The sequence below is a fragment of the Perca fluviatilis genome, chromosome 11 (genome assembly GCF_010015445.1).
Source record: "Perca fluviatilis chromosome 11, GENO_Pfluv_1.0, whole genome shotgun sequence".
Classification (NCBI taxonomy): domain Eukaryota; kingdom Metazoa; phylum Chordata; class Actinopteri; order Perciformes; family Percidae; genus Perca; species Perca fluviatilis.
The window spans coordinates 32,891,169-33,179,526 of NC_053122.1; the positions used below are offsets into that span (position 1 = coordinate 32,891,169).

Below are 288,358 nucleotides of genomic sequence, written 5' to 3' on the forward strand. Positions count from 1 at the left end.
GAAATGTTCTTGCAATTTCAAAGCAAATGCTTTCAAATGAACACACCCATGAACCAATTGGTTAAACACAGCCACCAGGTACGCAAACACATGATTGCTTAATTGTAGACACACCAATCAGGTTTAAGCACTATATAAAATGCAGCAGGTAAGTTCACCTGCCCTCAACCAAAATGGAAGGAGTCAGAAGAAGAAGACTGAGAGGGAGAGGGAGAATCCACAGAGTAGGAAAAGGAGGTAGAAGAAGAGGAAGAGGCCCAGCCAGAGGTAGAGGCCGAGGTGGAGGTAGAGGAAGAGGGAGAGGGAGAGGAAGACCTGAAGCCGGAGAATATGCTCAAAGAAGAAGAGGACCAAATTTATCAAAGGAAAGTCGCTCAACACTAGTGGACCATGTTGTGAACCACGGATTGACGCTGAGGAAGGCTGGACTAAGAGTTCAGCCAAATCTTAGCAGATATACAGTGGCATCTATCATAAGGACATTTCGACAAGGAAACAGGTAAAAGAAAATCTGTCTACAGTTACAGTAATCAGCTGCTCATTGTATGCACCATATCAGCACTTTTGATACCCCTCCCTGTGACATTTGAGGATTGAGGGTCGAGAACGACAAGGAGGAAGGGGGCCCATATTCACGTGATGGTTTACGATCTCCGGCCCCAGGCTCAGGTACCCCTCATTGAGGCCACGGAGGTCGCCTGTGATCAAGTCAACACCGCAGCTGTGCAAGGATGGATTCGGCATTCAAGACGGTTGTCTTGTCAATGAGGATATATCGTCTGTGATGTTGATGAAATTCTCTGGCCAGATCCTGCTAGGCGAAGAGATAATGTCTAGTATTTTCTGTACTTTTTCAGATCATTTTTTTGTTTGTTGTTGTTTTTTTTGTGATTGTAACCTGTACTGGATACCATATTTTATGTTTGTCTGTTGTTTGCTAAGCTAACAGTGTTATGTAAACTACTGTAGTAGCATGAAAACTGGGACGTTTTGTTGTTGATTCTCCATGTTGACATGTTGACTGATTTGGGTACATGGAGAGAAATAAATTATATTTTCCTCAGTCTGCAGCATTGGTCTTGTGTAGTTTTGTGTTGTTTGATGAACTTATTGTATATTTGCACTTTCTCTGTGTACTTCATTTGCTGTACTTTAATCACTGAGAAGTAGAATTGCTAAAAGTGTTTTAGGTTAGCAACAGCAGTGTGTAACTGGTTCAAACAGGATTAAGTCAAATGAAACATGTGTGTTTCATATGGTAACAAAATATGTTTTTTTATAAATTAGTGTATAGTTTTTGTAAGAGTGTTTCATTTTGCAAAGGGTCTGAGGTGTTCTGCTAATTGGGTGTGTGGTTGTGCTAATTGTGTGTAGTGTTTTGTGGTGTCCCTGTTTTCAAAATTGTGCTTAAGCAATTGAAAAAAACTGTAATTGGGAGACAAACTGTCCAAGAACCCAAATCACCAGCAGATCCACTTCAACATATGCCATTGGACATATTGGACTCCTCAGGAGAGGAAGTCATTCCTACTCCCTATTGCACGTTCTGCCAACCTGAACAAACTGGAACTTTCCTGCACATGGTCTGGGAGTGTGAACAGGTGCATGAGTTTTGGAATAAAACATCAATAATATCTGATGTGATAGGATGTCGAATTCCTACTGACCCGATTGTTTTGTTACTTAATGACGACTCTAAATTACATCTGCTTGGGAGACAGAAGAAAATTTGGCTAGCCGGCTCAACTGCAACCAAGAAAATGATAGCTCAGCGCTGGCTATAAAACAGTGATTGGCATATTTTCTGGACATAGTTACGCTTGAGCTCTCTACAGCAAGGATTAACAAAGCCAAGTCATCGACTAGAGACTTATGGAAAAACGCAGAAGCACAGGTATCAGTCCTAATGACCTCAACACCACAAGAGTTAGAGGAGAGCAACTAGGCAAGGTGTGATTTTTGTTTTTTGTTTATTATTTTGTTTTTTCCTTTCCTCGAGACTGCAGAGGGTGGGGGGTGGGAGAGGGTTGTTGTTCTTGTTCAATTGTGTGTGTCTGTATGTCCAAAAATAGAAAAACAATAAAAAAATGTATCTTAAAAAAATATATATACATTTTTAAATGAAAGAGAATAGAATAAAATTGGTTATATAAAAGTAGTACTAAAAGAAAATTAAAAACATATATATACACAGTACAGGCCAAAAGTTTGGACACACCTCATTCAATGCGTTTCCTTTATTTTCATGACTATTTACATTGTAGATTCTCAATGAAGGCATCAAAACTATGAATGAACACATGTGGAATTATTTACTTAACAAAAAAGTGTGAAATAACTGAAAAAATGTCTTATATTTTAGATTCTTCAAAGTAGCCACCCTTTGCTCGGATTACTGCTTTGCACACTCTTGGCATTCTCTTGATGAGCTTCAAGAGATAGTCACCTGAAATGGTTTTCCAACAGTTTTGAAGGAGTTCCCAGAGATGCTTAGCACTTGTTAGCCCTTTTGCCTTCACTCTGCGGTCCAGCTCATCCCAAACCATGTCGATTGGGTTCAGGTCCGTTGACTGTGGAGGCCAGGTCATCTGGTGCAGCACTCCATCACTCTCCTTCTTGGTCAAATAGCCCTTACACAGCCTGGAGGTGTGTTTGGGGTCATTGTCATGTTGAAAAATAAATGATGGTCCAACTAAACGCAAACCGGATGGGATGGCATGTTGCTGCAGGATGCTGTGGTAGCCATGCTGGTTCAGTATGCCTTCAATTTTGAATAAATTCCCAACAGTGTCACCAGCAAAGCACCCCCACACCATCACACCTCCTCCTCCATGCTTCCAGGATGGGAACCAGGCACGTAGAATCCATCCGTTCACCTTTTCTGCGTCGCACAAAGACATGGCGGTTGGAACCAAAGATCTCAAATTTGGACCATCAGACCAAAGCACAGATTTCCACTGGTCTAATGTCCATTCCTTGTGTTTCTTGGCCCAAACAAATCTCTTCTGCTTGTTGCCTCTCCTTAGCAGTGGTTTCCTAGCAGCTATTTGACCATGAAGGCCTGATTCACACAGTCTCCTCTTAACAGTTGTTCTAGAGATGTGTCTGCTGCTAGAACTCTGTGTGGCATTCATCTGGTCTCTAATCTGAGCTGCTGTTAACTTGCGATTTCTGAGGCTGGTGACTCGGATGAACTTATCCTTAGTAGCAGAGGTGACTCTTGGTCTTCCTTTCCTGGGGCGGTCCTCATGTGAGCCAGTTTCGTTGTAGCGCTTGATGGTTTTCGCGACTGCACTGCACATTCAAAGTTTTCGCAATTTTCCGGACTGACTGACCTTCATTTGTTAAAGTAATGATGGCCTCTCGTTTCTCTTTACTTAGCTGATTGGTTCTTGCCATAATACAAATTCTAACAGTTGTCCAATAGGGCTGTTGGCTGTGTATCAACCTGACTTCTGCACAACACAACTGATGGTCCCAACCCCATTAATAAGGGAAAAAAATCCACTAATTAACCCTGACAAGGCACACCTGTGAAGTGAAAACCATTTCAGGTGACTACCTCATGAAGCTCATTGAGAGAACACCAAGGGTTTGCAGCGCTATCAAAAAAGCAAAGGGAGGCTACTTTGAGGAATCTAAAATATAAGACATGTTTTCAGTTATTTCAAACTTTTTTGTTAAGTACATACTTCCATATGTGTTCATTCATAGTTTTGATGCCTTCAGTGAGAATCTACAATGTAAATAGTCATGAAAATAAAGAAAATGCATTGAATGAGAAGGTGTGTCCAAACTTTTGGCCTGTACTGTATATATTTACAAGGAAGATATAGTTAACTATATACATATACTGTCCATATAAAGAATACTGTATGTATGTGCAATAATATGTAATTGTGTTATTTTCAGATTTAAGTCCCCATTAACTATACAATATTCTTCCCACCCTGAATTACAGAAAAATGGTTTGCCAAAGTGGTCAAAAGAACTGCAGCAAGACTTTAAATGAACACTGGGGTAAAGATGAACTACATGCAGGTACACTGTGTGGTGTGAATGCACATGTTCAGTAGTTGAGGCACAGATCTTCTTTAGAAATGGAAAGTTTTGGGGGTTGTGAAACGGAGGCGTTGAATGGCTAATATATTGTTTAAGAGGACTGCTGCAATGTGATTGGATGAGTGCAACACACGGGAGGAACTGCCGAATGTCAAGTTTATGGGAGGAAGGGAGAAAATAGACTTCAGATTCCTGTGGACGTGTTGCCACCATGTGGTGAAAGACAGAACAGTTTTACTGTCACTGTCCTCAACTGTCTGCTCTCACAGCCTAAAGACACAGATTACGTAAAATACGCGTTTTGCAACTCAAACCCTGATACACCGATATATTCAGATATATGCACACAAGCTGATACAGGAAAGTATTGATTTAAACATTTTAGCTCCATTGTCAAATAATTGTACTGAATTTGTACTTGTATCAGAGCTGTAACAGGGGTTCTATACAACCATAAAGATAAATGGGCAAATAAATCAATAAAAAAGAAATGAGTGATTTCATGGTTTTCTGTGTGTTTGGGGAATGTAATGACTTTAATATCACCAGAATCATTTCCAAAGTGTTTATCACTCCCACAAAAGCTAAAAGCTGAACTGTCATGGCGATATCAGGTTTCTATTCAGTACGTTCTGTAACATCATCCTATTACAAACACACACACACACACACATACACACACACACACACACACACACACTCATACATACTGTATGAGTAAACAGACTTCATCCTGGACTGTCTTACAAAGCTAGGAAAGTGAACCACGTCCTTCACAGTTTTGAAAACTGTGTTAGCATTTGAACAATGTGCTGCACATGTATAGCCTAGTGTTTTGCAGGTGGTGGAGTATGAATTGAAAAGAGTTCATGGATTTTAATGAATGTGGTCATTGAATGCATCATGTGTGAAGAGTTTTGACAATGGTTTAGTTGGGTCACATAAAATGTTTTATTTTATAACATACCAGTTTTTTTTATGTAAACAAGAAGGAATGAAAATCAGCAGTTTGTTTCAATAGATATATTATTTTATTATTTACTGGAGAAATTAATGTAATGACTCAAAAAAAAAACTCAAGGTACGTAATAACAAAGAACATTAGATGTCCTGGCTTGCCATGCACCTGCATCATCTATAAATACAAATGAATGTGGTGTTTCCATTGCTTCCACCTCCGTGACTTTCTGAAAAACAGTTAGTCCACAGTTTTACTATAGTAAATTTAGTGTTTTTCACGTTTTTTTTTTTTTAGAGCTGTGTATGTACCCTCAAACATCTTACCTGGACATATTGGTATCTTTGCTCTTTTACCTGTTTACTGTTTCTTTCGAACAGTACAGTGTATAATTGATTAATTCTTATTTGGTGTTTCTTTATTTCCAAAAAAAAAGTCTTTTTGAGCTTTCCCTATACACTACCGGTCAAAGGTTTTAAAACACCCCAATTTTTCCAGGTTTTTATTGAAATTCATGCAGTTCAATGTCTTATTGTACTCTGAAATGAAAGAATAGAACAAATGAACAATTTAAGTTAAAAAAGAAATCATGGAATCAATTTATAAACCAAAATGTATTCTAAATATTTGACTCATCAAAGTAGCCCCCTTTGGCAGATATAACAGCTGAACACACTCGTGGCATTCTTTCTACAATGGAAATCAAATATTCTTCAGAAAGTTCTTCCCAACTCTGTTGCAGAAGTTCCCATAAATGTGTTCATCCCAAACCAGCTCAATGGGGTTTAAGTCTGGTGACTGTGCTGGCCACTCCATGTTTTTAAGCTTACCATCTTGTTCTTTTTTGCTAAGGTAGTTCTGACATAGCTTGGACTTATGTTTTGGATCATTATCTTGCTGTAGGATGAACCCCTGACCAACTAGGAGCATACCAGAGGGTACTGCATGGCGCTGCAAAATGCTCTGGTAGCCGTTTTGGTTCAGGGTGCCTTTCACTCTGTACAAATCACCGACCCTGGATCCAGCAAAACAGCCCCAGACCATCACGCTTCCTCCTCCATGTTTGACAGTTGATGTCACACACTGAGGAACCATCCTTTCGCCTACTCAACGGCGTACAAAAATCCTGCGTGATGAACCGAAGATTTCAAATTTGGATTCATCAGTCCATAGCACCTTCTTCCAGTCTTCAGTAGTCCATTGGCAGTGTTTCTTGGCCCAGGCAAGCCTCTTTTTCTTATTCTGATGTCTTAGCAATGGCTTTCTTGCTGCAACTCGACCTATCAAACCTGCAGCTCCAAGTCTTCTCTTTACAGTTGAAACTGAGACTTGCTTATTACGACCACTATTAAGCTGTGCTTGAAGCTGTTGTCCTGTGAGCCGCCTATCACGCAAGCTGTTGACTCTCAGAAACTTGTCTTCTGATTCTGTTGTGGCTTTAGGTCTGCCAGACCTCTTCCTGTCAGAGTTTCCCCCAGTTTCTAAGTGCCTTTTGATGGTGAAGAATACTGTACTCACTGACACCTTGACTTTCTTCGCAATTTCTTTGTAGGAAAGACCAACATTCTTAAGAGTTATGATGGTCTGTCTCTCTTCCATTTTTATGGCAACACACTACTTTCTGCAGTACAATACTGTTCAAATAATGCTCACGAGGTACCACAGTGTGTTCCAACAATACTTTTATACAAACAGAGGGGGTTGTAAGTAATCCAGACAAGTTGGAACACCTGTGGGAATTGGTAGCACCAACTTTCAAAGCTTGATCAACCTCCATTGCTGCAAAACAGCTTTACGTTGTTAACCCATTTCTTGTTCCCTGAAAAAGGCCTTTTTGTAAAATTCTGAAATGTACATTATTTTACTTTTTTTTTTAACCTCAGGCAGTTCACCACTTACCTTTTCCATTTCAAGCTATTCATTGGACTTGAACTGCTAAAATTTCAATAAAAAACTAAATAAATTGTGGTGTTCTAAAACTTTTGACCGGTAGTGTATATATACAGTATGTGTTCACTAACAAGTCTTTCAGGTGAAATTGAAAGTTGAAAGTTGAAATTGAGTTTTGAAAACTTTGTTCTAGCCATGAAAAACGAACTAGAGTTTGGTTCACAAGAACTGCTGCTGTTGTGCAGACTTAGTTAGAGTTTTGCACATGTAGCTCCAGTTGTGCCCACTGTCATCCAGCAATAGAAAGAAAAAACCCTTTAGGTTAACCCTGGTTAAAGGGCGTGCAAGAGCGTCTCAAAAGCCCTCATCAATGGAAGACAGATAACGTGATACATCATGGCAACAGGACTAAAAAAAAAGTTTGAACCTCCTACTTCTCTCTAAATGAGTTAATATTTTAATGAATGCTTATGTGGACTATGAACATATATTTCAGAAAAAGAGCAATGCAGTTGCAAGAGCAAAAGAAAATGAGCTGGCGTGGCAGAAAAATGTTGACTAAGTCAATGCATGAGTCTTAATTTAAAAAAGAATTGAACTTCCATCTCGAGTATTCCACTTATTCAACATTTGTGTGTATGCGCGTGTCTTTATATGTATTCAGGTCAAACCCAACAGGCACAAAACGCACATGGCAGCAACTGGAGATGAAATTTTAAAAATATACATCACATCACACAAAAGGTTTACTTTTATTTCAAGCAATTGTGATGATGTTAAGCCTACCCTATAGTAGTGGAATTTTATTTAAGCAAACAGAGTCACTTTTTCAGCCATCCCACAACTGCCCATATTTAATATTGTCTTTAAAAGTAACATTAAAGTTGGGGTGGCTTCTAGCTCACCCAGTAAGAGCATTCGCCCCATGTAGGCTGAGTCCTTTCCAGTGGCGTGGGTTCAAATCTGACCTGCTGCCCTTAGCTGCGTGTCATCCCCCCATCTCTCTCCCCCTTTCCAGTCTGTCCACAAAAAGTAACATTAAAGTGCTCATATTATGCTCATTTTCAGGTTCATAATTGTATTTAGAGGTTATATCAGAATAGGTTTACATAGTTTAATTTTCAAAAAACACCATATTTTCGTTGTATTGCACATTGGTGCAGCTCCTACTTTCACCCTGTGTGTTGAGCTCTCTGTTTTAGCTATAGAGTGAGGCATCACACTTCTGTTGGAGTCGCACATGCGCAGAAGCTAGGTAAGGACTACTAGCCAGTCAGAAGCAGAGTATGAGGGCGTGCCACGCTAGCAGCTAGGCGGCATTATAACGTGTGTTACAAAGTGACGCACGTTTGTCTCTGAAGTAAAGGCTGGACTACAATAGAGCTGTTTGGAGCAGTTTGTGAACAGTGTTTTCTGTTGGAGATAGTAAGTCCCTTTGGGGTGGACTTTGGGATTTTTCACTTTGTAAACCTATAACGTGCACAAAAACATATATAACACAATAAAGGAAAGGGAAAAAGCCAAAAAGCATAATATGAGCACTTTAAATGCCCTACATGCAAGTCTCTGAATTTGTGCCTCATGGACAAATTCAACCTCCTTTATAGCCAATAGAAAAAAAAAGGCTGAAGCCTGAAAAACAGCAGGAACCACCACCACTCACAGAGGCTGAAGAGCTGGTCCTCAGTCAAAACTTTAGCTGAAGGCATCTCTGGAGGAAGCTCACCTGCTGACCCTGTATGCAAGTACTCAGTGAAATGACTAATAAATTGATACTTGAGATGGTTAGAGTAGAACACAAAATGGTGTCCTTAGGAGGAGGATGAAGGCACATTGTCAGCTGCCACAAAGGAAGAGAGGCTGAGGTTTACACAGCCTAACTGATGGTATGCCATGATAAAACTTGCACCTTATCTATTTACACAGAGCGATGCTGCGTGAGGATTACAAGGAATAGGGGCCATCCACTTCTACAGCCCAACTTGGCTCTGTAAGATGTTGTTCAGCATTGCGCTACCTCAGAATAATAAGGTTCTATCTGCGTTCAGATTAGTTTTGAGATATTGAGGTTTAAAGTTTTAGCATTGCAAATAGCAAAACTGACAAATGGAGCACATTTCTTTATAGCACCAGAGTTACATACACCATGAATGTATTCTACATCTGAGATACCAAAATTCTAAATGAATTGTAAATTAGGGTTTTTGAAACACGTTAATTGTAGATAGAACCTTATAGTTCTAAAAACTAACAGCAGCCTTGGATTTATAAGGAAAAAAGGAACAATGATTATCAAAGAATTTTAACAATTCACTTATACATACTGTTGGACTATTCAATTTATATAATAAAAAGTGTATTTTTATTGGTAATATGTTAAATCTTCATGCATTCATGCACTTACTGCTATAACACATTATTGTTCCAGTGCGTCATTTTTTCTTTCATCTTTCTTATTCAAGATAACAGTAAGTTAAATTTAAATGAATGACTTAAAAATGCATGGTCTGATTGCATGTCAGGTCTTTCAGTTTATCAAAATATTTTCAGTAGAGAAGCAAAACGAGTTGAATGAATATTTAAAATTAGTCTTTATTTTGATAGTTTATCAAATCATTTTAAAACAATTTTAATATAAAACACGTCAAACAACATTACACATAGCAATACTGCCACTCATTCAGATAAAACTGATAAGAAATATTTTGCTTATGAACAAGGTATTTCAAACCCAAGACTGGTTACTTAAAATGGAGCTCATTTCAGATGCTGTTACTTGCAATGAAAATCATTTAATGCAATAAAAATATACATAGCATCACTTACTATTCACATACTTACAGTACATCACATACTATTCACTTATTCATCAACACAAAACTAGCTGATGTTGGCAATCTAACATTAAGGTCTATTGAACAATTATTTATTCAAAATATCAATGAAATAGTCTGTTTGATTTCCAACCCACGGACTCTGTAAAACCTGCACACATACGTACATAGCAAGCAGTTATTCACTGTTGGCCTGCTAATTTTGCTCATTTCTTCATCATAGCACGGTAATACTCTTTGTCTGCAAGTGGCATGAATCTAAACATTGACTCTATATCATTCATCTTGGCCTCTGAGACATGGCTCTGTTTTGGAAGCATCCTTGGCTTGGGTTGGGTGCAAGTAGGCGCCAAGTTTCTCCTGGTTTTACTTGGTCCTCTAAGGTCTACTGCTACCTCCTTGTCTGTGTGTGCATGTGATGTTTTGTAGTGAAGTGTATATGGGCACTGATCCAATACGAGCTGACACACTGCAGAAAATGGCACCTGTTTGTACTTAAACAGTTTGGAACATGACTGAAAGTCAGAAATCTGATTCTCTCATCTGTATGACTCTGTATGGGTTGTTCCTGTTTACTTTGAGTAACACACGCAAGAATGACACGGGAGAGTAGAATTCAGATAATGCCATTGCCTTCTCAATTTGACTGTGCATGTTATCTACCTCTTGTACAGCACAATGACCTGGGGTAGAGTACTTCATTGTAATCTGGTGAATCTTCGAATTCCTCGTCAAGAATTCTGCCATAGCAAACGCTATTATGGAGTTTCTGTTTGGGGCACACAGCTGTCACTCCATGTAATTATGCTTGTGGCATCTGGTTGGTCAAGAATAATTTTGTCTAAAATTTTAACAAGCGCACTTGCAATGTCGTTAGCCCCCCTGCCTGACATCCCCTCTGTCCATATGGCACAATAACCTTTCTTTGATAGAGAGCTATGAGCTGTAAGATTGTACACGTTCAGTTTTCGTGTCATGAACTGATCTCTGCACGTGGACAAGTTCTGACATTCTGAAGGTCAAAACACACTACTAATGTGTTTTCAGCTCTTGGCGCATTGCAGTTTTGTCGGCAATGTGTTTCTTCTGTTTGCTCTCAGCAACTTGGCTAAGAAGATTTTGGTTGAGAGCTGTCTGATAAGATTCACACTGGTCACACCTATCTTTTTTAGGAATGTGAAAACTGAGGTTGAACTCAGAGTTGAAAATGAATCTATAGAAAGACTCCTTTACAGGTGTACTGCCCTCTTCAAGACATTTACGTTTGTACAGATCATACATTCGAGACACATTTAGCATGGATTCCAGATACTGCCTCTCTGTCCTAGCCCTGCAGTAATGGGATTCAACAACAGGGAAAGACCTGATGTGATCCCGAACCTGCTCTTTTAGTTGGAGATCTATCACACGTTCCGTATGTTTCCCTCTAGAATCAGGTTTTGGCATGCCAGTTGTTTGTTTGTTTTTTAAATGTGTGTTGTAAACTGGCTTCTGACTAATTGCCAGTGTGCCCAGGTAAAATTACTTGCACACTCTAATTCTCTCACCCTCAACATTGAGGTAGTATTTAAATGAGAATGTGCGTTTTCTTTGTGATTCGCAACATGTTTGCCTTTCTTTCATCGCACATTCTGTTGTCATTGCAATGTAATCATGTTTCCTGTTTTGTGTCAATTTGTAGTAGTCCAAAAAACATTGTTCCCTTTCAGTAGGGGTTACCTTCTGTGCACATTTAAATTTACAGGAGAGGACACAATTTTTCTGTGATCCTACTTTTTTGGCTGGAACTTTTTTATTGCTTGCACTGGTGTATTCTTTGCCTTCTTGATGTAGCCTCTTGCGGATATTAGCTTTCCATATAGATGAATTTGATGGTCTTTTTCTGGTCTTTTTCTTTGGTTCTGAGCTGGCAAGTGTCCCCCCCAGCTCCTCTCCTGCCATGCCCGACTCCTCTGCAGCCCCCAACTCCTCCACAATGTCAACCAGAATGTTTGCAGCCCCCAACTCCTCCTCCACAGTGCCAACCAGAATGTCTGTAGCCCCCAACTCCTCCTCCACAGTGCCAACTAGAATGTCTGTAGCCCCCCAAGTCCTCCTCCACAGTGCCAACCAGAATGTCTGTAGCCCCCAACTCCTCTTTTAGTGTCCTCCACTCCGCCTCCACAGCTCCAACCTCCTCCACCACCATCCCAGAAATGTCCTCCGCAGTCCCAAGCTCTTCAGATGTAGATCCATGGTCCGGTGTTGCAAATTTTGCCCTCATTCCATCTTTAACTGGCTCAGCATCTGGCTCTACATCACCAGCCTGTGGGAAAATTACTGATATTATACCATTGCTGTAATCATATAGCACAATATAAAATAAATGAGAATCAAGTATAAAATTTAAATCTTTTTAGCCCCGTGCAATATCAGTTTTAGATTAGATTAGATTCAACTTTATTGTCATTGCATAAGTAAAGACAACCAGTTCAACGAAATGCAGTTTAACATCAGACCAGTAGTGCAATCTTTAAAAAGTGCTTTTCTTTATGGTAGTTCACAACACACACGCACACACACAATAAATGAGAATCACGTATAACGACACACCCCAACACACACAGACACACACAGACACACACAGACACACACACACACACACACACAGATAAGGTTACCTTTTTATTTGCTTCACTCCCTCTTGCAGGTGATCTCTTCTTTTTTTTTCCTCTCCACCTGCCATTTTCCTCTCTACAAACACATTAAAACACCATTAGAGCAACAAATACGGTCACATCAAAACAATGCCTTGCCCAACATCAGTTCAAAATAGATTTTACATTTTTACAATTAACAAGTTAATATATTACCATTGCACTGAACTGCCTTGCACTATATTTCTATTTAAATCTTATATCTCAGGCTATACTGATATTGTGATATTGCACTATTCTTTCTCTCTCTTCAATTCTTATTGTCTGACAATTATTCTGACAATAAAAACATAAAGGACAGTATATATATATATATATATATATATATATATATATATAGTACAGGCCAAAAGTTTGGACACACCTTCTCATTCAATGCGTTATCTTTTTATTTTCATGACTATTTACATTGTAGATTTTCACAGAACGCATCAAAACTATGAATGAACACATATGGAATTATGTACTTAACAAAAAAGTGTGAAATAACTCATAACATGTCTTATATTTTAGATTCTTCAAAGTAGCCACCCTTTGCTTTTTTATTAATAATGGAAACAATTCCACTAATTAACCCTGACAAAGCACACCTGTGAAGTGAAAACCATTTCAGGTGACTACCTCATGAAGCTCATTGAGAGAACACCAAGGGTTTGCAGAGTTATCAAAAAAGCAAAGGGTGGCTACTTTGAAGAATCTAAAATATAAGACATGTTTTCAGTTATTTCACTTTTTTGTTAAGTACATAATTCCATATGTGTTCATTCATAGTTTTGATGCCTTCAGTGAGAATCTACAATGTAAATAGTCATGAAAATAAAAAGGAAATGCTTTGAATGAGAAGGTGTGTCCAAACTTTTGGCCTGTACTGTATATATAAATATATATATATATATATATATATATATATATATATATATATATATATATATATATATATCTGTTTTTATTGTTTATAAAAAATTAATCAGTTAAGTGAGTTTTTTTAAAAAATCCAATTCTTTGTTTGTTTTAGTCAAACCTGGTCAATAAACCTGATTCTGATTCAGATTGTTATGCTAAGACTAGTGCTAGCTAGCGCTAGCTAACATTAGCTAACGTTAGCTAGCATTACCTCACATTACCTAATTCTAAAAGTTGTCCTCAGCAGAATCCAAAAGCTATAATGCAACTCCAAATGTCATATTACTGAAATTCAGTCATATCCAATCATTTCCTTGCCAAACATAATTTCCAACTTGATTGTATCATATTCTAAGACTAGTTACTGCTACATAACGCTAGCTAACGTTAGCTATATATATATATATATATATATATATATATATATATATATATATATATATATATATATATGACGTTAGCTAGCGTTAGCCTGGTATTATAGCTAGATAGCTAGCCTATTTGGTAGTGACGATCTCCTCAGCTAATACTGCACAGGAATAACTAAACTAAAACGATTTTAAGAAGAGAACTCACCTGTTCTTTGTTAGTTCATCGATGAAATCAGCAACCTTTAAATTGCGGATAAATCTGGCTTTGTTTTTACGATACATTTTTCCATCTTCTAAATACTGGGGTGAAAAAGACAACCTGGCGCCAACAATAGACATTATTTGATTGGTCCTTCTGTTTATATTCCGAAAGATGATTGGGCCACAGATAGAACCTTATAACTCCAAGTCTGAGTGGAGCTTTGTAGATAGAACCTTTTTGTTTTCTGAATAAAACACCCAAAATTAATTTTATTTTTAAAAAAACACCTTAAATAATGTTCACAAGTTATACTAGAGTAAGAATATGTAAATAACTCAATTTTGACAAAAATGTCAGATAGAACCTTATTATTCTAGGGTAGCATGGCCATGACTTGAAATTCAGAAGGCCTGGCACTATGAAATTCTATGTAATTTTATGCTCCTTTAGTTTGGAGAAAAAAATGTAAAAAGCTGATCTAGAAAGGGACCACATAAGGTTGTAGTTGGAGAAAAAAGCCAGAATTTGAAATACAGGGTGGGTGAGGTGGATGATTTTACTTTTTTCAACATGAAGAACAACATGACAAATATTAACCACTGCACTGCAAAAAGAGATGTGTTAAAAATGACACATCATGTGTAGAATTTTAACACGTGGTGAGTGTGTTCAGGGACTACACGTGTGAAATTTTACACAATAGATGTGTGAGTCATTTTAACACAAATTGTGTCAGTTAAATTTTACACACAAATGTGTGATTTCAAAACATTAAGTGCTGATTATGTGTAGCTGAAAATTACCAGAAACGACTAATAATGTGTTAACATTACCAAGCATATGTAATCATAAAAAAATAAAAGGAAGACAAATGTCAAAATATATTTGCCATTTAATGAGTGCAAAGTACAACAAAAGCTACTGCACTAATTGTAGCAGGATATACAGCGATAAGAGTAATATCAGAAGCATGAATACATATTAAAAGATAAAATCACACAGTTATGGTTAATGGATGACATGTAACAAGATATAGCCTAACAGTAATATCAGAAAACACAGATGCATGAATACATGTTATAAGAAACATGTTTAGATCCCTGAGATAATAATAATAATAATAGAACTGTTGTCAATGATAATAAGTCTTGAAATTGACTTGACTGTTCGAGGTAAAAAGTCTTTGGCCGATTTCAGATTTTCGAGCACAACATCTGCTTTCTTCAAAGAGCCAATAGTAACAGGATATGAGTTTGTAACAATCATTTTCTCAGAAAAAAGGGTCACCTAACTTGAAGCTATACATTTGCTGAACCTGATGTTTTAGAAACAATGTTTAAAGTTTTCCAACTATATTACACATAGTCTTTTTAATGGTTTATGCTTAGCTTCAAATCTCATACACCACAATTGAGATTTACTGTAGGTCCGAAAATAACCAATAAAGATATCTTTCGGCTTCACAAGATCAAATTTTTCTTCAAAGTATTTATTCATTTTGTAAGGTGCGTCTACATCTTTAAACATTAGTTTAGCAGCTTCAAACTCGCCCATTAATGACTGGACAGACTCACTGCCAAGTGGTACTTGCAGATTATTCAACAATGTAGTTGTTGACTGTATAAGCCTATCGACAGTCCTCTCTAGCACCTCTTGTGTACAAGAAATAGTTTTTGCTACAGCCATTAAAGGTTGTATTTGATGAACAGTATATTTGAGCCACAAAAGAGGCAACAGTTTCACTAGGAATGGCAGTTTGAACTGGAACATAGTCTGATGTTTCCACAGTACTAGATGTCCCATCGCATATGCATCTGATAAACTGTGGTCATTAGGTTGAAATATCACATTGTCCATGAATGTTGTTGTGGACTGGTGGTCTCTATAAAGATGTCTGGCGAATGAATTGAAGTTATGATAAATGCTTGGGCAACCATCTTGGCTGCAGATAATGGTCATGTCCTGTCCATCTGATAAGGCATGTATTTCACGAAGATGCCAAATGACTCTCCTTACTTCTGTTTATATATCAATTGTCTGCACTTTGGACACGTATACATTCTGTTGTTATTTGAAAGGACTTCAAGTACCTTGGCTCTCTTGGTTGAGATGGTCACGTCATAGATGTATTCAAAGAAGGTGAAGACAGAGCTCAGCTGTGGTGGAAATGTCAAGTTGCACACCCAGTAAAGCTTGAATAGCTTGTCAACTGCACATGTCAGGCCATCATTTACAGGAATGGTCACCTGGTCATTCCTTGCAGAGCAACGTATTTCCGTGTTGGACTCTTCAGACTGCCGATGCAGATCAGCTGTGGCTGGGTCCTTGATGCCATCTCGGAGTTGTCACAGAGGGATGCAATACTGGTTCCAGGCTTAAAGAAGATGAAAAAGATGCAATTTAAGAGTTGAAAAAGCACCATCAAAGATAAGTCTAAATGTGCATGCTATACTGTATTAGGTAACATTTTGGTGTAATTATATTCCCATTTTCTGATGAACTGGTCTGTCTTTCCAGCTGTTATTTTGCCAAATTCGATATCCATCATACATATAAAAAGAGACATCAACAGTGTTACTAACAGTATCAGATCTTTTACAATGAGAAACCTACCAAACTTGGCATATCCAAGAAGCGTGGGTATTCGTTGAAGATTACAGTCAATGTAGGAATTGCCTTTGATATCCATGACCTGGTGTACGTATTCTCCATTGCTGATTTGATTGAAGAAATGTTCTCTGAAGAGGGCCTGAGTCGTTTCATCAGGGTGATCCACTCACCGGTCTCACTGCTCTCCCCCTGATCCTGCTCTGATCTTGCTCCTGTGTCTAGGGCTGCAACGATGAATCGATTAATTCAATTCAATTTTATTTATAGTATCAAATCATAACAAGAGTTATCTCAAGACACTTTACAGATAGAGTAGGTCTAGACCACACTTTATAATTTTCAAAAACCCAACAATTCCAGTAATTCCCCCAAGTGGCGAGCAAAACCTCCCTTTTAGGAAGTGTAATGGCAAAATTTTATTTTTACGTTATTGGTTTAATGATTGTTCAATATTCAAGATATTCTTATATTTTGTGAAGACTCTTCCACTCCAAGTGAAATAGCTGAAATTGCGAACCTTGAGTCTAGCTGAAGTTATTTCTTGTTGAGAAGACCCCAGTCTCTCACATTGTTTACTTTTAGCAGATAAGGTGAAGAAGGCTATGACACTGTCTGAACCGTATCTCTTTCTGTCTTCTGAGATAAGCAGTTGTGTCTAATGTTAGGAGGAACAGGAGCAGAAGGGAGGTTATAGAATCATCTGACTGTCTATGGTATTTTTTTCTCAGTGCCAGCATGCTAAAGATATTTGCAGAGGGGTGGCTTTAACAGAGTTTCTGATTATAAAAGATGTGCTGAACTTTGGTTCAGCAGAAAGACTTTTTCAGATGTGCTGTTGGTACTTGTGAAACAGTGATTCTCTTTATTTGCAAATATAATAAATACTCAAAGACCAAACTTTGGTTTATTTCTAAAAACGTCTTTATTCGTCTCATCGTGTGTTTTTGATGCTACAAGAAAACTTCCACCACAATCTGGCGTCACAAACAGGATTGGATGAGAAAACAGAGAAAAAGAGCTCCGCGGGTCGCTGATGACTGGCTATCCAGGGATCAAAAAATAAATAAATCGCCTGCCTCATACCTCTAACCTTAAAAAGGTATTTCAGAGAGAAGAGGGTCAGGACAGCGGAGCGCTCTTGACTGTTTTCCACTCTGATCAAAAACGAACAGGAAGAAATTTCAAGCAGCACGGGTAAGATCAAAATTGATTAATTACAATTGGATTGTGGATTCAAGATTTTGAACAAACATTCTAAACAAGCAACAATTGCTAAACAAATTAAGTAATGAATAAATTGTGAGATAATTCTCATTATTTGAAGAAGATAAATGAAACTAATTCTGACTTTTGGGAATTGAGTAAATTGATATTTGTTTGGGTCATTGGGTAGGACAAAATATATAACTGGGTTATGAGTGACATCCTCTTGCAGACACGGACATATTTCTGATTATTTCTCTGATGATGGCAGGACAATAGATTGACAGAAGAGACAGACGTCGGGCTGGTCAAAAGTTAGTCGAAGTAACTAACTAATTTAGGCAGAAGGCCTAAAAAGAAAAAAAATTTAGAGACAGACTGCAGAAGAAACAAAATGGTTTAAGAACAAGTTCTTGACTATTAAGAGATTTTTGTCTGCAGGGCTATACCGGGTTTTGCAAAGTTTGCCGAAGAAAAGAACTTTAGAGACAGACTGCAGAAGAAATAAAATAGTTTAAGAACAAATTCTTGACTATTAAGAGATTTTTGTCTGCAGGGCTGTACCGGGTTTTGCAAGGTTTGCCGAAAAAAAGAACTAAGCCTTGTGGTGGCTTCTGTCAAACGAACCATCCAAGCCATGTGAAGCATCTGGACCCATAGTGGGTGGGATGAGCCAGAGATATGGATATGTCTTTCATATTGGTCAAAAAGCTTTGAATTTCTACAGAATGGATCTCTGAGTCCAGGAAAGCTAAGGATGTTGAAACAAGATTTAGAAGAAGAAGTAGAATGGAAACTAATTTAAAGCTACTCAGTACAGGAAAAACAAAGAATGTTTTAACATATGGATAAAAGAGCTAGTGATTCAGGGAAAGAAAGCAAAAAACACACATACACCAATAAACTCCTCATCAGTTCTAACCAAAGCCCATGTTCTGAGCTTTCTCTAAAAACCAGGAAGACAAGTTGGGAAAATGGAGAGACGAAGAGGACACAGACTCAACTCTCGGACAGGACCGACAGCATCCGTCACACCTGCATCGGGTGGAAAGACCAACGAGTACGTGAGAAAACCATGTTGGAAGCGTTTGTCTGCATGTTACAACAGGCTGGTGGGCAACATATGGAGCGCGGACCCGAAAAAGGCCGCTCCCACGAAGGACGTGGTCGAGCCAGAAGAGGCAGGTACCGTGGGCAAAATGATGAGCCCTACAACCCAGACCAGTGTTTGAACTACAAGGACTTTGGACATTGGGTATGTAACTGCCCGAAGAAAATGCAAAAACCACCTCAGACAGAGAACAGCACTTGTCCCTCTGTTTGACTGAGTCCAAAAGCTGATGAGGAAGGTAGTGCTGACACAAACACACTCGCTTCGTGCAATGAAGAAATGCTTTGCTCTGATACACTGTTTTTGCTATTAGGGACAATTGATAGGTAAGAAAGTTCTGAAGTTAAACCATTATAGTATGTTATCTTCTGAAACCTACAAGAAAATGCCTACTACTGAGTAAAGTTAAAGAGGTTTCACTCACATAACTTGATTATTAGAGCTGAAGATTTGACACCAAAGATTGGTGGTCATTCTGTTTGGTAAATTGGGGCTACAGGTCAAACAGTAAGTGATTTAATGTGCACTTTTACATTGGCTTAACCTCAACACCTGATGGTTTGAGAATTTCTCGTAATGATGCATCTAACAAGACCACATTTGTTAATTACAATGTGGCTAAAATGACCTCACTGAGGCGGCGTCTGTAATCAACCCTGCCTCTGACTGCATGAAAACCTGACAACCTGCATTACACAGCTCATGTTACTATAGGGCCTGATGAAGAACGCTCAAAACAGTTCTTTAGAGACATAATGACAGTTTGACAACCTTGCAGATACTGACTGTGTTGTAGCTGCATGCTTAACTGACAACCAATATCGTTTGTTTAAGTGCCGAGCTTGTGTTTTTTCTACATCTCTCAAGGCTGCATCTGCTTTTTTTCTTCCTCGAGAAAAGTTTTTTTGGTACGGTGCTGTTTTTCATGTAAAATGAACAGGATAGCAGCTTTTTCAGTTTAGTGTTATCGATTAGGATTTTTACTTGAGCCTGTTACCTAAAATGTATGTACACGTTCCTGATGTCACTGTAAGACTTTTGCTGCCGAAGCTAATGAAGCGTTCGTAAATATGAAACTGGCTCTGCAGTCTTCCCCGATGCTCGGACTGCCAGATCCCTAAAATCAGTTTATGCAGACCGTTGACAAGCACAAGAGCTGCATGTCTCTGCTAAACTTGATTCTGCCACTCGAAGCATTAAATACGTCCTGTTCCACATTCTGTGTCACACATTTTGTGGGAACAGAATGAAAAAACTCTATTTATCTGTGGCCAGGTACCTTAGATAATACTACTCTGTTAGATTGCAAAATGTCACTCTAACAGATGCACTGTTCTTAACCCTGATTTTCTTCTCCCCACACCAGTTGACAGAGAGAAACAATTGTGTTGCAGAGCTACAGGTGGTCTGAATACACTGTAAAAACGAGAACTTGAAATTGCTCATCTTACTTTGATTTTCAATTAAACAGAACAAAAAACACATAATTGCATTATAAACTTTGTTAAAGTAGTTACTTCAACTCACTGTATTAAGTTTATTGTGATAAGTTGGTCTCACTTCAAAATGTATGGTGGCGCCACTTTGAAATTGTAGTTAGACTCAAATTGAGGCCAGGTCAATTACTCTTTTCATGCTCCACGCTAAAACAGGGTTTCCTGGGCAGTTCTGCAGGGGTTTTCAGTTGCCTACCTTTTCGGCCTGCTCTATGCCTTGAACTCCGATTTGCGTACTGCAGTCAGGTGGTTCATTGGCTGGTCAATTCCCATGATGCAAGGCAGTAAATGGTTGTGTCAAACTTTGCTGAAAAGTTTGCAGTTTGTTCGAAATACAAATGTAACTTTATGAATTCCGTTTATTAAACGTGTAGAATGTAATGTTTTGTTGCCTGGTAATTGTCATTTTTGTGCTGGTTTACATTTGTAACCATGAGGTAAGTGACTGTTACGTTTGATAAGAAGAGCTGGAGTTTTGCAGTGTTAGACTTTGAGCAGTAATAGGCTTCCTTCAGCCAGTATTCTGCGGCGCGTCACTTCACTAGTGGCCCTTTTATGTCAAGTGATGCAAGATCAGCAGCTTTAGATGGGCCCCTATTTTGCACGGGGGCTTTTTAGAAGTCGAAACTTAGTTTTTACACACAAAAGTTAATTATCTGAACAAAAGATAATTAGTTGACATGACTGTTTTTTGAATTATTTAGTATGTGAAACTTAAGATTTTAAGTTTTTATATCTATGAAAGATAAATTATTTAAACAAAACATTATTAGTTGGCACAGCATATGAAAGTTAATTATTTAAACAAAACATTATTAGTTGGCACAGCATATGAAAGTTAATTATTTGAACAAAACATTATTAGTTGGCTGAACTATTTTCAAAACGTAGGAGTTTGAGTTGGCCTCAAAACTCAAAAATCTAGTGCAGTAAGTTGCCTTGAAATTTTGAGTTTTCACAACATTTTCGTTTTTACAGTGTACAATAACCTGACCTCTCTGACACACTAACCCTGATTTAATTTTTTTTTAGGTTAACAGTTCTTCTTCCAGAGACTCTAGCACTGGCCTGAATGCTATCCGATTTGGACCTCTTCCATCTCATCTCTCAGTACAAACAGTAGAGCTCATTTTTCCTAACATTAGCCTTCCCTCCGTAACAGAAGGCTATCCAGGTTTTTCTTTCCTAATTTTGTAAAGCTGACACATGGGTTAGAAACCATGTTTAAAAAGGGGGGATGGGAATGGTGGAAGTGCTGAGAGGATTGAGACCACGCTCACGAACGACTAAGGATGGTAATACACGTACATACACATGCTTGCAATGAAGACGTGCTTTTTGCACGCTACAAACACCTCCCTACACAATAGGCAGAGCAAATTAGACGCAATACAGCACATTAAACAAACAACTTTAGGAAGACATGCCAACTTATTCTGATGTGTATACAAATCGCCTACCATGGTGTTAATTATACAAGGGAAGGAAATAGAATTTTTTGTTGATTCAGGAGCAACAATTTGGGTTTAGTGAAGATCTTTGGTTTTTCAAATCAGAAGCTCTCTGGTGAACTAGTTTTTTTTCCTTATATAGGAATGATTATTAGAATGGGTATCCCAGAAAAGTTCACCATTCTTATGATTTGTGTATATTCAGATCCTTAGGATCCTGAACAAGATAAGAAAGGAAAATGTAAATTCTTTTTTCTCTTTCACCTGTGTGTCCTGTAAATTTTTTAGGCAGAGACTTGAAAATGTCTATTTGAAATTGAAGCCATTATTTCACCCACTGGTCTTAAGGATGTTTTATTATCTTGCCCACTGGCTTTAAGGTTGTGCGGATTGATAAAAATAAACTCTTTGGCTGACATATTTTTGTTACAGCATAAAAGTACGCATTTATTTTCAAATTTTAATGGAACATGTACCATGTCAGTCTGTTAATCTCCTGACTACGGTAACACAAATTGGGACACCTGTAGCTGAGCTTAAGGAGTCACAAATATTACATGCATTTCTTTTGTCACGTTTGACCCTGAAGAAGATTACATTGAAAAGTTTTTTTTTTTAACAAATCCAAGCATGAGCATGAGTTTCCTTTTGTCTACGGGCATATACACATGTCCAGTGGCTGTCACCTTGACTGAGAAACTTAGTAAGTTTTTCAGAATTTCTAACTCAAAAAGCTCACATTCTTGTTTCTTTGTCTCCAACAGAAGAGGAGACAGACCCAGGACATCTTGTGACTATTTGTAAAAATTGACTGACTGGACTGACACTACTGATAATGTGTTTATTTTTCTCCATCGACAGGAGATTATTAAAAACTCATACAACAGCGTATGCCTTGTATTCGCAATGTTTACATATTCAGTGAACCTGTGCCTACAACAGACATACAGTGCCTTGCGAAAGTATTCGGCCCCCTTGAACTTTTCGACCTTTTGCCACATTTCAGGCCTCAAACATAAAGATATAAAACTGTAATTTTTTGTGAAGAATCAACAACAAGTGGGACACAATCATGAAGTGGAACGAAATTTATTGGATATTTCAAACCTTTTAAACAAATAAAAAACTGAAATATTGGGCGTGCAAAATTACTCGCCCCCCCCCTTAAGTTAATACTTTGTAGCGCCACCTTTTGCTGCGATTACAGCTGTAAGTGGCTTGGGGTATGTCTCTATCAGTTTTGCACATCGAGACTGACATTTTTGCCCATTCCCCCTTTGCAAAACTGCTCGAGCTCAGTGAGGTTGGATGGAAGCGTTTGTGAACAGCAGTTTTCAGTTCTTTCCACAGATTCTCGATTGGATTCAGGTCTGGACTTTGACTTGGCCATTCTAACACCTGGATATGTTTATTTGTGAACCATTCCATTGTAGATTTTGCTTTGTATGTTTTGGATCATTGTCTTGTTGGAAGACAAATCTCCCGTCCCAGTCTCAGGTCTTTTGCAGACTCCATCAGGTTTTCTTCCAGAATGGTCCTGTATTTGGCTCCATCCATCTTCCCATCAATTTTAACCATCTTCCCTGTCCCTGCTGAAGAAAAGCAGGCCCAAACCATGATGCTGCCACCACCATGTTTGACAGTGGGGATGGTGTGTTCAGGGGTGATGAGCTGTGTTGCTTTTACGCCAAACATAACGTTTTGCATTGTTGCCAAAAAGTTCGATTTTGGTTTCATCTGACCACAGCACATTCTTCCACATGTTTGGTGTGTCTCCCAGGTGGCTTTTGCACCAAACTTTAAACGACACCTTTTTATTATGGATATCTTTAAGAAATGGCTTTCTTCTTGCCACTCTTCCATAAAGGCCAGATATGTGCGTACATATACGTAATTGTTGTCCTATGGACAGAGTCTCCCACCTCAGCTGTAGATCTCTGCAGTTCATCCAGAGTGATCATGGGCCTCTTGGCTGCATCTCTGATCAGTCTTCTCATTGTATGAGCTGAAAGTTTAGAGGGACGGCCGGGTTCGCCGTAGATTTGTAGTGGTCTGATACTCCTTCCATTTCAATATTATCGCTTGCACAGTGCTCCTTGGGATGTTTAAAGCTTGGGAAATCTTTTTGTATCCAAATCCGGCTTTAAACTTCTCCACAACAGTATCTCGGACCTGCCTGGTGTGTTCCTTGTTCTTCATGATGCTCTCTGCGCTTTAAACGGACCTCTGAGACTATCACAGAGCAGGTGCATTTATACGGAGACTTGATTACACACAGCTGGATTCTATTTATCATCATTAGTCATTTAGGTCAACATTGGATCATTCAGAGATCCTCACTGAACTTCTGGAGAGAGTTTGCTGCACTGAAAGTAAAGGGGCTGAATAATTTTGCACGCCCACTTTTTCAGTTTTTTATTTGTTAAAAAAGTTTGAAATAGCCAATGAATTTCGTTCCACTTCATAATTGGGACCCACTTGTTGTTGATTCTTCACAAACAATTACAGTTTTATATCTTTATGTTTGAGGCCTGAAATGTGGCAAAAGGTCGAAACGTTCAAGGGGGCCGAATACTTTCGCAAGGCACTGTAATTGCACGGTAAAAGAGACATTTTATCTACTGATGTTTCACCACTTTTTTGTCTCAGGTACAGCATTATCTCTGGGCAAAGCACACAAATGTGATGTGGATTGATAAAAAAAAAAATTGTCAACCTGTAGTCATCAAGCTGCGTTTGGACTACAGGCCCCAGAAACATCAGTACACGATAAAACAGGAAGTAATCGTCAGAAATCCGACCGGGTTTTTAACTCTTTATTGACGGATGGGGTTTATAGTTCCATATTTAGATTCTCCTGTAATGTACGTACACCTATTTTCTCAGTAAAGATAAATAAGAAGAATCATCTTATTTTATATGTTGAAGTTTTGTTTTGTTCAGGACCTTCAAGCAGTAAATGCAGTGGGTCTATGCTCGAGCACCCAATGTTTCCCAAACCAAAACCAACATTCAGCTGGGGATTCCAGGGAATGTTAAATGTTTTGATTCTCTGTTGTTTTGTCTAACTTTTTTTTTTTTTTCTCAGTGTTCCAGTGGAAAAGACAGTAAAATATCGTTTTATAGTTCTGGTTGATGGTAAGCTGTACACCTTGACACACCTTTGTCAGGAATACAGTGTGTTTATATGTACCCTGGAGAAATCCTTCTTTCTTTGAGAGAGGACAGCCAGAGGTCGAGAATACATACACACACACACACACAGATAAGACACAAGCTAAAACCAAATATGAGTTGTACAAGTGAAATTTTGGTTTAAAGAAATGATTTTGATCTACATTTTTGTTGAATATTATATGATGTCATATGTTTCCCATAACAGGTAACAAATTGAATAAATAGATGTTCAAATTTCAAGTGATTAGGTTTGCTCTATAGGGCTAAAAAACTTTCATTCATAATGATTCTTAGAACTACCAGATAGTAATTAGTATTACTTTGGGTTGCAAACTATAGATAAAAATGAAATAAACAATGTATTTTTGTGTAATTCGTTTTAGTTTAATGGTTATATTGAATAAATAAAGGATGGAATGAGATTTCATCCTAAAAGCAGTTTATTTAATATCGTACTCTAATGAGTTTTTGAGTTGCTATATCACAAATTGTCTAAACTAAACTAGTTGATGTTAACGCTGAAAACTTTACTGTGGTGAACGTTCCTCTAAGGAAATTATTTATTGAACTTTTTTTGCTGATAAACAGGTTTTGCTGTAAAACCTAGAATGATTTTAATGGCTACAATATTAAACAGATTATTTATATTGCCTTTTGAGTCATGAGCTTTGTCATGCCTCAAAAAGGAGGGATTTAGTAGCAAAGATAAATAAGGGGTTTAATAAATAGTAGGGGAAAAGTAGCAAAAATAAATTGTGTTAAATAAAAAAACTTTACGTAGATTTTTCTAAAAGATGTTTGAAACATTTGTTGTGACATCACTGTAGCTATAGTTTAAAAAGACCTTGAATAACCAAAGTGATAGAATAGTTACATTTCAATGGCTTACTCTGTTAGTAACAATTGTACATAAAAAAGAGGCCCATAAAGGACACCTATTCCCTCCACCACAGTATAAGGGAAATGATAGGTTAGGATACTGCGTGGAAATTTCCTTCTGCTCTTTCCGCCATGAGAATCCAGGTTTCAGCAGGTCTTTCTCAACCAGCTGAAGGACAGCTGAGTAAGCTCAAGCCTGGGGATTCTGTGGTGATAACAACTTCAGGAAGGATTGGCAATCTAGACGGTGACAGAGACCAATCGAGTTCCTTCCAGTGACACAGGGCAGTGAAGGTTCAAGGGAGAGCCACCTGGATACAAGCATCACATGGGAAAAGGTTCCGGAAGAGGAGAGGACAGGTTTTTGTACAACCTGCAACAAGTGACGAGCAGATTTCTGCTGAGTCACCTAAGTGCTATCTCTGAATTGACAGGGGAAACTGGAGTTTTCTCACTGTTTTGCAACACATTGAGAAAGGAGGAAAATGGAGAGTTTTTCTAAGGAGGAAAAACCAGAAGCTACATACTGGTATCGTAGCCTGCTGCTTAAAATCTTTTCGGAAGACAGCAGTGATACTGATCTCTTCTCTGACAATCACAGCACATTCTTTTGAGGAGCATCGGACATTCCTCTGAGACAAACACACACACTCTCAGAGCAGAGTGCTTTGAAACACATGCACACACATGGAGCAGCTGGACAGAAAAGGACTGAAATAGGTACCCTTCAACAAGATTTGGGAATTTCCACATTTGTAGTGTATTTATTCTTCATTACTACATTTATGGTCTTTGCATTTTTTTTTTATGTTAAAAAAGTATGATAAATCACGTGTAACCCTTTCTCCCAACATTTACATACACAAACACACTAGGAAAACTAGTGAAGAACATGGAGGACAAGGCGAGTGATGCGTTCACTACTTTCCATGTCAAGGAGAAAATGGTGTTTGTAGTACAATAAGTACCACAGAGCTAATATTACTGTAATGGTTAACTCTATGTCCACTCTTATGTTCCAACAACATTAGGATGTTTGGCATACGAATGCTACTAAATTGGGGCTAATTAGGGGTTTTCTACCGCATGAGGTTCCTCATGACCACACAAACTTAACTGATAGATTGTGATAAAGAAAGTAAATTATTCCTAAACAGTAATATTGTTAACATTGAACCAAGTAAAGTACACAGATCAAGGCTATTTTGTTGTGTGCTTTAGAATTTAGGGAAAGTTCCTTGTGGATTTCACCTTCCACATTTGACGACACACAAATACTTCATTTGACCAAGACTTTTGAAAGCTTATCTAATAGATGCATTCTCTACTAATGTATGGCTTGGCCTAGTTAAGAAATGTATGTGTGATGTAGGTTATAATGACTTTTGTTATGTTTGTTCACTATTTCCTCACACACAGAAACAAGCTATTCCAGTAAAACCACACACATTGAATAACTGAATTTTATTTGTGCTCTGACAGCACTTAAAGATGTTAGAGACGAGGTGGGTCAGTTTTATTCTGCCTCTTCTCAACTTTCACTCTGTGAGGGTTTTGTTAATCGCATTGAGCGTGCTTCAAATGATTTATGTTAATAACCAAAAATGGAAAGCATCTGATGGTATTGGATAATTTAATTACAGCTTTATGGAAAATTAGTGAATGTTTTCATTTCACGCAAGGTTATTTTAATGTTTAAGTACATAACACATCTATTACACAAATGGTCTGATGATTCAGGTCCAGGGGTTTTTAGTAGATTATGTTTGGTCTTCGGATTTGTGTTTGCTATGTCGTTACACTAATCGAGAAAATTATTTCTTCATTTTTATGGTAAATATGATTCGGTATCAGGCACTGCAGAATACTGAGTCCTCTGATTTGTTTCGTCTTTAGATACTGGGTAAAACTGATTAATTTTGTTTATTCTTTTACTAAGACTTGATGCTTGCTATTATTAAAAAGTTTTTTTTGTACCTTTTCATTTAACATTTAAGCTATAGACATGTATATCCATGTTTGAATCTTAAAAGACAAGTAAGGTTTGTTTATGTGATTATTTCTATAATATGTTTGAATCTTAAAAGTAACATTTATTTTGTGTGATTATTTTGTAATCAAAAGGGTGGATTGTAATGGCAAATTTTTATTTTAACATTATTGGTTTAATGATTGTTTAATATTCTACAAGATATTCTTACATTTTGTGAAGACTCTTCAACTCCAAGTGAAATAGCTGAAATTGTGAACCTTGAGTCTAGCTGAAGTTATTTCTTGTTGAGAAGACCCCAGTCTCTCACTGTAACGTCTCAGGAAGAATGAAGAGGAGTATATACAAAATACTCAAAAGGTTTATTCAAAATGGCAATATCCAAACTCGAAACAGTGAGTGTAATACTCAAACGTTGACCGACAACTGAGGAGTGAGAAACAGGAACTTAAATACACAGATGGTGATGAGAACAGAACAGGTGAAGATGATTAACAAAACTAGACACAGGTGATGACACTGAACTAATTAACTAAACAGGTGAAGACAGAGATGATGATGAAAACAAACTGAAAGTCTATGAAAACCTGACACTCACATTGTTTACTTTTAGCAGATAAGGTGAAGAAGGCTATGACACTGTCTGAACCGTATCTCTTTCTGTCAAATCACAAAAACATTCCGCGTTTTTCTGGAAGGACATATATATATATATATATATATATATATATATATCTCAAGACACATTATATGCTACTTGACAACTGCCAAGGGATGACAAAAGGGCGAGCTTTTCAGTCAGTGCTTGGTGGATAACTGTGGGGGAACAGAGAAGAGAAAAATCTATAGATACTTAATTCCAGTCAGGCCAGAAATGTTGCCATTAGCTTCTGTGTCAAGTTTATATAGGCTAGTTTATACAGTGCTGAGTTTATATACTTACAATCCATGCTTCTCCACCAAGTGACCTATGCATACCTTGACAAGATGTCTCCTTGACTCAATTTTAAATGTTCCTGTTTTCTTGTGTTCCTCAAGTATCTCTGGTGTTTTGCTTTGAAGTAAAGACTGCAGGCCTCCCGTTTCATCTGGCACTGGAACATGCTATATTTATGAAAGTAGAGGGAAATGGAGGTGACTTTTACCATAAAAATACTATTATGTTCAGTATAGAGCCCAGATTCCTATATTTATGTTTTGTGCCCCTTTAATTCAGCTGAATGTAAAGCAACTAATAATACCTTGAAAGACAAACATGTTGACAGAGGGCCAACATGGTATGTTACTTAAGCATTGGAGTTTCAGTCTGCAGTGAGTACTGAATGTTAACCGTTTGACCCTGTGATGTGAAGCTGCTATCTGTATGTTGCTAGCTTGCTAACTTTCCTGTAGCTACATCACACATGTTGCTAGCTAGTGTGCGATACCTTTTGGGGGGCTTTAATCGTTACTGTGCTGGAGAGGATGTTCATTTTACTTGCACAGTGTGATAATTGTACATTTTATTTCAGTATTTGTTAATATTTGTTGTTTTTAATATAATTAATATTTGTTAATTCCTTTGGCTACAGCCTTGGCTAAACATTTGACATAATATAAACAATATGATATTCAAACTTTTGACTGCTTTCTTGAATAACTAAATAACACAATACTTGTACTTTTACTTTCAGTACTTGAGTGGTACATTTTAAAATAAACTACTTGCAATACTTAAGTTAAAAAAATGTTGAATACTTTAGTACTTCTACTTAAGTGTTGTGCTTAAAGAGCACTTCTACTTCTACTCAAGTCACTTTTTTTGATAGAGCACTTGTACTTTTACTCAAGTATGGTTCTCTAGTACTTTATACACCTCTGCAAGTTTCTGGAATGCTGTCTGTTGGCCAACACTAAAAATGCGTGAAGTTGTATCACATCCTGTGAAGGCGTGAATAAACAGCAACTGGGAACACAAGTCACTACCCAGGACTTGTTTCATCTCACTGATGTTGTACACTTTAGGAGCTTTGGACTTGTCTGAACGAAAATAGACACCTCTATTGTTCATCCCAGCATAGTAGAGGAGAAGAATGAGTAAGTCTGTATCCTCCCCTATCAAGGTTGTGGGCTGATGTTCTGAGGCCTTGACTGCAGCTTTGACAATGTCCACGTCTACATCACCTGATGCATTGATAACAGTGCAGCCCTTCTTCTCCAGCTCCTCGTCATAAGATTGATAAGTCCTTGTTTGTTGCAAGATCTGGAAAGGAAATCATCCTTCTTCCCACAAACTCAGTCTCTGCATTGAAGTTAACGATGGGTTGAGTGTTTTCACCACGTCTCTGATGCATATTGTCTTTCATGGAAGGACCTTCGCTATAACCATCAAAAACGACTGTTGCTTTACCATAATTGCGTATGGTAAAGTCTGCCTATGACGTAACTGTCACGCTTTTTCCATGCCAAGCGGTGAACCAGGGAGCCACTGTCAAGGACATAATCCTCAGTTGGTGGGATGGAATCCAGACAGTTTTATTAGATTTCTTGTTTGAGAACTCAGTGACTGCCTGCGCTAGTTGGGGCTTGTAGGCTTTACGGAAGATTTCCTTGCCTTCGAACAGGGCTGCAGGAAATGAGCAGAGCTCATAGCTCATTACATCTTCCAGTGAAAACTGTCCAGTTTTCGACATGATCAGGAAGCATTGGAACAGCAAAGCAGGATCAATGGTTCGGTCTTGGGCAACTTTGATGGTGGAGTCATCTGCAAGGATTTTTGCCCTATGGATGGATATTCCAAAAACGGGTTTTCCAATCATCTTTTCAACGATCTCATTGCCAACAAACTCATGCACATTCACCTCCTCTTTGGCAACAATAGCAGTTACAATGTTTCTCAGAGATGCGTCTGGAGAGAATGGTGTGCAAATGCTAAGCTTTTCCTTGATCTTTTCTGGATCAGAGGGATCTCTTTTCATCCTTGCTTCTGAGGATTCTAGGTGCTGCTCGCTGGTCATGTAGGTAAGGTCACTGAATTCCTGCATGGCATTGTTGTATTCAGATGTGATGGCTGTAGACATGGTCCACAATGCTCACATGTCATTCCACTTCCATGGGTCAAGCCTCCACGCTTTTCAAGGATCGCATCAATGTCTTCTCGATGACAAGGTTAGAGCTAAGGCCTGCCTAGTACTGGTTGCTGCGGCGGATCACATGGAAACCCCTGGAAAACTTGTCATATACATCAGGGTGTCTGGTCTCACATTGCATCTGCACATTTCTTGGAGGTAGAAATATGCCGATTTCAGGTAGTTGCCCAGCGGTGGCAAATATTGACAGACAGTCCAACATTTCAATGAGGCAAGCAATGCCAATATCAAATGTGTCAGGGTGCAGGCTTGGACCCAAATGCAGGAAGGCAAGGAAAGTTCAGCAGTTTGAAATAATAGTAATTTAATGAAAACACAAGGAGACTTACAAACCAGAAACACAGAAACACGGAAGAAACGGGTAAAAATCCAGGAGCACAAAAACACAGCAGCAAACAGAACAGAACTCTACACCAAAGACTGACGACGAAAAACAAATGACAATCCACCAACAACAGACACAGAAAGCACAGGGACTAAATACACAGGGTAATGAGGAAATGAGGGACAGGTGACACTAGGGCTGGGGAACAGGTGAAACACATCAGACAATCACAAGGGCGGGAAAACCAAAAAACAGGAAGTAAAACCAGACAAGACTAGGGAGAAAAGACAGACTTCAAAATAAAACAGGAAATGGGAAAACCAACAGAAAATATGAAACCAACTAAACAAAGAAACTTGACAAAGGGACTAGACGTGACAAAATGTCAGTATTCTCTTCCACCATCTTCTGAATTGCTGAAAATTGTGAATTTATATTTGTTGGGTTTAGTATAATCCCACCTTTACACTCAAAAACATCTATAGAGGATGCATTACATATGTATAACTTATTCAAATTGAAATGAGTGACCATTTTAGAGGGTTCACACACAGGTCTCTGTTCGGGCTAATTCAGAGTTGTTTATGATCAAAGTTATACAACTCCAATTTAACTTACTTTTGGGTGCAATACCTTTTACATTGAATGTATAGTCTGTGTTTTAGCAAAAAAGGGTATGTTTCCATAAACACGTACTGAGTAGGAGTTAGGCTACATGGCTAAATTCGACATAAAATAGGTAAGAGTATATTTGTTTTCCTCATGATTTTTATTAATTGTAGAGCATTTCATAGCTACCAGATAAAATGTGTATTTATTTCCTCTGCCAACACAAATGTTTTCCCATCAGTATATAACACATGTATGGTGTCAACTTATCCAGAGCCGGAGATAAAAAAAAAATTAAACATTGTGTGCTAAGATCTACACAACATGTGTCAAAATGCTATCTACACAGTCACATGCGTTGTTTTTTGACATCTCTTTTTGCAGTGTGTACTGCATTTGAACTTGTTGAAAATAAAAAATACATCATAAAATGAATGGCATAATGGGGAGGTAGATAACTATAACACATTGGGTAATAAGGGAAAAGAAACAAAGGGTTAGTTGAAGAAAACCTGCTAGCGATGGTTAGGTTCACAGATCATGTTGCCATAGTAACTCAGAGATAAGGTGAACTGGCTATGTGAATAAGAAACAACTTTTCGTTTCTTCTGTGTATCCAAGTACTCAGTGAAATGACTAATAAATTGATACTTAAGATGGTTAGAGTAGAACACAAAATGGTGTCCTTAGGAGGAGGATGAAGGCACATTGTCAGCTGCCACAAAGGAAGAGAGGCTGAGGTTTACACAGCCTAACTGATGGTATGCCATGATAAAACTTGCACCTTATCTATTTACACAGAGCGATGCTGCGTGAGGATTACAAGGAATAGGGGCCATCCACTTCTACAGCCCAACTTGGCTCTGTAAGATGTTGTTCAGCATTGGCTCATGACTTACAATGAAATCAGAATCAGAATCAGAAATACTTTAATAATCCCAGGGGGAAATTATTTTCGTTACCACTCCAGGTATACAAACAACAAATAAAAACAACATATATTATCAATACTTTAAACATATATAATAAAAACAAATATACAGTAATAATATATAAAATATGAAATGTACAGCAATAATGTGCAAATAGTGCAATAAAAAGAGAAAATGAATTGTCTGTTGAGATGATTATAGTGCGAAAAAAAAAAGGAGAAGTGATTGTCTATTGTCTATGTTTGAGATGAGATGCTTACAGAGAGGGGGTGTGTGACTCTGAGGGAGGTGTTATAAAGTTTAATGACCACAAGCAGGAACGATTTCCTGTGGCGCTCTGTGGTGCATCTGGGTGAGAGGAGTCTTCTGCTGAAGGTGCTCCTCTAATGGGCCAGTGTGTCGTAGAGAGGGTGGGAGACATTATCCAAGATGGACTGAAGCCTGGACAGCATCCTCCTCTCAGCCACGGTCATCAGTGTGTCCAGCTCCTCCCCCACGACATCACCAGCCCTCCTAATCAGTTTGTTCAGTCTGTTGGTGTCTGCGACCTTCATCCCACTGCCCCAGCATGTGACAGCGAAGAAAATAGCACTGGCCACAACAGACTGATAGAACATCCTCAGCATTGTCCGGCAGATGTTAAAGGACCTCAGCCTCCTCAGGAAAAGAGTTCGACTTTGGCCCCTTTTTGTAGACAGCCTCGGCGTGTCTAGTCCAGTCCAGTTTATTGTTTAAGTACACCCCCAGGTACTTGTACTCCTCAACAGTGTCCACAGGGACCCCCTGTATGGAAACAGGGGTCCCAGATGATTTTGCCCTCCTCAGATCCACTACAAGCTCCTTTGTTTTTGTCACATTGAGCTGCAGATGGTTAAGCTCACTCCAAGTGACAAAGTTGCCCACAACATTCTCATCACCCTTTGCTATGCAGCCAACTATTGCTGAGTCATCAGAAAACTTCTGAAGGTGGCAGGACTCAGTGCAATAGTTGAAGTCCGAGGTGAAGAGGGTGAAGAGGTAGGGAGAGAGGACAGTCCCCTGTGGAGCCCCAGTGTTGCTGACCACCCTGTCAGACACACAGTTCTTTAGGCGTACGTACTGTGGTCTGCCCGTCAGGTAATCAACAATCCAGGACACGATGGGGTCCTCCACCTGCATCGCAGTCATCTTCTCACCCAGTAGAGCCGGACGGATGGTGTTGAAAGCACTGGAGAAGTCAAAGAACATGACTCTCACAGTGCTCGCAGGCTTGTCCAGATGAGTGTAGACTCTGTTCAGCAGGTAGATGATGCTGTCCTCAACTCCCAGGCTGGGCTGGTAGGCAAACTGCAGTGGATCAGTGAAGGGCCTGACCATAGGCCTTAGCTGCTCCAGGACGAGTCTCTCGAAGGTCTTCACAATGTGGGACGTCAGAGCCACCGGTCTGTAGTCCTGAGGGCCGCTGGGACGCGGCATCTTTGGCTCAGGAACGAGGCAGGACGTCTTCCACAGCACGGGGACCCTCTGTAGGTGCAGGCTAAGGCTGAAGACTAGTACTCCACACAGCTGGAAGGCACAGGCTTTAAGCACCCTGGGAAATACACCGTCAGGGCCAGCAGCTTTTCCGGAGTGGAGTCTAGTCAGCTGTCTTCTAACCAGGTCAGGCGTGAAGGACACTGTAGAGGTGACTGTGGGGGGAGGGGTGAGGTCCTCAGGTTGTAGAGGACATGGTGTAGAGCAGGGGGGAGGGGTGGAGTAGGAGGGTGTGAGTTGAGTTGGAGAGGTGCAGACAAAGGGCCTGTAAGGAGGAGGAGTAGGTAAAGTGGCAGTTTTTGTTGTGCAGCCAGCAGCAGAGACTTGTGGGGGATGGGCCGCAGTATCAAACCTATTGAAAAATAGGTTCAGATCATTGGCCTGGTCAACACGGCCCTCCAACCCCAAGCCACCAGTCTTCTGGAACCCAGTGATGGTTCTCATGCCGCTCCACACATCCCTCATGTTGTTATGCTGGAGTTTACTCTCCAGCTTTCTCCTATACCTGTCTTTAGCCTCCCTGATTTTGAGTTTGAGTAACCCCTGCACTCTCCTCACTTCATCACGGTTGCCATCTCTGAACGCCCTCTTCTTTTCATTCAGGATGGCCTTCATGCCCTTGGTGATCCAGGGTTTATTATTGGCGTAGCAGGTTACAGTCCGAGCAGGGACACTGCAGTCCACACAGAAATTTATGTAGTCAGTGATGCACTCTGTGAGCCCATCAATGTCCTCCCCGTGGGGCTCACAGAGTGCAGGCCAGTCCGTCACTTCAAAGCAGTCCTGCAGTGCCTCATAAGCCTCCTCCGACCACTTCCTCACTGTTCTTGTGGTTGTAGGCTTCCTCTTCACCAGAGGCACATAGCAGGGTTTGAGGTGAACCAGGTTGTGATCTGACCTGCCAAGAGGGGGGAGAGAAGAGGAGATGTATGCTTCCTTAATGTTAGCATACATCAGGTCCAGGGTCCTCTCTTCTCTGGTAGGACAGCTCACATATTGTTTGAATGTCGGCAGAACTCTATCCATGGTGACGTGGTTAAAGTCTCCCGACATGATGATGAGGGCACTGGGGTGTTGAGTCTGTAGTTTGGAGATGGTGGTATGAATGATGCTGCAGGCAGATGTTGGGTTTGCAGAGGGAGGGATGTACACAACAACGATGATGACATGCGGGATCTCTCTAGGCAGATGGTATGGACGGAGTCCAACGGCCAGTATTTCAACATCTGGGCTACAGAGCTGTTCTTTAATCGTGATATGACCGGGATAACACCATCTGCAGTTTACTAGAACGGCAAGACCCCCGCCCTTCCGCTTACCGCTCTCGGTGCAATCCCGGTCCGCCCGGACGGTGTGGAAGCCTTCCACGGAGACGTTCTGGTCCGTAATGTCCCTGTGCAGCCAAGTCTCCGTGAAACACATCAGGCTGCACTCACGGTACTCCTGGTGGCTCCGCGTTAGCGCCGTTAGCTCGTCCATTTTGTTGCTAAGGGACCGTACATTTCCTATAACAACAGAGGGGAGACAGGGCTTAAATCTTCTCCTCTCCATACGCCCTTCCCGTCTCGACCCTCCTATATTCCCCCGACGTTGCTTCCCTCCTCTGCGTCCCCGGTGTGTTTTTTCTCCAGAGCTCGGGTGGTATATTCGCTGGTCTGGCTACAATGCCGGCCGGCATTAGAGCGATCAGCTGTACTCCGGAGTAAACAAAGGCAGCATGTCCCGGTGAAAGCGGCATTGATAAAAACAACACTAAAAAAGCACCAAAAATCAGCAAAGCAACCTCGTTAGAGAGGGCAGGACTTCACAGAGTTAAAGTGATAAAACAAGGACAAAACAAAAGAGAATGAAAGTAAAAAAAGTAAAAAAAAAGCAAACTCAAAATCTGGAGCAGATAACAGGCAGCATGCAGCTTTCGCGCATGCGCACTACATTGGTGCGCAAGGCCTGGCACTATGAAATAGTAATGTAATGCAATTTTGTGCTCCTTTAGCTCCCTGTGAAACAGCTGTATAAGGTGTACTTAGAGAAAAAGATTTAAAAAGCTGATCTAGAAAGGGACTACATAAGGTTGTAGTTAAAAAAAAAATTGAAATACAACTGCTAGAACATCAGTTAAGGGTGGGTGAGGTGGATGATTTCACTTGTTTCAACAACATGAAGAACAATATGACAAATATTAACTAATGTACTGCATTTGAACTTGCATTTGAATCATAAAATGAAAGGCATAATGTTGTTTTATTTTTTTACACATGGGGAGGTAGATAACTATAACACATTGGGTAATAAGGGAAAAGAAACTCAGGGTTAGTTGAAGAAAACCTGCTAGCGAGCAGGTAGGTTCACAGATCATGTTGCCATAGTAACTCCGAGTTAAGATGGCTATGTGAAACCAAAAACCCGGTTTCCGTCAACTAACTCTGAGTCTTACATGTGTTTCTGATTCCTAATAAAAAATGTGTAAATATTTTAATGTAATCTGGAAGGCATATTGATATGTCAAAGTGTCAATTCAATTGAATTTTACTGATAGTGTAAAATCATAACAGAAGTTATCTCAGGACACTTTACAGATAGAGTAGGTCTAGACCACCCTCTGTAATTTACAAAGACCCAACAATTCCTCCCAATAGAAAGCATTTGGTGCGACAGTGTCCTTGGGCAAGATACTGAACCCCGAATTTCTCCTGATGGCAGTGTGTGAGTGTACGTGTGAATGTTAATTCTTCCGACCCTGACGATGAGCAATTGGCACTTTGCAGCCTCTGCCACTAGTGTGTGTGTGTGTGTGTGTGTGTGTGTGTGTGTGTGTGTGTGTAATGGGTGAGTGCTGGCTTGTGTTGTAAAGTGTTTTGAGTGGTTGCTAAGACTAGAAAAAGCGCTGTGTAAATGCCGTCCATTTACCATATAATTTCATCCATTGAAACACAGCTTTTAAATCAGGATTTCAAAGTGATAGTGATGGAGCACTTTGGCGATTCTGGCTTATCAGCTTCTCTGTAAGACAGATGCTGACAGATGCATGAATGTGTCAGCCATGACGTCGCTGAACAAACTGAACAAGGGCGTTGTGTTCCTTCGAATTTCTCCAATTACAATTTCCCCGCCAACTACCATTCCTGAGAAACCTGTATGAACTAGTGAGTGAGTGAGTTAGTGTATGTGGGAGTGTGTGTGTGTGTGTGTGTGTGTGTTTTCGTTTAACTACATTCGTGGGGTCCAAAAACCGGGAATACAGTATACTTGTGGGGTCCTGACAGCTTTATGGGGCCAAAATGCTGGACCCCACAACATTAAAGGGCAGTTTGAGGGTTAAGACTTGGTTTTAGGATTAAGGATAGAATTAGGTTATGGTTAGGGTGAGGGGTAGGGTTAAGGTTAGGCATTTAGTTGTGATGGTTAAGGTTAGGGTAAGGGGCTAGGGAATGCCTTATGTCAATGGCGGGTCCCCACAAAGATAGTGAGACGCACTATGTGTGTGTGTGTGTGTGTGTGTGTGGGTTGTGTGTGTGTGTGTGTGTGTGTGTGTGTGTGTGTGTGTGTGTGGTGCATGGAGCTTGTGCAAGAATTTGAATCACCAATTCTTCTCCATTCCTTCAGATTACGCATCATTTGACTCACAGAGAATGAAAAGGAAACACAAATATGCATTTTGATAAGCAACACTGCGACATGCTTTAAGGAAGAATGCAATGTTTATGTTTATAAACAAACAATGTTTTTTTTATATGAAAAAGGTCTTAATGGACACAAATGTTTTAGCACAGATACTTGAGATGCATGCACATGAATATATAATCATACATGGAGATGACTGTACGTCACTGAAGATAGAGGGAAGGAGAGAAAACGTCCAGGAAGGACACTCCTCTCTGCCTCTCTTTTTTTCTCTAACCAAGGCATGTTGCAGCCTGTGGGCCAGGATGCGATTCACTTTATTATGGACAGAGCTAACAGAGACCAGTCACACAAAGGAAACACTGTCGGGCCGAGAGGAAAGCAAGCAGTTGGATAAGTCGACTCATCCAACAGAGACATCAAGTCCTTGAAAGGTCAGTTACTTTTGAACCTTCACTGGAAAACTTAATTTAGGACTCACCTCGTAAACATCTGCCTCTTTCCCATTCTTTCTGTTTCCATCTTATAATAATAATAATTTACTTTTTCTTGACTTGATTATTTACGCATAGCAGATTTATTACAAACCTATGACTCATTTTTATTTTGGACTGCAAGATAATCCGTCACTATTTCTTTATTGGTAAACAGAGTTTCTGGCAGGAACAAGTCATTTGCAGTTTTGTGGGTGATTTTCAGGTTCTTTTAAAAGTTTCCCATGTTTTTATTTATTGTTTTTGAACACAAAATAGTTGCTTGAATTGTGAAAGATCATATTTTTGTAAATCAAAAGCACCTAGTGTTTTGCCAATTTGTCTGATTTTCTCGCATACACTTTTTTCCTTACTTTGTCATTTCCACATAAATTACGTCAGATTTGTGTTATCCTTAGTCCAGTTTTTCCATTACAACAGTTCAGTTATATTATATATCCATTACAACATAAGTTCATAATTTGCAGATGCTTGTGTTTTGACCTGAATTGGCATGGTCGTCGGTGGGTTGGAACAGCTATATGACAAAAAAGAAAGAAAGAAAAAAAAAAGCCGTCTTTCCTGAAAAACAATGCTTTCACCTGACAGCTTCAGTTTGTTGCTCGGGCTCGGATTCCTGTGGCATTTTTCTTCTAGTGATCGTAGAGAGTGGCTTAGTTTGACTTTGTTTACTCGTCCACTCTCATTTTTATCCATCCTGGGAAAATAAACAGTTTGCTTTAGCCGGACAAGAGCAAGGAAATGAGCACTTAATGAGTAAATTAATCAAATAAATAAGGGCTTGTTCTCATAAAAGGGACATGTTTTTTTTGCAGAGATCAGATCTTATCTCCCCTTTCCTGTTTTCAAGCTATCCTGCCTGTTAAAAATGTATCTTAAATAATAATAATAATAATAATAATAATAATAATAATAATAATAATAATAATAATAAGGGGCTGTTGGATACCCCATGTTTAACTGTGTGTCAACATGCTGTGACCTCTGCACTTCATGTTACTTGTTTCCATTACAAAAAGGACAGTGAGTAAGAAAGAGAAGAGAAGAAGAAACAAATCAAAGTGAATCAAAGACTGTGTCGAAATAGTGATCTTCTTTGACGCAGTTGTGTTAATGTTTGGCATGTTTTAGCATGCTGCATCTGAGGTTGAGCTACACTGTTGGCTACGGAGTCTTATGTGAATATTTTAGAGGCTGCGTCAGTGTGCCAGCCATCCTCTAGATCGGGAAACAGCTTGTGTACCTTTGGTGCACAATGTTTTGTAATGTTTATATTCAGTAACTGGCACACTATTTAATCCACTCCAGACCATCATACCATCTTCGTCTTAGATGAAGAACCACATTACCAGAGGAGTATTTTTTGTTAATGTAACTTCTATCACCCTTTTTCTTTCCAAATAAATGTTCCTAAATCTTGGAGAAGACTTGTAGATGGCAGTCCACATCGTACAGATGAAAAGGTTATTGAAGCAGGTAGAGGACCGTGATAAATATTTCCAGGAAGCTCTCAAAAGAGATGTCTGACATCGGGTTTCAGTCCTAAACTTTTGTTGAAGCCATCAGGAGAGAAACAATGAAGGTTTCTAATAAAAATAAGATGGTAAATCATCATTGTGAGATAGTATATCGTAAAATGGAGATATTAAGAAGTCATGGGAAAGGCATCCACAAGTTTCTCTGACTTTGGATATTATTGAACATGTGCTTATTATATTTATATGTCAGGGACCATAGGCAAAAAAAACATGACTCTCATACAAAGAGAAGAGATGAATTGTAACAGATTTAGCTACTTGCTGTGCAAGTAGACACTAACTATAATACTACTAATGCAATATATACAAGTTAAGGATGCACAATATTGTATATCGGCAATCATATCATCATCTGTCCAATGCTTGTCAGTTTTTATACATCAGCATCGGTCCAATGAGCAACACTGGTCCGATGTTTATTGTGAGGATTATTTCCCGTGTAGCTGCCGTTGTGTGTCAGGGCGGCGCTGGTGTGTGTGCCTGTTTTTTGTTTTTTTATGGCCAAGAGGAGTTTGTGATCAAACAATGCGGTAAATCTATAATTCATGGGTTTTTCCAAATGTTTTGCAAATAAAGAAAGATGATTATGATTATCATAGAAACTTCTTTTATACAGATCATATCAACAGTGATAAATATTGGTTATTGTATCGGCCAGAACCTTGGTATCTGTGCATCCCTAATACAACTACAAGTTTAAAATACAATAAATACTATACTCTATCATAGAACCAAACAAACATAAATACAAATGTCAATCATTGCACCCAACCCTGTGCAATATGAAATACCCATTTACACTTAGCCATTCTTCATTTTACTTTAATGATGAATGAAATATTTAGGTTCTGACTTTCTCTCTCATCCTTAGGATCAAACCTCCTTCTAGCATGTACAAATCCAATGACACAGAATACAGCTCAAGACATGAAGATGACAGCGCTGTGAGCCATGGCAGCCCCACAGTCCTGGGTGCTCTGATCCTCAGCTTGGTCTTCCTTGTGGGCGTCCCCGGAAACCTCTTCATCATCTGGAGCATCCTGGCACGCATCAAACAGCGCTCGGTCACCACCCTCCTCATCCTCAACCTGGCGTGTGCAGACGGCTTCCTCATGGCCTTAACCATCTTCTTCATTGTCTACCTGGCCAAACAGACGTGGGTCTTCGGTGAAGCCATGTGTAAAGCCCTGTTCTACCTGTGCAACACCAACATGTACGCCTCAATCTTCATGATCACGCTGATGAGCGTGCACAGGATGGTGGTCGTGGTGTTGCCCAGGAGAGTGTCCTCCAAAGTCAGCAGGAAGATTATGAAGAGAGTGATCATAGGCACGTGGGCGTTGGTGATGGTCATTTCTATCCCCTCACTGGTATTTCGAGGAGTGAGAGAGGACATTGACGACAAAGAACGGAATACAACAAAAAATGTGTGTGAGCCCAATCACGCACTGCCTCAAAACGTAAGTACACCAGGGTTGCAACTGACAATTATTTTCATTATCTGCTGTTAATCTAATATTTTCTTGACTTATTTATTTAGCATTTAGTCAAAAGCCCATTGGAGTGATGAGCTTGGCCACCTGGTAAAGAAAAGTCTAATATTCACTCTCTTTTAGCTCTGTTTTGGTCTCCACCAACTCCTAAAGGAAATATTTGTCTGTTAAGCTGCTAAATGCTCCACTATGTTCACCAGTTAGTTGCTAGTTGCTAGTCTCGCATTGCCAGCTCTATCTCCACAGCGCTGTGGAGTAAGATCTGGCTCCACCACACATGCATTCTAGGATAGGTGAAAAATAACTCTCTGGGGTGAAACATTTGCACTCCGCGAAAGTAAACGGCACATACAACATTAAGTGAAGTTAACTGTTAACACAATACAGTAACGTGCGCTACTTATATTAGCTGGATACGTGGTTAAACCTAATTTGCTCTTACCAGTGTATCACTGTATGGACTACGTCCACAGCAATTGTTCCCAAAAATGTCCCAGTTCGAGAGTAAATGCCGTAAACATATTCTGTAAATCCTTGCAATTATTCCCGAACCAAGCAGGCCTGCCTTGTTGCACCATCCTTTCTTCACAACTTGCCATTTTCACATGTAACGTTAGCTTACTAGCTCAGAAGTACTGGCTGTGGTTTCTTGAGGTGACCAGTGTTGGAAGGTAAACACAAAGAAAGCGGAAAGTGATAGACATCTTTCGGAACTTCCGTCGGCGTCAGAACGATTTGGTAAATGAAATGTCGTTGATCCAGAATAGCAAGAGCTAACTGCCTCTGTCTGCTGTTGCCTGCTGAGCAGGTAGTGTAGCTTAGTTAGAGCTGGAATTGACTAATAAACATAAATAAACAACAAAACAAACAACAAATGTATCTTATTGGTGTTTCCTAGCAGTGGTATCCTAAAGCCAACCCTGAAACAATGAAAAAAGATTGACTCATATCTCCATGAACTTGTGCCATCAGATAGATACCATGTAAAAATCATACACGTATTGATGTAAGTCTATGTCTTTGTATCCTCCTGTGTGCAGGTGAAGTTTCATTATACCTTGGAGACAGTGGTGGGATTCATTCTTCCTTACACAGTCATCATAACCTGCTACGTCCTCATCCTGAGACGCTTGAGGAAGACCCAGTTCAGCCGAAAGGTCCGCAGTGAGAAACTCATCCTGGCTATTGTGGTGATGTTTGGCCTTTTCTGGCTGCCGTACCATGTGATCAACATGATACAGGTGTGTAAGGGCGTGTTCACTGTATTACTAATTACATGAAATACGTTTCTAATGTATGATCTGATCTTTTGAATGAACACCGAGTATGTTTTGGTCTGTCCAAGGTGGCAGCTCAGTGGTACCCAGAGGGCAAAGACAGAAGAAAACTGTGAGTAACAAAAGACTCACTCACATTCACCCACTCTCTTAAACAAAGTGATTTTTATTTGTTTTATTAAATTTGGTACTTTTAAATTTACTAGAGTTGCATATAAGCAATAACACTACAACACCAGGTGACTTGTGCCCTGTGGGTCCATTCAGTAATCCATCCATTAATATACTAATACTATATCATATTAGTTAGTTTGAGAGTAAGATGTTTAAAGGTACAATATGTAACGTTTCTGCTTTAAAATGTCTAAAAACGACCATACCTATGTTATATATTTTTATGAGTTGTGTTCTTACCACCAAATGTCAAACCCAGAGAAATCAGTTATTTTATTTTTAGACACGGGACGTTTTCTTTAGTCGCCCATCAGTGGCGTCATATAACCTTTCACTGTCTAGTTACTCTAACTTCCGTCAGAACACTGGCACCAAGATGATACGTTCAGGAGTAACTGTAAATCATACAATGTCACAGAAAAAAAATACTTGTAACCATAATACTGTTTTTTTTTTTTTGCCATACAGCATCATTTTGTGATTAATTACATCCCACTTTTTATCACAGTAATACAACAGAGACCTTATTTATTTTGAAAGTTCAATATCGATACCAGCTTAACGTTACTACAATGTGCTGGTTGACAAGTAGCTAATGTTGATGCTAATGCTTTGTGGGTAACATTATGAGGTTACAACATTGTTCAACACACTAATAAAGTAATTTTTAGTATGACTGTTTCAACCACAGTTAACAGGACTGGGCTAACCCACGAATAACTTCACTAGTAACGTTAACGTTAGCCGTATAGATAGATTATTAATCTAATGCTAATTTAGCCAGCTAGCTAGCTAGGTCTGTCTACCTTACCCCCCGGCACAGAGAGACTCAGTCGGGATGACAGCTGACAACAGCCCCGGGACATATAGCTAGCTAGCTAGTTACCGTTAGCCCCCAGTCGGCTATCAGCCAGCTACTTTCATTACAGCAAACCCCCGGCCAGAACTTATCTCCAGTGCCTGGTGCTTACGACGCTAACGGCAGTTTCATTAAACGTCAGGAAACAGATCATATCAGACCCAGCACCGAGTCACAACAGCGGCCATCCATAGCGTTAGCTACATCTCCGTAGCGGTACCGGTGTATGTGCCGAATTTCTCCCCCCTTTGCGTTTAGCTGTCTTTACGGTTAGCTAAATTAACCCGACAAAAGGTGGGTTAAGCACCAAAACAAAAAGTTAAGATTACTGAAAAGTGAAGGGGAGATAATTCCGGGCAGCTGGGAGATGTTCTGCTGCTGCACAACAGGCATCGAACGTCCTCGCTGTCGCGGAGATTCCCCCGACAATCCCCACCCATGACCCACACCCGTCTCTCAGCCTTGTTTAGTAGCTAGCTAGCGTTACAACAAACCCCGTCTTGAACCCATCCAAAAGGTGACATTGATATGTGAAATATTTTGTGTTTTAGCTGCCTGCTACAGTTAGCTTGCTGGCTCACTAGCTAACTGGTCAGCTACAAATAAAAATGTAATCAAGAAAGAACGTAATTATGTTGGGGAAACTGCAGCTATTTTATTAGAATAACATGAATAAACGTAATGTGAATAAACTTGAATGGGTAAACTCCTCCGTGAACTGATGTATTCTAACCGGCAGCGAAGGTGTTTAACAATTAAAACTCCCATAATTCCACCCAACTTCCCAACGTCATCAAAAGTCCAGTTTTACCGTCCATTGTTTTGGTTGAGAGACCCCTAGCGGCAGAAAGTTACATATTGTACATTTAAAGAGTCCCTATAAAAAAAAAAATTCAAAAAAACACATTTCACTACAAATACAAATGGAGCTTTCTCTTTCACAGAAAGCACTTTTTCTCACCTGCCTGAAATGCCTCGCCCACATTCCTGTTTAAAATTCCTCGATTAGCCCTCATGTTTCCTCGGGTCAAATTTGACCAGTTTTTCAAAGTTTTTTTTTTATATCAGAAATATGGGACGTTGTAATAAGTACCGAAAATGTCCAAAAAAAAGTGACAAAAATGGCAAACAAAGTGACAAAATGTCGGGGAAAGTGTGAACATTTTTGAAATAAACATCAAAAACTTCAAAAACAGCAGAAGAAAATGTCCAAAAAGTTTGAGAAGGCGCCCAAAACTTCGAAATAGTTACAAAAACATTGGAAAATAAGCGATAAATCGTCAGACAAAGCAACGAAAACAACAGAGAAAGTGATAAAAATGTTGAAACCCCACCCCCCCAACAAAAACAAAAGTTTTTTTTCATAGTCGAGGCGGAAGACAACACAAGGGTTAGTGATGTCACTGATTCAGAAAACCAGCCCAGTTTTTCATGTGTTGCCAATAGGTGCTGCCTAAAGCTTAATTTATGGTAGCCGCGGGGTTCCCGGCGCGAAAGTACATGCAACGCTTAAGGCTGTTTTATGCTTCTGCGTCAACTCCACGCCGTAGCTACGGCGTCTTGACCCTTTTGAAGTTCTGCGTCGGGGTTGCTTTGCATCACGGTGCATTTCACCGCTAGGGGGGTGATAAGTCTGAGGTTATTTGCGAGGTGTCTGCCAGCCAATTTATGTTATGTTAGCAAGCTAACGCAAAGCAAAAGTTTTTGGAGGTGCTCGTCAAGCTACGGTGGAGGGCTCAGAGGGGGGTTCGCGGCGACACAGAGGGGTCTGCGGGGGTATGGCTTCGATTCGACGCAGAAGCATAAAACAGCCTCTAAGCAAGCACACCCTGCCCAGTGGCTTGTTTAAATTTGGGTTGACGAATCACAACAGAGCTGGCCAGCTGACCAATCAGAGCAGACTGAGCTTTTTTCGGGGCCAAGAGCTCAGACAGACTGTTCCAGGCAGAGGAGCTGCAGCAATGGGCAGTATGAGAAACATAACATGTTCTTTGAACATCAAAGCATGTAAACTTTTTCTAGTAGACCGAAGAGTACAAATATTATGCTGAAAAAATAGGGGCTCTTTAAATAAAGCTCTCAAGGATTCTCCCAAACGTCATTTTCCCTTAATAAGTCTCAGCTGTAGTTGTGGTCTAACATGTTCTGTTTATCTGCAGATTGGAGATCTCCTCGAAAAGCCGTGCAGTGACTTCAGCTTTCGCCTTCATCAGCAGCTGTGCCAATCCCATCCTCTACACCTTTGCTGGAAAGTCATACATCAGGCAGAACGGCTTCGCCTTCATGGCTCGGCTCTTTGAGGGCACGTCACTGGACCAAACACGAACCAAAAAGAGTAAAGACACTGAGGGACTCAGTATTGCTGACTCCTCAAATGGCACAGGACCTCCTCTCGTTTCAGCAAAAATGGCAGTTAAGAGTTGAATAAACATTGTATATACAAATTAGCTCTCTTATGAAAGTGAAATTTTGTTTTAAAAAATACACGTGGAGCGTGTAGATTTGGGGTAAAGCAACATTTTACAAAATCAAAGCACGAGCTAAGAGCTGACTGAGAAGTATTTTGTTTTGTAAATAGTATTGAAAGGAACAAGTCTGACTGGAAGTCTGCAGTGCAAAGACATGAAATTAAATTGTTTTTACCCACGCTGAATATCAAAACTGCAAACACATTTCTTTATAAACATTTTTTTTTACATTTTGTGGCAGTTAGACTAAACTTTACATAAGAAAAACAATAGTACTGGTAACATACAGTACTGCATCTACTTGAACACTTAGATTGTGAGAAAAACATGAATGTTCATTATTTAACAGGTAACACTGTCAATCACTTTCTTTTTTTAAGTTATACAGTATTAATTACAGATAACTTATCCTAAACGAGAAATTTTGTTACAACAGTTACTATATTGTCATCATTTGGACACCCCAGGATGTTGTAAAAAGCTGTGAATCGACTTTATACACAACTGCACCCATTTCTTTTTATTGTTCATAATTAAAACTTAGATGAAATCTTATGGTAGACTCTTCGCCCCGTTAGGACTTTGCTTGGGAACCGGGTCGTTTCAAATCCCTCTACAGTGTCGACTGGTAGCTGGAGAGGTGCCAGTTCACCTCCTGGGCACTGCTGAGGTGCCCTTAAACCCCAACTGCCCAGGGACAACCCCCTCACTGACATTAATGTGTAGGTCCTGTTGTGCATTTCAGGCCCGTGTAATGTGTTCTGTACTCAATTTTTGCATTTTACGGTTTGTTGCAAAATGTAGATTGCAGCTTTAGTCTTCATTTTTGCTTTTAAAAGCACTGCACTATAATCATTTTTACAATTCATTTTTGTTCAATAAAGAACTTCACAGGTAGGTACGAGACCGATTGTCCTCTTGACTCAATTTCTTTAGCATATATTCCAAACTGCTTTTCATTGAAGAAATCAAGGCAGCCATTTGTAATATTTAGAGCCAACTACCTATTGTTTTTAATACTCGATATCAGGCAACTGTATAGACACCTGTAGCACCTAAAGGTTCCTCAAGGTCACTTGTTGAGTCAGTGACAAGTCAAGGCTACCTTTTATTAGATTTACAAGTGGGTAAATACATTTTTCATATCATGAATTTAAATTTGACCTCACTTTGCCATATTTTCTCATTTCTATTATCCAATATCAAACTACTGAAATATCCCAAGCATATTCTGTACTCCTGTTTTATCTGCAAATAAATTAGACCATACAGTTTAAAACTGTCACTTTATTTACCATTGTGAATTTTAGTTCATACAGTGTCACAAGATTTTAAGGAAACAAAAACACCCGTATACATGTGCATAGATTTATAAAATAAAAATAAGGATGCCATATTTTCAGGCAGCTAATAAATCTAGTTTCAAACTGCTTTACAACTGAACACCGCTATAAATAACACCAACTTCAAAATACCAAACTAGTGTGATCCAGCAGTGGATTCAGTTCACGGTGTTTCCAATACCTGTCGAAGCAAAAAGAAAAAAATTCATTAAACTGATTGTGAAATGTTAATTCAACTACTTAGAGGCTGCAGATAGTGAATTGTGTTGCAACCACCTAATATATAAGCAACGGTATCAAAAACGACATCCTCCACAATAAGTTAATTAAAACCAAACATTGATGAGTGTAAGGTTTATTGCAGCACTGCCTTCATTTAACCTACGTGGTCCTGATACACTGGCACCAGGGTGTAAGTGGTAATGTGCACCTTCATGCATCAACCGAAGTGACAGATACTGACCTTATCACGATAAATCCAGTCCAGGCTCTTAAAAATCCTAAAAAAGAAGAACACGAGGTTAGACTACTCTCACACCAATAATCCTCAATAGTATCTAGCTGTTCTGTCAAACCCATCAGTGCAGTGAAAGAATAATCATGAGGTTCAGCTGAAACACGGACTCACATGCAACTCATCATTAAGGTTTGACTGTACAAATTAAGTTTTAAGTGGCTTTATTATAAACATAAATGTGGCATTTTTGCAATTGACCTGCATCTGCTCTGAGATGCAGATGGAAAAAGGAAAAAAATTGAGCACACACCCCGGCAACAGGTGGAAATGCATGAGATTATTGCAACACAAGTTACACTCCGTAGCCTAGCTAGCTAAAACTGCATTCCAATACAAGGGTTAACCTGGTAATGTTCAGTTTCAAAATGTCGATTCAACTGAAGGTCTTTGAGGATGTAGCTAGTTGTGGTGTGGATTAACTGTATTGCATTATATGTTAACGTTATTTAGCTTAACGTGTTACCCTTAATGACATGAAACTAAAACACCTGCTGCAGTTATTTGGGATACCAGTTTAAAAATAAAAAGGACTAATTAATTGACATCAAGTTGAGCCTTAAAGTTAATTCTTTTAATAACGGCCCAACTTGGCTCATTACTGGCACGTAACGTACAGACCATGCGGTCGGTTTGGCGCTACTGAAGCCACAATGCTAACAAAGATATTCTGTGCGGAAATGGAAATAACCGCAACAAACAACCACAAGCAGATACATAAACACATTAACTGCGACACAAACTAATGGGATACAAAATGTGAATGTATATACCGTCAACGAAGCGCCACGCACGTTGTTCTGTGTCTCCCTACGCCGCAACACGTCCGACCTGCATCACCGCAACAAGAAAAAGAGGCTGATAATGAAGCCGAGGCTCAATTTATCTCTTTATCAGAACCGGAAAACAGGCAGCTTCCGGGTCTTGCGCAATAGGTTAAAAAAAATTGCCAATATAAAAACACATGTTAACATAAATTACAAGCAGCATGTTCACTGCATGAACAGTGCATATCATTATTAGATAAGGATAAGAATAAGAATAGCTGGAATGTATACACAAACATACAGACATCATTCACCCAGCAGCAAAAGGTGCATAAGAAAACATATTCTGAACTAATAAACTATATAAATAAGTGATACAAGATCATACATACATACATACATACATACATACACTACTGGTCAAAAGTTTGGGTTCATAGAAATTTCCATTCCACTCCATTATAGACAGCTGAGATCAATTGCATTGTTTTTTTTTAATCAGGGCAGCAGTTTTCAGATTACATTATGTGTTTACATAATTGCAAAAGGGTTCTCTAATGTTTTCTCAATTAGCCTTTTAAAATGATATCAGATTAGTAAACAGAATGTGCCTTTGGAACATTGGATGAATGGTTGCTGATAATGGGCAATGTAGATATTGCATTAAAGATCAGCCACTTCTTTCTACAGCAGTCAGATCCCTTTTGCAATTATGTAAACACATAATGTAATCTGAAAACTGTTGCCCTGGTTAAAAAAAACAATGCAACTGATCTCAGCTGGTATTCTGTCTGTAATGGAGTTTGTGTATATATATATATGTATGTAAGCATATATATATATATATATATACATTCCTCGGCCAAGCAAGCCAATGAAGGATTCCAGCACTTAACATTATAGGTCAAATCAAAGCAAATTAATAATATCAAAATCTCTTAATTATTGCACTCACCACATGATATATCACTCTCTTATTTGGCATAGACCAAACTGTATAAAAGACCTAGACTGTAGTCTAGGTCTTTTCTAGGTGAGTTAATTCAACTTAATAAATAAGTTATTGTTTTAATAGATGCATGTATAAATAAGCCAGTAACTAACCTCTTCTTTAAAAACAGTGCTATTATAAACTACAAAATGACGTATTTGCCTGGTTACGGAACGTCTAGTGGTCCAAAAAGGCGAGAAACAACTGTACAGTCAGTCAAAAGAAAACGGTGAAACCTACAGCGACGTTCAGCTGTTAAATTCCTGTTTTTCTTCATTTAACGACCATGAGAGTTTTAATAGGTATGTACGTTGTTTAAAAGTTATAGGCTTCAGAAAGGTCAATGTGACATAACGCGAGCTAGCTGTTAGCTAATGTTAGCATTGCAGGCAAAATATAGATAATGTACCAAGTAATTTAACCTGCGTTTGCATACTGTTCAATAGACACATTACAGTTAAAAAGCGTGCCAGCTATGTGATTAAACCTAGTAAACTGTTTTTTTAAATCGTTATCTAAGTTAAAGCTATGTTTGCTAAAGTCCTGTTTTGTAAGCATGTATAGTACGCGTGCGCAGTGCGCTACATTCTGACTACCTTGTGCTTTTAGTGTGTGACAACCATAGACTGTATATTAAAGAAATTATAAACAGTCTATGGTGACAACCACACCCTGATTGCATCCAATGAATTGTGTATTGAATACACAATAATGCAGCACAATCCATATTAGATATTAGTAAAACTAGTGCAAATATAACCTAAATGGTCTTTTCTCTCATCCACATTTATTTTAACTGGGAACTGATGGATTCTGTGTGCATCTTTGGTTCCTCTGTTTGTATGAGCATTTCTCTAATGTCTAACTTGTAGGAGGGGGATCTGGCTTTGTGGGCCGTGAGCTGACTCGCCTGCTCAGAGACAGAGGTCATGAGGTCACAGTGATATCTCGCCAGTCTGGTCCGGGGAAGATAACATGGGTACGATCCATGTTATTTAAAAAGAATAATATAATAATAATAATCACAATAATTTCACAGTCTTTGGTATGGTCTCAGGTCAATTCAGAGTTGTAGTCAAACAGTAGAGACTAAGGTAATTTCTCATCTTGGGAAACTCCTGATTCATCAAAGCGATTTTTATGCTCTTAATGTCTGTCTAATCTTTTGAATTTCCCCTTTTGCTGTATTGCAGATCACTGAACTTGTCTCTAAATCTAGTGTCATTCATAAATATCTTTCCTCTGCGCTTCTGCAGGGTGAGTTGGAGTCTCATGGCCTCCCACCATGCGAGGGCGCCGTCAATTTGGCTGGAGAGAATCTAATGAACCCGCTGCGATGGTGATTAATAAATGAACAAAGCCTGCAACTACAGCTATATACAGCCACGCTCTTTCATCCAGTAGCTAATATTAGCTAAATATTCAAAAGTTTGTGGAGACCCCTGTTCAAAACTGTGGTGTGGGGCTGAGGTTTTTCATTGCTTTGACTTAGTGGCAGCTGTTTGGGAAAGGCAATGCCCCCGTGCTCAGAGCCAGTTTCATAAAGAAAATGTTTCCCCAGTTTTTTGTGGAAGAACTTGACTGGCCTGCAGAGAGCACTGACTTCAACCCCATCCAACACATTTGAGATGCACTGTGAGCCAGGCTTTATCACCCAGCATCAGTGGCTGACTTCTAACACTCTTGTGGTTGAATGGGAACAAATACCTGCAGCGAGGGTTCCAACTTCCAACATCTGGTGGAAAGGCTTCCCAGAAGAGTGGAGGCTGTTATAGAATCAGACTGATGTCCATAGCTTTGGAATGAGATGTTTGACAATCATATATGGCTGTGGTGTCCACATACTTTTGGCCATGAAGGGTATTAGTCCTGCTCAGTTAAAGCTTTGAATTCTTTGATAAAATTGAATTTGTCTAGATCCATTAAAAATTTACAGATTTTTTTCCCCCCACTAATGGGACACTTAATTCTGCGAATGAGTATTGCTGTGGGTACTGGATCTCCACCTGATCTGTTTTTATTTGCGGTCTCAGGTGGAATGAAAGCTATAAAAAGGATTTGTTCTCCAGTCGTCTCGACACTACAAAATCTCTGGCTCAAGCCATTGCTGCTTCTCCCAGTCCTCCTCACTCCTGGGTCCTGGTAACAGGTGTAGGTAAGTCTCTCTGCCTAATAATACAACTTCATACTATACAGTTTATAGTCAAATTAGCTACTTGTGGCAAGTAAGGCTAGACAAAGTCACAGATAAAGTAATATTTGTTAACATCATTATTCTAATTTTCATAGAAAAACATTAAAGTCATCATTGTATGATTTTTGCAGGGCTCTGTACCAAACAAAGATGTAAGTCTGTAAAATATTATGTGTGGGCCAGGTCTTCTCTGCATTCTTCGCTTTATTTTGCAACCCATTTAGCCTTTAACGAATATTGCGCCTCCCGCGATTTGAAAACTGCAAGTCGGCCAGATTACGATTTTGACAAAATTCCGATTTAATTGTTCAGCCCGACTCTAGGGGCTTTACAATCTGAACAGCATACGACCCCTTCTGTCCTTAGACCCTTGATTCGGACAACTCTTCGGAAAACCAACAATAAAATTACAGTATAGACAATTATAGTGACTAAAATTATATATAAAATGTAAATGTAATATAGAAAATGAAAGTAGGCAGTGAAATCTTTTGCTGTAATTACTTCCTTTGCTTTTTGACCCACAGCTTGTTACAAGCCCTGTCTGACAGCTGAGTATACAGAAGATAGTGAGTGGACACCATTTGACTTCCTCTCTAAACTTGTGAACGAGTGGGAGGCCTCTGCACTCCTTCCTGAGAATGTGACAAAAACCACCAAACAAGTTGTCATCAGGTCTGGTATGTAAAATAAAAAGGTATTTCACTTAGATACTAGAAGTTACATTATAAAATCCTGGCAGTTTAATGTCCAGTAGTCTCGCTTTGCCAGACCTTCCTCCACAGCGCTGTGGAGGAGGGTCTGGCTAGTCCACACAGCATTCCAGGATAGGAGAAAAAACTTGCTCTGGCTCACGGGCGGTAGTGGAACGTAGTGGATATAGACTAAATGTCCAGTAACCATGTATTGCAGTATCAGGAAATGGGCACATTTTTTCATGTTTTGGACCAAAGACAATAACAATGAGAAAATAGTGAGTTCATATTTCTGTGGATGGATCGCTTTTATGTCGTTCTTTAGAATCAGACATTTATTTTAGTAAACATGTACCGGCAGGGTCTCGGGTGGTTAGGGAGGGTGTAACTCTTCTTAGTTGTGGTTCTGCTTTCAGATTTAGGCTTGTGAAAAGAGTTTAACTTGATATAAATCTTGCCTAATTCCATCATAATCCATTCCTCCCTCCCTCCACCCACCAGGGGCAGTATTGGGCCGCGATGGCGGTGCCATGAAGCAAATGCTGCTCCCCTTCTGGCTCGGCCTTGGGGGCACGCTGGGGTCAGGAAGACAGCCGTTTCCCTGGATCCACGTCTCTGACCTGGCAGGAATCATCGCCCACGCCCTGGAGCGCCCCGCTGAGTCGGACACTCCCTCCCCATCACCACAGGTGTTCAACGGGGTCGCGCCTGCGCTCAACACCAACCACGAGTTCACTAAAGAACTGGGCCGGATCCTGAAGAGGCCTACCATTTTCCCTGTGCCTGGCTTCGTCATGAACACCCTCATGGGCTCGGAGAGGGCCGTGGTCCTCATGCAGGGCCAGAAAGTCATACCAAAGAAGACTCTAGAGGCCGGATTTGAGTACAAGTATCCAGACTTGACCTCAGCCCTGAAAGAGATCGTTGAGAGTTAACCGATGTTGAAAGAATGCGTGCTGATTTAAGATTTTCTGGGATTGGGTGTTCATATTTGCTGGATTATAAGATTTTAAACAAATATGACAGCTCAGAACTGAGGATCACACATGGGTCTAAAGACTGCTTGGAAAGTGTTTTTCATACCACATCAGACCAGTTTATGAATCCGTTTCTTTGAGACTTTGTTCATACTAAGCATTTAAATAGATCAGAGAAAATGAGACTCAATAGACAAACACAGTTGTGAGGGCATCCCTGTGTACATTTAGGGTGCACTGGGATCTGATTGTTCATGCATTGAAGGGCTACGTAGCACGACAAAAATGTCCAACTGTTAGACTTTGGAATTCTTTCAGTAAAGGGAAGATATTTATCCAGATGTCTGAAACGTAAAGTACTGAAACATACAGTAGGAAGCATCTTATTATAAATATCCCATTACTGTCCAAATTGCAAAAAATGGACTATGGTTTGTTAAAGATGGTGCACAATAAAGCTGGGTAAAGCACTTCTGTTATGACTTTTTATTGAAGTAATCAGATTGTCACATGAGTCAGTATTTTAACATTTCCGATAAGGAAATGCAGATGTTCTGGTGAATTAAAAAATTATTAGTCCTTGGTCGGCAGTCTGATCTCAGTTTTAGGGTGTTTCCATTGTTTCAAAAGTCTAAAGAATGGGTCTCTTCCTCTCTGAATTATCACTCTGAATCAGTCTGGACGCCGTCTTCCACTCTTCGAATCATTGGCAGTTGATCTCCCCAGTCGCTGCTCCGGGCACAGCGGTACTCATCTCTGATTGAAGGAAATCAAACAATTTTCAGTCAAATTGAGAGATACCATGGTCAGAGACTCATTGGACAATGAGTTTAATTCAGTAGTAGTATCAACGCCGAAATGAGTCTATGGCACCATGTATTAAAAACCAGCCAAATACCAAAAGCTGGCATTGAATGGTTTATTTGTAGTCTTAATCAGATACCTCTAATAAAAAAATATTCCATACGTGTATACCAAATACTGCTGCCACTAATACTTCTCATACAGTCTCTTACAGCTCTTCAACCACATTTCTGTGAAGAAAAATCTAACCCAAGCTTTGTCTCCCAATTACACATTTGTAAAGACATGCTGCCGATGCCGATGAGGTTGACGGTATGTGTGCTGCAGGACCTTTACCTGCTGTGTTTCCGTGCCGTCACCACCAGGTGTTGTAGTTGTCCATCAGGGCAGCACATTCGACAGTGGACGTGTCTTGTCCTGCACTGCACCGGTGCGATCAGCCTGGCCCAGTCCACACCTTCCGCTTCTGCCTGCGCCGGTTCTGTCCGAGTCACAATCAGGTAGCTGAACTTCTCCGTCTGCCGGTCACTGTGCTGGAAAATAAAATAAGCGGAATCTATTTATTCGGACTGCAGCTATCGATTATTGTAGTAATCCAGGATTCTACCGATTGTTCCATCGAGTAATCGGTTAAGCAATACTTTTGTTTTGTTGAAGAGCAATAATAAATATACAATAGAGTGGTTTCGTTTTTGTAAAAAGCTATATTTTAATTGTTTAAATCGCATACAATAACATCTGTCAAAAATCTTAACCTATTTAGTGCATTTAAAAAAAAGGTACACTGTGTTGTGTTTTAACCCTTGTGCTGACGGGTCACATTGACCCATTTTCAATTTTGGTTTTATATCAGAAAATATGGGACGTAGAAATTAAAGCTGAAAATGTGTAGAAGAAAAATGTAACAATTTAAAACGTTGGAAAAAGCAATCAAAAAAGTGTTTTTTTTCAAGGTTGACGGGAAGACAACACAAGGGTTAAGTATTGTATTAGCTAAAATCAATGTCTTCATTCATAAATATGTCCTCATTGGTGTAAAATTACCTCTGCCAATGATCTGACTTATCCTTGTAAGCGAAGAATTTCTTATCTGTATTTACATCGGACGGGCAAGTCCAAGGAGGCTTCCATGTCGTTCCGCCATTTTGAAAAACTATAAATCGCTGAGAGGGACATAAAGCACTAGCATTTTCGTTCAGAGCCAGCGTCGCGTGACTGAAACCGGAGGAAAAGGAGGTCAGTAAGAGGCGCTTGTCACCGCCCCCGGCAAATTTGAAAGCCTGCACTGCACTTTAGTTTTTAATGGAGGATCATACTTATGCCGAGCCACAGGAGAAGGAATTCTTGTCGCCAAAAAAGCGAAAATTGGAAGACATGTTGTCATAGCTTCTTGGTACGTAACGGCTACCGTAGTTGCAACGAGAGAGCACTATTCGTTTGAATGCAAAATACAATTTCACAGCTAGATGGAAGAAATTCCTACACAGTGGACCTTTAAGTGCTACATTACACAATTGTTTTTTTAAAGAAAACTTTCTGAAATACAATAACAACCTCAAACTAAGACATACATCAATATTAATAATTAATTGATACAACATATAAAACATTGCCTTAAAGATGTGCAACTTAACTTTTCAGAACTACAAGTTTCAACCCGAGAGTGATCTGGGATGATTTGACTGCCTGTTTTTTCTTTTTTCCCCATCTCATTTGTTTACACTTTTGCATCCCTCAGTCAGTAACTGGTGTAACACAATTATGATTTACCCTGTTATTGGTGTGTTTTACACATTCAGCAGGAGCAGTGATGATACTGATACAGTGGCTGAGCAAACAAAGAAACTAGTCCCACCTACAGATGCGTTACACCAGAGATGCTCAAAGTCGGACAATGGGACAAAACCGAGGCAACGGCTTCTTACCCCGGGCAGAGGCAGAGGTTGGTACATCTGCTGGAAGTTGCAGGGTGTGGTGGGTTCATGGGCCAGTTTAGGACACGGCAGTTCATGAGGACACTGAAAAAAAATAAAAATATAAACAATAGAAAGAAGCTGCAAGAAGACTGTGACACCACCGGTTGAAAGTACGCCATGATATTGTATAGCAGCTCAGATTAAAAACGTACCGGAGCGAACACTGTCGCTGGTCTGGTGTCATAGACCGTCTTCTCTTGTTTCTGGAAATAGAGAACGGCAAGTCATCAGTCTGCTCTCATAGAATGTGTCGGGATAATTTACACTACGGCACCGAACACATTTTCCTATGGCGAATTTAAAGTGCCATCTTATCTGCTGTATTTGAATACCTTTAATAAAGTGTCTCTGGCATCCATAAGCATCCGATGGCCATCTTTAGTCCCATTTTCCACCAGCACCTATGCAAAAAACGGATTTAAAAACACAATCAAATGTCATTAAAAAGTAGAGGGCTTCTATCTACCAGAACAGTTTTGAAGACAAGTTGCAATTTAAAGAAAAATATCTCAAATCTAGCATATATATTCACTAAATGTGCAAGGACAACAGGCCCTCACACAGTCCAAAGGACTAGGGCTGGGCAATATATCGATATTAAATCGATTTCCTGATATGAGACTTAATATTGTCTTAGATTTTGGATATCGTAATATGACATAAGTGTTGTCTTTTCCTGGTTTTAAAGGCAGCGTTACAGTAAAGTGATGTGTAAAGTGTCATTTTCTGAACTTACCAGACTGTTCTATTGTTTGCCTTTACCCACTTAGTCATTGTATCCACATTAATGATGATTATTTATCTAAGATCTAATTGTGAAAATATTTTGTGAAAGCACTAATAGTCATCCCTATAATATCGCCATTAAGGTATTTGGTAAAAAATATCGTGATATTTCATTTTCTCTATATCGCCCAGCCCTAGAAAAGGACCATAGAAAATGGCAGCAAACTGCAAATCATCTATAGGTTAAGTTAAGTATACATTTTTGTCCCCATTTTCTTTTATTTTTTATTTTCTTTATTATCATTATTATTACAGGTTGTTCATTTCAAGGAGACATTCTTACATTGACCATTTTGACACCACTAACAAACACTGATACAATAAAAAAGAAGAAATAAAGTATAATTATAATAAAAAAGACAAATATACAGAAATCACACACAAAGGGGAAGGGAAGGGAGTGACTACAGAACCATCACTGCAGTATGGTTAACACTACTGCCTCATACATCCCGGAACTTCCATACATATCCACAAATGAAAAATAAATAAATAAAATATAAATCATGTCTCTGCTCATTCTACTGGGGGTCAGGCAATGTGATTGGTTCCCTAACATAATCTAAGAAAGGTGTTTCGTCCTTATTTTAACTAACCAGGTACGAGTTTGTCTTTCTCCACAGGGTTAAAACCGCCTCTTCTCGCTCTTTCACGTTCAGAAGCTCCGACAGGGTGAAGGCTGCTACCACCAAGTCAAACTGCACCTGGAAGGAGAAACACACAAAGTGTCAGGGTTACTCATCCTCGAGACAGAAAACAGACGAGAAACAGAGAGACTCCATGCATATAAAAATGTTCCAAGCACAGACCCAAATGTAAAAGAGGGAATCCTAACGATGCTCCTTATTTTAGCCTCTACACTGCGTTTCCCAGAGATCCCTTTTCACCACATCTGTGTGAGTAGCATTTGTAGTCCTGGAATAACTACCTCTTCTATACTATTCACACACACACACACACACACACACACACACACACACACACACACACACACACACACACACACACACACACACACACACACACACACACACACACACACACACACACACACACACACACACACACACACACACACACACACACACACACACACACACACACACACACACACACACACACACAGTCATTGACAGAAGTGCATCTGGGTAATACTGATTGTACTAACTATTCATGCACCATAATGGGATCATTGAGAAAATAAAATATCTTCACACCTGACTCTAAGAAATCTCTCTTTTTTTGCCGCACATACAGCAAGAATCTGATTTGTTTGGAATTTAAAATTGAATACATGTTTAATGCTGAACACAGAATGTGTCTTTCTGTTGCTTTAACCCTTGTGTTGTCTTCCCGTCAACCTTGAAAAAAGACGTTTTTGACACCTTTTTCCACAGTTTGTTTTTGTTTTTCGTTTTAAATTGTTAAATTTTTCTTCTACACATTTTCAGCGCTTATTTCTACGTCCCACATTTTCTGATATAAAACAAAAATTGAAAACGGGTCAATTTGACCCGAAGTCAACACAAGGGTTAATAAAAAGTGAGGGTGTGGGGGGGTTACCTTAGGAGAGACGGGGAGGAACTGCCTGAAATAGACTTGTTTGATGTGAGGTTCAGCTCTTTCGTCATCACCTGCTCAACAAAACAACACAACTTCGTTTTTCTGATCAAGTATTTGACAAAAGCCCAAACAAAAAGGTTACAAATCCAAAACGGATACGAGTCACGTTTGTGTGTGCAGCACCTTTGAGAAGTCGTTCTGCCAGAATGTTCATGGGCCCGGAGCTGTCCACACACACCATCTCCTTCAAAGAGTCGCCCCAGCACGAGTGGGACGCCCTGCGGGGGAAAGAGGGAGATTTCGCTTCACAGTCTTGTAATGTACATGAATACTGCCTGGGGCGGCGGTAGCTCAGTCCGTAGGGACTTGGCTTGGGAACTTGAGGAATCGGGTTTAAGTGCCTGTATGGACCATGTACGGACTGTGGGCCGGTAGGTGGAGAGATGCCAGTTCTGCTGAGGTGCCCTTGAGCAAGGCACCGAAACCCTCAACTGCTCGGGGCGCCTTTAATGGACAGCCCCTTCACTCGACATCTCGCCATTAGTGCATGTATAGGTCCTGTTTGTGCATGTATGTGTATTTCGGACCGGAAAAATAATAATCCCCTGGGGACCAATAAAGTATGTCTTCTTCTTCTTCTTTTATTTTGCAGCAGCGTTTTACACTAACCAGACAACTGTTCCGAGCCCTGATCCAAAATCCAGGAGAGACTGTGGGGCAAAAGAGGGATCCCTCTTCTTTATCTGAAATTAAAAAAAAAAAAACAGTCATTTAGGACAGAAAAAAGCAGAAGTCTGACCCGCTAACACATCCAGGGCTCCTACTCTTTCCATGCTTTAACACTATAAGTATAAAAATATGTTTTTCGGTGATATTGGATGCACTGACCCAGCCCTGGTATTGTCATGTCAGTTTGCTTATGATCTCCACTGCTCGTTCATTACCTCATTCATAGCTCTCCTCACTGCTGCGAAGCCCCCAGCCAGCCGAGCCGCCATGTACACCACGCCTAACTCTTCATCATACCTGGAACACAGAGCGGGGGCTGTACAGAAAAATCCTCCACACCTCCAAATCACACCGGAGATATCACCAGTCGCACGCTCCACAATACAACTAAAGAAAGGGCTCCACTTCTGGCTTTGTTCAGAGCCCGATATATTAACATAAAGATGTTATGACATTAAGTGTACAAACTTTATATAAAGCTAAGTGTCAGTATCAAACTGAAAATGTTAAATACTGGTCAGCATTGGCACAAATCAGACTTCTATAGTGTCTTAAGTTGGGCAAAGAATGCTCTTTCTCCATTAGAAAATAGTTAAGTAATTGAGTTTCTGAACATTCATCATTTAAAAAAAAACATTATGCATTATATATTTCTATAACAAAAAATGAGTAGATAAAAGCAAGTGTTACTTCATGGGAGTCCAGTGATATGTGGTTCTTCTGAGCTCTGAAAACACTTTTTTCCTGATGCGGTCTTCCAGCAATTGTTCATCTATATCTGCAATATAAAAAGTGCATTTACTTTTCTAAGTTGCTGCATTATGTAATCGCTTTGCAGTTATTATACAGCCATTATTATTTCTTTTATTCATGTGTTACCCACCTCCTCTCCTCTCCATCGCTTTCTCCCAAAGTTCCTTCTCCAGGCTCACAGCTTTCTGCCTCAGAGTCAAAGTCTCGACGGCTTGTTTTCTGCTCCACAGGAAGTTTGTGAGGCTACAAGAGCGATCCGGCAGACGGGGCACCTGAGCTCCTACAGGTGCAGAGATTGAAGAGCCGCACAGTGAAGCTACGGAAAACATTTGGCACGCAAACTGACCGGCCACATTCATAACTGACACCTACTGTGAATAATCGAGCGTGCGGCCGTCTGGAGTTCGTCAGGTAGGCGCAGAGTTTTCAGGTTGGTCACACCTGGGTGCTTCCTGTGTGGTTCTCCTTTTAGGAAATCTACCTGGGACTGCAGCTGAGAAGCTGCACTCATTCCCTGAGAATGAAAAAATTAAAACAAATGTTTTCTTTACGCGTGCAGCCGTCGATACAGGACTCTGAGGTGTAGAAGGACTCGTTTTGGCAGAAGTTTTGTCGCTTCTGCCATAGCACTGCTGAACAAACTATCTCGCTGACTTTGTATCGATCCGGTTTCGTTGTCGTGAATGTGGATGTTTCTATGTGTCACCTGTCTTTATGTTATCTGTTGATGTATTTGTCTGTGTATATTGCTGTGTGCATGAAACAGACTGTGAAAACAAATACATATCTATCTATCTGTACCACCCCCTTTAAGCTCTAGTGAGTTAGCAGCAACCAATCTCCTTCTGATCTTTAATAGACAAAATAATAGACAAACAAGAAATATAATTGAATAGATTATGGGGGCCAATATTTTGGTATTCAATTTAAAATTTGCAGTCCAACTGAGCATATTTTATTTTGGATTGCATTTCTTCATTTATTAACTCACACTCACACTGAACTTGTAATAATAGATTCATGGCTATTTTATCTAAACACATTTTTTTAATCGGATTTACAGGAAATTCAGAAGGTCACAATGTACACAAAACAGTGTCATGAAAAAAAAATGTTATGTTATGATATTAAAGTTTACTACGCTTTGAAGAAAGCTAAACTAGTTTACTTATCGTTCACGTTCCATTTGCTGTCTATAATCACCCCACCCCTGTACATCGTCTTCACGACTCTGACCCTCTGACAGAGAACACAAGCGCCATAGCTCCGTGAAGCCATATCTTCGGTGCCTGAACGGTGACTTCTAATGTTTAAATGGCTTGAATATTAACTTCCATCCTCTCTTTAAAAAGCATGGAAGCACCTTCTTATATACTGTCTATGGGAAGCACGTTAGGATTTTTTTTATACCAATCCTTCAACAAAATAAGTCCGACTATCAGTAAGGCGGAACCTTTAGTCCCGAAGTTCTGTTCCTTGCGTAAGAGCACAGACAGGAGTGCTCACTCTGCCATTTTTTCCCGGGTACGGTACAACATCTCCCGCAAATATTGTTGTGTTATAAGCACAGCATATTAAAACCCAAGGCTAAAGTTGGTCTATATTTGTGAAGAACGCTGAACTTACTTTGAGTGTCACGCTCAACTTTATTTTAGGTTTGTGCTTAAAGTGTTGCCATGGTAACAGTAACGGTTCAGGGTCACAAAAGGTTTGGTTTTAGCCACGGAGTGATTAATCCAGATACTAAACGATCTTTAGCGGCACCGGCTAAGAAACTTGTGCAGGAAAACTTTCCCGCGCCCTCTTTCTTGTGTCTACTTTTACTGTACATACCTACTACTAGCTATTTATTTTTCATAAACCACCATGAGGCGTACAAGAAGTTCGAGAAGCAAAAGTCAGAGTGCACAAGAAACTAAAGAAGTCCAGTCAAAAACAGGTTGGTGCTTGTTACCCTGGTAGGTTAGCTAGCTTGACAGGATAACGTTAGCTAGCTGCTGTAACGTTATCGACATCAGTTGAGGACATGTCTGGACCATTGACTGGTGTGGACCTATGGTCTGGACAGAAGAGAGCAGGGGAATACATGTTATGTATTTATGGTCCAGTAAAATCACTGTCAGCCATCATACCCACCACAGACCTGAAGGTGCCTAAGTGCCATTGTTTATGAATATCCCACATGCATCCAGTTGCCAGTTGATGAGGTACAACTGGTTAGAACTGTTGCAGTAACGTTATAATTCAACAGCCTTCCAATGAATCCTAAAGGTTATAATATTCAGTTTTGTTTTAGAGTGGTGTTGATTCAACTCTATTTGTTTGTTTAGCTACATCCCCATTTGTTCTGCAAGGACCTCTTCAAAATATATCCATATTAAATGCCAGATTTAATTTCAGAAACGTTACTAATCTAGGGATAGAAGGTAAACAGAAACAGAAATGTTGAGCCAACTGTCTGAAAAGAATTGTCATGCCATGTTTATTAACCTAATCAGTTCCGAACTTTTCAAATTGATGCAGTTGGACTTTGAATCTTACAGTAAATTGAAAATGTTTGTTCCCTACTCCCAGTTGGCTAAGACTTTAACCTTTGACTTTAAACTGTCAAAATAATGAGTCGAGTCAAGTTATCAGAACTGCTTTACATTGGTAATAAAGTATCAACAACTTGACTCTCTGTATGTGTGATCAGTGTGGCAGTGGAAAGGAGATGAAGATCAGTGGGAAGCATACTCGCCTTCAGCCTGCGCCTTGTTGGACTCGGCTGTCTCTTCAGGGAAAACGTCTGTCACTCTGTCTCTGGGCTCTGGGACGCCCTACGAAGTCGACCTGAAGAAGATGGTCCAGATTAATCCTCTCACCAAGTACAAGAGGAAGATTCGCTCTCAGACAGTAAAACCAGGTATTTGTGTGTACGTTATGCCACATCTGTCATTTAATATCTGTCATCCCTTCTTTTATTTTTGCTTTTAATTTCATGTTGATTTCTCAGTTGATGTCCTGTAGCCAACAACAAACAACAAATCCAACTCCTATATACTGTCGGGTTACTCGACATGATGTTCATAAAAGTCAAATAAGTTTACTTTAGGTAAACAATTCAGTACACAGAAAATCAAACTGCCAGTTTGGGATTGTGGTTGCCAGGTTCTTAGTGAGCTAATGTTTATATGCTAAAGTAGGCCAAAGTTCAGCCATAGCTACGTTGTTAGCTTCTAGCAAAAAGTCAGGCACTGTTAGGCAAGGACACTAGTGGGGCGTCTCAGCATAGCCATCTAGTGGTAGGGGGTTAAACACAACATCAACTTCAACCACTGTCTAACATGAACATGAATCGACATTGCCTTTTTGAAAATCGATACAGTATTGCAAAATAAAATATTGCGATACTCAAGTGTATACATTTTTCTTACACCCCTAGTATGCAGTAGGTACTACATATTGCACACTGTGTTCCACGGTAGTATGTAGTAGGCGGTTCCGAATACAGCCTTACTTTGTTTTAGTAAAAGCTTTATGTAGTAGTAGTAGTCATAGTAGAAGTGTTATATGAATTATTTATGTTTTTTCTTCAGTTTTGTAATTATGTATTTAAAAAAAAAAAATCAGAATTACTGAAGGTATTTAAAATGTTTCTCCTGTTGTCTTCTTTTGTTCAGAAAGTTTGCATGACGCTGCTGAGTTGACTGCTCAGAACGAGAGGCCGGTTCAGGTTAAAGAGGAAGAGGAGGAGACGGAAAAGCAGCCTGCAGCTAAGAGGAAGAGAGGGCAGAGCAAGAGTCAGACAACAACTGAGAAAATGCCCAAAGAAGAAATAAAAAGTGGAGGTAAGGTGGATTTTATTGTCATCTATGTTGTCTATGTAATACCATAAGAAAGTGCAATAGAATTTCCAAGTTGTTGAGCAACTGACCCACAAAGCGCAGTAGCTATGGCGACATCATCAGGCGGTTTTTATTTATTTTGAAGTATATTCAGATTAAAAGGACATGGTCTTACCTGAACTTCATATGAAATGTCAGTTGACCACATTAACGGTTGATCTCTGATCGTTGGCTGTTTAACAGAGGTTGTGAGGACGGTTGTCATGAAGGGAAAAGCTCCGGTGGACGTTGAATGTAAAGCCAAACTCGGAAAGGTACAGTATCTGCTCAGTCCACCAGATATGAAACTCACGATTCACATGGCTCGTGCTTGTGGCTGGACACCTGTAGAAGACCTTTACAAAGCACCGCTCCATTTACAGTTCCTTTTGTGAGCATGCCACATGTTTGTGGTTTATTATACAGAAGTGTGTGTTACTATTCTATTGAATGTCTGATCTTAAATCAAACTGGAATTTAAGTTTCAATCTTTTACATGATTGTTGTACCCAGAGCAACTTCTTAGAAATAAGCATTTGTTTGCAGAGGTCAAGCAAACGCTCATTTACACAGAAAATAGGCAATAGAGCAGTGGTCTTCAAACTTTTTTCAATAATGTACCCCCATTAAAATATTTTTTTCATCCAAGTACCCCTAGACCAGTACAAAACATTTTTGGTAGAAAATAAATGCCTAGCTAAAGAGGCACAATACAGCGCTCCGCCATCAATGTCTGATTTAGTAAACAATGATATTGTTAGTACAAAACACTTATGTGCTTTCAATTAATTTCTAATATTTAGAATGTATTACTAAATGCATTCATTTGTATAGTATATAATATTTTAGGAATTATGCATCACTGATATATTTTAAATAATCATTTTTAAAAGATCCAATGTACCCCCTGCACTACTCCAAAGTACCCCTAGTTGTACGCGTACCCCAATTTGAGAAACACTGCAATAGAGAGATAAGAAAATAACACTGTGGTTATTGATATTTACTAACAGCAATAATTTTCAGTGTAAGTTACTCAGGCTGAGTTTGGTTCTTGGAAATGAATATGTAATTTTTTGTTTCTTGTTTATCTGTAGTGCTTATAGAGCATTTTACATCTTTGTCCTGCAATGTCCTTGCTTTTTTAACATGTGAAAATGCTCTTTGCACTTGTGTTTTGTAAAAACACTTTCTCAAATGATTGTTGTCTTAAAGGGGCACTATGCAGTTTTGGAAATTTCATCGCTGTTTGCTTGCAGGTTTCTCTGTAGAGCTCCCCTACAGCTTCGGAATAGATATTTGGCAGCTCCTATGTTTACTTATGTCTGACTCCTCGCTCGGTCAGTCTGCCGTTTCCTCTTTCTCTGTTCCTCCGACAATGCTTTCCAACCGTTTTGCTTCTTTTTTGCCGGCTCAGCCATGACGATAGTGTGAAAAACTCCACCACTACCTTGTTCTTATAGCTAGCCGGTTCCTGTATGTGTGCTATCACGCGGTACTCCCTGGCTCGCCGGCCCAAAGTTGCAAGGGTGGTTTTTCCGCTCACAGGTGCTAGGGGGAAGCTGTTCAGTTAAGGTAAATTAAGCTAAAAGAACTGCATAGTTTCCCTTTAATAAACAGTATAAAAGTAAATGTGATGTTTACAGGAACAACGTGTTTTCAATGAATCAGGTGCAGCTCCCTTCATTTGTATTAGTAACTGCTTCATTTCTCTTTCAGGCTCATGTTTACAATGAAGGAAATGATGTTTACGACGTGATGCTAAATCAGGTAAAATATGTGATAACATTAAATTTTTATTTGACTGAAAAGGATCAAATGAATAAAAAAGATATCCTAAAATTTAAGCAGGGAATTGTCTTACACTCAAAGCTGGAAGTGTTTTTTATTCAAAATTCAAAAGATGGAGTTTTTATTTCCATAGTGAGTAGTGCTCAAAAATGCTTGTGAATAGTTGAATAGATATTGTAATCACCGTGGTTTCAGGTACTGATGAATTAGAACAACATGTATTTGCAATGTGGGACTCTGCAGAGCTAATAATGCAGCTCTGATGCTGTTTCTTACATGATATCGAAATCAGAAAACAAAATCAAATGAAGGCTTTAAAATTACATGAATTGAATTTCCATTTTTCATTTTGATGTGTAAAAAAGTGAACTGTTTTTTTATTCTTGCTGTCTTATCTTGCAGACAAATCTTCAGTTTAACAACAACAAATACTACCTGATCCAGCTGTTGGAAGACGACAACTCCAAGGCTTACAGCGTGTGGATGAGATGGGGCAGAGGTGAGGTTATGTGCCCCCCATGATTCTTAACACATTTTATATAGATGTTTGTATTTATGCAGGAAATCAACAAAAGCCTGCAGTTATGTAAACTAACTGATTAAATATATTTTGGTCTTCTTTAGTGGGGAAAGTGGGTCAAAGCAGTCTGACAGCCTGTGGTGTAGACCTGCTGAAAGCCAAAGATGTCTTTAAGAAAAAGTAAGATTGTGTACTTAAAGTGATGGTTCGGAGTAATTTCACCCTAGGGTCCTTTGCACCATGACCTCGAGCCAAACACCCCCCCAGAAGCTTTTTCACCGTTGAACATTCGGGAGAGTTCGGCGTGAGAGTAGCTAATGACCGCTGAATAAGGCTTAAGCGCGAGAGGCTAATGGATCCGAAGTGTCTCTTAACATTACCCACTAATAATGCCGAAATGATACCAAAGGTCTACACTAGTATATATAGGTTATGCACTCATAAAGCGATGGATTGTAAGAGTTTGTAAGTACACCAGAAGGTTATGTAAATACACTTGCCTGCTGGCTTCTGCTCTCTGCTGTTGTTGTTGCTGCAGAAAGCGAGTGCTTAGGGACATCTACAAATTACAACACCGAAAAGAGATGCAACAAAAATATTTTTTAATTTAACTTATTTTTTAAAGTAAGTGCTGTAGTATAACTAGCAGGAGACAAGTAATAATTGAGGTAAGTTTGGAGACTGAATTACCTTATTTAATCATTAAATTAATAAATATTTTTGTTGCATCTCTTTTCGGTGTTGTAATTTGTAGATGTCCCTAAGCACTCTTACTGCCCGGTAGTAACAGCAGCAGCAGCAGCAGAGAGCAGAAGCCAGCAGGCAAGTGTTGTTTACATAAACTTCTGGTGTACTTACAAATTTTACAATCCATCGTTTTATGAGTGCATAACCTATTTGTACTACTGTAGAAGTTTGGTATCATTTCGGGCATTATTAGTGGGGTAATGTTAAGAGACACTTCGGATCCATTAGCCTCTGTGCTAAGCTATTCAGCTGATAACGCTACGCTAACGCTCCCAATGTTCGACCCAGGTGAAAAAAGCTTCTGGGGGGGTGTTTGGCTCGAGATCATGGTGCAAAGGACCCTAGGGTGAAATTACTCCGAACCATCACTTTAACTAAAAATATTTCCAGATTGTGTGAACATCTGAAAATGTTGCTTGTTTTGCCACAGGTTTTTAGACAAGACCAAGAATGAGTGGGAACACCGAGCGAGTTTTGAGAAAGTAGCTGGAAAATATGACATGGTGTTCGTGGACTACAGCACCAATGAAAAGGCAAGGAACAAGGCAAGGAACCAACGACTTGTGTATCTCCTCGATATCGTCTATCAATATGTATACTGATTTATTTCACTGTTGCAGGAGAAGAGCCAGACAGCAGTGGATGTTGCACCCAAAAAGAGGCCCTCCAAGCTGGACGTGAGGCTCCAGTCACTCCTGGAGCTAATCTGTGACCTCAAAGCCATGGAGGAGTGTGTGCTGGAGATGAAGTTTGACACCCGGAAAGCTCCTCTCGGTCAGTTTGATGGAATCAAAATTAGCAACGGAACAGAAATGGAATGGAATTTATTCTGTTATACTGTTTTTTTTACTATTTCTACAAGGGCTGGGCAATATATCAATATCAATTGATATCGTGATATGAGACTAGAGATTTTAGATATTGTAATACCGTGATATGACATAAGTGTTGTCTTTTACTGGTTTTAAAGGCTGCATTACAGTAAAGTGATGTACTTTTCTGAACATACCGGACTGTTCTAACTGTTCTATTATTTGCCTTTACCCACTTAGTCATTATATCCACATTACTGATGATTATTTATCTCAAATCACATTGTGTGAATATTTTGTGAAAGCATCAATTGTCAACCCTATAATATCGTCGCAATATCGCTATCGAGGCATTTGGTCAAAAATATTGTGATATTTGATTTTCTCCATATTGCCCAGCCCTAATTTCTACTCATAATATTCCTAGAATTCAAATTAATTCTTTATAGAGCACATTTAGAATTTTAAAAATATTCAAGGTGCTACTATGTGATTTAAAGATGCAACAGAACAAGTTTTCAGAGTCATCATTTTCACCATCTGACTGTATGAGTAGATTCAGCCGGTGACAAACAAGTGACCAGTTTTTTTTTTTTATTGTGATTGTTGTGTTTCATATTTCAAATTCAGTGTTTTTCTTTCCACCTGTAGGCAAGCTGACTTCAGAGCAGATCCGTGCAGGCTACACGGCACTGAAGAAAATCGAGGACTGTTTGAAGAAGAAGGGCAGCAGTCGCGACCTGCTGGAAGCATGCAACCAGTTCTACACCCGCATCCCTCATGACTTTGGGTAGGCAATATGTTAGGGGTGGGAAAAGAACAGATTCTTTTCCCCAGAACAGATTTTTTTTTTTTTTACCAATAACCTAAATATATTCTGTTTATACGGTACCGCTGACGGTGACTACATCATATCCGTTTCCAGCAAAAAACAGAGTGAAAGAAGAAAATAGAGAAAATCCTTTACAAATGAAATAAATGTCAGACTGACTGACATGTGATGTGCATTCTTCTTAGAAAACAATTAGTTTTTACAAATGTCTCATGATGAATTGTCTTTAGAAGTATATTATTCAATTATCAAATCGCAATACTTCTATAATCGCATTAAATGAAAATCGCAATACAAATCACATCGGCACCCATGTATCGCGAAAGAATCAAATTGGGACAAAAGCGTATCATCCCAGCCCTACAATATGTACGTAGCTGTGCAGTCATAGAGATGCCCTAATGCTGTTGAGAAATGAATGTCTGAATGATGACAGGGAAACATTTTGCATTGATCTGTCTTTCTGTGACTAAAATATGTCATTCTCCAGGTTGAAAACTCCTCCAATCATTCGTACAGAAGATGAGCTGAAGGAAAAAATTGCACTGTTGGAGGTAAAGAGGTTCTCCATTGATTGAGAGATTTGAAATGAATCAACTTGGTCTACAATTATTCTGTTTTATGTCTTCATTTGAATCTATCATCCATACTATACTATCTATATCTATATTTCAGGCTCTGAGTGACATTCAGATAGCAGTGAAAATGGTTCAATACAGTGAAGACAGTGACGAACATCCTCTGGACAGACAGTACAGCTCCCTCCGGTGCCGAATGCAGCCTCTGGCCTCCAGCAGCCATGAGTACACGGTCAGTGTTTTGCCTCTCATAGCTGTTATAATGATACAGCTCAAGGTTTAGCAGCCTGGACTAATACACTGCTGTTATGTTCATGGATGCCCAATGTATGTGGTGCATTCTTTATGTAACCAAGTCACTGAAACTGTATCATAACAGTCAAATAAAAAAAGCCAGGAGTGATGGGTGCAAGGACTTTCATTAGTATTCCCAAACCAAGTCAATAGGCGGATCTATTTGTTTTTGCTCAGTCAAATTGTACCAATAAACTCCAATCATCCAAGGCACCAAATATATTCCACATATAAAATGTTGAGCTGTTACTTTAAACCTAGTATTATCTAGAAAATCTTACATATACTTCAGTGAAATTGAAGTATTGATCTTGTATTATATAAATTGCACATGATAATTAAACTTTTTAGTACTATAATAATAAAATGAATTGCTTTTTCAGTCCACTAGATGGACTGGACAGTAACAATTGAAGTGAGATGAACAAACAGAGAAATTTATCTTTTTAGATAAAACAGATGGGTTTATCTGAAAAAAAGGTAATAAATTGCAAAATATCACAGAATATGGAAATGTGTTTAAAATCGCAATAATATTGTATCGTGATAATATCGTATCATGATAACATCGTATCGTGGGGCCTCTGGTGATTCCTTTCTGTAGCAATTTCAAACCGTCATACAGGGAGGGATCCACTGTAGTAGGAGAAGAAGGATGCAATTTTTCACTGACAGCGGCCCTAATAGATCTGAATGCACTGCAGCCACAAGACGTATTAGGATTTGAATCACTCCTGTGGCTGCAGACCTTTACAAAGGAATTGGTTACTAATTGGGTAGACCGAAATAGTAAACCAAATTACACTTAAGCTGCAATAACCTGAATATGGTTTATGTAGCCAGTGTTGTTTCCTTATAAACTTTCTTCTTCTCTGTTTAAAGGTGATAGAAAAGTATCTACAGTCCACCCACGCCCCCACCCATCGTGACTACACCATGACTGTGCTTGACATCTTCTCAGTGGACAGAGACGGGGAGAGTAACAACTTCCTCTCACAGATGCACAACAGGTAAGCATTACTGGTTCTTGTTGCCTCAGACGGCATACCGTATGTGCTGTGCTTCTTTGCAATCTGCATTGCTACAAAGTTCCATATGTTCATTTCATATAGCCCACTATGTATGTGTGTGTCTGTCTGTCTTCCAGGACTCTGTTGTGGCACGGTTCCCGCCTGACTAACTATGTCGGTATCCTCAGTCAGGGGCTCCGAGTGGCCCCACCTGAAGCTCCCATCACTGGTTACATGGTAGGATGGAGGGACAGATAGATTCCTGCAGATACTGTTTTTCACTTGATGTTTGTCTCAACCCCCAGTCCTCTGCTTTAAAGGTCCCATGGCATGAACATTTCACTTTATGAGGTTTTTTAACATTAATATGAGTTCCCCCAGCCTGCCTATGGTCCCCCAGTGGCTCAAAATGGCGATAGGTGTAAACCGAGCCCTGGGTATCCTGCTCTGCCTTTGAGAAAATGAAAGCTCAGATGGGCCGATCTGGAATCTAGCTCCTTATGAGGTCATAAGGAGCAAGGTTACCTCCCCTTTCTCTGCTTTGCCCGCCCAGAGAATTTGGCCCACCCATGAGAAAGAGAGAGACATCATGGCTTGAAAACAAGCAAAGCATGGAAGTTGGTCAAGGCCACACCCCCAACCTCCACCTTGCCCCCTCCTCTCTCCTCCTCAATAGCATTTAAAGCTACAGACACAGAAATGGCACATCCTAAGGAAAGCTCATTGTGGGACTGGCTCTAGTGGCTGTAATTCTGCACCAAGGCTGAATTTTGGGAAAGAGACTTCAGATACAGTATTAGGGGACCACTAAGGTCTAAAAGCATCAAAAGAGCACCATGTCATGGGACCTTTTAAAAACAAAAACAAGGTCATAAATAAAAAATAATGAAATCAATACATACCATAAAATGGATTTTGGCATCTATTAAATGCATTATCTGGCTGGTATGTAAGGATCATATCGTACATTGATGCAAGATCTAAGAACCACCCCACGTCATGTTTATATTAGAAACCTATATTATTCAACAGATGATGATTGTGCTTAACATTTTGGAATTAAATTATTAACTAGTCTATATTTTTGAATACAGCGCCATATTTCTTATTCCAGTGATAATAATTCCCCTGATTCTCTGTTATCTAGTTTGGAAAAGGTATCTACTTTGCTGACATGTCATCAAAGAGTGGCAACTACTGCTTTGCCAACCAGAACAACAACGTGGGACTGCTGCTACTGTGTGAGGTGAGCTGATTCACTATTTTACGTGGCCAGAGTCAATGAGGTAGTAGTGCACATCACATCCTATTTTTAGAACCGGTGCACAGGAACAACAGATTCAATGGGTGGAAAACGTATTGGATCCCAAACACGTATTTGACAAAAAAAAAAGGCTCCAAGAGCAAATTGTGTCAGTAGTTGACAATGAAGCCAACATGATTTAAGCATTACACTACATGTTTGGCTCAGATGTGATTAGCGCTGGGTAATGTTTTCAGACTGATCTTATGAAGTGGCGTATGTATGACACGCCAATTTGTATGCCATTATTGGCGTGTTATCAAGACACATACTCGTAGCATGTTTATCAACGCTGTTTGGCCTCCATTGACTTACATTACCTTGCGATTGCGTGTGAATTGACGCCATAGCGAGTAGTATGAAAGGGCGAAAATCTGCGTAGGGAGGTTGGACGGGGCGGAGGATGGGTCAAACACAGGTTTTTTCACCCAGGTGTGCGGGAATCGCGTCCCGTGTTTCCTTTCCACGTTTGTTGTTTTCCTAAACCCAACCCGCGTGTGACGTTTCCTAAACCCAACCGTAGCCTCGTGATAACACATAGCCTCACGATAACACGCCACGTGGCTTTAGAAAGTGCCACGTGGTGTGTATGTTTACGCTGTGACGTTGCAGACTGCCGTCCGCTGCATAGAGCGTGGACATACACGCGGATAGCTCAAAATGCGTACAGATAACACGGCACTTGGCTTTAGGAAAGTGGCGTGTATGTTTACGCGAAGTCATGATATCACATTGACATTTTTCGATACCGATACCAGTACCGTGACTTCGATACCATTTCCTAAACGATACTTTTTTCGATACCAATTTTATAAAACCCATTTTAACAAAAATAAATTACAACATTACCCATTACGGCACAAAATGTTTGTATACATTTTTTGGCTTTAACTTCAAACAGCCAATCAGCAGCATTATTAGATCTTGGTAGAAACATGCTGCATGCTTATTGGCTCACTGACTGATTAGTAAGATTTACTCCTAAGATATTTACATTTGGTTTTGAATGACGAGGCATTTTTTGACACTCGATATTAGGGAGGCAATCCGGTCGGTGCCTAAAAAGTATTGAATTGGGTATCCAGCCCTAGATGTGATGCAGCACTGTTTCAGTGTCCATGCCATGTGTCTGTGTGTGTGGTCGCAGGTCGCTCTGGGAGACAGCAACGAGCTGCTGGATGCCGACTACGAGGCCAGCAATCTGCCTGCTGGGAAACACAGCACCAAGGGCCTTGGACAGACCGGACCTGACCCCAAAAACTCTGTCAATCTGTTAGTCTCATTACACTCATACATTTCATACAGGCCGCACATTGATTTAATTGTGCTTTCTGTTACACAACAAAAATCATTACATTATGTGAAATGAGGAGTTTGTTAATTACATTAGTAAAGAGTGCTATATATATATATATATATATATATATATATATATATATATATATATACACACAGTACAGGCCAAAAGTTTGGACACACCTTCTCATTCAATGCATTTCCTTTTTATTTTCATGACTATTTACATTGTAGATTCTTACTGAAGGCATCAAAACTATGAATGAACACATATGGAATTATGTACTTAACAAAAAAGTGTGAAATAACTGAAAACATGTCTTATATTTTAGATTCTTCAAAGTAGCCACCCTTTGCTTTTTTATTAATAAGGGAATAACCCACTAATTAACCCTGACAAGGCACACCTGTGAAGTGAAAACCATTTCAGGTGACTACCTCATGAAGCTCATTGAGAGAACACCAAGGGTTTGCAGCGCTATCAAAAAAGCAAGGTGTGTCCAAACTTTTGGCCTGTACTATATATATATATATATATATATATATATTTATATATATATAATATAATATAATATAATATAAAAACATCACAAGAAGTAGCCCACAAAGAATCTCTTTGAGTACTTCTTTCTTTAACTGCTACTTTGAGATTTATAGTTTAACTAATTTACAGTTGATTTAACAACCATCATACTCTGCTAATTGTGAAATCATTTCATTTTAAATTTCCTAGGGTTCATGTTTGTAAATGCTACAAAATCAGTGAAATGGTTTTACTCCAGACAAAGGCCGTTTGGAGTAGAACCCTAAAAATGAAAGTGGAAATAGAAAATGCTGAACTCTGTTTGCTCCGTGGTCTCTAGTGACTCATCCTCTGATGGACTGACCTTGTTTTACTCTCGTTAGTTCTGCCTACTCTGCCGCTCGGCTGCCTCTTCTCTCTGTAGATTTCTCGGTCTGAAAAGAGACTGTTTTTCATTACGGAGCAGTCATCTGAGCATGCAACATTTCCAATTTCATCTGGTGCCATCCTTCAAACCCAAGTCGGATCAGCCTCAATAGAGAATGCTGTTTTTTTATGTTTTAGTTAGAGTTGCAGTGATTAGTCCATTAGACAACGATTGGATTAGAAACAATATAAAAGTGGAATATGTACATACATAATGATAGACCTTACTTTTAATTAAATGGGCGCTCCTTTTTCCAGGTTGTCAACAATTACAAAACATAATTAATGGGCAACTACTATAAAAATGACATTTCATTGTTCTACGTTCTCAAATGTGAGAATCTGCTGCTTTTCTTGGTCGTGCAGGATAGGAAACTGAATATTTTGAGCGTGGATGTTGGTCACACAAAACAAGACATTTGGTGATGTCTGCGGGGCACTGTCATTGTTTTCTGATGCGTTATAGACTTAAGTTTTAATAATTTTCGATTAATTGATATTGAAAATAATAGTTAGTTGCAGCCCATCATCTACTGTACAAAAGAACTGCAACAATGAATCAATTGATGGGAAATTAGTCACTGACAATCAGGCGTTTCTTTAAGCAAATATGCCAAAATCTTGTTGTTCCAGCTTCTCCTATGTGAATATTTAATAGTTTCCTATGTCTTCTATGATTGTAAACTAAATATCTTTTTGATATGGACTAATGGTTGCACAAAACAGAATAGCTGAATATGACATAACAGATTTTTTTTTCACCATTTTCTGGACCCAAAGATGAATCAATTAATAGAGAAAATAAGTGTCGGATTTATTGATAATAAAAAGAATTGTTAGTTGCAGCTCTAACTATGACTTGATGTTGCTACCAACCAATTTCTAAAACATATACTTTTTGGGATTAGATTTCCCAGCTTCCTGGCAGCAACTGGTTTCAGTTCATCTCTGCAAGTTGGTTTTCATATTGTGCTGCTGGCATGAACTGAAACTAACTCTCTAAAAGAAGAAGTATGGAAAAAGGGAAGGCAATTTGTACGTATGTGTCCTTGAATTAAACTTCACATTTGTATTCCTCTCTCTCTCTCTTTCTCAGGGATGGTGTGACTGTGCCGATGGGGCCGGGGGTGAAGACGGGGGTGGGTCAAAACAACTGTTACTCCCTCCTGTACAACGAGTTCATCGTTTACAACCCTGCCCAGACTCGTATGAGGTACCTGCTGCGAGTCAAGTTCAACTACTCCTCACTGTGGTGAGGCCGTTAACAAACGGTGTAGATGTGGGAAATCTGAAGGTTTTCAGTCAATTTGCTCTTTACAAAGCAGGGATTACATATTAACCTAGTCACCTAGTCATTTTTTGTATACAGTTAGATTCTGGTTCTTGGGGGGAAAGGATGTTAAACCTGAATACTGCTGATACTGGGTGGGTAGTTAACAGACATCTTTACTTTGTTGGTGATGTAGAGCTGCAACAATTTGTCATTTGGCAACTGTTTTCAACAATCAGTTAGTCAGTCAATGCCGAAACTTTATTGCTGCTTTTCTTCGTCATATCTGATATCGTTGGGTTTTAAACGTTTGGTGGAAGAACACCGACAAAACTGCTTTGACTTGAGCGGGTTTTCTCTTGCAGTACAACATTGCATCTCCGTTCTTTTTGAGTCAGAAAATGGTGTTGGGGCCCTGTCAAAAATGTTCTGAACATTGATGGAAGTGTGAGATCCTAAAATGAGGATACATCTGTGTAAAATTAGGAATTATGCAGAAGATTTTGCACTACTTTTTGTCGGTTCGTAGGTCTTCATGTCAATGTAAACTGTATTGTATTGCCTTTTGGTCTCTGTTTTGGTGCTGTATGAAACGCTAATGGCTTTATGGATCGATTGGATTATCAGCGTCTGGATTTAATTATGTAACAAAATGATTTGGAAGTTCTTTAAGCAGGTTTGACGTGGGCATTTATACTAAATAATTACCTACATTTTATTGAATGTGTCTTATTAATGCTGCGAAAAACAGAAACGGAATGCTTTTATTTGTTTCGATAATTGTCGGCTCAAATGTCTGTATGGTGGAACATGCACCTCAAAACAACAAATACAGTACAACATTTTTTTTATATTAATTTCTGTTTATGTAAAACTTAGACAAAGACAAGATTCTGTAAAAACATTGATAACCATTCCTTCATTGTCACTTAAAACAGGAGCTACAGTACATACATAATAATAAAGTACATTTTCATTGCGGGTACAGTTTGGAGTGTGTGTGTGTGTGTGTGTGTGTGTGTGTGTGTGTGTGTGTGTGTGTGTGTGTGTGTGTGTGTGTGTGTGTGTGTGTGTGTGTGTGTGTGTGTGTGTGTGTGTGTGTGTGTGTGTGTGTGTGCGTATGTGCGTGTGTGTGTGTGTGTGTGTGTGTGAACGTATTTAGTGTATACAGTTTCACCTCCTCCCCAGCAGGTAGAGGAAGATGAGGACAATGTCCAGGTAGAGCATGAGAGCAGCGTTGATGTATTCCTCTGGATCCAGACGGTAGCTCATCATCCCCATCATCAGCTGACAGTCGACCATCAGGAACTGAAGGGAGGGAGAGGAGGAAGAGTTAGGACAGGGTGAGCCAGTACCAGATAAACTATTATGTCACAGTATCTTCCATAGTTTACTGTCACAGTAGGAAAAGTAGGTGTGAATTAGGAAAATTGACAATATTAAACGATTTGTGGAGAAAATCGAATTGACAGATACTGCGATTATGATTTGATTTGCGATATTTTTAGGTTCAATATTCACTGTGTAACAGATACAACATGTCATGGAGCATTATAACATGAGACACTATCAAAACTGCTCTATAATCTTATGCAAGGATGGGAACATAGATATTTCTTTTAATAAGCATGGAGCATTAAACAGTCAAACACAGAATATTTATCAGAAAAAGCTAAAGTTATAATAATTAAAGCTGCAAGCAGCGTTGGACGGGCACTCGCGCCTCTGCGCTCGTTGGGGTTACCGCGGACGCCACTCCTCGCGACCGTGCATTTGCGCCGCACTCAGACACTGCAAATTGTCACCAATGAAAAGGGAACTCCCTGCTGAGTTCAATGATACTTCACACAAGGCTCTACGTCACATGTGTCAAAATCAAGGCCCGCGGGCCAAATCCGGCCCCTCTTAGATTTTGATCCAGCCCGCATATCAATTTAGGTTCACAATACATTTTGGCCCACCTAGTTTTTGTCGCATTTTCTGACGTCACTTTTTTTTGACGATTTGTAACTTTTTCTGACCTTGTTGTCACTTTTGCAGAAGTTTTTGTCACTTTTTCTGTAGTTTTTGCCATTTCTTTGGCACTTTCTTTCTATGATGGCTGAGGAACTTTTTCCTGACTTCTTTAGGACTTAGTGGCGACCAAACTATAAGTGAGAAGACTAGGACACATGCAATAATACAGTCAAAGATATTTGACTTTTTTGATTAAATAAAAGCATATCAATAAACTAAACATATCTGGCCCTCGATGTGATTCTTATTTTCCAGTGTGGCCCTTAGTGAAGTTGAGTTTGACACCCCTGCTCTACGTCATACAGTTCATTAGCTGTGAAAGGGGGCGTGGCCAAAGCATAGGGGTTGGGGCAAACCTTTACCAATAAGAAAGGAAGTCTCTGCTGAGTTCATTGCTTTAGGAAATATACCGTGGTTTGTATTAAAACACTCCGGAGGAACAAACACGCGTTTTCTGGGTGACAGTATTAAAAAGATTTTACTTCCTGTTGTAGCTGCATCCCTTCTAGCCACAACCTGAATAGAACAGAGCCACCGTTGATGTTTGAAGTTACACCTGTGCTTTTCCTAATATGACAAGCCTGCTGTAAAAAGGTCTAATATACACATGTATACAGCATATTTAATTAAGTGTCTTCTCTGACAGCTTATTCCTCTTGATGGATAATAAATGTCCTGTCTGGTTAGTCACCCTTTACTATTGTTGCTTACAGATTGATGATTCCACTTAAAACTTGCTTTGTGTGTGACATCGGATGAATTCCAAAAAAAATCCTATTTTATCTATTTTAAAGATATTAAATCCACTTTCTGGCTTGTTGACCATTGGGCACACTTAGACTCGGTTGCCTTCAAAGCCCCGACATACTAATCATTCACAGGGGTTTTCTTTTATTTGGCCTAGATCTCTTCTCAAGGCTGGGTTTTCATGACTTTTTCTCTGCTAGAGCTTTTAATTAAAGCACCCGTGTGGGGGTGCAGGGCCTTATTTCACTGCTGTACACTTATTTGCTCTAAATAAAACCAATTCATGAGGTTAAATGTAAAAATAAAAAGGGGAACTGTGCAATTTGACACCACACAGAGCTTAGGAACCTGCAAAAAATGTTTGTCTGATGGCAGTAAAATCATCTGAATGCTTTTACAGGGTATCAGTGATAGAACTGTTTAACCTACTGAGGTGACCAGGACAACAGAAGAAGCTGTATTAGATATGTTTTTGTCCTTCTACTTTATACGCAGGGAAGTGCTGTATAAGTCTTGTTTGTAAATCCCTTTAGACAGCAGTATTATTATCATATATATGTATACATTGTTCTTTTCTCCCATACCAGTGAATACAGCAGAGCACCCAGACATCCGTAGAGGATATCAGTGATGTAGGAGTAGTAGAAGGTGCAGAAGAATCCAAACATGATCATGTCCACAACCAAAATCAGCAGAACGCCGTAGCAAATAGTGAAATCATAACGAGTCTGCAAATAACACAGCAATACATTAGTACATTCAATGATTTCATTAATACATTATTTGTCCATATATTGCGTATACTGTAAAGCTGCTTTTACGTACATTTTTCAGAATCTTCAAATCAGTGGATGTTCTTTACAATAAAGCAAACATATATTACAGACCATACATGATATGTTGATCAATATAAATAAGAATGCATTCATAAAACCAAGGTTTTTTTTATATATTCTGAAAAATTGCACATCCCACCTACAATATACTGTATACCTAGGCATTTTAATATTTTTTACAACCCATATTTATAATTTGATATTGTTTCCTTTTCTAATTCTTATTTTTACTCTTTCTTTCTTACTAATCATCTCTGACTTTTTCTTTTTCAATCAACTAATTGTTTCTACATTAACAGTCCGCCTCTTCTGATATTTTCCAGCACTTGCAACACATATCATCCTAAAGTCAAATATGGATTTTCTTTACAAGAAACAGTTGAGAGCTATGACGTCAAAACTGATACATAAGACAACTGAAAAGTCTGAACATAGCTTTGCTTAAAACAAGCTGAACATGATGTCTGTATACAGGAAGCATTTAGAAATGCAGCTGTTTGGCTCAGCCTGGCTGTCTGACCTGTGCAGAGAATGCAATGATTGCGACAGAAATGGCCAGCGTGGCTCCCATGGTGATAACCACAGCCGTGGTGTTGTAGAAGGAGGCGGTGGTTCCCACCATGTATGACAAGCTCAGGGTGACCACAGCCTGGAGGCACAACATTCAGTGCATTAAACATCGCCAATATCATCTCACAAAGCCTTTTTTTCCCCCATAGTTTGCTTTATAGATAGCTTCACAAGTTGAACTGCTTCAAACAGAGACAGATTGTTTTTAATAAATAATTATATGTCTTTAAATAATTATAGTCTTTTATAGACCTCAATGAAAAATGTGTTAAAGGTCCCATGGCATGAAAATTTCACTTTATGAGGTTTTTTAACATTAATATGTATTCCCCCAGCCTGCCTATGGTCCCCCAGTGGCTAGCCTGTATAAGCCTATATAAAAGAGACTTCAGATACAGTATTAGGGGACCACTAAGGTCTATATAAAAGAGACTTCAGATACAGTATTAGGGGACCACTAAGGTCTATATAAAAGAGACTTCAGATACAGTATTAGGGGACCACTAAAGCCTATATAAAAGAGACTTCAGATACAGTATTAGAGGACCACTAAGGTCTATATAAAAGAGACTTCAGATACAGTATTAGGGGTCCACTAAGGTCTATATAAAAGAGACTTCAGATACAGTATTAGGGGACCACTAAGGTCTATATAAAAGAGACTTCAGATACAGTATTAGGGGACCACTAAGGTCTATATAAAAGAGTCTTCAGATACAGTATTAGGGGACTACTAAGGCCTATATAAAAGAGACTTCAGATACAGTATTAGGGGACCGCTAAGGCCTATATAAAAGAGACTTCAGATACAGTATTAGGGGACCACTAAGGTCTATATAAAAGAGACTTCAGATACAGTATTAGGGGACCACTAAGGTCTATATAAAAGAGACTTCGGATACAGTATTAGGGGACCACTAAGGCCTATATAAAAGAGACTTCAGATACAGTATTAGGGGACCGCTAAGGCCTATATAAAAGCATCCAAAGAGCACCATGTCATGGGACCTTTAAGTGCAGACATGTTTTTTGTTTTTTCTTCTACCAGAAGCCCTGCTGGGTGAACACTCCTCCTCCTCCTAGCCCTGGCAGTGTGTCTCTGCATTGTGTATTTAATGATCACCATACAGGAAGAGCCTGTCCTCATTTCACACGCCGACAAAACCTCAACGACTCACAGTGAATCTGTGTGTGTGTGTGTGTGTGTGTGTGTGTGTGTGTGTGTGTGTGTGTGTGTGTGTGTGTGTGTGTGTGTGTGTGTGTGTGTGTGTGTGTGTGTGTGTGTGTGTGTGTGTGTGTGTGTGTGTGTGTGTTAGAAGAAACTGAGGTTTTCATTTGGAAACAATAGAAAATGTACCAGTTTCTCAGAGCCCATTTAAATGTAAAGAGGCCAACATGTTTTACCATTACTAATTTAATGTCTTTACTGTACTGGAATATAGTATATATTTTTTTATGTAGACATATTTTTGGAGTAATTATAGTTAATACTCTTTTTTTTTTCAGAAAAGTGCTCTTTGTTGAGCAACATTTAGTTGAGACACCATTTGCCTCGTTGACCAAAACTTTTCACTTCTCTTTATATAATGTGACTGTGTGACATCAGGTGTTTCATATCCTTTATATATTTCCTTTTAAACTACAAAGTGATTCTTTTATCATATTGTCAGGGTAAACTGTCCTTTAAAGGTCCCATGACATGGTGCTATTTGGAGGTCCCCTAATACTGTATCTGAAGTCTCTTTTATATAGACCTTAGTGGTCCCCTAATACTGTATCTGAAGTTTCTTTTATATAGACCTTAGTGGTCCCCTAATACTGTATCTGAAGTCTCTTTTATATAGACCTTAGTGGTCCCCTAATACTGTATCTGAAGTTTCTTTTATATAGACCTTAGTGGTCCCCTAATACTGTATCTGAAGTTTCTTTTATATAGACCTTAGTGGTCCCCTAATACTGTATCTGAAGTCTCTTTTATATAGACCTTAGTGGTCCCCTAATACTGTATCTGAAGTTTCTTTTATATAGACCTTAGTGGTCCCCAAATACTGTATCTGAAGACTCTTTTATATAGACTTTAGTAGTCCCCTAATACTGTATCTGAAGTTTCTTTTATATAGGCCTTAGTGGTCCCCAAATACTGTATCTGAAGACTCTTTCCCGAAATTCAGCCTTGGTGCAGAATTACAGCCACTAGAGCCAGTCCTACAATGAGCTTTCCTTAGTATGTGCCATTTCTGTGTCTGTAGCTATTGAGGAGGAGGGGGGGGGAGCAATGTGGAGAGTGGGGGTGTGGCCTTGACCAACTGCCACTTTTCTCGTTTGAAAGCCATGATGTCTCTCTCTCTCTCATGGGTGGGCCAAATTCTCTGGGTGGGCAAAGCAGAGAAAGGGGAGGTAACCTTGCTCCTTATGACCTCATAAGGAGAAGATACCCAGGATACCCAGGGCTCAGTTTACACCTATCACCATTTCTCGCCACTGGGGGACCGTAGGCAGGCTGGGGGAACGCATAATAATGTTAAAAAATCTCATAAAGTGAAATTTTCATTCTTTACGTCTATCATTAACATGTTTGGTTTTAATATTGGTGACTATCTATATTGTGTGAAATGAATCCCCCCAATTAGATATTTGGGTTTTTATGCTCCTGTGTTTGTAACTCACCAGTCCCACGATGTTCCAGGGGTGACGGCGACTGAAGGACTCGCAGAAGCTGAGGGCGGTGGCGACCACGAAGAAAATGATGACAGAGCTGAGGTAGACCCCCATGTTGGCCTGCACCGCTTCTTTGATCACACTGGAGAAGGTGAACACACACACCACGCCGAAGGTGAACAGCAGCTGGAGAGTCAGGATGCTGAACACCTGCACAGGGAAACATGAACAACAAGCACTTGTATATGAATATAAATATTCGGCACAGCAACTGATCTTATAGGTGTATTTCAATGTTTTCAGGTAGAACAGCTATGACACTCGTGATCTGTGTGCAGGATTTATGGATTTGAAAAATGAATTTTCCTTGGCCAAGCGTTTATTAAAAGAGATTGTTGGATTATTACACTTTCCAGCATGCACAACATCTGACCTAGCCTTCCAGAAATCCTGTTAATTATCTTGCTATCCCTGAAATTTCTCTTGCGCCCAAGAGAGGCTCTTGACTAGGGCCTGCACAATTAATCGCAAATTTTATCAAAATCGCAATATGGACTAGTGCAATATCCAAATCGCAGGGAGGGGCGCTATATATGTGTCAAACTGTTCTGAATGAAGTATTGTGGGGCTGCAGAGACGTCCCGGCCTACAAATCCTATCCTACAGACAAAAAAAAAATAAAATCTTTGTTTGGTACAGATCCTCGCATAAATCACACTATATCGTTAGAATTTTTTTAATTTTTAATATTTTTAAGAATAATGATAAAAAAAAAGTATAATTCCCTCCATATCATGAATAAAATCGCAATCGGAATATCAGTGAAAATAATCACAATTAAAGAATTCCCTCATATGGTGCAGCACTAGTCTCGGGTTGGTTTTCCCATCCTGGTGTCGGAATAAAGTGCCCATAGCAAGTCGTACAAACCTTTCTAACAAACGCTCTTCTCACTGTCTTGTCATTAAAAGAAGATGAGGCTATCAGGGGAGTTGTGTCCGACGAGGCCTCTGGGATGATGTCCCGGAAAGACTCGTACCCAGTGGTAGGCTGATGTGCGTACGTTGCATCTATTTTGGGTGGAGGGTACATTGCCGGGGCGGCAGAGTAGGGTGGAGGTTGCTGTCCTTGGTAGGAGTATAACGGTGGTGGAGAGGACGCATCGTAACCAGGAGCGTCCTGTGTCTCTGTATCTGACATTCTGATGGGATGTCAAACTGTGGGCCAAAGACAGAAGTTCGGTCACATAAAAGGATCAGCTTATACAAAAGCAAGCACAGGTCTGATGGGATACAGTCTGTCTAGCAGCTGCAGTGGGAAGTTCCTGTTATACCTAAATATACTATGATTTACTCATTACCTTTGGTGTCTGAACTGAAATTACAATCTGTCTCCCAAATAGTCTGTCTTTCTCTGTTGGTTCCATTTAATGAAACACTGGTCATTTTTCAATATCTGTCGCAAGTAAGTACAGGGTTTGCCCAATAATGGTGTAAACATTAGGAAGTAAAACACTGATTTTACACTCTGCAAACATTGTGGGAAAAAACAAGTGTTGTGTCCTGTAATAGGCTATGGTTTTACAAAACACTGTGGTTTTTTTGATTCTCCAACAGTAATGATATACCTGGATTTTTATCTAGGGTTGAATTTCCAGAGCAGCATATAGTTATAGTAAGAAGACAATAGATAGTTTTTTCACAGCAGACATTTTAATGCGGAAAAGTTACATATTATAACTAAATTCAAAATGTTACATAAGTTTAAGTACAGATGTATTCAGCATTCAAATGTACTTCACATGTAGTATCAAAAGTAATCATTGAAGTGACAATCTAAAACTGAATGAACTCAAACTAATATGAATGAAATTTGTTTTAAAGAGCCATTGTTGCAGTTACACTTGCTGCACCTGCTTCCTTTTGTCCTTTCTCGTTCACCCAAATCACCCAAAACAAATCGGACGTACCGCGGCGCAATCTAGCAATTAGGGGTGCACGATTCAGAAAATGTCACGATTCGATTCAAAATCGATTTTTGATTCAAAAATGTTACTTTTCCCATGTGATTGCAGTACACATACAATTTAAAAGACAAGAAACACAACAAATAAAATGTAGTTTGATATTACTTTATAATTAACTACTTCCGCTGAACTCGTTCTTCTTTTGATTATAACAAGAGTGCCCAGGCGTCAGTGTGAATTCGACGCCGCGCCATTTATGGGAATGGCGAGCTAAACTCATTTCAGGACAATAGTATACATTACAAAACGAAAAGAAAAAAAAATCGATTTTGAATCGGTAGAGCTTGAATCACGATTTGATTATGAATCGATTTTTTTTTGCACACCCCTACTAGCAATTAAGTGTTTTGAAGTTTTTATCACTGACTCCACAAGTACCATGTATCTTAATGAGTATAGGAGCAACTGGCAAAATATATTTTTTTGTGATTTGAGTATAGACCCTTTTAAAAGATTATTATTAACCAAATGTTTGCTTTCTTGTTGAACGTACCAGTAAAGCAAATAAAAAGCGGAGTAAACAGTAGGCATTGCTTTAAGACTAAAGAATAGAGAATAAAGTTGAATGTTCTTCTTACCTTTCCTGCTGGGTTATAGTTGTGTCTGACACCACACACAGTGCTGTTTGAGATGGAGACGATACAAAACACAAATACATTGCGTGGTGATTGAACATTTGGGTGTCATTTGTTCCACCAATCGGGTGTAGAGTTTCACTTCCTGGCAATTTGAAACAAAAAAATTCCCTGTCTGCAAGGACTCACAGTGCGGAAATCTGAAACACCACCGTTGCTTCTTGCTTCATCGGAGATCATCAAAGTGAGGTCTGGGGACTTCCGGGGTTCCACATGTCAGTAACACAGGGACCACCAACTAAATGTAACGTTCCAGACTTGAGTACAATGAAAATATAGTATACATATAAACTGTTTATTATACTGTACTGTAACTTTCACTGTTTACCCTGTGATTGTCACTGTTTGCAAGCTCAGTACAAAATTAAAGATGGGACAATTTAGGACAAGTTATTATCCGATTTGTGTCTGGGAATACTTGACCTGAAAATGTTTTGTGTCAGCTGTTGCCAGGCAGCAATTGCAATTGCAGTAATAAGTGTGTAGCCCATTCCCAGTCCTCTGACTCGCTGCCCCACGTCTCAGATTTCTTTCAATAAATTCAAACTAAAAGTGAAACTAAATGGCGATTCAGTCAGATTACAGTATCAGGCTAATAAGAGATGACATGCCAATGTAGAGGTGTGTATTGTTTGTGTCAATACTCCATGATGTAATTTAATTAGATTAGTCATTTAAGAGTAAGGCTTGTACTTTAACATGAAGTTAGTATTCCCTACTGCATACAGTACATATGAGAATAAAAGGTCATTCTTGACTTTCATGAAACAGTAGATGTTCAAAATAAAAAAAAATTCTTGGCCATTTAAAGGTTTAAACTAAAAGTTATTTTTTTTTATCTTGGAAACAGCAGGGAACAAGGCAGAGGAAGCTCATGTAATACCATTGAAAGCTCCAGAACAGCCACTGAGTGGACCTTGTGTTCAGATTTTACTATTTCTAAAAGTAACTAACTAGTAAGTATCTAAATAAAAGTAAAAAATGTATTAAAATGCAACTATAATGGAAAGTTACCATGCTGATATCTCAACATCGATGTGCATTAAAGGGCCAATAAATCAAAAAGTAGTAAGTTAAGTAATAAGTCAAATCAAACAGGCAACTTTGGTACATATTTTTAAAACTTAGAATTTAGACCTGAAACGATTAGTTGATTTATCGATTGACTGAAAATGTATCTACAACTATATTTATAATAAAATTTTTCAGTCACTTTCCAGATTCAGCTCTGCACATGTGACGATTTCTTCCTTTTCTCTGATATATCTCACTGTGAACTCAATATGTGGGTTTTGGACTGTTGGACAGAACAAGCAATGTGAAGAGCTCTGGGTAGTGATGTTACCCGTGACCCCCCTGCTTCGAGGCACGTATCGAAGAAGTGACCAGTGACGTCCGAAGCTTCGTTTCACGCACACCCACGTGACTGCTTCGAAGTTGATTTCAAAACTTTAAAAATAGTGCGACACGGGGCGCGTATTTGTTGGTTGTTGCAGTAGGAGAGTCAACAGAGTCAGGAGAGTTAGTGAGTATAGAGAGATTATTATAGCGAGTAAAGAGTTCATAGAAAGTAGAAAGTTTATAGCGAGTAGAAATAGGCTCAGCCATGGAACAGTGGAGAAAAATTCTGTTTCTGAATAAAAATGACATTTGATGTCTATTCCCACAAATCAAGCACAATAATATCCCCCTGACCTGTCCACCAGCACTGTCCCAAAGTATGTCCTTGCCACTGTCAAAGCACTGCCCCAATCAATTGACTCAAACAATTTCTATAAACACCACACTGGCAGTAGACTACATGTCAGACTGTTAGATTGCTCATATAGCATACGCCTTCTGCACTGCCTATCTCACCTATTTGGCTGAGGAGACAATGTTGCTCTAGGCCAGTGTTTCTCAAATGGGGGTACGCGTACCCCTAGGGGTACTTTGGAGCACTGCAGGGGGTACGGGAGATTTCCTTTTAATATGTTAATTTAAAAATATCAGTCATGCATAATGAAAGTGTGTGTGTGTGTCTGTCATGCATAATTCCCTGAAAAATTATACTATAATAGTAAATTAATTTAGTAATGTATTTTAAGCATTTGAAGTAACATTTAAATGTTTTTCAGTTGCAAAGTTGTTTAGTCAATCAGACAGCACTGTAATGTACCTCTTTATACAGGCTTTTTTTCCCCCAAAAAAATGCTTTGTGCTGGTCAGGGGGTACTTGGCACAGAGAATATTTCACAGGGGGCACATTATTGAAAAAAGTTTGAGAACCACTGCTCTAGGCTACGTATTCAATATAATCACAGAAATGTGTGTGCACAATGTGTTCTTCATTCATTTCCCTCCCAAATTGATGTATTAGTTCACAACCAAAATCCTAACTTTGTTTTTTTTGTGGAAAAGGCAATTACATTTTTATTTATGCAAGGTCCCAAATAGGCTTAGTTATTTATTTATCCATGAATTCATACTCAAAATGTATTCATCTTCGACTCAAAGACATTCATGGCTAATATCTGTGAAACAATTTGTGAAGAAATCCTTAACTTCCACCACCAGATGTCCTCATAGAGTTCTGAAGCTTTGAGTACTCAACCTTTTTTCGATACAATTGGATTGAAAGCTTCACTGGTTCAGAAAGCTTCAGTTCGCCATCACTACCTCTGGGTAATTATGAGAGTCTTTCAGTTTTCTGACATTTGACAAAACAACTCCAAAAATAATCTGCAGATGTATCAATAATGAAAATAACCATTAGTGGCAGCCCTAACAGACCTAAAGCCCATATTTGCTAAATTGTAACTGTATATTTTGTTTACTTGAAAAGATTTCAGAAGTTTGTCAATTATTAAATAAGACAAAGTGCCGCTCTTTAAAAAGCAGTGGGTTTAAAAAGATTAGATAAGTGTAATTTAAATTCTCATCATACAGCAATTCCAATTCTTCAGGACAGCGTGTCCTGTTTCTGGACAGGACGAACAACCACAAAACACATCATTGACACTTAAAAACACACAAAACAGACGGTCACACAACATCTCTCACACATATTTATTGTAAAAAATACATATAAAAACGATTTCTGAGACATACAAAAGATTGGAGCTTAGAAACAGTATATTGAACAGACAAAGACCAAGCCATTTTCTTAAATTGCATTACATATTTACAATTTAATAAATAAAATTCAATTTGTTTTTTGTTTTGTTTTATACCAGAGTAAAGGCAGATTGTCCATATCTTGGGGCTGCAGATTCTCATCTTATACACTGACCTCAAAGCACAGGGCAGTCGGAGGATCAGTGCCCTGCGATCCAAGACCAAGGGTTTTGGGACATTTATACAAAAAAGCATCCTTGGTTGGAGTGGAGCTAGTTAACACAGAGTGTTTAGTAAGCATTGGTAAAGATTGAGGTATTGCACCACACAGCTTAGAGGGGGGGTAAGAAAGTAAATAAAGAGTAATGTGGGGTTTTTAGATTGTCTATTATCTTTATCGACAACCCAATCACCACCACCACCAAACCCCCCCGCCCCCCCCCCAAAAACACACACACACACAAACAAACACCCCCATCCCCCATGTATACAACATCATAACTTATCACCACAACAAATGTAACATCTAATGATCAATGCACCTCGTCTTCTGCACTCTCTCACACAATGCCCCCAAATGCACAGACGGACTTTTGGCGTTATTTTTCTATTCTCCGATATACAAAAAATAAGAAACATGCACAGGGCTGCCCTCTAGTGGCCGGACAAGTCGTAGCACCTCAGACTGCAGAACATCAGGGACCAGGAAAAAGAAGAAGAAAAGGAAGAGAGGCTGGGGTGAACAAACTAGCCAGTAGGAAACCTGTGCACTGGGCTAACCACCAAACGGATCCATACCACTTGCGAGCAGAGATTTTAACACATGAAACAGGCAGCGAAAGCAATCAATTCATGTTTTTTTGTTCTTCCCCCTGGCCTGTGTACAACCTGTATCAGTCAGCATCTGTTGAGCAGCTTAACTGTTGGGCTTCCACCTCAGTTCAGCCCAAAAAAATAAAAAATAAAACACTACAAATACCTGCTTGCACACGAGAAACCCTTCACCAGGCAAAGGCAATCAACACACACACAAAAAAGGCAAAGGGAAGCCATTTAACACATTTAGCAATAGTTATCATAATGTGATGAGATATCTTTTTAAAAAAAAAAAAAGGGAAAGGGGTGGGGGCTAGTTATGTAATAATTAACCATCAGCTGTCCATAGCCTCCAGTGTTGGGGAGAGAGGCAGATGCCACTTTGTGTAAACATGCCCCCTAAAATCCATCCCTCAATCCTTTATCCCTCCTCGATCTGGCATTAACGTAACCAGATGGCGAAACCGTCGCTTGGGGTCTGGTCCAAAAAAAAAAAAAAAAAAATATCCGGACTACACCCCAGAGAGAGTTTGAGAATGAGGAGGGAGAAGGGAGTTCGTGGGACAGAATGCCACGTGTAACAGGATGTTTGCCAGCGTAAAAAACTAGCATTAAAAAAAGAAAAGGGGTAACCCGCTTTACCAAGCAGACTTCTGGGCAACTTACAGTAAACACACACACTTTCCTGAATAACACAGTCATGCTCAGGACATTACCTGTCTCTGGTCCACACACACACACACACACACACACACACACACACACACACACACACACACACACACACACACACACACACACACACACACACACACACACACACACACACACACACACACACACACACACACACACACACACACACACACACACACACCTTGAAGGACAAAAGTGCTCAAATTGGTGCCAACACCAGCGCTACTATGGCCCTATGAAATACCTACAATGTTCCTAAACACTCAGCAAGTAGCAGCATGTTAAACTCAGCGCTAACTAAACACCTACAAAAAATCTGACCTACTCCAAAAAAAAAAAAAAAAAAAATAAATTAGCCCCCAAACTTTCCCTGAAATGTTTACAGGTAATAGTAAAAAAGAAAAAGGAAACGGCTAGTAACTGCAGCCCCCGTTCAGCAAAAACAAGCCCTCAACCTTCAGCCGGTTCAAAATAAAGCAACGTTTATGTGGTTATGGTTCACGCTTTCGGTGTGAGGTTGGTTCATTTGGGATTAGCCGAGGAACGAAAACATTCATCCAATGTATGACATGGAACAATACTTTTTCTGCTAAATAAATCCCATTTGGAGGGAGAAAACAAATACACAGGAGAGGATCCAGAGTCAGTTAACTTTTTTGTGTTCCTCCCCAGATACAAGATCTTTCTGGGGAGAGTTCCATTGTTCTGGGATGATACTGCTTTTTGGACGTTATTTTTTATATATATATATATATATATATATTCTGTGGATTCAAGCCAAGTCCTTAACATGAAAATGGGACCTCCCCCACTTGTGTTCCAACAAGGGTCTCAACCAGAGATTAGACCGAGACAGGGTGGCTGTTTTTACTGTTGGAGTTTGGCTTGAAATGGCCTAGACCAAGTTCAAATGGACCGATCCAAATGGAGAGCGTCAGCTGTCACCAACAGGAGCTTCTTCTTAGGATCGTCTGTTCTCCGCTCAAATATAGGTTTGTGTCGGAGACGGACTGTGGGCTTTTGTTTGTTCAATTACACATTTTTATTGGGATTTTATTGGGATTCAGTGTAGTCTCCTGTAAGGGCGGGAAAAGACAGAGTGACCATTAGACAAAGTAACGCATATTGTAGTGACTGTATTAAAACACAGTCCGCAACAGGGCTGGATAATATGGTTGAACTCAATATCACATTCATATCATTTTTCACTATAATATATCATATGATGATATGGCAACTCCATGCAAAACCACAAAATATTTAAACTGACCGTTCAATTTTGTGTCTGTCTGCACATAGAACAAAAACTTCAATATTGCATTTTGTGGCCTGATATATAAAATAGATGATAGCGGATAATTTGTAAAAAGATAAAACAATATGATCATCACAATACGTTTCATATGAATGCTGCCTTACTTAAATATAAAAATAGTCTAGGTAGGTGTTTTGCACCCTTCTTTGGTGTCAGTGTAAACTTCCTTGGGGGAATGTGTGATGCCTGTTGCTATGGATTCAAGGCCTTAACTGCATCTTATATTTATTAAAATAATGTCCTTTAACAGCATCTTGACTCAGTGCCGTTCACATCTGAAGGATATGTTTACATTAGATATACAATAAATTGGGCTGGTCTTTGAGCCTCAATACTTATTTTTATTACCGACTGAAATGTACCAAATACTGAAAACTGACGTTTGCACTCTTGCTAACTTAATCCCAGTTTAGAGCAAAGATTTGCGGCGAAAAAAATCGTTTTTAGAAGGGCCGGTTTGGGGGAGGGGGGGGGGAGGGGGGGGGGCGGCCGGGGGGGGGGGGGGGGGGGGGGGGGAGGTGGGGGGGGGGGGGGGGGGGAAAAAAAAATTTTTTTTATTTTTTAGGAGGGGGGGGGGGGGAGGGAGGGAGAGGGAAAAAAAAAAGAGAAGGGGAGGGTATTTTTTGTTAAGAAAAAATTATTTTATATTATAAAAAAAAAAAAAAAAAGAAAAAGAGAAGGGGAAAACGTTGTGTGTTTTTTTTTTTTATTTTTTTTTTTTTTTTTTTGGGGGGGGAGGGGGGGGGGTGGTTGGGATAAAATGTTTTGCCTTTTTTTAAAAAAAAATTCTGCTACGGAGCCATAACGTGAGGTACAAGGTAATGGAGCCTTTTATACATTTTCGTGTTTCTTTAGAAATAAACAATGGACAAATAGAGTCTTTAAAACGCTTCAGATGTGAAGTTATTCGCTGTCAAAGTGACGTCAAAATGAATGTCAGTCAATGGAATGCTAACTAATTATATATCAGGCTACAAAAAAAGCCTGAAAAGTTAGAAGCTAGATCAGAAGTACAGAGAGTCGTTGCTATGGAGATGATACACCGTCTTGTCTAGTAACAGGTAACTTTCAGAACGTTGCAGACCGGCGCATTGCAAGTAGTAGCAAGTTTCAACTCGTCTCGTGGCGTATTTTTGGTCTGAACTGGGACGTTCTTGTGGTCAGACATTTTAGAATTTTTTTTTTTTTTTTTACACAGGAAATAAAAATGTGTGCGTTTTCTCAAAGTCAGCCATCTAAAAAGGAGTATTTGACAACAATACCTAACATTCAGATATGATATTGGCACTTGTATTGAAACATTTTCTAATTACACGTTCTGGTCATTTAGCGAGTCTTACACATATATACCTGAGTCGGGTTGGTCACTGTGCAGAGTAAATGTGACCCGCGAGTCAATCGAAGGGATGTTCAGGGCAGCAGGGTTTCACCTTGGACCAGGAATCAATGCAGCTGCAGGGAGGAAGAACAGAGACAGGGATGGGGAGGCCAAGACAGTCATTTTGGTTACCTCATGTTGATGTGCCAGAACCTCTATGGTGGGGTTTTGAATGTGGCGTCTCCAGAGGCTTAATCCACTTACGCTGTGAAACCAAACTAAATGTGATGACTGCAGCGGGTTCTAAAAAAGGGCTCTCTGGCACTGTAATGCAACGGGACCAGAGAGGAGATGCAACAAGTTTGCTGGGCTAGTACTCACTGGATTTGCCTCAGTCACTTACATAGAGCTGAAACCATTAGTCTACACTTAAGTGGTTGATCCGCAGAGTAAATAATAGTAGATCGTTTGCAACTACTTTAATATATGCTTGCTCTTGGGGGAATTGTTGGGTCTTTGTAAATGATATAGTGTGTGGTCTAGACCTGCTCTATCTGTAAAGTGTCTTGAAATAATTCTGTTATGATTTGATACTATAAATAAAATTGAATTGATTGTTGAAGTAATTTTTCAAGCAAAAGACGCCAAACGTTACTAGTTGCTGCTTCTCAATAGTGACAATTTCCTGCATTTTCTTTCTCTTGTGTGATAGTTAAAAGGAGTACGTTTGGGTTTTCCTGACATTTGATAGCCCAAATGATTAATCAACTAATCAAGAAAAAAAGTCAAAAATGGGCTTGTTGCAGCACTACACTAATATATGAATTTGATTATTAAAAATAACTTATTGTGTGAAGTGTCCAGGCACATCTCAGTTGCTCTACTGGGTGACCAGAATGTAATTTAGACAGCTAAGCAGCCACACCTACAAACTGTGGCACAAAAACCAAAAGCTTATGTGCTCTATAACGAAGACAAAAGATTGACGTGTGTGTGCTTTATCTGACATAAAAGTTTGTTTAGGTTTCAACTTTCTCTCTGCTGGCTATCCAGTTAAACAGGCTTACTTTTGTGTCAGTGGAGTGTACATTTTCAAATAAATAGGCACTTAAAAACGGCTTGAACACACAACGATGGGAAGAAAATACCAGACAGGAGCTTCCCTATGACTGATTACCCATTCTTGGTAAATTTCAAGTCTCAGCAAGTCCGATCTCCGAAATTATGGGAAACCAATGACTCCTTGAAAGTTGGAAAACACCCCGAAAGTGTTGAACATTACAGCATGCTTTGAAAATGAAGAAAAAAAAAAAAAAAAAAGGAGTAGTAGATGGGCTGGAACATGCATAACTTGCACAACTTCATGATTATTTTTTTACTCAAAGTTTTAAAGCACTTATGAAACTCTTTGCGGTATATCTGTGACAACGTCTAATTAAGATGTTATGATGATGCAGCTATTTTCACAGTTGTGAAAGCTCCATTTGGCAAATATTCATATGGTTTACTTGGAACTTGTAAAAATAAACCGTTAGAGGAAAGAAGTACAAGCTGTTCATCTTTTCTTTTGTTACATAAAGTGAACGGATTTTTGGCTCTTACACTGCACTTGGGCTATCCACTTCTTCTCATGTTCAAAATAATGATTCTTAACTCAGCAGTGGCTGTTAAGAACATCATATCATGGAAAAGGACAGTGTATCTCTAGTTATCATAAATGTGTAGTGATATGTGCACTAGTACAGAACAACCTTTGCTTCCATATTTTTGAAAATCCTTACCCCAGTTACCAATTTTTTCAGATCAGGAAATAGCCAAACACATTTTTCCCACCATATGCACAACGCCTGTTCTTAAATCCTAACTCTCGCCAAAATGCAACCTAGGGTCTTTTTGTGAATGTACCCAAGTCAAACTTTCGTTTAAAAGCATAATTAGGATGGAAGCGCCACTTTTTAAGATTTACCGTATTTTCGGTCAAATGGCCTTTTGAATGGGAGTGCTAGGGGCACTACTATGATAGCATCAAAATAGCTATTTTTAAAACACTAAAAAGGCTCAACACAACATGAGACTTTGCTCCAAGTATCACCAGGGGCTCTACACATGAACTCGAGCACTGAGAACGTTGTTTCCGTACACAAACTCTTTTTGACTGGTGAGATGGCAGCGACCGGAAAAAACAACTTCTAAAGTGAGTTGTTCAAAACCCTTTTTAGTAAACTCTGTGTACACAAACAATGTTCTCAATGCTGGAGTTCATGTGTAGAGCCACTGGTGATACCTCGAGCAAAGTTTCAGTGTTTGGAGTGTTTTAAAAATAGCGATTTTGATGCCATCATAGTACTGCCCCTAGCACTCCCATTCAAAAGGCCATTTGACCGAAAAACGAGAGTACGGTAAATCTTAAAAGTGACGTTTCCGTCCCAATTATGCTTTTAAATGAAAATTTGACTCGGGTACATTCACAGAAAGACCCAAGGTTGCCGAGGTACGCTCCTCTTTGCATATGTATCTGCCTGTATTTCACTGTAATGCAAATACATCAACTGAACTTTGTTACCTCTTATGGTAGACGCAGAGGCAAGCCAGCCTGGCGATGGTCTCTCCCTGTACCAGATCCTCCAAACAGATGGAGCACTCGCCGGTGTCTTTACTGAGCACATCCGCTGTACACACACACACACACACAGCAACCATAAGTATTTCCAGCCTTTAAAAAGCACAGGCGTCAGGCCATTTCTGTGATACGATACTTACTATTGTATGGTAGGGGAGGAGACGTGAGGCAGCTCAACAGGTGATCCTCGATCCGACCCCCGGGGAAGGGCTTGGAGCAGAAAGGACAGCGGATATCTGCACAGAGCAGAGACACAACATAGCTGAGATTGACACATTGTGTGTCACAGCGGGACATAAAAAATAGATGATGTGCACATCATGTCGAGCACAAGTGCTATGTTTGGACGACTAGATTACACAGGCTGACTTGGCGAACAACAGAGCAGGCTGAAACCCAATCAGTCATTGTCGTCCCAGAGATGGTGTGAATGAAGTGACCTCAAGTGCAACTGACCCAAAATAGTTTGGAACTTTATTTGACTACATGTACCGTGCAAAACAGTGACTAGGGCTGAAGGGATAGCCAACACAAGAGCCATGAGTGGATGGGACAGACAGTGTGCCTTGCTGCCCTACATTTCCCTCCTTCATGTAAGAGCCGTTGCCAGCAGTGAGCGGGCATTTGAAGTTGTGACCCATTTCTCTACACTCGCCAGAGGGCTGGCCTGGGAAGACCCACCACAATGTTGTGTTTTGGCTCTGAATGTCATGCACCACCACCACCACCATCTCTTGTGTAGTTGATTGTCTAATCTAATGCAGACCAAGTATGCATTTTCACTTCCTCTGCAAAGTCAAGTTCCCATTTTTACTGCACTTTAACAACAAGGTGGTTGGTTACTTCAAGTTTTCAACTCGCATGCCGCAGTTTTTGCTAACGACAAACACTGTCAACAGGCCTTGTGATATGAAAGGGCACGTATGTCACCACTTCCAGGTTTACGCCACAGCTCTGCTTAATACAATAGGGTCTCTGATAATTTTCGTCAGTATGCAAGCACGGGAAAAGAGATTATCCCTTCAGGAATGTAAATTCTCCAAATAATCCATTTTAATTTATTGACTGGGTAGAGTTGAGGGCTGCACTGTGAGATATTTTGAAGCAAAAGAAATAGTGTTATACGAGACTAAAGGTCTTTGACTTTGTGTACTACTTTCTTGGCCTTAAAGGCTGTTCTGGAGTTGAGTATCTCTGACTTTATTTTACTATCGTGGCCAAGTAAAGTTTACAATGAATACCCCTACCTCCTACTTAACCATCATATCCATATTACTATTATTTTCTCTATACCAGTCACCCACTGATGTCTTCAGTTAAATCTCAGCTGTCAGACGAATCAATATTCAATGTCCAAAGTTCGTCCCATTGTTTATGTTGAGGTATGTTAATTTATTTAAGCTGATATTGCCGAGCTCTAACTGACATCATCCATGAATTATATGTAATACATGCATGTGAGCCGTTTTGACATCTAAAAACAAGGTAAATCACAAAGCATTACTGACGGAGACAGACACTTATTAGGGCACGTTTTATTTATGCGCCACAAATAATAAAAAAATACATGTATAGAAAATACTACTGTACTGTGTGAATATGTTAACTTACTGCCATGGCGGTTGTTAACACGGTAAAGGCCGATCCAAGCCTCTGAAACCGGCCGCTGGTGTGTGCCTCGAACCCGGGCGGATCTTGCGCCCACGCTGCGGGCGGAGGAGTGCCTATTCCCGGGCAGCCGCTCGGAAAAAGTGCGGTGGGGCGTGCGGCCTGTCTCCTCTCCGGACTGGTGTTCCGCTACCACGGGACGCTCCGGACTTATATTCCCGTCTTCCTCGGGTTTCCCCTCGCTGTTGTTGTCGTCCGCGGGAGACGCTTGGCTAATGCTAGAGGGGATGCTGTGGTGGTCAGCGGGACTGCCGTCGGCGCTCGCCCCATGCTGCCCCAGGTCCGAGTCACTGCCCTCCTCTGATCGGCTCCGGTTGGCCTCCGTGTCCTCGAAGCTCCCCGAGAAGTCGACCATAAGACTGGTGGGCCTGGTACAGCGGGTTCGCCTATAGGAATCCCGCTTTGTGCCATCTTTTCCGAAAGCAGGGGGAACCGGGTCTTCATGTAGGCGACTTGCTCTCGTCCCCATCTCTAGCGAGCTAGCTAGCAATTCAGCTGGCTAGCCGAGCTGCTTCCTCTAAGCGAACCACCACAGAACAAGGGGGCAAGTTAACCTCGAAACGACCCTTAAACTGTCAAATGTTTGTCTGCTAACTTTAAATAATAACAACTTCTTGGCAACCTAGCTCAATAAAGATGATATATGTTGCTCGATGTTCCTTCTCTCGCCTCAGTTTGTCCTAACTGTCCACATTTTCCTTTCTTTTTTGACGTGCCCGTTGTCGCTGCTGCAGCGGAAATAGAGCGTTTTCGCTTCCTCTTTTGAGCCGTACACAAACAGTTACGGTAGCGTCACCATGTCACCTGAGCAGTTTGTAATCTAAACATAAAACAATATGTACCGGTTTATGCAGTAATTGTTGTGTTTGTTTATATATATATAATTCTGCCTTTAAAGCAGTTCCGCTTTTATTCGACTTAGTATTCGCTGATTTGAGAGTAGGCACCCATATATGTGCTATTACGGTAAAAAAGTACACAATAATGCTGACCAATCAGCGCTCTCAAGACAGTCGATGAGCCGGGTAGCCTGTTAGGCAGCTGCTCTGATAAACCAGGAACTACGGATAAAAGTTATCCCTGCCATTGACGTAGCTATAGCTCAGAAATAGATGCTAACACTACACTACATCAAAGGGTAAAATTAAACACAAGAGGACACGTTTGTCCAATATCCGCGCTGTACGTGGACATCAAATTGTTTTTCCGGTGAGTTTTCTGCTTCTAATTTGGCCGTTCATGGCTTATCACCACACCTAGCTAGTTAATGTATATAAGTTCTTGAGTCATTACAAAGAAGTAACATAGTTCACTAGAAAACATCTTGACAAATGGATAATAATGTCTCAGTTTAGTTAACATATGGCAGTTAAATCCAGTGGCTGATCTTGATAATGTAGTAGTGATATGATTTTCTTTCTGATTGTTAAATGCCTGACTTTTCTACACAGTTGTTTATACATGGCATTTTGTTATTTAATAGATGTAAAATACTACTTTTCTAACTTGGAGAAAATTTACACCAAAAACCAGTGACAACTTTAAAATGATTGCTAATTTATTTAAACATGTTCTGCCAGGGGAAGAGTTTTGATGTGGCCTAGAGCTGAGCTTTTGGTTTGCAGCAAGGTTTTGCATTGCCTGCCATCAGAACCTAACTGAATTTTACTGCTGTGTGTGAGATTTCTTATTTTCATTTCATTTGGCTGATTTTTGCTCATTATCCATGCATAAAGGTGCTCCTGGTGTCTAGTGAAACTATGTGAAAAGTCTGTCAAGCCTTATGCTGATAACTTATTTAGACTTTGTCCCCTTTTATGGATGCTTTCAATTGAGCAACACACCCATAATGTAGTACAATGTTTGTTCAAACAGTTGAAGGAATGCTGCTGAGTTGCTTGTCTCAATACTTGTCATGTAGGATTATGAAGGTTTTGTGTTTGTGCCTTTGACCCTCTGATTGATGTGTTTCTCTGCAGGGATGAGGGCGTTAACTTTACACAAGGCAAATGTTGCCCAAGGAGAGCAGCATCAGGCCACATGTGGGAGAAGTCTATTCTCCAACTACGCTCCTCCGAGTCTGGAGAATAAGTTCTTGGCTCAGACCTCCACACTGACGCCCCAGCCCTGCTCTCCACTCTTAACCTTTGCAGCACAGCCTTCTTGCCCCTCTCTCCAGCCCTCCAGCCTGTCTTCCACCTCATCCTCCCTTCTCTCCACCTCTTCCTTCTCCCCTTCCCTCACATCTTCTCTCCTCAGCACCGAGAACAAGCTCCTAAGCAGCCAATCACCTGGTCTCTCCTTTTCCCTCACCTCCTCTACAACTGTCCCAAACGCCTCTCTGCTCCACACATCCCTGGCCAGCAGTGCTCCGCTCAGTCGCTTTGCTCATCCTCCTTCATTCCTCCATCATGCTCTGGGTGGAGAACAGCAGAGGGACGATGGAGGAGATGAAGGCAGGGAGGAAACGTCTGAAATGATGCAGTCCTGTTTGGAAGAAACAAGTGTGGTACATGACAGGCTTTTTTGACCATTTGTTTTTTTGCACAAACTGAAAACGAAAACATTATCCTGACTGCCAATACAGTCTCATTTAAAGTATTTGACAAACACCATATTTGATGAATCTCTTATTACTTTATTTTAATATTCTTGTTTTAACGTAACTTCTTCTGCATCAGCAGTATCCTGAAGAAGAGGACGTTTTGCTTGAAGGCGAGGAGGATGCTGGGGCAACTGTGGAATTACCTGTCCTGGAAACAGACTCGGGCAACCAAGAACTCGAGCAAACTATGGTCATCAGACAGGAGGAATTTGCTGAGCTTGAAAGAGGAAGTGAAAACATTGAAGAGGAGCTAAAAGATAAAAAGGTCGGAGAAAATATTTTACACTGCATACTGTATGTGTTAGTGCTGTGCAATTAATCCAAATGTTGATCGGGATTACGATTTCAGTTCCTAATGATCACGGAGTAATCAAGAAAAACGGTTATTTCACGGCACATTACGTTTTGCAAGTGAACTCTTATTTTGTCTTTGGTTCTGAATGAAGAAAAAAAAGTTAAAATGGGAAAAGTGTTAGGGGAAATTCACAGATGGAGGTGTTTTCACTGTTGATTGGTTTAACTGTTTCAATGTTTTTTAAAGTTCAGTAATTGCAGAATCTTTCCAAAAGACAATGAGTGATCGTGTTGAATATTTGTGATTTCAATATTGACCAAAATAATCGTGATTAGTTTTTATATAATTCAGCACCCCCTTATATGTATGTCACAGAAATAGTCTCTGTTTGGTGCTGTCTTTGCATTTCTCTGCATCAGTGCTCCCAAAGGATGTTCCTGTGTGCTTGTTCTATGTGTTGATTAAAGTGACTATAACGCTGAGTTGTGAACACATACTTAATTATCTTTCTGTCTGTTCCTCAGTACATCCTGCTGAACTTGGTGTGTTGCTCCCTGGTCAATAAGAGCACAGCTCCAGGCCAGAAGGACTGGGACTTAGATGACAGTGTTTGGACTAAGATCATAAACCTGGCGAAGGACATTTCTGTCTGTGACCCACAGTTTCTTCTCAAGGTGTGTATGCAGGACTGTGTGGATGTGTGTGTGTTTGTGTGGGGATATGTATCTGAAGGCATTTTTTATTTGTATGCCAAACTGGATTGTAGCTCCTGAACTTTTATTTGAACCAAGTGGTGTGTTTCAACCTCAACCCTACTGGGACTCCCATCATGTTGTTTTCATGGTCAACCAATCAGGCAAAACAACCCAGAAAACAGGTGAAACATGCTGTCAAAAAATGCGTTATAGCAATACGAGTTACCATAGAAATCACAATAGTTGATAGGAAATAGAAATATTTTAATATATCTTATTAAAATACTTTAAAAAGAAGGGATACATCACACTATGACAACATTGTACATGCTTAAATATATCCACTGACTAGCAAAACCATTTTTCATACTTTCATTTTACATTGGGTTTTCAAATTTGGAAAGAAGAACACTTGACAGTAGGACAAATAAAACATAAGTAGAAACAAACAATTGTCATAGGCTCAGACATTTATCTTGTTTCATGTAAGTCATCCACTTTTGTCTGTCTATCAAAAGATAGGCCAACTTTTCCAGTGAATACATTTCATGAACAATATTAAACCATTACACTTTTCCTGGAGGATCAGTTCTACACCAAGTTTTTGTTATACTGGTGCTTTTTTGCTGGCTGCTGGCTCCCATAATGTCTCTTATTGTTGAATTTACAGTACATACTGTAGTCCCAGAAAGGTTTCAGTTGGTTTAGCGCAACTCCAGTAAAATGTGATTTGCTTCTGGATTGCCACCGAGCCTCCAACATCATTGTTGGGTGTTTAGCTGTCTGTCTGTCTGCTTTTGATATCTGGAATGTTATGAAGTTAGATGACTAGGAAAATTGTCATTTAACATGTTATTTTCCAACATGGTATGTCCATCATGTGACATTAGTTTTAGTGGATTAAAGGTGCCGTAGGTAGGATTGTGAAGATCCAGGACTGGCCCTGATTGGTGCATCTGAACAGGGAGCGTTGGATTTTTGCAAATCACACTTCAGGCTGTAGGTGGTGCCAGGGGAGCCAGATTCTTTTTTTAAATGACCTGCTTAATGTAGTTCTACTGGAACATAGGGTCAGTTTCAGCAAATATGACAGAAAGTTAGTTTTATAAGTCTTACCTACTGCACCTTTAATTGAGCCAGTGGATCATCATGATAGAAAATAGTTATAATAGTTTCCATCAATTTATGCACAGTGTGCTTGTTCTTTCTTTTACTCTTCAGGTGGCAGTTTATACTCGACAGGAGTTGAACATCCGCATCACAGCCAACTTCCTATTGGCTCTGGCTGCCAATCAGCCCTCCACCAAGCCACATGTGCGCAGATACTTCTGTGCTGCTGTACAGCTGCCCTCCGATTGGCTGGAAGTAGTCCGAATCTATAGTATAGTAAGTAGGGATGCACCGAATATTCGGCCACCGAAAATTTTTGGCCGAAAATGGCCCAAAAGGGCATTTTCGGTTTTCGGCCGAAATACCTTTATCACCGAAACAATACGGCCGAAAATGTTGTGATGACGCAAACAGAAAACGCGACCTGCACGTGTGTCAGTACCCGATCCGTTCCACCTGCAAAGCGTCTCCTAAGCAAAGAGGTTGAGACTGACCACGGAGTGAAAACAATGAAAAGTACGCTCTTAGAGTCTGTCAGCACACGTTTCAGTGAGATCTATTCGGATCCTCTGCACTTCATCGCGACTGTACTTGATCCGCGTTATAAAGACCATTACTTGGATGCGGAAATAAAGCAGGGCGCACGAGAAATTATCCAGGCCACGATGGATGCGGAGAACCCGCGTGGAGACGGAGACGGAGCAGCGCCCAGCGCAGGAGATCAGAGCGCAGAAAAAAAGACTTGTCTCGCTGCACCAGATGAGGGGCATGCACCCTCGTTGTCTGATATGTTCAGTGAAATCCTGCAAGAAAGTGCCTCAATTAATAATAATAATAATAATAATAATAACAATAGGTAAGCTATTCTGTTCTTAGGCTACTGTATACTGTATGTGACTATCAGATTGTAGCCATATTTCTGCTAGATATTTTTTTAATTAAACTTTAATATTAATTTATACAATTGCAATGCCTTGATTTTAGTAAAGTTAGTACACAGTCATAGCCATAAATGCAATGGTACTAATAATTGGCTTAATTTCTTTCGGTGTTTCGGTTTCGGTTTTCGGTCTTGGTTTCCTCTTTTTTCGGTTTTCGGTTTCGGCCAAGAATTTTCATTTCGGTGCATCACTAATAGTAAGTCTTGGCCAGTGATGGAATCTGGTTGTGTCAGTTCTGTTAGTTCTGTCCAATTTTCACATCATTTTTGTCTTGTTTCCAGTGCTTCAGTCGCTCCCTGCCAATGTGCCTGAAGAAGGCAATGGCTGACAAGTTCAAGCAGTTCAACGAGTATCAGCTGGCCAAATACAACACACGCAAACACCGCTGTAAACACAGCCGCAACAGGCGCGAAGCCAAGGTACAGAAGCATATATGTTGGTCTCTAATATTACACTGCTGTTACAGTAATAACAGACAGAAAACTGTTTGTCAGTATTAGTGCTTTGTTGATGCCAACACACTTTTAACCACCTCCACTGGAAATAGAATGAAACTTTTTTGAGGGTTTCTATTTTAGTACAGTTGACTCAAATATACTGTCTTCATCACTCATGATTTGTTCTACGTACACTATGTGTGATTTCCAGAAACCGAATGCTCAGCAGCTGAAACAGTGGGCAGGCCTGCTCAGATCAGATGAATCTATTCTGACGAAGTTTGTAAGTCAATGTGCAGTACTTTTCTAAAGTGTCACTAAATAATGTTTTTTCACTGCCACCCTCAGTAATGTTAGAAGTGGGGATTAGCAAGGGGTAGGCCCTTTTAGTTTCATCCATCTCTGCTGTGTATGCAGATATGGGATTAGTGCAGATTGTTAAAGGTGCCATATTGTAAATAGTGAGATGTTCTTATCTTTATTTAATATAAAACAGGTTGAGGTGCTATATAAATAATAATCAAGACACTCAATCAAAGAAATGCACACAGCCCAAATTCAGAAACTGTGCTTTTAAACGAGCTGTCAGGACTTCTGTGTGGTTGGGAAGACACAGCTATACTATATATAGGTAGAAAATGCTGCTACAGTGCCATTTGAGTCATTCCCCGGCTGCAATGACGCTGCAGAGACTCTGAGGGCTAGATTTATCAAGCCGTTTGCACCTGTTTCCAGGCGCTAATTGGTCGCAAAGACGGACGTAACCGATGCGGGCTATTTACAAACAGGGCGCATTTGGGTAAAATCGCAGATTGTCTGCCACATGAACGAGAAGAGACAAGTTGCGCTTTCAATATGCGTTCGTGGCAGGGTCGTGGGGAAAGTGGAAGTTCCACCCAAAAAGGTGGGAGGATAAGCGCAAAGTGCACCTAATTATATATTCCGTGGTATTTACAAAGACTGTCAGTAAGAGCGCGTCTCTATTCTGCGGGGGAAATTCTCCGCCTCTTAAAAGCAGGTCTAAACCAGCCGCAATCGAGTTTCCTCGTAGACCTTTATGCCGCTGGTGAAATGGCAACAGCAATTTGAGCAAGACGAAGACATAGGCAAGGCTGAAAATATTTTTAACACAAGAATCACACTTTGTCAGTGAACACAACATCATTTAGCGTTACAGATCAAGCAGCCATGCAATATTAGAGTTACTGGAAGAAATCAAAGATGAAATTGAATCTCCCACTCAGCGTTCACATCCCATTCCAGCAGTTGTTAAACCCCTCGCTACATTACAAATAGTGGCATCAGGATCATTTCAAACAGTCATAGCATCAGCAGTGGGAATATCGCAGTCTGCACTCAGCTATATCATAGCACAAGTACCGCTTTGCTACAGCGCAATTTACGGTATAGTGGGCGGAGAAAGACGCTGATTGCCTGATGGGTGTCAGGGTTGATAAATACTACGCAAAATGTGGAAGCATAGCGTGCGCTATTACCGAACTCGCATAAACAGACGCAGCGCAAACTGCGCTAGTGTTAGTAAATTAGGCCCTGAGTGCACATATGCAGAATACCCGGAAATGCTGACCGAACAGACTCGAATCACTGACCTCGCCAAACTGTCCGACGGGGGTTGGTGTGTCAGGGCCTTTTAAAGAGACAGGCGCTAAAACGGAGCGTTTCAGACAGAGGGGGAATACAGGGACATTCAGACAGGCCGTATAGGTAAAATAATGTTGTTAGTGTTTTTTTAACATTAAAGAATGTAAAAAAAAAAAATTCTAGTAGAAACCCAAAATACAGGAAACGAGCATAGTATGGGACCTTTTTTAACAAAAATTGTGATTTTAAAAAAAGAGAATTATTCTGAACATCAAGGCCCATCTTCTTGTTTTTGAAGAAACCTGGTCTCATGTGTAACCCTGGTTTATGTGTGTCTGTGTATGTGCACAGATGCAGGGAGAGCGCAGCAAGACTGTGGTGGATAAAAAGCAGAGTGAGTTCAGTATTAAGAAGATGATCAAGAGGCTTCATATTAAGGAACCGGCTGAACACGTTATGGCCATTCTGGGGAAAAAGTAAGCCACACATTCACACATTCACACACTGGTGACTCCCGCAGAGGCTACGACAGTACATGGGACTCGTCTCACTTTATCAGTTGGTTGAACTTAGTTATGAATAAGTATTTTTCCCTGAGCCCATGAACCACCTGCTCTCTGTGAGTTTATTCCAGAACTCCAGTTTACTTAAACTCCACTCTCCACATTTATCATCTATAATCAGTGTATAAACTTATAATACATAGTTTATAATGCATTATAAAGTAGTTATACGCAGATATGGGGACACTTTAAGTGTGGAACAATATCTTAAACATTTGTAACGTCTCCTACAAAGACATTTTCCTAGAGTAACTTTGTCGTACCACTCGGCTTGTCCTGCTTCCATTTTTAAAATGCGATTGTGGTTGTGTCGGTCCCAGGTATCCTGCTGATCTGAAGACGTTCACCCACAGTGGAATAAAGGGTGCATGGGACAGGGAGAGAGCCGGGAAGAGAATGAAGCTCAAAGAGCCAGAGACGTGGGAACGGCTGCTCAGCCTGGAGGGCAACAAGGCCGCCACCTGGGAGAAGCTCATAGGTCTGCCGCACGCACACACACACACACACAGACAGACAGACATACACACACACACACACACACACACACACACACAGGTAGATAGACAACTGTTTCCAAAATGTCAAGCTGTTCCATTAATCCAGGGGGATTTCTTTTTTTTTTTTCCTCCAGTTCCTCACACTTGTTAAAAGTAAAAAAGAAGTAAAGCCCTGCCTTGTTATCAGATGTACAGCATGTACAGGCTTGCTGTAAGATGAGTGTAATTACTGTATCACCAGTTCCAAGTGCATCACTATAGGAAAGAGTTCTGTCATAGGAAAAAGTTCTCTTAGTCATCACAAAAATCTTTCATCTTTTGTTTCTAAGTACTGTTTGACTTTACTGACCTGCTATGTCCAATCTGGTCCAGAGATTCAATCCAGCATTTTTCGAGTACACGACTATTAAATATGTTTATTCAAATCCATTTCAACACACTTTACATGGGACATAAGTCCAAAGATGCATGTATACATTTGAAAACACACACATACTGTATACACCTATAAATACTCAAACCATGTCCAAGATTATGGCTGGGTAATTTTTGATACCAGTACCGATACCAATTTTATACCCATTAAACAAAAAGATATTACAACATTACACATTACAGCACAAATATTTTCAGCTCCTGTACGTGTCTCTACGATGTGTAATGTTGACAGGCAATCAGCAGCATTATTAGATCTTGGTAGAAGCATGCTGCGTGCTTATTGGCTCACTGACTCTGATGAGATTTGCTCCCTAGGTATTGAAATTGGGCATTGAATAGTCTCGCATTGCCAGACCTTCCTCCACAGTGCTGCGGAGGAGGGTCTGGCTAGTCCGCACAGCATTCTGGGATAAGAGAAAAACGTGCTCTGGTTTATTGGCATTTCTTTAAACCAATCACAATCGTCTTGGGCGGCTGTAAGCACGGGACAGAGCCAGAGTTTTAGTTGTGCAACAGAAAACTCAGATTGGACAGATAGTCTATCTAGATGTCTGGATTTACCCTGCAGGGATCTGAGGAGCAGTTAACCATAGTCCTCATTAATCAACCAGAGTTTAAAATGCCAACACAAAGAAAGCGGAAGGAAACGGACATCTGGCCGAAAAGAAAGTACATCCAGCGAAATTTCAGGCGGCACTGGATCCATCCCGGAAGTGGAACGTCGTGGATATAGACTAGGCATTGAATGACGAGGCATTTTTTCGATACTCGATACTTTAGAGCCAATTAGTTTGGTGCCTAAAAAGTATTGAATTCAGTACCCAGTCCTATCCATGATGACACAAACTAATGAATAATGTCTCTACTGTGCAGACAATAAGTCTCTTCCATTCATGGCCATGCTGAGGAACCTGAGGAACATGATCACTAAGGGCATCAGTGAGGCTCATCACAAGAAGATCCTTAACAGACTGACCAACAAGGTGAGATCCAGCAGGGTGAAGCATCTACTACATCCTCATTGTAACGATTATAATAAAGTTAGTATACTGGGCTTTGGTTAGAGAAAAGAGACATTTTTCTGTTGATCAGTTTGTTGTTATGTTTTGTAATTAAAGATATCTATGTAACTATGTGTTTTGGATTTGTTTACAGAAAGCAGTTATTCAGAGCCGTCAGTTTCCCATCAGATTTCTCGCTGCCTACAAAGTCATCATGGAGCTTAGCACTTTGGGTAAGATATATATATATATACCAAGTGGCACTACACTGGAAAATAGGCCACTTCAAAAATAAGTTAAAAAAACAAACAATGAATCCAGGTGTTTTTTGCTTGTAATAAGTGAAAAAGAAATCTGCCAATGGAAAAATACACTTTGTAAGATTTATTGAAGTAAGATGATCTTCAGCTAAGATGATCTATCTTACAAATAACACAGCAGCTTATAAACCGTATGAGATGTCAAAAAAAGCTTCTTTCATCTGAGATCTGACTCATAAAAAGATTTTTTTCAAGACTCTTTCACTTAACGCATCGTCTAAAAACAAGTCCCTACATCTTACTGAAATATCACTAGTTAGGTCCTTGTTGTCTTATATTAAGTTTTATTAGATGTTTTGACTAGAAATAAGACAAATATATTTGTTAACATTTTTTGCAAAACCCTTTTGACTTCAAGTCCTATTAAAGAAACGTCTCTTTAAGTTATTTCATTTTTAAGACACGGTATCACATTCCACTTACTGTGTATTTGGGAAAAGGCTGAGAGTCCTATCATGACAAAAAGGAGAATTAAACAAGAATAACATTAAAAAAATTTAAATGGTAAAAAACAATAATGCAAAATGAATAGAACTGCATTGTATTGTAAAAGCAAGTGCTCTTTTACATTGTTCTTATTGTCAACAAATATTTGGCTGCGACTAATGATTGTTATTATCGATTAATCTGCCGAGTATTTTATTGATTGATTGAACAGTGAAATGTCCAACACAACATCCTGCAGATCAAAGTGACGTCCTCAAATATCTTGTTTTCTATAATCCAAAACTCAAAAAATATTCAGGTTACTATCATGTAAGACCAAGATAAAGATATCACTGAGCTGTAAGCTTTTTTCTTTTTTTTTACATCTTCAGTAGGAACTAATCCGAATCAGAAAAAGATTTATTGCAAAGTAATTAACACTTACAAGGAATATGCCTTGGTGGTTGGTGCGTACATTAACATCTTAAACATTAATATGAAATAAATTAGCTTGAACTGGGGTGTGTAGAACAAAAGTTACTGACAGTTAAAATTGCTTTGTGTACAAAAGGGCTGTGTGCAGTCATTGAGGAAGCGGCTGTACTCCGAGTGAATTCTGATGGACATAGGAATGCATTGCGTAACAGACATAAGCAGAAAAACAGTTAAAGTTAAGAGAATAGAAGGGGAAGTTGCACCACACAGAGGACCTTGGTGTGTGTGTTTGTGAAAGATAACCGTTTCTGTCTAAGAAACTAGAAGACACCCCCTTGTGTGGAGAGAATAAAAACGCAGGGATACCTTAGATAGAAGCTCATTTGGACGGAGACTGTGGTGGACCGAGCTTCGACTTCGTGTCTGTCGCTAGGGAAACTTAGACTCTGTTTGTGAACCCACAATTGTGTTGTAACTTTTATGCTGGACTCGGTAAACTTTGCTTAACTGAACTCTTCGTCTCAGATTGATCCTTGTGTTTTGGTAAACATTAAAGGAACACGCCGACTTATTGGGAATTTAGCTTATTCACCGTAACCCCCAGAGTTAGATAAGTCCATACATACCCTTCTCATCTCCGTGCGTGCTGTAACGCTGTCTGACGGATCCAGTGGCAGCAGCCCATCACAGAAAATGCAGCTGGAGCCGTCAGACAGCCTTACAGCACGCACGGAGATGAGAAGGGTATGTATCGACTTGTATAACTCTGGGGGTTACGGTGAATAAGCGAAATTCCCAATAAGTTGGCGTGTTCCTTTTAAGTCAGATTAAAGAAGGTGCAGGAATTAGGTAATTGGAGTCTGATTTCTCTGGCCTTAGGGCCTTATTTTGGGCCTGTCTTTCGGACGAATTCCTACTACAAGTGCCCTTAGTCAGGGTAGGTGAGTCAGAAATTATTGAGAGATGGACTAACACCTTGTTGGTTTTGGTCCTTTCATGGGATTTGTTGAGGATATGAAAAATGCTGAATAATGCCAAATGATTGGTCAGCTTTAAATATAAAACCAAAGCCCAATATTAACTAAGATAAATTTAGACAAACTAACATATCAGCATTATGCCGCCTAAACATGATCCGCAGTAAAATGGCGTGCTAGGGCCAAAGAGCCAAAGCGAAGCGCAGGTATACGTTCTGGAATTGGTTGCGCCTTGAAAGGTCAGCGGCAACGTAGCTCTCACCATAGGAAAACAATGGAACGGCCAGCGCAGAGCAGTTTTACTGCGGATCATGTGAAGGCGGCCTAAGCTTGCTTAATCAAGTGTACCTCTTGACATTCTGCAACAAAGAACACATGCTGTACCTCCTCTTCTAGCCTCAGCATCAGAGCAAGCTGTCCCCCCTGTTAAAGAGATTCTGAAGGGCATCCTGAGTAAGATTCCCAAAAGCAAGCGCCTCAATTGTCTAGATTGGGACACGACTCCGAGGAGCCGGCTGAGGGTGACGCTTGGAGTGCCGTTCATCTATCGACTCTACCGAGCCAAGAAGGACCAGCTCCTGAAGGCCAAGTATGAACACGTCTTTTCAGTTCCAGCTAATTTCTCTGATACTATCCCAATGTATTGCATTTTAAATTTAAACTTCATTTTGTTTTTGTTGTCTGTGGCTGATGCAACACTGAAAAGAAAAAAAAAAAAAATATATATATATATATATATAAATATATATATATATATATATATATATATATATATATATATATATATATATATATATATATATATATATATATATATATATATATATATATATATATCCAGTGCACAGGAAGTGAGAGAAGTGACAGCAGTTTAAAATAAACCGCAAAACAATTGGTTAGTTAGCTTGAGCAGTGATGGCTGCTGTGACTAAAAAAAGAGCAGCACCTATAGAAATTCAAACAGATAATAAGTAGTAAAAGATGTCTCTGAACTGCAGCCTGGCAAGTGATTTTAAGGAAGCGCAAAACCATCACAACAAAACTCCTGCACACCAAAGATGCAGCCAAGCATTATTTTTTCGCTCAGATGGAGAATTTGTTTGGTTAGAACAGTTAAAGGGACAATTTGACATCTGCACGGATAAAAAGAAAAGAAAAGTATGCCTAAGGTTTTTAGACTCTGTGAGCTCTTTTAAAAAGCAGCTAAAAACCCATCTGTTCAGAAAGGCATTTGGGTGGTAGATGTGTTAAATGTGTCTCCTTCAATATTTTATTTGGTGTTTTGTCTTTGCTTGATTTAGGCCTACACTACATGACTGTACTAGATGTTATTTCTTTGATTGTGAAGCACTTTGTGACTGGTGTCTGTGAAAGGTACAATATGAATAAATTTTGCTTGATTGCTTGCTAACTGTTTCTGTTTCTGTGTCTGTGCATCCAGTCAGAGACGGTACACTGTCGCTCTGTTGGACCGTTACCGCAAGGCTCTGGAGACGGCGGTGCAGATCTCCTGTCGTTACAACGTGCCCCCGCTCCCTGGACGCACCATTATCCTGCTCCCCATTAGGATGAATGATAACGAGGATTGGGGTCGGAAACAAGACTTCTGCCTCCCACCAGACCCCGAGCAAAGCAACGATGAGGAGACAGAGGAAGAAGAAGAGAGCGGGACGGGGAAGAAGAAGAAGAAGAAGAATGAGCAGGACAAGCTTGCTCCTTCTGTGAGTTTTCTTCTGATTAGCAACAAAGGAAGGCTGACTTATTTGACTCAGCTTAAAACTCCAGTTAGTGTCGTTCCAACTGTACTTTCTTTAACTTATTTCTTATCTCTCCTCTCCTTTTACATTCTCTTAGGTAATGGAGATGGCAGTTTTGCTCTCTCTGATGATTGGCAGCAGCGCAGAGGACAGTCAGATCTGCATTTGTGATTGGAATTGCCGTGAAGAAGTCAAGCTGAAGTCTGATGTTCTTTTGGATAATGTCAGGATTGTGATGAAGCAAATAAAGGTCAGGGCTTTTTTTCTGAGGTATCCTTCTTGTGTTGTCTACTTTAACATGAAACATGTCATTTTAGCTTTCATGTAGAGTGAGTCAACAGAAAACAAGTACTTTTTAAAAGATTTTATTGGGTGGCCTTTTGCCTTTTTATTTGATAGGACAGGTGTAGTAAGGACTCAGCCTTCAGTATATGGGGCGCGTATTTTGTATTTTTTTAAATTTTATTTTCAGGAAATTTGCACATTTGATGAACATGTACAGCAGTACACATAAAAATGCCAGATTGTAGCCCCATGGGCTAATTTCCATCTGTAGTCCATTAGGCAGGTTGAAGTTACAATAAAAAGGACAAAAGATATACAGTAGTGACATTTGCTATATAAAACGGGGAGAAACCGGAAGAAAGAAAAACAGGACAATTCTTTATTAATGAAAACTTTTTTTTCACAGGCACTAAACGAGAAGGCCCTTGAAGATTGGGACTGTTTAACCTTCTCAAGTATGTTTTCCAAGAAAAACAAGGTTAGTTTATTTAGAGTTTATTTGTACTGTTAAAGGTCCAATGTGTGGGAATTTCTCCCATCTAGCTTTGAGATGATATATCGCAGTCAACTCTCTCGTGCCACGCAGTTCAAAGTACGTATTACAGCTACGGTAGCCGCCACGTTTGAAAAAGCTATATATAAAAATATTGCTCTTTTCAATATCCTTTTTCATTTTTCTTGTCGAAGTTTGGATTTTGAATACGTGTGGTGCTCCATGTTTCCATCTTCAAACTTGCCGGGGCCGGGAAGCTACGATACCCATTAGCAGCATTAGCAGCACCTGTGAGTTTATCATGTGACAGCGAAAACGCGAAAGGCGGCGCAGTATGTCCTGTATGTCCCTTACCGGCTAACGTATTTCAAGATGCCGCATGAATATGGAGCGTCTACCCCAGTTCATGCGAATGTAAAATTCCAAGCCAATAGGAATACTTGGAATTGATAGGTGGTGGTAAATATTCATGAAAAAGGACAAGTTTGTGAACGGTCAACACAGATTTCGATAATGAACAACTAAACACGTTACACACTGGACCTTTAAATAAAAATAAGATCATGCTGTCCTTATTTTGTATGATATATGCTAACACAACTAATGTTAAAGCCTTCAAAGACTCAATGGTGAATGTTGCCTGAAAGGGACAGCTAGCTAGCTAGTTAGCTAGGATGTATAAGGGGTGTTGTAGAGATGTTGCCAAAGCTTTTAAAAAACAATGCTAATAGATATGAAGCACCTGATCAGTCATGCACCTTTATCAGACAACTTAGTATGCAAAAGACAAAGCTATTAGGGAAAAAAAGCTTGTGTCCCTGTTGCCACACCCTGGCAAAGAAGGTTATAGCTGCTGCAGTTTGATTACTTATGCCACCTGCAGGCAATAAGTGTTAAAGTCAATTTTATTTTATTTTTAGCTGTGGTCTCTTTCTGTGTTTTTTTTTAGGTTTTACAGTTAATACTCCTACCACCTGTGTCAATAAAAAAGAGATTTTAAAGTCATTTCAATGATACTTTAATAAAAACTTCAAATATTAGCACCACAGACAGTGGTACAGTTAGTTTAACTAACTCCACCCTCTGCTGTTATTTCTAATAATTAAAATATATTGTTCGGATCCCCCTCAGGTGTACCCCCTCCTCCCTCAGGAGTAACCAGGCACAAACAGCAGCTATATTAAAATAAATAAAGACACACTTGAGTTATAATATTATTTGCCTGCAGGGGGCACACGTGTCACAGTTGCAGCAGCTTTTACAGTACTTTCCTTGCCTCTAGACGGCACGCGTCTGCGTATTAACATGTAGTTCTAAAATACTGCTCCAAGGTGGCTTAATTTGGACTGGAACTGTAAGTCCTAAAAACTGGTCTGAGTTTCAGGTAGTTTACGACACGTTTTGTCGATAACGAGTCAAAGGCCGCTGCTTTAGACAGTACTGTGTCCTCGTGATCCTTGACCTGACATGCTTATGCATCTCAGGTTGACAACATCATCCTGCTAACTGACATCTGGGACGATGGTGAAGTGGAGTGGACCGTCAACAGCTACCAGAAGGACGTAAACAACAAAGCCCTCATTGTTCAAATCCGCTTGTCGAGGTAATGCTCTAAATTAACCATTAACTCTCTGTTTTCTTGCAACTTTCTATTAGCATAGACAGGTCATTTTTAATATTTGTTGTTTGCACTGCCTCAAACGGAATTCACTACCATTTAACTTTTTGCTGGTTTCTGTTTCTTCCTGTTTATAACTTGAATGTATTTCTTGATGTATTCTCTACTTGCAGTACGCCAGATGAGTTCATCCCTGACAGGAACTATGTGAAGCTGTCCGGCTTAAATGAGCAAATACTGAGGTAAAATGTCTGGTTGCTCACGTCTATCCAAAAAACAGAATTAGAGGATTTATATAAATGTAAGAAATGTTAAGTCCAATGGCACTTTAAAGCAAACTGTTGGCTTTTTGATTATGATAGGAACTAAATAGGATCAATATCAGTCTTGTATCTGCCTGTTAAATATGAAGCTGGAGCCAGCAGCTGGTTAGCTTAGCTTAGCACAAAGACTGGAAACGGCTAGCCTGGCTCAGTTTGAAGGTAACAAAATGCACCTACCAGCACCTCTAAAGCTCACTAGTTAACATGTTATCTTGTTTGTTTGATCTGTACAAAAACAGAAGTGTGAAAACGACCAGGAAGTCATTGGTTCTTGCCAAGAAATAGTCTGGCACAGAATTTAAGGGAGACACATTCTACTGCCAGGTGGGAACACACATACCTAGAGCTGTCCACTTGTGATACGATCACGCAGATTCGATTTTAAAACCATGTTGGAATGGGGCCAAACCGCTAATTGTTATTTGTACATTTCAGTTTATATACAGAGTATACAAAATTAGTAAACTTTAGAGGTGTTGATAGGTACATTTTGTTATTTTTTGACAGAGCCAGACTAGCTGTTTGCCATTTACAGTCATTATGCTAAGCTAAGCTAACCGGCTGCTGGCTATAGCTCCATATTTCAACCAAGCCCCCAGGAGGAGCGCTAAGTCTATATGCCAACATGGGCTTAGCGGATAACGGTGGTACTGCACCCCATGGCCCAGAAAGACTTTTCACATAGACATTACAAAAAGAATGAAACGTCTATATTTCAGCGGATGATTTGTTTCGGGGTATATCAACCTACCAGCCCGAACACTGAAAGGGTCCTTGTTTAAAACGTTACGTTTTTAACATTTTTAACATTCACTAGAAGCAAATCCAGAATTATTAAATTTGAAATGATGAACGTGCATAATGGACGCGAGCAGACCCACGGGACTGCGCACGTCCGCTCACATGACTGTTCTCCCAAGCTCATGTAGCTAGCTGTAATAATGGATATAGCTAGCGAATAGTTGTAATTCACCATGTGTTCTATTAATCCGTCCATGGTTTTATCTTATGAAGTTATGATACATCCGAGGGAGGTATGTAACTATGTTGTAAAGCCTAACGTCATTAGCGTTTCCCAAACTGGCGGGGCTATCGGCTTGCTAGCTAGTTGCTAACATCAGGGTTAGCTAGCATGGCTGTATTAAGATCATGCCTACATAACGTTACTACAGACATAGTGATTACATGGCCTTGGTTCTCTCCTATGATCCATCATAATCATAATCATCTATGTATCATAACTTCATGTATCATAACTTCCTAAATTATCCTCTGAAATATAGACGTTTCTTTCGCCATGTAATGTCTATGTGAAAAGTCTTTCTGGGCCATGGGGTGCAGTACCACCATTATCTGCTAAGGCCATGTTGGCATATAGACTTAGCGCTCCTCCTGGGGGCTTACAGTCCAAATTAAGCCACCTTGGAACAAAGCCACTTTTCACAAGCTCTTTTATTAAAATAGATTGTGATTAAAATAAAATGCAAAGACAGGGTTTCCTTTACCAGTTTGAAAATATACCGCTGCAGAAAATGTAAATGAAAGTTATCTAAAATAAATAGTTTAGGATATATAAAAATATTAAAAAAAAAATATATATATATATATATATATATATATATATATATAGAGTTATCTGAGAAAGCTCCTTCACTTGTTTTCAACAACAATAACTGACTGATTAAAAAAAAAGAGGACGCCCGGATAGCTCAGTTGGTAAATATAGAGGTTTGACTCCGACCTGCGGCCCTTTCCTACGTCATTCCCCCCCCCCTCTCTCTCTCCATTCATGTCTTCAGCTTTCCTATCAAAATAAAAGCCGAAATCTTAAAAAAAAAAAAAAAAATGGAGACTGCAATAACAGAGAGTTACCAGCGGAAACACTGGTACCATTACAGGTTTCCCTCTCATACTTAACAATATACAGCTGTGTTAATAACAATTAAAACTGTAGACAAATGTAAGTAGTTTGGACCGGCGGCGCTGTCATACCTGTCAAGTTTTGGATTTGAAAATAAGGGAAATTTTCCGGTGCCCACCGCGAGCAGTCCCACTACCCCAACCAAGCTCCAGAATCCCTTACATTTTAAGACCGGTGTACAAGAAAGCTAAAATCACCACTTGATGCAAAATGCTGAAAACATTTACAATTTATAACATTGCTTGTCTTTACATTTACATTTTATTTTCATTCCACACATTCTTTTCATTTCATATTGATTTTCTTTTACAGTTTTTCTTTTCATTTCACATAACCTTTCTTTACTCTTTTAGTGAGTTATTGTACAAATTTGTTGCAGACTTTGCATTCTTTAAGACTGTTTTGGAAGGAGTGTATTTGTGGGCTGGGCCAGAGTAGTTAATTTTACATGAGAGTAGAGCACAAACAGTTCTGTTGTCTAACGTCATCCTATTCATGTAACAATCTTTCGTACCATGCTAAACACCCTTTCTCAACTTGCATTGCTATGGGGAATGCATAGTAAAGCCTTCAGAAGTTTTGGCAGCGCACCGTCTCTGTCGTAGCGTCCATCATCCGTCTGTTTTTTTCCCTGCGTTGTTACTCATCATCTGACCTCACACACTAACCTCGCGACAACTGCCACCTACAGTACCTGTAGTAGGCATAGATATATGCTGTAGTAGGCTACTGCCTACTGCAAGTTATCGCGAGGCTAGACAGAGCTCAGATTGGGAATGTTTTTTGTTTTTTTTACTCAGCTCGGGCCCGGGCTATTATTATTTTTTTAATAACGCAGGTTAAAATACGGGAGATTTACAGGAAAATACTAATACGCGAGGACGGCGGGAAAGAAGGGTAAAATACATGACTTTCCCGGCCAAAATACATGACTTTCCCGGCCAAAATGGGATACTTGACAGGTATGGGCGCTGTGTCTCTCCATGTTGCAGGGAAGCCGTGTGAATGGGGGCGGGGCTGCGTGGAGGAGAGATCCAAACACAGGCACGGCTTTACAGAAGGAATGGGTCATGTAACGCAACATTAAACCATATCGATATAAACGACATCGCTTTGTTCGTGGAGAGGCAGCGGATGCGAGGACGTTAGGTGCACCGGTGCAACCTAGGAAAAATCTTAGTCGCACCCTTACAAATTTTGGTCGCATTTGTGACCAAATTGGTCGCACTCTAGAGCCCTGCACTAAAACTGAGCATTTCAGGAAAAAAATAGTTTTTTGAACATTAAAGCTTGTAAACATGTTCTAGAAGAAACCCCAAATACAAGCATGAACCTGAAAATGAGCATCATATGGGACCTTTAACTATTTCTTGGACTATGTAACCAGGTTTGTGGCAGAACGAGGATCCTCCAGGCTGCTGGAACATGTTGAGCATTTAGACAAACTGTACAACGTCCCACCACCAGAGGGAGCTAAAGACCCTCAGACCACAAACCATGTCGTCCCGATACCAGCCAGCCCCAACCTAAGGTAACTTTTATTTTGTGGCGAAGAAGCAAATCCGAACAGCTTTCTGCTTAACATTGAAGTCCAGGAGACATTTCCTTTAACACCGACACCTTTCTCTGTCGTCAGGTGGCGAGGCGTTCGTGTGTTTATCTCCTCCACCTTCAGAGACATGCACGCCGAGCGCGACATCTTGGTGCGGAGCGTGTTCCCAGAGCTCCGGCGCCGTGCCGCGCCCCACTGCCTATACCTGCAGGAGGTAGAGCTGCGTTGGGGCGTGACAGAGGAGGAGTCGGGCCGGGCCACCGAGCTGTGCCTGTCAGAGGTGTGTCGCAGCCAGATGATGGTAGGCATCCTGGGGGAGAGGTACGGCCTGGTGCCTCCCAAGCCTGTCCTGCCTGACCTGCCGCAGCACAGCTGGGTAAGACCTGGTATTATCACATCAAATCAAAGCTCTGCACACAATGTGCTCAGTGTAAATATTAGGGCTGCACGATATGCGGAAAATATGCGATAATGTTGTTGAATATCACGATAACGATATTACTTGCGATGAATTCACACATATTAAAGTGTACTCAGTTCTGCTGCTTGCAGTATTCTTCCAAAATACAACAAACTTTTATTGAACAAAATAGAACATTGTGTTGGATATACACCAGTTACATTTTATTTATTTTTTTAGAATATTTGTTGGCCATTTCAGGCCTTTATTTTTGACAGGAAAGCTGAAGACATGAAAAAGTAGAGAGAGGGGGAATGACATGCAGCAAAGGGCCGCAGGTCGGAGTCGAACCTGCGGCCGCTGCATCAAGGAGTAAACCTCTATATATGTGCGCATGCTCTACCAACTGAGCTACCCGGGCGCCCGACAGTTACATTGTAAAAATCTGTGAGTGTATTTCGAGCAGCCTTTCGCCATGCGTTTATTGCGCCAGTTGATATCGGATGATGATAAAAAAAACTATATATATTGTGCAGCCATAGTAAATCTATAAATTAAGTACTGGTGCTTTATTCTGTGCAAGAACCTGGTTTATTGAGATTGGGATTCAAATTTGCTCACTTAAATTCTCAGAAAACTATTTAAAGAGAACTGCACTATCTTCCCATGAGGATTATTTTTATTATTATAACTTTATGATAACTAAGAGCCTTAAATTTGATTCTTCAGATCTTTAAATAAAATGGAACAAGTTAAGTCAATAAAATCAAACATAGAAAATAAGATGAACAATCAAGGTTGACATAAGAAAAATTATTAAATTAAATGAAATTGACTGGACTTAAGGGATTTAAATTTGTTGAATAGAAGTCTCCTAATGCAAGTCTCTATCGCTGAAATGTGTTGTGAAACTAGTCACCTGTTGCATCATAGATCGGTTGAAATGAATAATTATCCTGAAATAAAGGTAGCAAAAAAGGTTTTGTACTTGTAACTGAAGATCATTATTTGAAGCTAGAATGTTAGTAGTCTTGCATGACCTATCAATGTCAGCAACTGATGAAGTAACCATTGCGATATTGTATATGTTGGTGATTATATGAAAAAACAATCAAACTACCTTTTATACTTTCATGTAAAAGAGGATGAGAGTGTCTGTTTTTAGATGTGAATTTCAATCTAAGATATTCTCTAAAATAATGAAAGAATGCATGATTTATTTCTCGGTGTGCAGCTGGCGTCGGCCCCAGCAGGCCTGTCCATCACCGAGATGGAGATCCGTCAGTTCCAGGCTCTTTACCCCGACACAGTACAACAGCGAATGCTCGGCTACTTCAGAGATCCAAACATCACCAAGTATATAATCCATGCTCACATTCACACATTTGTCTAACTTTTCTCTTTATAATGTTTAAAGCTCACATATGTTACACCTTTCTGGAGTTTTATTTGAAGTTTTGATATCCTTAAGAAGATATTTGTGGTTTTAATTACCAAAAACCATCAATATAGTTTTACAGCCCCCCCTCTCAGAAGCTCTGCTAAGAGCAGGTTGATTTTTTTCCTGTCTTATTAATAGTCCTGGTCCTCTCTTCTGATTGGTCGATTGTTTTCTGAGTGACGCACGGCCAGGCCAACCACAGGTAACATGTTGTAGCCTGTTGTGCAGTTGACTGTAGATTGACCGTTTTGACCCTTTTATGGTACTTACATAGCCCCTAGACCAGTGTTTCTCAAATGGGGGTGCACATACCCCTAGGGATACTTTGGAGTACTGCAGGGAGTACATGAGATTTTTCCAAAATGCAAATTTAAAAATATGTCATGGGGCCTCTAGCCCATCCAGTAAGAGTGTTTGCCCCATGTTGGCTATGTCCTGCAGCGGCACAGGTTCAAATCTGACCTGCTGCCCTTTGCTGCATGTCATCCCCCATCTCTCTCCCCCTTTCATGTCCATCCACTGTCACTACATAATAAAGGGAAAAGCCCCCAAAAAATAATCTTTAAAAATATCCATCCATCCATCTTCCATCTTCGTCCGCTTATCCGATGTCGGGTCGCGGGGGGAGCAGCTCCAGCAGGGGACCCCAAACTTCCCTTTCCCGAGCAACATTAACCAGCTCCGACTGGGGGATCCCGAGGCGTTCCCAGGCCAGGTTGGAGATATAATCCCTCCACCTAGTCCTGGGTCTTCCCCAAGGCCTCCTCCCAGCTGGACGTGCCTGGAACACCTCCCTAGGGAGGCGCCCAGGGGCATCCTTACCAGATGCCCGAACCACCTCAACTGGCTCCTCTCGACGCAAAGGAGCAGCGGCTCTACTCCGAGCTCCTCACGGATGACTGAGCTTCTCTCCCTATCTCTAAGGGAGACGCCAGCCACCCTCCTGAGGAAACCCATTTCGGCCGCTTGTACCCTGGATCTCATTCTTTCGGTCATGACCCAGCCTTCATGACCATAGGTGAGGGTAGGAACGAAAACTGACCGGTAGATCGAGAGCTTTGCCTTCTGGCTCAGCTCTCTTTTCGTCACAACGGTGCGATAGATGGAATGTAATACCGCACCCACTGCGCCGATTCTCCGACCAATCTCCCGCTCCATTGTCCCCTCACTCGCGAACAAAACCCCAAGGTACTTGAACTCCTTCACTTGGGGTAAGGACTCATTCCCTACCTGGAGAAGGCATTCCATCGGTTTCCTGCTGAGAACCATGGCCTCCGATTTAGAGGTGCTGATCCTCATCCCAACCGCTTCACACTCGGCTGCGAACCGATCCAGTGAGTGCTGAAGGTCACGAGGCCGGATGCCATCAGGACCCGTCCGTGCTAAAGAGCAGCGATGAGATCCCCAGCCCACCGAACTGCAACCCCTCCCCACCCCGACTACGCCTCGATATCCTGTCCATAAATATTACAAACAGGATTGGTGACAAAGCGCAGCCCTGGCGGAGGCCAACCTCTTTAAAAATATGTCATGCATTATTCTGAAAATAATTATACTATAATAATGAATGATCTTAGTGATGAATTTGAAACATTTGAAACGTAGCATTTAAAGATCCCATGGCATGAAAATGTTACTTTATGAGTTTTTTTTTTAATATTAATATGTGTTCCCCCAGCCTGCCTGTGGTCCCCCAGTGGCTAGAAATGGTGATAGGTGTAAACCGAGCCCTGGGTATCCTGCTCTGCCTTTGAGAAAATGAAAGCTCAGATGGGCCGATCTGGAATCTTCTCCTTATGAGGTCATAAGGAGCAAGGTTACCTCCCCTTTCTCTGCTTCGCCCGCCTTGAGAGAGAGGCATCATGGGCGTTTCCCAATATTTGTTCTTCTATTGACTTGTGTGCTTGTGTCCCTGTGAAACGTCATCTCGTGTTGCCAAAGTACTGTCCCAATACACAAGTTCCCATTTCGCCAAGAACAGTTAAAATTCCCGGATGTATTCTTGACATGCCCATTTACCGAGGATACATCGATTGGTAACTTGTATTAACTTCGCAGCACCTGTATCCCAACATTCATTTCGGCATTCAATGATGGTTGGATATCCAGTACATAGGCAGCCCAAAAACGGGACAATTTTAACAATTTTTGCCATCTTATTCATCACTAAATTCACTTCTGAGAACCTTTTAGGCGAGAAATGAACGGTTTAGATTTCGAATATAGGCAGTCTTGTGAAAATCTTTGCCGAATTGACAATTTGCTCCAAAGTTTTCGGAGTTCCATAAAATGACGCGGCCGCCAGCTTGCGCCTGCCGGGGCCGCTTGCTCGGCGCTCGGACAGTCCCACTCGGACATCCCGCTGTAAGACTTAGGTCTTTTAGACCGGTCCCGTAAATAAGAGGCTTTTATTTCGCCGTTTCGGGATTGTTTGTTTAAATATCACAACACATGTGGTTAACTGTCTTTTCGGAGTTAAACTCAACACACACACACACATACACACACACACACACACACACACACACACACACACACACATACACACAGCAGGCAGAGGAGAGATATACCATAGATAGACTGTATATTATTAGTCTATGAGATATACCCGTTAGTTTTCGGGAGACTTGTTTAAATTATGCCATAGGCTATAGCCTACATTATATTTTGTATTTAGTTCATATTTTAGGTGTATTTGTTTTCTGATTTATTAGAAGTTGAGTTTCAGTCTTTATGATAAATGAACAGTTGTACATAAAGTGGTAACATGCTATAACATGTAATGTAGACACCAGGGGAGACACCAACCTTTATAATTTGAATTTCTAATTTCCATCTCCCTGGGCATATACAGGGCACTACAATAATATAGAAATGATAATTCCACATAACACTAATAGGAACACATAGGACACACCAGTGCATATGCCTATTTATTTGTTTAATTTAAACTGACTTAAACTTATACACTAATAATAGTAGGGATCATGTTCCACTCTTTAGAATAAGTAAGGGGTGTTTGAGCTAAACCATAAACAATAAAATTAAAGCTCAATTAGTTTTATTTTTCAATATTATTGCAATAGTTGTAGCATTATGAGGTTTTCTTGTCCGGAGATCATTTTAATACAAAATGGTTATATTGTTGTGGTTTTTATTGCTAGCTGGTATTTTGGAGCCTTGCAGGTAGCCTCTGTGCTGGGAGTGTTGAGCAATAACAGGAAGAACGCATCGTCTCAAACTGTTAACAGCGTTTTCTGTGCTTGTGAACTTGCGAGTTCATTCTTCCAAGAACAACCAGCAAGAACGTTCTGCCCAAGAACACAAGTCCGTACTTTGCATTCTTGGTATTGAGAAACGCCCCATGGCTTCCAAACGAGCAAAGTAGCAGTTGGTCAAGGCCACACCCCCACTCTTCACCTTTCCCCCCCCTCTCTCCTCTTCAGTATCTACAGACACAGAAATGGCACATACTAAGGAAAGCTCATTGTGGGACTGGCTCTAGTGGCTGTAATTCTGCACCAAGGCTGAATTTCGGGAAAGAGACTTCAGATAAAGTATTAGGGGACCACTAAGGTCTATATAAAAGCATCCAAAGAGCACCATGTCATGGGACCTTTAAATGTTTTTCAGTTACAAGGTTGTTGTTTAGTAAATCTATCGCTGCCAGTGCTGTATTGTACCTGTATTGTTTTGCGCTGGTCAGGGGGTACTTGGCTTAAAAAACAATTCAAAGAAAAACTTTGAGAACCACTGCCCTAGACCTTAGGTATCAGGACAATATCTGACCTTTTAAGTTTCAATAACTGAGTAATTTAATAAAAAATAAAAAAACGACCCCCGACCAATTCATTTTAAAAACAGTCATAGGATGTTCATGTTTCCATTCAGTTGGTTTCAATGCTGTAATACTAAACAGTTTGCTGAGGATTTATTCAAGTATTTTATGTTATAATTTAATTTTGCTTTAATGTTTTCAGATTAGTTCCTGTGGCGTGGAAATCTGACTTTGTTGCTGAATCGAAGGAGGCTGAGTGTAAAATGGCCTCTCTGAAGAGAAGCATCCGGGCCAGTGGAGTCAAAGTCACTGAAAAGTGAGTCATCTGTCCCGACAGCACTGAAGCTGTTGTATTAAAACAATAGTTCACTATTCTTTTAGAATACTTCTCATTTAACACTTTTATTTTAAAAGTAGTATTTATTATATCTGTGTTTTTAGTATTAACTGGTAAAGTACAATATTTTCTTATAAACCGATAATCGCATTCTGTAACGAAACCACTAAATCATAATTTGAAGTGCCTAAGCTGAGTCTACTTGTCTGTTTTACTGTCCTAGTTACTCGTGTGAGTGGGGCGGCGTTGTGGGGGGGAAACCCTATCTAAAAAACCTGGAGGACTTTGGCAAGGCTGTGCTGGAAGATCTGTGGACGGCTGTAGTAAAGCAGTTTGTAGAAGTTAGTCACTCTGACCATTCAATCAATTACACTTTCCGAACTCCTCATTAAGCAAACTAAGCTATGTGAAACCAGTTGTGGAAGAAGTAATCTAATCACTTACAAGTAACGATACCACACTGTGGAAAAAAAAAAAAAAAAGGTCTTTACAAGTATTTACCAAAGTAAAGTTATAAAAATATTAGCAACCAATTACGCTTAAAGTATCAAAAGTACTTAAAGCTTTATGGCTCCTCAAGGTTGCGCTCAACACATGGGACAATGAACAGAAATTAAGCCAAAAAGGAAGAGGTTTTCAATGGGATGGTGGACAGCAGTTTGAGGAAAATAACAGTTGCCCCCCCCACGTTTAAGTCCAAGAGTGGACCCAGAGTTGCTCTATACTTCTGTAATTTTAAATTTACAGAGTGAAAAACTTGTGCTGCAGAATTGTGCTGTATTCTAACAGTTTGGATTTGTACAGAATAAAGAGAAAAAACCTACACTTAACCTTCTCACAGGCGATTTGTGTTCATAGTTAGACCCATATCATAATGTATAATCATAGGATTGTCTAGCTTGATTGATATATTGATTATGGCAGAATTGCTGCATAGTGATATTATCTGTATCGTGAGCCATGTATCAGATCGTGATTTACCCTGTGATTCCTGCTCCTAATGTCTAAATATGTAAGCAGTACTTCTATTTTGTAGTTGGTTTATTTTGATCTATTTAAAACTGCTTCATATACTGTTGGATAGTTTAATCTAGGATAATGTATCTTTTATCAAGTGGTCCAACACGTCCACATGTCACAACTGTTTTAAGTAATACTGATTGATATAATTTCAAACTAAAGAGGTATCCTGGGACATTTGTCAACACAGCTACCGTTCAGTAGATGGTAAATAACCCCCTCATTTCTCTCCGTGTCAGGAGGATGCCGAGGCAGAGGCTGTGTCCGATGTGATGGAGCAGCAGGTGCACCAGGGGGCGCTGCAGAGGCAGTTCTTCGGCAGGGCCAAGCTGCTGTCTGGGGCTGTGGATATAGTGGAGCAGGCCCAGGCCAAAGGGGGGATGATGGTGGTGGAGGGAGGACCAGGAGAGGGCAAAACTGTGTTCATGGTAAATTTCTAAAAGGAATGATATTCTACCATATTTTTCTATCAGGGATTCTAACCTGTTCATTACAATACGCTCAGATCTGACTGCTGATGGCTTGCTTGTATCTCCACATGTAGGAGAAACACTGATATACTCGATAATCATCACTTAGAGTCAAAGTTATTATTATTTCTATTCAATTCTAAATATCGGCTATATGGATTTTTTTTATTTTTTTTATTGTCCTACAAGAAAATACATTCTTACATTTCAAGTTTCTAAACACATTTCAATATCAAACCCTCTTCCCCATCCATCTCCACCCCTGTGGCTGAGCATCCTTTATTCTTGCTGATGACAATTCTAGTTAAAGTGATGGTTCGGAGTAATTTCACCCTAGGGTCCTTTGCACCATGACCTCAAGCCAAACACCCCCCAAGAAGCTTTTTTCACCTGGGTCTAACATTGGGAGAGTTAGCATAGAGTAGCGTTATCAGCTGAATAGCTTAGCGCAGAGGCTATTGGACCCACGTTTGTATCTCGTAAATGACCCCACTAATAATGCCCGAAATGATACCAAACTTCTACACTAATACAAATAGGTTATGTACTCATAAAACGATGGATTGGAAAGTTTGTAAGTACACCAGAAGTTTATGAACACTTTTCTGCTCTCTGTTGTTGCTGCTGCTGCTACCTGCAGTTAGACGAGTGCTTAGGGCCGTCTACAAATTACTACACTGAAAAGAGATACAAAAATATTTATTAATTTAATGATTAAATAAGGTAATGTCTCCAAACTTACCTCAATTATTAATTGTCTCCTGCTAGTTATACTACAGCACTTACTTAAAAAAAAAAAGTTAAATTAAAAAATATTTTTGTTGCATCTCTTCGGTTGTTCTAATTTGTAGACGGCCCTTAGATCTTGCGCTTTAACAACAACAACAGAAAAGCAGAAGCCAACAGGCAAGAGTTATTTACATAAACTTCTGTTGTACTTACCAAACTTTCCAATCCATCGTTTTATGAGTGCATAACCTATTTGTACTAGTGTAGACGTTTGGTATCATTTCGGGCATTATTAATGGGTCATTGACAGATTCTAGCGCTTAACCATTAAGCTGTCGCTTGTCTTCGCTACTAACGCTCCCAATGTTAGACCCAGGTGAAAAAAGCTTCTGGGGGGGGGTGTTTGGCTCGAGGTCATGGTGCAAAGGACCCTAGGGTGAAATTACTCCAAACCATCACTTTAAGAAATGTCCAAAAAAGCCCCGAGCCAATGAACACTAGCGATACTCTACAGATTTCCAGTGCTGGACTACTATCTTCTTAGCTGCAGTTAAGCCTGCTAGCCAAACTTAATGAGTTTTCTCAAGAAGACCGAGACGGGAATCATCGTTTAAGAGATGCACAGCAGGATCCATTGGGAACTGAACCCCTGTTAAATCGGCAATAGTACCAATCACCTCCCTCCACAAACTAGATACCCCTGGACATTCCCACACAACATGTATAAAGGAGACAATGGTTCCCTGGGGGCAGAATGAACAAACCCATTTGGTGTCTTATTCTCTGTGTTAAATAGGCCCTATGGCAGAATTATATATTGTATATACAGTACCTATGATTTGGATTTTTTGAGGCACCAGCCACATTATCCCAAATAGCCTCCCGGTCTAAGTCTTGTCCCACTTCTGATGTATCTCTATCCCATGCTTTCATTCCTGGTGTGGGCATATACAGTATTTCTGGGAATTTAATTTATCATATAGATATGACACCATCTGCTTGGGCGAATTCAAATCGAAATGGGATGATCCTTTCAATTAGACCTCCAAGGAACCCTGTAGGCTTTACAGGCTGATCTCCTTCTGAAGTAAAAGAAAAGGGAGTGCTTGTCAACATCATATTGAGACACAACTCTTGAAAGTCAAGAATAGTGCTTTCCCCACTAATATCCCGAAGGGTATTAATCCCTTTATCTTGCCAATGTTTGTTAGCAAATGGTTTTCCCCCAGACAGAATAAATAATAATTAATAAATTATTAATTGAGTAATCGTCTGTTCTTTAAAATGTCAGGAAATTGTTAAAAATTGCCTGTTACAATTTCTCAGAACCAAGAATGACATCTTGAAATATCTAATTTTGTCTGACCAAGAATCCAAAAGCCAAAGATTCAATTACAGTTATATTAAACTGAGAGCAAATCCTCACATGGCCCAAGCTAGAACCAACACAGTTTTAGCATTTTAGCTTGAAAAGAAACTAAAACTTATAACCTCAAACCCACTTTAAGGTAGGATGTATTGCATGACTGTTGTATTAGACTGCATTAGTTTTAGCTCGGTGTACCTAATAAACAGGCAACTGGGTGTAAATTGTCAACATGAGAAATATTTACTTCAAACGTATCTCTCTCCACACAGGCTGCTCTAGCAGACACCCTCAGGGCTGGAGTGAAGACCAAGAAAAACCTTGTCTGTGATGTCATCTCCTACTCTACAGCTGCCAGCCAATCAGCACGCTCTGTAGGAAACCTGCTTCGATGCCTCGTTCAGTGGTTGAGGAAGATGAAGGACACTGAGGAGGAATCACCTCTTCCCCGTTCTAACAAGTAGCTAGATTTAAAACTGTCCTTTAAAATAGTTTACAAGTATGTCATATTGTCTATGCATTAACAGCTATTGCTTTTCCTTTTACATTTTTTTTATCAGAGATTTGCTGTCAGAATTTCACTCCACTTTGAGTGACATAAAGAAGACTAAACCTCTGGTGCTGCTCGTCGATGGGGTGGATCTTGTCCGAGATGGAAGAGGTCAGCTGAGCTCTGATTGGATCCCACAGCAGCTTCCAAAGGTCAGTCACATGGATAGGAAACTGAAGGAAAACGTTCACATATTCTGGTGAGGTGGTACGTAGTGGTGTAAATCACAAGTCAATATTATATTGATAACGATATGATATTTGCTGATATCTTAAAGTCTGTCACAATATGATTTTGATTTGATTCAATTCAGGGGCCTGTGCTCGATATGAGACGATATAATTTGCCAATTTAACCAGTTACATTTATATAAACTTTGAAAAACCAACTCAAAGGTCCACTATGAGTTCCTGCATGGTCACTTCTGTTGACATTCCAAGCAGTGCTTAATTTGTAAAGTGGGAGGTCCCGGAGTGCAGAGGGGGGGTGGATCCGGCGACTCAAAACGAGTGTTGGAGGTAACGGAACAAAAAAATAAAAATGACACTGCCTACGTAGCTTCTCTGACTAAAAAAACCTAAACAACGCTTTGTGTACATCAGGGCAATGTTTATTTTTATTTCAGAACATGCATTGCATCGGTGTGAAATGTAAAAAAATGAAACCATGCAGGAACTCATAGTGCACCTTTTAATTTGGATTTGTCAGTTTTATAGCTGAGCTCCTCCAGGCATTTACCTCAATTCAAAACAAACTGTTCTTTTTAATAATTAGAATAAATAAGAAGTGGGAATCTAAAATAAAGGGGCATCTTACAGACGGTATGTATCGATAATATTGGATCGTGGCTGGCCTGACATCTGAAGCAACTTGGGGTTCAGTGTCTTGCTCAGCTACACTTTGACATGCGGACAGGAGGAGCCTGGGATCGAACCGTCAACCTCGTGGTTATTGGACGACCCGCTCTACCTCCTGACCCACAGCCGCCTAAAGCTGCATAATCAAACTGAAATGCGTTTATTTCAACTTATAAAGATCGATGTTACAGCAGTTTGAAGAAATGTCTTCTTACTGAGTTCACATGGTAGCTTTTTTTTTTTTACTGAGAAATGCTTTTAAAATCTTGTCAGCATAATTAATCTGACGTGTGTACAGTGTCAGAGCAGAGACATTATAATATTTCAAAGTTGACAAGGTAACAAACCCAAACATGGTTAGGATGCAGGACAAAAATGTATTGTCTACACTGGTTGACTTTTTAGGCGTTTGTGTGCTTTCAGGGTGTTTGTTTGGTGGTGAGCATCCCAACCAAAGCAGCGCTGTTACAAACCCTGGCCAAGAGAAAAGGCACCGTCCTGTTTTCACTGGGACAGCTTACCATGCCGGACCGGAGGGAGATAGTTCAGAAGGGCCTGGACACCTTCGGGAAGAAACTCAGTGACTCTGCATTCAACAACCAGGTTCTTCTCATGTGTTTTACACTGTAGACATCACACTATGTTGTGAACTCTGACAGTTGTGCGTCTCCAAACATTGCTCATATGCTTGAGGCTGCAATTGATACTCAAGTGTTTGCCCTACACTCTTTAATCTAATGCTAATCCAACCCTCAATCTATGCTGTGTCTCCTCATCCAGCTCCAGGCGCTGATAATGAAGAAGGGAGCATCCAGTCCTCTCTACCTGCACCTGGCCTGTGAAGACCTGAGGAACTTTGCCTCTTTTGATAAGGTTAAATATTTATATATATTTTTAGATACTTCCACAATGGTATTTGCTGGTTGTATTTCCGGTGTTGGATGTAGCAATGCTATGTATTGTATAGGGTGGATGCTTACATGAAACCTTACAATATGTAACACAGGTAAAGAAGCTGATAACCGAAAGCGTTAATGCCAATATTAAAACCAGATTTGCTTGCAGCTCTGTGAGACTGAGCTAAATGCTCCCATCAGAATGCTAACATGCTCATAATGATAATGACAGTATGATCATGTTATAGCAGGTGTGGTGTGTTGGCACGTTAACATTTGCTCATTAGCGCTACACACAAATTGCAGCTGAGGCTGATGGAATGCCAATAGGTTAACAGGTATTGGATTATAAGACAAAGTATAGGACAGAATGAAATGGTGACCTGATGATGGAGCTAAATGAAAGGCCCGGGGGGGTGGGGGGGTCAAAGTTTTCCTCTCTGGACCATGAATATGTGAACCCAATTTCACTACAATCCATCTAATAGTTGAAGAAGAAAAGGCCAGAGGATCACCACAGTCAACAGAATGATTCCTCTAGGGACGTAGGGAGCTAATTTCATGTGTGAAGTGGTGTGCAGACCAAGCTACACACTGGCTGACTGACATTGCCATTCATTTATTGTTGTTTTTTTTGTCAGAGTGAGAAATGTTAAACCACCCCACTACCAGTTGAGTTGCTTTAACTTAACATACTTAACATTACATGTCTCTGTGTCTCAGTTGAAGGAGAGCCTCCAGGGCTTGCCTCAGTCTCTGAGCCAGTTGGTGCAGTACAGCCTGGACAGAGTCTGCTCCCAGTACAGAGGAATGCTGGGACTCCGCCGGGCTCTGGCAGCTCTCACTGTCAGCACCACTGGTAAGATGACCATGTTTTTTTTATTTTTTTTTTATAGCAAGTTCTAATAAATTTAAAGGGATATTATAACCAAAGCGTTGATTTCCTTAACTGTCTTTGGCTTCATCGACAGGCCTGAGGGAGAGAGACTTGTACTCTGTGCTGAACACATGCAATGACTTGTACTCACGGGACGGACAGGTCACATGGCAGGAAGTACTGCAACTGTCCAGGAAGCCCAAAGGACGCATTCCCATGGCAACTTTCACCCGTATAGTGCAGAGCTTACAAAGGTATGAATCCGATGTTAGTTAAAAGTGGTGCAAAACTCAAAGTATTCTTGCGCCCATATCTTTACTCTCCTTTACTATAATTTACAGTAATGTTAGTTTATTTTATTTAACACCTTTTGCCCTTTTCACTTAAATTGAATAAACTTAATCATAAATAGTTTATTGACTGTGTGCTTTTAGATTTCCTCCATGTTAGAGGGAATACACATTTGGTCTCTTTAGATACAGTATTCTGATGTGTGAGTCCAATTATAGACAACAGTCCTAAAGGAGGAAGAGATATTAAACCTATATGGATCTTATCTGCAGTCTGATTGGTCCGTCTCATTGCCACGACACTGACGACCTGCTGGCTCTAACCAACCCGGAGGTGAGGAGGGCCTTCGAGGACGTACTCCTGCCAACAGAAAGTGACAGAACCAGAGCTCACCTCGTACTGGCAGGTAAAGTACACACAGTCTGTTTTAATGCAGTAAAAGTAAGTATTAGTTACTGTATATTTTAATTAGTCTCATATCACTCTTATGTCTCTTTTTTTCAGCTCATCTGTGGGCCCTAGCCGACCCGCAGGGCACAGATACCTTCCTTCACTGTGAGGCCAACTCTGTACTGCAGCTGCCTTCCAGCCTGGTTAGTCATCTTCCATCACCACCCACAATACAACACAGGCGCTTTGATGTACAGACTGGTTCCCGAAGTGTTCGGATATCTCCATTGATGTTTCATTAAATGCCTATATAAAGAGTTTTAAGCCTGGAACCGAGCCAGCCGGCTATGAGATGCATCATGACCATGAAACATTTGATTGGGTGCAAAAACAAACATTTTGAAAATGGTAAAAAAAAAAAGTCAAAGGAACAAGACTGTACAGAAACAAGAGACTAACGATAGACTGGTAGCAACTCGCTTCAGCCGTTCATCATGACATTTTACGGTTGATTTTAACTGCCTTCATTTGGTTTTGGTCAGATTCAAAGTGGCCAGCTGGAGGCGCTTCACTTCCTGCTCTCCAGCTACTACTTCCTGTATGCTAACGTGCGCCACGGCCTCCTGCACCCCCTCCTGGAGACCTACAGCTTGTATGGTGAGCATGCATGACGACACTGTATGATGAATATGGTAACACCTTTTGATAGTTTGGCTGCCTTTTAGAAGGTTCTCCATTTAATTCTTTGTGTTTTCTTGTGTGCATTTGAATGAATTTGAAATGTTTGCAAGGATGGTTTTACTCTGTAAACCTCCCCTTGAAAGATGAAAATCCTAACGTAAATTTTGCTTTTCCTGTAGATAACGAGCTTAAGTCTGCACCTTCATGTAAGTGCTTAAAACAACACATCATTTACACATATAAGTGTGTTTTATTCCTTACTAGTTTCTCTTTGTGCTCTCAGTTGGCTTCCAGGGTCATCTAGACGACTGCCGGAGTTTCCTGCGGCGTCACAGCCCCCTGCTCTCCTCCTGGCCGCCTCTTTTCCTTCAGCAAGCCCTCAACGAGCCTCCAGAGACCTCTGCTCACACCTGGGCACAAGGCCTGATGGGAAAGGGGGGTGCCCGAGTAGTTGAGTGGCTAAACAATGACAGTCAGATTCTTCAGGAGACCAGGTAAGCAGGTTGTCTGCAAAGTGGTTAGAAGTAGGGCTGGGAATCCCCAGGGATTTCCCAAATCAGTTTGATTCCGATTCACAAGGTCCTGATTTGATTACATTTCTGATTTGATATCAGTTAGGTTAATTGAATTCCATTTACAATACCAATTTAGTTTGAATATAAAAGAGATTCTCGATTCTTTCAACCCAGGCCTAGTTAGAAAAAGTGTGTTGAAAGTGTCCCTAAAATCCTGCTATTTATCGCTGAGTATGAATTTCGAAAGCTTTATTCCTTTTTAAGCCACCAGCTTCTTTTTGTTTTCATTCAGATGTAACTTATCTTCAGCTTGAATATATTTTTGTCTTTTTAGTTGTGCTGTCAGTTAAACGCGTTAACGGCGTTATTAACGGCGTTATTAACGGCGTTATTAACGGCGTTATTAACGGCGTTAACGCAAACCCATTTCAACGGCGTCAATTTTTTATCGCAAGATTATCGTTCTTTTTGGCCTAGCAAACTTTGTTGTTTTTTTCACATGCTGTTTGCAACAACTAGTAACATTAGAAAAACTACAACACCACACCAGATCTAGCTAGACCGGAAACAAAACAACAGGCACACACACTTGTTTGGGCATGCGAGCCGGCCAAAGAGTAGTAGGCTAACGTTACGTTTTGAGTGGATGGCGAGCGCGAGACTCCGAAATGGATGCCAATAAGATTCTGAATGGTAAGTTTACTTTTAAAAAGTTGCCAAATGGTTCCATTGACAAGACCAAAGTGATCTGTGTGTTTTGTCGCAGCACATCCAGTCTGAAATACCACTTGATGGCCAAGCACACAGCTGATGCCAATTCTCCGCCCCCTCGTCAAAGCCAGGCGACAAAAGCACAAAGCAAGCGGATCCACTTTTCCATGTTGATAAGAGCATTAAAATGAGAAAAAATAATGGGACAAAAAGAAATCAAGGGACATTTAGAATAGATAGAAATGTGCGATAATTGCGAGTTAATTAGGACATTAATGCGATTAATCGCGATTAAATATTTCAAGTCGTTTGACAGCACTACTTTTTAGCCTTATATCTTTAGGGTTTAATTTGTTATTGATATCTAGGAATGTGTCAATGGTCTGGTGTGTTTCATGGCAGTGAGCTGGTGTCCACCTTCTCCTCTGAACCCACCTGTGTGGTTGTGAGCTCGGACGAAGAGCTGATGGTGGTCGGCACTGGACAGGGAATGCTGCATTTCATCAACACTCAGACCGGACAGGTACAAACCCATTTTCCGGTAGAAATGTACTTTTTGGCCTCCCTTCCTTGTCTTCTTTATCGCGTCACTTTTTCATCATGTCACACATCTCTGACTTGTTTGTTTTGTGTTGATAGTAGGGATGCACCGAATATTCGGCCACCGAAAATTTTCGGCCGAAATACTTTTATCACCGAAACAATACGGCTGAAATGTTGTGATGACGCAAACCGAAACCGCGACCTGCACGTGTGTCAGTACCCGATCCGTTCCACCTGCAAAGCGTCTCCTAAGCAAAGAGGTTGAGACGGACCACGGAGTGAAAACAATGAAAAGTACGCTCTTAGAGTCTGTCAGCACACGTTTCAGTGAGATCTATTCGGATCCTCTGCACTTCATCGCGACTGTACTTGATCCGCGTTATAAAGACATTACTTGGATGCGGAAATAAAGCAGGGCGCACAAGAAAGGCCGCGATGGATGCGGAGAACCGCGTGGAGACGGAGCACGCACGGAGCAGCGCCCAGCGCAGGAGGAGATCAGAAAGAAAGTGCCTCAAATAATAATAATAATAATAACAATAGGTAAGCTATTCTGTTCTTAGGCTACTATATACTGTATGTAACTATCAGATTGTAGCCATATTTCTGCAAGATATTTTTTAAATTAAACTTTAAAATAAATTTATACAATTGCAATGCCTTGATTTTAGTAAAGTTAGTACACAGTCATAGCCATAAATGCAATGGTACTAATAATTGGCATAATTTCTTTCGGTGTTTCGGTTTTCGGTTTTCAGTCTTGGTTTTCAGTTTCGGCCAAGAATTTTCATTTCGGTGTATCCCTAGTTGATAGTTTCTATTTGGCCAGTGAGTAGCGATCTTTACCGATTGTTAGTGTCCCGTTGCCAGGCCTATCTCCACAGCGTAAGGTCTGGCTACACCACAGATACATTCTGGTATAGGAGAAAAAACGCTCTGGGTTGTTTGCATTTCTTTAAACCAATCACTATCTTCTTGGGCGGCGCTAAGCTCCGGACGCAGCCATGGTGGCTCTGCAAAATAGTCTCGGGAAGGAACTTGTTTTGGTGGAACATTTGCACCCCCGTAAAGAAAATGCCACATACAATATTAAATGAAGTTAACTTTTGACACAATACAGTAAGCTGAGCTATTTAAATTAGCTGGATACATGTTTAAACCTTATTTCCTCTTACCAGTGTATCGCCGCGTGTACTTCATACTTGCGTTTGGACCTTGGTGCATTGCTATTATGATGGTGGATTTGCACCGTAATATTTTTATTTGTAATCTTTTGCATGTTTGTGTGCTGCTGCGCGTCCATGTGTGTGTAACAAGCATAGTGTGCGCGATGTGCGTGAGACTAGGCGCATTTTACTAATTTGCTGTTAAAATAACAATGAAATGCTGCGCTATTGACTTTAGACCAGGTTTTTGTTGGTCAATGGCCCGATCACTTCCCGCTGCCTCAAGATAGCAATACGCAAAGAATTCACCTGAACACACCTCCCTGTAAGACCAGCACGCCCATGGGCGCAAAGATGGGTGCAGGTGCATTTGCTATTTAAACGACGCGGGCGCTGGACGGGAAACTGACAACTGCGTCAGGCTTTGCGCTGCGCCGGGTGCAAGATAGGGCCCAGAGAGCGGAAGGTGGGGGGCAAAGGCTTTATCCTGGATATGTACTTCTGTTGATCCAGACTAACCAATTGTAGACTTTACATGTTTACACATCATTCATTTTCAGCTCATATTCTGTACATAAACATGTACACAAGACGTTAGCACAACCTAATGTCTTGTGCATAGAACATCACGTTCACATGCACTACCTGTAGTAAAATCCACGTGTCAATGCAGCATCTCAGTAATCAGATGGCATGCTGCTGTCACAGTGATACTCTGAAATCTAGCTGGTAAAATCTACTAATCTTTCTCTACCCCGATTATGGAAACTAGGTTTCATGTAAATGATGTTTCAAAAAATCTGATTCCTGTAGAAATTGATTGCATGTAAACACACTAATTGTAAATATGTCATGTTGTAAGTCTGAGAAGAATTACTGTTCAGTTGTCCCACACGCTGAGAAAAAAAAGAAGCAACAAAGCTGTCTAATATCAACTCATACCTGGCTGTGCACAGGAAGTAAAATCACTGGTGAGCAGCTGTGACGGCATCTCCAGCTGTGTATTTCTTAAGGATGGACGTCTTGCTACCACCTCCTTTGATGGACGAATAGAGATCTGGGACATCGGGAATGGCTGCAGGTGAGAGGAGAGTCTGAAGGAAAATAGACCAAATACCTCAGACAGTATGAATCTGGGGGTTATCATATAGCTCAGGCTACTGATGTTTGAATTAACTGACTGGTGTTTCTTCTTCTTGCAGAACTGCTCTTATTGAGGGCCACACTAATATAATAACAGCCAGTGATATCACTGCAGACAGGAAGCACCTTGCCACAGTGTCTCTGGACTTCATGCTGAAAGTTAGTCTCAAACAAATCACATTCAACTTTTGTTGGCAAAATCAGTTGCTTGTTTTTTGTGTTAGTGTTTCTTTATTCTGCCTTTTTGGTTCCATGTATTCTGTGTGATTTGAGACAGCTGTTTATTTCATGTGTGTCCCAGGAAGACTAGAAGCCACTTTGTATCAGCTAATCTGAATATGAATAAGGGCTGCACGATATGAGGAAAATATGTGCTATGCCATAACATTGTTGAATATCGCGATAACGATAATACTTGCGATAAATAACTGATATTAAAGTGTACTCCGTTCTGCTGCTTTCAGTATTCTGCTAAAATGAATTGCTTGTTGAATTTAAAACAAATAAAAGGAAATAAAACACTATTTTCAATAAAACATTCTTTTATTGAACAAATGAACATGGAATTGAATATAAAAGGCACCACTAAAAAATAAATGACCGTTACATTTTAAAGTGCAGTTTTCTGCTGATATTTTCTTTCAACTAACACAAAACAATCTGAGTCTCTTTCGCGATGTGTTGCATCTTTTCGCAATGTTTATTGCTCCAATTAATATTGCGTTGAGGATTTAAAAAAAACCCAGAAAAGACGATATATTGTGTAGCCCTAATCTGAATATCTAAAACAGAGATTACCGCTGTGAAATTATACTGTCAATTTTTACTAAATTGCACATCACTTAAAATACTAACTCTTAACGTAAGCGTCCTTAATTCTGCTGAATGTTTTTCTGCTATTTCAGGTGTGGTCCTCTACTAAAGGTAATGAGGTCGCGGCCCTACCCAGCTCCAGCCCTTTGAACTGTGTGACCTTTGACCCCGAGGGTCACCTGCTGGCTGCTGGATGCTGGAATGGGAACGTGATCGTGTGGAACTGGCTTCAGAACAAAACACTAACGGTGAGCTGTAAAGATAGTCGCATACTGAGTTTAATGCTTACTATTTCAAATTAAAGGTGCAGTAATTAAGCATTATAAAACTAACTTTCTGTCATATTTGCTGAAACTGACCCTATGTTCCAGTAGAACTACATTAATGACTACATGAAAAAATCTGTCTCCCTTGGCACCACCTATCTACCTAGTGCAATTTGCAAAACTCCACAGCTCCCTGTTCAGATGCACCAATCAGGGCCGCGTGTCAATCACTGCTCATGCACACACATTCATTCTCCCTTGTGGGGGGAGGGGCTTAGGAGACCATTTTGGGCTTTAGCGGAAAGGGGGGAGGGACTGAGAAGTTGTCGATGTTCACATTTTTTGGCTAAGTCCTGGATCTTCACAATCCTACCTACGGCACCTTTAAGGTGGGAATTTCTGTTGGAGTCAACCTGGGCTCTAAACAAAAGGTCTCACAGTGACTAAAGTGAAATACTTTGTTCTAACACTAAGCTAATGAAAAGGCAGACAGCTATAATAAAATCATGAGACCGTAAAAGTTTGTGAATCAGGTAAAATAATAAGGAACTTACTCCGTGAACAGGAAAGACGATATTAGGATAAGATGAGACTAAAACTGTTTATTCTATTTTTTCTAAATACAACCACTGTTTCTCCTCTGTCTGCTCCCTCAGTCGCTGTGCGGTCACAAGCGCTCCGTGCGCAGTGTCTCCTTCTCCCACGCCTCCTCCATGCTGTGCTCCGGGTCCATGTCTGGGGAGGTCAGGGTGTGGTCGGTGCCCACCTCCACCTGTGTGGCTTGTTTCCAGGCTCACTGCGGAGCCACGGAGGCCCTCACCTTCTTGGATGAAGGGGCCATGCTGCTAAGCGCCGGCTCTGATCACACGGTGAGGCCTCACTGCCTGTACATCAGAGAAATGGAACTTTACTCTGGGAGCCAGGGCTGCAGGATTGTTATAATATATTTACTCCACTACTTGGCTGACGTTAGTTACTATTTAACCAAAAAACTAACTACAAACAAATGATGATTTGGAACTTTTCCATTTGTTTTGTTTCCGAAAACACGGTCACAAAAAAAGACTTAGAGCACTGAGGCTCAGAACATTGTCACTAATTTTGAGATAAATAGCTTCCTTTTTCCATGTCCTTCTGTATAACAGCTCCAGCTCTGGTCAGGAGGACTTGGACGGTCGGTCACTGTATTAAAAAGCGAAGAAGTAAGCACCTCATTTATCTTGTGTATTAACTTGTTTAACTTCATGTTGCCTATCTTTCATGCCATACTGTATATTCTGTGTGTAAAGTAAAAGTTATGGCATGGTTGGGAAAAAAAAAGATCCATCCAAAAGCTGCCATTTAGTGAAAAAGGAAGGACTTTTTTTTTTTTTTTTTAATAGCGCAGAATTTTCTCTCCAAAATTGATGTTCTCATTTGGTCTTTTAGTGCGAGCAGGAGCCTCCATTGAAGAAAGTGAAGTCCGTAGCATCTGAGCCTGCTGCTCTCTGTGTGGCTATTAATGGAGACTATGCTGCTGTGGGCTACCATGGTGAAGGATTCAAACTCTTCAGTCTCGACTCAGGTGTGTTATTTGCGCTAGGAATGTAAACAAAAAAAAAAAAATCATATTGATTAGATTGAATTAGTGAAAGACACCAACCCGACAGAAGAAATACAGATCTGCAGAAGACCCCTCAAGGAAAATGAGAGGGCGTGGCTTCAAGTCCTTAACTCCTATCATACAACCTGGTTGTTACAGTCACATAATTATTCAGCAACATAAAAAATTCACCCAGCTTTCCTCCTTTTTTTTATTACTATAATTTCTTACACTTATATTGTGTCTGTATTTTCTGTCTTGCTTGGGTCTTTTATTGTGAAGTACTTTAAGACTAATCTTAATCTGTTTTTGAAGGGTGCTTTAAAAATAAACTTTACTTACTGATAGATAGATAGATAGATAGATAGATAGATAGATAGATAGATAGATAGATAGATAGACAGAGAAAACATAAATATTGATGATTATATTGAATTAAAAGACATACATAAATAATCTACTGTATATTTCTATTCTAACACTCCTATCTCCCTCCACCCTGTTTACATATTGCACAAAATGAAAATAATGTGCATTTTAAAAAACACATAAAATAGATCTGATAAACAAACAGACAATAACTATTTTTTAAAAGGTTGAAGGAATCTAAGGCAGTTAACAGGGCAATAGTTAAAGTCTTAAAAAGTAAATCTTCTTGGCTATTAAGTCATTATAACATTCAAATGCGTTTCTGTCATTAAGGCCTTTAATGTCTAAGGATAACTTCTTCTATTTTTTTTATCATAGGTGAGAAGATCTGGGACTCCACACTTGATGTGTCCATCCTGAGCCTGCTGTGGGTGGTTTTGGACGCAGAGCAGAGCGAACCTGGGCTGCTGTTGTCTGGAGGGAGTGACAAACGCGTGAGGGTCTGGAAGAGAAAGGCAGGAGAGGAGGGACTGCTGGGAGGCCTGGAAATGTCTGGAACGTTTGGTGTGCAAGCAGGCACCATCCTGGCTTTAGCACAAAACTCCACATACCTGGCGATGGCTTCAGGTTAGTGTAAAGTACAAACATGACCTAGGGTTTTACAGAAATGTCATTTTACTGTTCTAATGGTTTCCACCGTTACATCAGTGTTTCCTTTAGGATTTTTGTTAGCAGTGGGGGCAGGTCCGAACACCCCAACCTTCCCACCCCCCCATGAAACGGAACTGAGACTTCGCTGCAACACAAACAAATATATTTATTCGCCTCTATTCACACACACAATGAGGCATATTTTCAGTTGTGATTGAACTGTATTTTTTGAGTTCCTATATAGGCCAACTTTGAGCTTGACATATAGGCTAAGCATTCTGTAGCAAATAACAATAAACCCACCATTAATTACATTATCTTAATGCAGTGTAACTACTTCAGCATGTAAATAATGCACCTAAAATACAAACGTGAGCAATCGCTATTATATCAAATCAACCGCCACGTGCAATTTAGCTAGCAGGTGAAGAATACAAACAATGAACTGACATTTTAAGTTATACGACTTACAGTTGTCAAGGACGTACACACACCATCTCAACTGGCTTATCATCCGGACAGCGTTTCTTTTTCCTTTCTCCCTTTTTCTGCCGAGTGACCGCGCTATTCTCCGACATGCACTCTAACAATCAGCCCTATTTCTGATACCGTGGGGGGGCAGAAATGTTGCCGTGGGGGGCCGCCACACACTGTAACATAATATATTTCTCGGGTAGGACGTGCTCTCTCCTTTTCTTAAACATCTCTCTTTCTTTTCTTTTTTTCTTTCTTCTTTTTCTTTTTTTTTTATTCCCCAAAAAAATACAAATACCAGCAGTGGTTTTACCCTATTGTTATTATCAGCCTGGATTAAAATACAACAGGTGCATTTTGCTGTTTATTTAAGTACTGTTATTATTTAAAGTTGTGACCATTATTTTTTTATTCATAATTATTCATGTGACAGTCATTGTTACTGTTATATTGCTGTATGAATACTGCTGTTCATATTGTTGTTAGAAGTTTGATGAATATATTATGGCAGTTGTTGAGATAATTAGAAAAGGCTGATAAAATTTCAAATGTGTTTTAAATTAAGTCTGTTACTAAGGGCAATACATACAATGCTGTACATTTCTATAGTTGACCAATGCACCTTGAATTATTTTAGTTGATTATTTTTTTTTTATTCTTTAACAATGAGGATCATGTTTGTTCCACTTCCATGTGCATTGTATTTGGCATTCTTAGCACACAATTTATGTTGTCCAGTAAACTGGGACTATAATTTGGGAGGATTGTACAATTTAATAACATATCCTAATTGTACAATCCTCCCAAATGATAGTCTTAGTTCACTGGACCAGTAACTATCTAGTGATGTAGGCTACTGTGCATTCATGACAACAGTGAGAGGACACCTCAATGGTTTTTGACCTTATATTTGGGGGGAAATAACTGATGAATATCACTCTGTTCCATTCATGTTTACAGTGTGCATGGAATTTATCACTTAATTATCTTCATAGTTTCTAGATTTTAGAGTCCAATTTCTTCAGTGTCTTTATTTTCTATGTCCATATATACAGGGAGCAAGGCATATAATATGTAGAGAAGGAAACTCGGCCTCTATAAAAAATAAAAAAAATGAAACGCGTAGCAAAAACAAAAGCGTGGCAGATAATAACGGACCGACTGAATGATAGTCTAAAAATATAGATTTATGAAATACTGCTCTTAACTGAAACCATTCAATAAGTCACTGTCATTTGCAAAAATGAACAGTTGTACACTTTGCATTAAAAGCGAGCAGTGGAAGTTAATATGACTTAGGACATTTATATTTTAGCCCATGAGAGAGAGGGAGGAACAGAGTGAAAGAGATATTTACGCATCATATTCTAGCGTTGTAGAAAATTGATCTTCATTGTAAATTTCCTGAGAAACATTATCTTCTGCTTACTTTTAAGGCAAAGAGTACAACTGTTAATTTGTGCAAATGATTAGTAGCCTAATCCTTGAATGGAATGATTATGACGGCGTCAGTTAATGTATATATTTAGGCTACAATTACGCATTCAGTCGGTCCGTGATCGTCTGCCTCGCTTTCTCTCGCTGTTTCATTACAGCGGCCATGTTTCTTTTCTTTTTAAACAAATAATGTGTTTCACGTCGTCATACTTCCACAAGAAGCTGCTGCTCACTCTGTATAAAGTATGTACTATGCGTATTCTCCATTTTGGCATCAGTAAATCTGTGATCGACCTTGCGGTCTTTTGAGGAAAGCCGTGGACGCGCATCTATCTGAATTACTTCAGCCTGGCTCAACCTAGTCTCTCCTCTTCAGCCTGGCTTGGCCTTCGTGAAACGCACCAAGCCAGGATGCACAGATTAGACTAGGTCAAGCCTCGCTTTATCAGTTATCCTGGATTTATATATTCTGCTTTTGTGAAACAGGCCCCAGCTCTTAACTTCAATTTTACAACCACACACATCAAAAGATAAAACAAATATAGAAAAAAGAAAAGCAAATAAATAAATACAAACCAAAAAAATTATAAGGTGCTTGAGCTTCCTTCCTTATTGAAAACTCAGTTTTTTCGATAAACTCAGTGATCTCTCGGAGTAGTCAGAATGACAGAAGAAAGGGCACAAAACAAAAACAATAATTTCCATAAAGAAATAAGACAAACAGCCAGAAATCGCAATTGGTCGGTCCTCCTTATTAAATACAAACCTTCCTACCAGCCTTCAGTTCTAATAAACTTTTCCCACCTTTCAACATGTTTTTTAACATCTTCAATTGTATTTAAAATCAATCCTTCCAAAATATAGTAGCGTTTAATAACCCTTTTCAATTGGCTGTTTGGTTGGTTTATTTCTGGATCAAGACGATAAAACAGTAATCCCAAGGATGACATGCTAAAGTAAAATACTTATTTCCAGCTCGGTCCTTGGTCGACATTCAAGGAGTGCACATCCCTCTTTCCACTCATACCTGTTAGATTATTTCCCCCTCTGTATTTCTCTTTGATTCAGATGACTTCACCATTGTTCTGTGGTTGTTGAGCGATCTGGCGCTCGACTCCGCCGTCGAGCCTTGTGGGTTCCTGAGGGGCCACAGTGGGGGGGTCACCTGTCTGGCGTTCAGCCCTGATGGTGGACAGCTACTGTCCGGGGGAAAAGATCAGGTAGTGTGTGTGTGTGTGTGTGTGTGTGTGTGTGTGTGTGTGTGTGTGTGTGTGTGTGTGTGTGTGTGTGTGTGTGTGTGTGTGTGTGTGTGTGTGTGTGTGTGTGTGTGTGTGTGTGTGTGTGTGTGTGTGTGTGTGTGTGTGTGTGTGTGTGTGTGTGTGTGTTTTAGTGTTTTAGTGTTGTGACAATATTGGAATTTAGTTCAAAATGTTTTGTCACATGGATTTGAACAGATTTGTGGCTAATTTTGTGCAGGGATTTTGGTATGCTTGATTCTAGGGTTGGACAATATGACACAATGTACTGTGAGAGATTTTGCCATACCATTTATTTCATGGTTTGTCTTCCTTTTGATATCACTGAGTGCACAAGGCCATTGTTGGCAATGTTGCAAATTAATCAATCAGTTTCTGGTAGGGCTGTAGACTGGGTAAACCCAGCCCGATCTGCCGGCGATTTGATTTCCCCCTGTAGCTCAGGCTGGAAACCTGTACGTTTATCTATCCTGCTTCCGTTACAATTTTGCGGGGACCAATAACAAACTGGCTTATCCACCTGGCGCGCTATTGGCGGGTTTAACACGATGACGATAGAGAAGCGACCAAGCGGCTTTTTGTTTATATTCAACATAGCGGCCGCCGAAGCGCAGCAACCCGTTGATGCCGCTGTCGCTGCTACGTTGAAGGACTGTCCAATTGCATACAGAGTCATTTGAACTATGCCCATTGATCACGCCTCTTGTGCAGTAGAAAATACAGAGCAGACTCTCCCAGACTGATGTTCAATCTTAAAAGATTGAGCTTGGTCTGGTGATAGCCAGACTAGTAGGGCTGTGCAATTAATCACATTTTTGATCGCAATTTCAATTTTGGCTCCTGACGATCACAAAAACAATGTGATCGAGAAAATCTAATATTTTGCACCTTATGTTAGTAAACTCTTCTTGTGTCTTGTGTTCTGAATGAAACGGACACTTTCCGCTCCTCCCGAAGGCTAAACTCACTCAGCCAACATTTGAAAGTAGCGTTTAGATTATTTGTTTTAAGGGGGAATTCGAAAAGTTCAACGAGAAAAGGGAAGGGAAATTTCACAGTTCAAGGTGTTTTCACTGTTGATTTAACTGTTTTACTGTTTTTAAAGTTCTATAAATGCAATATCTTTCCAAAAGTCAATAAGTAATCTTGTTAAATTAAAATAATTGTGATTATGATTTTTTTTTTCCATAATCAAGCAACCCTAATTAATGGCAATATTGGATTATATTATTCATGATTTTTGCATCGATGTAATGAAGTTCCTTTGCTGGATTAGCCAACAACAGTCATTCCTGTCTGCCTTTTATTAATATAAATGTGGGTGGGATTGGACAAAATAACGCAGCAGTGACCGGTGTCTTTGTTTCAGGCCCTGATGGTGTGGGATGTGAGTTTGTCTCCTGCCGTTCTCACTAAGTCGCTCCCTCACTCTCACAAAGACTGGATCACTGGCTGTGTTTGGACTCCAGACTGCGTGGTAAATCTTCATTACATTAAGGAAATGTAACTAACTGAGTTACAGGTCTGCCCCCGAATAGAGCTATTACCTGAGTCCTATAACTACAGTATACTTGTTATCCTTTATGTAAACTTGTCTTCATCTGCCTTCTTTTCTGTTCCAGATTAGCTCTTCCAACGACGGGAGGCTTTGTTTATGGGATCTGCAGGCAGGCCAGCGTCTCAGAGAAATCTCCTGGAGGAATCCTCTTACATCTGTCTGCTGTGTGGTGAGCAAATTCTACATTTATCCATCAGAGAAAATACAGGGTGTGTTGTTTCCTTCTCTCCTGAAACATCTTTATGCATTTAATTGTTGCGTTGGCGCAGTAAATAAGCTTGCGTAGTTCGTTTATAGAGATCAACAGTGTTTAATTTCCTCCATAAGGATTTTGATTATCGGCCATAATGTCTAGTCAGACTGACCACGAGCTCCGAGGTTGTGAAGCGAAGGTATCTGCTCCTGTAGAAGCCAGAAGTCGTATGAAATCAACCTTGTTTTAAGAAAAAACATGTTTTATTCAGGATCTTATGGAGAAATACTATACTACCCACAATCTTAAGCGTGACCGTGACATCTCTAATTGGTGGAGTTCGCTGGTACCATGGAAATGTTTACCACACCCGCAAACGGATAGTGAATTGCTATCATCTGATCGTTTCTGTACACAGTCAATTCAATTTTATTTTATTTATAGTATCAAATCATAACAAGAGTTATCTCGAGACACACAGATAGAGTAGGTCTAGACCACACTCTATAATTTACAAAGACCCAACAATTCCAGTAAGTCCCCCCAGAGCAAGCATTTAGTGCTCCCTTTTAGGAAGAAACCTGGGACAGACCCAGGCTCTTGGTAGGCGGTGTCTGACGGTGACGGTTGGGGGTGTGATGAACAGTGTCAATAATAGTCACAATAAAGATAATGGATCAGTGACTAGAAATAGTATTTGTAGTAGTTCATGGCATAGCAGGGCACTGCAGGGCGTAGCAGGGCATAACAGGAAGTAGCAGGGCATAGCAGGACGTAGCAGGGCATAGCAGGGCACTGCAGAGCGTAGCAGGGCATAGCAGGGCGTAGCAGGGTATAGCAGGAAGTAGCAGGGCATAGCAGGACGTAGCAGGGCATAGCAGGGCACTGCAGAGCGTAGCAGGGTGTAGCAGGGCGTAGCAGGGCGTAGCAGGGCGCGGAGCAGGACCACAGCGATAGCTGCAACCATGATTTAGGTGGCACCCTAATCCAAGGAAAGCAGCTGGGCGGAAAAAAAAAAAACATTTTCAAAATGTTGTTTTCCGGCGAATCAAATGTTTTATGGTCACGATTCATCTTGTAGCCGGTTGGCTTGGCTGCAGGCTTAAGACTCTTTATATAAGCATTTGATGAAACCTCGATGGAGATATTGAATGAGGGGGGAAACACTTCATTCGAGCCGTTCATAAAGTGGGCGGTCACCGTTGATCTCCATAGTGTAGAGATTTAATTGCAGGTCAGTCTTTGTTTTCTCTCTTCAGACTTGCACGTAGTGAACCCTCAGCCTCATTAGGGGGTTTCTGTGTTGACTTGTCTGGTGCTCTGTGTGCAGGGACTGTATGTGGTAGCCGGCTGTGCAGAGGGAGCGCTACATGTTTGGAACTGGGAAACAAACATAGAAATCTGCCACATTGCTGCACACAAGCAACGTATACACCACTGCTCTCTCCTCCCAAATACAGGTACACTTCTTGGGAAATGAGTGCACACATACAATCATTTGTCTCTTCCTCTTTATTTCATATTGTACAATTTGAGTCTTGTTTTGAAATGATTAGTTCTCCTTTCTTTTTCCCTGCTTTGTTTTTAAGACAAGAAAAAAGACGTCAACCCAGAAGAAATGACTGTGTTCACCGCGTCTGATGATGGCACAGTAAAACTCTGGAAACCACTGCAGGTCTGTCGCTCAATATCACATGGGGGACGATGTGGTTTCAAAATTGTTGTTGTTTTTTGACAATTTTGTAAAACTAGTGCAGTGCCAGTTCAAAATGTGCCTGTTTGGAATGGGCTTATTGCTCGGCCTCCTGTGTTGCTGCTTGTAGCTTTTTTCAGAACCATTGTACCCCGAAATAACTTCCAGAAGGCTCCCAAAGCACTTAATATGCATGTAAACTGTATACTACTGACCTAACTGTGTACTTCTACTTTAGAGGAAACGTTCTACTACATATACCTGACAGAGAATGTTGCAGATTTAGATTCTACTTACAAAATATCACAATTAACTATTTATTATCCAGCATTACTTTAGTGTTGAAATCTCCACCTTGAAGAACATTGTTCGGACGATGCCTCTCTTTTTACTTTAAGTAAACCTTATGTATGGCGTTTTGACCATACCGCATAGATGAAGCGCCTTGTGAATGTGTGCTTTTTTATTATTTGTTTTTATAAAACTCAACCTGTAAAGCATGTTGCAGGGTGGTTCAAACAGGCGCGGCTCGGCTGCAGCTCATCTAGAGATGCGGCGTGTCCCCTTATTTTAGTCTGTCACTTATTTTAAATTTTTCTTTTTTCTTTACGTACAGGTGGAGCACTTTGGCACCTTCCAGGGTCACAGTGGTGCAATACATGGAGTTGCTCGCAAAGAAGGAGTCCCAGAATTCCTCACCGTTTCTGAAGACTGCTCATTGCGATGCTGGATATGGGGAATGGGTAATACTTTATATTTTGCCTTCACGTCATATCGTTAAAAAAGAAAAGGATTCACAGTGGATAATAATGCACTGCTCCAAAACCATTGATGGGATGCAAAATGAGATATTAATGAGTCTGGTAGGAATGCACAAATACAGTTGAAACAATGATCCAAGTATTTTGTTCATTATTGAGATCTTGATCATCATAATTACTCATCCATTTGTTGGATTTCACTAATAACCGTCTCCTGATGCTGCTCAGTGAAGGAGACAGAACATGATTACCTGTAGAGTGTGTGTGTGTGTGTGTGTGTGTGTGTGTGTGTGTGTGTGTGTGTGTGTGTGTGTGTGTGTGTGTGTGTGTGTGTGTGTGTGTGTGTGTGTGTGTGTGTGTGTGTGTGTGTGTGTGTGTGTGTGTGTGTGTGTGTGTGTGTGTGTGTGTGTGTGTGTGTGAGATCATGATTTCAATGTTCTGTACCTCATATATGGTGTGTGTGTGAGACCTTTTTTTATTTTGAAAACTGTCCCAGTTCACCTCTGTGTTGTGTCTTTTCAGAGAGTCCTCCCAGTGTGACAGGCCCGGTCACAGCGCTGTGCTTCTCTCAGAGAGGGGATCTGCTTCTTGCTGGTTATGAATCCGGTTTGCTGGAATTATGGCAGCGCAACACTGTGGTCGGCCGCAAGCAGGTGAAGACATGCACAAGAAAAAAAAGGGATGTACACTGTATGACGTGTGTGTGTGTGTGTGTGTGTGTGTGTGTGTGTGTGTGTGTGTGTGTGTGTGTGTGTGTGTGTGTGTGTGTGTGTGTGTGTGTGTGTGTGTGTGTGTGTGTGTGTGTGTGTTAATCCCACTGTGTGTGTGTGTGTGTCTCAGGCTTCAGACTGCATGGTGACAGCGATCTGCTCCATGCCTGATGGCCAGTTTGCTGTCAGCTACACGAAACTTGCTGTTGATGTGTGGAAGCCGGTGTGGAATCAACAACACAGCACTGCGAGGTAAACAGCCGCCTTACTACTGTGAGCTACCATACTGTAGCAGCTCCACTGCTGTAGACCTCTGTTCACAGATAGCCACAAACACACGGGGAGGAATATTTGCCACAGCTCTTTATTTGATGATCGCATCAGCAGTGAATTGTCCCACAATCCGTCTGGAGCTCCCTCGCTCCCACTTGGCCCGAGGCTCTCGGTCACGAGGGCAAAACTTTGCGCTGTCCAGCCCACCACACAGTGTCCGCGTCTCCTTTCTCACAGTCGGCCATCAAGCCCTTGCTCCGGCTCACTACTGCTTTAAAGGGAGAGCAAGATTAGACAACTCGCTGCAGCTGTGACAATCAGTCCCTCCCTGCCCGCTCACCTGAGCCACCACCTCCTCCCCACACCTTCTCCACACCTCCACACATACATACAACACTACTTTTTTATTTTATTTTTTCAACTTTTATTTAGTCAGAAGTTATGAACACATTTTCATTTACAAAGAAAGACTTCAGGAAACAACACGAGAAAGCAACAAATACACTTTTAGTGATACCAGCGTTTGTTTGCATGTGACAAACGAATGAGATAGGGGAGGAAATGCAAATACAAACTGAAAGTCATCAGTCTTTCTCTCTGTTCTAAATGTGAAAATAGTGAAGCATTTTACCTTAAATATGCTGGTATTTGAAAGCAGTGATTAGCTGTGCATTGAGAATTACACATTCTCATCACTAATGTGTCAAAATTAATATATTACATTATTATGAGTGTCCCATCCCATTGATAGAAGTTACTGCTACAACTTCTACTCCGCTGCATTTCGTAGAGAAATATTGTGCTTTTTACTCCACGACATTAATCACACAGCTTTAGTTGCTAGTTACTTTACAAATTAAGATTTTTACACACAAAACACATGTAGTTGATCAAATCTAAAGTTTTATTATAAATTTAATTACCCAACTGTACCTACAAGTCCAGCTGAAATGATTAGACCATTAAACACTTAGTTGATTGACAGAACAGTTTGAATTGTTTCCAGTTAATAAAATGTGAGGATTTTTCTGTATCAGTACTTTGACTTATAACACTTTAAAGGTGCTCTAAGCGATGTTGGGTGATGTGAGTTCTTTTGACCTTTGAAGTATTCTCAAACAAAACGGAGGCTAGCTCGCCCCTCCCTCCTCCTCATGCCGTCCCCTTCCTCCCGCGCACTAACCCCCCCAACCCCCACCCCCAAATCCTTCTTGTCGGTTGGGGTAAAGCCGGGGACACACGGGGCCGATAATGGGCCGTTGGACAGTCTGATTTTATATATATATATATATATATATATATATATATATATATATATATAACGCTCCCATCAGGCAGAGGACAGAGAGGTATGTTTAGCTGTTATCCAGCATGCTAGCAAGTCTACTAGGCAAAGGGCTGGATGTAACGTTGTTGTCACATACACAAAACACGTACATATTCACTTACAAACACAAATAATAGCGTTCAACAAAACTGAGACTGACACACTTGGCCGTTCATTAAAAAAGTGGGTCACAAAACCAAGCTAGATAACACACGCTCCAACCTAGGGAAAGGGCTAGGAGCTAAACACGTTGGAAACACTTATGTCAAACTCCACAAGCTAGCACTCCGACCATAGACTGTATGAATAAATCCTGACTCCGACGATATCACAGATCAATAATAATGCGTTACTAGCTGCTAACTAAACCACAGCAGGTCTGTAAACAGACTCCAATGTCCCTTTCTACTCACCCTGATGCTAGCTGGTGTCCACCGCCTCAGGGCAAATCGTTGATGCAGAGGGAGTTCAACTCGCAGAAAAAGCTGCTAGTTCCTTAGTAAGAGGTATCTGTGCAGTATCCATTTGTGTAATATCCATCAACGACCACAAGGAAAAAATCTGCCAACTCTACACTAGCCTAACGTAAACGGCAAAACTCGTGAATCCTCCGTGCATCTATGGTCAACGTGTGGTCACTCTACTACATGCAGCGAACTTTTTTTTCTTTTTTCAAACTTTATTTATTTTGGTTTTAACATTTTGCGTGCAGGTAACTTAACAAGCGATCCCATTGGATGAATTCGTCCAATCACAGATGGATTCAGTTGCAGTGTCCATGCTCCGGCAGCGCCTATGGGCAGCGCACACACACCAGTCACTTCCCCCCACACGATCCTGTACTTTAGGTGGAGCCTGAAACCATGGACTGGTCATCCTCCATGTGGTGGTAGTCAGACACTGCAGGCCTGTCCCTCACAGGCTCAAATGCGTAACCTATGCCATTAAAATTACTCATTTTCATGTCCATGCTGCACTGTAACCTATATACCTTCGCAGGTCCTACCATGCCAGTGACGTCATCGAAATTGTCAGTGTTCTAATAATAACAAACGTAATTTTTGTGTTGCTTAAAAAAAGCTATATGGATTTTTTTTTATTAAAATTGTTAGTGTAATTCATTTTTATTTGTCATAACCAACACATTATCAATGCAGATTATTTCAGTTCAGTTCATCTTTAAGACACTATCAAGTTTATACGTTACCATGGCAATGGTTTTGATTTTGTAGTGTTGACATTTAAAAACAAGTCAATTCCAGTGATTCAATCAGAATCATTCTTAATACACTCTTCAGCCTGAACACGTACTGTTCATTTGTGCTTGTTGAATTAACTGTGTTTGAGTACTCTCTACTCTCCAGTCTATTGTTAGAAATCGTAGACTGGTGGTAGAGCAAAGCAAAGCTACAGTGAGAGTTCAGCTCTGGGAGTTTGAATTGGAGGACTTTGATGAGGAAGATGCCAAGCCTCTTCTCATGGTGGTTTGGGAGGTAATCAACAGCATGAAAATGAGAGACATTGAGTTTGAAGCCAGAAGGCTACTGAAGTCGCCAGAAGACATCCCTCCTTGTTTTCCACATCCAAAGCTTGTTAATTTGGCTCAGGAGTACGGCAGGAGCCTGACACAGCAGCTGCAGTCGGCTCCCAGCTCCAAACTGCTTGGCCCAAGAGATGTGGTGATGGAGGTGCTTCCAAAAGTCTTGCAGGGCTTCTGGTTACCTCCTCCAAGCACCTTCCTCAACATGCCCTCCCAGCAGCTCAGTGAAATGGCTGTTGGTGTCACAAAGTTTGGTTTGGACCGGGTCTCCACTGCTTTGTCCACTGTGCACCATCGGGTCAACTTCTCCCGGTCCATCAGAGACAGCATGGTCCTGTATATCCAGGAAACGGTTAGGCAGATGTACCCTCAAGACGTCCTGAGGAGAGGGCTTAACTGCTTTGCAGCAGAGGTGCTGAACATTATTGTTGATGCTGCAGTGAAAGAGGTCCTTGTGCTGTTTCAGCCTCCGACTGATACTCATGTGACTGCAAATTCAAGCACCAAAAACGATTGCACCCAGCACACCCAGGCTGGAGATTTGAATGAGGAGCCTGGTCTGGAGGAAGATGGTGAACCAATCCAAGATCCAGAATCTTCTGTTTTGTCTTCTCCGCCCACTCCTCTGACTCCCAATGCTGAACCTGCTGCCAATATTTTCTTGAATGAAACCATATCCTCTGCCTCTATGCCCCGCCTAGAAGCTGACTCTGCTGTGGTTCCAGCTCCGCCATCTTTTGTTCCCCCTACTGATGAACTTCTTGCCATCACTGTCATTCAGGATGGTTTGACAATCAGCCAGATTGAACCAGTGGAGAAGTTTACCCCAGAGACAGATGTTGCCAAGGTGTCATCACCACCACCACTTCCTCTGACCCCTACCACTGAACATCCAGTCATGACATCAGTTCTGGATAGTAACAATATGAATGAAAAGACCACCAGACAACCTGACTCTTCTGTCTTGTCTCCTCCACATGCTTCTCTGACTCGTTGTAAATCTTCTGCAAACATTGACTTGGATGAAATAGAGGATTCTTCCTCTGCGCCCAGCTTAAAAGCTCCTGTGGCTACAGCTCATTCACCCCCTCCGTCTGCTCCTGCTGAACCCACAGTGACTACATCAGCCCTGAATAGTGAGGACTTGAGTGAGAAGATGACCAGAGAAACAGACTCTGTTGTGGCTTCAGCTCCAACACCTACCATGACCCCTCTTGATGAACCTCCTACCATCACTGTTGTCCAGGATGGTTTGACAATCAGCCAGATTGAACCAGCTGAGCAGCCTGCACCAAAGGCCGACTTTGCTAAGAGGACATCTCCACCACTTCCCATGACTCCCCCTGCTGAAACACGAGTCATTACTTTAGTCCTGAATGGTGAGGATGTGATCAAGGAGCTCAGCAGAGAACCAGACTCAGCTGTGACTGCGGCTCTACAGGCTCTTCCAATCACCCATCACGTCAGGTTATAGGGTGCTTTTATCCAGGGATGGTGTCCGTGTGGTAGGGAAGTGGCTAGAGCGATTGTCTTGGGGGCACATCGGCTGCAGCTGGAGGGTCGCCAATTTTTGGTTGTTCTTTCGGGCTCCCGGGCTAATGTCATTGAATGCCTATAATGGTTATTATTGCAGTCAATGCCGTGTATAACTACCCACCGCAAGTACCACACGAAGCCTATGGTTTAGCTTTAGACTTGGTGGCTGATCCGTCATAGAAAGAGAGAAGGAGGCCCATTCAATTGCGCTTTTAAATGCGGACAATTTACGGTATAGTGGACAGAAAAAGGCGCTGATTACCCGATGAACTGCAGGTTTGGTAAATCCGACATAAGCTTATGTATCACAAAAAATCCTAACATTTATTTTTATGTAAGGATATACAAACAGCCAGCAATAATAACAGACGTAAGAAATGAGCACTTTGAAGTGCAGAGAAATTATTAAGGTGACAAAGTTTTTACTACATCCACGAAGAATAAACAAAGGAATACATCAGAGCAATCATAAAGTACAATACTCTTGAGTTACTAAGAAACGTTCTAATTATAAATTTGAGGGTATTGGTACTTCTCTTACTGGGGACATTAGTCCTATTAAATGTGCAAAGTTGACCAAACGTGAGAAAAATGTTGGCTAATAATAAAAAGGTGAAAGGGGAGAGTATAATTAATGGTTTATAGGATAGTACTGGTAAGGTACTCCAATTTGACTGAATGATAGACATTTACAAACTTTACTCACTCTAAACACTAAATACATTTAAGATGATAGGCTACAATGTATTACTGTGAGAATTGTAATACACTGATCCCTGAAAAAAATGTCAGTGAGTGACTAGCAATTATTAAGTATTATAATACTTGACCTTAAGTCACTATAAAATTCTTTTTAATGTGTCATTATTGTTATAAAACATTATGGATATTTACGAGTGCTTATAACTGTAATTATACAGTGCTTCAAGCGCATTATGCATTATAAGTATGTTTTTATAATGCATTATAGACATGGGTGTCGTAGAAATTGTTACCGATATGGTATATTTTTTATAAAATCTGGGTCCACCAAGTATTTCTCATTTTTCTGTGATAAATCTGTTGTTCTAAAGCAATGTTGACAGTTAAAAAAAAAAACAGTATATGACACGGTTATAAGGACTAATATTATAAATAAATAAGGTTTTCTGTTCTATGGTCGACAGGTGCTAAATAATAAAATCACCAAGAACAAGTGAGAGAGAGAAAATACAAGACAGAAAGTACATGAATGAAGAGGAGAGGCAAGAATAGAAGAGTGGTGGAGGAAGAGAAGAAAAACATGGGAGAAGGAAACACAGGAAGGAAGAGGGCAAGACTTATGAAGAGAAAAGTGCAGCTTGTTCAACTCTGAAACTAAACATCACTTCCTCCTCTGAATGTCCTTCCTTTGTTTAGGTTATCGCTCCTTCGCTCGTTCATACCTCAGAGCCCTTCTGATTATGGAAGAGAGCGCAGGTGTGGAGACAGGGAGGGAAAAGCAGCGCTGTAGGGCATGACTGATGCTTTGTTGGTATTGTGTGTCTTGTGTATGAATAAAAACCAAGGCCTGTAAAATATTTCTGTTCAAATCCTATGTCTTCATATTTTAGCCCTTGAAATTACTTCAGTTTTACAGCCTGAAAATCACATTATCTGGGAAGCAATATTTGGACATTTATTCATAGGCAGCCCAAACTTTGTAGGGTGGAAGACAAACATGTCAATATGACTGAACCATTACAAGTTTGTACGGCATGACCTAGATTTGGAAAAAAAAAAGTGTGAAAAGACTGAAATTAAGGGTAGCATAAACTTTGAGCAAAATCTAAGAGGGAGCACCACCTTTTTTCTTGGATTTTGACCCAGAATGACCCAGCTGCATGTCATTTGGCTCAGATCCTCCCACTCAGTGCTCCTCTCCATAGCTGTCTTACTGTATGTTATGTTAGGAACCATGAGAAGGTGATAATTCAGGGTTAGTGAAGAGAACCTGTCGAGTGATTTTGTTTGGGGTAATTGTTTTTACATTGACTCAGGCAGGTTAGATAGCAAGCAAAGTCTACATTTTGAAAAATAAAACTTGTGTTTTTCTTAAATATCTGATCCTTCTGCTATTATGAAACACAATTTTGGCTGTTTATAGCATTGTCTTTTAATGTGACAAAAACACAAAATAATAATTTTGACTATGTATTGGTATATATTTTACACTGGTGTAAGTTGCTGGAAATAGGTGGCAAGGTGGAGGGTGGGGGTGTGGCCTTGACCAACTGCCACTTTGCTCGTTTGAAAGCCATGATGTCTCGCTCTCTCTCTCTCTCATGGGTTGGCCAAATTCTCTGGGCGGGCAAAGCAGAGAAAGGGGAGGTAACCTTGCTCCTTATGACCTCATAAGGAGAAGATTCCAGAACAGCTCATCTGAGCTTTCATTTTCTCAAAGGCAGAGCAGGATACCCAGGGCTCGGTTTACACCTATCACCATTTCTAGCCACTGGGGGACCACAGGCAGACTGGGGGAATGCATATTAAAGTGATGGTTCGGAGTAATTCACCCTAGGGTCCTTTGCACCATGACCTCGAGCCAAACACCCCCCCAGAAGCTTTTTTCACGTGGGTCTAACATTGGGAGAGTTAGCTAGCTAGAGTTAGCTTTGTTGCATCTCTTTTCGGTGTTGTAATTTGTAGACGGCCCTAAGCACTCGTCTTACTGCAGCAGCAACAACAGCAGAGAGCAGAAGCCAGCAGGCAAGTGTTATTTACATAAACTTCTGGTGTACTTACAAACTTTCCAATCCATCGTTTTATGAGAGCATAACCTATTTGTACTACTTGTAGACGTTTGGTATCATTTCGGGCATTATTGGTGGGGTAATTTACGAGATACAAACGTGGGTCCGTTAGCCCCTGCGCTAAGCTATTCAGCTGATAACGCTACTCTACGCTAACTCTCCCAATGTTCGACCCAGGTGAAAAAAGCTTCTGGGGGGGTGTTTGGCTCGAGGTCGTGGTGCAAAGGACCCTATGGTGAATTACTCTGAACCATCACTTTAATGTTAAAAACCCTCACAAAGTGAAATTGATGATGGGACCTTTAAGTAAAGGATCGGAATACTTCCTCCACCACTGATAAACACCATTTTGGGGATAGAGGGTTAGGGTCAGTTAGTTAGTTCCATGGAGACTTAGAAAGATGGAAGTGAATCAAAGAAGGTGTGAGGAGTTAACTGCTCTGTTCATGGTGTTTCTGTTGCTCCCAGCCTGGTGAAGGTAACCACGTACACAGTGACCGAGCCCATGGTCCGCCTCCACTTCTGCTCCATCCTGATCGCTTTCGAAGACTCTGGAACCATCTTCGACATCAACAAAGATGTGGAAAACTGGGTCAACACGATATCTAAGTACTATCTAACAAATCTTTGTCATTGTTGAATTTTAAAAAATACCTGCATTTTTAATCATTATAACATGAATTTGAATGTGTCCTTGTTGAATTGAGGCACATTGAAGTTGAATTGGTTTTATTTCTTATACACTGAGGGGGTATATTTTTTTTAAGCTCTGAATAATTAAACCAACCATAAAGCTCTTTGTGTATTTGTCTTTTATTGCAGCTGGAACAGAAGAGTCAGAATTTTGGGGATTACCAGTAACGACGAGAAAAGCGTGTGGCTGGTGGGCGAAAAAGACGGAGAAGTCCACATTGGCTTCGTTGTGAGTTTTTGCCCAACTTCTCTCTAAATGATACTCATATTATTCTAACACCAAAGAAATGTTTGATGTAGCTCTCAGATTTATTCCCGAAAAGAAAACCTATGATTGCAAATTAAATGATACCACCTGGCAAAGAACAATTCATTTTTTCTCTGTCAAATCATTCCCTACATTTCATTTACAACTGAAGTCAGGAAATCCAGTTCTGCTTGGCGCTGATGGCTCCGCTCTTGATAGTGCTCCCTGGACCAGCCAAGCTGCATGCTAAGCTGAAACGGGGAGCACGGTGCAGAACCCCCCACCTGGGTAAAAAAAAAAAAAAGAGTGAGCCAAATCATTTTAAACTTTTAGTCATGTTAGGACTCTGAACTAGGTAGAGGCTGGGGGTGGTGGAGGCAAAGCCTTGCCAGCATCAGCAGCAGTGAGTGAAGCAGCGTCAGTGTAGCAGGGATCAGTGAGGAGGCAGTCGTATATAAAAGGACCGCCTTGATGTGAGAATGGCTGTGATTGGTGTGTGTGTCTGATAGGAATGATAATTCAATCAGCGGGCGAACGACTTCCCTGTCCTGCATGAACTAACGCTAAGCTTAATTTGATGTTGATTGATGCCTCTGTCCTCTCTTTCTTCAGTTTGCCATGGGCCCCAAAAGTACTTTGAGTACAGCTTTCAGCTCAACGACCCTAGAGCCGGAGGAAGAGGAGAAGAAGGGGAGCCTGATAACAGCTGGAATTTTGGACAAAGGTTCTGACATCTATGATATGTCCGCTGCAGCGGTTACAATTACTACGCTTACTTCAAGCATACTTCTACTCCTGCACATAGCAGCTCTTAATGTGTTGGTTTATTGCGTGATTATCCAACGTGTTGTACGTTCTTTCAGAGTTTGTCGTGTGTGGAGATGTGAACGGCAACATGTGGTTCAACCAGCCTCCAGAGGTGTCCTCGTGGAGCAGCAAAAAACCTGTAAGGGCTGAGAGACTCTGAAACACAACATAAGACGTTTAGCATTAAAAAAGACCATAGACACGTCTGGTGAACATCTACATATAGTATAGGTTTTAGTGAGGTATTGCAACTACTTTAAACAATGGCTGCTACACTGTTTGATCATTGATTATCATTAATTTTGTTAATTCAATTTCACAAAATAGTAAAAGATAGTTAATGGGACAGCTCTCCAGTTTTAATATTTTTATTGCGACACATTGGACGTTTCCCAACGTGTGCATGCAAATACAACACGCTGAGGAAGGGCGCTGCCCGAAACATCCGTTGTGTGGCAATAAAAATATTAAATTGGGGTGCCATCCTAGTAACTTTATCTATGGCTATTCACCTTTAGGATCTAGCACCCAGACTTCATAGCTTTAATTGTCTACGTGAGTTGAGCGCATCCAGTCCTATTTTTCTTTTTTTTTTTTACAGAATAGTAAAAAGAAATGCCCATCACATTTTTCTATAGCACAAGGTGACGTCTACACATTGTTTGTTTTTTGTCCAACCAACAGGCCAAAACCCACAGATATTTCATCTACAACAAATCCTCACCTTTAAGAAGCTGGAGCCAATGCCAAATGTTTGGCATTTTTGCTCAGTAATCCATGATTAGAATTGTTGTACATTAGTTTTCTCTTGATCGACTAATTGTTTACGCACCACTTTGAAGCTGTAGAAAGGCCTACATTTAAATAATTACACGAAGAAAAAGGCATCTGCCTGTACCGGCAAGGACATAGAAGCAAACATCAGATATAATTAGCCGTTGTTTTAAGCCAGGGCTTTTCTTTTTATCCCCAGGCTCACAGTGACCGGATCAGTGTGCTGAAACTCACGGAGCGCACCATCATCTCCGCCTCCTACGACAGGACAGTGAAGCTGTGGGACAGAAACACCAAGAAACAAGTACGCCAGAGTCTTAAAAGAACAGTTTGACATTAGGAGAAGTATATTTCCTCTCTGACGGACAGTTGGAGGAGAAGACCGATACCATTCTATTTGTAGAGAGTGGTATCGGTCTTCTCATCAAACTCTTGGTTAGAAAGCAAGTTAGCGTAAAGTTCTGTTCTCTTACTAACTCATTTATCTCTTCACCTTCATTTTTATTTTTTTATTTTTTTTAAATATAGTCTGTCTTCCAATAACTATTTGCCTCGTGCTCTCTCTTTGTCTCTCTCCCTCCAGGTGGGAATGTTTGTGTGTGGAGGTCCTGTTCTGCATTTAGAAGTCAACCCTGAAAACGCCACTGAACTGGTTTGTGGTGACGGACAGGGCAAGCTCTACTTCCTCTCCTGGAAAGAATAATCCTCAAGACATTACACACTAACTTCAGCAGTCATGTTTTACTTCCTCCTTGCTTTAGTGGCGATGAATGTGCAATAAATATGTTAAGAAAGAATAGGGTGAAATATTACAGGGGTTAAGCATCTATTTAATAGTTGCAAATATATATTTACATGTGCCTTTAATCTTCATGGCAAAACAAACTTGCAAATGTAACGTATAAAAATCAAGTAAGAATGTAAAAGATTACAAAGCCTTAAAAATAAGGTCAGTTCACGTTTTGTGCTAGCTAAATTATGTAAATGTTTATTTTATTTGACATTAGTAACAGCATGAAAATATGTGGGATAGAACACACTAGAAGATCTTTTGTTTGACAATAAATTAAATGTTCAAATCTGCACTTTGTTTGGTTTAATGTTGTTTTTTAAAGGACTAAATGATAAAACATCAAATATTGTATGTAATACTTTCTTCACATTTAACACATTGCCAATAATAGCTTACTTTAATAATTAGTTGCACTTCTTTTATATTCCTGGGACAATAAAGGGCATGGTTACATTCTTGTTATTGTCAGATTTTGTGTGAATGTTTGTATTTAAAGTAGGGATGCACCAAATCCAGATTTTTGGGGTGCGGCCGAATACCGACTCCACTGGTTAAGATTCTGAAGGCATGTTGAAGGCATGTTGGGTGTGTGAAATTAGAAAGCTAACGTTAGCTAATGAGCAGCAGCCGGTCGCTCCACTCCCACTGTAGGGAGACTCATTTGCCGAGAGAACAGCTGCCAGCCCAGGAGAGGCACAAGTTTTTAGCCGCGACTGTCCTTCCTTTTCCGTACCTGAAGTTGCTGCATTTTGGCTGCGGTCTGTCTACGTAAACTCCTTCCCGTAATCAACGGCGACGTCATTACGTTGACCAGCGTAGCGTGCATAGTGCAAGCGTAGGGTTCGGTTCGGTGGAAAAAAATTCTAAGGTTCGGCAGAAACCGAACCCCGTCAAAAAGCCCAATATTCGGCCGACCCCGAATCCTGGATTCGGTGCATCCATAATTTAAAGGGATTTTCATAAAACCGCTCTTTGACTGGAAACTCTATGAAAGACCCTTTCAGCTGAGAGACATCAGTGGCAGACATGTAAACAGCTTATCAGCTAATGCTTTTACAACTCTGTTATCTGCACTCAATTGATTCGGTTATATTGACAATGGGTCACATTTAGTGCAATAAAACATGTTCAGTAAATAAACTGACAAGCAGTGTTGCACACAGGTTTGAATGTTTAACCTTAAAATGAATAGAAATTTGCACCTTAATGAGACCATAAATAATCACACAACATAACATCACAATCACTTTCTTTGCCTTAGGCCATTTCAACAAGATAGTCTTTAATACATTTGAACACATTAAAACAGCATTATGTGACCTGCATTTCGACTTTACACACATTGTATAGCCTGCTAACAAGAAATTATGCAATGTGTGTTATGTCAGGGGCAAATCAAACTGCAACTGTAGAAACCTGCCAATTAAGCGTTTCCCTAAGATTTTATATTTTTCTCCAATATTTATTTCTGTTTCACCTACTACATGCAATTCATTATTTATTTGTTTCCAGCTGTAAGCCATGTTTTTCCCTTTGTGCATTTTATTGTGGGAGGGAGAATAAACCGCATACTCAAAAATCGACCATATTTAGTATTCTTTCTGCTTTGAGTATACTTTATTTTGTCACTTTTTTTCTTTCCATTGGTGGAATGTAACTACCAGTTATAGTAGGCCTTCATTTACTCAAGTACTATACTTTTACTGCATTACTAATTCTAATCCAGTGATATCTGAAATGGGCCATTCTGCATAATGAGTAGGTACTTTTACTTGTGGAACTTTAAGTGTATCTTGATAATAATACTTTTTTACTTTTACGTAAGATTTTTTTTTGTATATACTTAATGTTTTTAACTTTTTTCGAAATAGATAAAACATCAACAAACATTTATAATGCATGTGCATATCTCCATCCTTGCATACTTTTGTGTACATCTGTACAAACAAAATGTATATTCCAAGCACATACACACATACATGGACATACATTGGTCACAAAGGATAAACTAATATTACATTCATGATCACATGATTCAATACGTAAGATTTTTTAATGCAGGACTTTTTCTTGTAACAGAGTGTTTCTACTGTGTAGTATTGCTACTTTTACTTCTAAAAACTGAGTAATTCTTCCACCACTGTAGCTGTGCTGTGCGGAATCAGCGTGAGTTAGCTAGTGATGTTTGTGTCGCCTTGGGGCAGATAAAATAGCAGCAGCAGCAGCACTTGAACGCAGCACCAGGCTTGTGTCAAACTCCAAGGTGGGACCGGGTGGGACCTTTTATATATGTCAATGGGTGGGACTAGCTAGCTAGCTAGTAGGTGAGACAGACGCGCCCTCTCCAGGATGACAGCACAGGGGAAAGAAAATAGAAAAGTAACCGCTGCTCGGTTTCACTAATGTCTGCTTTATGAACCCACACAAGTCAGAAGGATCTGAGAGAAGTATTTGATCTCCAAGCTGTTTTTTTCTTATCTTTTTCTTTTTTCACAGAGGAGGGAGGGACCTTTAACTTTCCAGCTTTAGCTAGTGCGTGAAAACAGCCGACAGTACCAACACGGGGATATAGGACGAACAGACAGAACTCTGCCTGAGGACAGAAACAGTTCAACATCGATTAACCAACGGCAAAAAACCAACCGCTAAACACGGGCGGGCGTTGCATAGCTTTAATGGTGAGTTAACGTTTAAATTCGTCTTTAAAACTGCTTACCGTTCGTATTTCTGTCGTTTTTATCCTTCAGGCAAGTTAATGTGACGTTGCGTTAAACGACCGTTGGAAATGTGACTGTTACTGCTGTTTGACAGGATCGATACGATAACATGGATTTGGAGTTGGAGTGTGACGGAGAAGCTGTGAGTAACCTTAGATATTTTCTGTCAATGTTTAGCTAAATGTAAAACTTTAGCTTGCTAACGTTTGCGTTTCAAGAGTTTTCAGAGTTGGGTTTATGGTTTTCTCTTTGCTAAAGTCAATTAACAGCCACATAGCTAACCCAGTAGAGCACCATTAACCGAGCTGACCTCAAATCTGTGCCACTGAAACTGTCAATATACAAATAACACGCTGCAGTAACGTTATAGCTAGCTAGGCTACTGTATGTGGACAGCAGTGGGGAAATGTAACGAGGTACATTTACCCGAGAGTAACGTGTGGCTCACTGATGTGTTTTTAATTGTTTTAGCTATATCAGACAATATTTGTTAGTGTGATTTAGTGGAATATTGTTGTTCTTTGATGGGATTTGTCGTCAATAAGAATATGTTCTTTTACTTTATGACCTTGAGGCCCTGAGGATATTGCTTTAATGGTGCATATATTCCTAATCAGTCTTTTAATAAAATTATTATAAACCTGCCTTTTGCTCCTTAAATTCTGGGGACTGTCATTGTCACTGTCTGTTTTATATATATAAAAAGACTTAGGCTATAGGCTATGTAACGTTATATAGCTAGGTATCCAAGGACCTTTAAGTTTAAAGTAAGCTCTCTTACTATAACTTTGATTTAAGTAATTGTTTCAGTTAACATTAAAAGGTGTGTCAATGTTGACATACCAAACACAGATGTGAAAAGACAACATACATGGGAACTTAGTTTGTTAAAATAGAACTTGTTTCTGTGGTAACACTTTATATTATGTGTCCTAATTTCTTTTGAGGTTTCCTGGAAAACTGTGTAATTTGGTACTTAGTTAACGGGAAATAACAGCAATGTTCTGAGACTGTAGTTATTTGATTTGAGTTGGTTATGTTGAGTTTGTAAGCAGATGTTGATTTCTAGAAGACTATTTCCTATTCAACTTTTATTAGTATAAAATACTATAAACTTTTGAAGGAGCCTTTGGTAACACTTTCCATGTCTACTATGTATTTATAAGTGTACTTATAATGCATTACAATCTGTTTATATAGCACTGTATAATTATAGTTATAAGCACTCCTAAATATCCATAATGTTTTATAACAATAACACATCATAAAGCATTTTATAATTACTTCTAATGTCAAGTATCATAATACTTTCATAAATGCTGGTCACTCTGACTTTTTTTTTGAATATGTATTACAGTTCTCATAGTGGTAATACATTGTAGCCTATTATCTAAAACCAATTTAGTGTTAAGGGAGTAGAAGTATAGTTTAGGGAAAACTTGATTCACGCGTTGATTGGGCCACACTGGGAAATGAGAATCACATCAAGGGCCAGACATATAAAGTTTATTGACATGCTTTTTTATATCAGAGAAAAGTCTAATAGCTTTGACTGTATTATTGCATGTCTGATATGGCTTTCTCACTTACAGTTTGGTCGACATAAAGCCCCCAAAAAGTCAGCAAAACGTTCCTTTATTTAGAATTTAGAAAAAATCAAGCAAAACAACATTTTTGACAACCTGTTTCACAGCCTGAATATCTACATTCTCTGGTTACTGTGGACATTTCTCAAAGACTCTCAAAGTCGGCAAATCAGCCAAATTCTGCTCTGAGTGTCACGTAATTACAGTTTGAAAAACAGTTTCCTGTCTTTTTGTTTGGGCGCTCAACTAGGCGGGCCAAAATTTATGGTGAACCTAAAGTGTTCCGTGGGCCTTGACTTTGACACATGTGCCCTAGTGTCTCCTTTTATGTGATTTTTAAACATAAAAATCAGTAATATGATTAATTTTCCCAGAGCTAGAAACACAACAATCACTCTATATTTACTGTCATCAAGGTTTCAAGTCCAGACTAGGGCTGGGCGACATGGAGAAAATCTGATATTCTTGACCAAATACCTCTATATTGATATTGCTGCGATATTCTAGGGTTGACAATTGGTGCCTAAACAAAATATCTTGACACTTAGATTTTTAGATAAATAATCATCAGTAATGTGGATATAATAAAGTGGGGAAAAGGCAAACAAAAAATAGAACAGCTAGAACAGTCTGGTAATTTCAGAAAAGTACATCACTTTGCTGCAATGCAGCCTTTAAAACCAGGAAAAGACAACACTTATGTCATATCACGATATTAGGGTATCCAAAATCTAAGACAATATCTAGTCTCATATCACGATATCGATATAATATTGACATATTGCCCAGTCCTAGTCCAGACTTGAAATCTGGACGTGAAGCTGGACCGTGTGATGTTACCAAGTAAATGCATCTTTACCCATAAAGTCACCCGTGAATCAATTTCGCAGCATCTTCTCCAGTTTAGTGTCCATATAGAGACAGATTGATGCTGCTGACTCACAGATCATGGCAGGGAATGTTTACCTTCTGTTCCTAACTCATACTGACTCAAACCACAGTAGTCCAAAGGCCCGGACACATAGAGCCGATAATCGGCTGTCGGACAGTCTGGCGAGGTCAGTGACTCCAGTCTGTTGAGTGTGTTCCTTGCTGTCGTCCGTCTGAGGGGCCGTCAGCCTTCATTTTGGCTGATTTGACATGTATAATTGGCGGGGTGGGCACTGCCGGCAGTCGGACTCAAATGACCCATCTGATTGGTAGAGTGCTAAACCGGAAGCGGGGAGCAGAATGAGCGTGACCACAGTCTCTCAAAATCTGACGAAAATCTTTCAAACTGACCTTTGTCGATGTGAAATGAAGACAGATTCAGCAACTGCATGGCCTATTTCTCGCTTAAAATGTTTTCAGAAACACATTTCGGTGAACTATTTTAGTACAGTATGAGATCGTATTCTGAACAAGCCGCCATGACAGTCTGGCTTTGAATTTACAGAGAAACAAGACCCACATGACACGTTCGTCCAATCAGCTGCCGGTTTTCATTTTTGAGTGACAATACAGATTAGTGCCGCCTGCTGTTATGGAGACATATTACGTCTCGTCGCTTTGGTGTGTTCCCGAGGCACTTTTTTGACAAATTTGGGGAGACTGATCAGCCCAACTGCCTTTTCTGCTGACGTTTGGCCGTCGGCTCTGTGTGTCCGAGCCTTTAGATGCATACATGCATTTTTTCCAAGTTTAATTTTCTCCCTCTTTTTTTACTCCTCCTCCAGCAAAAATCATCGCTATTCGCTGGGATGTTCAAAAGATCCTCCAAGTCTGCAGAACCAGCTCTCCAAGCACAGGTGAAGTCCAGTGGTATTAACTCTCTCTCTCTCTCTGTGTCTTTCTTGTAGTATGATGTAGTATTAAGTCTCTTTAATTTAGATCTAGAATTTAACATCAAAGTTATTTAATCTCTTTGGCTTGTCATGAAAAGGTCACTGTTGAATATGAATCACTGACATAATGAATATATTGAACTGAATATGTAATGGTAATATTTAAGATGTTTACCCATACTCGTATTGTTATAAAATTACTATTGCTATTATAATTTATTTATGTGACGTTTGACAGTATGATTTCCATGGTTTTTAGACTTGCAATATGATTATTTTTATCTCCCCCCAAAAGTGTGGAATATTTAAGAGAATTCCCCATGGGAATGCTTGCTTATGTATTTATAAATGCGTACACACGTACTTTTTATTTCTTGTTTTATGTCCCAGTGTGGTTACCGTATGCGATGTGAGGTTTTTATGTGTCTCAGCCTTTTGTGAGGCCACCAAACTAAATACCTATCAACTATGTTGAAATGGCAATAAACTGTTGAATCTTGATTTGTTTTATGTATGTGAAATCTGCCCAAAATATAACCAAATTGGTCATATCATTTCGAATGGGGGGTGGGTTATAACAGTCAAAGTAAGCACCAGTGTCTATATTAGTAAACTGTTTTCTGTAACCAAAATCACATACATATTGCTCATCAGATTTTACTCAGAAAGAACAGTGAGTCCTCCCTCAGTGTTTATTTAGTGACCTATGTTGGTGATGTCATTTAACTTACAGTAGATCATCTACTGTGACTGTGATCTATCTAGACCTCGCCTGATTGGATGGTGAGTTTGAGACGGGTGTGTTTTTGTTGTTGTGGTGTGTTTGGAAGCGTCAGCTGAACCTGCATGCGTCAGGGATTTACAGCAAAAGAACTGCCGGCCAATGCGTGAAGCACTGAATCCCCGCCTGTCTGTCCCACAGCTGCATCAGTTGAAAATACTGAACAATTGGTTTTTATTTTATTTTATTTGAGCATGTATAAGTAATAATTACGTGACTTTTTCTCCAGGAGACAGGAGGGGTGTTCAGTGGGATGTTTAAAAAATCGCCAAAGCCTTTTGGAGCGAGGACACAATCTCAGGTGAGAGTATTTCTGTATAATAATAATAATAATAATGTATATCCCTTGTGTTGTCTTCCATTCGACCATGCACTTGTCGTTCTCCCGGATCAAAACTGAAAATCAACACTTTTGGCGCTTTTTTGATGTTTAACGCTTCTTTTCACTACCATGTATAAATGCCACTAACACCAACTTATTACCACTAGTTTTACATTAGTTTCTTACTTATTTTTGAAAGTCAGTGTAAATAAAACTCATTTATAGGACATTATACCTAATTAGTTAGTTTAAAAGTGCCCTGCCATACAAAACCGTTTTTACTTGTATTTTTTGAAATATGTTAGGTCCATATGAGTTTGTGTTATGTTGTGAAAATAAACTGCTACCTCCTCTGAAATAAGAAATAAGCAGAGAAATCAGGGAAATTACAAAAGCTGGTCAGTCTGACATCATATTGCCTGAGCTCATTACTATTCATGAGCTCGCCCAGTTGGGCTGGGTAAAGGATTCTGACGGCCAGGCTCTCATTGGCTAGCTGTTAGACAATCAGATTCAAACAGCTTAGCTTGTTGAATATTAATGAGAACTGGCACAATTCGAGCTGCAGGCTTTCTATACCTAGATGCTAGAATGGCTTGAAACAAGGTAACCAAGGCATTTTTTCCACAAAACAATGTTACAGAGTCCATGGTAGAACTTCAGACATTACCACAAAGTAGTGAAATACGTGTGGCAGGGCACCTTAAAAAAACAAAAAAAACAAAAAAAAACCCAGAAATTATGAATTATTTAGACTTAAAGGAACGATAATCACAGAAGGATACATGTCAACGTTCAGTGAGGATATTGTTTCGAAACATTTTGATTTTTTTTTTTCAAATGCAAAAAAATTGATTAAAGCAACCAAAATTCAATGAAAGTAGAGATCCAATCTTCTGTTGTACTTGCGAAGCGCGTTGCATAGAATCATCCATGTTATATTTGAGTTATTACAATTAGGTAGTTAAAATGAAACCCAGATTTCTGATTTGAAAACGGGCCAAATTTGACCCAAAGACAACACAAGGGATATGTTCTGTTTAGGATTATTTGTCTGTGGATAAGAAACTCTCTGCCAGCAGTGACAGTCTCATAGAGAAGTCTTCAAAGGTGAGAGATCGACTTGTACCTGCACCGTATCAACACCAACACAATATACAGTAGATAATATCACATCCTTTCACCTCATCTGGGGTTCATCTTATCGCACACCTAATCCTGCATCATATAAAGTACTCGTTTGAGATTAATGACATGCTGGTAATGTGTATTTGGATTTTATAGTGCACAAGTTGTTTCATTTAATAAATAGATGTACTAGGGCACCCAGATAGCTCAGTTGGTAGAGCAGGCGCCCATATATAGAGGTTTACTCCTCGACGCAGCGGCCACAGGTTTGACTCTGACATGCGGTCCTTTGCTGTATGTAATTTCCCCCCCCCACCCCCCACCCCCTTTCATGTCTTCAGCTGTCCGGTTAAATAAAGGCCTAAAATGCACCAAAAAATACTCTTAAAAAAACAAAACAATGGATGTACTAAAAGAGAACTGTTCAGCATGGTTTATGTTTTTCATAAAGTAGTAATTCCTGTCTTCTCTCTGCAGCCTGTGAAGCAGACAAACTCAGATGTCGAGGATCCAGCTGTGGGCGGTGAAAAGTCATCAGATGACAAACAGGTGCTTTGACATTAGCTTGTTCCTCATTTTATCAGTTATCAGTTTAACTGGTTATTTTTATTCAGCAGACACGTATAATTGAGGGCTGGCATCTACATTTTCTTCAGCTATTATTAATCATGGGGATATTCCTATTCATACAGTTACACACCACAGCTCTCTGATGCAGCTGTGTGTCTTTCTCTACTGATACTCATCGCCACTGTCGTCCCTTTGCTAGTCTCACATTGCCAGACCTTCCTCCACAGCGCTGCGGAGGAGGGTCTGGCTAGTCCACACAGCATTCCGGGATGGGAGAAAAACGTGCTATGGATTATTGGCATTTCTTTAAACCAATCACAATCGTCTTGGGCGGTGCTAAGTGCCAGACAGAGCCACGGTTACTTACATACTCCCTCTCGTCCCCTATGGGACATAAGGCTTCACTGAGCACTCTCCATTGCATTTGGTCCCTGGCAGCATGTTGGACCTCTCCCCATGACAGGTTCATCTGTTCCAGCTCTCGTGTCACAGTTCTGCGCCAGGTGGTTTTGGGCCTCCCAGGTTTTCTTTTGCCAGGTGGTGTCCATCTTAAGGCAACTTTTTGTGATGCCGTCCTGCTCTATCCTCAACACATGTCCTAGCCATCTCAGGCATCTGTGCGTAATCTCCTTGGTGATGCTCCGACTTCCTGTTTTCTTGTACAGTTCATTGTTGGAGATCTTATTAGGCCAAAAGATCTGGCACATTCGTTGGAGGTATCCAGAGCCACGGTGCCTCTGCAAAATAGCCTCGGGAAGGAACTTGTTTTGGCGGAACATGTGTACGTTCAAAAATTGTTTTAGTCGTGCAACAGAAAACTCAGATTGGACAGATAGTCTAGCTAGCTGTCTGGATTTACCCTGCAGAGAGCTGAGGAGCAGTTAACCAGAGTCCTCAGAAATCCACCAGGGTTTAGAATGCCAACACAAAGAAAGCAGAAGGTAACAGACATCCAGCCGAAAAGAAGGACATCCGGCCGAAAAGAAGGCCATCCGGCAGAATTTCCGGCGGCACCGGAGCAATCCCGGAAGTGGAACGTCGTGGATTTAGACTACACCTTTGTTAATGTCACAGGGAACAGCTTCAAATATCTGTAATCAGCTTGTCTTGCAAACTTGTTTTACAAACGCAACAAGTATGTTGGGGTATTCTATGCCTTTCTCACCAGGTTCAGAGTAGAGAGATGACACAACTAAGGGGAGAGATAGAGAGGGGGACTGTTGTGCAACAAATGTCCTTGCCCGGACCCGAACCAGCCCCAACAACAAACCCTACGCCTAGCAAAATTATTGCTCATAAAACTCAATTACATCACTAGGGAAACCAGAAAACATTCAAATCTGCCTGGTTTATCATTGTCTGCAGTGTACATGCATGAAAGGGATCGAACTGTTCTATTAAAAGAAATCCAAACATGGCATGGGTGCATGTCTTTCTTGACCCGCTTCTATACTCTTTGTGTCCGTATGTGGAAGTACAGTCTGTAGTTACAGCAGCAGCCCTAGTGCCGCAAAAAGAAGAAAAACTAATTCTACTGGTAAGATGGAGGGGAGTTTAACGTAGTCCATTTACACATACTACTGACATTACTATGATAAAAGCTGGGTTGAATACCTGCATGTATGCCTTTTAATGTCCTTTCAGACAGACACTAAAGACTCAGAGACGCTCAAGGAGAACGAGAGACAAGTGGAGGAGAAGTCGAAACCGGTCAATCTATTTTTGTAATCACTCGTGAGTCATCAGTGACCGCACACGGCTGATCAGCTTCTGTCAAAAATACCCTCACGCTCCTCCTCCTCCTCCGGTCCTCCACCACGCTCCTCCTCGTCCCCTTACCTCCCTTTAAATCCTGCCTCCCTGTCCTGCTCCGCCACACTGTGTGACTCTGTGTGTGTGTGTGTTTGTGTGTCCTTGTCAGGTCAAAAGCAAAATGATTCAGCAAGAGACAGAGGAAAGAAGTGAAACTCCAGTGGTCCCACCCAGACCAACTGAAGAGGTTTGCCAGCAGTTGAACAACAACTCAGTGACATGTGGTACAAGTGAGACTCATTCCGACTTCTGTTCCATTGTGTTGTTAAGCCTGTGATCTCTCCACAGGAGATGAAGAGGACGTCCACATACGTCAAAGTAAAAGCCAAAGGAACTGAGGATAACCAGGTAGAGTTTATATTTCTGCTTCCACATCAGTTCGAATATATATCTGTTAGAACACGAGTTAAATCAGTTCATGGTATATACTGCAAGCATGAGCGTTGTATGCCATGCTTTTAAAGGGCATGCTTTGTATACATAGAAAGGTACACCTAGGATCTCATGCTCAGTTTTTGAAAAATTGGGGCCTCTGCAGGATAACCAGGCTATGATCTCCAGATCTGCCAGACCATCAGACGAGGTAGTTTAAGCCTTAGGTGTTTGAGTAATAATGGCTGTTTTGTGTCCATTTGGAGCTGATGTGCATCAGTGTGTATGGATGCTGGTTTATTCACCCTGTGGTTGAGGAAACTGTGATTTAATTTATTTCAGGAGCTTAACAGAACAACGGGACAAAAGCAGAATAGCAACCATCAGGTACTATTGACACGTACACACAGGAAAACATACTGGGGATATTTTGAACCAGTTTGTTAAATATTGAATATTAGCTATTGGCTATAATTGAGGTTTCTTCGTGAATGCAGCTGCAAAAAACCAAGATACAACTTTATACCTTAAGTTATAAATAATGTGTTTTGCAAATTTTTATTTTACTTGGATGTTTGACCTTCACTGTGCCAAATGATGCAGTGCAGAGTTTGACTCTACAAGCCTTTTGTTCAGGGAAAGGGGAACGTTTCTCTGAGTTTAACATGTGTACATGCATACAAGATGATTTTGTGACAGCTCAACTAGTTTTGAAGCCAATCATAGTCCAGTATGAATTTTGAAACTTGAGTGCACATACACTGAGAAACACTGAGATCGACATTACAGTGAAGTAGGAGACTGTTCAACCAGTTAAAGTTTTGAAGTGAGAAATATTAGCATATTCATAGATTTTTGATTTCCGAGAGGGAGTATGTGTAATTTTGAGAATTTTTAATGATGTAATTGATCCTTCTATTATTCCAAGTATTTCTGTGGGTCTAAAAACATGTCCCTTTATTATTTAATAACAGCGTTATGTGATCTCCACCTTGAACAGTTGTCAAATTTCTAGCGTACACACAAAAACACACGCACACATTCCGCATGGGCGTGCACACATGTAGAAAGCGCTTTGCTGAAGCATCCTGTCATTGTAATTAAAATGTGATAAGTTTAATTTGCTGCAGAGCCAATCAGATGGCGAAGGCCTCAAAAAAGATGAATCTGCAGAAGCCGAAGAGGAGGAAGAGGTGAACGCCCCAGAAAGCAAAACAGTAAGTTAATCTCATCACTGTCGGACAAACTGTATTAATCACTGATCCTTAGTATTGGTCTTTAAGCTCAGACCATTGATTGGTACACACAGTGATTGATATAGAGACTGACTGATTGACCTATAGTATTTAGGTATTTATCTGGGAGTCTGAGATCTTTTGAAATCATCTATGTGTGTTATGAAACCACATTGTCGCTACATGTAGGTGAAAACTAACACTAACAGTATTTGCTGCAGATACTCTGCCAGGATCTAAAGCCGCGTTTCAACCCAAGTTTCTGGAGTCTTCTTAGTCCCCAGAACTATTTTTGAAGGAACTAGAAGGTTTTTTTAAAGTGCTCATATTATTTTCCCTTTATTATTATTATTATTATTATTATTATTATTATTGTGCTATATATGTTTTTGTGCATGTTATAGGTTTACAAAGTGAAAAAGCCCAAAAGCCCAAAGTCCACCCCAAAGGGACTTACCATCTCCAATAGAAAACACTGTTCACCAACTGCTCCAAACAGCTCTATTGTAGTCCAGCCTTTACTTCAGAGACAAACATGCATCACTTTGTAACACACGTTATAATGCTCACCTAGCTGCTAGCGTGGCGCGCCCTCATACTCTGCTTCTGACTGGCTAGTAGTCCTTACCTAGCTACTGCGCATGTGCGACTCCCAACAAAGATGGAACAGAAGTGAGAGGTCTTACTCTGTAGCTAAAACAGAGAGCTCAACACACAGGGTGAAAAGAGGAGCTGCACCAATGTGCAGTACAACAAAAATATGGTGTTTTTTGAAAATGAAACTATGTAAACCTATTCTGATATAACCTCTAAATACAATTATGAACCTGAAAATTAGCATAATATGAGCACTTTAAGCCATTGTTGTCTGTGTTTCCGCCGCGGTCTAAAGATTGGGCAAATTAGTCCGCTGAAGTATAGGGTTAGAGCAAAGCGACATGACAGGATGAGGGCTGCTGGTGGTCACAGGAGTAAACACGATACATGAAAAATAACACTTGGAAAGAATTGAAGAATCACCGTGCTTTAGAGCGTAAGTACTGAGAAAATATCAGAAAATAAGGTTTTATAGCACCACCACACTCTCTTTCGCTCAGTTCAGTGTTCATTTCATTTATTGCAGGTGCGAGCCAGCTCCCTCTCTCTTTCGCTCTGTCTTTGTTCAGGACTGCTGCACCTGCAATAAATGAAATGCAGAAGAGGGTAATGAAACTACTGTATAAGAGAGTCTGTCTCCAAAAATAGATCGGTCAGTTATTTTGGGCTTTAGAACGCACTCGCTGAGAAACCGTCAGAAATGGCTACGTTATTTCATTACCCAGGAATATTTAGCATTATTTTGTACACATTTCTCCAAAAGTCAAACTGATAATAGTAATCTTCAGATCTCCACTAAGTGAAGAACAATGTTTGGCTGCACGGCATTCGTTTTGTAATTACTGTCCCACTCCAAGTCACTGCTTTTTAAGGGGTTGTTAAGTGGATTTTTTTTATCTTTCAGTGATAATAGCTAGCTCATTACTATTGCTATTACTATATGTCAGATTAGACTTCAAACTATAGTAAACTAAAAATATAGTTGTATATTTGAGGAAAGAAACATACAGACGACATATTTGCAAAAAGGTTGGATCCTTGTAACATACATCACAGCACAGATGCAGTTCTTTCAGTCAAAGTCACCAACAGCTGTAATGAAATGTAGTTCTTCCAGTTATTGCTTTTCATGTCGCCTAACATTGTAGCGGTGCCTTTTTTTTTTTACACACCAAGGTGAAAAAACACCAGCATAATCCCTCTATGCCACATGCTGGAGCCAAGGTATTTGGTAATGTTGCTCTTCATGAACACAGTCATGAAGACATTTGTCTTCTTTGCACCTACTTTAATTGGTTATATATACTATACTGAATTCATTACATCCTCAAATGTATTTGACAAGGCCACACAATGTTAATATTTTAAATTAGCTAGGAGTTCATATGCAACCCTGTTATTTTTTTTCTCCCAGGTACTTTTTATTTCATCATGTCCTGTCACACTTTGTTTACTTCAGGCTCAGTCCGATGATGAAGGGCTGAAAGAAGAAGATGTTTCTTCACCCAAAGAAGAAAAGAAAGTCGAGGAGGGCCAGGACAAAACAGAGGTCTTTTAACTTTTGTTGAATGATTAAACAGTTCTTGGTTTAATCATTCTGTAATTACTGCTAAAGGAACATTTCAGAATGTTGACCTGTACCTTCCTTAGAGTAACACTGCTATTCTGATTTTTCTTTTTTAGACCAAAGTCAAGAAACCTAAGAGACACAATCCCTTCATGCCTCGGGGCAAGGTAACATAAAAAAATAAAGTTAACAAAGGCACGCACATCAAGACAATATATACTAAGTGCAGGACAGGAGAACGTGTACAAGTCTGAGAAATAGAGTCTGCATACTAGATAATGCTCCCATGAAACATGTATTTATTTAATTACCACCAAGGTAAGGTAACGTTCGGGCATTCCTGCTCTTCTTAAGGACGCTCAAACATGTGACATGTACAAACATGTTTCCTCCTGTGTGAACAATACTTGTTTGTTTAAACAACGCTGCCAAAATGTATTTTTAACACCTAATTACAGTTACTTCCAAGGATAACACTGATATAACTGCACTTTTGAGCTCATTGAGCTCATCCTAACCTTTTTTTTAAAGACAGTGGATCCGTATCACTATAAAGACAGTGTGTTTCTCCATGTCCCTGACCTGGGGGAAGTACACCGCACCCACCTATTTTAGGCATTTAATGCTTGTTATTCTGTGCTAATTAAGTTTATTAATGGTTTATTAAATGTTGAATGTACGACCTATCCGGTGAGAGAACAGAACAGCTTCAGTGCTCCTTGTTATACGTTTTCAAAGCCATTGGATGGATAAACACTATTCTCTCAAATGATATTCTCTCGTGGCCGGTTAGCTCAGTTGGTAGAGCGGGCGCACATATGTAGAGGTTTATTCCTTGACACAGAAGGTCCAGGGTTCGAGTCCGACCTGTGACGGTTTCCTGCATGTCTTCGCCCTCTTTCTCCCCTTTCATATATCAGCTTTCCTATCCATTAAAGGTGGAAATTCCCAATAATAATAAAAAAAAAGATATTCTCATTTGGTGTTTTCATGATGGTGGTAGAGAGGACTGTCTTAAAAATCATCCAAAATCTCCACATGTTTGTTTAGAGTTTACTAAGTTTGTCACCTGTCTGTATCTCTCTTGCTGCTAACTGCAAGTGTGCAGTCTTACCATGTTTTGATGGCAAGGTTATAAGTTAGCTTATTCTGTGAAAATCACTGTGCTATGTTCCGTAGCTGCTGATTCCAAGACCAGAAAAAAAAAGTTTTTGTGCCATTCATATTTTGACCAGAGTACCTCTTTTCACTTTGTAACAAATTCTTAATTTGTTCCAATAAGCTGGACTGTATTGGAACTGAAATCTGCCCAAAAGCAAAATTTCAGATTGATATTATAACTGATTTAAGTGTGTGTGTGTGTGTGTGTGTGTGTGTGTGTGTGTGTGTGTGTGTGTGTGTGTGTGTGTGTGTGTGTGTGTGTGTGTGTGTGTGTGTGTGTGTGTGTGTGTGTGTGTGTGTGTGTGTTTCAGGGCAAAAGTATACAGAGGAGCTCGCAGGACGGTGCTGCAGGAAAAACAGCAGAGGTAAGAGCTAATAAAACTGAGACGAAATGTAATTGATTTTTTGAGTTTTTCCTCTCACACACGTTGAGCTTAACATTGAAAGCAACTTTGGAACTTTTCCCACCCAGACTGTGTCAGCATATTAGTCCACCATACTAACATGTTTGCAGTCTTACTCATTGGGGTTCAGGATTACAAAAGGTAAAGGTTTCATCACCGGACCCATCCCTGAAAACAACCTCTTTCTCATGTTTGTCTCCAGGGTGTCTGCTCAGCTCCCGACAACTCTCGACATGTAAAGCTTTAATTATAGGAGTAGATAAATGTTTGGCTGTGCCTCTGTGTTCATCACTGTTGCCAGGCAGCCTGCTTTCCTTTACTTCTGCTCTCTTATACTGCATCAAACAATGTGTTGAGCATGAACGTCTCCATGCATGCTCGTAGCGCGCGCCATCTACGAAGGCCTGAGCCCTGGTGTCACGTGCTAGTATAACCGAGGCTTCACCCACCCCACACCTCCACACAGTTTTTGTGCATGTTCTTAGCATGGTAGAAGAGACGAGATTATGTTTCAGTGTGCATAAACATGTACCTCTGCTTCCTTTTCAACATTTCCATGGAAGATTTTGGCTTTTCAACTTCGGCAAAAACAGCAGTGCATTCAGAATCCCTTTTACCATCGCTTCCTTTTCTTCATCTGAGCACATACAGTGTAAAAAGTGAAACTGAGGATATGTGATAAGCTGATTTGACTTCTTGCTGTTGGTTTATCTTGTCTTTTTGTCTCACTGACATCAACGTCTGCTACACTGTAGACCCAGACTTTTTGTATTTACACAGGGAACACAAATCTTGGTATTGATATACAGTATGAATTTTAAGAAGTAATATTTCTGTTGTTTCAGAATGAAGGTGGAAATAGATCATTGTTTGACCAGCTGGAGGACTTCCGTTTTGACCCAGCGCAGCCTGAAGACAGACAGGTTGGTTTCTGAAGCAAGCCCTGTCACCATGTTAACATTTCAATCAAGTCCGATGCTTTATCATTAAAGCTTTAGTGCGTAACTTTTTGATATTAAAAGACCGTCCGTTACATTCAAGCCATTGCCAAATAAGTTGCTAAAAAACTAATTAAGACCGCTCCACACAACTCTCTCTGTATTTCTGCGCGGTCATGTATTATCTGGACGCGCCGATAGTGTTGTTGTCATTCCTTAGAATTCCTCATCTGGGATACAGAAACTACGCACTATAGCTTTAACCTTTTGGATAGCTAGCATAAACATGCAAACCCATACATATCTAATATGTCTTTCAGGGTGTGGAGGACCTTATGGAATGGTGGAACACAGTGGAGTGTAAGTTACAAATAAAATGCTTTTCATCTTGATTTTTTTTTCATCTCGAACCATTTACACCATATGACAAAAAGTGTGTGGACATCCCTGTTCGCATACTGTGCTGATTTTCATGATTTGAGCCCAATTAAAGGAAAGCATAATGCTGCAGCTAATAATCATATTTTCAACAATATTGTTCTTCCGACTTTGTGACAACAGTTTGTGGAATCACCTGTTTCGAAATTATAGTGTCCCTGTGCACAAAGCCAGGTCTGTAAAAAAGGTTTTCTGGGTTTATTTATTTCTCCTGTGGCTGAATGGGAACAAATCCCTGCAGCCAGGTTCTAACATCTGTTGGAAAGCATGAAACCAGAGGAGTGGATGCAGTTTTGGAATAAGAATAAGTTCTGAATGTTTGCTGTCCACAAAGTTTTGGCCATGTAATGTGTATAACATTATAAGAAAGCTTAATATCATTCTTTCTTGCTTTTACCTTCTCAGCTTGGGAGGACACGCTTCAAGATGATGACATGACAGAAAAAGAAGAGGCCAAGTAAGCCAATGCTCAAATAAGTGTTAATATAATATTTCACTGTCTTGTGTCTTTCTTCCCTTAAAGGGTCTGTTCACTATATGCTTTTTATCTTATTTCTGGTAGTATGTAGCCATGCAGATAGCTTCAGTTTCATGTGTCAAAGTTTTGAGGTATCCACATCTAAAAGGTCTTCCATGACCCCAATATATTGGAGAATATAATTTTATTTGTGCTGCTCAAAAACTCAATCGGACAGAAACAATGTCACAGAAACAATACCACCATTACTCGCAGAACTGCTGTCAGCCGTTTTCATTTCTTCAGTAGAGTAGTTCCAAAGATACGGAAGAGGGGGCCACATGTGAAAAAATATATTGAGTTCAGAGTTCAAAGTCAGAATTCTGAGAATAACTGTATGTACACACAGCCGCCGACTTGAGCTTCATTCATTTTCAATGGAAACCGGCTTCTCTCAGCTGCAAGAAGCGGCAAATCAGTCGGCGTCACGTTTTGGCGGTGTTGGGCGTGTTGAGCGACCAGCAACCAATCGGAATATAGACGTCCTTCGAGCTGGCTGATCCCAGAGAAACATACGATGTAAACTTTCATTCCGAGAAAATGGAGGAAAAACTCATCATCGCTGTTGCTGGGTTCCCTATAATTTATGATATGACTTTGTTTGCGTATAGGGACCAGTTAACGTTACCTGCCGGTCACATGGTCTCTAAACAGTCCGCTCACGGTGAAGTCCTGCACGGATCAACAGAAGTTAGAGTCTGGCGGCTGCTCGCTCTACCTGCATGCTGCTGCGGTTCAGCGGCTAACGAGCGAGCTAAAACCGCTGCGACCAACAAACTCTACTGTCTACTATCATTATATATGTTTATATATGCCATTTATAAAAGGTTTCTAGGTCAATATATTGGCCGTGCAGTGGCTGCTTGTGCTTTTTCTTCAATCGTGTGTCGAACATGATGGAACACAGAATACTGCCACGTCAGAGCGGCCAAAGCGTCAAAAGCTTCCCCGTACTTTTTGACAAGCGTCCTTGACAGGGCGGCCAGAGCTTCTTTTGCAGCTCAAGTCGGCGGCGGTGTGTACGTACAGTAAAGACACTTTTTTTTTTTAGACATTTAAAAATAAGATTAAAGTCAGAATTTTCCTCTTCCATACAAAGAAAATTGTTGACAGCAAGTTGTTTAATTCTTTGTGCAGCAGAAAAAACTTAAATGTATTCACCTCCAGTGTATTGGAGAGGAAGCTAGATGTCTCAAAACTTGGGCTGATAAAACCACTACTATGTGTATGGCTAGATACACAGGTGGTAAGTGAGAGATCCAGTGACGTTGCTCTGTAATCACTCTAAACTTCTTGGTCTCAGAGCGTTTGCTGTGACGGCAGACAAGGTGCAGAAGGGCATCCGTGTCTTCAACAAACTGTTTTCGGAGCGCGCCGAGACCCTCTGGCAGCACGTCATGGACCTCAACAGCATCGCAGACGGCCTGGACAAGTTCAGCAAGAACACAAAGATTGCTCAAATCACCGGCGGCTCCACCAGCGCCCTCGGGGGCGTGGCCACCATCACCGGCCTTGCCCTGGCCCCGTTCACCATGGGAACCTCTTTGATTGTGACGGCGGTGGGATTGGGTGTGGCCACGGCCGGCGGGCTGACATCAGCGGGGGCCGGCATCTCCAACCAGGTCAACAACTCGATGGACCGCAAGAAGGTGGAGAAGATTGTGCAGGACTATCAGGAGAAGATGGACGACCTCAACAAGTGCCTGACGTTTGTCAAGCAGGGTATCGAGAACCTGAGGAGGTTTGACCTGATCAAAATGAAAAAGCATGCCTACAACCGTGACTTCCCAGCGCTCAATTTTAATTTCTACGAAGACGGCGCCATGGCAGGAAAGGCCATTCTCAACAACGCTAATGAGATCATGCGGTTGGTGCAGATCGCCAATATGGCGGGCAGCACAGCAGCCAGAGCGGTCCAGATTGCCAGTATGGCCACTGGTGTGCTCACGGGACTCTTTGTAGGCATGGACATCTACTTTGTGGCCAAGGACTCCAAAGAACTAAAGAAAGGGGCCAAGTCAGAGTTTGCTGCCAAAATCAGGGAGGTGGCTTTGCAGCTGCATGATGGTCTGGTGGAGCTCAACGGGATACGAGGGGAGCTGCAGACCACCACACCAGAAACCAACGCAGGCAATAATACAGCTGCTTTGGACAGTGACAAGAGAGAGAAAAATGACAGTTCAAGTGAAGATGAAATCAACCGCATTAAAAAAGCCATTAAAAAGGACTATGAGAACCGAGATTATGTTTGACGGAAAATTTTAAACTGTGCAAAGGCCTTAAAGGGGCTGTGCTTGAAATACTCGGAGAAAAAAAGCGGGCTGGGATTGCCCTCACACGGCACTCCCAGACCATAGAGACAGAGCGCATCGCGTCATACGCTTTGGGTTGGCAGCTTATAAAAACGTAATTTATGGGTTCTTTACATTGTTGGTAGTGAGTATCACCACACAGCAGCTTTTAGGAAAGGCAAGGCAGCTTTATTTGTTTAGCACATTTCAGCAACAGGGCCATTCAGAGAGCTTTACCTAAAACGTTAGGTATTTTTCTGTTGTTTTCTAGCAGACGGAATTGACGAGGATGCTCCTTCACGCAATACAAGTCAATGGAGAGCGGCGCAGTGGGACTTAAATGCGCTCTGTCTCTATTGCCCAATAAGTTAAATACTAAAAAGATTTAGTAAGTAAAGACATTTTTTGTCACAGCCACATGCACTTAACATGCACGCACAGCTGGACCAGGTATCAGAACAAAGAGTAGAGAAGCTTGTGACTTTATTCTCTGCTCAGGAGGCCATTACTCAGTCCCTTTAAACTGTGCTTTGTTATTAGGGTTTCGGAAGTGTCAGTTTCTTCTCCTTCAAAATGTCTCCAAGTGTTTTTGAAAGTACCGGCTCATAACTCAAGCTTACTGCTGCATTGTTGGCATCTGCGAGGTGGTTGGTGCTAATTTCTTAAAATGGAAAACTACAATCATGCCGGTTTCTAAATGAGGGAACTCCCCTCTTGATGAAATGTAGTAGTTTCTAAAACCTCCGGACTTTTCTTTTAGGGATGTGACTTCTTGAATCTAAACAGCATTTACACTACTGAGAGGAACTGAGGCTTTGCGGTAGATAAAGTATCACATCTGCTTCTCTGGCTGTTGTGACAACGGGTGTGAAATGGGATACAAAGATTTAACTAAATCATGTATTTGGATAGTACAGTTTTACATGAGTGAAAGAAATAAGTACAAAGTATTTTGTAGACTTTAAAGTGTTGCTTAGAGTCTCATTAAAGTGTGCTGGTTCATATTGAAACACAAGGACTTTTACTGACCAGGTGTAGAGATTGTCTATACTTTTAGGGACGACTGCCTTTATTATTTGCAATGCCTTAGAAATGCAGCATTAGTCGGTTTTTCTATGTCTCTGTTGTTGATTTTAGTGTCAGGCCTGCAACAAAACCATTTCCCCCTCATCCTCTGCTTGAGGTTTTTGATCTGATGTGGGATGTTTTCAAGTTTTACAAGTCTTGACTTAATTATATTGGTCTCATTTTGAGGAATGGTGGTAATAAGCTTTGTTTTAGACTGTTTTTACAAAAGAACCAATAAAATTACATAACTAGAAGGGCACTCTGAGAGCGCAAACCTCCGCCAAGACATGCCCTATCTCATAATATTAATGCAGTGTGAATACCCTGAAAATCCAGCGTTCTCGCGAGAGCACAATTTGAATTTTCTCAGCGAGTCATTCTGGCATTGAGTAATGATGCTCATTAACTATGCCCTTGTAGCCGAGTTGCACCAATCACATCGGTGTATCTGATATAGGCGGGCCAGAGGCGAGCTAAACAATGACGACAGCGTTGCGACGTCGAAGTCATTAGTAAACATTGCAAGATGGCTACGGATGAACACCAGTTGTTTGAAACGGCTTTGAACGAGTTAGACTTGGCTTTTTTATCTAAAGGAGGAACAGAAGACGGTGCTCAAATCGTTCCTTTGCTGTTTTGCCGACCGGATACGGCAAGAGTTTAATCTACCAGTTAGCTCCGCTGGTAGCTAAGCGTATGGGTACGCTATGGTTACGTCACCCTGTGTATTGTTGTGATTGGTCGTAGTGTTATCCAGTTGAGATCAAATGCATGCTTGGTGCCGCCCCCTCGAGTTGGGCCATTTTCATTACTCAATGCCAGACCCATCTTTCAGATTTGGGTCTCGATTCAGACTATAGTGGAAATTTTCCCATTCAGGAACTGATTTTTCAGATTATTCTAACACCACAGGGATGCAGCAAAAAATTAAAAGTCAAAACTAATTTGTGTATTTGCCCCGTGATTCAAATCCGTTCCAAAATATAATGGGTTCGTCCTTGGCCCATGCCACACCCTTCCACCAAGTTACCTATTATTCAAGCCAGTAGTAGTTTTTCCGTCATCCTGCTGACGGACAAACTGAAACGAAAACATAACCTCCCCGGCGGAGGTTATTATGGTGAGAAAGCAGCAGGATAGACTAGAACTAGTGATTCACTAAACCGGGTTGCACCATAAAAATTGAACGTGCTCATATTATGCTTTTTGGCTTTTCCCCTTTCCTTTATTGTGTTATATATCTTTTTGTGCACGTTATAGGTTTACAAAGTGAAAAAGCCCAAAGTCCACCCCAAAGGGACTTACCATCTCCAACAGAAAACACTGTTCACCAACTGCTCCAAACAGCTCTATTGTAGTCCAGCCTTTACTTCAGAGACAAACGTGCGTCACTTTGTAACACGTGTTATAATGCTCGCCTAGCTGCTAGCGTAGCACTCCCTCATGCAAATTTACGAATCCCACTATGGCCACACCAAGACCAGCCCTACAAAGCAGCTTGATTGGTTGGGGTTAGGCATTTGACTTCGAGTGGTTAAGGTTAGGATAGCCGATTGGTCAGGGGATAGGACCTGAACAAATGGGGTTACATTACCTTGCGTAAGCATGGACACCTGGCCAATAAATGCTATTGAAGGCCTGGTGGGATTCATAATATCGCCTCCCTCATACTCTGCAGCTGATTAGCTAGCAGTGTACTGCGCATGTGCGACTCCCAGCAAAGATGGAACAGAAGTGAGATGCCTCACTCTGTAGCTAAAACAGAGAGCTCAACACACAGGGTGAAAAGAGGAGCTGCAGCAATGTGCAGTACAACAAATATATGGTGTTTTCTGAAAAGTAAACCACATAAACCTATTTTAGTACAACCTCTAAATAAAATTATAAACCTGAAAATGAGCATAATATGAGCACTTAAATGTATTTCTTGGCTATTAAAGACTTTAGTAATGTGTAAATCGTTGTTGTTGTTGTTAGTAAACATCTGTAGCAAGTCATAGGCTGGAACATAACTTTAAAAAAAAAAAACTTTTAGGGAGGCAATTGATGCATTAAACTTTACTGACAATAGTTTTTTATTTATTTTTTACACGTGCATACATGAGAAATACATTTTAATAATGTATTCACGCATATTGGATATTTGAATGGTATCTGGGTGTAAAATAATATCTTATTAGATGACTGGAATGACACAGGACTGTAAAGACCAGTGTTGACCATGTCAACCTGTGCTTTTATTATTCCATTAATATTTGAAGGAATGTAATTTCAATGTCAGGGACTGATATGCGGTCTAATCTCTGATGATGTCAGCTCTGTGCTCTCTGCATCATTGAACTTAATATTTATTTTTCTGGGTGGGGTTGTTTATTCGATACTACCTTTTCATGTGCAATATAATGTAGAGCTCTGTGTCAAAAATGTAAAGTTGATAATTAAAGGTGAGAGAAACATTTTCTGTCAATCTGTCTTTCATAAAGCAAATATGCATTCTAGCAAAGACTTTAACACTTTATTTCAACACTATATTTCCTTCTCCCGAGTTGGTATTTGCTCAGTTAATAACCAAGATAAAGTTGTTTGTCGAAGTGTCCTACAGCACTGATTACTTTTTTTTATTTCCAGGACGAATAAGGATGGAAGTCTGCTAGCTGCATAAGTCTCTGCATTTCTGTCACCCTTTACATTTTTGGCATGATAAAGATGTCTACTTTGAGCTTGTATAAACACAGTTATGAGACTGGGGTTAGATTAATGTTGCCCATTCAGGTCGGCATAAGCATCACGTGCCGTTGTGTGTGCCGAATAGAAATGTAGTGGAAACCACGGCCAACTGGTACAAACCTGCACTGTGCTGGTCAGGGTTTGGAGGGCACCCAGTTACACTTGCAACCGCACCAAACCGTGACCTCATAGTGTACTGGCCACACCCTGGAGTCCACTTCTACATCACTGCAGCAGGGCGAGAAGATAAACCAGTGGACGTCCTAGAAAGAAAAAAAAGATTTTCAGCCTGTGTTCAGTTTCCCTTGTTTTAAGTTACAAATGACTGAAAAGTTCTTGCACACCAGAGAGTCTTATTGATAGGTCGATTGATAGGATAGATCAGATGAAAAAAATACCTGTAAGCCCAACAGGACATCATGACTTCGCTACGGCATAAATTCACACGCAATCACAAGGTAATGTAAGTCAATGGAGGCCAAATGGCGTTGATAAACACGTTAAAAAGCAAGTATGCGTCTTGATAACACGCCAATAATGGCATACGACTTGGCGTGTCATACTGTACATACGCCACTTCATGAGATCAGTCTGGATTGATGGATGGATAGATAGATAGATAGATAGATAGATAGATAGATAGATACTATTTTCAGAAAATATAATTAAATATAACAATTTAATAAACAAAATTAGTCATGTAAAGCAAAATAAAATATTGTCAAACATCTTATGATTTCACAATGTTTGGACTTCTCCCAAGATGATTACTCCTTTTTTTTGTTTTCTACTTCTGGAACAGCTCCCATACCGTTTGGGTTTTTCTTCACAAGTTGTTGACATCTCTTCACTGACCGCAATAACCAGCCTTTCATCGTTGGAACAATTAGCAGATGGAGATTTGGTGCCTGAGATATTGTTTCTTTTATTTTACCTTTTGTTTTACCAGGAATATTCAGAATCTCTTTTGCAAGGGAGTCCTGGCCAAGACATCAGCACGAGTTTCACACAAAAGAACAAACATTAGACTTAAAAGAGCAAATTACATCACACTGCTGTGTTCAGTAACAGGACATGTACATTCAGTGGTCGTTTATTGTGTTGCAGGAAGTCGCCTTTTTACCTAACAGGTGATTTCAGTGTGAGAAATGTGTGGCACAGAATCTCTCAAGGGAAGGCTTGGTTCGACCTGTAAGTGATGTTGCCTTTGGGTGGTATCGGAAATATTTGGGCTTACTTCATGTAGAGGTAAATACGTTTGAGAAGCATGGGTACATGGGATGGATCTAGAAAAATATTTATGGGGTGGCGAGAGGGGGGCGGGAATTTTTGAGGGGTGGCAACATATGGCAGACGTATATATACTGAATTTAATCACAGTTATCACAGTTTGATGAGAAATAGTATGTACACGCTACAAAAGGGCACAGGCTGCCATTTACAAACTCAATCAATGTCTTGCATTTGAGGTGACCATACGATGTGATCTCACTTAATAGGAGATAGAAGTATGATAGAAGTAAGGGGCATTATCACAGGACAGGCATTAAGGTAAGACACAGGTGATGAGTGGCAGATGTGTGAGAGGGGAAGCAAACAGTTTTTGACTGACTGCAGTCGGACTTTGGAGATTCGCGCTCGTAAATGGTCAAATTGGCCATAACTTTTAATTAGTTGCTGCCAACTGGGGTAGCAGCAGGGGTGGCAAGGCTTTCTTTTAGGGTGGCATTTGCCACCCTTTGTCACCCCAGTAGATCCGCCCCTGCTGTATATGAGTAGTTAAGAGATGTACTATAAAGTTGGAGAGGATAAAAGCTGCATCAACCAGTGATGTGGATATTATTGTTTTGCATTTTATGTAGGCTAAAAAATATAACATGCTTCTATTTCACATGTATGTATACTTTTTCCATTTTGTGTCACATTGCAAATGCTTTTCTCTAAGCCAATACGATACCCGTGTTTATATTACTGTAACTAGAATGATAACTTTTTTTTACTTTCTAACTTTGATGATTACCGTATTACAATACAAAAAGCTCAGTATGACCAGCTGAGATTTCGGAGCTTTTTGAGCAGCTATTGAACGCCCCATGTGTGCAGATGTGCGGGTGTGGTGGTGTTCTACAAACTCCTGGGAATGTCGCGACGCTCAGTGCCGTAGAAAGAGATTATGATTATCGTTAACGGACTCTGGTGACAGTGACGGGCGAGCCTCCGCTGCTCTCTGCTTTGATATTAGGCTAATTGGTACAAACTGAAAATGTGAAGTGAAGCTGAACTGTCTTCAAATCTTCGGTAAGTTAGGTGAAACCGCTTTTGATACTTTGTTTTGTTTTAAACATTTAACGTTATAATACCGTCCCTTTAAAGGACGAGTGTATTTTTAGCAAAACCGTTTCAGCTTGTAATGTTAGCAGTTATGCTAATATATTCAGTAATTCAGAGTTCAGCACAACCGGGCGGCACTTCAAGGAAAAGTGTATTGTAGCAGGCTACTTCTCTAAATGGTTCATACAGTAAGTGACCATTGTAAATGCTTCCTATAGCTACTTGAATTAATTAATTTACCTTTTTTAGTCTAGTGAGGTTTTTTTTATCAGTTGTATAAGAATTATTAATCATTATGTTAGCTAAAATGAAAGTAGTTTACTATCAATATATCTACTAACACTAGCTAAGTGTTGTAGCCAACTTCTAGTTGTGTGAGACCATTTGCTTATTCAGCCGAATTGCGCGATAATAATAAAATTTTGCTATTTTATATTTTTGTTTGATATTCTTATATTTTACTATTTAAATTTTGCTATCTTATAGTCATATGTCAGTTTGTGTTACTTATACTGTCAAACTGAGAGCTACTATGTTTCGTTGTTGTGAAACAATTACAATGAAGAGTATTGTAACGTCACAGGGGAGGAATGGAGAGGCGGTCCAAGCGAAGATGCAAAAACTCAAAAGATTTAAGCAAAAAGGCAAGATCCAAACTCGAAACAGTGAGTACAATACTCAAACATTGAACGACAACTCAGGAGTTGTAAACAGGAACTTAAATACACAGATTGTGATGAGAACAGAACAGGTGAAGATAATTAACGAAACTAGACACAGGCAGGGTTCTAAATTAGCACCGTTTACCAGCCAAATGCTGGTGAAATATGCAAGTGGCTGGTAGATTTGCTTCACTCACCAGCCAAAAAACCCAATGGTAATCTATTGAATGGCTGGTAATATTTGAACATTCATTAGCCATTTGGCTGGTAGATGAAAATGTTAATTTTGAAGCCTGGACACAGGTGAAGACACTGAACTAATTAACCCAACAGGTGAAGACACTGACCTAATTAACTAAACAGGTGAAGACAGAGATGATGAAAACAAACTGAAAGTCCATGAAAACCTGACATAAAGTCCATGAAACCCTGACAAGTATATATATATATATATATATGACTATACTAATAATAAAAGCTGAAATAATGCTAGCCTTATCCTTTATCCAGCAACTGACTTATATTTTTGCATGTTTAAAGTCCCCCAACAGGGAGCCCAGTGAGCCAAAATGCACAATACCAGAGGTCCCAAAGGTATGCTACACAGGGGCGATTCTAGGATCAGGCCTTTAGGGGGGGGCTCAGCCCCTAATGAGAATGTGACAGAAGTCACATGCCTTGCAGAAGTGAACCTATAACTCTTTGTCCTCTTTCACTAACAAACAAGTTTGCAAACTCTAACTTGAAACACAAAAATTGATTTAAAAAAAAAAAAATGTTTTTTACTATTGTAATTTTTTTTTAGGGGGGGCTTGTTTGCAAACAAACAAGATGCTTGATTTTGTTGATGCACACTAATGTCCCACTAATGCAATGGAATGGACAAAGGAAATGGAGGAGCTGCTCACTGCTGCTAAACATAACAAGAAATTGCGGGACGTAGTGACAGAGCTTGAGGTAACCTTGGAAAATAAAAAAAAAATTATAGAGAAATAATAAACAAGCTCACTCGTTAGTGCTGGGCTCACCATACCACAGATGGAAATAAAACCTAACCTACTGTAGGCCTATCATATACACAATACACACTCTTCTTTCTTTCTTCTCTGTTCACAGCCGAAGCCTCCCCAAAAGCCTGCAGAGGTACTGTAATAAAGCCAAAGCTCTAATTAGCTATGTGACAAAGTTAATCATGTGTTTATTTGTTTGCTGAAGTGAACATGCCATGACATCAACATACGTAGATTATTTTAAATATGACTTCAGGAAGGATTCACATTTCAGTCAACTGTCTTTACAGATAAAAAAGAAATGACCCAAAGAGAGAAGCCAACTGCCATGGAGCCTCAGCGACCTAAAGATGCTGTAAGTCCAGCATCGAGAATAGTTGTATCTTTGGTTAATGTATTCAGAACATCAAACCATACCTGGAGGACACCACGAATCTTGTATAGACCTGTAGACCTGTGGTGGGCCAACATATCATAAACATCTGTTAACACTTTTACAGATACCAAATACTGATACAAGCTGGGTTTTATGATTATCAGCACAACAATATCAGAAGTGATTTCAGTATAAAACACTGAATGAAAACTTAACTTTTCTCCCCTCCATTATCTGCAAGCATTTATTGTTTGTTTTTCATACAACTTTATTATATTTTTACAAGAGTCTCTAGAAAAACAGAAAGGAAAAAAGGAGAATTTTCCTCTTTAGGGACTGTTCGTTTTTTATTTAACCCTTGTGTTGTCCTTCGGGTCCCAGTGACCCGAAGGACAACACAAGGACTATGTACTTCCCTTTACTTTGTTGAGAATTGCTCTCTAAACAAGGGTTAATACAGCACCTTAGTTCTTGTTTGTACAGCATTTTGGTCAGCTTAAACTGTGTTTAAATGTGTTCTAGAAATAAACTTTACTTACTTACTTTACAAGAAACAGGGTTCAGAGAGCAATTCTCAACAAAGTAAAGGGAAGTACATAATCCTTGTGTGGTCCTTCGGGTCCCAGTGACCCGAAGGACCACACAAGGGTTAAGGGGCCACTGGAGGAGTTTTGGGACCTTTAGTCAAAATAGCCAGTAATAATTTTTCTACGACCCTCCAAAATGATTTGGAAAAAAGGAATGACCCTCCCCAAGCAATTTATCGATACCTTCTGCACTGGTTTGCGCTGGGCAAAGATATACAGATTCCCATTGTTTTTTATGTTATGGTGTGGTGGCCATTTCAGTAGATTTACTCACTAACGTTGTGTGGAAACACAATAAGCATGGAAACTAAATGCACACTCCCTGCATTACTTCAAATACTAAGTTACTCCTCTAGTAAACTAGTATTCACATGAAATAAAATAATAAAACATTGAGACCATTCAACAAGGCACTCTGGGTAACATTCAACGCACAAACTGGTTGCTATGGACTCGTCACTAGGCTTCCTCCACTTCGCTGTTTAAACAAAGTGGAATAAACGTATAAAAGTCCAAATCTACACAAAACCCGCAATCAATTAGTAAGCTGACATCAAATGTGGCATTTAGGAAACCTTTATTGCAACCTTGGCACGGTAAGATGTCCAGACATAGTGCAACAGTCATTTTTGTTTTTTACGTCCTGCTGCTCCCATCGTCAACCAGGAAATATTTTTTTTACTAAAGCAGTATATGAAATCAGATGTATTACCTACCACCATTTAGTTATTTTGTGTTATTTAGCTAAGATATTTACAAAATATCTGGTCATGACTTTATTCCACTCATTTTTTAAACAATGCAATTACCCGTTTCAGCCACCAGCGGGGCAGTGCTCCCCCTGCCCCCCAGCCAAACTCATGGGTCAGACCCATCTGGTAGCGAAGGAGGGTCGAGACTGAGAGCTACATGGAAAGATATGCACCAAATGTGCCACTTTAAAATTTTGCTGCTTCTATGACTACAAAAGTTGGTAACCCCCCCCTCCCCTCTGGACTAAAAAATGTTGGCTGACCCTCCCCTCAACAAAGAATAAAAAGACATGACCCTCCCCTATTTTCCTCCGGTGGTCCATTCCATAAATACCGAACGGTCCCTTAGAAGATTACATTTGATTTGCAAATCTTTTTTTTTTTTTTCAGAGATTATTTTTTTGACATTTTAGGCCTTTATTTATGTAGGACTGCTGAAGAAATGAAAGGGGAGAGAGAAGGGGAATGACATGCAGCAAAGGGCCGCCGGTCAGAGTTGAACCTGCGGCCACTGCGTCGAGGTGTACACATACAGCATGGGCGCCTGCTCTACCAGGTGAGCTACCTAGGCGCCCAGGACTCAACTTTTTTTAAACAGATTTGTTTTTTCTGTGCAGGACGTGATTCACACACGATACCGAATGAAAAAAGCAGCAACTACAAACAAAGAGGTATTTACTTTATATGTTGGTTTTTTTTGCTGTTATTTATGTTTTACTAGAGGGACAGAGAGAAATGAAAGGCTGGGCGGGAATTAAATATTACAAAGGTCTTTATATGTTGAGCCTGCATGTGAAACTATCTAGGCAAACTTAAAAGACAAACGGACACTTTTTCTTATTTCTGTCAGGTCCATTAAGTCAAGAACAACACAGACAATAAAAATGCTTTAGGACATTTTATTGAATAAATTACGAATTAAATTTGGCGGTATGGCTCTGTTCAGAGGAGTCCCCTGACCTTTCATGAGCACCATGAAAGAGCAGAGAGTCAGCAGCAGAAGCATTAGGGGACACTCACACAGTTTAAAGGTCCCATGACATGGTGCTCTTTGGATGCTTTTATATAGACCTTAGTGGTCCCCTAATACTGTATCTGAAGTCTCTTTTATATAGACCTTAGTGGTCCCCTAATACTGTATCTGAAGTCTCTTTCCCGAAATTCAGCCTTGGTGCAGAATTACAGCCACTAGAGCCAGTCCCACAATGAGCTTTCCTTATTATGGGTCATTTCTGTGTCTGTAGCTATTAAGGAGGAGAGGGGGGGGGGGACCAACTCATAAGGAGCAAGATTCCAGATCGGCCCATCTGAGCTTTCATTTTCTCAAAGGCAGAGCAGGATACCCAGGGCTCGGTTTACACCTATCGCCATTTCTAGCCACTGGGGGACCATAGGCAGCCTGGGGGAACTCATATTAATGTTAAAAAACCTCATAAAGTGAAATTTTCATGCCATGGGACTTTTAAGACTGGGAGAGCTAAACTATTCCCCCTATGAACAGAGTGGCAACGATGACATAGAAGCCTATGTCACGTTATACACGACAAGGTGGAGCTGGGGAGAAGGTGGGTTGCATAGATGCAAGCAGCAGCAAGTTGACCAGCTGATGCACTGATGCAGATCAGCTGCTGCAGCTCAGCTGATACGACCATGTTGTTGAACAATAGCGGTTAGCAGCGTCTTGACTACTTGGTCTGACAGAACTGACGCTGACGCTCAATTTCATTTGATTTGATTTTAAAGCAAATCAAACTGGGCATTGTGATGTCTGAGTTGTTTAGACATACCTCTGGTTTCACTTCAGCTAGGGACCTTTGTAGTCATATGCCTAAATTTAGGTCACTGTATTAAACAAATCAGTGTAATTATTTAATATGTGGGTTTACATGTGAAAATCTAATTATATATACATACACGTACTATAATATTAATAACAGGTATTCTGCTTACTGTTGCCATACACTTTGTGAATTATTGTCCAAATTGTCTTATACAATTTCTTTTTTTCTAAGTTTATAATCACCCTTTTCCATCTGTGTCAGGCTACTGGAAACTATATACAAACTCCTGTGGTTCCTCCCAGACCCACAGAACAGGTACAGTACACCCACATACTCCAAATATGTATTAATACCCATCAACGCTGTCATAATTCAGTTCGACATCCACACAGGTGAATGATTTTCATGTTTAAAGCCAAGCCCAGAGCCGATAATTGAATATTGTGTGAAAGTGTTTTTTATTTTCATCCCAACAAACAACAAAGATTTCGGATTGATATTTAGTTAACGAGCAACCTTTAGAGTCTGTGTGAGAACACTTTACAGTAACGAATGACTCAGAGCTACACGCGCTTTCATGTTTCTTGTTGTTCCAAATATATATTTTTTTATTGTTCCCTTCCAAGTTTTTTGTGTCTGTGTGCAGGAACTTAACGCCACAACCAGATACAGCCACCTCAGGAAGGTACAGGCTGAGGACACACAGGTACACACACACACACACACACACACACACACACACACACACACACACACACACACACACACACACACACACACAAAACCGTGAATTATCAAGTTCCTTCTTGGTTGTTTTTATTCATTTCTAAATCAGTGTTCTTTCTCTTCCTCATCAGAGCCAATCAGAAGTTCCCAAAGATAAAGCGGACTCCAAACAGGTATTACAGCTGGAGTTGTTAACGCGCAGCTCTGAGCACATTTTTTAAGCAGTATATAAAATGTCTTTCTCTTTATTTACGTGTGCTTTGTTGTAGAGTGATCAGTCGGTCCTGGCTGGATTGTTTCGAGGGAGCCAAAAGGAGAAAACACCTTCGTTAACTGTAAGAAATGCACCTGCAGCTCTTCTCTGCACTATCAATGACCAAGCAGGCAGACAGGCATTCAACTATTGTATATGCTTTTTTTTACACAGCAAGGTGTTATTAGTTGTTGTTACTTATAACTTAACACCTACAATTATGAATAAATATTGAAAATTATACCATGAACACTCCACAACCAAAAATAATCAAGAGCCTCTGTTCAAAACATTATCCATTCTTTTTCATTTTTGTGTAGTCTTTTAACTTTGTTTCACCAGCAAAAGTGATGGTGACATAGTATGAAGAAAAAAAAGTAATTCCTGTCATCGTTATCTGGAGTTTAATACACAATACAATATTTTAGGTGTCTGCATACACAATTTCAAATTACACCTGCCATCCAATAATGAATGAGACTTTGCCATGATAGAACTGATGGTCATAAATTGGCTCATTCATTTACCAAAATACATTGCTACATCTATTTTGATATGGACATCATCTTATAGATGTTGATACACATGTGATTTTACAAGTACCTAAAAATATATATACTAAATCATACACTGACTGGAGGATCAACAGCTGGGTCAAATCCTGCATCCCTTTTGGCTTTTTATGACCTTTTCAGCAAGGTTAGTGTTTATTTAGTCAATTAAGTACAAACATGTAAGTATAAAAATATCAGAAAAAATATATATAAATAAAAAATTACTATAGCTTACCTATAAAGTGTATACAAAATATATACAAATGTGTGTCTCAGTCAATGTTGTACAGTAAGTTGATCAATGTAAGAGACTTTCACAATTATCAAACAGAAGAAAAAAGACATTAAGCATAAACATGTACAATGGGATAAACTAAATATACATGCAAATGTACATTGTTTTAAAGATTATCTGCCCAGAAGATATAAAGCAGAATGTGTCTTTTTAGTTACACTTTACTTAAAGGTATCTACGTAAGAGTGACATGACACTGTCATGTACGTGTCATAAACATTATAAAGTCATAAACGTTTATGACATAACGCTTCTGTCATTAAGTGTCATTCGGTTTTTGTCATGACAAGTTAGGGTTAGGGTTAGGGTTCATGTGTCATGACAGTGTCGTGTGTTCATGCCTGTGTCATGTCACTCTTATGTAGATACCTTCAAGTAAAGTGTTACTGTTTTTTTAATGCTTTTAATCAGCCGTTGTTGACTGTTTGCCTGATTTTTCCTTCCTCCTCAGAGTTACCTGATCCAGGACAAGGAGGAAAAAACTGCTAATGTCCCGGCCAAACAAGCTCCTGGCAGCAAACCGGTATGTCTGTGTGTGTGTGTGTGTGTGTGTGTGTGTGTGTGTGTGTGTGTGCGTGCGTTCAGGATGATCATATTGTGCTGAAGATGGTTGACTCTTCTCTAAGGCCAGCAGTGAGCTGAGTCCAGATCCCAGCGCAGAGGAAACCAGCTCAGAAAAAGAGCAGGAAAAGAATGCCGAACCTAAACAGGTGAGACATTAGTAGATTTGACTCCCTCTGCTCATGTTAACAAGCCAGTTCTGCTCCTGCTTTTATCCAGACAAACAAAATCATTATTCAGTCACTGTTTTGATATCTAAGTTCTTCTTTTGAAAATCAGATTACTTTAAAAGTGCTCAAATGAAAACCACCAGGTACACTTCCTTTTAACGCCCAATAAATAACTCAGAAGTACACACTGACTAGTAGATTGGTCTGCAAAAAAGCCCCTCATCGACCTGACCTTGGCCAAAATAAATCTCTATAACCGAACGTGTGCACAATATTTCTGTCTGTTTTAGGAAAAAGGGGGAATATTCAGCGGGATGTTCAAGAAGTCTCTGAAACCACCGAAAGCTGCTCAAACTGACGAGGTGACGTAGCTGAAAAAACTAAATCTTATGCAACTTCATTCAAAAAGAGCCAATAAGGTCATATCAGTAGTATAATCCAGTGGCCTGATAATCATATTGAACCAGTTAATTTTTGTCTTTTAGGACCAACAGTAATAATACATACATACATGATAACCTATCGGGCAGCAATGATAACATGTCTGAAAACTCAAAGGTGACCTGGATTTTAACTGCAGCATTATTGCCTTGGAAGTTAATTGGGTGGGGGCTGAATCTTATATTGCTTTGAACCCTCCCCTACACTGAGAAGAACAATGCAACACCCCAACTCAACCCCTATTTCAAGCATAATGTGTTATGGAACAATAATTTTTACATGCACAGACTGTAATTAGCAATTGCCAAAGTTGTGAAAAACATAAGAAATGGTGGTTTGTGTTTACCATTACCTTACTTTTTCCAGTTGCTCTCTATTTATGAACCATGTGAACAAAATGGTGCACTCTTTAGAAATAATGTTTAATTCTTTCTAACTATAAAGATCTAAGTCAACTGTTTCTCAAAACTGACTTTAAGATTCTACTGGCTCCTATAATGAAGAAACATGATATTTGTCCTCTGCATATGGTAACAGGCACTTATGGTCCTGGAAGCAAACAAAAGGCTTTTTTTTTTTTTGTTTTCCATTAAATCTCGCAAGAAAAATGATTTAAAATATAAATCTTCCTCAAGAAAAAACTAAGGATTCTTCATTGCTCTTCCAAAACAATCAGACTGCACTTCCTTTAACAAAAACAAAAAAATACATCACTATTTGAACCCTACAATGTTTTATTTAAAAATGTCTAGCATTACATATTTCTCTTCTGTGTCCCGCACAAATTATCATTGAAACAATTTTAGTCAAAGCATTCTCACGAGGTAGCCAGTAACTCAAACAAAGGAAAGGTTTTGACGGGGAGTTTTTTTCTTTTTCTTCACGTAGCTGGCGAAAGGAGGCCTTTTCAGTGGAATATTAAAGAAATCTCCCAAACTGTCTGAGGCCCCCCGACTGGAGGAGGTAAAACATTTACACGCTTAAAGGTGCTCTAAGTGATGTCATAACATCACAAACAACATAACAAACAGAGTTCCAGCCAATAACCGCCAAGAAGGATTTGGGGGTGGGGGTTGGGGGGTTAGTGCGCGGAAGGGAGGGGCGAGCTAGCCTCTGTCTAGTTTGACATCAACAAGACGTGACCACCCAACATCGCTTAGAGCACCTTTAACTATCACTTTTAAAGCCTTGAATCTATGGACTGGTGAGTCTTCATCATCAAACTGACAGATCCTTCCCACGCACCCACTGAAACTACACAAGTCACCACCAACATGAGAACAAGCGTGAGCTCAAATATCTGCAGCTCCATAGATGCAAGATAAGAAGGCTCAAAATTCTGAAATTCAACAGAATAAGTTGTCGGTTTGCTTTAACGTGTGTTCTGCTCTCTGCAGGGGAAAGGTGGTTTGTTCAGTGGACTCCTCAGAAAGACTCCCCAAACAACTGGAGAGGTACAGCTTCTCAAACACAAGTGTAGCTTTCATGGAGGCACGCTGTAAACACTGTAAACACAAAAACAGCTGCTTTATTGTTGTATTAACCCGACTGTTCACTGTGTGAACATAGCTAGAAGGGTTATTTTGAGAGAATGGAAACTTTTCTCTCTCTTTATTTGGAGGAGATTAGGTACTCCTCATCAAAATAAGAGTTTATTTGCAAAATGTCATGTGCAAACATTTTTCAATTACAATGTTTTGTGATCAAAATCAAAATCAAATTTCAATTAATTGCACAGCCCTAACAGACATTGAAATATTCTTGCTGCTCTCTTGTTTCTTGTTTCTTCTTGCTTCAGGCGATTCTATCGGCGCAGAAAGATCTCTCAGCCAGCAATGACAGTCTCTCTGAAGCTGCTAACACAAAGGTCCGTTTGGTTGTAAAAACACTCTCTGTGATCAGTGGAAATCTGTCTGTTATTCACCTCGTGACAGGCATTTTCCCCTATTTTCTAACATTATAGAACAAAAGATGAATCGATGAATGGAGAGCAGAATCGGCTGATTAATAAATTAGTAAAATAATCTTTATTTGCAGCCCTACTTGTGGCTCAAATCTAATGTGGTAATGAAATGTGCTACCTGTATGTTACAGTGGTACATGTAATGCCCTTCATTCTATCATTTCCCCTTTTTATAACCAGGTAATACATCTCTTATTTTCAAGAGAGACCTGGCGAAGACAGTAGCATTGCAAATAGTGTTATAAACAAATAATACAAACAACATGAACACACTAAAAGAACTGTCACACAACACAAAAGACTGTAGGCAGCATCCAGTTAGGATGCATTAACAGGTATGAGTTTAAAAACAATAAATTTAGAAGCAAACAGGTTGACGAAGAGTGCATCTTATCTTATTACTGACTTATCACTTCAATGCATTTCTGGACTTTTATTTTGTTTCTTTAGATCTCATATCTATTTTAATTGATTTTATTTTCCTTTTTATTGTGTTTTAGGCAAGGCAAGGCAAGGCAGCTTTATTTGTATAGCACATTTCAGCAACAGGGCAATTCAAAGTGCTTTAAAACATTAAAGAGCAGTTAAAAACAATTAAAACACAAATTAAAACATTAAAGTATAGGTAAAAATTATCCCCCCAAAAAAAAGTGACTTGGTGTTTTCGTTACCCATTACAAGATTCCAGTAGTTCTACTTTTCACTATGATGTAGCTGTCGCTACAAAGCTTAGTTTAATCTTGGTAAACCTTGCTAAATCCGGGACAGTTCACAGTCTGTCTCTTGATAAGTTCACAGAAATATCTGACAAGTTCACAGACGTCCTTCTTATTGACCTAGTTCACAGACTAAATCTGACCAGTTCACAGACGTGGTCCTTGTATGGATAATCTATTGTCATACCCGTGTTTTTTGAGTTCTAATCTATGTCACACGCGTTGAAGAAATTCTCAGAAATATGGCCGTTATCTGTTCAAAAATACCACTAGATAAAAGACAAGAATAAAATTGACAGTACAGTATAAGAACTGAGAGAATACGTGAATAAAAGTTACAGTGCAGTATAAGAAATTAAATTGATAGTGCAGTATAAGAATTTAAAGAACTGAGAGATAAAATACGCGAATAAAAGTTATAGTGCAGTATAAGAAATTAAACAGTAAAGAGCAGTTATCGAGTGTCATACAGTGTAATCAATGCAACTTCAGTATAACAAATGAACAGTTATTTAAAGAAAGGCAACATCAAAAAGATAGGTCTTTAGCTTTGATTTAAAAGAACTGAGAGTTGCTGCAGACCTGCAGTTATCTGGGAGTTACCTGCTTCCCCCTGTTTAGTTCTGACTCTGGGGACAACAAGCAGTCCTGTCCCAGACGACCTGAGAGGTCTGGGTGGGTCATAGTGTAGTAGCAGATCAGAAATGTATTTTGGCCCTAAACCGTTTAGTGATTTATAAACCAGCAAAAGTATTTTGAAATCAATTCTTTGAGGCACTGGAAGCCAGTGTAAACACTTCAGTACTGGAGTGATGTGATCCACTTTCTTGGTCTTAGTGAGGACTCGAGCAGCGGCGTTCTGAATCAGCTGCAGCTGTCTGATTGATTTTTTAGGGAGACCTGTAAAGACACCGTTGCAGTAGTCAAGTCTACTGAAGATAAAAGCATGGACAAGTTTTTCTAAATCCTGCTGAGACAAGTCCTTTAACCCTTGATATATTTTTAAGGTGGTAATAGGCTGACTTTGTAATTGTCTTAATGTGGCTGTTAAAATTCAGGTCTGAGTCCATGACTACACCAAGATTTCTGGCTTTGTCTGTTGTTTTTAACATTGTCGTTTGAAGCTGAGTGCTGACTTTTAATCGTTCCTCTTTTGCTCCAAAAACAACCACCTTGGTTTTTTCGTCATTTAATTTAAGAAAATTCTGGCACATCCAGTCGTTAATTTGTTCAATGCACTCCGTTAGTTGTTGTATTGGACTATAGTCCCCTGGCGATAAGGTTATATAAATTAGTGTGTCATCCGCATAACTATGGTAACTTATTTTATTGTTTTCCATAATCAGTGGAAGCATGTAGATGTTAAACAGGAGAGGCCCCAGAACTGAGCCTTGGGGAACTCCACATTTCATATTTGTATGCTCGGATGTATCATTCCCTATAGACACAAAGTAGTCCCTATTCTTTAAAAACGACTCAAACCACTTTAGTCCTGAGCCAGAGATGCCAACCCAGTTTTCCAATCGGTCTAGGAATATGTCATGGTCGACCGTATCAAATGCACCACTGAGATCAAGCAGTACTAAGACTGAAATTTTGCCACTATCTGTGTGGATGTTATTAAAGACTTTAACAAGGGCTGTCTCAGTGCTGTGATGTGGTCGAAAACCTGACTGGAAGGCATCAAAACTGTTGTTTAGTGACAAGAAAAGGTTGAGTTGTTGAGAAACCGTTTTTTCAATCATTTTACTTAAAAATGGAACGTTTGATATTGGCCTATAGTTGCTCATTAGTGACGTGTCTAGATTGTTCTTTTTTAAGAGTGGCTTGATGACTGCAGTTTTCAGGGCCTGTGGGAAGATACCTGAAAGAAGAGACGTGTTTACAATCTGTAGAAGATCTGTAGCCAAACTTTGTTTCGAAACATTTTTTAAAAGGCCCGTTGGTATAATATCAAGGCAACAGGAGGAGGTTTTCAGATGTTGTATAATGTCTTTACGGTTAATCATATGGAATTGGGTCATATTGGAATTTGTTTTGCCTGGACACTGTGACAACACATACTCTGTACTCGATATGGAAGTACTGACTGTTTGTCTAAGTTTTGTCTTTGAAGAAAGTGGCAAAATCATTGCAGGCCTTGGTGGATAAAAGTCCAGATGCTGGGTACTGGAGGGTTTGTTAACTGACAGTAGCAAACAAAGCACGTGAATTATTATTGTTTTTGGCAATAATGTCCGAGAAGAAGGACTGCCTAGCATTCCTGAGTTCCAAATTATAAATGTGAAGTCTCTCTTTATAAGTGTTGTAGTGGACCTGAAGATTATTTTTTCGCCACCTGCGTACCGCTTTTCGACACTTTCTTTTTTCTGTTCTTACCAGTATGACATTTCTCCATGGAGATCTTTTCTTACCAGAGACAGCTTTGACTTTAGTGGGAGCAATGGCATCAATGACATTTGTAATTTTACAATTGAAATTGTCTACAAGCTCAGTGACTGGGACCCCAGTGAGGGCAGTGTGGAGGAGAAAAGCTGAATGAATGACTCACTGGTGTTTTCAGTGATATACCGTTTTCTGATTACCTTTGTTTGGACACTTTTGTGCATAGAGATATTGTCATTAAAGAAAACACAAGAATGATCAGAGAGAGCAGCATCAGTCACCACAACCTTGGAAATGTTCAAACCCTTCGAGATAATCAAGTCCAGAATGTGCCCCTTGTTGTGTGTGGGCTCCGTCACATGCTGAGTCAGTCCATAGTTCTCAAAAATACAACACAGTTCTTTGGTCCCTCTATCCTGGGGGTTATCAACATGAATGTTGAAATCACCAGCAATAACTACACAATCAAAGTTAATACAGATTATAGACAGCAGTTCAGTAAAGTCGTCAAAGAAGGATGCACAGTATTTAGGTGGTCTGTAGCTATTTAGAAATATAGGTTGAGGGGAGGACCTTAGCTGAAGAGCCACATATTCAAAAGAATTAAAGTTTCCATAAGATATTTGGGTACATTGGAATGAATCATTAAACAAAATGGCAACTCCACCTCCTTTCTTATTCACTCTGTGGTCACTCATAAAACTGAAGTTAGGGGGAGCTGACTCTATAAGAACAGCAGCACTGTTATTATGGTCTAACCAGGTTTCAGTTAAAAACATAAAATCAAGATTGTGCTTAATAATAAAATCATTGATTAAAAATGATTTACCTGCCAAAGACCTGACATTTAGTAAGGCTAGTGTTATTGTGTTAAAATAATTTTATGGGACAGGTTGTTGCTGATGAGGAATGTATGCTAAATTTGCCAAGTTGGCAGTTAAGTGCTTCTTTTTCTTACTTAGCAGATTCACCATTCTTTTTCTATTACCTATCACAACATAGATTGAAGAAGAATTTAATACACAGGGCCCAGGCTTGTCCTGGAAAGAGTCATGAGTGCCACTAGGCGTGCAGCCTGGACCCAGCACATATCAGTTAAAGCTTGTTGCATTTTGTACACAAGCATACTTATCAGTCTGGGGAGAAGGAGTTCGCTGCAGTCCTTGAGGGGGCAGAGGTGCCTGGCGTTTTACTTTCAGTGATTGAGTCAAAACAGGGTCAGTTTGATGCTGGGGGTGAATGATGGGAGAAGGCAGTGGGGCAAACTTGATTCCAGCATCTACCAGCTGCTCCATCCGGTCAGTGAACCCCATCATGTGGCAGGGTGAAACAGGGGAAAAGGTGGATGGAGAGAGCGATGGATCCTCAAAGGCGTCGGGGTCGGTAAGGGGATTAGAGGAGTGTTGGACGGGTGAAAGTGGGGGTTGAAATTTCTTGTCTCCGCTCTGTGGTCTCCCATGGTCAAATCTTTGCTCAGGTGGGGGCTGTGGTGGATCACTGCCGCACTTTGTTGCGTCTTCCTCTTGTTTTGTTTGTGTTGATTTATCTTGTCTTGTGTCCTTGGCCGAGGGAGCAGATGTGTGGTGCAGAATGTAAAGTAGGCTAGAGGTGAACAGCTTTACTCCTGGCTTGTTAAGGAAAAGTCCATCTTTAAAAAGATGTCTGCGGTCCCAGAAAATGTTAAAATTGTCAATGAACTGCAGAGAATGGTCGGTACATGCAGTTGAAAGCCATCTGTTCAGTGCCAACAGTCTGCCGAATCTCTCAGCTCCTCTTCTGACTGGCGGTATAGGGCCACTGATAAACACCTTCGCGTTTATGGAGCTGACTGTGTTCAGCAGATTCATAAACTCACGATTTAGCACTTCAGACTCTTGCTTTACAACATCATTTGACCCTATATGCAGTATAATGTTCTTCACAGTTGGGTGTGGTGCTACGATATCTGGGATTCTTTGGGCCAAGTCTGACACCATGTCTTTGGGAAAACAGAATATTTTGATGTTTTTACTGCTTTTTATATCTTTTACAGCAGAGTCACCCACAATAAGAGTTTGGGACCCAGTCGTTAGCTTTCCCTGTAGCTTTTTAGTTTTAGAATTGCTCTCAGTCCTTACCCTGCTGTGTGACGATGAGACGCAATCCAGGTCATGTCCAGGGTCCTGCAGCAGAGGAGCATATCTGTTCTCCACCTGCACACTCAGTTGTTGGGGAGGCATTTTGTTGCTAATTTTCCCTTTTGCAGCTGTCCACAGCTGTGTCCTACTAAGTACAGGGGTTGAAGAGGCGCTCTGCCTGGATGATAATGCAGGCCAGCCGGTCGTATCACAGATCTCAGGGCGCTGTGCCCTGCCCGTTAGTCGTCCTCCCATTTCCCAGGAAAATGATTTACTCTTAGGCTTTGCACCAAAAGAGTTCCAGGGAGGACTACCACTTGTTGATTTATTACCCGTTCCACAGCCCTCCTGTTTGTTTGTTTGTTTGTTGCTGGTGCTAGTTAGCCGTGTGTTAGCATGCTTTTGTCCATTGTTTTGGGTCAGTGGTAAAGTGGTGTCATTTCCACATGATCCGTTCACTTCCACGTTTACTTCTAACCGGTAAATTTTGGTTTCCAGAACTGCAATCTTCTGAAGGAGTTTGTAGTAGTCATCCATGGAGAAGGGAGGCATCTTGCTGCTAATTAGCTTTAGCTACAGTCACTTTAGGACAGGCTTGAGCTATTTGTAGGCCACGCTCACGCAGAAAAGTGTTGAAATATGGCAATAGCCTACTATGTCTACAAAAAATGTATAGTCCAGTGATTTATAAGTATCCAAGAGCCGTTGCTCATAGTTTCTCTCAGAGGGAAAGCAAGATTATCAGCAGAAATATGTAAGCAGAGGCAGGAGCAAGCAGCAAAGTGTCTGCACTGTAAGAAGCAGGAAGAATCTAACTCAGCACTTTTAGATGTCATTCTAATTGATTTCTCATCTTTATACAAACCATTATTACTATTAATAAAAATACCTTATTTTTCTTTTCTTTTTTACACATACATGCAGTGTACCTGGCTTATGTTTGGTTATGTAGAAAGATATTCATATATACATATATTATCCATGTATATATATTTATATTGTATACATTTCATTTCATTTTTTTCTAAGGAGTTACCTGTCTTTCTGATTGTAGTTTAATGTGCTTTTTTAATTGATCCATATGTTCCCTGTCTGGAAGAGGGAATGTAAATATGAGTATAAATTAATAACCATGTCATCTGTGTTTCAGGAGAAAGGAGGTGCGTCCAGCGGATTATTCCAGAAGCCGTCCAGACGTGCAGACGGTCCTCCTACAGAGGAAGTAAGGACTCTCTGTTTTCAGTCCACCCTTTGCATTAGCTGTAACAGATCACTGTTCGTGATGAAACCTCAAAGCTCCGTAGTGTGTAACAGATTGTTTTTATCTTTTCTCAGGAAACACAGTCACATGTCGATGAGCTCTCAGGCAGCAGTGATGCTCTTAACACCAAGGTGAGTTTTTATACTTCATTTAGAGATGGTCCTAAATCGTTTTACTTAAAGAAAGAGCACTCATTTTTCTGAAAGTATGTTTTAGTAAAAAAAAAAAGGAGGAATATTTAGTGCAGTATTCAAGAAAACTCCCAAACCTGCAGAATCTGCTCAATGTGAGGAGGTAAAAGCATCATTTGTCCACCCGTTTCAACTGTTTTAACGCAATCCAACTCTTTAACTTCAGACTCATATTTTCAACATTTGAGGGATGCTTCATGCTTGGAAGCCTTTTAATGATAATTTTTAAATTTTCCTGCCTCATTACCCATTTGGCTACCAGGATATCTGAAACTTTTTGACGGATTCAAATTTGGTGGAATATTGGGGATAAAAATGAGGAATTAGTTGCTGGTGCAAATTCAGTGTTACTTTTAAGAGAGTTCTTGACATTGTACATATTTGAATGTTTATACTATTTTCACATGGAACTCTGGCAAATGTATCCCATGATTGTCGATTATGTGTATGCTAATGCAAAACCACGCTTAGATCTTCATAAAAGTGTTTTCTATCACTACTTCCTATTGATACCAAGTAACACATTCTGATACAAACTGTGATTCATTATAATTAACAGTATACAGTAAAGTTTTTCCCAGGAATATTTTGTAAGATAGTAAATTACCAATGACCTTTGTATCATTTATTTTAAATGAAATGTTCATTTAGTATTCCCAGATAACATTTGTTTGCTGCCACTGCTTTTGAAAACCTTTTTTCAGATCGAGTCTCCTGACAGTGAGCTGTCAACCAGCTCCGAGAATTTACCTGAGAACAAACAGGTTAAAATACTTAAAATCAAATATGATTAATGACTTTTCGACAAAACAGCATTTAGATTTGTACTAAACACTCTTTTTTTACATGTGTATTTCATCAGGAGAAAGGTGGAGGGCTGTTCAGCAGACTCCTCAAAAAGACTCCGAAAGCATCGAGAGAAAGCACAGAGTCACCGGTGAATCAGTGTTTCCTGGATGAGCAATGAGTTTCTGAACCTGCGACACAATTTCACCCGTTTCAAAAAAAAACAAAAACATCAAATTGTGTGTTTCAGGAACGAGTAGTTCAGAAAGAGCAGTCGGTCAGCAATGACAGCCTGTCTGAGAATAATACCATGAAGGTGAGCAGAATAATGCAACAACAGCTTGTTGATGAAATGCCTTTAGAGGGAGCGTTCACTGACACCAATTTATGTTTTAGGAGAAAACTATTTTTAGCAACATTTTTAAGAAGCCACAGAAACCAGAAGAGGGCGCTGCAGCAGACAAGGTGCTGTGATTTGATTCATTTAATTAATTTTGTCATTTTTGCAGAGGATGGAGTAGATATTTATTTTTACTGTTTTCTGGGTTGAATTCAGGAGCTGGAGGTGAACAGAGAAAAATGGTTATCTGTGAGCTGTGAGAATCTGTCTGACACCACCATCCCAAAGGTAATTCAGTTTTTCCAAAATAACCCTCTTTCTGTTTCACTGTGGAACTGAAACCAGATCTCAGACATCAGATTGCATCTTGTCTGGTCATTATCTCTGTTGTGCATGTGTATTCAAACCTGCATGTAATCAAATAATCTTTGTTTGTAGTTCTTTTAGTAACAAAGTGCTTCACACAACACACCAAAATAATAATAATAATAATAATAATAATAATAATAATAATAATAATAATAATAAATGGTAAATAAAATACATTAAACTAGACCATATTAAAAATAAAAATACACACATCCTCCACCACCACCTTTGTATTATATCTCATTAACAATTTACGTGTTATAAATGAATTTGGCCCAGATTTATTTAATACCACGGAAATTCATAAAAACAGTGTGTGTAAAATCTGATTCACTGTGATCCTGGAAGCAGGTGTAGCTTTTCACTTTTGATTCTGTTTAGTTTTTCTTTTGTTTCCTTTGAAAAATCTGTGTCGTAGGAGAAAAAAGGCGGCCTGGCGGGCATCTTTAAAACATCAGCGAGTATTGACAACCTGTTTGACGAGGTGAGTGTCCATCCCGAAACCCTTAAAATACGTACATTTTCACCAGGCCTGATGCGACCGCCAATTCTGGGGAGTTTTTGAGTGTGTTAAGCCCCTCAAAAAGGCATTTAATTTGTTTCAATATGGCCTTCGCCGCTGTTGGTGCTCGGGCCCTAATACTACAAAATATTTAGAAGTAAATACGCAAAAAGTGTAGGAAAATAATATTTCTCTTTGAAATGTAGCAGAGTAGAAGTAGAAAGTGGCATGAAAGAAAAGACTCAAGTAAAGTACAAGTACCTCAAATTTGTACTTGAGTAAATGTACTTAGTTACATTCCACCACTGACTGTGATATTTACTATGGCACATCACAGATGTAGTTTTCACTTACACTGTGTCTGTGTTGAATGTTTTCAGGAGAAAAGTATTTTCAGTGGCATGTTTAAGAAGATTCATAAACCAGCAGATGGAACTACAACACAAAGTTTACATTATATCACACAATTTCTCTGGACTTTTTATTGGAGTTTTATTTTCTGTTTTCTGTGTTTAGGAATCAAACGAAGATAAGGAGTTATCTGCCAGCTGGGAAAATCTGTTAGAAGCAAACACATACAAGGTACAAATGTTGTCCGACGATCACAATCTCAGCCTGTTGTTTTTTATTTTGCTGTTGGTAGAGTAATTATTTTAATATTAACGTGTGAATGTTTCTTATGTTTCAGGAGAAAACTGGAGGACTGGCAGGGATCTTCAAGAGGTCTTACAAACCAGCTGCGCGCTCGATTGCTAATGAGGTGACCAAATCCACTCTTTTTATTTTTTCCGATGGTGATGTGTGTGGTTACCCGCTGTTTAGTAGTCTGTAAAAGCTCTTTTGCCATTTTTAAGATAATCCTTTTGTGGTAAAAGTTTAAACCAACCAGATTGCTTTCTGTTTTCCAGGATCCTCTCAGTGACACATTGGAGCTGTCCGCCAGCTGTGGCAGCCTCGCAGAAACTGCAGAGGTGAGAGCTACTCCGAGTCTGTGGATGCACTCTGCAACTTGCTGAGCAACAATAAGAGTACTTTCATGAACATATTTTTGGTCAGCAAACATCTGAATACTTTTAAGATGATGATCCCACTCAGAAATGCAATGCCACACATCAAATCTAGTGAAAGAAAGGCTTGCACACCAACGTCCACTGACATTTTTTACATATTTAAGCTAAGCTTTCTTCTTTCTATTGTGGACAAATCTTTAACAAAAGGAAATCCCAGAGCATTTGACCTAAGTGTGCAGAGCCTTCCTTTCTTAATATCTTCTGCCAGCAAAGATTTTAAATTGATTTTAAATGCTATTATTTACAGTTTTATATTTACATCTGAGTAGGTTTTGGGCCCTGCCTTCATCTTTCCGTTTTATGAGAGGTTTTCCCAACAACCTCACCCAAAAGTTTGGGTGGTAATAACTCATAACACTGACATTTTAAAGTAAGTGAATTCATTTTTTATTTTTTTTATTTTAAAGGATAATCTTTCAGCAGTTGGTGAATTGTCGAATAGTAACGATAATCTTTCTGAAGCTACAAGCACCACGAATGTGAGTCTTGATGTATAGTTATTAATTATTGTGTTGGATTGTATCAGCATATTTGGCTTTGTTGAGGCTATCCTAAGCCTCGGTATGGATGACATGGTATTCTCAACACGTAGCAAAAGATCTTGAGTCCAGGCATTGATTATCGTTGGGTGGTGTTCCCGTTCATTATAAAAGTAGAAAAGGAGGTATTTCACATAAAATAGTACTTCACCCAGCGTGGTTAATTAATAAAGTGCGGTGACTTGCTGTCTATAGAATGGGTTCGGAACAGCTTACGGTAAGAACTGTGTGTTCCCCGCCATCCACACCTTGCCCTCACTGATTGCCACACCTGCAGATATATCCAATTCAGAGTGACACACTACACCCAATGCAATACTCCCCCAAGTGGCTAAAATAAATATAAACTAACTTAACCTAACCAAAAAGGTGAATATAAATGGCTCCTACACCCCGCCCCATAATTGTGAATATTTACTTTAACCACAATTACCCCAATTTTTTATTTAAATTAAAGGAGCCATTTGTGCAAAGTTAATCTAAATAAAATCATCTTCCTTTCTTGAGCCTAGGAGATCTATAATCAAATCATCTAATCAGGTCATCTATAGCACTTCAGCTTCCATCAAAAAGGCAGATCTGGTACAGGCCGGGTCCAGCTGACCCGTTTTTGTGTTCAGCTGAACTGAGCGGACAAAGCGCTTCTTATCGGGGTAGCGGCCTGTATAATTCTTCCCATCAACCAGGACCCCGTGGAGCGCTACGGGATCCATTACGGACCACAATGTCTCCAATGGAAAAGTTTCTTTTGGGTCGTCGCCACTTCTGTCTCTCCTGGAGTAGTGCGGTATTCCCTCACCCAGCGCTTCCCAAAGAGGTCAGATAAAATGCGCACTTGCCTCCATCTTCTCTTCATGTACAGGTCATCCTTACAAAAGAGCCCAGGAGGAAGAGTGTGGCTTTGATTTTAAGAGCAGAATATGATTGGGTGTAAGCGCTCAAGGTCATTCACATCATCAGAGGCCTTTGTGATGGGACGACTATTGAGAATGGCTTCAACTTCACAAAGAATAGTGTGAAACCCTTCATCATCCAGTGTTTGGAGTCTAAGCGTGGAAAAGAGGAGATCCTTTCACAAAAGGCGTAATAAGACGCTCCCAAACTCCCCATGGTGAGACCCGGCTGGAGGGTTAAAGGACCATGTTAGACCATTCTGCAGCAAAACATGTTGAATCTTCTGGTGGTCTAACTCAGCGATGGCGTTCCCTTAACTCCCTCTCAGCTCCTATGAAGTTGGTGCCATTATCTGATGTCAGGTGTATCACCTGACCTCGCACATAAAACCAAGCGAATAGCATTTATGCATGAGTCAGTGTCTAAAGCATAGGCAATTTCGAGATGAACTGCCCTTCTCGCCATGCAGGTAAAGAGACCGCGCTTCACTCTGCCTCGACCTTTCTTCACCTCCACTGGCCCAAAGTAATCAACCCCACATTTGTGAAGGCAGGTAAGTCTGGCACAACTCTCTCTACTGGTAGGTCAGCCATTTCTCTGTTCCCCATCTTTCCTTGGAGGCGTGACACACTACACATTCAGAGATAACCTTCCTGCAGGCAGAATTGGCATGAGTAATCCAGTATTGCTTCCTGAGAGAAGAGAGCATGTGATTTCTACCTGCATGAACCAGTTGTTGATGGATATGCTTCAGGAGGAGTTTGGACACATGTTGCTCTTTGGAAAGAATGATCGGATGTTTTTCCACTTCAGGCATGGCAGCCCTACCAAGTCTTCCCCCACCCGCAACAATCCGTCCTCCAACACTGGGTCCAGCTTGTAGATGTCGCTGTTTCGTTTGACAGATCCTCCGTCTTTCAAAACCGCAATCTCATCAGAAAACCTCTTTCTTGTGGGGAAAAACAGATGATGGCACCTTCTGACCTCTCAAGGTCACCTGTTGTCAACAACTTTCCACGGGCGAAATGTTTCCCCTTGCATCTCCGGCATGAAGATGGTCGCTTTCTTGGCTTCCATTGTCATGGCCAAGAACCTGTCTCCGCGAACAAGGTTAGAAGCACGTCTTTAAGTCTAAGCATCCATGCCACAGACGTTCTCAGCTTCTTAAAATCTGAAAAGTGGCTTAAAAACACTTTTGTTGCATTAACTGGGCTTGGGAGACAAAGGCATTCACCAGTAGGTTTTTCTTCACCTCTGGGTCATCCAAAGGAATCAAAGGTTGTTCAATGATGGTCTTAGGCCATTCCACTTCCCCCCCTCAAGAGAAATTCTGGTCCCTTCAGCCACCGCTTGTTGCAAAGAATTCTTCAGCCCTTAGCCCCTGGATGCCTCATCTGCTGGATTCAATCTTGAGCCAATGTGTCTCCACTGTGCAACATCTGTTTCGTTTCTAATTACAGCCCCCTATTCGCACAGCAAACGTATGAAACCTCCTAGTCTCGTTTCCAATATACTTTAAAACAGTTGTGCTGTCTGTCCAGAATATTGATGGGTGTAAATCCAGCTGCAACTCCCTTCTTCAGCATCTTGTCCACCCGGCAGCCAGGACAGCAGCAGTCAGCTCAACGCGCGGAATTGTTGTTTGTTTTAAAGCGAGACAAGGCGAGGCCCTCGGCCTTTCCCAAAATAAAGGCAATACTGACTTGGTTTCTCGCATTCTCCATCCTGAGGTATGATGCAGTTCCGTAGCCATACTCACTAGCATCAGAGAAGTGATGCAGCTGCAAATGAGTAGGTGTGCTAAAATCTTTTGGCTTGATGCACCGATCCACTCTAAGCTCAGTGATGTGATGGAGATTAGCCAGCCATTTGGACCACTGCTCAGAGAAGACAAAGGGGTATACTGGCATCCCAGCCGATGTTAAGCCTGCACATCTCCTGCAGCATCCTTTTAACAGACAAAGTAAATGGTGCAGAAAGCCCAAAGGGTCGTAGATAGATGACCCCACAGACAATATGCCACGTCTTGTATGTGGGCGCTCTTCTATGGCTACCCTAAAGGTCAGGACGTCTGCATCTATGCACCAATGAAGACCAAGAGCTGTTTCAACAGGACTTTCCCTTTGATCCAGGTTAAACCCCTTGGTGGTCTTAGAACGCTGTGACTCAGGAATACTGGCCAAGACTTCACTGCTGTTACTTGTCCACTTCAACAGATGGAATCCTCCCTTCACACAGGCTTCAGTCAATTCATGCACCATTTTTATAGCTTTGGCCTCCGATGATACAGACTTTAGACAATCATCCATGTAGAAGTTTTGAAGTATTGTATTCAGAACACTAGGTTCAAAACTGTCTCTGTAGTCTTGCACAATTCTCCTCAGTGCATAATTCGCACAACTGGGCGAAGACACAGCCCCAAAGAGGTGAACTCTCATCCTGTATTGCATGGGAGTTTGTCTTGTATTGCCATCAGAATACCACAAAAAGCGTAAAAAGTCTCTGTGCTCTGGAGACACCCGCACCTGATGGAACATGGCTTGGATGTCTGCCATCAATGCTACAGGTTCCTGTCTAAACCCCGTGAAGTACGCCAAGTAAGGTGCTTGTGAGGTAAGGCCCTGCAAGAGCTGTGAATTCAATGAAATGCCTTTAAACACAGCAGCACAGTCAAATACAACTCTAAGGGTTTTCTTTTTTGGATGGTATACCCCATGATGGGGAATATACCACACCTTGCCGTCAGCTCGCTTCAACTGCTGATGTGGTACAAGCTCAGCATAACCTTTTTCGATGACTTCGGAGAGAAAAGCTGTATACTCTTGATGATAATCTTTATTCCTCTTGAACTTCCTGTGAAGACTCAAGAGACGCTGCTCTGCAATGCTGTAGTTATTTGGCATGACGACATCTTTAGCTTTAAAAGGCAAGTCAAAGCAGTAGTGTCCTTCATCAATCTGCATTGAAGACTCCATTATTTTCATGAACCTTTGATCCTCTCTGGAAGGACACACGTCATCTGATCTTTCATTGAAATCCTGATTGTATTGGGCAACCAATAAGTCCTGTAGTTTAACAACTGAGATCCTATTGGCAGTGACAGCAGGATGGCCAAACTTGCGCACTTTCGCCCCCTCTCAGCGGACCATTCCGACCCATCCCAATAGAGTCCTGACAGCATATGGTCCCTTCGCCTTGGCTATTTATTATTTCCCATGGTTCCATGAGCTTCGGCGCATTAGTGCCTATCAGCAATTCCACCTCTGCCTCAAGACTGGAAACCTTAATGCCGTCAAGGTATTTCCATCCCTGTAGGTCCTGTTGAGTGAGAATGTTTTTTCTACTCACAGGCATGGTCTTCTGAGTATAGACTTCCGGTAAGTCCAAGAAGTTTTCCTCATCCAATCCAGAAACCTCAAGACCACTAAGCAAGAATGTGTCTACAGACCTCGCTGCGAGTCGCGAAGAGGAGAATGCCAGTCTTGACTCCTGAAAAGATTCATTTTTCTCATGAGATGTTGGGTACAGAATGAAGCTGAACTCCCAGGGTCTAGAAAGGCATAGGTATTCACAATTGTGCTCCCAGACTTGGCCTTCACCTGTACAGGCACAATGGAGAGAACACATTCATCACTTCCGGCCCCAATATGGCCACATGTCTCCAATGACACAAGTGCATTATTGACTGACACTTCCTGTGGTTTAGCTTTAGATTCAATGTGTAGGATAGTTGGATGTTTATATTTACATATATCACATATCAAAGGCTTGTCACATTCCCTACTCATATGACCTTTCTTCAAACAGCTGAAACAAACTCTACCTACTTTCAGCGCATCCAATTTCTCCCTGTGTGTCATCTCTTCAATCTGTGAACATTTCTCCACTGAATGCTGGCTCTTACACACACAGCATAACTCTTCGCTGTTCCTCTGTGAAGCTGGCCCTCTGCGCTGTTGGTGCCAAGCTGATGATGAGGTTGATCCTAAAACAGTATTAATGGCAGCAACCGTAGCTTGGCCTCTTCCAATATATCTGCTCTTAGGTTTAGAAGAAGGGTCTGGTTGCGTGCCCCCTGTAGGTCACCAAAGAGAGGATCAGACAGAATCTTAACCTGACGCTCAATGAAGGCCACAAAGTCTGGGAACATGGCTCTGTAACCCACGGCTCCTGTAGCTCCCAGGCTACAAACCTCCATTTTTCCCCTCAATTTATAGGGCAACTTCATCATTATCAGGCGAAGATTAGATGGCACGTTCATCTCCTCCATATGCTGTAAATCTTCCATGACATTACAACAGTCCCTTAAAAAAATTGAAAAGGACTGCAGAGCGTTAATATCATCAACCCCCATAGTTGGCCACTCCATAGCCTTCTCCATATAAGCTACAGAAATTTTTATTTCATTTCCAAAGTATTCTTTCAATAGATTCTTTGCTCTCTCATAGCCCTGCCCAGGAGCCATGTTATAGCAACTCCGAACCAGTTCTCTTGGCCTCCTTTGGTGTATTGCTTGAGATAATACAGGCATTCTTGTTTATCTGTAGTTCTCTTTTCAATAGCTTGCTCGAAGGCTCTAATAAAGGCAGCATATTTAAGTGGATCACCATCAAACTCTGGAACTATTCGTGAGGAAGAGAGGCTATGGCTTGATTCTAAACCAGCTGAGCAGTGATGTTAGTTTGCTGTTGTATAAGGTCATACAAAATAGAGTGTTGAACATTGTCGAGAGAGGAATGCGACTGTGATTGCATACATGTGCTCCGTTGTGAAGTCAGTGGCTGGAATCCTGCTGTTGAAGCATTGGTGAGTCTGGATCCAGAGCCGTTTCCCTGTACTTCAAAGTCATGCATGTGGGTAGGCTGACTCCCTTGTAAGATCGAAGGCTGAAGTCCTGCTGGTGCAATTTTAATAGGTCCGGGTCCGGGGACATTCCCCTGCACTTCAAACTTATGAGAGGATGGTGCATATGATGCTGAAGACAAAGGGTTATTAGACCTTACTGAAGACTGGGCTTGTGGAATGTATGGCCTTCCTTTGGGCCGTTACAGCCAATGGCAGAGAATGGTCCTGTTGGAAAGCAACAGTTTTAGGAAGTTGCAAAACAGGAGCTGTGTTCAAATAACTTGATGTTTGTGATTTCGTGAAACACGAAGATAGGCATTCATGGCATCTTCTCCGTTATCCTCTTCATACTCATCTTCATCATCACCTACATTTTCAAACACAGACAATTTAGCTGTAACAGCAGCCAACTTGGCCTCAACCTCTAGCTGTTCCCTTTTTTCTTTTCAACTTTGCCTTTTCAATTTGAAGGGCTTCTTCTTCAGCGTCAATGTCATGTATTTTTTTAGCAAAGCAACTGCAGACTGTAAAAGTGCAGCCCTTTCAGCCTTTGCCTTTAAACATGCAGAAATAACACTAGAAGTCTTTGAATGGACAGAAAAGTGATCTCCATGTTTTGACCCTTTACTTGAAACATTGGAAATACTATCTTCAGGCTTTATGTCATAATTTGTTATAGACAGCACATCAAAATTCTCACTGTCCTTTGCGGCAGCATCAGCTAACCATTGCTTCACATCATTCTCGAAGGTATTAACTTCCTTTGTTTTTGTACAAGCCAGCATTGTTGCTTCGTATTTAAGGGTCTGGCATAGGCATTTCCAGCAAAGTAGTTTGAGTTTCTAAAGCCTCATTGCACAGTGTGGTATATTTACTTATCCATTTCTTCACGTCAGACACAGTTTGAAACGTAATTTTCCCAGAAAGAACCTCATTAATCCTTTGCTTAATTTTATTAGCTTGCATAAATTGGGATCTCCGATTTTTTTGCAGATTTTCAAACAAAATTGCACATCCCTTAGCTGTTAATTTCTTTGTGCGCTTCCCAGAATCATCAACAAGAAAACTAGACTTATCAGGAATATTATTTTGCCTGTAACCACAGAAGCAGTCTTAGACTTGTTGGGCAAGTTTTCTTCCTCTGCACTCATCTTTGTGCGTTTAATGCGCTTTGTCACGTTCAAAGCGCTCTTCCCCCCCTTTTATTTTTTTATTTATTTATTTTTTTTTTAACAGCACTGAAACAGTCTTTTCTTCAGTTCCATCGGCAGAGATTATGAAAATGTACCCACCAGCTTTCCGTGGTTGCGGTCTGCAGTGCACTGGTTGACGTGAGGACTTACAGGTGTTTCAATTAAAGCTTCCAGGCTCCAAGACAGGTAATCCAACGAAACGGGTAATCCTTTCCATATCCAAACATCGTGGTCAACAGAAGATATTTTTACGATCCCATCCAATTCAGAAGCGTATCAAACGATCAGGACGCTCCTGTCCAATTCAGAAGCGTATCCAAACGAAGAGGAATAAGTTCTTACGTTGTTGAGGCTATCCTAAGCCTCGGTATGGATGACATGTAGTATCACACGTAGCAAGAGAAGATCTTGAGTCCAGGCATTGATTATCGTTGGGTGGTGTTCCCGTTTATTATAAAAGTAGAAAAGGAGGTATTTCACATAAAATAGTACTTCACCCAGCGTGGTTAATTAATAAAGTGCGGTGACTTGCTGTCTATAGAATGGGTGATCACAGCTACGGTAAGAACTGTGTGTTCCCCGCCATCCACACCTTGCCCTCACTGATTGCCACACCTGCAGATATATCCAATTCAGAGTGACATACCACACCCAATGCAATACTCCCCCAAGTGGCTAAAATAAATATAAACTAACTTAACCTAACCAAAAAAGGTGAATATAAATGGCTCCTACAGGCTTTTTTAAGTGAATGTTTTATTTTTTTTTTTAGGAGAAAAAAAGAGGGTTGGCTGGAACTTTTAGGAGGACGCCCAAAACAGAACAACAGGTACAATATTATCAGCACCGAAAGGCATGAAATGTATTTTTACATACACTTCACATAGAATCAGTAGTAGAGGGAACAATAGTAGTTAGATTTAGTATCATTGTGGTAGTAGTCGCACATAGCCAGACCTTTCTCCACAGTGCTGTGTCAGTGCTGGAGTATGGTCTTTTAAGTAAGCTTATTATTCTGGGATATGGAGGAAAAAAAACACTCTGGGTTCTTTGTTGAATTCTTTGGACCAATCACAATTGTCCTGGGCGGCGCTAAGACCCGGATGCAGCAACGGTGCCCTTCATAGAAAATCATAGCGGAGATAGAGCAAGGCACGTGCCGGATGTCAGGCTTTATCCCAGCACTGTACAGAAGCCAGACTATAGTGGTAGTAACCTAAAGATAAGTAGGGTTAATCAGGAATACAGTTTTGATTTAGATACTTTTCCAATCTGTACATTTGAGATTGAACCAATGAAGTAACTGAAGAAATACAAAACAAAAAAATAGATCTGGGCGATATGGAAAAACTCAAATATCACAATATTTTTGACCAAATACATCGATGGCGATATTGTAGGGTTGTCTATTGGTATTTCACAAAATATTTACACAATAAGAGTTTTGATAAATAATCAAACCAATATTGTGGATATAATGACTAAGTGGGTAAAGGCAAATAATAAAACAGGTAGAACAGTCTGGTAAGTTCAGAAAATCACATCACTTTACTGTAACGCAGCCTTTAAACCAGAAAAGACAACACTTGTGTCGTATCACGATATTACGATATCCAAAATTTAAGACGATATCTAGCCTCATACGTATATATCGATGCCGATAGACTATCAATATATAGCCCAGCCCTACAAAAAACTATTTAAAATGCTAACAATATGTATGAACACAAAGAGTTAGCATTGCGAGACGATCCATTCCTGGATAATGTGTCTGTGCAGCTGTTTAGCATTTATCTCTGCCTTCTTTTGCAGGAAAGCGAGGATATGGAGGCAGCGGAAGGAGGCCGGCTGAGACGCAGGAGAACCATCAGCAAGAAAAGACGAGTGAGTTGTTGTTCGCTTTACAGAAACATCCAGAGACGTGACGGAGAGTCGCAGGAGCAAGAACCAAAGTGTATTTCAACAGCTATACCACTCGGTGGTTTATCTTAATACAGTTTATAACACTTCAACAGTGACAGGAGCTGAACTGTGATCATTCTTCTCTTGCTTCTCCAGTTTGAGCTCTTAACTTTGATGTTAAAGTACTTTTCTCTTTGACGACCTCGTCTTTTCTTGTTATGTTTCTCAGGTGGTGTCATTCCGAGTCAAGAAAACTCTTCCCAAAATACAGAAGCTTGATCTACCTTCACAGGTTTGTACTCATCTCCTCTAGTTGTTCCACAGTTACAACTCACTTAGCTGTTTTGCACCCTGCTCCTGCTCTTTAACGATGTTACCCCAGAGAGATCTAAAACTTAGTACACATATGGATGTTAACACTGAGAAATAAACTAAAGTCTTAAGGATCAGTCCAAGAGGTTCATAAGAAGTTGTGCTGGGTAATTTCTTTTGTTCTATCTCTAAAACATGCTTCGTCCTCCTTTTAAATTGATATTTCCTTTAATTGTTTACTGGTTTCATTAATAATGTGTTAACGTTCTTTTTAATGACAGGAATTGTTGTTTTCTTCCTCCACAGAGTTCAGACAAGATGCCTCTTTTTGAGGAGGCTGTAGAGCTGCAGGAGCTGAACCGAGCACAGGTTAGCATGATGATTGAGTAGGGTTCACAAATGTCAAATCCAAAGAATCCAACCAAGCAGTTGTGTAGTCTATTTTCTTGTAGTGAGTATACTGTGATTTTCCCCTCCTAGCCTCATACTCATACTGGCATGTCCCAGAGCGACGCACTGTGATGTTTCCATATACAGTGCCTTGCGAAAGTATTCGGCCCCCTTGAACGTTTCGACCTTTTGCCACATTTCAGGCCTCAAACATAAAGATATAAAACTGTAATTTTTTGTGAAGAATCAACAACAAGTGGGTCCCAATTATGAAGTGGAACGAAATTCATTGGCTATTTCAAACTTTTTTAACAAATAAAAAACTGAAAAAGTGGGCGTGCAAAATTATTCAGCCCCTTTACTTTCAGTGCAGCAAACTCTCTCAGAAGTTCAGTGAGGATCTCTGAATGATCCAATGTTGACCTAAATGACTAATGATGATAAATAGAATCCACCTGTGTGTAATCAAGTCTCCGTATAAATGCACCTGCTCTGTGATAGTCTCAGAGGTCCGTTTAAAGCGGCCAGAGAGCATCATGAAGAACAAGGAACACACCAGGCAGGTCCGAGATACTGTTGTGGAGAAGTTTAAAAGCCCCGTTGGTTGATACAAAAAAGATTTCCCAAGCTTTAAACATCCCAAGGAGCACTGTGCAAGCGATAATATTGAAATGGAAGGAGTATCAGACCACTGCAAAATCTACGAAGCCCCGGCCGTCCCTCTAAACTTTCAGCTCATACAATGAGAAGACTGATCAGAGATGCAGCCAAGAGGCCCATGATCACTCTGGATGAACTGCAGAGATCTACAGCTGAGGTGGGAGACTCTGTCCATAGGACAACAATCAGTCGTATACTGCACAAATCTGGCCTTTATGGAAGAGTGGCAAGAAGAAAGCCATTTCTTAAAGATATCCATAAAAGTGTCGTTTAAAGATGCCAAAAGCCACCTGGGAGACACACCAAACATGTGGAAGAAGGTGCTGTGGTCAGATGAAACCAAAATCGAACTTTTGGCAACAATGCAAAACGTTATGTTTGGCGTAAAAGCAACACAGCTCATCACCCTGAACACACCATCCCCACTGTCAAACATGGTGGTGGCAGCATCATGGTTTGGGCCTGCTTTTCTTCAGCAGGGACAGGGAAGATGGTTAAAATTGATGGGAAGATGGATGGAGCCAAATACAGGACCATTCTGGAAGAAAACCTGATGGAGTCTGCAAAAGACCTGAGACTGGGACGGAGATTTGTCTTCCAACAAGACAATGATCCAAAAAAAAAAGCAAAACAAAAGCAAATCTACAATGGAATGGTTCACAAATAAACATATCCAGGTGTTAGAATGGCCAAGTCAAAGTCCAGACCTGAATCCAATCGAGAATCTGTGGAAAGAACTGAAAACTGCTGTTCACAAACGCCTCTCCATCCAACCTCACTGAGCTCGAGCTGTTTTGCAAGGAGGAATGGGCAAAAATGTCAGTCTCTCGATGTGCCAAAACTGATAGAGACATACCCCAAGCGACTTACAGCTGTAATCGCAGCAAAAGGTGGCGCTACAAAGTATTAACTTAAGGGGGCTGAATAATTTTGCACGCCCAATATTTCAGTTTTTTATTTGTTTAAAAGGTTTGAAATATCCAATAAATTTCGTTCCACTTCATGATTGTGTCCCACTTGTTGTTGATTCTTCACAAAAAATTACAGTTTTATATCTTTATGTTTGAGGCCTGAAATGTGGCAAAAGGTCGAAAAGTTAAAGGGGGCCGAATACTTTCGCAAGGCACTGTACAAACTGTACACGGACAACAGACGTTTCAGTATTGATGGCATTTATTTAAAGCCCTGGAAAAACAACACTTAAAGTTGAGAACAGATGAGACAGATTTAACTTTTTGAGAAACGCAACCAAACCTGAACACAAATTACACAAATTAGCCATTTAATCGACACCCCTACACTGACGCACAAAACCATGACCAATATTTAGCATCATCATACTAGTTTTGTATCTATTAGTAATAACATCTGCTGAACAGGGCCTACATTTACTCAAAAGTATTTAATAAACTGTTTACAATCTTCAAAACCATGGCTAACAAATGCATAAAAAGCAGACGAAAAGAGAAAAAAGCTCTACTCTTTCTATTTTAGTTAATTATCTGACCATTGATAACTAACATTACCATATAGTAATTTAATTGTGTAAAGTAATGCACATTTAAGATTTAAGAATTTACTCTAATTTGCATAGTCATTGACCTTATGAATTTTCATTGCTTATATCAGCTTTACATGTGTGCTAACTTTCTGTCCCTCCACTCTAACCAAGGATGCCTGTTTTTAAACTCTCCAGCCCGACTTTCAGTCCACAATGCTGGCCAGGAGTTCTCACTTCTCACTATCTCTCTCATCATCTCAAACAAGGAAATATAAACGTATTCTGTTTACTGCTTTACTCAGACGACACACACACAGGCACACACACACACACACACACACACACACACACACACACACACTATTATATAAGCTACTCGCACTTATCAGGTAACAGTAACGTTGTCGAACTTTTGGGCTGGTTTTTTGTAACGGTAAAGTTAACCATCGGGTCATCATGATCTGTGGCAGCTGCAGTGTCACCCGACGCGGCAGTAGCTTCAGGGACGGACTTTTGAAAACACAGTGAAATAGTGTTATTTGGGTCTGTTTACGTTTCATATCTCGTTACTTTAAAACTTTGTTCAAACTCTACCTAGTTGCAAGAAAGGAAAGACCACGCAAAGAATGCAACTTGTTGTTGCTTAGTAACGTTAAGTGACATCACGTCAGATCCAGGGCACGGCCACGGAAGCCCCAAAGGTCCAAATGTCAGTGCTTCACAACACAGACGGGGTGAATTTATGAATGAAAATGAACGTTCGGTCAAAAAACGATGTTGTTACGTATCATCGTGCTTTTGTAAGTGGGTATACGGAAATCCTTGACTTTTCCTAGTGGGTATATGGCATATACCTGCGTATCATGTAGACTACACCACTGCAACCAAGCCTAAATCTTAACTAAACATCTATTTTTGTGAACGGTTTAGCCAGTTCGTCATGCTGCTTTGAAATCAACTGAAAAAGCAAAGTCAGTCTTTGGTTGATAAAATTAAATCTGGTACATTAAGTAAAATGTATTTACTCTAAATAAAACTGGAACAAGAGTGTCTGAAGATTCAGAAACACACACACACACACGCCAATTGTAACCTTTTAAACTAAAGACAAGAGCCAGATGTTGGGGTTTTTCACCAGTGGGAGAAAGAATTAACAGACATACAGAGAGAATGGTAGTGACCGCAGTTTCAGATACCAAGCCTTTAAACTGAATATTGTGTCACAGAGTTGTGTTGTTGTGTTTGTTTTCCAGGAGAGCACAGTAGAGGTCCAAACTTTGGAGATGGCAGCTTACCCTACAGAAGACAACCCTCTGGAATCTGAGGTCGGTTTGTTTGGGCCGCTTTTACACACGCTTCGGTTTGGTTCATTTGTTCCTTTGGTAGTACCCAGAGAAAGTTAAAAGTTCAATGCATCTCAGTTTTAAATACTTTGGGAAAAACCCTGTACTCACATGCTGATACACATACATGTTTCCATTCCAAAAGCTTTCGATAAAAAATATACATATATATTGATAAATGTCTCTGTTTTCAGGAAAATGATGATTTGATGGAGTGGTGGAACACAGTCAAAGGTCAGTATGATTGTCTATTCACACACACACACACACACACACACACACACACACACACACACACACACACACACACACACACACACACACACACACACACACACACACACACACACACACACACACACAGAGACACACACACACACACATACACACACACAATGAATATTTCTTTTAATGTAAAAGAACTCAACACTAGCAACCAGTATTAATTGTTTTAATTCTGCTGCCGGTTTCTAGGATGGGCAGAGTGGAACGAGACGTCTAATTTTCACGAGGATGATGGGCAAATGTAAGCGTAGTTTCTTAATTTTAATCATTTTTCATTCAAATTTAGCCACAAGATGTTATTTTGGCACTCTGGGGATATTTTAGGATATTGTTTCATTTCTATTTCCTTATCCAGGATGTCCATCAGATCTATAGCAAGCCCCCTCACTTAAACCAGGAAGCTCGACTCATAATAGGCAAGAGTCAATTTTAGCAAAAACTAAATTTTCTAAACTGACCTAAATTATCTAACCTATTAATCCATCCAACAATTTTCTGCTGCTTGTCCAGGTCCAGCTTCTGGTAATATCATTAATTATATTATCAGTAATTATTGTTATAAACTGTGGGGAAGCAATGAAAATGAATGTGATTTAATAATAAATAATTCTAGACCACATCGTGCCTACTGGTTTTCCATCATACATTCATCTTTTAAGCCAATATGATTGTGGAATAGCCAGGTATTAAATTGCATTGTGTTTGATATTAAAAAAACTTAAAAAGAATATTTAAATAATATTTTAAAAGTCCATGTTTTGCCTTGTCCACCTATAGATGTCACTTGGGACACATGCGCGTAGGAAATTGCTATTTCTTAGACCTACAAGCATCTAGCTTTAAACTTACTAAATACATCATCTGGTGAGTTTCAAGCCTTCACAGCTCTCTTGGGTCTCTGCAGGTCGATGGAGCAGGCAGCTGACCGTGTCTACATGGCAGCCCGTCTCTTTGTGCGTCTTTTCAACAAGCGGGGGGCGTCCTTACAGCGTGGCATCCTGGAGCTTTTGGCTCTGGCAGACGCTGCCGATGACTTCCACAAAAAAACGGTGAAAGCCGCTGTGGGTGGAGGGGTGGCCAGTGTTGCTGGCAGCCTGACAACAATCACGGGGCTCATTCTGGCGCCTTTCACCTTTGGCGCCTCTATTATCGTCACGGCGGTGGGGATCAGTGTGGCGACGGCGGGCAGCATCACCTCAGCAACAGCCAACATCACAGATACAGTTCACTCTAACATGGACCGTAAGAAGCTGGAGAAGATGATCCAGGGCTACCAGGAGGAGATCAGCGACATCAGGGAGTGTTTGGAGTTTGTGCAGGTGAGGAAATGTTTGAGTTTGTACTTAAATAATAAGACACAACGTGCCCAACTCACAATTAACCAGCACAACCTGCAACCAACACAACAAATACATCCCAACAGGGGGAGCCACAGCCTTTCCAGACACAGTCAGGGTCTCACATGTAGGATACTAAACTAAAACATTGTATTTAGACCTGTAACAATTATTACATCATTGTCTAATTGACAATTCATTTGACATAATCACCGTTTCTTTGTTTACCCACATTAATTGCTAACATTAATTTAGGTTAGTGTTAGTTGTTGGCACTTGACCCTATACACATTCATAGCAACAAAAATGACAAGGGGGGAAAATAGTTAGAAAATATGTTTTATGATAATTAAGAGATACAGTGACACAGCATGGCAACAGCATGTCGTGTTGCAGTGTCTTGGCTTGGATTTCTGGGATCTCAGTTCACACTATTTCCCAGATATTCTCAAACATAACCTAACAAATATAAACGGGTCAGAATATTAAAATGTAGATTATTTTATTTAGCGTTTGTCATAATGTGATTGGTTATGTCGCTGTCAGTCCCCTGCTCCATATCCTATCCACCAATGGACCTTTTTCACAGCAGACATGTTGACTTAATAGGAAAAGCACAGCTGAAATTGATAACCTTAACGATGGCTCAATTCCATCAAGTGTCCCAGTAAGTTATTTCAGTGAGTCAGCATGCACAATACCAGGGCCTCTCCTAAGTGGAATGCAGCCATCATTAATGGTTTTGAATACACCTGTGCTTTTCCTACTATGACATGTCAACATGTCCGCCGTGAAAAAGGTCTATCACAGCGTCTCTTGGGTGAAAACGCCTCCCTCCCCCCCACAGTGCGTGCATGTGCGTTAGGTAATCAGAGTGAGAATTAAATGGACAGATTTGTTATTAAAAAAGCAAACCTAATGATGCAAGTGCATCAACTACATCCACCACCAGTGCAGCGAGTTCTTAATTTCCCACGAAGCTGATCGCAGTTGATACCCCAGAATCGGTTACTGTGCGCTGGATACAGAGTACCACGAGCTGCCGGTCGTGGTGCTCCGTCAGGTCAGCGGTAGTTGGTGGTCAGTTAATCTTCTCATCTCCAATCCTATCTGTATTTGTGAGAAGTGGCGCTGTCCTGAGTTGAAACTTTACGGCTTTATTATCAAGTTAATAGTGTGTTTGTGTCGGCCGCTGTCCGTTTCCTAAGGTTCTGAAATGCAAACATTTTTTGACTTTTTTTTTTTTTTTAAAGGGCATGCGCCCGTGAGCACCCAAGGAGGAAAACATAAATCGGCGCCTATGGAAGAAGACATTGTGCTTCTATATTTACCTGACAGAGAACATTGCAGAATCAGAATGTAATCACAAAATATCACAATTAAAATGTGGAGTAATCAGACATTAACGTCATGGACTCATGGCAGTGCGCTACCCACCCTGCCCGTTATGAGAGCTAATCAGCACATATCTGCGATCATCAACCACCAGAACCGGACAGTGTGTGTGTGTGTGTGTGTGTGTGCGTGCGTGCGCAGAGAGAGAGAGAGAGAGAGAGAGAGAGAGAGAGAGAGAGAGAGAGAGAGAGAGAGAGAGAGTTATCTCGTGTTGGATCGTTAACGAATTTAACATTTCAGCAGAGGTGTTCATTTCCATACAGGTTTAGTGGCTTGACGGTTAACGGTAAAGTAGGGGATTTGATTTGCAGGGGGGATTTTGGCGACTTAATTAACCCGACCCAGGGTGAGTCTGATGAAATCTGATGTAGGCTATATGCCAGGTTCAGCTCTGAGATTTTCTTGCATTGCACAGCGCTCTGAAGGAATAATCTCTGAGATTAGGCTATGTTATGTTCTCCCAGCTCACAGCAATTTAATACAATAGCAGGAAAAGAGTCAGAGGCGCTGATGTGCAGGTTACCTTCCCCCCCAAAAACGGACACACAAACAGATACGTCTCGCTTTATAAGATAGATTGCCTGTAAGTGACATCACGCTCTGCCTGCACTTGTTGTAGATGGTTGTGCTTTGCATGTGTGGGATTCTGAAACATCCTTAAATTCGGGAATTGTCGTTTGTTTATTCAAAGTAAAGACAGTCCAAAGTAGTGTTACTTTGCACACATTTTAGCTGCCAAAGCTCTGCTGCTCTCTCTCTCTCTCTCTGTCTCTGGTCCTGCTCACTGCTCACTCAGTGAGCACAGGGGGAGTGGCCAGCGGCTAATGCGGCAAAAGCCAATGTGTGCTTCTTTTACCTACCTTATCCAAACAACGTCAAACTTGGCACTGCACTTACTCGTGCCCATAGCAAGATACCTGTCAAGTTTGAAATCCATCGGACGTTCCTGCAATTATAGATAGATGTTCAACCGGCGTGTATCAATGCATTATATTATATATTAATAACGCGTTATGTAATAAAACGTTAAAATGTAATGAATTGCAGTGCAAGTCAGGCTACGGCGTAGGGCCTATATCTACGTGAAGCTACGTGTACCTCCCGCGTAGATTTAACGCAGAACCATGATTCAGGACTTAGTAGTACCCCTACAAATGTATTTATTAATAAAAGATATCTCCTTTCTGACTCATATCCTACTTTTTTTTGTCTCTGTGGCTCTTGTAGGCAGGTATGGACACCCTGCAGGAGTGGGACTTTGAGAAATACTCAAAGAGCGTCACCAAAAAGGCTATGAACCACAACCTCCGGCATGTGATGAAGGAGGGCGGCATGGCCGGAAAAGCCCTGTTGGTCAACACAAACAAACTGGTCAGCACTGTGCAGGTTTTAGGCGCTGCAGGCGGTGTTGCCAAAGCCGCCCAGGCCATCAGCATCACCACAGGGGTGATATCAGCGCTCTTCCTGGCTCTGGATATTTTCTTCCTCGCCAAAGACTCCCACAAGCTCCGCAAGGGCGCCAAGACCAAGTTCGCCACCAAGATCAGGGAGGTGTGCAAAGAACTCCAGGACGGCCTCCTGGAGCTGAACAAGGTGAAGACGCAGCTGCAGAAGACCATGGACGGCATTGAGGTGGAGGAGGTGGAGGTGGAGGAGGAAGAGGAGGTGGAGGAGGAAGTCGAAGACGATCCCAGGAAGCTGGCTGAGCTGGAGCAGGAACTGGACCTACTGGAGGAGCAACTGGACAGGAAGGTTGAGGAAGAGCAGAAGAGTAAAGATATGGGGAAGGAACATTTGAAAAGTAAGAAGAAAAAGAAGGAGAAGAGCGTGAAGGAAAAGAAGGACCAAGAGGAGATGGCAGATAAGGATGCAAAAAAAAAGAAAGAAAAAAAAAAAAAAAAAGAAGGAGAGGGGGAAAAAAAAAAAAAAAAAAAAAAAAAAAAAAAAAAAAAAAAAAAAAAAAAAAAAAAAAAAAAAAAAAAAAAAAAAAAAAAAAAAAAAAAAAAAAAAAAAAAAAAAAAAAAAAAAAAAAAAAAAAAAAAAAAAAAAAAAAAAAGTAAGAAAAAAGAAAAGAACAGAGACGCAAGGCAAGCAAAGAAGACAATTGCACAATTAAAAAGACAGACGAGAAGGAGAAAGAGAAAAAGAAAACTGGAAAAGAACTATGTTGGGAAACGGCAACGGGGAGAGAGGAGTGGGAAAGAGAGCGAAGGAGCAGCAGGGAGGAATCTGACTTAAAGAGGAGTCACCGTGGGGGAGGAACAGCTCGGCATGATGACCACAGGGAGAGGGGAGGGGAGGAACAGGAGAGCAGGCGTGAGAGGAGGAAGTTTGACAGAGCAGTGGGTGAGGAGGAGAGGGGGAAGAGGAAAGAGGATGGAGAGAGGAGAGGAAGTGACAGAGGCAGAGAGCAGGAACACGGCCACCGGGGATCTGTACGTGGCTCCATGGCGCTGCTGGAAGATGGTCTGTATATTTAATTTTAATGAAGTTATTTGTGGCACTTTTATTTTTTGGGGCATTTTAGGCCTTTATTAGTCTATATCCACGACGTTCCACGACGTTAAACTTCCGGGATTGTTCAGGTGCCGCCGGATGCCAATGAACCGGAGCATGTTTTTCTCCCATGCCAGAATGCTGGCTAAGACCCTCCTTAGCAGCGCCGTGGAGGAAGGTCTGGCAGTGCAAGACTAGGCCTTTATTTGACAGGACAGCTTAGAGAGAGTGGAATGACATGGAGCAAAGGGCTACAGTCGAGGACTGAGCCTCTTTATATAGGTGCGCGCTCCACCAGGTGAGCTTCCCAGGCGCCCTTTGTGACACTTTTAAACATTAATACGATTCAGTCATGCTGGCTATCAAGATTCAGGTTTTTAAGATCTCTGCAGAAACAAATGTAAAATAGAAGATGTACAGATTTTCTACAAAAGAGAAAAGGAAAAACTTGTGATGGTCATCAAGTCAAATCTGATATGAGGAATCCTGTCTTCATACTTTGGATTTCTATCTCTCCAGTTCACAGTGAATATAGCAGGATAACTTTGGGTCATTTGTGTGTAAAATATCAGCCAGTTTGTACAAAGTTTAGACCGTTTTTTTCACAGAAACCTATGAGAAACATAGAGAATTAAATTAAAATGCAATCAAGTTACACATTGAAATGTTTTCGACTTCCTAAAGATATGACAGAAAAATGTCAGCTAAAGGCTCCTGCACACTGCCTGCGTGGCGTGAGCGTGTCAGCTGCGTGGCGTGTCCGTTTTTATTTCAGCTCCCATGTTAACAGGTTAGAGCTTGTACATTGCCTGCGTCACACGAACATCTCAGGCGCCTCTCGAGCCGGGCCGGAAACGCGTGCATGCTAGAAATAGGACCGACTCCTATTTTTCACGAATTTATACGAAAAGATGTATGTCATTTTGACACAAATACATTTAGTAAATTACATTTTGATGTTTGAAAGTCTATAGGTGTTGACATAAATGCAGATATAAATGTAATTTAAAAAAATAAATAAATAAATAATTATCGATTTTCAAATATTGCACCTTTCAATACAGAACGAAATATTCTGTAGCCTATTTTTTTTTGTTGTCTTTGCTGCAGGGCTGGACATTAAGGCTTGTCCGCTTGTCCGGGACAAGTGGATTTTTTGTAGGGCAAGTGGAAGAGGAATTTACTTGCCCCACTGGACAAGTTAAAACTAAAATAATTACGTCTATGTTACCGATTTGAAACAAATTAATTTTTTCCCACAATCCGGGGCAGCGGACTGCTAACGTTAGACCCAGCGGCAGTGGGCTAGCGGACCGCTAACATTAGACCCAGCGGCAGTGAGATAGCGGACCGCTAACGTTAGACCCAGCGGCAGTGGGATAGCGGACCGCTAACATTAGACCCAGCGGCAGTGGGATAGCTGACCAATAACGTTAGACCCAGCGGCAGTGGGATAGCGGACCGCTAACGTTAGACCCAGCGGCAGTGGGATAGCGGACCGCTAACGTCGGACGGACTGCTAGCTAGTAGGGGTGGGAATCACCAGAGGCCTCACGATACGATATCATCCCGATACTTATGTCACGATACGATATTATTACGATTTTAAACATATTGCAGTAGTCTGCGATATATTGCAATTTATTACCTTTTTTTCCAACTTGAAATTTTTCCCAATTTCAAATGATGTCCCCAAAAGGAAACTCTGTCAACGTTTGTTTTATCTCAAAAGATAAATTTCATCTCACTTAGATCAATACTTGGCGTCTGTGTATCGATCGAGTATTGCCACGGAAAATATCGCGATACTATGCTGTATTGATTTTTTCCCCCACCCCTATTAGCTAGATGTTCAGCTCATTCTCTGTAAGCGATGCAACATAAAAGCACGGTGGAACCAGCAAGCCAACCAGCCGGTGTTAGTTAGCTAACGTTAGCTTGCTAACTCCGCCTTAACGTTACCCCGTCGCCACATCGTTCACAGAAAACGAGCGGAATAAAGCTGTCACTTGTGGCGATAGCAGTGTGCTTTGTGTGGATGAAGCATGAAGTTAATCTGACTCATTTAGCGGCTGGCTCTCTGCCTCGTAGCGTTAATACTCCACTGCTCGTTTTTCCGTCAGTTATTGTAAAACCTCAGCTCCGCAACTTGCCGGATTAAACATCAGCTAAAAATCAACTGTAAAGTAGCTACACCTTTTAAAGGATCCCTTGGTAAATCAGCCTCTGCCAGGTAGAAAGTGAAATTGTAGAAAAAAAAAAAAGGTTAACACCAACATTTAGTGGCAAAATCTATTGTTATGTCTACAAAATTATTTTAGATATAGTATAAATTCAAGTCACCACTACCTCTGGTGATACACTGCACACCGGCGTGCAACGTATTACTTTGTATTATGGAGTCTGGAGATCCTTTTTTCTTGTTGAAGGGGAAATCTATTGTTGGGACACTTGTTCTGTTTCAACTGAATTTTATTAATGTTGAAAGTGTTTGGATGCTTTCAACGGTATGTTCGAATTCTGCATTAGCAAAACACACAACAAAATTATAAAATGATAAATCTTAACCCGGACAAGTGACTTTTGTGCATGGACAAGTGAAACGTAAATGTACTTGTCCAAAGGACAAGTGCCTCAAAAAGTTAATGTCAAGCCCTGTTTGCTGTAATCAAATCAGTATATTTATGTTTATGGGAAACATACATGTGTACAGACAAGGCTAGCAGCAGACATGTTTCTGGTGTGCAAAGACATAGAAAACGCCACGCAGCCACCACGCAGCTGACATGCAACAGAAACGCCCCGCTCACGCCACGCAGGCAGTGTGCAGGAAGCCTAATTCATGCTGAAGCCTCACATTAGCTTCAGCTGAACTTGCAGCAACCACTAACTCTCTCAACGTACATTTGGGCATGTCAATGTGAACTAATGTTAAAGGAATACGCCACTGTTTGTTGAAATAGGGCTTATCAATGTCTACCCTGGCTGTAGATAGGTGGGCCAACGCAGCTTTATTCCGCTCGTTTTCTGTGAACGATGTGGCGATGGGGTAACGTTAAGGCGGAGTTAGCAAGCTAACGTTAGCTAACTAACACCGGCTGGTTGGATTGCTGGTTCCGCCGTGCTTTTATGTTGCATCGCTTACAGAGAATGAGCTGAACAGCTAGCTAGTAGGGGTGGGGGAAAAAATCGATACAGCATAGTATCTTGCAGCAACCACTAACTCTCTCAAAGTACATTTGGGCATGTCAATGTGAACTAATGTTAAAGGAATACGCCACTGTTTGTTGAAATAAGGCTCATCAATGTCTACCCTAGCTGTAGATAGGTGGGCCAACGCATTTTTTGTCTCAGTGCAAGTAATTAGGTTGTTTTTTTGTCTTTTGTTGGCTCACTTTTACTCACAACATGCTAACCGGCAACATAGGATTCCATTCACTATACTAAGCTAATTAGCGGTGGCGCTGCCGGTGTTGCACTGGACTAAAACAATGCGTGCACAAAAAATGCATTGGCCCACCTATCTACAGCTAGGGGAGACCGTGATAAGCCCTATTTCAACAAACGGTGGCGTATCCCTTTAATGCATGTATTATGGTGGACTTGAACAAGTCTGAACCTATTGTTTAATCATGAATGATACCTGGTAATAGTGTTAACTGTTTCAGGTCCACTGCTCCTTGCTGAGTGAGCCTGAACAAGAGTAAAAAAACTGGAACACAGCCGTTACAGTATGAGAACGAAGAAATAAAATAGAACTACTGAGCAAGGTGCATGGGTAGCAGCACAGGGAAACACAGTCAACATAATATAATCTGCAACAACCATCGTCAACATCAACATCAGCATGCATTATGTCACCAACACCCTTTGTCAACGTCTCTCACGTCCTCAACATAAAGTCACCAGACTAGAATATAAACAACCAAACCAAAGAAATAAAGTAGCCACCGAGTTCAAGTTTGGACAATCGGACCTGAGAGGAAATGATGTCAAATAGAGTGTAGAGGCTGCTAGTACTTTGTTCATGACTCCTTTATTGTTGTGATAAACCTAACACTTTCAAATACATACTTAAAACCTTAACATGTGTTACAGAAACATGTATTTCTACATGGTAGTTCTGGTGTTTCAGGGTAAAACTACACTTTTTGTAAGACGGTGCCTTTCTTTTAGACATACTGTGTTTGCATTGTGTTTTTATTTCACTAAAAAGAACATTATGAGTGTGCAGTTGTTGTATTTCATATATAAATTACTAAAACGTGACCTGGGAACTCTACCTGGATGAATATTAATTACCCTATATGTAACTAAATCATCTCATTTTTGTTTTTCTTCACATCAGCCGTTACAGACATTTTTCACTCAGTGCACTTAAACCAGGCGTTGCCTTCTTTGTGTCGAGTTGAATGTATTTTATGTCACGTCTTGATGCTTCTGGAATATTGTGCAATGGTTCACTTTGTTTATAGTCATCACTGGTGTCTTGGGTAAATATTATTTTCCATGGCACTGGTTTCTTATTGAACAAATAAATTATAAGAGTTATTAAATAGTGATGCTATTTTGCTTTTTAATCTTGAATTACACGGAATGGATGACAAATTTAAACCAAACATTTGGACTTTTAATTACTTAGGTATTGCTGCTTACTACAGTAAAGGGTCTAAATACTCTCTGAAAAGACATATTTAAAAGAAGAAGTAGTCATTTTAAAATGTGCACATACTGTATTGTACAGGATGAAGTATGGAGCCCATTTTGCAAATCATAAGGCTTTCAAAAATGTAAGAATAGAGAACTACAGTATAGCAATAACTCAATAAAAGTATGGCCATAACCTTGTGTCTCCTCCTGCTGTTATTCTACTTGATTAGTTTAAAGTGCTGGAGGAGCTGCTGGGATTTATTGGAGTCACCAAAAGAAGAAATTTAAGCTGTCAATCAAACAAAACTCGCTCAACATAACCTGTGTGGGTTTACAGTCATGGTTGTGCGAGCTTCACTGCCAACATAAATCATGTCATTATGCAGTTTGGGAGGCGTGTTCAGGGCTTCTCATTAAGTTTCGTTTCCCGCAAAAACTCCTATTAAGTTACGTTTCTCACAAAGAAGTCCCTGATTCTCGACACTAATCTTAACAAAACAACAAAACTATGAAATTAAAATAAAAAAATAGTCCTGAAGGTCAGAGAGGCCAAGTTGATGGTCTTGTTTTTTTGTTGTTTTTTACTATTACATGTCCATATAAAAAAAGTACATTTAAAATCCAAAGAAAAGAACAGAAGCATAAAAAAAAGAACAGGATCAACATTTACTGTGTTCAAGTTCTGGCTCTATTTAACAAAGGTGGGGCTGATTCAATCTTATCTACTTCTTCTATAATCTTTTCCTATTGTGTCATTTTACAGAGTGACATTAGTACTACAGACAACATGGACTATGGACTACAAACACTGCCCAGCGGTAACAGGGTTTTATGACACAGAATGTGAATAGATACAGTATATAACAGTGTATACATAGCTCTTACAGTGTTCTTACCAGGGAATATTTAATAGAAAGCTTCAACTTTATTTACCAGGACTAACGGCACGCTCAAATTCAAATCAGATAATCTGATCAGATTATGTAATATCTCAGGGAAATGAAAAGAATCGAGGGAGAGAGCAGCTTGGGAAATATTTTCTGTCTGTCTGTGAGCCTCGGTGACGGTAGTTTCAGTATAGAACGAGGAAGATGTGCAACAGCTCATGTTGTGCCATCTGCTCGAAAACTGCCTATGTTGCATTGCATAAACTGTTTTTTAGAAATTGTTTGCATTTTTATATTTATTGAGAAATTATTTATAGACACTATGATCTGCATGCCATCCTACATGATTTATGTGTCAAATCATGAGTAATCTTTTGTAGATTGTAATGATTTATTACTGTTAACTGAGAGTTGATGACTGACTGTTACACTACTTGGACTGTTGAGTTCTTGTACTTTACTTTAGTATTTCCATTTCATGCTACTTCATACTTCCACTCTACTACATCTTGTAAACCAATGTTGTACTTTTTACTCCTCTACATTTGTTTCCCATGCAACACTAGGTACTTTACAGATTGAAATTGTAAATACAAAATATTAATCATCTAATAAATTCTGGCAGTATATCAATTAATTCGCACCAGCTGCAACATGGGTGATGTTTACACATTAATGCATCAAGAATTATAATCCAGTGATATTATATACATTATTCTAACATGGGCCATTCTGCATAATGACTATTTTTACTTTTGGTGCTTTAAGTATATTTTGATGCCAATACATACTTACTTTTACTTAAGTGAGTAAAAAAATTGGAGTACTTTTTCCACCACTGATTATCAGTGTTAATATTTGCTAAGAAGCACTTAACACAAACAAGTAGAATGTCAGTGGTTTTAATCATTTGAGTTTTATGATAAGTTAAAGTCTATGGAGGCCCATTGATTTATAGCACATGGTATTTATAGCACTGCACACATATTCAGTTCAAACTCCATTCAAATTACACAATGCTCTGTATTACACACAGATCATGTGTCTCTTAATGATTCACTCCCATCACACCTTTAACTCAGCATCACTGTGTACGTCACAGTTTCTTCAAAGGCTTCTCTAGTTGAAATATTGATACTTTGCACTCTTTCGCCCACTTTGTATTGTTCTGTCTCTCTTTACTTTGCACAAACTGGCAGGGCTTACTTAAGGTGTGGATTTGGTCAAACAGGCCCAACCTACTGAACAAACTCAAAGTTATCAGAGAGCTGATAAATGTGGAGCTATCAAACTAGTTCTCAGAAAGCTGATAAATGTGGAGCTATCAAAATTATTCTCAGAAAGCTGATAAATGTGGAGCTATCAAAATTATTCTCAGAGAGCTGATAGATGTGGAGATATCAAACTAGTTCCCAGAGAGCTGATAGATGTGGAGATATCAAACTAGTTCCCAGAGAGCTGATAAATGTGGAGATATCAAACTAGTTCCCAGAGAGCTGATGAATGTGGAGATATCAAACTAGTTCCCAGAGAGCTGATGAATGTGGAGATATCAAACTAGTTCCCAGAGAGCTGATGAATGTGGAGATATCAAACTAGTTCCCAGAGAGCTGATGAATGTGGAGATATCAAACTAGTGAGGGATCACTATAGGTAGACGTGTTTTAAACTTCATCTGTGATGTTCAGGAACTCATCAAGCCAATTATACATGGCGAAACAATTAGCCTTCATGACTTTCCAGTTCATAAGGATTAAGCGTAAGTAAGTGTTGAAATAGACTTGATGAGTAGTTGCACAACAGAGCTGTATCATGTAAACAAATGGTCTAGCTGTCAGGCGAGAAGGCAAGTCTGTAAAAAGCAGAAACAGTGACACAGCAGCACAAATAGCCTCCGGATGGGCTTCAAATCAATGCAGCCGACTTGTTTTAGAACACTAACTTATGAAGTTATTCATGAACAAGTGCAACTGTCACACATGGACCAATATGTGGAGCTATACTGTAACAAAGCACAAATGTGAGCAGCTTTTCAATGTGTTTGCACGTTGATAAGTACATTTTAAGGTGACTGATTTCTTTTTCTGTTTTTTGCAACATATTTTATTGAGATCAGAATCAAGTTTTGAAACTAAACATGTTGTACAGTTTGGATTTTAAACAGAAAAACACACAGAAGACAAAATTACAGAGCACAACAAATTATACATCAAAGGCCAGGAAAATGTAAATAAATAAATAAGTAAATAAATAAAATAAGGCACACCACTCACCCACCCCACCCTGGCTTAGTTGGAATAATATGCATACATACAAAATATAACAGAACTTAGTCTGGTAAGACTTGTAATTCTGCGAAATATAATAGAAAAGGCTGCCATATACACAAAAACGTATCAATGTCACCTCTCATCGTGTACTTCATTTTCTCAAGTTCCATGAAAAACACACATCTTTTGAGACTTCCACTGTAAGAGAATTCGACGTCTGGCTAGTAAAGAAGGGAAACTAAGAATTTCCTTCTGTGCTAAAGTTAGTCGATCTGACTGGCCAGGGGTCCCAAAAATACCAATTAAGGGGCACGGTTGAAAATCTATTCCTGTTATAATTGAAATTGTATTGAAATAACCAGACCGGAAGATGTGTAAGCGTGGACAAAGGAAAAACATGTGGCTCAGGTGGCACGTGACTGATTTCTACTTGTTTCTCTTTTATTGGACTAAATTACTTTATTGGGCCAAAAATGACTTAGCCTTTGGTTAACCTGTTCTGGCCCAATCAGAGGGAGCTCTAATGTTTGGGTCCATTTTAAAAAACGCATTTTATGGTCTTCTTCTTCTTCTTCTTCTTCTTCTAACCCTTACCCAAAAGCTAGTAGAAGTCTAAAGGTTCAGTCAGTCAAATATGAACAAATGTAGGCTAGTTACTGTCTATTATTGTAGGTTGCTGTTACTCATAATAGTCCTAACAAAAGCTAAGTTTATCATGTACTTGAGTCATTTTTAACACGAGCAGGTAAAAATCTGAACTTTAGTACAGTACTTCGTCTTCTCCTCCATGCTGCTACACTCTTTTCATTGTATACTATCAGGTGATACTAAGTACAATACATTGTATTGTAAAGGCACAAACAATGCCCGTCAATGTTTTTAAACTGCTCGCTAGTACACTGAGGAGCTGAGATTTAGTTTCAGGAGAACCAAAAGCTGGTTCTACGTCTTCATATTACCGCCATTGTTAAGGGTGGCTTTAGGTAGACCCACCCACTGGTGATGGCAAATCAAATGTTGACCTTTATAACAAATTAATATAATAGTGGTTTCTCCCTGATGTCAAGAAAGCAGTGTCCCTTTTGTTTGTAAAGGAATTGTGCAGGGGTACGTCCCACTTTATAGAGCCGGTAACAACAACAGAAATGTGCTCAGTCTTGGTCTCAGAGATAGTTAAGAGTCCCCAGTGGGTTAAGTAGTTTCAGAGGCGGCGCCCGGTTGGCTCATTTGGGAGAGCGTGCACACATGTATAGACGTTTAATCCTCGATGGAGAGGCTTAGGGTTCGAATCCGACCTGCGGCACTTTCCTGCACATTCTTCCCCCTCTGTCTCCCCTTTCATGTCTAGGCTGTCCTATCAATTAAGGGCGAAAATGATCCCAAAAAATTTAAAATCTTTAAGTATAGTTTCAGAGGCTTCTCAGCTTTGACAGGAGTATAATAGAGGGGGAAATGCCCCATCCTTGTCAGTTCTGGTGTGTTAAAGGTCTGATCTATTGAGTTGACCCCAGCTCAACCTGTAGAGTGTGGGTCCCATTGTAGGCTGAGTCCTTGGCAGCGGCCCAGGTTCGAATCCGCCCCACGGCTGTGTGTCATTACGTTCCCCCCTCTCTCTCCCCTTTCATGTCTTCAAGCTGTCCTGTAAATTACAGGTCATAAAAGCCCCCAAATAATAATCCAATTTTTGTTTTCTAAAAAGTCTAATCTATTATCTTTACATAGATAATACATTGACATCATTTCTTCATTTCCAAACTATCAAATGGCCTCGCTCAACAACATTTGTATCCCTACCTTCAAGTCAGGCATTTTGTAAGGGATCTCAGAATTTACATTTGATCTCCCGTTTTTGTCACTGCTTTTTTACGACACCAGTGGGAGCCTGAGGCCTGGGCTGCAGAATTGGGTGTCAGACGAACTGTGGGAGGAAGGTCTGTCGGCAATACAGAGCTGCTCCATTAGTTCTAGATACAGATTCGTTCATTTAAAGTCTTACACAGACTGCATTACTCCAAAACCAAACTTCACAAGATTTCTGAATCAGTTTCCTCTCTGTGTGACAGATGTGGTATCACTGAAGGATCACTGTCACACTCATTCTGGCACTGTCCAATATGGCGTCATTTCTGGAGTGACATATTACAGTTTTTTTCGATTGCTTACTGTAAGCGCTATTTTGAAAACAGGGACCGTTTTTTCAGAACACTACACACAGTTAGCCCAACCACACACCCAGTCAGCAGAAGACCTCAGACCCTTTGCAAAAATAAACACTAATTTATAAAAAAAAAATATATATTTTGTTACCATATGCACACACGTTCCATATGACTTAATAGTTTGAACCAGTTACTTTGCTGTTGCTAACCTAAAACACTTTTAGTAATTCTACTTCTCAGTGATTAGAGTACTGTAAATGAAGTACACAAAAAGTGCAAATATACAATAAGTTCACCAAACACTACACAAGACCAATGCTGCAGACAGAAAATATAATTTATTTCTCTCCATGTACCCAAATCAGTCAACATGTAGAATCCCAACAAAACATGTCCCAGTTTCCATGCTACTACAGTAGTGTGCATAACACGGTTAGCTCAGCAAACAACATAAAATGTGTATCCAGTACAGGTCACAATTACAGTAAAAAAATAAAGAAAAAATATGAAAAAACAGTACAGAACATACTAGACTTACCTGCTGCATTTGTATAGTGCTTAAACCTGATTGGTGTGTCTACAATTAAGCCATCATGTGTTTGCGTACCTGATGTGTGTCCACAGGTCGGCTCATAGGTGAGGTCATTTGACAGTCAGTGCTTTGGAATTGCAAGGAAGTGACATCATGATATCATTCTATGTCTAATGTATACAAGTGTGTTTAGTGTTTTGCAAATCACTGTGAGGCTGACATTGTGCTTATGGTGGTGCACATTGATTTCAGTGTGTAAGCAGTCGGCAAAAATTGTAAACCTATTTCCAATGAAATGAATATTAAGCCCATAGGCGTAATTTACAGGGGAGGATGGTGGGGTTACAACCACTGGCCAATAATCAAAACTGGCCAGTGTGACCTCCCCAAAAACCTATTATAATTTCCTTTACATAAATAAAGACATTTGCACTGATACTTGATGCAGAAAAGGTACACGTGTTTGCAGAAAAATTCACCAGAAAATGAAGAGTTTGATATGCTCAAAATTTCAATGTGGCTCAGAAGTGGAGATCTCAACCCCCCCACCCCCACTAAACAAACTTGTATACATTTGACACAGAAGTATATCATGATGTCACTTCCTTGCAATTCCAAGGCACTGACTGTCAAATGACCTCACTTATGAGCCGACCTGTGAAACACAGCCATCAGGTGCACAAACACATGATTGTTTAATTGTAGACACACAAATCAGGTTTAAGCACTATACAAATACAGCAGGTAAGGTCACCTACCTTCAACCAAAATCAAAGGAGTCAGAAGAAGAGGGAGGGGGAAAGGGGGACTCCAGAGAGGAGGTGAAGGAGGTAGAGGAAGAAGTACCCCTCGTTCAGGCCATGGAGGACGCCTGTGAACAGGTTGAATTGCAGCTGTTCAAGGATGGATTCGATATTAAAGACGGTTCTTCCCACGTTGTCTTGCCAATGAGGAGATATCGCCTGTGATGCTGATGAAATTCTCTGGCCAGATCCAGCTAGGCGAACAGATACAGTAAAGCATGTAAACATGTTCTAGTACCAACACAAAATGTAGGTATAATTCTGAAATTTATTTTGTATATGATACCTCTTCTGAACAACTTCAGGGAACAAATCAATCAAAGTTCCTTAACTGGAAACAGAGGAAGAAAATGTAATCTGACAATAATGTAGATCACGATGTATCTTGGCTTTTATCAGAAGATTACTTGACATACTGACACCCTGACTGTAACTGTACACTCAGGTGTAATATCTATTCTGTTAGGCAATGGCATTGCTGAAATGACTCATGGGTTAAAATAAACACATGACTAGCAAAGAGCTGGCAGTTAGAGTAAAACCTGTCACTAAAAACCATGGACTGTATTAAAACTACAAACCTACAACCAGTGTAATCCTTTACTAGTTGAAGAGAGCTACTGTAAAAAATACTTCAAACCATAATTCTGCATTTTCTACTTCATTTTAAAGTCTGTTCTCACAGCATTTTCAGTTTCTTTTATTGAACTTGGGGCAACTTCCGACTGTAGCTGCACTATAACTGTGTTTATGGTCTATTTCTTTTGTCTTTTTTGTATTCTGATTGGTTTTTTTATTATTCTAATGATTTATCCACCTTATGTAAAGCATGCTTGCATCTGTTTTTGTATCTATACAAATAAACATTATCTTTTTATATCTCAAATAAAATAAAAAAAAGTAATCAGGGCAGATAATCAAGGAAAGTGTTTAAGAAAATGTGTTTAAAAACAGCTAGTGACTTCAGTTATAACCAAAGGTGAAATAAGTTTTTTGATGATTTTACCATTTTGGAATAGAATCTCTTTATAAGTATTTGACTTTATCTGTAAACATGTTTTGTGATTTTATATGAAAGTAGATTAAACATTTGGGTACACCAAAAGATCACGGATTACATTTTAAGTAGATACAACACAACTACAATAAAGAATTACTTAGAATTACTTTAGAATCAATTACGTTTTAACACAGATGCTTCGATGGGTCAAATTCTGCTCAGCGTAACAACATGGCTGGGTTGCTTCCTGGGTTATACAATATCTATGCAGGTATTCAGCCAGGTGAAGGCCACGCCCTCTGCAGGATGCTGCAGAAAGCCCAGCCCCCCCCACACCCACCACCACCACCTGATGTTTGCTGATTTAAATGATTCCCGCAGGGATCATATGCACACACAGGACCAGAACCCACTGAACAAAGGAACTTTTCTGCAACTCAACATTTGACTTTTACAGCTCAAGTAAGTTTCTAAGGAAAACTTCATTTGGATTCTTGATTCTTGATTATTAATTTTCAATATTTTATAAAGTTTAATTTAGGTCAATTGTAAGAGACTTTTGGACTGAGATGTTCACTTTCAAAACTGTGAACTATTCTGGTTGTGATAGAGCTGGTTTTCTTTCCTTTTTTTTCTTCATTCATTTCTTCATAATATATATTGTAATCTGTTAATACAGATCCTGTTTTTATATATTTTCACTGAACTAAATGTGTTTTCTCAGAATTACAATTTTGTAGTAATTGTGCTTGCATTAATAATTAGTTCATACAAATTCTAAATTCAGAGATGTTATCAGGTATGACAGTTTTATTATCTCCAGAAGTCATTAAGATTTCCAAATTATCCAAATTCCAAATGAATTCCAAATTACTAAACTGCAAGTCTTAGTAATTTGGTGAGAAAAGCTCTCAAATCCATCCCATAATATGAACTCTCTATGTGTTGTTCATTTACTGCCTTTCTTTTAGGAATGGAACGAGGATTGATCCTGTTGGTTGCTGCATTGGGGGTTTATGTGGCATCGGGTGTCCAAGGAACGTCTTACTTGTCATTTTCCAATAATACACAGGTTGGATTTCTTTCACTTCAATCCTCTCAGTGTACTGTACATCACCACAATACCTGCTTGACCTTTACTTTGCAGTACGCAAAGTAAATGACATTTGTTGACATTTGTTTAAGGACACCATTCAAAATTTGAGTTGTAGAATGAAGAAAATAAACGGAAAAGTTGCTTATGAGCAACTTGCATTTATAGCAAGAACCCCTCACTAGCTATTTTATATTCCTTCTATTTCGTGAACGTAAACCAATAATGTGGTCTGATAATATTTAGTTAATATTGCCATTTTTTGTCTGTCTATGTAAATGGACTGTTTTTATATAGTGCTTTCCTAGTCTTAACGACTACTCAAAGGTCTTTAACATAGTCAGACACATTCATACACTGTCTGTGGCCGAGGCTGCCGTACAAGGTGCCACCTGCTCATCAGGTAAACATTCACACACTCCGATGGCACAGCATCGGGGGCAACTCGGGGTTCAGCGTCTTGCCCAAGGGACCAGGGCCAGGGATCGAACCACCAACCTTCCGATTGGCAGGCGACCTCTCTACCACTAAGCCGCCCCTCTGTATAGTGAGTGACACATTTCCTGTGTTTTGACTTCTCTACATGCTTTTATTGAGCAATGTTGATCAGTTTGTAGTGTAGCGCATGTTCTTCATCCTTTTCCAAGAAGCAGCCAGCAGCGTTTTTTCTCACTGGCGAAAAACCGGGTCGGCATTTTTTCATGACACATGGGAGGCGGCACGGGCACTTAAAACTGTATTATCTATCATTTCACCGTGTGGGGAGTTGGCAAATTGGCGCCCCTACTTGCTGAGAAGGTACCGTACACACTGCACAGAGAAGCTGTGTGAGAAGGGGTTGCGGGGGACAGTTCACCTCTGGCTCAAACAGGTTGCTGGGCATAGGCGCGATACCGTTGGTGCTCTGCTAATACTGAGCACCCACGAAGCTGATCGCGGTTATGTGTCAGTTAAACTTTTCATCTCCAATCCTATCCTGAGTTGAAAGCCTACTTTACGGCTTTAGCCTATTATCGAGTTGATAGTTATGTGTGTTCGTGTTGGCCGTCTGAAATGCGATTTTTTTTTTTTTATGATAATTTTTTTATATTTTAGAACATAGAACATACAGAACAAACACATACAATCATACAAGAACCAAAACCCTCTCCCACCCCCCACCCTCTGCGGCCTCGGGGAAAACAAAACAAACCAATATACAAGAAAACAGAAATCCCACCTTGCCTAGTTGCTCTCCTCTAACTCTTGTGGTATTGAGGTCATAAGGACTGATACCTGTGCTGCTGCGTTTTTCCATAGGTCTATAGTCGATGACTTGGCTTTGTTAATCCTTGCTGTAGAGAGCTCCAGCATAATTATGTCCAGGAAGTACGCCAACCACTGTTTTATACAAAGCGAGTGGGGGGTGGGGGGGGAGCCAGCGCTGAGCTATCATTTTCTTGGTTGCAGTTGAGCCGGCTAGCCAAATTTTCTTCTGTCTCCCAAGCAGATGTAATTTAGAGTCATCATTAAGTAACAAAACAATCGGGTCAGTAGGAATTCGACATCCTATCACAATAGATATTATTGATGTTGTTTTATTCCAAAACTCATGGACCTGTTCACACTTCCAGACCATGTGTAGGAATGTTCACACTTCCAGACCATGTGCAGGAAAGTTCCAGTTTGTTCAGGTTGACAGAATGTACAATAGGGAGTAGGAATGACTTTAGAGACGTATCTCTTCTGAGGAGTCCAATATATCCTATGGCATACAGTATGTTGAAGTGGATCTGCTGTGGGTTCTTGGAGCAGTGGGAAATGTTGTCCCAAACTGTCTCCCAATTAATTATGTTCCCCTCTGGGCTCAGCTCTCGCTCCCATTTCTTTACTATTGGGAGTTCTATTTGCATCAGTTTAGCATAAATCCTGGACACCAATCCTCTCACAGGCGAATCAACAAGCCATTGAATGATTGGGTGCGTCTCAAGACTGTTCCCCCATGGCACTCCATAACATTTTAGGGCTGATCTTAAGCGAAGATAAAGGAAGAAGGATGTCCTAGGGACCTCAAAGCTAGCTCTCAAGTCTTCAAAACTTAACATACCTTCCTCATTGAATAACTGGTCTAAAGTATAAATACCTCTGTCACGCCACTGGTTACAAACAAAGGGTCTGTTACCAGACATTAAGTGCATGTTGTGCCAAATTGGTGTAGTGTAGTTGCTCCTCCACCTGTTTAAAGTTGGTCAACATGGTGGTGATAATAGCGCCATAGGCTAGCATACACTTTTTTTGGACACACACCTGCAAAGGCAAGGTCTTGCAGTCTTAGACTTCCAGTGAGGTTTTGCTCTATTACTTTTCATGGGACTGTAGATGAGGGGTCCATCCACACTCTGAGGCCCCGTAGCTGAAAGGCTCTGTGATATACTTTAAGGTTAGGGAGGGCCAGGCCTTCGGTGGGGGATCAATGTACTTAATAAATTCACACGAGGAACTATGTTCATTTTAACAACAGCAATCCTGGACCGTAGCGGTGCCGGCAGCGCAGACCAGTTGGCCAGATCCCTTTGAACACTATTTAGTATAATTTCATAGTTATCCTGGACAACTCGCTATAGCGATGCATGAATGGTGATGCCCAAATGCTTTGGGTTGGTATTGTATCACTAATAGCTGATGTCACCTGTCTGTTGTTCAAAAGAATAAGATTAGATTTATTCCAATTGATTTTATAGTCGGAGATTGAGCCAAATTCGTTAAAGATCTTAAGAGTTTTTGGAACAGAGTCCTCAAGTTCAGATATATACAGCAAGATATCATCTGCAAATAACGATATTGAGTTGTTATTGGATTTAATCTGGACATTACATATTTTATTTTGCCTTATGGCCTGGGCTAACGGTTCGAGAGAGATCGCAAATAGCATGGGAGATAGCGGGCATCCCTGTCTCGAGCCCCGCACGATGGGGAATGGCTGTGAATGCAGGCCATTGGTTGAGACTATGGCCGTGGGATTCGCATATAAAGTACGCACCATGTCAATGAATTTGACTCCTAAACCAAGCCTCTCCATTACTTGCCACTCTAGGTGGTCAAAAGCCTTTTCCGCGTCCAGTGATAAAACTGCTGCCGTTGTTGGAAGGTTTTTGGCTTCTTCTATTACATGGAGTAATCTGCGTATATGTCTGCAGCGTGACGCTTTGGTATGAAACCCGATTGGTCGGGGTGGACTAGTTTCTCAATAAAACATTCTAAGCGGAGTGCCAAGACTTTGGAATAGAGCTTAATATCAGTCCCAATGAGGCTGATGGGCAGAGATGGACTGACAATCTGTGCGTTCGGGAAAAGTCCAGAAGGGCTGTCCAACCGACGGCCGTCGGTACAAAAACAGTCTAATAAAGCGATATTAACAGCCAACAGCAGAGGGCGCTAATATGATCACTTACTGTATATGCTACGTGTAAAAGAAACTGAGGGAGAAGAGTAGGCCTAGTAGTCTGGCTATCACCAATCCACAGCCTAGTCATGATGAGGGACCATAGACTGTAATAATATACAGTCTATGTGAGAGACAGACAGCAGTTAATTTCACATCAGCAAGAGGTACTGAGTGCCAGGAGCAGGGCACATTATAATAGGCTGCCTTTATCCCTATCTTAGCCGAATTGCATAGTCAGCTATCAACATGGGTGTATATCATGATTATGAAAATTATTGTGCCATTAAGTGCTGTCAAACTTAATGTGTTTAATCATTTCTGTTAGATTCATTTGAAACATTAAACGTGTTAGAAATTAATCGCGGGTTGACCGCGATTTAACTTGGTTGTATATGAGAGGTTGTAGTGAGCTCATTTGCTGCTAGGATGAAGACTATGGTATTGCATTTAACGGGAAAACATCAGGCATGCATTGGTACCACTCTAAACGTGCTAACAAACAGGGAAGGGGGCTAAATAATTCACCAAATGTAACCAAAAGTCCAGAACGGCTGTCCAACCGACGGCCGTCGGTACAAAAACAGTCTAATAAAGCGATATTAACAGCCAACAGCAGAGGGCGCTAATATGATCACTTACTGTATATGCTACGTGTAAAAGAAACTGAGGGAGAAGAGTAGGCCTAGTAGTCTGGCTATCACCAATCCACAGCCTAGTCATGATGAGGGACCATAGACTGTAATAATATACAGTCTATGTGAGAGACAGACAGCAGTTAATTTCACATCAGCAAGAGGTACTGAGTGCCAGGAGCAGGGCACATTATAATAGGCTGCCTTTATCCCTATCTTAGCGAATTGCATAGTCAGCTATCAACATGGGTGTATATAATGATTATGAAAATTATTGTGCCATTAAGTGCTGTCAAACTTAATGTGTTTAATCATTTCTGTTAGATTCATTTGAAACATTAAACGTGTTAGAAATTAATCGCGGGTTGACCGCGATTTAACTTGGTTGTATATGAGAGGTTGTAGTGAGCTCATTTGCTGCTAGGATGAAGACTATGGTATTGCATTTAACGGGAAAACATCAGGCATGCATTGGTACCACTCTAAACGTGCTAACAAACAGGGAAGGGGGCTAAATAATTCACCAAATGTAACCAAAAGTTTAACCAAAAATCCTAGCTTGCACTTTCTGTCTGTCTTCCATCAGAGTGCAGTTTTTCCTTGTCTTTCATATTTGCGTTTACTGTGGAACTGGCAAAGACCTGGGGGTTGTTGAAAGCTTCACAGACAAAATTGATAGGCCTCGTCATTTTCATCATTTCACAGCCTTAATATGAATCAAAAGTGTAATATGACATACATTGACAAAATATTAAATAGGTTATTCAATGCTAATTCTTTAACACAAAGCAACACATCAATAATAGCTAATAACCTATCTTTAAAATCATTTGTTTATTCAGGTTGAAGATAGTTGCAGCACAAAAGATGACTATAATATGTATTATTTCACACGGCCCAAGTCAGATAGTCACAGCCTGGAACTATTTTTTGCTTACCGCCCTCAGCAAAAGCCTAAACACCTGTCTCTATAGAGAGTGTTTAGTTGTAAAGATGGTACCAACCGCAAATGGCTAATATACACAACCCCAATTATCATCATTGGTTTTGAGATGTTACTTGCTGTGAATACCTTGTCTGATAGGCTACAGTATTGTGGCATAGTATCAGGACATCCTGGCTAGTGTCTGTCGTGCACGGCTTGGGGCAAATGGCCGGATGATAGGCCTATTTGGGAGAAAGTCCAGGGCTGTTTTTTAGCCCCAGTCTGTCCCTGCTGATGGGCCTGTAGTTTGAGCACTCCGTGGGATTTTTGCCCTTTTTGTGTATGACCAAAATCAGTGCAGTGTTGGTTTGTTGATGAAAGGTGCCCCTCTCTATTGCAGAGGTTAAAGTTTGTAAAATGATAGGTCCTAGTATATCGAAGTACTGTAGTAAAAGTTCTGATGGAATTCCATCCAACCCCGGTGTTCTCCTTTTCTTAGCTGTTTTTAACGCTAATTTAACTTCCTCTAACGTAATAGGTTGACCCAGTTCTTCTGCCTCCTCTGGTTCAAGAAGAGGCAGGTTTAGCTCTTTCAGGAACTTTTGGCACTGTGTCGGGTCTGGATTGCAGGGGGATTCATACAATTTTGAATTAAAGGATTGGAAAGTGTCTGTGATATCTTTAGGATTCGTTGAGATACCTCTGTCCATGCAGATGCTGTTGATAGCAGCTCTGGACTCGCTTTGTTTTAATTTCAGAGCAAGCAATTTGCTTTGTTTACAACCATTAAAATAGTCATTTTGCCTCAATTATTAAATTGCCACTCTCTAGATCTTTCTCCTAACATATCACAACGGAATATGGTTATCAGCGCATTGTGATCAGACAGAATTGCTGGTTCTATTGCTATCGTGTGGAACATTGTCTTAAGTACACTGGAGCATAACAAATAATCAATGCGGGAGTGGGTGAGGGGACGAGTGGAAAAAAAGGTGTAATCCTTGCTGGTAGGATTGTGCATCCTCCATATGTCTGTAAGATGGTGGGATTCCACAACTGCATTGAACATGTCCGATATGTGTTTTTGGGCTTTCATATGGTTGACCCCTGATCTATCCTGATTTAAATCTAGTACCACATTCATGTCCCCCCCTATAATTAGTGAATAATCATTGAGAGAAAGCAATTCATTGGTTAGGCGAGGGAAAAAGCTTTCATCATATGTAGCTGGTGCATATACTGAGACAAAGGCTATTTTCCTACTCCTTATCGTAGTACATATATATGATATCCGTTTAGCCCCCTGATGTTAACTGAAAGGATTGAAAGCTCAGCCATCTTCAAAATCTTGAGTACCCTACCGGACTTTGCTAACAAATCTATAGCAAAGGTTGAACTGTCAGCTCTGAGCAAGGTGTGAAAAAACATAAAAAGTAAAATAAATCCCCTAAACCTCTGAGACCGTAGACCCCCTCCCCTATTTGTAAGATGTGTGACCACATCAAACGCAGTTTGCGCAAAACTCCAGCTCAAAACTACACTTCCTGGCTTAAGTCACAGGTTAATTGAAACAGGTCTGGTGAATTATTATGTTAAACATGAACAATATTATAAACACCTTCAAACAATTTCTGGACTAAGCTGTGTGAAAAACAGACCAATCTAGTTGGAGCAATAAGCAGACTATGAGCTGAACAGACCGTATCCCTCATGTTCTTTCAGTCTAGCTTAGCTGTTAACAAACAAACTGAACAGCCAGCTTTTATATTGTATTTTCAGTCTGGTTAAGTGTCCCTTTAATGCTTGGCTTCAAAACTTACATACAGTATCCTTAGGATTATATACTAGCATTTGTCATGTATTTTCAGTCTGGTTAAGTGTCCCTTTAAAGCTTAGTTACAAAACTTACATACTCAGGATTCATCATGTTCCTTTTTTTTTTCAGCCCGATTAAGGGTTCTCAAATATATAAATTGTAGACTGAGTAGCCAGCATTCATCATTCCTTACAGTCTGGTTAGATGTCCCTCCAACGGTTGGTTTCAAAACTTACACACAGCGTCCTCCAGTCAAACTCGGTACAGTGGCCCAAATACCGTTAGTCCACGGGTGGTGAGGTATCATTTCTGATATTGTTATGAGGTGTTTGGACATGGCGTGATAAAGTGTGTTAAATGTTAGTCATTATGTCTGGGCTCTCACTGGGATGCTGATTGTGGAGGATGTAATCAGGTCGCTCCAGTGGGAGATGTTCTGGCAACAAGAGGACAAAGCAGAATATCCAGTGCTAGCATAGGTAGACTACACTGGCTGCAAATCAACATTGCCCAAAGCAGTTTGAGGCCTTGATTGAACAAGTGCAGAAGTTGAATCAGGACTTTCTGGAGTTTGAAAAGGAGTGTGAAGCGAAGCCAGAGCTCTGCCATTTGTTTGGAGTTTGGCAAGAATTGATGGCCAGCATCAAAAATGCTGTAGTCTCCGAAAGAGAAGGAAACTGGAACCTACACGTGGCTACTATAGAGGATTCTATGCCAATCTTTGCAGAATGTGACTGCATAAACTGCCTTCGTCATGGCTCATGGTATCTTGAACAAATCAAGGTGCTAGAGTTCACAAATCCTGAGCTCTACCGGCGCTTGTCTATAGGCCAGTGGGTTGTGCAGGATCGCCCTGGCTGGTTCTGTGCTGTGGGAGGCGACATGAAGGTTGAGCGGACCATTCAGCGAGTGTCAAAGGGTCCTGGAGGTCACTATGTAATAGGAGCCACACACAATGCAAATGCTGTAACAGAGTTTGAGCTCTTGTTCCATGAGATTGGGATGATCACTGATATCTTCAACTTTCTCACCAACAACCACACTTTGAAACAGACAGAATGCCGTCTCCTGCATGCACTGAGCACCACTCGCTGCCTTACATTCAACCAAAATGTTTCAAAGCTGCTGGACTTTGTGCTAGAGCGGCAGAATCCATACTCAGTGACAGTCAATGTGCCCGTTCCACTGCACAATCTGCTCACAAAGCAGGCTGTCGACTGAGGTGTCGCTCCTCGCTTGCTCAACTGTCTCCAAAATGGGAAGCATATCTACTGCTCGTACAGGCAGGAGAGGTTAGTTGAGCAGACCAAGAAAATTAGCAAAACTGTATCAAAGAGAAAACTACCTCAGTTCAACGAACAACCACAGAAGACACAGACAATCAGTATGAAGGAGCAGAATTTAGTCTCATCCAAAGACTTGGCCGAGGCACATAGGCGTATGGACATTGCTAAGGAGCAGGGCATGAGTATCCGGCAGATACTTTCTCATGATGTGCTTTGATGAGAGTGAGCCTCGACTTGATCTCACCCAATGTCCTGAGTCTACTTATGCCACTCATGTTGTGGTAGACTTCATGTCAAAGATGCGACAGATGTCTCTAGCACAATTCCCTACTTTAGGTGCAGTCATCAATGCCATCATGCATCACGCATGCGGCATGCAGACTCATCAACAGGCATCAACATCATTGACATGAACAGACACACACCCATCCCTCAGCAACTTGACAAGTTCTGGGCGTCTGAGGAGAACAAGCGGAATCTCCAACTGTTAGCTTGGGACATGGTGTGCAATCAAGCCAGTGGCAATGCTACGGTTATTGTCAGTTCTGTTGTCATTTATGATGATGTGCTACCAGCAAAGGCAGCTGGTGGCGAAGAGATCCCAGACCTCTTAAACTGGACTGAGGAGGCTGATGCCAGGTTGCTGGTAGGGATGCACCAATCTGACTTTTTCAGTACCGATATCAATACCGATGCCAGGGCTTTGTGTATCTGTTGATACCCGATACCAATCCGATACCGTTGCTGAATTAATAATAAACTGTATACCTTTCCCCTTATACCTTCCTTCCACCATGTGGAGGAGACTAAAGGCACCAGACTTTCCTAACTAAACATTACTTTCCTAACTAAGACAAAATAACATAGATGTAATGTATTGAATTCTTATTTATTTGTTATTTAAAAAACAATTGTGCATTCACATCGAAAATATTATGTAATCAAACTATAAAAATATATATATATATATATATATATATATACAAATACATTTAAATAAATAACAATAATGGGCCTTTATATAGATTTATAATAGCTTATTCTACTGTCAGGAGTACATAGAATATCACAAAAACATTTTAATGTCATCATGTTTACTAAAAGCTTTCATTACTAAAGAGTTTGCTTGGCTCCACATCATTATACAATGAAGGAGAATCCATTAAACAGTTACAGAAGCTAAATTATTTTTATTGTGCAAAGTAGTAAAATAAACTCAAATCGAATGAAACCTACACATACAAACAACTTTAACATTGTTTCCCTTTCAAAACAAAATAGTTGTAAGATAGTTGTATAAACACTACCTTAGCCACAGGTAAGTTAGGTTGTTGTAGTGTGGTTGTAGTGGGCGACTGAACATAGCTCCGCTGTCCCCCCCAATTTCCACCGGCTGCGTAACGGCTGCGTAACGGCTCCAGAACGGCGGCGGAGTCATTAGGTTTCCATTAAAGTCAATGTGTGTATTTCCACTGTCTGCAGAACGGCTGCGTTCCGACTGCGTCCCAGCTCCGGCGGTCTGCAGCCCTCCGGAGCAGATAAGCAGAGCTTCTATTTTTGCCGGACGCCGGAGACCTCCGCAGTAATTCAGCACACGGCAGATAGTGCAGGACAGGAAGTCGAGCAGAGAAGCAAAATAAAACATCTGGTTAATTTTCAAAATAAAATACACGGATCATATTTCCCTGCACTACACCTTGAAAACACATTACAGAGTTGTTTCCCCTCTACTCCTCTGGATGGAAACTAACTGTTGTTGGTTTTGTGGTTCTATTCTATGTGAATTCGTAGAATAGAACCGCAGACGTCCTGCATCCAGTGGAAATCCGGAGTCAGCCTCCTTCGGTGTTTGAATAATGCTAGCAGGTTGGCGGATGTATTTCAGCGAGGCAAGACATCTTAAATCCAGTGTTTTAATCATTGTGTTTTAATCATTGCTCTGAAACCGTCTTTCTCAACGGTCTGTAGCGGGACCGTAGGTGGATTGCGTTCATAATGTTGCTCTGCTGCATGCTTGAAGTGACATGTCTTTAACGTTAGCACGGTAACGTTAGCACGGCCGAGTAACGTTAGAGCGACGCATAGATATATACACTATATATCTATGAAACAAACAACTTCGGAACAACAGATGGCTCCTCTCTTGAGCATACATTGTTCTGGTGTATCTCCAGTCTTTCTTCATCCTCTAACTTTCTTCTCTATTCTTGAATGTGCAGTAGTGACCGGAGCTTCTCCCAGCTTAACAGACTCTTATGCTGCCTGGCTAGCTAGCAGCTATAATGCTGTTCGGCGGTGTACATTTGTAAATGTAAAATTATTAGTGTTAGAAACTGTTTAAGTCACAAATAGTTATGATCTATGGTGTTTTATCCTTTTAAAGAGAGTTAGTTGTGGGTTATTAATTGTTGTGTTATAAAGTTACTACCATGAGTGAGAAGGGTACGCAGTTAACAGGGGTTCTGGTGCTGCGACGGAGGAAGAAAAAAAAAAAAAACTGGATCGGCCTGTGGATCTGTACATTTTTCTGATCCCCGATCCTGCTATTTTGTCAATATCGGGGCCGATATCCGATCTTAATATCGGATCGGTGAACCCTTAGTTGCTGGTGCATGTTTAGTGGGCTGTTTGTGTGAAGCAGTGCAAGAGAGTTGTCATAGTCTCCAATGACACAGACACCTTTGCATTGCTTCTCCACTACAGCCCATACTTCCAAGAACTCGGAATGAAGGAGATCTGGAAGTAGTATGGCACTGGTGAGAGGCGGCGAATGCTTCCACTCCATCAAGCAGTCTCTTGTCTTGGAGCGTCACTGTCAAGGACAGTGATTAAAGCACATATCCGGACTGGTATGAGAAAAGTGGGGGCAAAACATGCTGCTATGTGTTGTGTTCATGTAATACGTAGAGTATACATATATACAGCTCTAGTTATGTTATTCAGAATGACTGTTTTATGTCGCACATTGTTAGTTCTATTATTCAGCATGCCTGTGTCACGTTGCACATTTTTGACACTGAGAGGCCACCATAGGTGTGCGGTTTTTTGGGGGGTTTTCCGGAAATAAAGGAAGAGAGTTGTTGCATTACAAATTGAGACCAGTCGTTATTTTAGCAACATAACATTGGCGACGAGGATGGCTGATGCCCCGGTTTTCTCTCTGCCACCTCCGGACTGTTTTCTTCCCCTCCCTGGCGAACCTGTTGTCCCTTGGAATCGGTGGAAAACGTCTTTTGAACTGTACCTTTTAGCCATTGGATTGGATGGTGCTGCTAGCGCGAGGAAGCGCGCTATCCTGCTGCACTTGCTGGGAGCGGAGGGGAACAGGATTTTCAACACGCTTGACGGTACTCTGGACACTTACAATGCTGTCATTGAGGCTTTGACTGGACATTTTGTGAAGTCACAGAACATCCTTTTTCGGCGGCTGGAGTTCAGACAAAGATGTCAGCGCCCTGGTGAGTCTGCTAGGCAGTTTGTAGCAGATTTGAAAGCCTTAGCGCAGTGCTGTAATTTCGGCGTCATGAGGGATGAACTTATTCGGGACCAGCTCATTGAAAAAACGTCTAATCCCAGAGTTCAGGAGGAGTTGTTACTCAAAGATGCAACACTGTCACTGGATGACGCACTAACACTCGCCTTACAAGTGGAGGCGGCAACTCAATGTGCTGCTAAAATAGCAGAAAACAAGTCTCATACTGCCGTTATGGAACAGCCAGTGCATCAGCTATCGAGCTCAGACAACCTGGCCGACCCTGCTGCTATACAGGTGGCGCGCCCCCAGCAAACACGCCAGCAGAGACGCTGTGGGAATTGTGGCTCCACCCGTCATGCCACAAGGGCCCAGGACTGCCCTGCTAGGGGCCAAACATGCAGACGCTGTCAGAAACCTAACCACTTTGCAAAATGGTGCCGGTCTGCTCCGACTGGCTACCCTGAACAGTCACATGACCCGGTGGTGCCAGTGCGTACCATAGGCCCTCACCCAGGGACCTTCTCCAGGTGCCCCGTATACCTGGATGGCTGCTGTGTCCCTCTTCTCCTCGACACTGGGGCCAAGGTATCACTGCTGAATGTTGACACCTGTAACCTACTCTTCCCAAACAGACAGCTGCAGCCCCCATCCACTGCTCTCTGTGGCTACGGCCGCAGCAAAATCGACGTTGTCGGTCAACTCTACCTCCCAGTTCGCTACACCTCTACAACCGTGGACCGCTTCCCATTCCACGTTACGCGCCGCGGCGAGAACATCATGGGACTTGACCTCTTTCTCAGCCTTGGCTTCACCTTACAGGACAACAACGGAACACGAATACTACAAGTGGATTCCCCTTGGCAACAGAGCCGGCCTGACCTGTTCAATGGCCTTGGGTGCCTCACCTCATTCATACACAAACCGCTCCTGGACCACAGCGTGCCTCCCGTGGTCCAGCCCCTTCGTGCGGCGCCCTGGCTTTGCGGGACGGCGTTACACAGGAGCTCCAACGCCTCCAGGCTGATGGCATTATAGAACCCATTGACGCCTCTCCGTGGGTGTCCAACCTCGTCATCGCCAGGAAGAAGTCAGGTGGACTGAGAGTCTGTGTTGACCTTCGCCAGGTCAACAAAGCAGTGGTGCCTGACAAGTACCCTCTCCCGACAACAGAAGAACTCACGACCCACTTCTATGGCTCCCGGGTCTTTTCTAAGTTGGATTTACGTCAGGGCTACCTACAAATCCCTATGCACCCGGAGAGTCGGAACCTGACGGCTTTTATCACCCATACTGGCCTGTACCAATATACGAGAATGCCTTTTGGGCTCAGCTCAGCACCAAGCTGTTTCCAGAAAATCATGTCCACAATCCTCGCCAGCTGCCCTGGTACCGTGGCCTATTTGGACGACATTGTGGTACACGGGCCAGATGTTGACACGCACAACGCCCGCCTGGAACGAGTTTTTGACTCCCTCAGCCGCCACCATGTAACCTTGAACGCTGAGAAGTGTACGTTCTCTGCACCGGCCATTGACTTTGTCGGGTTCCGGGTGTCCGCAGATGGTATCTCCCCTCTCCAGTCGAATGTGGCAGCCATCAGCGCAGTCCCCACCCCCATGACAGCCTCGCAGCTGGCTTCGTTCTTGGGAATGACAGCCTACTACATGCGTTTCCTGCCTCAGTACTCCTCTGTCACGGCCCCGCTGAGGATGCTGCTCAGGCAGGATGCTTCTTGGATCTGGACTCCTGAATGCCAGGCAGGTTTCGACGAACTGAAGCGTCTCCTCACCACGTCCCCAATCCTGGCACACTTCCAGTTGGACTGCCCCACATTCGTGACCTGCGATGCATCTGCTGTGGCTCTGGGCGCTGTTCTGTCACAGCTCCATGACGGCGTGGAGAGGCCCGTAGCCTTCGCCTCCCGGGCGCTCAGCCCCACCGAGCAGAAATACTCAGTGGGTGAGAGGGAGGCCCTCGCCTGCATTTGGGCGTGCGAGAGGTGGCATTTGTACCTGTACGGACGGTCTTTTACCCTACGGACAGACCACCAGGCCCTGACAGCCCTGATGTCCACTTCGGGTGGATGACACAGGCCCCTTCGCCTCTACAGATGGTCTGACCGCCTGCAGCAGTATGACTTTCAGCTACAATTCACGCCTGGCAAGACTAATGTTGTAGCAGATTTCCTATCCCGTCCTGCTGCCACCCAGTGCTCTGCTGTCTCTCCAGAGGATGAGGAGGGGGTAGTGCACCTGGTCCACTCACCACTGAAGGACACAGTCTACCTCCGTGATCTGGAGTCCGCCTCAGCAGCCGAGCCCGTCTTCAGCATGCTTCGCGACTACATCAGACGTGGTTGGCCTGCCCGCGTCCCACCAGAACTGGAGCCATACCATCGAGTGAAGCATGAACTGTCATGCTGGGTGAGGCCTGCATTGCACGTGGCCTCCGTGCTGTCATCCCAGTGGCTCTCAGAGGGTGTGTCTTGCAAATGGCACATCAGGGACACCTCGGCATCGTCAAAGCCAAACAAAGGTGCCGTGACATTGTGTGGTGGCCCGCCATGGACCGTGATCTGGAGGGACTCATCCGCTCCTGTACAGCGTGCCTCACCAGTGGGAAAACTGGGCCGCCCGCTTCACCTCCGCTACAGCCAGTAGACTGGCCGTCTGCACCATGGGACCACTTGCAGCTTGATATCTGTGGTGAGCTGTACAATGTGCCACACCACCAGAGGTTCCTCGTGGTGGTCTACGACTTGCACTCCAAGTGGCCTGAAGTGGCTCCCATGGGTACGGTTACCTCTGCTGCTGTGGTCAACTTCCTCGACCAGCTGTTTTCCCGCTGGGGCTTGCCTCGTGCAGTTACTACGGACAATGGTCCTCAGTTCCTGTCCTTGGAGTTCACCACCTTCCTCGCCAACAAAGGGGTTACCCACATCCGGACCTCCGTCTATCACCCCCAAGCCAACGGGGGGGTGGAACGATTCAACCAATCCCTGAAAAATGGACTGCGTGCTCACATGTCTGAGGGATACTCCCTGATGGCCGCACTGTCACAGACCCTCCTCCACTACAGGGCAACTGCCCACTCTACAACAGGGGTCTCCCCTGCCGCACTCATGCTGAAAAGGGAGCTTGTGCTTCCCCTGTCAAGACTCCGTCCATCAATGGCCGCGGACCCACACCCATGCCCAGCAGCAGTCACGTCTCGCGTCAGGAGGCAACAGAGTTCCATGAAGCGGAGGTTCGATGAAGCACAAGGCTAAGTGGCCTGCTATCAGAGTGTCAGACTGGGTCAGAGCCCACCGGCCCCAAAGAGCTAACAAGCTGTCTTCGTTCTGGTCGGCTCCGTACCAGGTCAGTCGGCAGCTCGGCCCAGCTTCTTTTCAGCTGACCGATGGTTCCCGTTGGCACGCCAGCTGCTTGCGCAGAGTGCCCTCCCCTCTTCACCAACCTCACCTGGCAGGGGTGGAGCAGAGCAACCCAGCAACTGGGCCGAACCCTCATGTGCCGGACCCCATTGCGGCACCTCTTGCCCGGGCGGAACCGACTGCTCAGTGCCCCGCTCTGGCTTCAGCCCCGCTGCCGGCCCCACTTGTTCCTGAGCCCCGCCCTGTCAGCGTCCGCACGCGCCCTGGGCACTTCGAGGACTTTGTTGCCACCTTTCACGTCTGAACATTCGGAGGGGGGGGGAAATGTTGTGTTCATGTAATACGTAGAGTATACATATATACAGCTCTAGTTATGTTATTCAGAATGACTGTTTTATGTCGCACATTGTTAGTTCTATTATTCAGCATGCCTGTGTCACGTTGCACATTTTTGACACTGAGAGGCCACCGTAGGTGTGCGTGTTTTTTTTGGGTTTTCCGGAAATAAAGGAAGAGAGTTGTTGCATTACAAATTGAGACCAGTTGTTATTTTAGCAACATAACACTATGGCTTCTGACCCAGTCCAATACTTAGCCAACTGTGGAGAGGCAGACACCTTGACAGAGCAAGATGCAACATTTGCTGAGAAGTACTTGGTGCGTGTCTGGGCTGGGGCCAGGTCAACTACAACAGCTAAGACATTTAATGACTTCAGGGTAGAAATCCTACTCCAGTGGAAGTACTGGAATTGATGCTGTCCCTCCCACAAGTAGTGGGATCAGAGGCCACATCCAACGAGGGGCTTTTCTGGTTCATACGGCATACCACTTGTTTGCAACAGCCAAGGACCCCAAAGTAAGACTAGAGCCAACGGAATGTGGATGGAAGGATCACTTTGGCACACTCCTGCCATCAAAATGTCTAAAGCTCTTACCACCAAGTCTGCTTAAAGTATGTAAGTGTTCAGGCAAGTGTGACAATCGCCGATGTGGCTGTCATGCTGCTGGAGTTTCATGCACCGTATTCTGCCATGGAAAAAACTATCCCACTAATGCACATGCACACATACAGTATGCTTTGAGAGAAATCAGACTATATGGTGCACTTTTAGTTAATTCGGTATGATGTCATTTGTATCACTTTTATTGCTACATAGTTTTATTTGCACCCAATAGTTTTATTTGATGTCATTGTACTAACACCCAATTAAAATACAAGTTCAAATGGGGATGTTTATGATTGTTAAGTTTCTTCTCTTCATGTCTTGTTATAATTAAAACAAATCATTGTGGGAAAAAATACAATAAAAAGTGACTATAAAGAAAAAAATCTTAATCTAGTTAGTGAAAAATGATGACATTGACATTTCAATGACAAGATGATCCTTAATGTTAAAAACAATATTAGCAATGAATGTTAAATGTCAGCTTCAGTATAAATAGACTTATTGGATCTGTTTTTTATTCCTAATAATGGCCAAGTTATGGCCAAGGTCTTCAAAATAGGTCTTCAGAATAGGAAAATTACCTTGACCATGACCTTTTAAGGTAAAAAAATCACCCAATATGGTCAGAAACAAAAAAGATAGATTTTCATCATAGCCGATGGCGGCCATATTTGATTTGACCATTGCACAATTTGTGGCACTACGGTGGATGAGCACCTCGTGATTTTTCATGTCTAGGGACCCACTAACTCGGTTCAAGTGAAAAATTCCCCCAATACTAAATTGCGAACCGGTCTACAGGCCAGGTACTGGATTAAACTTTTGGACTGCTCTCAGGATTGCACTTAGGCCTACTCTGCCAGTCACTATGGCTCAAGCAGAGAGGAGCTTTTCCAAAATAAAGTTGATCAAGTAATACCTGAGGTCAACCATGTCCTAGGAACGGCTCACTGGCCTTTCCGTCAGTATCAATCATTCATTAGGAGTTGTGTTATTTAGAATATTTATTCTATATTTTATTTGCATATTATTCTTAATATTTTATATTATTGTTACTCTCTGCTCTAGTTACATTTTTTATATGATTGTATTTTTGGCACATTTATATAACATAAGTGAAAGAGAAATTATTATATATTATATTATTATAATTTCATATTTTACACCCTCAAGAGAATCCAGTTATTTAACTATTGCAATTACAACAGGAAACACACTTTTTAAGTTGCACAATCTTCACCTCCAACATTTTCAAAAGATAATGAACAATATTCTATACAAAATATGACAGTATGTTATCAGAACTTAAAGGTCATATGGCATGAAAATTTCACTTTATGAGTTTTTTTTAACATTAATATAGATTCCCCCAGCCTGCCTATGGTCCTCCAGTGGCTAGAAATGGTAATAGGTGTAAACCGAGCCCTGGGTATCCTGCTCTGCCTTTGAGAAATGAAAGCTCAGATGGGCCAATCAGGAATCTTGCTCCTTATGAGGTCATAAGGAGCAAGGTTACCTCCCCTTTCTCTGCTTTGCCCGCCCAGAGAATTTGGCCCACCCATGAGAGAGAGAGACATCATGGCTTTAAAGCGAGCAAAGTGGCAGTTGGTAAAATAAATATACACTATAATATACAGTAGTAATTCTGCAAAAAAATGTGGGGAGGCTCGAGGGGGGTAAAACAGTGCAGAAAATATATCTGTGTGTGTGTGTGTGTGTGTGTGTGTGTGTGTGTGTGTGTGTGTGTGTGTGTGTGTGTGTCTGTCTGTCTGTCTGTCTACCAGGTGAACATCTCTCAAAATGGTTGTGGATACACTAAACTGTGTGTGCGGACACCAGGCAATTGTGATCCAACTGGAAACACCAGCTGTATGTTTGCATCTGTGATCGCCAGCACCCCATTAGCACCCAACGGCTCTGCAATGTCCTTCCAACTCAGCGGAGACTCCGTGGGATACATCGCACTGGGACTCACTGTGAATGCTTCACAGGTAACGCATCAAAAAGTCTTTTTTGCTAAGTTGGACACATCGTCTACCTGTATCTCATGTCCCTTTAAAAGCAGGAAGTTCTTTAATATATGTGACTCCGTACAAACAGTAGATCTCCACAGTGTACTTACACAGAGACAAATGTAAATGTAAAAACCTTCCACCAGGAATGTTTCTCTAACAGCCAATACAATCAGGTTCTTTACCTAACCTGCAAAGGTGTCAAACGTATTCACATTCATTACTCAAGTAGAAGTATAGATACTAGGTTTTGAAAAGACTTCTGTGGAAGTTGAAGTATCAACTCAAGCTTTTTACTCAAGTAAAAGTGTAAAAGTACTGGTTTCAAAACTACTTAGCCAAAACACTGTATGACTATTGGAATGTGTCATTGTCTTCACTTCTCAGAAGTCATCTCATCCTAATCCCTATTTCTTTCATCAGGGTACCACCATGCTTTTCATCTGCGCTCAAAACAGCTCCAACAATGGGAGCTTCTTCTTCCAGACGGTGGATCAGAACAACACCAACGGCGCTCTCACTCCAGCTGAGAGGGTGAGGCCTCAAATTTACATATGTCATATAGAGGGATGTTGGCATAAGCAAATTATATTTTATTTTATAATCATTGAGGACATTGTTATTTATGTTATATGGAAGAATGGAAGGACAGAAAATATAATACATGCACTTACGAGCACTTTAAGATGATTAATGCACAATTTTTGTATTGCTTGTGATTGAAAGAAATCTGAATATTCCAAAAAAGAACTGCAGTTTCATGAATGCACCTATTGATCAAATTCTTAACAAACCATTGGACCATATCTGACCTACATAACACATTTTACAACTGAAATTAGGCAACAAAAAGTGTTAATTATTGTTTTTTGTTAATATATTTGCCTTGCTAAACTTTGCTGTATTTTCTTCCTTTTTTACCTTACCATATCTTACTTTGTGTCACATTATGTGTCATACTTTTAAGGTAACAACAGAAATCTGGGGTATCGTAAACGAAAATGTGATTAAGTGTGAGTTCACCGTCCCGAACATGAACAGCACCACCTTCTCCATCCTCCTCGGGACTGGAAATATTACTGATAGTAAGTGGACACACAATAACCCACACTGCAATACTGTATGCTATAATACAAAGTATACACTTAATGTACAAACAAAAACAGTGTTAAGAGAGGACAAGTTGACCATAAATTAGGGCTGTCAAACGATTATTTTCTTTTATCGCAATTAATCGCAAAATTTCTATAGTTAATCGCGATTAATCGCATGTTTTATCACATGAATAAAATTGTATTATTTTGCATTTCAGAACTGTTTTTAAGTACATATTAATAATGGAAAGCAATTATAACTGGTGTATCTTGATTGGGAATCAAATGACTGCAAAGAAAATAACTTTATGAATCTGTCATTATTGCACAATTCCTCCAAGTACCTAACCTAACTGAGATGTAAAACTAACACTTTGCTTATACAGTACAAACAAAATGGTCCAAAACCAGATGCCACAGCAGGACATTTGTAACCTTTAAATTTTTCTAATAAGGAATGTAACAATTCTCCTGGACAGAAAAGGGGGTGGACAATGTCCCAAATGACAAAAACAGTCAAAAAAACGATACAAACAACACAGTCCTAAAACTATATGCATACATAGTCAATATAGTGTGCAGTAAATCCTAAATAATTTTGATTACTCACTGACGTCCAGTGATCGCCGGTTAATGAGACAATAGGCTTGTTCGAGATGAACTGCGCCTCGCCTGTAAAGCGGACGAGAGCAGGTGGCAGCAGCAGGGGGTGGTGACAAAAGTCCGCTCTCAAGTCGGACAGCTTGCAGCCGTTTCCAGCAGCTTTCAGGCTGAACAGGAAGTCACAGAAACACTGTGGTCCAATTCTGATTTAATAAAATCTTATCAGACCCATATATCAGCTTAGTACACAGTCTCCAGTTGTTTTTATTATGACAGAGTAGCTGTCAAAATGCTCTACATGCGATCTGTTGCTGATTTTAATTAACAACACACTGTAGATCTCTCTGACTTCTAAACGTAACTATCAGCCACACGTGTTCTGTACAGAATAAGCTTTTAAATCAGACAAATCGCAGTTAAAATCCCTACGATCAAAATCAATAAAAAGTTAATATAAAACGTCATCATGTTGAGTCGATTCTGAACCGATCAGCTGAGAGGCCGGCGTTTCCCAGCATGCCCTGGGTCCGCCTGGCTCTTGCAGTCGGTGGAGAGCAACTGCAGCGCCTGGCTCTAAAAACTGCGCCCGCCTTGATCTCGTGAGATTATCGTTGCCCACGTGTGCATGACGTCAGAGCAAGTCGGGATCAAGTCGGACACAAATCTAACCGGCATGCATTGGGCGGCAATCGCCGGTGATCGATTCTGCGCAGATCTGGCTCATCTCGAATGAGCCTAGCGTTTGCACTTTGCAGCAGTTCCAATTGGGCTGCTTTCTCCGTGGAGTACGGGCTGTGTATGCGTGAAACTACTGTCCCTCTCGACAGCTTTTTAAAAGTAAACTTTCCATTTAGAGTCTTATTGGCATCCATTTCGGCATCTCGTGCTCGCCATCCACTCAAAACCTAACGTTAGCCTACTACTCTTTGGCCGGCTCGCATGCCCAAACAAGTGTGTGCGTTGCATTGCCTGTTGTTTAGTTTCCGGTCTAGCTAGATCCGGTGTGGTTTTGTAGTTTTTCTAACGTTACTAGTTGTTGCAAACACCATGTGAAAAAAACAACAAAGTTTGCTAGGCCAAAAAGAACGTTAATCTTGCGATAAAAAAATGTACGCCGTTAAAATGGGTTTGCGTTAACACCGTTAATAACGCGTTTAACTGACAGCATTACCATATATTAAAAAAAAATATTCTGTCTTTCCATGCCAAAACACATATGTGACACCAGATTACTGGTATAAATGTCACGGCAATTATTGTTTTCACCCTGTTAGCAAAAATAACAAATAAGCTTAGCAACTCCAGAGATATGGGAGGATTTGCTGCTTCCTCTTTCAAACTGGCACTGATTAACATATTTCAACTGTAAATGTTTATTTTATTGTGTCTTACCTCCCACTGCTCTGTCCCCCTCATGTAATCGTTCAGATGGTCCCAGCCCCTTCGACATCTCCCTGAACAGCGGCCTTCTGAACCTCACCAACCCAGCCAGCAACGTCCCCACCACAGCACCACCAGTGACCAACACAACAGTGACCAACACAACAATGGCCAACAGCATTGGAGCTGTCCAGCCTCACGGTAAACACTGTTACAGATTTGATAATTTAACACGTTTGAGGGCAATCCACAACTACAGCAACTTCATAACAAAATACAAAATAATATTCCTGGTAAAAACTATATAATTTGGTACTAATTGTGGGAAAATGGACAAAGCGTGTAACAGAGTCTTTCATTTCATTTCATTTATTTTATTTACAAAGGACAATGCACATTAATTAACATTTCTGTAAATGTGCCAGTGTTAGCCAGCCAGCTAATTTTCAACTGTAGTCCTTTGGCAAGCTGTTTGCAGACACATAAAACAGGAAACAGCAAGACATTAGTACAGGATACATGTACAGAGAGAAATCAAAAAGACACCGTACAGATAGCCAGAGCAACAAATAAACTTTCTCAAGAAGCCATGCAGAGCGACCGGAAGCAGCAAGACATTAGCACAGTTACAAATCAAAGTCAACGCACAGTGAGTCCGCTGAAAAACGCTCGGTATGTCTCATAGCACTTAAATTGCCTCCTTGAAGCCTCCACTTGCCTCCATTTCTCAGTGTCTTACAGTGGTTAAAACTAAACTAACTAAAGGGTCCGTTCAAACATTTAGAAAGCAACATGTCCACCCAGAAACACTGTATCTTGTTACTCTTGATAACCTAAAGACCTCACTGGGAACAGTTTTCATTCTAACTAATTTCTACTGAAGAAATAGTTTCAATGAAAACGTGTTTGGAGGGTTATTCAGGGACACTGTGGAAAGATATGAAGCTGTTGAGCTTCATTAGTGTCATTTTTCAATGCACCACAAACCATTCATCCATAACGGTGGAGGTATAAATCACAGACGACTATCTCAAAACGTCGGCAAATCTGCATGGCTACCGAAGAGAGAAACTGAATTTGGTCACTGCACTGATCTGCCACGTAATTAAAGAATAAACAGGAGGAAGAGGAGGAAGAGCTTTAATTACCCAACATTTGTGATAAACACTCTTTTGTCTCTTCCCCTGCCAGCCGTGCTGCTCCTGCTGAGTGTCCTCACACTATCCGTGATGCTGAGAGCCTGAAAGGAGTATCGAGTTCCCAGTTTGATACAATGAAGGCAGAGGAGTGGAGAACTGTCGAGTGTCAAGCTATTTATAAATTGTTTTCATGGAATTTTAATTCATTAATTTTCATTAATTAATCGTAATTTTTTAATTAATTTAAAAAAGTTTGAAGTATCTTTTGCACAGTGTTTGTACCTGAGATGTACTTAAGCTGAAGCTCCAACTGTTCATGTGGCATTTGCAAAAACGTCCTCGTGGTTTTAGTAACTTATTTATTTAATTTGTCTGCATAGAACTATAGAAACGTCTTTGTAATTCCAGTTTGCACTTGGGTAAACTTTTCTACTAAAAAGCTGCCAAACTGCAAATGCATATTTACTGTACACTTTGGTCTGACGAGTTTTAGCTGTGTACAGAACATCTTGGCAGTATATCTCAACGGACAAACAGCCAGCACCCTTCACAGGAAACCCAACCCAATTTGAAATGATCTGTGACTGTGAAATATTTGTTGATGGGACAGCAAAAAAGGTCCACCTGTTCTAAAATAATAAAGTTGAAACTATGGTTTCCTTGTTTGTAGCGTCATGTTTCCATCTAATTGTCAAGCGAATTTTAAGTCAACTTTTAAAATGTCGCAAAAAAAGAAAGAAAATATGAATTTGAAGCGTTTCCATCAACGAGAATAAACTAGACTACGCAAAGCGTAGTTTCGTCACAAGTTCACGTTACGCATGGTTGCAGATCGCAAACCGTCTTGCTAAATCAAAGAGTTTAAAAGCTAAGTTCTTTGGCTAAATGGAGAGAGGTAGCATGTACAAGTTGGCCACTGTTGAGTTTAAAAAAAGTTAAAACAATGCTGATGTTTTGATGTATTCACAATGTACTCGGCAGTTATTGTGTTAATTAGATCATGTCTGTCACTTAGCATACAGGAGGAAGCTCTTTGTCACAACGGCAGGAAGAAGCCTTTTGTCTATCAGTCTTGGAGCCAACCCCTGCTGGCGTGCAGACTAGATTAAAACAAAAGAATGTTTATTCCTGTAGCTTGAAAAGAATTAACACCCACATGGTATGATCGTGTGACCGGAAGTGGCCTCAAGACGCATGGATTTGGAGATAGCGTCTTCTTATGGGCGAAGACGGACCAATAGAGAGGGTTTTCATCCAAGGAACCGCCCACAACTTCAAAGGAATATACAGTATTTGTGACACTGAGAAAGGTTTGAGACTGTTTAATGTGAATCCACAAGAGAGAAGCATCTTTTCAGCCTAAAATCCTGTTCTGTCATGTCATTTTGTTTATTAAATCTTTTTGTTAAATCTTCATTGGACCCGAGCCTCTCTTTTCTCAAAAATTCAAGAAAATATGAAACACCACCTGTGCAGAATACAGGGTTGTGGCAGAGACATTTGGTGTATGCGATGTGCAGGTCTGATTCAAGCTGTTGAACCTATTTATCAATTTACCCAATGTGGCTAAGGCACAGGCTATAGTGCATCTCAACTAGACTATTCACCCTGTGCCACAAGTGTACGGCACACTGGGTGGGACCCATATCCCCTATCCGATGGACACTGGGACAATAGTCATCTGAAACATGTCTGATTGGGTAGTGTTTGATTCAGCAGCCTTTATCTGCGATTTCTGATGCTAGAAGGTGCTGCTTCATTTCACTACAATATAATGTTAGCATACTGCTAACTATTAAGTAGCTACATGTTAACACGGCATAGCTGTAATCTTGGCGACCAATGCTGGTAATTTCTCCCCAAATTCCAGTCACTTTACTGCTATATATGTTGTTGCAGAAGCTCCATCTTAAACTGGTGAACCAAAACTGAGGTGCAGCGGAGATTCCAGGAAGCGTGCTGGCCAATCAGAGCAGACTGGGCTTTTTCGGGAGGAGGGCTTAAAGAGACAAGCGCTCCTACAGAGTATCTCATACAAAGGGTGAATACAGGTGCAGCAGCCATGGGCGGTATGAGAAAAATAAAGTGTTTTTTGAACATTAAAGCATGTAAACATGTTCTAGTACAAACAAAAAATGCAAGTATAATCCTGAAAATGCTATATAATAGTTGCCCTTTACTTTTAAATCAAAGTTTGGTTACTGTTGAATTTTTATTCTCTTTTTTGTATATGATACCTCTTCTGAACAACTTCAGGAAACAAATCAATCAAAGTTCCTTAACTGGAAACAGAGGAGGAAAATGTAATCTGACAATATTTTAGATCACGATGTAGCTTGGCTTTTATCAGATGATTACTTGACATACTGACACCCTGACTGTAACTGTACACTCAGGTGTAATATCTATTCTGTTAGGCAATGGCATTGCTGACATGACTCATGGGTTACAATACACATGACTAGCAAAGAGCTGGCAGTTAGAGTAAAACTTGTCACTACTCCCTTCTCATAATGTCATTTAAAATGCAGTGAATGTGTCAGATTAGCCTTGTCACTGTTGTTGAATTGTTTTCAGCCCAAAAGAAAGCAGCAATGTTTCATGTACATTTATTTTCGTTTAGATACTGTATGTTGATAATTGTGATCGGCGAATCACCTGTGTATTGTGGTACATGTGCATAGCTTATCTCCCTCAGTCTGTTTTGGAAACATAGACTGTATATTAGTGGACAGAGCATCCGGTTCGGCGAAGTGCTGCAAATGCAAAAGTGCCTTAAACCTGCATTCTATCTGAATTCCAGAAGGGGACGACTTTTGCAGAACAGTTAACGGATGTCATTCAAGCAGTCCAAACTCCATTGTTTTATTTATGGTAACCAAATAGAAACCATCTGTTCCCAAATATTAGAAACTACCTACATCAGTATGAAATCACTGAAGCACCTGTTTGACACTCCTTCACACAAATCTTCAATTAGCAAGGCCCCATCCTCAAGACACAAGAGACTGAGTATCAATAGTGCCTATTTCTTATACTTATACAATAATAGATGTTTATACTTTAATGTAATCGATTTTATTTTTATTTTCTTAATTTCTTATACTCTAATAGATTTTATTTTGGTTTGGTTTACATGTATTTTGTGTAATATTTACAGTATTTCAGTTTTCAGCCACAGTTTGAAAATAAGAATCAATGGAATCAATAAAATTTGCATCAAAGCATTTCTGATTCTGGATCCAATTCTTAGCAAGAAGGCAAATTTGACAACAAATGGCACTGGCATGAAAGCTCCGTACAGTAATAGGCTACAATGACAAGCAATGGTGCACTGATTCGCACTGAGTGCTGTATTATGTATTTTGTCATCCACTGTGTAATGGTTGATTGTAAGAGCTCATACACTTGTTTGCAAGTTGTGTGGATGGAAGGCAAAATTAGCTTTTGTTACATATTTTAAAAGTTTTGGCACGGTTAGAGCCTTTTGCAAACAAAATGTGTCATTTTGACCATGAGTGCCACTGTTTCTGCCTGTGTTAACTGTTTTGAAAATGTAACAGACAGACTGTCTGTTAAAAGACAGATTTGCCGTTGTGTTTTATGATTTGCCGTTGTGTTTTATGATTTGCCGTTTTGTTTTCCTATTTGCCATTGTGCTTTATGATTTGTTGAAGTGTTTTCCTATTTGATGTTGTGATTTGCACTTCAGGGCCACCGTAATGTACTGAAATATATATACCCCGCCCGAGAGTTGGGCAACGTTACCTGGAGGCGCCCAAAGGACAGGCACATACCCTATCATCCCCGCCACGGTGGCACCCACACAGCATCATCGTCACCCTCACTCTCGGACAAAGCCGAGGGGGAGCGCGTCGACTCGGAGGTCTCAAATGTGTTCTGATTATAATGATGCCAGAAAATCATTTTTGCTGAAAGGACAGACCAACTTTTAGCACTTTTAATTAGTCATTGGTATTTAGAAGTTCAATGTATTGTGTTTGACTTAATTTCTGCTGTAGTTTGATAAGTGATAGTAGTAACATTAAGTAGTTGTGTGGATTAAAACAATTTTATAAATATGAAACTGGAATAAAATGATGGATCTACTCTAGCAGTCACCACCTTTCACATGTGAAAGTATTTTTTTGTAATTTCACATGAAAAGGTTCTTCAATAGCTAGAACTGGTCCACCAGAAGTGCAACCACAAGCAAAATGTGAGAACTGTAATAGATGTGTCTACTGTTAGGCCTGCTGCTCCTAGGTAGCTTCTCTGTCTCTCCTCTCTCCCACTCTCTGTCTGTCTCTATTAGGAGTGGGATCTGGTGTGCAGGAGTCTGGGTTCCAGCTGCCTCTCATCTACCACCTCTGCTTCACATACCAGGGGCCTCATTTATAAAACCTGGTACGCAAGAAAAAGTTGCGTGAAGCAGGGTGAAATTTGTCCTCGCAATAGTCTGGATTTATAAAGAATTTCCATGCGTAAAAATGTTCCCAGTTTTCCGCAACCTTTTGACCACACGTGTGATCGTGCGTAATGCTCCCAAGGTTTTGTATACTGCGTTTTGGTGAACTCCGATGGTATGCCCGTTTTCCGAACCTAACCCAGTTTTTGTTTTCCTGAACCCAACAATCCCGTTCTTGCTAAACCGACCGAGAGCTGGTCGCGGCGCCAGGCGAGGGGCTGCCAGCAACGGGGAGAGGCAGGGGATCCTCCCACACCGAGCAGCGGGGGAAATGAGCTTTTCCTCCGCTGCTCTCCCCTGCCTCTCCCCGTGAAATGCGTTGTTTGTTTGATGTGTATCTGTGAGTGTGTGTGTGTGTCTGTGCGTCTTTATGTGGTCGTGTCTGATTGTAGGTGTCTGTGTGTGGGAATGTTGTCTTTCTGCACCTGCTATTCCCACACAAAGTTACCAAATTGTTACATTTCAAGCACTTTCACCTGTTTTGATTATAATAATTGAATTTCCTTTTTTTCTCACAAAAAACGAAAATGATCATATGATCATAAATGTGATCTCACAGGGGTAAATGGCAAATATGAACCATAAATGATGTATATATCATTGGTAATTGAGCTAAATCTGTTAAGTATTAAGGCTGTGTAACACCACACAAGGGTTAAGGCTTCCAAACAGGATTTTGTTTCGATGTTCTTTGTTAGGAGCACATCGATCTCACAATCACTGAATCGGGTTTTTTCCCTATTTTTTCCGCTTCGTGATTGGTGATCAAGGGCTCCTTTCAAGGCTGGAATATTCACTGATTGATTATATTTAAATAAATTATGACTGATTGAATATCTGTTGAGTCATTTGTGTATTTGCCTGTCCTTATCCTTTCTCTTGTGCCTCGGAACCTGACTCCTGCTACCGCTTCGCTCCTGCCGTCCACTGGACCAGACAACCACCACTGGACCCCACCACTAGGCGGCCTACTATCTTCCTCGGACGGACCCGCTCCTTCCCAGAAACCACCGGACCTGTTCTCCATCCTGGACACCTGGACGTGCTTTTTTCCCCCTCGGAAACCTGGACTCAATACTTGAGTACTTTAAATAAACCCTGTTAATTCACACTCCTGGCTCTGCGTTCTGTCTGCATTTGGGTTCTGTTCACCATTCAAACCTAACAGTTACCGCTTTAGAAGTATGTATTAGGCATATAATTTATATATTTTATGTAGAATTAGATATTGACATTGCATGTCCTTGTATGGTTTTTAGTTTTCATACTTAAAACATGTCAGTGCAGTAAATTTCAGGTACATTTGAGTTAATCATTAGGCTACATTGAGTAAGTTGTTTATTTTTCCTTTGCAATTTGTGATCATACTTTTGTTATCAATTTACAATAACCCTACACAGATTAAACAGCACCTAGTGCATTTTCGATTACCTACTACACACTTGACTACGTATTTAAAAATAAAAATTAAATGTAGCCTATAAATTAATCTAAAATGATTTTGGTGAAGTGTTTTTATGGTGATTACAATTGACAAGTACATAAAGACACAAAGGTACAAACTACATTTCCCTGATCCTTCGTTGTCAACATTCAAGTATGGTAACATTTAAGAAAACATGTATGTTGATAAAAGCCAAACTAGACTCTCTTAATCAATTACAAATTCTATCAAATTACCAATGTCTTCTTGTATGACTATACTGCATGTTCCTATAGTTACTTCAGAAAAACAACTTTGAAATGGGCATTAACTTCAAAAACCACAAACCCTAGCAATATTTTTAAGATTATGTTGAAAATCTTTTACAATCCAGTGTAAATTCCACACAAAACGCTGCTGTGGGTCAAGGTAAAGGCAAACGTAACTGTCACAAGACAAAGAGGTAGTTGAATAGTGCCACATTATTAATTACAGTAGCCACAGAGCAGTAGCACAGAGCCAGGTCTTACGTCACTGTATACATCTCATCTTTCCCAGCAATGATTTGGTGCTACTGAAAAAACACTTTTACTGGTTCGGAGCTGGTGGCTTGGTGGTCGAAAAACAAAGAACCGATTTGAAACTAGGCTCTGGCTCCAAACCAGCACCAGCTCTGCCTTGGTGGAAAAGGGGTAACACTGAACTTCCCAAGCTCCCCGTGGGGTATAAAATCATCTTTCAATGCAAATCAAACCAGCTATTAGGCTAACCGACATAAAACCATGCCAATCTCTAGGTATGGTGAAGGGTATGTGATGATGGGGGGCTATTTTAATTCCAAAGGCCAAGAGAACTTTATCAGGATGCATAGTATCCTGGATCCATGAAATAACTGGCCTTTAAAAATAAACATCTGCCTGCCTCTATGGGAATTTAACATAGCGGTGTACTTACTTTTGTTGCCAGCGGTTTAGACATTAATGGCTGTGTGTAGAGTTATTTTGAGGGGACAGCACATTTACACTGTTATACAAGCTGTACACTTAATACTTTACATTTGTAGCAAAGTGTCATTTCATCAGTGTTGTCCCATTAAAAGATATAATGAAATATTTACTAAAATCGAGGGGTGTACTCACTTTTGTGAGATACTGTAAATGTAATGTAAATGGACTGTTTTTATATAGCGCTTTTCTAGTCTTAACGACTACTCAAAGCGCTTTAATGCCTTATGATCTGTCTCTCTTAGTTACGCTTTTATAGTTCTAGACTGCCGGGGGACTTCCTTCCTTTGACACACTGAGCTGCACTCTACTCTCCCTTTCTATTACCATTTGTGTGCATCCCGTTCCAGAAATGCTTGTTATTAATCCTAGCTTCTGGGGAGTTTACTCCCCGGAGTCCTTATGTTTTTTCCCCCAGCGTATTTCTTTGGAGAACGTTGGCACCAAGATCCTGGTTGCAACTGTCGCCGTGGTCCTGCTGCACTCCCTGCTGAGCTCTGCGGTTCCCTGCAATGTCATCCTGCGTCCTGCTAAACCCTGCAGCTTCCTGCTAGGTCCATCCATGCTCTGCTGGGCCACGTTACATCCTGTAACGCCCTGCAGCGCCCTGATATGACATGAACTACTACGACTACCATTTGAAGTCACTGTTCCATTATTAATGTGACTATTATCGCCACTGTTCATCGCATCCCCAACCGGCACCGTCAGACACCGCCTACCAAGAGCCTGGGTCTGTCCCAGGTTTCTTCCCAAGAGGGAGTTTTTTTTTTTTTGGGGCTTTGTAAATTATAGAGTGTGGTCTCGACCTACTCTATCTGTAAAGTGTCTCGAGATAACTCGTGTTATGATTTGATACTATAAATAAAATTGAATTGAACATAGTACAGGAACCATTCACCATTCACACACATTCATACACTGTGGCCGAGCCTGCCGTACAAGGTGCCATCTGCTCATCAGATAAACATTCACACACATTTACACATTTACACAAGACACTGAACTTGGGGTTCAGTGTCTTGCCCAAGGACACTTTGGCATGGAACTGCAGGGCCAGGGATCGAACCACCAACTTTAACAAAATTTTAACCTTTAATTCTATGCATTCTATGCATCCTGATAAAGTTCTCTTGGCCTTTGGAATTAAAATAGCCCCCCATCATCACATACCCTTCACCATACCTAGAGATTGGCATGTTAGCCTAATAGCTGGTTTGATTTGCATTGAAAGATGATTTTATGGAAAGTACCCCACGGGGACTTAGCCACAGCCTACAGTGTGTGTGTGTGTGGGTGTGTGTGTGTGTGTGTGTGTGTGTGCACATATTAGGTTTCTGTGTTTACCTGTGATCTATATACACATAAGGCAGTGCATGTTTACTTTATTTTGCATTTGTTTTACTGTGTAAATGTTTAGTTATCTTTAGACTGTGTAAATGTTTTGTTATGCTCAGTCTGTTTTGGAAACTGAGAGAGACAGTAGTCTGAGAAAAGGGTGTGTGGAACTGATGCAGTCCCTGTCACATGTTGTGTCATTACAGACTCACTCAGTAAAACAAAGATCCAAAGAGAGCTGTGGTGTCGTGGTGATTTTGTGGTGTGTCCTGAGTCCGCTACATTTTTATATCTCAAAAAATAAATAAATTAAAAAAAAGGAATCTGGGCAGATATTCAAGGAAAGTGTCAGAGGCCCTGTTTACATGTACATGGTTATTTAATTTTTGTATGATACATTTTTTATTGTTTTTTTATATTTTTAAACATACAGAACATACAGACACAATTGAACAAGAACAACAACCCCTCTCCCACCCCCCACCCTCTGCGGTCTTGAGGAAAGAAAACAAACAAATAAACAAAAAACTGAAATCAGGAATCACACCTTGCCTAGTCGCTTTCCTCTAATTCTTGTAGTGCTGAGGTCACCAGGACCAATACCTGCGCTGCTGCATTTTTCCATAGGTCTATAGTCAATGACTTGGCTTTGTTGATCCTTGCTGTAGAGAGCTCTCTTCTGAGGAGTCCAATATGTCCTGTGGCATATTATGTTGAAGTGGATCTGCTGGTGATTTGGGTTCTTGGAACAGTTGGAAATGTTGTCCCAAACTGTCTCCCAGTTAATTACGTTCCAATCCAGGCTCAGCTCTCGCTCCCATTTCTTCACTATTGGGAGTTCTCCTACGGATGCTTGTATTAATTTAGCATAAATCCTGGACACTAATCCTCTCACAGGAGAATCAACAAGCCATTTAATGATTGGGTGCATCTCAAGACTGTTCCCCCATGGTACTCCATAATATTTTAGGGCTGATCTTAAGCGAAGATAAAGGAAGAAGGATGTCCTAGGGACCTCAAAGCTAGCTCTCAGGTTTTCAGAACTTAACATACCTTCCTCATTGAATAGCTGGTCTAGAGTATAAATACCTCCGTCACTCCACTGGTTACAAACAAAATGTTACCAGACATTATGTGCATGTTATGCCAAATTGGGGTGTTCAAATGCCACTTATTGGTGTATTGTAGTTGCTCCTCAACCTGTTTAAAGTTAGTCAATTAATACACTTTTTTGGACACAAACCTGTAAAGGCAACGTCTTGCAGTCTCAGACTTCCAGTGAGGTTTTGCTCTATTTCTCTCCATGGGACTGTAGATGAGGGGTTCATCCACACTCTGAGGCCCTGTAGCTGAAAGGCTCTGTGATATACTTTAAGGTTAGGGAGGGCCAGGCCTCCCGTGTTTGTGGTACGTTGCAGGGTAGAGTATTTTAGCCTAGGTTGTTTATTATTCCAAATATACTGCCGAATTACGGTATCAAGTTTCTTCCAGAAATGTATTGGCGGGGGTAAGGGAATACTTAAAAATACTTAAGAAATTCACACAAGGAACTATGTTCGTTTTAACGACTGCAATCCTGGACCGTAGCGGTGCCGGCAACTCTGTATCAGAAGCTGTGTTTTGGAGAAGGGAATTGTGAAATTGCCATCTCCTAGATCTTTCTCCTAACCTATCACAATGGAATGTGGTTATCAGTGCATTGTGATCAGACAGAATTGCTGGTTCTATTGCTGTCGTGTGGAACATTGCCTTAAAGTGATGGTTCGGAGTAATTTCACCCTAGGGTCCTTTGCACCATGACCTCGAGCCAAACACCCCGCCAGAAGCTTTTTTCAGCTGAGTCTAACATTGGGAGAGTTAGCGTGATCAGCTGAATAGCTTAGTGCAGGCGCTAATGGATCCACGTTTGTATCTCGTAAATGACCCCACTAATAATGCCCGAAATGATACCAAACTTCTACACTAGTACAAATAGATTATGCACTCATAAAACGATGGATTGGGAAGTTTGTAAGTACACCAGAAGTTTATGTAAATAACACTTGCCTGTGGGCTTCTCGTCTCTGCTGCTGCTACTACCGAGTGCTTAGGGCCGTCTACAAATTACAACACCGAAAAGAGATACAACAAAAATATTTATTAATTTAATGATTAAATAAGGTAGTGTCTCCAAACTTACCTCAATTATAACTTGTCTCCTGCTAGTTATACTACAGCACTTACTTTAAAAAAAAGTTAAATCAATAAATATTTTTGTGCTGCACTAAGCTATTCAGCTGATAACGCTAACTCTCCCAATGTTCGACCCAGGTGAAAAAAGCTTCTGGGGGGTTGTTTGGCTCGAGGTCATGGTGCAAAGGACCCTAGGGTGAAATTACTCCGAACCATCACTTTAAGCTCACTGGAGCACAAAATATAATCAATGCAGGAATGGGTGAGGTGACGAGTGGAAAAAAAGGTGTAATCCTTGCTAGTAGGATTGTGCATCCTCCATATGTCTGTAAGGTGGTGGGATTCCACAACTGCTTTAAACATTTAGGCTTTCGTGTGATTGACCCCTGATCTATCCTGGTTTAAATCTAGTACTGCATTCATGTCTGCCCCCTATAATTAGTGAATATTCATATTCATTGGTTAGGCGTGGGAAGAAACTTTCATCATATGTAGCCGGTGCATATACTGAGACAAAGGCTATTTTCCTACTCCTTATCGTGGTACATATATAAGATATCCTGCCTGAAGAGTCCTTACTGCTTTTGTCTACGGTAAATGCGGATTTCACATGATGGAGCCCTTGGTTTTGGTGTCGTCACCAGATGAGGCAGCAACCTTAAAGTATTTATTTTGTAGACGATTTACATCTCTTTTACGTAAGTGTGACTCTTGTATAAGTGCCACATCTATGTTTTTCCTTTTTAAATAATCCAGGAACTTAGCTCGTTTGATCAGCCCGTTTAGCCCCCTGATGTTAACTGAAAGGATTGAAAGCTCAGCCATCTTCAAAATTGAAACACATACGTGTCTCGAACACCCTACCAGATTTTGCTGACAAATCTGTATCAAAGTGAACAGTTTGCTCTGAGCAAGGTGCGACAAAAACATAAAAAGTTAAATAAATCCCCTAACCCTCTGAAAAAACTCCAGCTCAAAACTACACCTCCTGTCTTAAGTCACAGGTCAATTGAAACAGGTCTAGTGAACTCTTATGTTAAATATGAACACTATTATAAACACCTTCAAACTATTTCTGGACTAAGCTGTGTGAAAAACAAACCAATCTAGTTGGAGCAATAAGCAGACTATGAGCTGAACAGACCGTATCCCTCATGTTCTTTCAGTCTAGCATAATTGTTAACAAACATAAACTGTAAACTTACCAGCCAGCATTTATCATGTATTTTGAGTCTGGTTAAGTGTCCCTTTAAATCTCGGCTTCAACATTTACAGACAGTATCATTAGGATTACCAGCCAGCATTTGTCATGTATTTTCAGTCTGGTTAAGTGTCCCTTCAAAGCTTAGTTACGAAACTTACATAGCGCATCCTCAGGATTCATCATGTTATTTTTTTTCCCGCCCGATTTAAGTGTCCTCAAAAATATAGATTGTAGACTGAGTACCCAGCATTCATCATTCCTTACAGTCTGGTTAGGTGTCCCTCCAACGGTTGGTTTCAAAACTTGGCCGAAATCAGACCGTTACTATCGGTAAGCAGGGCAAGTGGTGTTTACAGGCCCGGACCAATCAGGGGCCCGCATCACTGGAAGATATTGATTGACAGCCGCCCCGGCTGTCAATCAATATCTTCCCCTATCTTCCCCTATCGAATTTTCATTACTCGCGACAATCCCAGCAGTCCCACGTGCAGCCACTGACCAAGCGGGAGTGAGAACAGGTCAAATTAATTTCCTTGTTTCTGTTATGAAGAAGAGACGTGTGTGACTCGAACATCTCACATTTACCAACAAAACGTACAGTGAAAGACCGTGCAAAACATTTCAGTCCGTCCTGCCAACATGTATACATTTTAACATCAATGTACGCTGTAACGTTTTTTCACTATAAAGTCACTGAAGCGGCTGCTGTTTCAGTACTGTCGGCTCTCTGCAGCGGGCGGGGCTGCTGCTCCATTTCCCCCGCGACTGACGCGCACACACACATACCCGCACACACACAAACACACACACACACACACGGTGGATGCAAAAACGCAGATGAGACGACACAATGACCTAAATTGAGGACAGCTACGCTTGTTATTGTAAGTGCAATGATAAGTTAAAGTCCAATAAGTACTTTATTAAACCGTATGAATGTGTGTGTGTGTGTGTGTGTGTGCGTGTGTGGCCAGGATAGGAAATTAACTAACAATGTAAAGATCAACAAGCCGCTGACAGATATGTTCAAATTTGATTCATTCAATAAATTATTATTTTTTTGTCTTAAATCCACCAGCTATTTTCATATTATACCAACATTTGCAGCATCCTGAGCCTTTTCGGTAAGGTTCCTAGGAAATCTCAGCCCAGAGTAATTAATTAATAGTAATAATTATTATTCTCCCCAAAACAAGTTTCCTTTTTATTTTTAAAGAACTGTACTTTTTTTGCAACTTTCACTGTAAGACAACTTCATTCCAACAAACATACAAAAGACATTACAACTTTTATCGCAATTTTTTTTACTAAAGCTACAGTGAAATCAGGCATTTTGGGCCGCAACAATCTCAAAAAAAGGCTGCGAAATCCTGGAGGTACCGCCCTTGTGTGTTTTTTCGTGTGTTATGGTGCGCGAATTTCATCTCTTATATCCTGTGTCTCTATGATCCTGTCCTGTCCTATTCATGGTAGCCTACTTGTGGACATTGCACCGTCATCACGTGCTGTAGTAGGGGGGCCCGCCTTGATAATCCTGCATAGGGATAGTTGGCTTGTTACGCCACTGGCCCAAATACCGTTAGTCCACAGGTGCTGAGTCCTCCAGTCGCAGCCCTCGGTATCGAATCAAAGTTCCACGGTTGCTCTCCGGTTCCTTTCGGGGCGGGGTGGTCCGCGCGTCTTCCTCTTGTTCTAATTTCAGCCAGACAACACCCTGCTCCGCAGCTGCAGCGCAGGCGAACTCTCTCCTCCTGCGGGTCAATCTCAGGGCAATGCTGCAGATGAACGAGCCTGAATCGCATTCAGCGCGCATTGCCGGCTCGTATTGTATCCCTTCAGGCAGCCGAAGCCGCTGTATCTTGAGTGTACGTACAGGTTATTTTGAAAAACGGAGATATTTCCCTTCGTTTGTGCCCTTCGTTTACACGCAAACGGAGAATTCGCCTCTGAAAACAAGTCTTTCTAAAAATTCCGGCCAGAATGGAGATTTTGGAAAACTTTGTTTGCACGTCTGCATGTAAACTGAGACAAACGGAGGTTTAGGCAGCCGAGCAAGTGAGGAAGAGAAGAGAGAGGAAGTGATTCGTTGCTGCTGTTGCTATTTTCAGGATTCTGATTGGCTAACGTGGGCTTGAGCTTCTCGTTACACTGCCACCTACAGGTTTGGCGTGCTCTTGACTGCATTGAAGGCACATGTACACGGGTACGTGTAAAAGAATACTTTTCTGAAAACTGCACAATGTTATTTTTGAAAACGGAGAGGTTGAAATGTCCATTTATGAAAATAGCTGGCCACGTGTAAACGTAGTGTAAGAAAATGTGTTTAAAAACAGCTAGTGTTATAACCTAAAGTGAAATTTGTTTTTTGATGATTTTACCATTTTGGAATAGAATCTCTTTATAAGTATTTGACTTTATCTGTAAACATGTTTTGTGATTTTATATGAAAGTAGATTAAACATTTGGGTACACCAAAAGATCACGGATTACATTTTAAGTAGATACAACACAACTACAATAAACTTTAGAATCAAGTAAGTTTTAACACAGATGCTTTGTTGGGTCAAATCCTGCTCAGCGTAACAACATGGCTGGGTTGCTTCCTGGGTTATACAATATCTATGCAGGTATTCAGCCAGGTGAAGGCCACGCCCTCTGCAGCATCAGAATGCCCAGCCCCCCCCCACACCCACCACCACCACCTGATGTTTGCTGATTTAAATGATTCCCGCAGGGATCATATGCACACACAGGACCAGAACCCACTGAACAAAGGAACTTTTCTGCAACTCAACATTTGACTTTTACAGCTCAAGTAAGTTTCTAAGGAAAACTTCATTTGGATTCTTGATTCTTGATTATTCATTTTCATTATTTTATAAAGTTTAATTTAGGTCAATTGTAAGAGACTTTTGGACTGAGATGATTTAAGAGAGTTCACTTTCAAAACTGTGAACTATTCTGATGTTATATCATTTGTGATAGAGCTGTTTTTCTTTCCTTTTTTTCTTCATTAATTTCTTCATAATATATATTGTAATCTATTAATACAGATTCTGTTTTTATATATTTTCACTGAACCAAATGTGTTTTCTCAGAATTACAATACTTTGTCATAATTGTGCTTGCATTAATAATTAGTTCATACAAATTTTAACTTCAGAGATGTTATCAGGTATGACTATTATCTCCAGAAGTCATTAAGATTTCCAAATTATCCAAATTCCAAATGAATTCCAACTTACTAAACTGCAAGTTGTGTGAGAAAGGCTCTCAAATCCATCCCATAATATGAACTCTCTATGTGTTGTTCATTTACTGCCTTTCTGTTAGGAATGGAACGAGGATTGATCCTGTTGGTTGCTGCATTGGGGGTTTATGTGGCATCGGGTGTCCAAGGAACGTCTTACTTGTCATTTTCCAATAATACACAGGTTGGATTTCTTTCACTTCAATCCTCTCAGTGTACTGTACATCACCACAATACCTGCTTGACCTTTACTTTGCAGTACGCAGATATCTATGACATTTGTTTAAGGACACCATTCAAAATTTGAGTTGTAGAATTAACCCTTGTGTTGTCTTCTGAAAATCAACACCTTTTGTGATGTTTTGGTCTCTTTTTTTTTACACTTTTGGCGCCTTTTTCAATGTTTTTGGCGGGGTTTTTTTTTTTTTTTTTTTTTTTTTTTTTTTTTTTTTTTTTTTTTTTAAAAAATTTTTTTTTTAAAAATTTTTTTTTTTTTTTTTTTAAAAAAAGCAGACATTATGAATTATTTAGACTAATATTAAAGGAAGGATAATCACAGAAGGGTCAACGTTCAGCGAGGATACTGTTCCGAAACATTTCCGTTTTTTTTCGAATGCTAAAAAATTTAATAAAACACCCAAAATTCAATGAAAGTAGAGATCTGATCTTTTGTTATACTTGTGAAGTGCGTTCTATGGGATCATCCATCCATGTTATTCTTGGGTAACTAAAATGATGGTAGTTAAAAAGAAACCCATACTTCTGAGAGAGACATTTTGAGAACGGGTCAAATTTGACCGAAGACAACACAAGGGTTAAGAAAATAAACTGAAAAGTTGCTTACGAAGCTTGCATTTACTCACTAGCTATTTTATATTCCTTCTATTTCAAAGTTAAACATTTCAGAAAAAAAAATGTCAAAGTGAACCAATACAAGGGTTAATGTTGGGGTCAGTTCTCATAATATTTAAGTTAATATACATGTCTGTCTGTATAGTGAAGTTTTTAAAAAAACATTTCCTGTTTTTTATTTCTCTGCATGCTTTTATTGAGAAATGTTGATCAGTTTGTAGTGTAGCGCATGTTCTTGGTCCTTTTCCAAGAAGCAGCTAACTCCTAAACTTATATGCATAACTTTTCCAAACAAAACTCTTGAGACATGGTTCATGAACAGCGGCTCCAGCGATTCAGTATTGTACTTTTGGTGGCAGGCCGTTTAACTCAGCAAAGTTGTGATATGACTCAGTCATCCTGCCAATTGGAGCAGCCAGTGTTGACCATTTACACAATGCCCTGCATGTATACACATCAAAACAAATACAATGCAGATAATATATGTGTGTGTGTGTGTGTGTGTGTGTGTGTGTGTGTGTGTGTGTGTGTGTGTGTGTGTGTGTGTGTGTGTGTGTGCCTGTCTACCAGGTGAACATCTCTCAAAATGGTTGTGGAGTCACTAAACTGTGTGTGCAGACACCAGGCAACTGTGATCTAACTGGAAACACCAGCTGTCTGTTTGCATCTGTGATCGCCAACGGCTCTGCAATGTCCTTCCAACTCCGCGGAGACTCCGTGGGATACATCGCACTGGGACTCACTGTGAATGCTTCACAGGTAACGCATCAAAAAGTATTTTTTGCTAAGTTGGACACATAGGCTACCTGTATCTCATGTCCCTTTAAAAGCAGGAAGTTCTTTAATATATGTGACTTGTACAAACAGTAGATCTCCACAGTGTACTTACACAGAGACAAATGTAAATGTAAAAACCTTCCACCAGGAATGTTTCTCTAACAGCCAATACAATGTAAAAAGGAGAGTTATCTGCGCTTCTGCAGACCACAACAATCTGGTGCAACCAAGGCAGGACACAACAGTATAAAATAGCAAAAAATTGCCGGTGCAACACAGATGTCTTCTTACTTGATGTAGGTATAAAAGAACCTGATACATAAAACATGTATCAGGTTCTTTTATACCTAACCTGAGTTTCCAGTTGTATGGTAGACATTAGGGAAATATTGTAAAACAGCATCCATGTTTATAGCATATGTTTATTAGCCGTGTCTACGCAAACCTGGCCAATAAAGCTGATTCTGATTCTGGTAAAGCCCTGTCCAAGCTCCCAGCAAAAGCTAATTGACTTGCTTCTTTGTTTATACTTTCATAGATACAGTTCACTGGTGACTCATGAAAATATAACATCATGTGGCATTTGTTGACTTTGATACAATATTTATTTAGTTGGTAAGGACCATAGCCTGTCTATGATAAGACATGACAAAAAACTAACTAACCAACTACCAACATTCAACAATATTTCTGTGTCTAAATAACGAGCAAGGCTAACAAACTAGCATTAGCCCCCACAAAACAAAAGATATCTGACTTTTTGAATAAAGTTAAAAGTTTAAGCATTTAAAATGATCCACTTACCCTGTAATGCTAACCTTTATAATGACATTTAGATGTTTGTGTATAGCTTTGGCACTGACCCAGTTGACCACTAATTATCAAATTCCTTGTTTGTCTATGCAAACCTGGCCAATAAAGTTGATTCTGATGTAAAGCAAGGCAAGGCAAGGCAGCTTTATTTGTATAGCACATTTCAGCAACAGGGCAATTCAAAGTGCTTTACATAAAAAATTAAAGATCAGTTAGAAAACGATTAAAAAACAAATAAATTAAAACATTAAAAAACAGGTAAATTAAAGAACTGAGCAAAGTGCTTTACATGAAACACTAAAAGCAGTTAGAAAATGATTAAAAAACAAATTAAAACATTACCACTAGATAAAAGACAAGAATAAAATTGACAGTGCAGTATAAGAAATCAAAGAACTGAGATAAAATATGCGAATAAAAGTTATAGTGCAGTATAAGAAATTAAACATTAAAGAGCAGTTATTGAGTGTCATACAGTGTCATCAATGCAACTTCAGTATAACAAATGAACAGTTATTTAAAGAAAGGCAATATCAAAAAGATAGGTCTTTAGCTTTGTCTGTGATGGAAAGCCCTGTCCAAACTCCCAGTAAAAGCAAACTGACTTGCTTCTTTGTTTAAACTTTCATAGATACAGTTCAGCGTTGACTCATGAAAATATGTTGCATTTGTTGACTTTGATGCAATATTTATTCAGTTGATGAGGACCATAGCCTGTGTATGATAAGACATGACAAAAAAACTAACCAACCAACTACCAACATTCAACAATATTTCTGCAACTGTCTAACGAGCAAGGCAAACAAGCTAGCATTAGCCCCTACAAAACAAACAATATCTGACTTTTTGAATAAAGTTAAAAGTTTAAGCATTTAAAAGACACTTTCCATACAATACTAACCTTTATAATGAGCTTTAGATGTTTGTGTATAGCTTTGGCACTGATCCAGTTGACCACTAATTATCATGCTAGCAGGTAGCATAGTAATGCTAGTACCAAGATATAGCCTAGCAGCTAGCCAGCCTCTGATGCTCAATGAATGTGAATGAATGTGAAATGTGTAGTGTTTCTGAAACTATTCCGTTAAATAAAAAAATAAGATTTACTTTAACTCTTTTCAAACTCACCGCACTTTTGGGATGCTCTGCCTAAATACCACAGTGCTGCGGAGGAGGGTCTGGCTAGTCCACACAGCATTCTGGGATGGCAGAAAAACTATTTAAACCAATCACAATCGACACAATCGATCGGCGTTGATGTTACCTGGATTTTAATTTATTTTTTACAACTTTTGGAAACTGACAACAATGAACGAAAATTTTACATTTCAAACTATTATGTTAGTAAGTTTTTTTTTATTATTATTTAAAGTCAGGGACATTTTGCTTGTATAGTAACTGACTATAAATAGATACATACAACTACAAAATCTGAATATCTTCGACAAATGTGGTGAAGCATATTGTGCAATGACTTTCCAGCACGTATGTATCCTTGACATAACCTCACAAAGAATGGACGAATGCAAACAAGTAAGCAGACACAAAATAAATAAAAAAGGATCCAGGTGAACACACATGCAAAACAAGACAAGCGGGGATCTAATTCTGGACTATTTCATAACTTACTTTGCTTATTTACAGCCTTAACCTACGAACCACTGTATGCATGTTGGAATGGCTCATGACTGCTTCACATCCAGAAGTCACTTTCAACTATTAATTCCATATGTCATTATGGGATGTTGGCAACAGCTTATACTTTGTTTATAATTGCTCGGGGAACTTACTAGATGGATGGATCAGAAGTACACCAGGCGCTCCTCCAGCTGAGGTGAGGGTGGGGCTCACATATTTACATATGTCATATAGAGGGATGTTGGCATAAGCAAATTATATTTTATTTTATAATTATTAAGGAAATTGTTATATGGAAGAATGGATGGACAGAAAATATAATACATCCACTTATGAGCACTTTAAGATGATTAATGCACCATTTTTTTTCATTGCTTGTGATTGAAAGAAATCTGAATATTCCAAAAAAATACTTAACAAACCATTGAACCATATCTGACCTACATAACACATTTTCCAACTCAAATTAGGCAACAACAAGTGTTTATTATTGTTTTTTGTTAATATATTTGCTTTGCTAAACTTTGCTGTATTTTCTTTCCTTTTTTTACCTTACCATATCTTACTTTGTTACATTATGTGTCATACTTTTAAGGTAACAACAGAAATCTGGGGTATCGTAAACGGAAATGTGATCAAGTGTAGTTTCAGCGTCCCGAACATGATCAGCACCACCTTCTCCATCCTCCTCGGGACTGGAAATATTACTAATAGTAAGTGGACACACAATAACACACTGCAATACTGTATAACACAAAGTATACACTTAATGCACAAACAAAAACAGTGTTAAGAGATGACAAGTTGACCATAAATAAATAAAAATAAAAACTTTATTCTGTCCTTCCATGCCAATACACATATACACATATGTGACACCAGATTATTGGTATAAATGCCACGGCAATTATTGTTTTCACCCTGTTGGCAAAAATAAGAAATAAATCAGAGACTTTTTAAGCTTAGTAACTTTCTTTTCCAGAGATTTGCTGCTTCCTCTTTCGAACTGGCACTGATTGACATATTTCAACTGTAAATGTTTATTTTATTGTGAGCTGAAGTTATCACCCACACAGCTGTCGATAACGACATGTCTAACCTTCCACTGCTCTGTCCCCCTCATGTAATCGTTCAGATGGTCCCAGCCCCTTCAACGTCTTCCTTAACAGCGGCCTTCTGAACCTCACCAACCCAGCCAGCAACGTCCCCACCACAGCACCACCAGTGGTCAACCCAACAGTGACCAACCCAGCCAGCAACGTCCCCACCAAAGCACCACCAGTGGTCAACCCAACAGTGGCTAGCTCAACAGTGGCCAACACAACAATGGCCAACACAACAATGGCCAACACAACAATGGCCAACACAACAGTGGCCAGCACAACAGTGGCCCGCACAACAGTGGCCAACAGCATTGGAGCTGCCCAGCCTCACGGTAAACACTGCTGTTACAGATTTGCTAATTTAACACATTTGAGGGCAATCCACAACTACAGCAACTTCAAAACAAAATAATATTCCTGGTAAAAACTATGTAATTTGGTACTAATTAAGAAAATGGACAAAGTAACAGTCTTTCATTTCATATAATTTATTTTATTAACAAAGGACAACGCACATTAATTAACAATTCGGTAAATGTGCTAGTGTTAGCCAGCCGGCTAATTTTCAACTGTAGTCCTTTGGCAAGATGTTTTGAGACCATAAAAACAGGAAACAGCAAGACATTAGTACAGGATACATGTACAGAGAGAAGTCAGAAAGACACCATACAGATAGCCAGAGCAACAAATAAACTTTCTCAAGAAGCCATGCAGAGCGACCTGAAGCAGCAAGACATTAGCACAGTTACAAATAAAAGACAACGCACAGTGAGTCCGCTGAAAAATGCTCGGTATGTCTCATAGCACTTAAATTGCCTCCTCGAAGCCTCCACTTGCCTCCCTTTCTCGCGTCTTACTGTACGTACACACCGCCGCCGACTTGAGCTTCTAAAGTTACCGGAAGTCATTCATTTTCAATGGAAAACGCGTTTTGGACGTTTTGAGCGACTGTCAGTACCCGATCCGTTCCACCTGCACAATCCGTTCTGCGCATGTGCAAGATGACACGTATGCCATGACGTAGGCGCAGATGATAATGCTGCGTTCATTCCACCACCACCTTGGAATAACGGCACCGCTTCCACCTGCACGATCCGTTCTGCGCATGCGCAAGATGTTCACACGCTAGCCTCCATCTAACGTTAGTTAGCTAATAGCTAATTCGGCGGACCGCTAGGTGATTATAGCGGTAGCTAACGGTTAATATAGCGGTCTGCCGTTAGCCTCCACCGGGAAGCTAACGTTAGTTTAGCTAACGGTTAATTTGGCTAACCGCTAGCTGATTGCAGCGGTCTGCCGTTAGCCTCCACAGTTAAGCTAACGTTAGTTTAGCTAACAGCTAATTCGGCTAACCGCTAGCTGAGACAGCATGTAAACTTTAAAAGACCCTCAAAATAAAACTTGAAAATAAACGTTAACATATATAACAGCTGTTACGTCAGTTCTACTTTACTTGTGCTCATTTAAAATACAATCACTCAATACTTGTCTTTATTGTTATTACTGTAATGTCTTAATTTAGCTGTAGCCTGCTTTTCCCATTAAGTTCAACTTAACGTTATTTTAGACTGAATCTAGCTGCAGAAACAACGTAACCAGTGGGGCGGTGCCTGTTATTTCGAGGTGGCATGAACGCAGCATTATCATCTGCGCCTACGTCATGGCATACGTGTCATCTTGCACATGCGCAGAACGGATTGTGCAGGTGGAACGGATCGGGTACTGACAGCGACCCGAGCGTCAATCACAAAGAATAGGCTCGTTCGAGATGAACTGCGCCTCGCCTGTAAAGTAGACGAGAGCAGGCGGCAGCAGCCGGGGGCGGGGACAAAAATTCGCTCTCAAGTCGGACAGTTTTCCAGCTGACTCCAGCAGCCTTCAGGCTGAACAGGAAGTGACACAAACACTGTGGTCCGTTCGGGTCCGATTCCGATTTAATAAAATGTTATCAGACCCATATATCAGCTCCTACACAATCTCCAGTTGATTTTATTATGAAAGAGTAGCTGTCAAAATGCTCTACATGCGATCTGTTGCTGATTTTAATTACCAACAGACTGTAGGTGATCCGTAATCTGAACAGATTTAGTCTCTCTGACTTCTAAACGTAACTATCAGCCACACAACATGTGTTCTGTACAGAATAAGCTTTTAAATCAGACAAATCGCAGTTAAAATCCCTCCGATTCAAAATCAATAAAAAGTTTATATAAAACGTCATCATGTTGAATCGATTCTGAACCAATCAGCTGTTCGATCAGCTGAGAGGCCGGCGTTTCCCAGCATGCACTGGGTCCGCCTGCGTCCGCCTGGCTCTTGCAGTTGGTGAAAAGCAACTGCGCTGCCTGCGTCTCAGAACTGCGGCCGCCTTGGTCTCGTGAGATTATCGTTGCCCACGTGTGCATGACGTCAGAGCAAGTCGGGATCAAGTCGGACACAAATCTAACCGGCATGCATTGGGCGCCGATCGCCGGTGATCGATTCTGCGCAGATCTGGCTCATCTCGAACGAGCCTAATGTCAACTTTATGGTAATGAGCTGTGACGCGGTTCAGCGGTAAGCAGCAGCAAACGCCAGCAACCAATCGGAATATAGACGTCCTTCACGCTGACTGATTCCGGAGAAACATACGATGTAAACTTTCGTTCCCTGGGTTCCCTATAATTTATGATATGAGGTTGTTTGAGTATAGGGACCAATTAACGTTACCTGCCGGTCACATAGTCTCTAACCAGTCCGCTCACAGTGAAGTCCGGCTCGGACCGACAGCTGGCGGCTGCTCGCTCTGCCTGCATTCTGCTGCGGTTCAGCGGCTAACGAGCGAGTTAACAGCTAATAGACACCGCTGCGACCAACAAACAATACAAATTCTGTCATTATACAGTGAGGAAAATAAGTATTTGAACATCCTGCTATTTTGCAAGTTCTCCCACTTGGAAATCATGGAGGGGTCTGAAATTGTCATCGAAGGTGCATGTCCACTGTGAGAGACATAATCTAAAAAAAAAAAATCCAGAAATCCCAATGTATGATTTTTTAACTATTTATTTGTATGATACAGCTGCAAATAAGTATTTGAACACCTGAGAAAATCAATGTTAATATTTGGTACAGTAGCCTTTGTTTGCAATTACAGAGGTCAAACGTTTCCACCACGTTTTTCACCAGGTTTGCACACACTGCAGGAGGGATTTTGGCCCACTCCTCCACACAGATCTTCTCTAGATCAGTCAGGTTTCTGGGCTGTCGCTGAGAAACACAGAGTTTGAGCTCCCTCCAAAGATTCTCTATTGGGTTTAGGTCTGGAGACTGGCTAGGCCACGCCAGAACCTTGATATGCTTCTTACAGAGCCACTCCTTGGTTATCCTGGCTGTGTGCTTCGGGTCATTGTCACGTTGGAAGACCCAGCCTCGACCCATCTTCAATGCTCTAACTAGGGAAGGAGGTTGTTCCCCAAAATCTCGCAATACATGGCCCTCCTCTCCTTAATACAGTGCAGTCGCCCTGTCCCATGTGCAGAAAAACACCCCCAAAGCATGATGCTACCACCCCCATGCTTCACAGTAGGGATGGTGTTCTTGGGATGGTACTCATCATTCTTCTTCCTCCAAACACAGTTAGTGGAATTATGACCAAAAAGTTCTATTTTGGTCTCATCTGACCACATGACTTTCTCCCATGACTCCTCTGGATCATCCAAATGGTCATTGGCAAACTTAAGACGGGCCTTGACATGTGCTGGTTTAAGCAGGGGAACCTTCCGTGCCATGCATGATTTCAAACCATGACGTCTTAGTGTATTACCAACAGTAACCTTGGAAACGGTGGTCCCAGCTCTTTTCAGGTCATTGACCAGCTCCTCCCGTGTAGTCCTGGGCTGATTTCTCACCTTTCTTAGGATCATTGAGACCCCACGAGGTGAGATCTTGCATGGAGCCTCAGTCCGATGGAGATTGACAGTCATGTTTAGCTTCTTCCACTTTCTAATGATTGCTCCAACAGTGGACCTTTTTCACCAAGCTGCTTGGCAATTTCCGGGAGCCCTTTCCAGCCTTGTGGAGGTGTACAATTTTGTCTCAGCATTTTGTCTTGGCCATGTTAGTAGTTGGATTCTTACTGATTGTATGGGGTGGACAGGTGTCTTTATGCAGATAACAACCTCAAACAGGTGCATCTAATTTAGGATAATAAATGGAGTGGAGGTGGACATTTTAAAGGCAGACTAACAGGTCTTTGAGGGTCAGAATTCTAGCTGATAGACAGGTGTTCAAATACTTATTTGCAGCTGTATCATACAAATAAATAGTTAAAAAATCATACATTGTGATTTCTGGATTTATGTCTCTCACAGTGGACATGCACCTACGATGACAATTTCAGACCCCTCCATGATTTCCAAGTGGGAGAACTTGCAAAATAGCAGGATGTTCAAATACTTATTTTCCTCACTGTATATGTAATTTATAAAAGGTTTCTAGGTCAATGTATTGGCCGTGCAGTGGCTGCTTGTGCTTTTTCTTCAATCGTGTGTCGAACATGATCGAACACAGAATACTGCCACGTCAGAGCGTCAGAGCGGCCAAAGCATTCACACACTACAATTGGCCTGGCTCTTGCAGTTGGTGAAAAGCAACTGCGCTGCCTGCGTCTCAGAACTGCGGCCGCCTTGGTCTCGTGAGATTATCATTGCCCACGTGTGCATGATGTCAGAGCAAGTCGGGATCAAGTCGGACACAAATCTAACCGGCATGCATTGGGCGCCGATCGCCGGTGATCGATTCTGCGCAGATCTGGCTCATCTCGAACGAGCCTAATGTCAACTTTATGGTAATGAGCTGTGACGCGGTTCAGCGGTAAGCAGCAGCAAACGCCAGCAACCAATCGGAATATAGACGTCCTTCACGCTGACTGATTCCGGAGAAACATACGATGTAAACTTTCGTTCCCTGGGTTCCCTATAATTTATGATATGAGGTTGTTTGAGTATAGGGACCAATTAACGTTACCTGCCGGTCACATCGTCTCTAACCAGTCCGCTCACAGTAAAGTCCGGCTCGGACCGACAGCTGGCGGCTGCTCGCTCTGCCTGCATTCTGCTGCGGTTCAGCGGCTAACGAGCGAGTTAACTGCTAATAGACACCGCTGCGACCAACAAACAATACAAATTCTGTCATTATACAGTGAGGAAAATAAGTATTTGAACATCCTGCTATTTTGCAAGTTCTCCCACTTGGAAATCATGGAGGGGTCTGAAATTGTCATCGAAGGTGCATGTCCACTGTGAGAGACATAATCTAAAAAAAAAAAATCCAGAAATCCCAATGTATGATTTTTTAACTATTTATTTGTATGATACAGCTGCAAATAAGTATTTGAACACCTGAGAAAATCAATGTTAATATTTGGTACAGTAGCCTGTTGTATTGTTTGTTGGTCGCAGCGGTGTCTATTAGCTGTTAACTCGCTCGTTAGCCGCTGAACCGCAGCAGAATGCAGGCAGAGCGAGCAGCCGCCAGCTTTCGGTCCGAGCCGGACTTCACTGTGAGCGGACTGGTTAGAGACGATGTGACCGGCAGGTAACGTTAATTGGTCCCTATACTCAAACAACCTCATATCATAAATTATAGGGAACCCAGGGAACGAAAGTTTATCATCATGTTTCTCGAATCAGTCAGCGTGAAGGACGTCTATATTCCGATTGGTTGCTGGCGTTTGCTGCTGCTTACCGCTGAACCGCGTCACAGCTCATTACCATAAAGTTGACATTAGGCTCGTTCGAGTAGAGCCAGATCTGCGCAGAATCGATCACCGGCGATCGGCCCAATGCATGCCGGTTAGATTTGTGTCTCGACTTGATCCCGACTTGCTCTGACGTCATGCACACGTGGACACGATAATCTCCGAGACCAAGGCGACGCAGTTCTGAGACGCAGGCAGCGCAGTTGCTTTCACCAACTGCAAGAGCCAGGCCAATTGTAGTGTGTAATGCTTTGGCGCTCTGACGCTCTGACGTGGCGGTATTCTGTGTTCGATCATGTTGACACCCGATTGAAGAAAAGCACAAGCAGCCACTGCACGTCAATACATTGACCTAGAAACCTTTGCAAATTACATATACAGTGAGGAAAATAAGTATTTGAACATCCTGCTATTTTGCAAGTTCTCCCACTTGGAAATCATGGAGGGGTCTGAAATTGTCATCGTAGGTGCATGTCCACTGTGAGAGACATAAATCCAGAAATCACAATGTAGGATTTTTTTACTATTTATTTGTATGATACAGCTGCAAATAAGTATTTGAACACCTGTCTATCAGCTAGAATTCTGACCCTCAAAGACCTGTTAGTCTGCCTTTAAAATGTCCACCTCCTTGGTTATCCTGGCTGTGTGCTTCGGGTCATTGTCACGTTGGAAGACCCAGCCTCGACCCATCTTCAATGCTCTAACTAGGGAAGGAGGTTGTTCCCCAAAATCTCGCAATACATGGCCCTCCTCTCCTTAATACAGTGCAGTCGCCCTGTCCCATGTGCAGAAAAACACCCCCAAAGCATGATGCTACCACCCCCATGCTTCACAGTAGGGATGGTGTTCTTGGGATGGTACTCATCATTCTTCTTCCTCCAAACACAGTTAGTGGAATTATGACCAAAAAGTTCTATTTTGGTCTCATCTGACCACATGACTTTCTCCCATGACTCCTCTGGATCATCCAAATGGTCATTGGCAAACTTAAGACGGGCCTTGACATGTGCTGGTTTAAGCAGGGGAACCTTCCGTGCCATGCATGATTTCAAACCATGACGTCTTAGTGTATTACCAACAGTAACCTTGGAAACGGTGGTCCCAGCTCTTTTCAGGTCATTGACCAGCTCCTCCCGTGTAGTCCTGGGCTGATTTCTCACCTTTCTTAGGATCATTGAGACCCCACGAGGTGAGATCTTGCATGGAGCCTCAGTCCGATGGAGATTGACAGTCATGTTTAGCTTCTTCCACTTTCTAATGATTGCTCCAACAGTGGACCTTTTTTCACCAAGCTGCTTGGCAATTTCCCCGTAGCCCTTTCCAGCCTTGTGGAGGTGTACAATTTTGTCTCAGCATTTTGTCTTGGCCATGTTAGTAGTTGGATTCTTACTGATTGTATGGGGTGGACAGGTGTCTTTATGCAGATAACAACCTCAAACAGGTGCATCTAATTTAGGATAATAAATGGAGTGGAGGTGGACATTTTAAAGGCAGACTAACAGGTCTTTGAGGGTCAGAATTCTAGCTGATAGACAGGTGTTCAAATACTTATTTGCAGCTGTATCATACAAATAAATAGTTAAAAAATCATACATTGTGATTTCTGGATTTATGTCTCTCACAGTGGACATGCACCTACGATGACAATTTCAGACCCCTCCATGATTTCCAAGTGGGAGAACTTGCAAAATAGCAGGATGTTCAAATACTTATTTTCCTCACTGTATATGTAATTTATAAAAGGTTTCTAGGTCAATGTATTGGCCGTGCAGTGGCTGCTTGTGCTTTTTCTTCAATCGTGTGTCGAACATGATCGAACACAGAATACTGCCACGTCAGAGCGGCCAAAGCGTCAAAAAGCTTCCCCGTACTTTTTGACAAGCATCCTTGACAGGGCGGCCAGAGCTTCTTTGCAGCTAGTTAGTCCCTCCCAACGAGGAGGCCCAGGAGAGACTTCCTTTCCTCGGAGCCTCACATTATTTTCTCAGCTGTATGGGCGGAGTTAGCAACTCCTTCAGCTGCACGTCTTCCGGGAAGCGATATTACGAATCCCACTATGGCCACGCCAAGACACGCCCTTCAATAGCATTCACACACTACAATTGGCCAGGCGTCCTATCCCCTGACCAATCCCCTAACCCTAACCACTCGAGGTGAAATGCCTAACCCCAACCAATCAAGCTGCTTCGTAAGGCGGGTCTTGGCGTGGCCATAGTGGGATTCATAATTTTGCTTCTGGGAAGGCTGCTCTTGTGTATCCTCGGCTATATCTCCTTGATGCTCGCTCCTCGGGACAGAAAGAAGAGTTTTGAGATGGTCTTTACCGAGGAGGGACCAAGGATTGGGAATGATTGAGATTTCTTTTTTTTTTTTAAGAAATTTAAAGATTTTTTGGGGCTTTTCCCTTTATTTCAAAGTGGATAGATATGAAAGGGGGAGAGAGATCAGGGATGACACGCAGCAAAGGGCAGCAGGTCAGATTCGAACCCTGCGCCGCTGTAGGACTCAGCCAACATGGGGCAAACACTCCTACTGGGTGAGCTAGAGGCCGCGCCGATTGAGATTTCTCTTGGCACAGCTACCAGAAGACTTACAACTTTCAGACAGCTTGCTCACATCACATCTACGTCTTCAAGCTCAGTTCGAGGCTGCGCAGTAACGCTCAGCGCTCACCGGAACAGTGCTTCTAATATCCTTCACTGGTCTCTGTCAGTACCCGATCCGTTCCACCTGCACAATCCGTTCTGCGCATGTGCAAGATCACACGTATGCCATGACGTAGGCGCAGATGATAATGCTGCGTTCAAGCCACCTCGAAATAACAGGCACCGCCCCACTGGTTACGTTGTTTCTGCAGCTAGATTCAGTCTAAAATAACGTTAAGTTGAACTTAATGGGAAAAGCAAGCTACAGCTAAATTAAGACATTACAGTAATAACAATAAAGACAAGTATTGAGTGATTGTATTTTAAATGAGCACAAGTAAAGTAGAACTGACGTAACAGCTGTTATATATGTTAACGTTTATTTTCAAGTTTTATTTTGAGGGTCTTTTAAAGTTTACATGCTGTCTCAGCTAGCGGTTAGCCGAATTAGCTGTTAGCTAAACTAACGTTAGCTTAACTGTGGAGGCTAACGGCAGACCGCTGCAATCAGCTAGCGGTTAGCCAAATTAACCGTTAGCTAAACTAGTTAACGTTAGCTTCCCGGTGGAGGCTAACGGCAGACCGCTATAATCACCTAGCGGTCCGCCGAATTAACCGTTAGCTAAACTAACGTTAGCTTCCCGGGGGAGGCTAACGGCAGACCGCTATAATCACCTAGGTCCGCCCGAATTAGCTATTAGCTAACTAACGTTAGCTGGAGGCGCGCTGTGAACATCTTGCGCATGCGCAGAACGGATCGTGCAGGTGGAAGCGGTGCCGTTATTCCAAGGTGGTGGTGGAATGAACGCAGCATTATCATCTGCGCCTACGTCATGGCATACGTGTGATCTTGCACATGCGCAGAACGGATTGTGCAGGTGGAACGGATCGGGTACTGACAGTCTCCGTCCAGAGCAACGGGATCTGTTGGTCCAGTTTATATACTGTCTATGGGAGGGACAGAACAACTTCCGGTTCAGCCAAGGACCGAGGAGTTGAGGAGCTTTCAAATAAGAGTGATGAGATACAGCCACTGTCACCTCAGGGTACATTTAGTGGCCGTTCTGGATCTTTCTGTTGCATCAGATGATCTTCGCCCGCAGACGGAGTTCTTCCTGTCGTAAAGAAATTTGATGTGGTGTGATCAAAAGCTCCAACAACACATGAGTAATGAATGGATAAAAATGTTCTCTGGTGTAAATGGAGCATTAAAAACTGTTTATAAAGTCAGATAATTGTTTTCTCCAAATTACAGTTTTTTTCAAGGAAATTTTAAAATAAACTTAAAGAAAATTACAGACCTGTAAAAGAGAAGTTTATTAGCTTTCACCCTAGAATTAATATGATTAATTAAATACATTTATAGTATTGAATAAAAGTTATATTACATTCAATTATGTAGAATAAATGATATTTGGGGTGGTCTAGCCACATGAGGTAAACTGTCTTACAGTGGTTAAAGCTAAA

At 40.6% G+C, this 288,358-nt stretch overlaps 10 protein-coding genes and 3 long non-coding RNA genes across 31 annotated transcripts in view; 8 read left to right on the plus strand and 5 right to left on the minus strand.

The window, feature by feature from the left end:
- Positions 1-38,282: 38,282 nt before the first annotated feature.
- ltb4r2b (leukotriene B4 receptor 2b) lies at positions 38,283-47,169 on the plus strand. Its single transcript, XM_039816004.1, is given in 7 exon segments — positions 38,283-38,306; positions 38,308-38,346; positions 38,348-38,394; positions 40,864-41,452; positions 42,526-42,726; positions 42,831-42,874; positions 45,955-47,169. Coding segments are annotated over 7 exon segments (1,209 nt in total). The 3' UTR covers positions 46,220-47,169.
- Positions 47,170-47,532: 363 nt separating this feature from the next.
- LOC120568464 lies at positions 47,533-48,992 on the minus strand. The gene is made up of 3 exons (XR_005640731.1): positions 48,894-48,992; positions 48,070-48,106; positions 47,533-47,787 (listed from the first exon to the last, which is right to left on the minus strand). It is a non-coding gene; the product is annotated as an uncharacterized LOC120568464 (long non-coding RNA).
- A 1,045-nt stretch (positions 48,993-50,037) lies between these two features.
- Positions 50,038-54,218, plus strand: sdr39u1 (short chain dehydrogenase/reductase family 39U, member 1). The gene is made up of 6 exons (XM_039816010.1): positions 50,038-50,180; positions 50,751-50,857; positions 51,135-51,217; positions 51,912-52,033; positions 52,600-52,752; positions 53,269-54,218. Exons 1-6 carry the CDS (start codon positions 50,165-50,167, stop codon positions 53,700-53,702), a joined length of 915 nt encoding a protein of 304 aa, XP_039671944.1. The 5' UTR covers positions 50,038-50,164; the 3' UTR covers positions 53,703-54,218.
- mettl17 (methyltransferase like 17) lies at positions 54,216-61,786 on the minus strand. The gene is made up of 14 exons (XM_039816002.1): positions 61,564-61,786; positions 60,728-60,868; positions 60,486-60,635; positions 60,293-60,380; positions 59,818-59,899; positions 59,543-59,616; positions 59,057-59,151; positions 58,874-58,944; positions 57,907-58,014; positions 56,857-56,925; positions 56,677-56,727; positions 56,474-56,566; positions 54,885-55,081; positions 54,216-54,500 (listed from the first exon to the last, which is right to left on the minus strand). Exons 1-14 carry the CDS (start codon positions 61,631-61,633, stop codon positions 54,407-54,409), a joined length of 1,383 nt encoding a protein of 460 aa, XP_039671936.1. The 5' UTR covers positions 61,634-61,786; the 3' UTR covers positions 54,216-54,406.
- A 321-nt stretch (positions 61,787-62,107) lies between these two features.
- On the plus strand, positions 62,108-82,589 carry parp2 (poly (ADP-ribose) polymerase 2). 4 transcript variants are annotated; one of them, XM_039815980.1, is made up of 18 exons: positions 62,108-62,294; positions 63,051-63,260; positions 64,018-64,185; positions 64,426-64,496; positions 65,941-65,991; positions 66,415-66,511; positions 66,637-66,712; positions 67,710-67,824; positions 67,900-68,053; positions 68,743-68,881; positions 69,414-69,477; positions 69,599-69,733; positions 70,678-70,805; positions 70,943-71,042; positions 71,953-72,051; positions 73,256-73,380; positions 75,450-75,566; positions 82,479-82,589. In XM_039815980.1, exons 1-18 carry the CDS (start codon positions 62,222-62,224, stop codon positions 82,492-82,494), a joined length of 1,938 nt encoding a protein of 645 aa, XP_039671914.1. In that variant the 5' UTR covers positions 62,108-62,221; the 3' UTR covers positions 82,495-82,589. The 4 variants fall into 4 exon arrangements, with proteins under 4 accessions (XP_039671914.1, XP_039671913.1, XP_039671910.1 ...); XM_039815979.1 differs by having other exon boundaries at positions 82,463-82,571; XM_039815976.1 differs by lacking the exon at positions 82,479-82,589 and having other exon boundaries at positions 75,450-76,608.
- Positions 76,728-85,187, minus strand: si:ch211-284o19.8 (protein lifeguard 1). The gene is made up of 6 exons (XM_039816016.1): positions 85,055-85,187; positions 83,381-83,667; positions 82,460-82,660; positions 79,743-79,871; positions 78,971-79,114; positions 76,728-76,931 (listed from the first exon to the last, which is right to left on the minus strand). Exons 2-6 carry the CDS (start codon positions 83,648-83,650, stop codon positions 76,797-76,799), a joined length of 879 nt encoding a protein of 292 aa, XP_039671950.1. The 5' UTR covers positions 83,651-83,667; positions 85,055-85,187; the 3' UTR covers positions 76,728-76,796.
- A 2,958-nt stretch (positions 85,188-88,145) lies between these two features.
- zgc:66427 (uncharacterized protein LOC406256 homolog) lies at positions 88,146-97,391 on the minus strand. The gene is made up of 5 exons (XM_039816017.1): positions 96,584-97,391; positions 95,113-95,208; positions 94,916-95,021; positions 92,385-92,486; positions 88,146-90,795 (listed from the first exon to the last, which is right to left on the minus strand). Exons 1-4 carry the CDS (start codon positions 97,107-97,109, stop codon positions 92,429-92,431), a joined length of 786 nt encoding a protein of 261 aa, XP_039671951.1. The 5' UTR covers positions 97,110-97,391; the 3' UTR covers positions 88,146-90,795; positions 92,385-92,428.
- Positions 97,392-97,648: 257 nt separating this feature from the next.
- tep1 (telomerase-associated protein 1) lies at positions 97,649-157,913 on the plus strand. Of its 4 annotated transcripts, none has more exons than XM_039815963.1 (56): positions 97,649-97,849; positions 98,620-99,149; positions 99,322-99,510; positions 100,065-100,214; positions 101,457-101,621; positions 102,568-102,705; positions 102,935-103,006; positions 104,677-104,801; positions 105,209-105,366; positions 106,697-106,806; positions 106,979-107,057; positions 109,379-109,571; positions 110,424-110,703; positions 110,837-110,989; positions 111,431-111,502; positions 113,002-113,120; positions 113,309-113,377; positions 116,767-116,910; positions 117,016-117,307; positions 118,566-118,687; positions 122,753-122,866; positions 123,111-123,228; positions 124,147-124,335; positions 126,745-126,932; positions 127,033-127,174; positions 128,303-128,482; positions 128,660-128,752; positions 129,499-129,634; positions 129,747-129,906; positions 130,216-130,349; positions 130,448-130,536; positions 130,876-130,990; positions 131,194-131,220; positions 131,298-131,508; positions 132,643-132,763; positions 134,906-135,030; positions 135,152-135,251; positions 135,998-136,153; positions 136,828-137,040; positions 137,317-137,373; positions 137,600-137,735; positions 138,501-138,749; positions 141,753-141,904; positions 143,310-143,417; positions 143,563-143,667; positions 145,022-145,151; positions 145,281-145,366; positions 146,001-146,127; positions 146,668-146,798; positions 146,986-147,107; positions 154,771-154,911; positions 155,125-155,224; positions 155,855-155,966; positions 156,106-156,188; positions 157,023-157,127; positions 157,407-157,913. In XM_039815963.1, exons 2-56 carry the CDS (start codon positions 98,622-98,624, stop codon positions 157,524-157,526), a joined length of 7,833 nt encoding a protein of 2,610 aa, XP_039671897.1. In that variant the 5' UTR covers positions 97,649-97,849; positions 98,620-98,621; the 3' UTR covers positions 157,527-157,913. The 4 variants fall into 4 exon arrangements, 3 of the variants coding, with proteins under 3 accessions (XP_039671897.1, XP_039671898.1, XP_039671900.1); XM_039815964.1 differs by having other exon boundaries at positions 99,325-99,510; XR_005640727.1 differs by lacking the exons at positions 97,649-97,849; positions 156,106-156,188; positions 157,023-157,127; positions 157,407-157,913 and having other exon boundaries at positions 98,622-99,149; positions 154,771-154,894.
- A 1,923-nt stretch (positions 157,914-159,836) lies between these two features.
- apol1 (apolipoprotein L, 1) lies at positions 159,837-178,885 on the plus strand. Of its 12 annotated transcripts, none has more exons than XM_039815990.1 (19): positions 159,837-160,294; positions 160,428-160,475; positions 163,635-163,706; positions 164,476-164,525; positions 164,753-164,824; positions 166,451-166,522; positions 168,465-168,542; positions 168,644-168,703; positions 168,894-168,938; positions 169,070-169,114; positions 169,843-169,944; positions 172,019-172,108; positions 172,243-172,293; positions 173,599-173,652; positions 173,894-173,926; positions 174,537-174,614; positions 174,950-174,989; positions 175,473-175,524; positions 176,888-178,885. In XM_039815990.1, exons 4-19 carry the CDS (start codon positions 164,523-164,525, stop codon positions 177,834-177,836), a joined length of 1,824 nt encoding a protein of 607 aa, XP_039671924.1. In that variant the 5' UTR covers positions 159,837-160,294; positions 160,428-160,475; positions 163,635-163,706; positions 164,476-164,522; the 3' UTR covers positions 177,837-178,885. The 12 variants fall into 12 exon arrangements, with proteins under 12 accessions (XP_039671924.1, XP_039671925.1, XP_039671916.1 ...); XM_039815991.1 differs by having other exon boundaries at positions 164,479-164,525; XM_039815982.1 differs by lacking the exon at positions 164,476-164,525 and having other exon boundaries at positions 159,837-159,995; positions 160,113-160,294.
- A 5,729-nt stretch (positions 178,886-184,614) lies between these two features.
- LOC120567698 lies at positions 184,615-235,632 on the plus strand. Its single transcript, XM_039814666.1, has 37 exons — positions 184,615-184,666; positions 185,780-185,806; positions 185,964-186,028; positions 188,006-188,059; positions 189,431-189,484; positions 189,816-189,875; positions 190,027-190,068; positions 190,165-190,230; positions 191,449-191,520; positions 191,624-191,707; positions 192,019-192,090; positions 193,058-193,132; positions 193,567-193,623; positions 193,968-194,036; positions 200,501-200,572; positions 200,686-200,742; positions 201,507-201,566; positions 201,665-201,739; positions 201,839-201,904; positions 201,985-202,053; positions 202,145-202,216; positions 202,716-202,781; positions 203,316-203,381; positions 203,488-203,559; positions 203,708-203,770; positions 204,277-204,348; positions 212,113-212,169; positions 213,153-213,224; positions 213,472-213,534; positions 213,861-213,923; positions 217,359-217,430; positions 217,643-217,682; positions 217,923-217,974; positions 218,638-219,052; positions 221,693-222,334; positions 222,544-222,931; positions 235,534-235,632. The coding sequence occupies exons 1-37, from the start codon at positions 184,615-184,617 to the stop codon at positions 235,623-235,625; spliced, it is 3,615 nt and encodes a 1,204-aa protein (XP_039670600.1). The 3' UTR covers positions 235,626-235,632.
- LOC120568455 (putative ferric-chelate reductase 1) overlaps positions 235,612-288,358 on the plus strand; it is a 53,809-nt gene continuing 1,062 nt past the window's right edge. The window contains exons 1-7 of one of the 2 annotated variants that reach the window (XM_039816012.1): positions 235,612-235,724; positions 236,234-236,334; positions 254,018-254,224; positions 254,669-254,779; positions 255,213-255,330; positions 257,371-257,523; positions 258,514-259,124. In XM_039816012.1, the coding sequence (XP_039671946.1) occupies positions 236,236-236,334; positions 254,018-254,224; positions 254,669-254,779; positions 255,213-255,330; positions 257,371-257,523; positions 258,514-258,566 (741 nt within the window). In that variant the 5' untranslated portion in view covers positions 235,612-235,724; positions 236,234-236,235 and the 3' untranslated portion in view covers positions 258,567-259,124. Of the gene's footprint in view, positions 235,725-236,233; positions 236,335-254,017; positions 254,225-254,668; positions 254,780-255,212; positions 255,331-257,370; positions 257,524-258,513; positions 259,125-277,995; positions 278,114-278,535; positions 278,836-288,358 lie in introns of those variants that run through there. The other variant, XM_039816011.1, reaches the window with a different exon arrangement.
- LOC120568463 lies at positions 272,765-274,930 on the plus strand. The gene is made up of 3 exons (XR_005640730.1): positions 272,765-272,885; positions 273,404-273,504; positions 274,743-274,930. It is a non-coding gene; the product is annotated as an uncharacterized LOC120568463 (long non-coding RNA).
- On the minus strand, positions 281,671-285,591 carry LOC120568465. Its single transcript, XR_005640732.1, has 2 exons — positions 284,871-285,591; positions 281,671-281,857 (listed from the first exon to the last, which is right to left on the minus strand). It is a non-coding gene; the product is annotated as an uncharacterized LOC120568465 (long non-coding RNA).

Coding starts and splice junctions, on each gene's coding strand:
- zgc:66427 (XM_039816017.1), bottom strand. CDS start 97,109: ATGGGGACGAGAGCAAGTCGCCTACATGAAGACCCGGTTCCCCCTGCT. Junction 95,022..95,112: donor TCCTCCCCTACCATACAATA/GTAAGTATCGTA, acceptor GTGTGTGTACAG/CGGATGTGCTCAGTAAAGAC. Junction 92,487..94,915: donor CTCTGCGTCTACCATAAGAG/GTAACAAAGTTC, acceptor TCCTCCCTGCAG/CTGCATTGATTCCTGGTCCA.
- tep1 (XM_039815963.1), top strand. CDS start 98,622: ATGAGGGCGTTAACTTTACACAAGGCAAATGTTGCCCAAGGAGAGCAG. Junction 130,537..130,875: donor TGCAGCTGCCTTCCAGCCTG/GTTAGTCATCTT, acceptor GGTTTTGGTCAG/ATTCAAAGTGGCCAGCTGGA. Junction 131,509..132,642: donor CAGATTCTTCAGGAGACCAG/GTAAGCAGGTTG, acceptor GTTTCATGGCAG/TGAGCTGGTGTCCACCTTCT.
- sdr39u1 (XM_039816010.1), top strand. Junction 52,034..52,599: donor GGTCCTGGTAACAGGTGTAG/GTAAGTCTCTCT, acceptor TTTGACCCACAG/CTTGTTACAAGCCCTGTCTG. Junction 52,753..53,268: donor ACAAGTTGTCATCAGGTCTG/GTATGTAAAATA, acceptor TCCACCCACCAG/GGGCAGTATTGGGCCGCGAT.
- si:ch211-284o19.8 (XM_039816016.1), bottom strand. CDS start 83,650: ATGTCAGATACAGAGACACAGGACGCTCCTGGTTACGATGCGTCCTCT. Junction 79,872..82,459: donor CCTGGAACATCGTGGGACTG/GTGAGTTACAAA, acceptor TTGTGCCTCCAG/GCTGTGGTCACCCTGAGCTT. Junction 76,932..78,970: donor GTGCTCTGCTGTATTCACTG/GTATGGGAGAAA, acceptor CCCTCCCTTCAG/TTCCTGATGGTCGACTGTCA.
- apol1 (XM_039815981.1), top strand. Junction 169,115..169,842: donor AGCAGAATAGCAACCATCAG/GTACTATTGACA, acceptor AAATGTGATAAG/TTTAATTTGCTGCAGAGCCA. Junction 173,653..173,893: donor CTGCAGGAAAAACAGCAGAG/GTAAGAGCTAAT, acceptor GTTTGTCTCCAG/GGTGTCTGCTCAGCTCCCGA.
- parp2 (XM_039815976.1), top strand. CDS start 62,222: ATGAGGCGTACAAGAAGTTCGAGAAGCAAAAGTCAGAGTGCACAAGAA. Junction 68,054..68,742: donor CACCCGGAAAGCTCCTCTCG/GTCAGTTTGATG, acceptor TTCCACCTGTAG/GCAAGCTGACTTCAGAGCAG. Junction 72,052..73,255: donor GACTGCTGCTACTGTGTGAG/GTGAGCTGATTC, acceptor GTGTGGTCGCAG/GTCGCTCTGGGAGACAGCAA.
- mettl17 (XM_039816002.1), bottom strand. CDS start 61,633: ATGGCTTCACGGAGCTATGGCGCTTGTGTTCTCTGTCAGAGGGTCAGA. Junction 60,381..60,485: donor AGCGATGGAGAGGAGAGGAG/GTGGGTAACACA, acceptor TTTATATTGCAG/ATATAGATGAACAATTGCTG. Junction 55,082..56,473: donor AACCTCTGCCTCTGCCCGGG/GTAAGAAGCCGT, acceptor TTTATTTTCCAG/CACAGTGACCGGCAGACGGA.
- LOC120567698 (XM_039814666.1), top strand. CDS start 184,615: ATGCAAAAACTCAAAAGATTTAAGCAAAAAGGCAAGATCCAAACTCGA. Junction 203,560..203,707: donor CGCGCTCGATTGCTAATGAG/GTGACCAAATCC, acceptor TCTGTTTTCCAG/GATCCTCTCAGTGACACATT. Junction 213,225..213,471: donor CCATCAGCAAGAAAAGACGA/GTGAGTTGTTGT, acceptor TATGTTTCTCAG/GTGGTGTCATTCCGAGTCAA.